Genomic DNA, 288358 nt, shown 5'->3' on the forward strand with positions numbered 1-288358 from the left:
TTAGAACTCCAGCACTCTGTCTGTTACCTTCTCACACTATATATACAGTATATGCCTGTATTGTCGGTTCTTATGCCTTGTGTTCTGTATCACTTCCACTCCGAGTTCCTACAATAAGTGTAGTGGTTCTGACAGCCGGACTTTGTCTTCAGTATGTGTCTCTATCGCCCCCTACCTGAAGCATTGTTGGTTTGATTTTAGCTCCATCTACACAATTGCTTCTTTCTTTTATCTACTGTTGTCTCTTCATCCCCACAAGGTTCATGGTTCTTGACCTAGAAATCCATTCTCAGTTCTCACCGATGTGTCTCAAGTTATCCACAGGGATAAAATATTTCAGCTTGTGCCTATCATACAATTACTGAGTAGAAGCGATACTAGTCAAGTGTTTTTGGTTGCCATTTTTTGGGATAATATCACCCTTCTGGATCCACAGTAGGTGTTGTACCAGCCTGGTGTGGCTACTATAGGATAATGCTACTTATTATTACATTTTACATTAGGTAGAACCGCCATATTGATGTTATATGTAGTTATAACAAGATTCAAGTTGTAACAAGGTTATAATGACCCCATATATCATTTTTTATTGCAGCGCTGTCTGATTTGATTTAGCCGTTGGTAGAACACTGCCCTGTAATTTTTATCCGGCGTATTTCATGGGGCGTTCTGTCTCTACACGATTAATTATTAGGCACAATCCTCATCAAACCTATTAGAAGAGACAAGGCCCATGCTAGGGTAGAGTGTGCCAGGAAACACTGACATCATGTTACATGTTTAACCTAGCTACTGCTTGGCATGAAGAAAAGGAACAGAGGCCAATGACCGAACCATTGTCGTAACATGTCCTAATGTCTCAGCTACGGTGTGAAGTCAGTAAGTCTCTGCACAGCCCCAGATTCTACAGGAGCGCACAATGAATTCATGTCTGTGTGTATAGCATGGACATCGGTGATCCTACAAAGGGACAGCTGCTCTAGCCAATGAAGAGAAGTGTCTCCTCCTCGATTACCCATACGGTCCCTCCTGGAGGACATGACACACAATAGTCAGATGCAAATATAGACAGTTTGAAAACACACCAGATTTATCACGGTGCCTGGCGTATTTTCAGGCCGTCTAGTCTACATTTATACACCTTTTGGTCGGTTTATTTTGAATCTGAATTTTTCGACACTATTTTGTTACATTGTGGTGCATTTAAGCCACACCCCCTTTTTCAGAGAAAAGCTTTATCCTAAACTAGATGTGCCACGTTATGCCAAAGATGCACCAATGGTAACCGCAATAGTAAATTTGGGCCACTGTTGTTCAGAAAAACCTCACAGAAGTGTTGGATATAGTTGCCCGAGTGGATGCCACTAAAGAAGGTGGTACTGACTGCAGAGCCAGGTTTAGTTCCTGTTAATGTGATGTTCCAGTGTCGGCCCAGCTGCTTGCCCATATGTGTCTTACTGAGGAGGATATCCCTTTAGCCCTTTCCCCCCCGCAGCCATTTTTCAATTTTCATTTTTGACTCCCTGCCTTCCAAAAGCCACAACTTCTTTATCTTTCCACTCACAGAGCTGTAGGAGTGCTTAGTTTTTGAGGGAGAAATTGTATCTAGTATTGGTACCATTTAGTATTCCGTACGATGTACTGGGAAGCGTCTGTGCGACTTATTGCTGGGTTTTCTTCGGCTAAAATGAAATTTCACCTGCATTTTTTACATTTTTAAACCTTTAAAAAAATCCAAAACATTGAAAAGAGTGGAGACCTGTCAGCTGTGGCTGTAGCTCAGCTTCTGAGTGGCTGCCATATTTACATACCTGGCATCCCCTGTAAAAGTACAACGGATGTCGGGAAGGGGTTAATGCTAATTAGATTCTAGCTGTAGCTGTATTACAACAATGATGCTTCGGCCTTGTGGCTTTTTGGATTTTGTTTTTTAACATGCAAGGAATGGTGGGCTGGCATGGGGCATGCAAGTGAACTTGATATCACTTTGCCTCTTTCCAGCCCTTGTAACTACTAACCAATAGTGCTTTGTACTCGTAGTGCTGGGTGTTGGTTTCAGGTCTCACCAAGTCTTGGTAACTTGTGTAACTAACCTTTCTTCTCCTCTACCAGTTTTGCCATTGTTGCACCATATGTCATTGCACCATTACTGTGTTTGGAAAACTACATTTGTTTTTGGTTACTCCCAACATATGTGCCAAGTATTGGTAATATAATTGATGACTCTCTCTGTTTTCTGTTGGCAGGAGCTCTGGGTATAACTTAGTGTTTGTCTTGCCACCGTACTGATGAGAAATAACTAATGGTGTGCACTTGGGTGGCTCCTGTCACCTGGAACAGACATGGTAAGGCATGCAGCAAATGGCGAGTTACTGGAGGAATAGGCAGTTTGACAATGATGCAGAACATTTGCAGGTGCCCACTGGTTGCTTGTTGCCACTAAGGGAGTTACTGGGGTTAGGAGTCTCTGCAGTAGGGTCTAGTGCAAGTTAGTTGGTGTTTAGAGATGGGTGAATTGGTTTGTAACAAACAATCATCGACTCCAATATTCCAAAAGTTCCCGTTTTGTCCTGAAATTATTATACCTCTCTTCAGACCCCAGTGTATAATAGGTGGAGACCCAGGGGAGGTGTATAAAAAGTACCATATATACTCGAGTATAAGCCGACCCAAATATAAGCCGAGGCCCCTAATTTGACCACAAAAAACTGGTCGGAGTTTTTGGTTACAGTAGGTGCTGGGGAAGGGGAGGGGGTGTTTTGGTTGTCTGTCTGCCCCTTCCCTGAGCTTGAGGACTGGGTTTTTCCCCCACTTGGAATTCAGCCTGGCTGAATATAGGGTATCTGCAGTGCTCCTATTAACCCCTTCCCGACAGAACAGGAGCACTGCAGATCCCCTATATTCAGTAGACCGGGCACTCTCAGACACAGGGATACCTAATGTGTATGTGTGTCACAGTCATTTTCTACTTTTCTATGTATTTTAGGGAAAGGAGGGATTTACAACTTTTAATTTTTAATTTTTTTTTAAAAGCTTCTTTTTTCCCCCCCACTATTTTATGGGAGATTCTATACATTGATATTGCTGCTGGTCATAGACCTCCCCCCCCCTAAAAAAAAACAAAACATTTTTTTTTTCTTTGCTGACTCGGGTATAAGCCATGGGGGGGGGGGGGGGTTCAGCACAAAAACTGTGCTGAAAAATTTGGCTTATACTCAACAATTATATTTAACTTCCCTCATCATTTCTGGGCCTCCTCGTGGCGTCTGCGGCTCTCTCCAGGCAGGTTCTCTTCCAGGCTTCTTGGTGTTATCATGCACCCAAGGTCATCACTGAGGCCTGTGATTGGGCTTTAGAAGTCACATGGGACTCACAATAGATGAGTCTTCAGCGCCTTCTTGAATCCTGTGATTGTGGGGGTCAGTCTTATGTGTCGTGGTAAGGAGTTCCAGAGTATGGGGGATGCGCGGGAGGAATCTTGGAGACAGTTGTGTGAGGAGCGGATGAGAGCAGAGCGGAGCAGGAGGTCATTGGAGGATCTGAGGTTACGTGTGGGCAGGTAGCGGGAGATTAGGTCAGAGATATATGGAGGGGACAGGTTGTGGATGGCTTTGTATGTTAGTATTAGTAGCTTGAACTCAATTCGCTGGGCTATGGGTAGCCAGTGGAGGGACTGGCAGAGGGGAGCAGCCGATGAGGATTGGGGGGTGAGGTGGATAAAGTGAGCAGCACAGTTTAAGGTGGACTGGAGGGGGGCGAGGGTGTTTGCTGGGAGTACATGCAGAAGGGTGTTGCAGTAGTCTAAGCTGGAGATTATGAGGGCTTGGACAAGCATCTTAGTGGTTTCAGGGGTGAGGAAGGAGCGGATTCGGTGGATGTTTTTGAGTTGGAGGCAGCAGGAGATGTTGAGGGTTTGAACTTGAAGGATAGGTCAGAGTCCAGGGTTACCCCAAGACATCTGGCCTGTGAGACAGGGGTAATTGTGGTTCCGTTAACTTTGATAGATGGGTCAGGTGGAGGGGCCATATGGGGTGGGGTGAAGATGATGAACTCTGTTTTCTCCATGTTGAGTTTGAGAACGTGGGAGGAGCGGAAGGAGGCTACAGCCGCTAAGCAATCTGGAACTCTGGCCAGTAGAGAGGTAATGTCTGGTCCAGAGATGTAGATTTGGGTGTCATCGGCATAGCAGTGGTACTGAAAGCCATGAGATTCTATGAGTTGTATAGAGGTATAGCTGTCACCATATGAGGTTGGATAGGCTCCATTTCTATATATGAAGTTTTTTTCCTCAGGCAAGAAGGAGTAAAGCAGGTCCAGTTTTTGTTGGGTGGGGTCAAAGCTCCATATAGGATTTTTTTTTTATTTTTATGTAGATTGTGAGCCCCACATAGGGTTCACAATGTACATTTTTCCCTATCAGTATGTCTTTGGAGTATGGGATAGAAATCCGTGAAAACACAGGGAGGAACATACAAACTCCTTGCAGATGTTTTGGGGTTTTTTTTGTCCTTGGCAGGATTTGAACCCAGGTCTCCAGCGCTGCAAGGCTGCAGTGCTAACGACTGAGCCACCATGTGGGATTTTACGGTGGTGGTGAAGGTGGATTTGCTCACTGAGAATCTGGTGGTTGACATACCAGAAGGAGCTGTGGTAGTTCATTGCTGTCATAGAGACCAAGTCTTCATATCAAGCAATTAAAGGGGTTCTCGCATGGCACAGTCATGTGAATAAAGCTAAAGAGTGCACTGGACACTCTACATCAAGCCAGAAAGGCTGTTGAATTCTGTATATGTGATAATTTCTTCTTCCACCAGTAGAAGTGTATATCACTTTACTTTTTCCCTCTGAGAACACAAGCACACTCAGCTGAATCAAGCATGCATGTGTATGGGGTAGTTTGGTGGAAGAATACAATGTTGAAATGTCAGGTGTTTCGGTGCACCTATGATAACCTTCCAGAGCAAGCGGCACGAAGGTTGCCATAGAAAAACATGCGTAGAAGTTGTACCATAAAGCAAAGAATAACATGAGGTCCACACTAGTCTCGAGCTGTCCATTGTCCTGGTCCATTGGAGGACACATACAGAGCCCAACAGACGCCATTGACTATAATACGTTCCACCAGGTGTCCATTGTTTTAAAACTAAGAGCAGCTGACGAAGAAGACGCACCTGCAGGACTATTTCGTCTGCCGATTTCAGGCGATCCCTGGGACGGTTTTTCCTAACACAGACTCTGATGCAGATATGAACACAACATAAGGGACATCATACATCTGATCATGAAGCAGAAGCTACAGCTTTATATACCTGTATCCCCACCGCTGACATCACTGTATCTAATGATGATATGTTCTGTTATATACTATATTTAATTATATCACTCCATTCAGTATATTCACATTGTGCGATCATCATGTGTCATTCCCTGCCATTCCACTTGGATGGGTGAACTATGGGCCCTTAACCAACGGTGCCAACTGAAATTGCAACCTCTGCAACCCCTACAGCTAGGACATTGCTATAACGTACGTGTCTTATCAGATCATATTGCGATTACATCAGCTTTGATCCTAAATCACTAAAATCTCCCTCGCTATGTTATTATCCAATTTGCACATTGCGACAGAACGCGCTTCTTCTTCTTCATCCTCACCGTCGTTACACCTATTTTTAGCTTCGGCTTCCTTCACAGACATGGATACACATCTTAATGACTGAGTGGGTTGTGTTAAAGTCTTAGCCCATACAGGTAACAAGATGGGGCACGACTCCCTCCAGTCGAATACACATCAAAGCCCAAGGGCTGAACCAGTTCAGTGCTGTTTGGAGTCATTAAAGTAAGGGTTCCCACGCACACAGTAGCAGAGGGTGGGGGTATGCTTACCTGCCCGGTCATGTCGGGATACTCAATGGCAGTTTCACTTTACACATGTTTTTCAGACTATTTACTATGATGATGTTGTAATCTGGAGTTTCATCCACCTGCAGATAACATGGGGGCAGATATTATGTGCTGCACATATTGTACCCATCATGTTCAGCACTATGGTCCTGAATGCAGAAAAAGTCGTGCTCTCGTATTTCTGGGGGAAACCTATGACATTACTGATGACATGACAGGGATTCCCTTTTGTTATTGGCATGCAGAGAAGACATGGTCAGTGTGTTGGCTGTATTGGAAATATCACTGGAAACCATTATATATGAGGAGAGATAGCAAGGAATATATAGCTCTTACCCCAAAAAGCATCACAATGGATCAGTAGTTAGCATTGTCGCCTTGCAGCTCTGTGGTCTTGAGTTTGAAGGGCAACATATGCCCCATGTTTGCATGGGTTACCTCTGGGTAGTCTGGTTTCCTCGCACATCCTTTGGTTAGGTGGTAAATTGTAACTTGTTTTGGAGACTACAGCCAGCCAATGCACTAAGATGTACATCTGGATCCTGTACTATACAGTGCACAAAACCGGAAGCAGATGGGTCTGTGCCAGGTGTAGTGGCCGGGTGCAAGAACTGCAGCTTGAAGTCAATGGGAGCTGATCTGCAGTACAGGCACCTGGCCACTATACAGGGCATGGTGACTAGTGCATCCAGCTCAGTGCAATGTACAGTACAGGGACCCATACAGCTCAGGGCAATGTATAGTACAGCGACCCATACAGCTCAATGCAATGTATAGTACAGCGACCCATACAGCTCAGTGCAATGTATAGTACAGCGACCCATACAGCTCAATGCAATGTATAGTACAGCGACCCATACAGCTCAGTGCAATGTATAGTACAGCGACCCATACAGCTCAGTGCAATGTATAGTACAGCGACCCATACAGCTCAGTGCAATGTATAGTACAGCGACCCATACAGCTCAGTGCAATGTATAGTACAGGGACCCATACAGCTCAGTGCAATGTATAGTACAGCGACCCATACAGCTCAATGCAATGTATAGTACAGCGACCCATACAGCTCAGTGCAATGTATAGTACAGCGACCCATACAGCTCAGTGCAATGTATAGTACAGCGACCCATACAGCTCAGTGCAATGTATAGTACAGCGACCCATACAGCTCAGTGCAATGTATAGTACAGGGACCCATACAGCTCAGTGCAATGTATAGTACAGGGACCCATACAGCTCAGTGCAATGTACAGTACAGGGACCCATACAGCTCAGTGCAATGTACAGTACAGGGACCCATACAGCTCAGTGCAATGTACAGTACAGGGACCCATACAGCTCAGTGCAATGTACAGTACAGGGACCCATACAGCTCAGTGCAATGTATAGTACAGCGACCCATACAGCTCAGTGCAATGTATAGTACAGGGACCCATACAGCTCAGTGCAATGTATAGTACAGGGACCCATACAGCTCAGTGCAATGTATAGTACAGGGACCCATACAGCTCAGTGCAATGTACAGTACAGGGACCCATACAGCTCAGTGCAATGTACAGTACAGCGACCCATACAGCTCAGTGCAATGTATAGTACAGCGACCCATACAGCTCAGTGCAATGTATAGTACAGCGACCCATACAGCTCAGTGCAATGTATAGTACAGCGACCCATACAGCTCAGTGCAATGTATAGTACAACGACCCATACAGCTCAGTGCAATGTACAGTACAGGGACCCATACAGCTCAGTGCAATGTATAGTACAGCGACCCATACAGCTCAGTGCAATGTATAGTACACCGACCCATACAGCTCAGTGCAATGTATAGTACAGCGACCCATACAGCTCAGTGCAATGTATAGTACAGCGACCCATACAGCTCAGTGCAATGTATAGTACAGCGACCCATACAGCTCAGTGCAATGTATAGTACAGCGACCCATATAGCTCAGTGCAATGTATAGTACAGCGACCCATACAGTTGACAGTCAGGCCACTAATCAGATACTTATAGTGTATGCTAAGGACAGAACATAAAACGTGACATCAAGGCTTAAACTACTTTCATGAACGGGTTAAGGCTGATGTTTTTCCACTCTGGATATGGCCCCCTTTTCTCAGGCCAATTTCTCAATTTTATATAGAGCCCTCATATTCTGTAGCGCTTTACAGTTGAATCCTATTACATCCACATCACCCTATGGCTGAGCTTCATAGAACTGCATTTGGCAGCGATGAGGATTATCACTTCTGCGCTTTCGCTGCACTTGCTTGAAAGCCATGGTCAGTACAGATCAGGCACAGCCATACGACTCTCATCGAGGTGTCTACAGGAAAAATGGCAGACTCGGACTTTTGGAAGAGTCAGCAAATCTCTTGAGAGCACCTGGATGTTGTGCCAACAGTAGCGTAATGATTGCGGTCGCAGGGAGTGCGACCAGGCATGGCAGGGTATGTGGTTAGGCCCCAGAATTCACATGGGGCACAGAGGCGTAATGACGTCAGTGCGCCCAATGTGACCGCTGAGGCCCAATCACAGGCTTCAGCAGTGACTTCTGAAATCCCTGAAGACAACAGGATGGAACCAGGATGCTCAGGAAAGGTGAGGCAAGGTGAGTATGAGTGCTTGTTATTTTTAATCACCTTCCCTGGATCTCTGATTATTATACTCTGGGGTCTGAGGAGACTTCGGGCTCGTTCACACGGGGGGCGGTGGGGCGGATTTTGACCATATTTTGACTCGGGGAGCCAAGTCAAAATATGGTCAAAACCTGCCTGACACGATGTCGCGGTCGCGGCTTCCCTCACCCCAGAGTCAACTCAAATGAATGGGCCGACGCTGGAGGTTGTGGCTTCCACCTGAAGAAAGGGCAGCTCGCTTCTTTTTTCTATAGTGGTCTATGGAGATCACGCTAGTGATCTCCATAGCCCACTATTGTAAAGGGGCGGATTACGATGTGGATTCCGCTGTCAAAATCTGCCCCTTTGGCCCCGTGTGAACTAGCCCTTCAAATGGCAGCCAAAGGAATCTGTAAATCCTGCCGGTGCATGTGTAAAAGTTGACAAAATGCTTATTTCTTGGTGTCTGTTGAGTTGTCAGCAGACTGCACTGTATTATTAGTATTTGTTCCCAGGCACACAGCAGCTGAGAGCGGGGGAAGGGACGCCTGCCAGTCATGTTGGGAAACTCAATAATGTCAGTTTCACTTTTAATGCATTTTTTGGACTATTTACTCCGATAAGGAAGAATATCCTACCCTGTTGTTCCATCCACCTACACATGGTGAGGGGTATTCATTATATTGTATTACAAGGCAAGGAATACCGCACAGGTTTTACCCCAAAAGATCACACTGAACCAAACCTATATATGAAGATACATAAATACATACACATAGATATATTGGTATATCAGTGCTACACATCTTATGTGTTATCGCACATATTGCATGGTTGTCAGGTGTTCAGATAGTAGCGCAGGTCTCCAGCCCCCCAGCCATGGGTGTTCACTTCTCCAGCCCACCAGACATTTTTCATTACTGAAGACCTTTCCATAGCAAAATTACATTCCAGCACAATGAAGCCCTGCCTGGAATTCTAGCGCCATATTTTACAAAAGGTCAAAGCAAGAGATGAGTGAACTGGATTCATCAAGAATTTTCCAAAAGTTTCTGCTTTGGCCTGAACCTGAAACCTGCGGAGTTCTCCACCCACCAACTACTAGTATATGTCTCTTCAGACCCCAGTATATATGATATACAGTGTGTGTGTATATATATATATATTTCAGGTTTTGTTATATATATATATATATATATATATATATATATATGTATATGGTGTGTCGCTGTATTGCTAAATTTCTCATGAATTTTGGTGAGTTATAGTTTTCTAATGTTTCTAATTGTTTTTAGGTCTCCATTTCTAGACACATTAAGTATTATTAACACAATTATTCTTTTTGATATTTGATACAGTGCTGACAGATTTCAAGCGGCAGCCAAGAGGTTTGTGAGCGCTGCCAGAGCTGAAGCTATAGGGGATATACCTGGGTGTATTTGGCTTACGAGAAGGAGTTGTTAGAATGAAAGGACCTGTCTCAGTGTGACGTAATGATGATATATGGAAGAGGTTACAATATTAGACAGAAAGGAGAAGTTTTACTGGAGAAAACTGTACAATTGCAAGGAAGCTCTAGGACCCTGTTAGGTCACCTCTAGCCTGGATACAAGATGAGATACAGTTGGACATGGAGGTATACAGGTTCTCTATGGTATCCTGAGGCACATTTGCCCACAGATGTTACAGCCTGGCATGTAGATCCTGCACAATTGTAGGTTGCTGAAGTTGGTGTCCCATCTAGTCCCATAATTGGAGATAAATCTGGTGACCCAATAGGCTGAGAAAGTGTTGTAATGTGGTGGAGTTGGAGACATTCCTGGGAAACCCTTTCTGTGTGTGGGTGAGCATTATCCTGCTGAACAATGCCATATACACTGTCTACCAATAAGTATTTGGACTCCTATGCAAATGAAGATATCTGCGGTCCTGATGTACGTCATGCCTTCCGCTGTTAAATAGGAAATAGCATTGACATTAGTGCATTGGCATTAGTCTCATGCAAGATGCCAGAAAGTGCAGAGTTGTCTGATTTCGAGAAAGGGGTAATTGTGGGGACCACAGAAATGGTCGATCCTTAAAGGACATAGCAAGCGAACGAAATTACCCAAAATCGACAGTGGTCTATGTGATTATGAAGTGGAAGGTGAACGGTGATTGTCGGAATGTGCCCCGAGTTGGCAGACCCCCGAAACTGGGAGATAGAGACTGACGAGTGCTGGCCAGAGAAACCGCACCCAACCGATGGCTCACATACACCAGGAGTGTCACCAGGCATCCGCGAGTATTGTATCACTCAGTACTATCAGTAAGGAAGCGTCTGCTGGGGTCTACCAACTATTGGATATGAATAAATTTTGTTTTTCTATTCTACCACAGGTGTCCACATACTTATTGGTAGACAGTGTAGTAGCCCATCACATCACGTCCTGCACACATCACTGAGCTGCTAGTGTCCCTCGTATCACTACTAGGGGTGACCGACCGTCATATGTAAAGCCTAGAAATCATCCGGGCAAATACAGGGATGTATAATGAAGATGCCACCTGTATCTGGATGGAGGACAAGGAATCGGTGGGAGCTGCTTGTGCCTGTTGGTATGTCTGGACGGCCCATAGCCTGTTTACTGTACGGGCCCTCATATAACCCCTGCTCCTAAAAGTTCAGAACATCCTAGGAGGCAGCTCATCCATGACCATCCTGCTTCTCTCAGTCCAATGATGCACCCCCTCTCCACTGGGCAAAATATCTTTGACTACATCATAAAGGGATAGCTAGCAGTAGGGATGAACATGTCTCATGAGATTTGTTTTGATGAATATTTGTGAGGTTCAGCCCTTATTTTGGGCTAAACTTGTTTGGTTAGAACCAAAAGTGCTATCATTATTCTCACCTCTCCTGGGCATCCTTGCGATGGTCCTCTAGTAGTCAAAAATATGAAATATATGACCTGTCTTATTTTTGGGGGATGTCTTATGCAGCGGCTGAAGTGGGGGACAATCGGCAGTCATGCCAGTACTTCCTTAGCTGAGCGCTGGCTTGACTGCTGGTTGTAGGTGGTCCAGGAGGTGAAAGGGGGGTGTCTTATTTTCGGGGAAACAGGGGCTATATATATATATATATTTATATATATATACACACATGTTGTGTCTGTTGTGCTCTCAGTAGGATGTATTCCTAGTGTCTGTTCTCCAGTCCCTCCGCAGATAAGTCAATGACCGATGGGCTGTCAGCAGGCAGGTGTATGTTCTACATCTCAGGCACCTGTCTATCTACCCCTGAATATTGTCGCCTCTTGATCTTTTGCTAATCTAACAAATGACAGTTACTGACACCATTACTCATCATGACTACCTACACGATTATCCATCATGGCTGCTGCCATCTCTACAGTTCACCACTTTAAGACTTACATAACATCTTTTGTGGAACCTCAAGTAGCATCGAATCCTTCCAGTGTTGGGCTCCAGTGGGTTATGAAATGCAGGGCTTGGGGTAGGAGCAGTGCTGCACCTCTCATGAGGCGACCTGAAGCGACCGCTTCAGGCGGCACTATGTCAGGACCCCAGGGAGAGCGGCATTTTTGCTTACCTAAGCACCGAGCGGTGGATTGGGGAGGCCGCTGAAGCAGCCCTGCTCAAGCAGCCTCCCCTCACGCTCAGGCAGAGAGCAGGTCCTCTCCCTGCCTGCTCTCTGCCTGCGAACGTGGCTAAGCCCCACCCCCTTTGCTTCACCCCGCCCCTTCGCTCCACCACGCCCCCTCCTCCCGGGGAGGGGGGGCGGCTTTCTGTCGTACGCCTCGGGCGGCGAAAGGGGTAGGTTCACCCTTGGGTAGGAGGAACAGGCAGCTGTCTAGGACAAGAGTGAAATTACAGGAATGGTCTATCTGACTTCCATCCAGCTGATCTACAAGGTCTAAGTGGGACAATTTCTGAAATCCCTGACTTGGACACCAAGAGAGCTTATCCCTGTCCTGATGAAGAGTAGCATACAAAATACCGTGAACATGATATGGGCTGGGAGACTGACTGAAGAGGTGGTGGGGAGCAGTTGAGGATACGACCCCACTGCTGGGCAGTGGGCAAACTAGAGATGAGTGAATTCTTTGGGGGTCACCAAACTATTATATTCTGGGGTCTCTTCAGTTCCCGATGTCTAACAAGTTTAGGTACAGAAACATAATAAAAATTATACTTACCTTCCCTCACCGCTCCGGGGCATCCTTGCAGCTTCTCATGCGCCCTTGGGGTCCTTCTTTAGCATCCTGGGTAACTTCAAGCTCCCCTTAATTAACTTATTAGACCTGAAACTAATCTTTGGTCCAAACCATCTGAACCCAAAACAAGTTTATCCCATCTCTAGGACATACTGAGCACATCTGTATTAGTTAAGCCACAAACCTTCCTTCTTTTCGCCTTGACTATAAGTCATTGGAACATCAGAAGACTTCATTGTGCTAGAAAGACAATTCCATTATCAACATAGGCAGGATTCTTCCCAGTAAGAGCAGTTAGATGTATTTAGGTTTGATCCTGTTACTTGATAGGGACAACTCATTTTTGGGTTCCCAGCCTGACTTTATGGTCTATACCAGACTCTTTCTATGCTGCACATTTCTGCTATGGGATCTGTGTCCATTGAGATTGGTTTCCTTTACCCTGGAGAACATTTGGCCTTGATCAGGTTGCATTAATGAACTTGTTTTGACACTCGGGGTGTCAGGTTTGGACAGCTGACCTGTCGTCACTGAGGCTTCACAGGAGGCTTCACAGGAGGCTTTACATGTCAGGAGTCACCAACAAGAATTTACACCATCTATCAACACTGCCGAGGAAATGAGGGGCAGCTAACAAGGGGCGAGAAGCTGGGGCACAGACACTGCAGAGTGGGGAACCAAACTAAGGGCTAAAATGTAATAGAATGTAATAAGCCGCCTGCAAAACACAGGAGCAAAGCCAGAAAAATCAGCAGAACTGTAAAATATACATTTTCTCTATCAGTATGTCTTTGGAATATGAATCCATGCAAACACAGAGAAACATACAAACTCCTTGTAGATATTGTCCTTGGCAGGATTCAAACCCAGGGCTCCAGCGCTACAAGTCTGCAGTGCTAACCACTGAGCCACCATGTTGCCCTTAACAGAACCACATTTGACACTGTAAAGGTAAGTTCACTCAGCAGAGTTTGTGACCATGCAGAATGATCTGCATTAATCTTCCTGTAATCAACATTTTTAATTGAATCCGCCTGAAGTTTGGGCAGGAGATTTTCTTTTTTCAGCTAGCCAATAATTTTTTTTAATCTAAATTAATGGGAGGTAAAAAAAAAACAAAAAACCTCTGTTGTGGGAACTTACCAATACTGAAGATGAAGGCTGAAATACTGGTCAAGAATTTCAGCCTCCATTGACATATATTCAGAAAATCTGAAATCAATGGAGTTTAGTTAAAGAGGTCCTGTCACCTCTCCTGATAGGTCAGACTCAAACAGTCAAGACAGGGACACAAAATGTGCAGCAAACTGGTTTATTTAGAAAAAAATAGGACAATAAATAAACCTTGACTTCAGGTACAAAAGGGACAAAACAAAATACAGCCTTAACATCAGGTAAAACAAAATAAAAAACCTGCTTGTCTGAGCACTAACTAAATATTGTCTCACCAGACTCAGGGTTACAGGAAAGAACCATCCACCTCCTTTCACCCTATGGAACCGCACTGCGGTGCAGGAACTGCTGCCTTTTCTAGCCCAGTAATGAGTCAAGGATCTACACCTGGGCTGAGGCCTACTCCAGATCCGCCCTAGACCACTCATATGTCAGAAACCTGGGGCTGATATATCTGAACTCCAGCACTCTGCCTGTCACCTTCTCACAGTATACAGTGACTGCACCAGCAGACTAGTGAACGCAGCTCTGGAGCATAAAACAGGATGTAACTCAGGATCAGTACAGGATAAGTAATGTATGTACACAGTGATGAAGGCTGCATAGACGAAACGTGCGTCAGGTACTGGGGAGTGAGTGCCTGTCCTGACTTGTATACCTCCTATATTGTCAACATGGGTAAGCCACAGTGCTATTAAACCTGTATATAGTGGTATAGGATACATGTGAACCTATGTTGTTATAGTCACCAATGTGTGTGTATCAATGCTATCACTTTAATGGATAGGAGACATATATTGGACCACATGGTAACTTTAAACTTCTAGCATTTTCTTTGAGCTGTTGTGGCAATGTGTAAACTTAGTGGCCACTCATGATATATACCTCAGCGGCTATTGATACTATTGCTATGTGTATATAATGCCCACACACGGTGTATAAAGGACTCCAATGCTGAGGTCCTTTCTGGCATTAGCTTAATCCATGTGCATTCCATTGTGTGTAAATACTTAAAGGGACCACGTACCATCTGCTGCACTTCACTTTACCCAGTCAGTTTGTATTTGTAGCTTCCCCTTCTAATGTCCATTTGTGTGTTTGGATGTTCGGATGTTTGTTCCTCAATCACGCAAAACCTGCTCGGCCGATTTGGCTGAAAGTTTCCACAAACATAGTTAATACACCCGATTGCGCAATAGGCTACTTTTCGTCACAATAGCGCACATACGTTTGTGCCAGGACCCCCACAAAACCCAAACTCACATCACCATCTCTGCAATCTCACACACTTTGGACCATAGCAAGCCACAAAATTCATATTGCCCTCTCCAGCCTCGCCCCTAACCCCACACAATCTCATATACATATACTTTACCACTTTGCCCCTCACCTTAACAATACTCCAGGAGGCTCTCTTTAACGCTCCGGAGCAGCCATGTTTGCCAACCCCCCACCGCTCTGACAATCCGCGACACCACCCACCCATGTCAATACGCCTAGGAGCTCTAATAAATGCAACAAAAAAAACTTTAAAAAAAGTAAAAAAAAATATAAAATCAAATAAAAAGGATTAAAAAATCAAATCACCCCCCTTTCCCTAGAACACATATAAAAGTAGTTAAAAACTGTGAAACACATACATGCTAGGTATCCCCGCATCCGAAATCGCCCGCTCTACAAAGCTATACAAATATTTTTCCTGTTCGGTAAACGCCGTAGCGGGAAAAATGGTCAAAAGTGCCAAACCGCCGTTTTTTCACTGTTTTGATTCTGATAAAAATTTGAATAAAAAGTGATAAAAGCAATAACATTTCCCGAAAATGGTAGAACTAAAAAGTACACCCGATCCCGCAAAAAAAGACGCCCTATACATCCCCGTACATGCACGTATAAAAAAAGTTACGGCTGTCGGAATATGGCGACTTTTCAAAAAAAAATTTTTAACATAGTTTTGACTTTTTTTTTTAAGGGGTCAAAATGTAAATAAAACCATATAAATTTGCTATCCCCAGCATCATAACGAAACACAGAATACAGGGGACATGTCATTTTGGTTGCACAGTGAACGCCGTAAAACCAAAGCCCGTAAGAAAGTCGCAGAACTGCATTTTTTTCTTCAAATCCACCCCATTCAGAATTTTTTCCCTGCTTCCCAGTACATTATATAGAATAAATAATGGTGGCATCATGAAGAAAAATTTGTTCCAGGAAAAATTAAGACCTCATATGACTCTGGGAGCGGAGAAATAAAAAAGTTATGGAGTTTAGAAGGAGGGGAGTCAAAAACGAAAATCAAAAAATGACATCGACGGCAAAGGGTTAACTTCAAATACTTCTGTCCCAAAGTCACTATGTAAAGTTTCTCACAACACCGTATATATAGCAGCTCAAATACAAAGTAACTTCAACACAAAAGTCTCACGTATTCTCTGAATTACAACAAAAACAAGATACAAAGTTACATTTCATATCCCATACCTTATACACAGTACGAAAACCTTACCCACACCTGTATATACCCACTGCTACAATCACCGCAGACGAAGTCGCGGGTACCAGCTAGTCTTTTATATATGTGTATGATGTAATAAATAAAATTATGACAAGTTCATTGACCTAGACTGGATGTGTAGTATATTCCTTTTATACTAAGTGTCATACGATTGTTTTTCTTGTGGATATTTATGTGTATGGTGAGGACACAGATTTCTTTAGGGCTTGGTATAGTTTAACCCCTTCCCGCCGATGGCATTTTTTGATTTTCGTTTTTCATTTTTGACTCCCCTCCTTCTAAACCCCATAACTTTTTTATTTCTCCGCTCCCAGAGTCATATGAGGTCTTAATTTTTGCGGGACAATTTTTTCTTCATGATGACACCATTAATTATTCTATATAATGTACTGGGAAGCAGGAAAAAAATTCAGAATGGGGTGGATTTGAAGAAAAAATGCATTTCTGCGACTTTCTTACGGGCTTTGGTTTTACGGCGTTCACTGTGCAGCCAAAATGACATGTCCCCTATATTCTGTGTTTCGGTACGGTTCCAGGGATACCAAATTTATATGGTTTTATTTACATTTTGACCCCTAAAAAAAATTCCAAAACTGTGTTAAAAAATTTTTTTTCTAAAAGTCGCCATATTCCGACGGCCGTAACTTTTTTTATACGTAAGTGTACGGGGATGTATAGGGCGTCTTTTTTTGCAGGGCCGGGTGTAATTTTTAGTTCTACCATTTTCGGGAAATGTTATTGCTTTGATCACTTTTTAGTCAAATTTTTATCAGAATTAAAACAGTGAAAAAACGGCGGTTTGGCACTTTTGACTATTTTTCCTGCTACGGCGTTTACCGAACAGGAAAAATATTTGTATATATTTGTAGAGCGGGTGATTTCGGACGCGGGGATACCTAACATGTATATGTTTCACAGTTTTTAACTACTTTTATATGTGTTCTAGGGAAAGGGGGGTGATTTGAACTTTTAATTCTTTTTATATTTTTTTATATTTTAACTTTTTTTTTTTATTTTTTGCATTTATTAGACCCCCTAGGGGTGTTGAACCCCAGGGGGTCTGATCACTAATGCAATGCATTACAATGCTAATGCATTGCAATGCATTGCAAAAAATCATCATCTCTTTTGCAGGCTGTATACACCAGCCTGCAAAAGAGAGAATTTGCAGACCGGCTGGGAGCCTTTAACAAGGCTCCCGGCTGTCATGGCAACGGGGGGTCGGCCCTGGAGCATGCTCCAGGAGCCGGCGATCCCTGCCAAAATGGCGGCACCCATGCGCCGCCGGGAAAATGGCGCCTCCGGCGCCTTTGACAGCAGCGCCGGAGGGGTTAATGCCTCCGATCGGTCCGGGGACCGATCGGAGGCATCAGAGCCGGTTGTCTACTGCTTAAAGCAGTAGACACCCGGCTGCTATGGCGGTCGCCATAGTTACAGATCTGACACGCGCCATACTATTACGGCGCATGTCGGGAAGGGGTTAAAGGAACCCATGCATTTACGCATATACTTTAGGTTGCTTATTTTTGGTTGGTAGTATAATACAGGATGTAACTCAGGATCAGTACAGGATAAGTAATGTAATGTATCTGTACCAGCAGAACAGTGAGTGCAGCTCTGGAGTATAATACAGGATGTAACTCAGGATCAGTACAGGATAAGTAATGTAATGTATGTACACAGTGACTGTACCAGCAGAATAGTGAGTGCAGCTCTGGAGTATAATACAGGATGTAACTCAGGATCAATACAGGATAAGTAATGTAATGTATGTACACAGTGACTGTACCAGCAGAATAGTGAGCGCAGCTTTGGAGTATAATACAGGATGTAACTCAGGATCAATACAGGATAAGTAATGTAATGTATGTACACAGTGACTGTACCAGCAGAATAGTGAGCGCAGCTTTGGAGTATAATACAGGATGTAACTCAGGATCAGTACAGGATAAGTAATGTAATGTATGTACACAGTGACTACACCAGCAGTGTAGTGAGCGCAGCTCTGAAGTATAATACAGGATGTAACTCAGGATCAGTACAGGATAAGTAATGTAATGTATGTACACAGTGATTGTACCGGCAGAATAGTGAGTGCAACTCTGAAGTATAATACAGGATGTAACTCAGGATCAGTACAGGATAAGTAATGTAATGTATGTACACAGTGACTGCACCAGCAGAATAGTGAGTGCAGCTTTGGAGTATAATACAGGATGTAACTCAGGATCAGTACAGGATAAGTAATGTAATGTATGTACACAGTGACTGCACCAGCAGAATAGTGAGCGCAGCTCTGGAGTATAATACAGGATGTAACTCAGGATCAGTACAGGATAAGTAATGTAATGTATGTACACAGTGACTGTACCAGCAGAATGGTGAGTACAGCTCTGGAGTATAATACAGGATGTAACTCAGGATCAGTACAGGATAAGCAATGTAATGTATATACAAAGAAACACAACTGTTGTACTGCCTTTGTATAGATTAATTCTAGATGGAAAATAATTTTATTTGTTCAGTGTAGACTAAAGTATGACCATATCAGGTTCTAATCATAAAAATTCCTGATAAGATTTATTACAGTCAAATATAAGTGATGTGAAATATACAGGCCATCTTATAAATGTCAACAGACTCCTTACTGGTTTCGACACGTTGAGTTTCTTTCTCTCCACTCCTGACTGGGATCAAATGCACACCTGGTCAAGCAGTCATGTACATGGGGAGCCGGGGTAAGTAGTTGTCAGCCAAATCGAGTGTCTGGCTCACAACTATCTAAACTGTTTGGTCTGCTTAACCTCCTGAGGGTCTGGGTTGGGACTTGTCCATGGCCATGGTGCTTTCTTTGACTATGGCTGGTGACTTTGCCACCCACTTTGACCTCTGTTCCTGTTATTTTTTTCCTCTATTCCAACTTGTGACCCAGATCTGATCTTTTGTTGGCTTCCTGTAGGACCTCGTGCATCCCCCTCCCCTCCACCTTCACCACATAGCAGGTTCCCATGGCCGGGCCTCCTTAGCAGGGATGGAATGAAGATCTTATCACCCCGGAACATTATATTGATTGCAATGGTTGCAAAACCTGAGATTTATCTGCTGCTGATCTCTGTACATAATGGCGTGATAGGATATAATGTGCGTCATGAGGACATTCATTGCATATCTGTAATGAAGGGTTCTGTAGCTATACAATATACAGAAACTGGAAGTGTGCTGAGGACGGAGGGATTGTCATCCTTAAAGCTTTGTAAAGTGGATAAGTTAGGACATCGGTGTTAGATTGGATGGGTCCGACTACCAATCAGCCATCCCCACTTACTGCACTTTTACTAGTGGCCATAGTGAGTACTGCAGTGGTTGTCCCATAGACCTGACTGGGCAGTCATATAGTCAATGCTTTCTTGGTGTCCCACATTTCCAGTACACCATAATGTATATTTTTTGTGGGCATCTGATGAGGTTATTAGGGAAGGATAACTCAATCCTACTGTAGTGTCAAAATCATATTATTCCCCTTGTACTACACAGTAGCCCTGACAGTGGGTTTTGGGCCCCCATTTTTTGGACACATTAGGCTGGAGCCTTGACTACAGTATTACCTGATGCTCCATAGCGCTCTATAATCTCGACCAGACCTACAGATCTGTCCATCCTGAGCATTGGGTTCATGAATAGAATTCCAGAACTGCAGTCTTGAATGACACATATGCAGAGTATAAGTAAGGGAGCAAGAGGAAATGCAACTAAACATACTCTTCAGGATGTGTGGAAAGCTGGGTGACAACTTTTACAAGCTCTTTAAAGGTCTACCATCTTTCCAAGCAGATTCAGTTGCCACCACCACGTCACAGAGCACATTAAAGTAACCACATACCTCTGTTATGTATGTCACTTTTGTAGATTTTGGAGAAAAGCTATTTTGAAGTGATATGTAAATGAGATAGTTGATGCACTGGGGGCGGACCTTCAGCTCCTAGAGCACTGCTCTTACCCCTCAGGCCCTGTCCTCTCCTTCCTGTGCCTCATCCTACAAAGTGAGTGTGAAGCCAGCCATTGCTATGATATCATCCATCCTATGTGAGCAGCAGGAGCAGTGCTCCAGGGCAGAAGCCCCGCCCCCAGTGCACCAACTGCCTCATTTGCATAAGACTTCAAAGTTGTTTTTCTCCTAACCTACAAAATTGACAATCATAATAGATACAGTCCTATGAAAAAGTTTGGGCACCCCTATTAATCTTAATCATTTTTAGTTCTAAATATTTTGGTATTTGCAACAGCCATTTCAGTTTGATATATCTAATAACTGATGGACACAGTAATATTTCAGGATTGAAATTAGGTTTATTGTACTAACAGAAAATGTGCAATATGCATTAAACCAAAATTTGACCGGTGCAAAAGTATGGGCACCTCAACAGAAAAGTGACATTAATATTTAGTAGATCCTCCTTTTGCAAAGATAACATCCTCTAGTCGCTTCCTGTAGCTTTTAATCAGTTCCTGGATCCTGGATAAAGGTATTTTGGACAAACAATTCAAGTTCAGTTAAGTTAGATGGTCGCCGAGCATGGACAGCCCGCTTCAAATCATCCCACAGATGTTCAATGATATTCAGGTCTGGGGACTGGGATGGCCATTCCAGAACATTGTAATTGTTCCTCTGCATGAATGCCTGAGGATTTGGAGCGGTGTTTTGGATCATTGTCTTGCTGAAATATCCATCCCCGGCGTAACTTCAACTTCGTCACTGATTCTTGAACATTATTCTCAAGAATCTGCTGATACTGAGTGGAATCCATGCGACTCTCAACTTTAACAAGATTCCCGATGCCGGCATTGGCCACACAGCCCCAAAGCATGATGGAACCTCCACCAAATTTTACAGTGGGTAGCATGTGTTTTTCTTGGAATGCTGTTTCTTTTTGGACGCCATGCATAACGCCTTTTTTTTTATAACCAAACAACTCAATTTTTGTTTCCAAAATGAAGCTGCCTTGTCCAAATGTGCTTTTTCATACCTCAGGCAACTCTATTTGTGGCGTACGTGCAGAAACGGCTTCTTTCTCATCACTCTCCCATACAGCTTCTCCTTGTGCAAAGTGCGCTGTATAGTTGACCGATGCACAGTGACACCATCTGCAGCAAGATGATGCTGCAGCTCTTTGGAGGTGGTCTGTGGATTGTCCTTGACTGTTCTCACCATTCTTCTTCTCTGCCTTTCTGATATTTTTCTTGGCCTGCCACTTCTGGGCTTAACAAGAACTGTCCCTGTGGTCTTCCATTTCCTTACTATGTTCCTCACAGTGGAAACTGACAGGTTAAATCTCTGAGACAACGTTTTGTATCCTTCCCCTGAACAACTATGTTGAACAATCTTTGTTTTCAGATCATTTGAGAGCGGGCTGTCCATGTTCGGCGACCATCAAACTTAACTGAACTTGAATTGTTTTGTAAAGAGGAATGGTCCAAAATACCTTCATCCAGGATCCAGGAACTGATTAAAAGCTACAGGAAGCGACTAGAGGCTGTTATCTTTGCAAAAGGAGGATGTACTAAATATTAATGTCACTTTTCTGTTGAGGTGCCCATACTTTTGCACCGGTCAAATTTTGGTTTAATGCATATTGCGCATTTTCTGTTAGTACAATAAACCTCATTTCAATCCTGAAATATTACTGTGTCCATCAGTTATTAGATATATCAAACTGAAATGACTGTTGCAAACACCAAAATATTTAGAACTAAAAATGATTAAGATTAATAGGGGTGCCCAAACTTTTTCATAGGACTGTATATGTTGTTTATCGGTGTAATGTGGCGGTGACAGATGAATATGTTTGGGGGAGGTGGTAGAGTCCCTTTAATAGAGTATCGTTTTGTATGATGGTTGTTAGCGGGCTGCAGCTGTATAAACATGTGGGGCCGGTCATAGACTAGAATAAATACAATATACGGATTAGTGTGAGGATGAAAGTACTAAGAGGAGTAGGTGTTATTTACCGGATAGATTCCCATAAACATGAAGTGAAGTATGAGACGCGTCACGTGCAGAGGTGTAGGGGGAGCAGCGGACAAACACAAGCAAAGAAAACATGTCCCTGCTCTCCGCAGGATGCAACTAGTGTGTGAACAAAGGGCTAGAACCACGAAACCACTGACAATGGCTAATGATATAAAATAGGCAGCTAGTTTTTATTCCCCCGGGTCTCCGATTATTATACTCTGGGGTCTGAAAAGGTCTCAAAAGGGATAATACTGTTTGCAGGGGACACTATGGGGGATAATACTATTGCGGGGGCCACTAATGGACATAATACTGTTTGCAGGGGCCACTATGGGGGATAATACTGTGTGCAGGGGCCGCTAATGGACATAATACTGTGTGCAGGGGCCGCTAATGGACATAATACTGTGTGCAGGGGCCGCTAATGGACATAATACTGTGTGCAGGGGCCGCTAATGGACATAATACTGTGTGCAGGGGACACTATGGGGGATAATACTATTGCGGGGGCCATTAATGGACATAATACTGTGTGCAGGGTCCACTAATGAACATAATACTGTGTGCAGGGGCCACTATGGGGGATAATACTGTGTGCAGGGGACACTATGGGGGATAATACTATTGCGGGGGCCATTAATGGACATAATACTGTGTGCAGGGGCCACTAATGGACATAATACTGTGTGCAGGGGCCGCTAATGGACATAATACTGTGTGCAGGGGACACTATGGGGGATAATACTATTGCGGGGGCCATTAATGGACATAATACTGTGTGCATGGTCCTCTAATGAACATAATACTGTGTGCAGGGGCCACTATGGGGGATAATACTGTGTGCAGGGGCCACTATGGGGGATAATACTGTTTGCAGGGGCCACTAATGGACATAATACTGTGTGCAAGGGCCACTAATGGACATAATACTGTGTGCAGGGGCCGCTAATGGACATAATACTGTGTGCAGGGGCCACTATGGGGGATAATACTGTGTGCAGGGGACACTATGGGGGATAATACTATTGCGGGGGCCATTAATGGACATAATACTGTGTGCAGGGGCCACTAATGGACATAATACTGTGTGCAGGGGCCGCTAATGGACATAATACTGTGTGCAGGGGACACTATGGGGGATAATACTATTGCGGGGGCCATTAATGGACATAATACTGTGTGCAGGGTCCACTAATGAACATAATACTGTGTGCAGGGGCCACTATGGGGGATAATACTGTGTGCAGGGGACACTATGGGGGATAATACTATTGCGGGGGCCATTAATGGACATAATACTGTGTGCAGGGGCCACTAATGGACATAATACTGTGTGCAGGGGCCGCTAATGGACATAATACTGTGTGCAGGGGACACTATGGGGGATAATACTATTGCGGGGGCCATTAATGGACATAATACTGTGTGCAGGGTCCACTAATGAACATAATACTGTGTGCAGGGGCCACTATGGGGGATAATACTGTGTGCAGGGGCCACTATGGGGGATAATACTGTGTGCAGGGGCCACTAATGGACATAATACTGTGTGCAGGGCTTACTAAGGGACATAATAGAGTGCGGAGGAGGGGTCGGTCGAGGTCTTCAGTGTCTGTTGGGGGGGGGGGACATGTCAAAAGTTCGCCACGGGGCCCCGCCATTCCTAGTTACACCACAGCCTACAGTCAAACATGGCAGAGGTTCCCTGATGTTTTGGGGTTGCTTTGCTGCCTCTGACACTGGACTGCTTGACCGTGTGCATGGCATTATGAAGTCTGAAGACGACCAACACATTGTGCAGCATAATGTAGGGCCAGTGTGAGAAAGCTGGGTCTCCCTCAGAGGTCATGGGTCTTCCAGCAGGACAATGACCCAAACACACTTCAGGTCAGCACTAGAAAATGGTGGTGAGAGAAAGCCCTGGAGACTTGTAAAGTGGCAGCAATGAGTCCAGACCTGAATCCCATAGAACACCTGTGGGGGAGGAGAGATCTCTTGATGGCAGTTTGGAGAAGGCCCCCTTCACATCTCAAGGGGGACCTGGAGCAGTTTGCCAAAGAAGAATGGTCTAAAATTCCAGCAGAGCCTTGTAAGAAACTCATTGCTGGTTACCGGAAGCGGTTGTGCGCAGTTATTTTGTCTAAAGGTTGTGCTACCAAGTACTAGGCTGAGGGGGCCAATACTTCTGTCCGGCCCATTTTTGGAGTTTTGTGTAAAAATGATCAATGATTTGACTTTTTTTTTCATTCTCTTTTGTGTTTTTTCATTGCAAGCAAAATAAATGAAGATATTAATACCAAAGAGTTTGTGCTTGTAATCATTTTCTGAAAGACAATGAGTATTATCTGACAGAATTGCAGGGGTGCCAATACTTTTGGCCAACACTGCACATATGTACAAGCACAGTAGTTGGGAAGGGTATACTAGTAAATGTACAAGCACAATGGGTTGGGAGGGATATACTAGTCAATGTCAGGGTGCCAGGAGACGAAGGTCCTTGATACCTATGCTGTGATTTGGAGGTCTGTAATACCCGGGGAAGGGGATGTCGGCAAATGAAGGTCTTCAGAAACTACAATCATATCCTAAATGACAGTTCCCTTGTAGGATTCCATCATTTCAGAAGTTGCCCCTTGTGTAATACTTGGGGTCAGGGTCATGTAAGGTGAGGATACAAATCATACAGTAAATGTTACAATGTATCAGCCATGTGAACACATTTACTAGTGAGAATAATGAGGTGAACTCGAGGAGACGCAGCAGAGGTCAAATATGGAACAGCTGCTGAGATAAGGAGAGAATGCTGATGAAGGGCAGATACTGGGCAGATACTGGGCATTCCTCGGGTTGTCCAATAACCAGGCCTGCGTCTCAGCTTTTAGGACAGTCTGGAACATTAAGCCAGGTCTTACCAATAACATTCCCCAATAAATACATCACTGAGATAATGTCTCCAGCCTCTGTTGGAGAAACAAGACAACGGATAGGCGACCACTATAACTGCGGTCACATAGGTGCCCCATTAACTGTAATGGGATCTGTCCGGTGTCTGTTCTTTTATACATACACCAATGGATGAAAAAGATCCAGCAATTTTCACTGCACACTGTGCCGGAGACTTCGATGCAGGTGTGAACATAGCCTTATACTGTCATAATATGGCAGATGAGCCATAGCCAGGGCGGGAGTGCGCTGGGGGTACACACAGGACAGGCAAAATAGGAAAGTATTGGAGAGATGGAAACTTTCCCTCTTTTCCTGCAAGTTAAATATATTACACCAACTTTTTACAAGTATACATTACACTTTTGGATGTAGACTGGTGTAGGGGTAAGTGATAATATTCATGTACTAGCAGTTACCCGCGACTTCGTCTGTGGGTTGGCGGTGGTGTTGAACCGCTTATATGTGTTGTTCCCCCATCTCTGCCACCAGTTCCTTGTCCCTCCATCTCTGCCCCCAATTTCTTGTTCCCCCATCTCTTCCCCCTAGTTTCGTGTCCCCCCATCTCTGCCGCCAGTTTCTTGTCCCCCCATCTCTGAACCCAGTTTCTTGTCCCTGCAGTTTCTTGTCCCCCCATCTCTGGCCCCAGTTTCTTGTCCCCCATCTCTTCCCCCAGTTTCTTGTCCCCCATCTCTTCCCCCTAGTTTCGTGTCCCCCCATCTCTGCCGCCAGTTTCTTGTCCCCCCATCTCTGAACCCAGTTTCTTGTCCCTGCAGTTTCTTGTCCCCCCAGCTCTGGCCCCAGTTTCTTGTCCCGCCATTGCTGCCCCCAGTTTCTTGTCCCCCCATCTGTGTCCCCCTATCTGTGCCCCCAGTTTCTTGTCCCTCTATCTCTGCCCCCAGCTTCATATCCCCCCATCTCTTGCCCTAGTTTCTTGTACCTCCATCTCTGCCTCCAATTTTTTCCCCTTCCCCATCTCTGCCCCCAGCTTCATGCCCCCCATCTCTGCCCCCAGCTTCATGTCCCCCTCCTACATCAGCCTCAGTGTAGTAGCACTCACCTTGGCCACGCTCCCCCGCCGCTCTCTCCGCTCGCTCAGTGCATATAGTTCGCGGGCTGCTGCGTGTGTCCTATATGTGGCAGAGCGAGGCCCCGGCGTCAGGTTGCTATGGCGCCGGGCCGCGCTCTGCTGCATATACGACACACACAGGAAGCAGCTCTCGAACTATGTTCACTGAGCGAGCGGAGAGAGCGGCGGGGGAGCGTGGCCAAGGTGAGTGCTACTACACTGAGGCTGATGTAGGAGGGGGACATGAAGCTGGGGAACGTGGTTGATCCCTGGGGACACCCCCCCTCCCCCCCCGGGGACACCCCCTCCCCCAGGACACTCCCTCCCCCCGCTGCACTGATCTGTATGTGGAATGTCGGGTGCAGCAGCCTCCTTTGTCCGCGATGTGTGCAGGTGGCCCAGTATAGCTGCGGCTCCGGGACGATGTGAGCTGCCGCCATCTTGTTCGCTGTGTCCCTGCTCAATCGGCACGCCCACATTCAGCCCCCAACCTATGGTGCCGCAGCCCTGGCTCTATAGCCCGCCCACAGCCTGCCATGCACCAATAGGAGGTGCGTGGACAGACCAGCACTGGCAGAATGCCAGCTTCTACAGCCAAGCCCGGAGGTGTCTTTGGTGGGTCACAGTGGAGATTTGGGGTGAGTGACCCACATTTTAAGTAGCCTACTACCTTTTCCTGGCAAGTGTGTGTGTGTGTGTGTGTGTGTGTGTGTGTGTGTGTGTGTGTGTGTGTGTGTGTGTGTGTGTGTGTGTGTGTGTGTGTGTGTGTGTGTGTGTGTGTGTGAAATTTCCCCAAAATCCATTCAGCGGTTTGGCTGTGATTGAGGAACAAACATCCAAATATCCAAACACACAAACCCACAAACTTTCACCTTTATAATATTAATAGGATTATACCTTGGGGACTAGAGGGTCTTAAAAAATAAAACAAAACTGGCTGTCATTTATTAAAATGGTTTTGCACCAAAAAGTGGGCTGTTTTGTCATTTTTCTGCTGTGCTTGACTCTTTTGATAAAATCCCATGAAGCGAGACCTTCTGCCAAAACAAGACCCCAGAGCAGCAGCACAGACCGCAGTGGGGGACACCAGAGCACCCGGGACATGTGAGTATGGGTTGGTTTTTTTTTTTCCCTCCTTGCAAAAAAGTGGTTATTCAGGGGTGGTAAAGGGGTTAATATGTATATAATGTATCCCTTGTGTTCTATTATGACTATTGGTTTATATGTAATATCTCTGAAGGTCTGAAATGTTTACATAGAAATACAATGATATAGTGGGATGATGAAGGGGTTAATGGTGGTTCGGGGAAGGTGCAGAATTATTTTGTAGGTTGGCGAGACAAAGTCAAACTCCTCTTCTATTCATCATAGAATGATGTGTAACATCCCTCTGATAGCCCTGACCCTGTATTCTCCACATTATAATGCCCCCCTCCAGCTGCCCCTACAGTTTAATATCCCCCTTCAGGATAGGTCATCAGTATGTGACACCCAGACCCTGCACAGATCAGCTGTTTGATCAATGTCTGGCCACTGAATGCTGCTAGTAGATAGACAGATCGTGCAGGTTCTTCTATTCAAGTAATATGAATACCACTGCACCCCCCTGGACCAGCACTATACAGAAGAAGGCAGGGACGTAACTACTGGGGTAGCAAAGGTAGCAGCTGCCACAGGGCCCGGGACATTAGGGACGCGGCGACAGCCGCTACCGCTGTGTTTTTGTTTGTTTTTTAAATAAGCCTACTGGCTGGAAAAACTCCAGCCAATAACGGGCCCTATTTACATACCGATCCGGGTTCCTGCCCACAGCCGCCTGTGTGTGTCCACTATAGGGCAATAATAGTGTGTGCAGGGGCCACTATGGGGCAATAATAGTGTGTCCAGGGGCCATTATGGGGCAAAAATAGTGAGTGAAGGGGCCACAATAGTGTGTCCAGGTGCCACTATGTGGAAATAACAGTGTGCGCAGGGGCCACAATAGTGTGTCCAGGGGCCACTGTGGGGAAATAATAGTGTGTCTAGGTGCCACTATGGAGAAATAATAGTGTGTGCAGGGGCCACAATAGTGTGTGCAGGGACCATTACGGGGCAATAATACTGTGTGTGCAGGGGCCACAATAGTGTGTGCAGGGACCATTACGGGGCAATAATACTGTGTGCGCAGGGGCCACGGGGCAATAATACTGTGTGCAGGGGCCACTATTGGGCAATAATAGTGCATGCAGGGGCCATTATGGAGCAATAATAGTGCGTGCAGGAATGTGCGCGCGTGGGGGGGAGGCGTTCAATCAGGGTATTCGGCGTGTCAGGGGGACCCCCATGTTAAAAGTTTGCCACGGGCCCCGTCATTCCTAGTTACGCCACTATAGGAAGGGGCTGCTGAATAGGAGAGTCTGCACATGCTCCCCATCCAATGTTATAGTTTTGAGTGTCTGACCCCCACAGATCACATTATGGTGACCTATACGGTGCACAGGTCATCAGTATGAAAAATCAATTTTGGGCTAGAAAACCCCTTTAATATTTTTACCTGGCTTCTTTTAACATAGAAGTGTATGGAAACCCCAAATATGGGTTTTTATATCACCAGCCCCCAGGGTGTCCCGAGTATTATTATGTGCGAAGGGTCACTAACGCAAAAGTATCAGAATAAGCTTGAGTATGAATCTATAGGATCCTGCATGGGATAATGTAATGTATATTGGAGAGGACTCTGTAGGAAATACAATTAGGTCTCTGCTGCCTTCTAGTGGGGAAATGGTGAAAATTCATATTAGTATGTTTAGAATAATATGCAAAAAATGCCCATGATTAGAATCATTTTTCCTCCATGTTAGCGCCTATTCACATGACCAAGTACACTGACCTAGGGGCTATTATTTCAAGGCTCGGACTATTAGATCCGTTTTCACCAACCTGATTCACCCATTGAAGCAAATGGCTCCATAAAAAAAAGGTCCCATGGTATACATGGTCGAGTCTGGAGTCATCATATGACGGACACATTAGGGATTGGTTGTTTTATGTTAAACCAAGGGCTGACAAATTTACTGTTCATTGCCTTTAGGTCTTTTTCTTGTTATGTTAATGAGCTCTTGGGTGCAACGAGGACATCACCATTGCTCTCATCACATCAAGGAGTGACCTCCCTGCTATGACTGACAGGGTCAGGCAGTGTACATGTCAGCCATAGTAGGGAGGGATGGATGGAAAGCATAGCCCTATAGTGCAAAGAGGGTGATGGTGACTCCCTCATTGCACCAAACAACTCATTAGCATATCAGGAAAAACCTAATATACTGTATCATCAACTGAAGCAGAAAATTTTTTATTCATTGGAACCCCAGGTATCTGGCTTATAGATCAATAGGGTCTGTTTTAATGGCTCTGTTTAGGAGTTGAGCATGCAGAGCAGTGGCGTAACTAGGAACGGCAGGGCCCCGTGGCGAACCTTTGACATGCCCCCCCCCGGCTGACATCGAAAACCCCGACCAACGCCGAAAACCCCGCATGACCCCACCCCCCGCATTCCTACGCACACTATTACGCTCCATAGTGGCCCCTGCACACATTATTATACCCCATAGTGGCCCCTGCACACATTATTATACCCCATAGTGGCCCCTGCACACATTATTATACCCCATAGTGGCCCCTGCACACATTATTATTCCCCATAGTGGCCCCTGCACACAGTATTATGCCCCGTAGTGGCCCCTGCACACAGTATTATTCCCCGTAGTGGCCCCTGCACACATTATTATACCCCGTAGTGGCCCCTGCACACATTATTATACCCCATAGTGGCCCCTGCACACATTATTATACCCCATAGTGGCCCCTGCACACATTATTATACCCCATAGTGGCCCCTGCACACATTATTATACCCCATAGTGGCCCCTGCACACATTATTATACCCCATAGTGGCCCCTGCACACATTATTATACCCCATAGTGGCCCCTGCACACATTATTATACCCCATAGTGGCCCCTGCACACATTATTATTCCCCATAGTGGCCCCTGCACACAGTATTATGCCCCGTAGTGGCCCCTGCACACAGTATTATACCCCATAGTGGCCCCTGCACACATTATTATACCCCATAGTGGCCCCTGCACACATTATTATACCCCATAGTGGCCCCTGCACACATTATTATACCCCATAGTGGCCCCTGCACACATTATTATACCCCATAGTGGCCCCTGCACACAGTATTATACCCCATAGTGGCCCCTGCACACAGTATTATCTCCAATTGTGGCCCCTTCACCCACTATTATGCCCCGTTGTGGACACCCATTAACAATTATACTCTGGGGTCTTTTCAGACCCCAGAGTATAATAATCGGAGACCCAGGGGAAGAACAACATAAAAAAAAAACTAAAAAAAAAACACTAACTTACATGTCTCCCGACTCCCCGCTGGCGGCCATCTTCAATGACGTCAGGGACGTCATGTGACCGGGAGCCTGCGTCGCGACGCATAAGGACGCAGGCCCCGATCATGTGACGTCTGAGACGTCACACAAGTAGGCCGAAGCCTGCGCGGAGCCTGGAGAGGTAAGTAACACAGTTTTTTATGTTCAGTTACCTCTCCTGCACTTCCTATCATTATACTCGGGGGTCCGAAAAGACCCCCGAGTATAATAGTGCTTGTGGGGCCCGCAGTGTCACTTACCGATCCCGGCCCCTGCCAGGATCGGTAAGTATATAGGGCCCGTTAGCGGCTGGAGTAACTCCAGCCGGTAACGGCCTATTAAAAAAAACCAAAAAAACGCAGCGGTAGCGGCTGCCACCGGGCCCCCAATGTCCCGGGCCCTGTGGCAGCTGCTACTGCTGCTACCACGGTAGTTACGCCACTGATGCAGAGGAAGCCCTTAAAGGGGCACTCCTGTCTTCAGTTAGCTTAAACTGAACTTGTAGCTAAAGCTAATTAAAGTGTTTTACCCAATACCTTATTTTCTGTATCTTGCTTTCTTTGTCAGATATTTCACATTTTGCCTCCTCAGTAATCACAGCTTGTTGGCCAGGTTTCTGATCACCTCTAATATCTAGCTCTAGTGGCCAATTCATGATATTCAGAGATAACTGCAATGTACACAGCTGGCCTGAGCTGAAAGCCAGGACGTGGAGGAGAGAGGAGACAAAAGGGCAGGTGAAACTCTTAAGAATCATAACAGATGGTGCATTTTTTGTCATTACAAGATTTTGCAAACATTGGGTATTTGCAGACTAGTCTACGGCACGATGAGATTTTGTAGAATCCTTCGAGAAGGCTCACTAGTGAAAACTGCATCTGTGCAGGATCCCGTAGATGGAGTATTTTTAGTGGCCTGTAACATTAGAGGATGGCTGGCAACTTCAAGAACACTCATGTTTCAGCTCTATCCAAGGGCGTATCTACTGGGGTAGCAGCGGTAGCCGCTGCCACAGGGCCCGGGACATTAGGGGGCCCGATGAGCCCCTGATGTGTGTCTATTGTTTTTTTTAATAGACCGTTACCTGCTGGAGTATGCTCGGGGGGTGTTTTCAGATCCTGAAATGTAATGATTGAAGGGCTAGGGGAGGTGAGGGAACATAAAAAAAACACTGTTACTTACCTCTCCTGCGCTCCAGCAGGCTTTGGGCCTGTTTGGTGATGCCACAGATGTCACATGACCCAAGCCAGCATTGTGACGCCGGCGTGGGTCAGGTGACGTCTGTTGCAGCATTGACAATGGCTAGAAGTAGCAGTGAGTGTGCTGGAGCCAGGGAGAGATAAGTAACAGTGTTTTTAATGTTTGTATCCTTCCCTCGGTCTCCAATCATTACACTCTAGGGTGTGAATAGACCCCAGAGTATAATAATTGTTCATGGGTGTCCACAGTGGGGAATAATACGGTGTGGAGGGTGCCACTATGGGGCATAATACTGTGTGCAGGGGCCACTATGAGGGATAATACTGTGTGCAGGGGCCACTATGGGACATAATACTGTGTGCAGGGGCCACTATGGGGCATAATACTGTGTGCAGGGGCCACTATGGGGTATAATAGTGTGTGTAGGGGCCACTATGGGGCATAGGACTGTGTGCAGGGGCCACTATGGGGTATAATAGTGTGTGCAGGGGCCCCTATGGGGCATAATACTGCGTGCAGGGGTAACTATGGGGCGCCGCATGTTTTGTTCCCTCTTTCTAGTCTTCAACAGTTGGGAAGTACAGGTTAGAAGTGCGAGACCCCTAGTAAGTAGGGCCCCGCCAAAGTCAATTGCCCAGGGCCCCGCAAACCCTGGATCCGCCACTGACTATGGGGCATAATACTGTGTGCAGGGGCCACTATGGGGGATAATACTGTGTGCAGGGGCCACTATGGGGGATAATACTGTGCGCAGGGGCCACTATGGGGGGTAATACTGTGTGCAGGGGCCACTATTGGAGATAATACTGTGTGCAGGGGCCACTATGGGGGATAATACTGTGTGCAAGGGCCACTATGGGGTATAATAGTGTGTGCAGGGGCCACTATGGGGCATACTACTGTGTGTAGGGGCCAATATGGGGTATAATAGTGTGTGTAGGGGCCACTATGGGGCATAATACTGTGTGTAGGGGCCACTATGGGGCATAATACTGTGTACAGGGGTCACTATGGTGCTTAACACTGTGTGCAGGGGCCACTATGGTGCTTAATACTGTGTGCAGTGGCCAATATGGGGTATAATAGTGTGTGTAGGGGCCAATATGGGGTATAATAGTGTGTGTAGGGGCCACTATTGGGCATAATACTGTGTGTAGGGGCCACTATGGGGCATAATACTGTGTGAAGGGGTAACTATGGGGCATAATACTGTGTACAGGGGCCACTATGGGGCATAATACTGTGTGCAGGGGTAACTATGGGACATAATACTGTGTGCAGGGGCCACTATGGGGTATAATACTGTGTGCAGGAATGCAGTTTGTGGGGGATCAGGGGGCCCCATGTCAAATATTCACCTCAAGGCCCTGCCATTCCTAGTTACACCACTGGCTCTATCATAGCAAGAAACCTTCAATGAGGCTCACTGGAGAGTTAAGTTTTCATCATGATAAAGTTTCCTGCCAGATTTTCAACACCAGAGGTATAGGGAGTCCTATAGGCCAGGCAATACTCCATGGAAAACAGCACACAGAACCTACTTTGAAGGTTGTCTTTGTGGTGCCACCTAGTGGAGGTAGGGATCTATAGTCAATGTCCAATCTATTAACAGGTCTTGCAACTTGACTAAAGATGTGGTTATATGTTCAGGTTTGTGATGAGACCTGGTTTTGGCATCAAAAAGTGCATCAGGAATCCTGAACATGACAACATACCCTGAAGATATCAAACCAAGAGATTCAACTGCGGCCAGCTTTTATGGATTTCTTGCCCCTTATCAGTATGGCATTTGGTTGGCTGGGTAAGAAGAATTTAGTGTATCTGGGAGAGTAGGTAACATTCAAAGCCAATGACAACATCAGCATGGAGTTTGTATGTTCTCCCTATGTTTGCATGGGTGTTGGGGACATTAAATTGTCCTCGTAAGAGTATGTTGCAGAGCTCCAAATTAATAATTAATTAACAGGCCTAGATGGACTGCAGCCATCTTGACCTGGAGAACCACACACACAGACACGCAGCTGATAGTGTATCAAGTGAGTTCTGATTTATTGTTACAGAAGAGGCAATATTTATACAGACAAAAGCAGGTTGGACTTATAACATTTCAGGATTGGATGTGGAGTGCTGACTAATTACACTTCAACAGGAAACTACCCCCCCTACAGTATGTGTATCTCAAGGCTCAGAAGATAATTACACATCAAAGACTTTTGTGTCACTTCTTGGATCTAACTTCCAGTGTTTCTATAGAACATCCTGTGTTACACACTCTTGACACAAAGGTGCAACTCTGAAGTTGATCAGATTCATGAGGATTCATTAGCATTCCATTTCCTTATTACCTAGAGAAGAAAAGGGTTTTCCTTCTTTGATCCCCATAGCATCTCCATGTTAATTAGTCTAACCACTTCCTTTTGAGACAAGACTTATCTTTGCTAGAAAAAGAGTTATGACAAAATACAAGATAGAAGATATGATTCTAACAATTCCCCCATTTTGAGATAATTGGATACAGGAATTCATATTTAGGTACTTCAGTGACTTAACGTCTACTGCTGGACCTTCCCAGATTCCCCTTATATATATTCCTGTATTCCAAATTAATCTCAACCATAGTTCTGGCCTGTTATTTTCAGTCTGATTATACATTCACTTGCTTATACTATGTATCATTACTTCCTGTTGTGTTATGAAAACAGCTATATAACATGACTGAGGCTAATATGGGGCTATGAGTACATATCCTACAGTCTGACACATTCAGATCAAGATCATATGATGTTTTAAAAAAAAAAATTATTGTCCCACTCATTGTCAAATGTTCTATGCAGGCTTATCGCCAGAATAATCTATAACAGTAACATCGGGTGAATCTTCTTCGCTGTTTGTGTAGAGACTTCTTTGCAATGTGAAGCATGGATACAGTTAGGCTTTCCGTCAAGTCTCATAGAAGTATTAGTAGTTAGCAGCACTTGGAGGGAATCATCAAATCTTGGTTCAAGAGGATTTCTCACGTGTCATCAATCTCTTGGCTCAAATGAATAGGTCCCGTCCACTAACTTAAAATCTGAGAGGGAGGAGAAAACTCAAAACTATACATTAGTCAGATGTTTTTGCCAAGACATCACATAGTCAGTCAGTACACCATAATACAACTCTAACCTAGGGGCTGACCCAAAGAAAGTTTGCTATGGGCTAAAACCAATTCTTCTGTCAGGAGGGTACCTTACAGAAGATACAAATACAAGTGACACACTACATCTTCAGTATCTGCAGCCCACTTGTGATGGCTTTTTTCACCAGATATGCCCCAGGCCATCCTGAAGAGAAATCACTATACACACAAGCACGTACTTATACCGTCTCACCTTTAGTAGTTACTAAAGTTATAGTTATAGCATATAGTTATCCTGCAATCCCTGGAACAGGTACAAGGGCTCTGGGCATGGCTCAAAGACACTTTTCCTTTACAACATGCCATGCAGGCTCACATATATCTGTCAGTAGTGATACTAAATCCTGCAGCCGCCCATCCTCCGCTCACCAGGTCACACATGGCTACTTCTACTCAAAGAAACTTTTCACTTTTCCTGAACTCTGCTTAATCCGAAATACATACATTATTTTATTCATTATCTCACCTGTGAAATGTGTCCCTCTATCAGACTCTATCATCTCAGGTATCCCCAATCTACACACAAGCTCAGATATCAATTTCTTGGCAGTTACCTGTGTCGTTGCTCGGCTGATCCAACCTGAGAACAAAATCCACACAGACCAACACATATTTGTACGTTCAGATTCAGGCAATTGTATGTAATGGATACAGGGGTTTTGGTGTGCATGCGGTGTGTCTTAACTACCTGTCCTGGTTTGTGTAGAGCACCTATGTGACATGCTTTTACGTGATTCCCTGCAGCCCTTCCAAACCCTGAGGCAAACTATAGTTTACCCACTAATGACTCCATGGCATTTCAAGAGGCATGCACCTTACCGTGGGCCAAACCAGCCATTTGGGGGTACACTGATTTATCCCCCATTTTCACATTCCTTCACATTCTCTGGCACCAGCCTTTGTCCATTTCTCAATTTCCTCCCCAGTCACCTTAGAGTATAGCCCCTTGGGGTCTGCTATTTTTCTCACCTGGTTGAGACCCTTCCATGGCAGTAGTGCTGCTGCTTAATCAGCCATTTTATTTCCAATACTCTCAGGGTCTCTTCCCTTTGTGTGAGCTCTGACTTTCACAATTGCCAACTGCTTACAGAGCAATGTGGCCTCCATCAACTGACTTACTAAGTTTCCATTCTTAATTGGTTTGCCCTGTGCCGTCAGGAAGTTCCTGGACCTCCATATTGGACCATAACCATGTGCAATGCCAAACGCATACCTGGAGTCAGTGTAAATGTTTGCTGTGCTATCAGGCGTCTATAAGGTCAGCCACTTATACTGACGTGTGGTGGAAGGGCTTTTTATACTATGGTGTCATGTATAATGACTACAGCATACCCTGTATTCAAATTTGCCTTTTTCTGTTAGGTACCTGGAACCGTCCACAAACATCTCATAGTCAGGATTCTCCAATGGGGCGTCAGTGACATGACTGAAGCCGCCTCTTCTGAGAGGGAGTTTAAAAATATCTCATCTACTAAATATCTCATTATCTACTCCCCCTTTGAATCATGAACTCCTACTGGTAAAAGAGTTGCAGGATTCAAAAGTCAAATAACGCTGAAATGAGATGTTTCAGGAGGATGTAGAGCAAATTCCATGTTGCTCTATCTTGCCAAAGAAATATGACATCTGTCTATCTGTGTGAGGATTGCCTTACCACCGTTCTGATAGAGGAAAACACATCAGGTTCATGTCTGTCTATCTGTAGCACAAAAAAAAAATAAAATTATCAACATATCACAATAATATTCACTTAATTTCCCATAAAACATTTGTCTAATCTTTTCATACACTGGTGGTTTTTGCTATCACTTCTTTTAGTTAAGGTGATACCAGACACTTCTAATTAGATTTCCAGTGCCTCACTCTTAAGCTATTCAGGGCAATACAATACTCTATTTCCCCTTTAGCCGTTATACAATAGGACTTTTGACACTAATTAAGACATTCTGTTGTTTGAGGGTCCAGCCATTGTAAGTGGCTGGCTGGCTAAAACTTGTCAAACCTGTATTCAGACTTATTTATACAATCCTAAGTAAATTCAATTCTCTACAACTTCTAATTATTCCAGAATTACAACTAATTCATTAAATGCTCAAAATATATCAGCAGAGAAGGCAAAAACTTTAAGGGATCAATCTATCTCCCCCCTCCCCGGTCATAACAAGAGTTTATACACAAAAACACATTACAGAGCAGATATCCGAGTGCCTTCTGATCTACTTAGTCAGATGTCTATCACCTTGTAGCAAACAATGTCGCAGAAATACCATTTTTTTTTTTTTTTTGCAAAACTACGATTTATCTTTACCTGCGTGTACATATTAAGATAGCTCTCATGCATTGCCTACCCCTTTATGGTGCCTAATCGCATATCAGAAGGATCATCTGAATAGAAATGACCAATAACATTGTCCAAGTATTAGATACAACTTTTTCACAAAATAATTCCCGATTATTAACATTCATGGGTTTATAGTATAAACTCATAACCAATAAACACTGAGTACCTAGTACATGTACATGGTATATCAAGTACATCTCATATTCACCAGAAGACATGTAACACATATGGGCCCATTCATTTCCATACATACATGCAAACTTCACACTGGAGCTCCAGACAACACACATCCATTAAGTCATAAAGAACTTGTCAAGTGTTCATATATTTTCTACAGTGATATCATCTTATTCTTCTTTTCCTACAAATAATCACAGGGTTAGTTATAATTCCTGCACAGCTGAATATTGAAGAAAAATAAACAAAACATGTCATTAGTTGGCTTCGTCTTCTCATGTGTATATCACTGGAAAATAAACATAATAATGATTATCTAAAATTTATGCCATTAATCCAATTCTAAAGACATTAAATATGATTTAAACCGCTAATACTGATACCAACATTTCATATTAATATTTCTGTGCAGTTTTTGAATATGTCTATGGCAAACCCCTCTCTTCTAATTACCACAGATGTTCAGAACCTTTTAACATATATTTGAGGTTTTGCCTTAAGGGCCAACTGCCAGAATTTTAACATTTTTCTTTATGAGATTCCAATCAAAGTTTTTACCACTGTTACACAAGGTTTAAAAATCAAATACTGGCATTTCTGAAAGCAGCTTACACTATAAAGTTATAAATTATTAAACCATATATTCCTAATTGTCCATACATTATACCAGTGGTTTTACAATGTTACAATTTCACTTATAGCTGACAACTTAGCCACCTGCTGTCTCCCCTTCCTCTTCCCCTCCTTGCTGACTCCTACCAAACCTGTATACCATGATCTCTCTGATGTGGATATACAGAGGACAATAGGAGGTGGGGGAGGGGCCTGACACTCATTGTGAATTTATCTGGTACCTGGGAAAGCTGGGTGGATTCCTCCTTAGTTAGTACAGAAACAGGAAATGACTCAGACAATGAGGCAGCCAGCATACAAAATTCATCAATGGTAATAGCTGATGTTTCCACTTGTACCTCCCCACTAGGATCAAATTTTATATTTGCACCAAGCACCGTTAACACCTCAGTACCACTAAGAGATGTTGGCACATCGTCACTAACAAGCAATTTGGTGACAACATTTTGCCCTCTAAATTTCACATTGAGTGGCACTGTTTATTTTAAAATGATTCTTTTTCCTCCTAATCCAACACAAGATTGAGATTTATCAGTCCTCAGCTCATAAGGTATGTGGTATCCTTTAACAACAGAAATGGCAGCCCCTGTATCCACTAAGAAGGGGATTTCTTCCCCCAATACCTCCCCTTTTATGTATTATTGCCACACCTTCTTCTGATGTTTTTGCAGGGAGGACTGGTACAGGGTTGCCAACTCCTCATTGAGGGGTGTTGGCACATTGGTCAGTGCCCTGAGCTGGGGGGTTTCCAGCTTTTAAAAACCTACAGTCTTTTATAAGATGGCCTGGCTTCCCACAGTGATAACACTTGTAATTGTTTTTTTGTTTGCCTCCTTGTCTGTTGCGAGTTCTCTGGCCAGAGTTTTTATTATTGAAGGCAAGCAATACCTTTTTCTCCTTCTCAGACCTGTGATCTAACTCAAGGCCCTTGGCAGCTTGTAATAAGGCAGGGGCTTCACTATGCCGCCATTTTGATTTACAGGCTCTTTCCTGACCACATGTCCATCCATCAGGATTACCTGGAGCAGATGGTGCAGAGTTTTGCTCATAGGGAGATGGGTTTTTCTCAGGGGGGGGCATAATACATGACTCCCTCATGTTCCTTATTTCTATACCCCTCCCTTTCTATTTCCCTGCTTACCTGCGTCCAATTATCCAATATCTCACCTAGCTTGTGATCCTGAACCCAGCCTCTGTATTGAGAGGCAAATCTTTCCCAATGGCTGCTGTTTAACACTCCATTTGTACTACATTTTGCTTTCTTCAACAGTTTATTGCATCCTCTTCCAACTGCTCTCTTCCCTGCTCTTTCTCTAACTATCTCTTGGGCCGATTTCCATACTGGCTGACTTTGCACTCCTCCCATTCTGTTCTGCGTGCTTTCCTACTACACACTGTCTCTTCCTGCCCCAAATTCCTATTCAATGGAGACTTTCAAGATCAGTTTAGAGGATTTTTCTACCTTTTTCTTGCCCTTTTTTTCCAAGATACTACTGTATCTAAATCAAAAGTGACTAATCAAGGTCAGATGGAGGGTTTTAGGGATCACTATGTCCCTTTGTCACGTGACTACTTACTTTCCACAGAACACAAATGAATACAATGAATGCACAACCACAACAGATCAGCTAACAATTTCAGCCCAAGTTCCTAGCTAGCAACACCCATACAACATACTGCTCTTAGGTTCTTTGCAAAAAACTTGAGATATCTATATAAGGAACATATGTGTTTACCTCACACTCGGACAGGAGTACAAGAAGTCCTTAGGAACACAGATCAGATTGGTAATAAAAAAATAAGTTCTTACCTGCAGCACTGACTTTTGTTGGATCTGTGGTCCCAGGAACTTCTGTAATCACTGGTCGTCCGGGGGATCAGTAAACCGTCTCCTTATTTCTCTAGCCGCACGTTGGAAGCGCCAATTTGTTGGGGACATTAAATTGTCCTCGTAAGAGTATGTTGCAGAGCTCCAAATTAATAATTAACAGGCCTAGATGGACTGCAGCCATCTTGACCTGGAGAACCACACACACACACGCAGCTGATAGTGTATCAAGTGAGTTCTGATTTATTGTTACAGAAGAGGCAATATTTATACAGACAAAAGCAGGTTGGACTTATAACATTTCAGGATTGGATGTGGAGTGCTGACTAATTACACTTCAACAGGAAACTACCCCCCCTACAGTATGTGTATCTCAAGGCTCAGAAGATAATTACACATCAAAGACTTTTGTGTCACTTCTTGGATCTAACTTCCAGTGTTTCTATAGAACATCCTGTGTTACACACTCTTGACACAAAGGTGCAACTCTGAAGTTGATCAGATTCATGAGGATTCATTAGCATTCCATTTCCTTATTACCTAGAGAAGAAAAGGGTTTTCCTTCTTTGATCCCCATAGCATCTCCATGTTAATTAGTCTAACCACTTCCTTTTGAGACAAGACTTATCTTTGCTAGAAAAAGAGTTATGACAAAATACAAGATAGAAGATATGATTCTAACATGGGCTTAGTCTGGGTACTCCAGTTTCCTTACACATTTCAAATTAGGAAATATAGATTGTGACCCCTATATGGGAAAATGATGATAATAATATCTGTAAATGTAAAGTGCTTCGGAATATGATGGTGCTATATAAGTAAGCAATTTTATTTTTGCAACTGGAGATAATAGCCAAACATTCAGTTTTAGGACAGGGTGGAACGTGTCAGCGAGGTGATTCTATAAACCTGGAGACTCCTAAAACACTGATTCTTGTGAGAGGTTGTGAAAACCATCTATGACACACAGAAGCCTCTTCTTTACACAGGAGCCATAATAATAATAATAATAATGTAAAAAGGACCCATAAACCACTCACTCCCAGGCTGGTTCTCACAGCCAGAGGCTCATAAAGCCGACTCATGTATCACTGACTGACGGTGTTAATTCATTTTATTAGTTATTATGTATGAGTATACACCTCTATGATTTCTCAAGCACAGAACTATCCCAACTTTACATAAAAAAAAAAAAGAAATGCAGGAGAATCTAAACTCAATATTCATTACATTTGTTGTCCGAGTCGCTTTTAGACCTCTTATCATGCCAACAGCTTACTAAAGAATAATACTACTCCTATGTACAAGAATATAACTACTATAATACTGTCCCTAGATATAAGAATATCACTACTATAATACTGGCTCCTATGTACAAGAATATAACTACTATAACACTACCTCCTATGTATAAGAATATAACTACTATAATACTGCCCTATGTACCAGAATATAACTACTATAATACTGCTCCTATGTACAAGAATATAACTACTATAATACTGCTCCTATGTACAAGAATATAACTACTATAATACAGCCCTATGTACAAGAATATAACTACTATAATACTGCCTCCTATGTACAAGAATATAACTACTATAATACTGCTCCTATGTACAAGAATATAACTACTATAATACTGCTCCTATGTATAAGGATATAACTACTATAATACTACTCCTATGTACAAGAATATAACTACTATAATACTGCCACCATAAGAATATAACTACTATAATACTGCTCCTATGTACAAGAATATAACTACTATAATATTACTCCCTATGTACAAGAATATAACTACTATAATACTGCTCCTATGTACAAGAATAAAACTACTATAATACTGCCTCCTATGTACAAGAATATAACTACTATAATACTGCCTCCTATGTATAAGAATATAACTACTATAATACTGCCTCCTATGTACAAGAATATAACTACTATAATACTGCTCCTATGTACAAGGATATAACTACTATAATACTACTCCTATGTACAAGAATATAACTACTATAATACTGCTCCTATGTACAAGAATAGAACTACTATAATACTGCTCCTATGTATAAGAATATAACTACTATAATACTACTCCTATGTACAAGAATAGAACTACTATAATACTGCTCCTATGTACAAGAATATAACTGCTATAATACTGCTCCTATGTACAAGAATAGAACTACTATAATACTGCTCCACTTTTTCCTGCATACTACAGAGAAATCCTACATTGTTTTATTTAAAGGGGGTACTAGAATTAAAGGCCTTTCTCTCTCTCTGCCCTCTATTGTTTCCATAACGTCTGTTAATCCCTATAGGAGATGTGGGGGCAGCACCGCACCTCCCATGAGGCGACCTGAAGCGACCGCTTCAGGCGGCGCTATGCCAGGGCCTCGGGAGGGCGGCATTTTTGCTGACCTATGCTGTCCTTGGCTTAGCGTCACCATGTCTGCAGCCCGACACGGGAAGCGAGCGGTGTATTGGGGCGGCCCTGCTGGATGCAGCGCTGCTCCAGCGGCCGCCCCTCACATTTAGACAGAGAGCAGGTCCTCTCCCTGCCTGCTCTCTGCCTGCGAACGCCGCTCGCTCCGCTCGACCCCGCCCCCTTCCGCTCGGCCCCGTCCCTTTCTTGCGACCCCGCCCCTCAGCTCCGCCCCTCCTCCGGTGGGGGGGGGGCAGCTTTCTGACGCTGCTTCAGGCGGCAGAAAGCCCAGGTTCACCCCTGTGTGGGGGACATAGCACAGGGAGGCCCTGAGCTTCTGTTTACCTCTGTGGGAGTTGTGGACAGAAGGTAGAATGGACCAGTTTGGCTGTTGGTTGTGAGAAGGAGCCACCAATTCTGATTTTGGCCATGTTTTGCTGAGATGGGATTACCCTTTAAATGTTATTGCTGTGCTCGGCCTGTAATTGTTTTATTCGCTGTCCAGGTCAGAACATGTTCATTTATACTGGCTCATGTGTCTGGCAATGGAGAAATTATGCTGACTACAGGTATGAGTGATGGGCGGGTGCAGTAAGTAAGAGCCCTACATACCCAGACTGTATTCACTGGCATCGTGCTGTATCTTACGCTCCAGAAAGGCTCCATAAGATACAGAAATCCCTCTCATCTGCAGTACTTAGAAATGAAGGATATGTATATTCTGTATACTCTCCTATGACATAGGTGTCTTCTTTCCTACAGACTACACACGCCTGTGTATTCTTATCTTGCAATGATATTGCCTTACATCTGTCTTCTGCTTCTTACTAACTGACCAAATGTGTGTGAGGAAGAAAGAGAGGACAGATTGGAGGGAGTAGGACTGTGGGATTACACTATATGGGGTTTGTAGTCTGTTACCATTAAGGCACATAGGACTGGATTGTAGGATGTAAGCACGACCATTGAGGAGTTTTAATCTGTATCTTGAAAGTCTTTTTTGACCAATAAAAATCAAGTTAATATGAGTTAAGTGAGTATCAGCCATGTAACCTACTGTGTCATTGTATGGAGGTGCATGTGTGGTGAAAACTCGACTAAATCCCAGTTTATTTAGATGAGTCCTTACTATAAAGTTTCTGAAATTTGTGTATAACAGGAATAGCAGTATGTGCCCATCAAGAAATCCATGTGTCTTTGGTTGTACACCTGCGGGGAGTAAGTCTCCTTCTCCTCCCACCCATCATCTTTGTGGTTGGCTCTGACAACCAATCATAACTTCTGTGGTGCACTGGAGATTTACAAGCGAAGTACAATCCACTGCAATAGCAGATAAGTAATATTCAAGACTGAGCGCATACGCATAATGTAAACCCCCTGAAAGGAGGGGGGGGGGATAAGCCCCTCCCAGATTCTAAACAACCAAAACTTACCCCCCTAAGAAATAAGGCACAGACACATTAGCTTGGGTTAAGTGGGGGTCGGCCACAGCTTTATTATTGAAAATAGACATGTCAGCAGAAACCTGTTGCCCCAACTTAGAGGGAAGCGCGCCACAAGGAATGCCCAGGCACCGCTAGCGGTGTGCATGTCTGTTGTATCCAGCGGTGGCGCGCCTTATCCGGAATGACGTAAGGGGAGGGGACAAGGTCTTGCCGATCATGCCACCGGAGACCGGTATAACCCTACACCGGGGTCCGACCCCCCTCCTGCAGCATAAAGAGAGCACGGTCAATGCCATCCGGTATGACCGACAAGAATATGTCGAGGCCTATGTCCGACAGATGCACCCCATCCCTGCGTAGCAAAACGCTGTTGTCTCCTTCCAATTGTCTGTGCCGGACGACAACTCCCCCCCGGGACCTTACATGACGGGATATGCGCATGTTAAGGAGCCGGCGAGCCCTTTCCAGAGCCGCCGGATCCCGCGCATCCCTCCAGCGGGCCCTCGGGACTATCTCCGACCAGACCATGACAAGGTTATGAAAGAATGCAGGGAAACGATCAAAATCAGAACGAATCAGGGAGATCAGCTCCGACAAGCGTATGGAACCCAAATCATTTCCTCCAGCATGCAGCACCAGCACCACAGGGGCCTGGGAGGAACCGGCAATCGACACAACTTGCGGCAGAATCTGCAGCCAGCTCAAACCCCGAACTCCGTGCCACCGGAGCTCGGCCTGTTCAAATCCAAGCTACAGACCACCTGGGCGAACAGCAGCACGTCGCGCTGCCCAGTAAACATAAGAATGGCCCAGAATCCAAACGATAGGATAAGCGTCATGAGCTGTCCATGTAGCCGACGTGACCGAATCCCGCATCAACTGAGTCAGGGGTGAAGGACCACGTCCCATAGTAAGGGGGGGGGATGGGGAGCCCTCCAAATCCGCCTCCGGGTGTAAGTCTCTGAAGCGACCCAACTGCGAACGAGAAAGAGAGTCAGCAATCGTGTTAACAACACCGGGGACATGCCTAGCCTTGAAAACGACATTATACTGCAAACATCTGAGTACTAAACGCCGTAACAAAGCTAAGACCGGCAAAGAACTAGAAGAAAGGCTATTAATTGCCGACACAGCGCTCTCGTTATCGCACCAAAACAAAATGCGTTTGTTCGCCATGGCGGGACCCCATAATTCTAGGGCGACCACAATGGGGAACAACTCCAATAATGTCAGATTGCGGGTAAGGCCCAGGGACGACCAGACCGAAGGCCACTCAGAAAAAGACCAATGGGCGCCAAAAACCGCACCGTAGCCAACAGCTCCAGAGGCGTCAGTGAAAAGCTGAAGGTCGGAATTAGTCAACTCACCCTCTGGGAAACAGGAAAGGCCAGAATAATCCAAAAGAAAGGATTTCCAAACCTTCAAATCATCCCGCAAGACTTTTGTAATCCGGACATAATGGTGCGGAAGGCGGACTCCAGAAGTAGCCATAGCCAGGCGGCAGGAAAAAACCCGCCCCATCGGAAAAATATGACACGCAAAAGTCAGTTGACCCAGCAGAGACTGCAAACGGGACAACGGAACTTTGCGGGAACTTAGGCAGAAGTCCACATCCGCACAAAGCCGGGACAACTTGTCCTGCGGGAGATGAAGGAGCATCCGCTCCGTGTCAATTCCAATACCCAAAAAGGAGAGAGACGTAACCGGACCCTCAGTCTTGTCACAAGCCAAAGGAACGCCAAAATAAGCAGCAAAATAACGAAAAGTATCGAGCAAATACTGGCAAGTAGGAGACCCGGCCGGGCCTACAAACAAAAAATCGTCCAAATAATGTATCACCGATGAAGCGCCCGATTCCTGCCGAACAACCCATTCCAAAAAAGTACTAAACATTTCAAAGTAACGGCAGGAAATCGAGCACCCCATGGGTAAACACATATCATAATAAAAGAAACCACCAAACTGGCAACCTAACAAATGGTAACAATCGGGATGTACCGGCAAAAGACGGAAGGCAGATTCGATGTCAGACTTTGCCAAGAGCGCACCCTGACCGGCTTTCACCACCAGCGAAACGGCTCTGTCAAATGACACATAGGACACCGCTGACTCTTCCTTCGGTATGCCGTCGTTCACAGACTCCCCGGGGGGAAAGGAAAGATGGTGGATCAAACGATACTTCCCCGCCTCCTTTTTGGGGACCAGGCCCAAAGGAGACACCCTAAAGTTTGGAAAAGGAGGCTCAGAAAAGGGGCCACCTATGCGACCCAGCTCAACCTCCTTGGAAATCTTCTCCTGAGCAACAAGGACCTCTTTCTGAACTGAACGTAGATTATCAACTAAAAGAACATTGGAACAAGAAACATGAGGTATGTAAAAACCTGTAGTGAACCCATCAAGGAGCAGACCTGCCTCCTCCTTCCTGGGGTACCGGTCTAGCCAAGGGCGCATCTTTAACGCGCTCACCGGGGTCCTCGGGTTTACCCGAGCCGGCCTTGGCAGGTTTACCCCGCTTGGCGCAACGAAGGGCTGAGTGGGCGCCGCCACATATGGAGCATTCATGCTTAAAACGGCATGACGCAAAAAACCGGCAGTGCCCCTCATTGAACATCCAGCAGGCACCTGGCCTGCGAGAGGCCGCTGAGGAGGCAGAAGCCCCCCCCGGCGGCCCCGGATGGAAAGGGGGGAGCTGCAGGCTTCGGCGTCAACATTAGCTGAATCCATATGTCCGTCGCCTTAGAAGCCCAACCAACTTCCGGCTGCAGCGCTAGCCGCCGCCGGAATTCTTCGTCGTACTTCCACCAAGCGGAGCCACCATATAACTTATGAGCGGAAAAAATAATGTCAAGGTAAATAAACAGTTCCGCTGCAACAACTGAACCAGACTGACAAAGAATGCAAGCAAAGGTTGAAAAGGCTTGCAACCAATTGGCAAAGGTTTTAGCCACTTTAGGCTTCTTATCGTCACCTCTGCCAAAACCCCGTTCTTTATCAATAGTAACATGATCAGGATATAACAATGACCATATGTCAATATATTCACCACTGATGATTTTTTCTCTCAGCTCCAGAGGCACGTGCGTGCCAAGAGGAGCGACCCCACAAAAATAAGTGTCCCTGAATCGCAAGCCAGAGGGAGGAGCAACCGGCTCAGGCCGCGGCAAAACCGCTCCTGGGGAAACAAGAGGAGTCGTCCTACCCTCAAGCTGCGAAATCATGGACTTCAATACATCAAGCATGTCGCCACTCGGACCTGGCGACTGGGAAGACCAGGCCTGCGAACAGGCCAACTCACCAGATGGTAACGCAGGCGGCTGCACCGACACGGCCAGGGGTGGAGGCTGCGGAGCTGGTACTGGAGCTGGAGCTGCAGCTGCTACTGCAGGCACGGCCGGAGCGCCCTGGGCAGACACAGATTCCCTTCTCCCACTCCGCCTCCGGGAACTCCTGCTATACCTCGAGCGACGCGAGCGATGGGAACCCCGAGAGGAAGACGACGAGCGCGACCCAGAGAGATCGTAATCGCGACCCCTAGACCGCCTCCCCCTACGCCGATGACCCCGCGAATCCCTCCTACTACGCCTGCGGCGCGAACGAGAGGAGCTACGCGAACGCGGGGAGCGATCCCGGACCCTCGACGACCTACTATCCGCCCCGGAACCGCAATACGAACGGGAACTGGACTCACGGAAACGGCTGGAAAGGGAATGGCGCGGGAAATGAGGAGTACCTGGGACATACTCAGTATCAAAAAACTCCTCATCACTACCCTGAAACAGAACTGGTGACGATGGAGCCGGGACCGCCGGGGGGGGGGGGGGAACCGCCGTATCAGAAGGGGCCGAGACTAAGGGAGCAGAGGGAGGAGCCGGAGCCTCATCGCTACCGGCCAACACTGGAAGGGCAGAACTGCGCCCGAACCATCTCGCCAACCTGCCAGGAGGCGGAGGCGGCGGAGGCATGGGCTCTACTGGGGGAGATAACATGGGGGCAGAAGCTGCAGGCTGGGCCGAACCCACAGAAGCACTGGGCCCAGCTACAATAGTAGGTGCCTCCACTGCAATAGACTCAGCCGAGGGGGGAGGGACTAGAACCCCCACAGCCTGAGTGGCAGCCGCGGAATGTGCGGGCCGGCGCCGGGACCTGGCGGCCGCACTGCCTCTCACACTCGCAGCACGCCGCCCGGTACGTGCAGGAGCCCGGGCAGCGCGAGAAGCGGCTGATGCGGCCCCCCGTGACGGAACCCTGCTCCGAACACTGGGGGCCGGGCTAGGTGAAAGCCGGTCGGGAGGCCTCGCCACCCTGCTAGGGCGGGTAGAGGCCGCCCGACCCAGCACTGAGGAGGCTGAGGCCTGGCCTGACGCCCTGCTCGTATTGAGCAGGGACGCCAGCCAGTCAGTCCCTTCCTCACTCACCTTGCGTTGCAGCAGCTCCAAGAGCTGCTGGCGCTGGGTGTCTTTGGACATCACGCCGTCCCAGGAAAACCTCTTCCTTCGACGCTGGCGGGGATCCGAAAGGAAGTCCCCGCCCAGCGCCGAAGAATAAGAAGGGGACGGAGCGTGGCTCCGCCCCCCACCTGCCCACGTCATCACGGCGACGTCAGACGCCGGGAGGGGAGCGGAAGGGAGGAGGGGGGGGGGGGGGGATGCATGCGCGAAACGCGCACAGTCAGAGCCCGGGCCGCTTATGCAACGGCCCGGTCCTAATGAGGGCCTTTCACCACCTCCCCAAATCTTAGCACCCGCAATAGGTGCGGTTCTCTGATTCTGGCAGAGTTCACATTATTTCTCTAGCCCCCACCATTCCCAAGCAATCATTTCTGTTAGCTTCAGCACAACTAGCTTTCTACTGTCATGTGGGTGATCCCTGCCTTTCTGCTCCAGCCCAGGACCACCCACCTGACTGTAGAGAGTAGAATTGTACTAAATGTAACAGAAATTATTGCTTTGGAATGGTAAGGGCTAGAGAAAAAATACCAACTGTGCCAGAATCAGGGGCATGTATTGAAAAATGCAGAGTTGGAGTTCGGGGTGGTGGTGAAAGGTCCTCTTTAATTGTATTTGGTCTAACACAGTAATACGCTCAGGCAGTAATAGCTCAGGCTCTAGTAACAACAAAATACAATAGCTTGGCAAGATGAAAACTGCAGTGATAGAGAACAGTAGGGAGAAATGGGGCATCTTTTAGAATTTTTTCCAGGGCCACTGTCAGCTCTCAATCAGTCACTGCCAACACTTGTTGAAGAGTTACACAGATTCTACTGCATTTCTCTGCCACAGGTAAGACCAATGCGAAAGTACAGTAAGATGGCCAAAAGTATTATATAATATAGTATATAATATAAAATATATATATATATATATATATATATATATATATATATATATATATATATATATATAATATATATGTTATGTGGGGTAGGTAGCTTGGTAGGACATCTGGATCAAAGACAGCGGCCGGGTGGTGAAGCAGGGAGCGGACAGCTACCTCATCGCTGGCTTTAACTTTTCGTTGTCCTCTGGATGCCGATGAGTTGGTGCAGACGGACCCACTGCCCTGGACAGTGGAACAGAAAATGCAGAACCGTCTCACTGTCCAAAGAAGGCCTCCGTTATCATAGGACCCGATGCAAGTGCACCATTGGCCCTATGGTTAAAGTGGCCCTGTCAATAGTAGTGGTGTAAAAAATCTAGATAAATAAATGGAAATAAGATGTTGTAAAATAAAACACTTTTAGTAAATACGCCCCATTCCCGGTCTTCTGTAACTCCACGCTCTCTTCCAGGTGACAGCTCACCCTTCCCTTACTGTCTTTCTGGAGTTCTTGGGACACAGGATACTGGCACCCTCTGCTGGCTTAGAGTCAGTACTACATCACTAGGGGGTTTCCATCAAATTGACTTCTATTACATCACAGATTTCTTGTTGTCAGGTTTGATTTTATTGAGGTTCGCTGCTGTGATATCACAACTGTGTTTCTATCAGGTAACTTACTGACAACTAGGGTTCATTTAGAACTGTATTCGACCCAAAATTCGCATGGGTTCGGGTTTGCCTGAACACAAAACTATGGGGGTTTTCATTCATGAAGCTTTATTATACTCTGGAGTCTCATCAGACCTCTCGTGAGAAGAGACCCATGAGTATTACAATACTGGAGGGTCGGAGCGCATAAACATTCATCGAAATGAATATCATGAGGTTTGCCCTTCTTTACTGACCACACGTGTGATTCTGTCGGGTAATCGGATGACATCACAACTGTGTGTCTTTATAGTACATTCCAGTGATAACTTTTTATCAGGTAAAATTGCTGTGACATCCAGGGCCGGCTCCAGGTTTTTATGGGCCCTTGGGAGACAGAGCCTCAGTGGGCCCCCTTGTGGAGCAAATCATGTGGAAAATAAATAAATAAAGACACTTGGGGGGGGGGGGGGAGGGGGGGTGCTAACGGCAGCCAGACATCAGCATACCTCCCAACTTTTGAAGAACCAAATGAGGGACAAAATGTGCAGCTCCACCCACTTTTATGTTGACTCCGCCCATTCCCATTCATTTTTCATGTGCCCCCACACAGTATAATCTTCCTACAGTCACCAGTAAATTATATGACCCCCCTCCATCTCTCCCCAGGTTTCATATACACCCTTCATCTGCCCCCAGTTTCATGTCCTCCCCTCCATCTCTGTCCCCAGATTCATGTCCCTCCATCTCTTCCCCCAGATTCATGTCCCTCCATCTCTTCCCCCAGATTCATGTCCCTCCATCTCTTCCCCCAGATTCATGTCCCTCCATCTCTTCCCCCAGATTCATGTCCTCTCCATCTCTGCCCCCAGATTTATGTCCCCTCCATCTCTGCCCCCAGTTTCATGTCCCTCCATCTCTGTCCTCAGATTCATGTCCCCCATCTCTGCCCCCAGTTTCATGTCCCTCCATCTCTTCCCCCAGATTCATGTCCCCTCCATCTATGCCCCCAGATTCATGTCCCCCATGTCTGTCCCCAGAATCACGTCCCCCCAGAATCATGTCCCCCCATCTCTGCCCCCAGAATCACGTCCCCCACCTCTGCCCCCAGAATCACGTCCCCCACCTCTGCCCACAGTTTCATGTCCCCCATCTCTGCCCCCAGAATCATGTCCCCCCCTATCTCTGCCCCCAGATTCATGCCCCCTCCATCTCTGCCCCAGTGTCATGCCATTCTCCCACCTTCATCTGCCCCCAGTTTCAAGGGCCCCCTCCATTATGTTCCCCCTCAATGTTTAACACAAAAAAAGCCCACTTATACTCACCTTCCAATGCTCCCCCGCCGCTCTCTCCGCATTCTCACTAACACAGTTGTAGGTGCGATGTGACGTCATCACAGCCACTAGCCGGAGCGCTGCAGCAAAGCAAGGAGCTGAGCTGTGACAGCTCCTTGCTTTAGTCGCGTATGTATTCAACTCAGATCTGCGTCCTCCAGACGTAGATCTGAGTTGAAACCGGGACATACCTCCCGCCAACCGGGACCGCGGGACAGGACACCGAAATCGTGAATGTCTCGCGGAAATCGGGATGGTTGGGAGGTATGGATCATCCACACAGAACGCTGCACCTGCGGTCTGTGCTGGGGCAGGCAAGTGCTGGGGTGGGCAAGTGCCAGGGTCCCCCAGAGGTTCTGTGGGCCCCGGCACTTGCCCGACTATGCTGTGTGCTGACGCCGGCCCTGGTGACATCACTACTGTGTATCTTTGATGTAAGCTGCTATTACATCATCACTGTGTTTCTATCAGGTAAACTGCTATGTTGTCACAACTGTTTTTCTCCGTTATCTCCAGGTCACCGGTTGGGCATTCTGGAACGTTTTGTGGCTGTTCCTGAACTTAACCCTTTACCACCATTCCCCATACTATCAGTATCTGAGCGCATGACATGGCGGGTCTTCACTGTATCACCCAGCAGAGAGGAGACGCAGCGGCAATGAGTTCGAGTCCTCTCTGATCTCAGGCATTAACCCTTTAGATACCTTGGTCAAATGTGCCATAGGAAGACTGCAAAAATAAAATGTTTTCAGTTTTTTTTTTTTGTAAAGTTAATAAAACATAATCAAACTTATATAAATTTGGTATTGCTGTGATCGTACTGAGCCATAAAATATAAGGGTCTGCAAATGGAGATTGAGATGTTGGGGGGGGGGGGGGTATCAGTGCATTGTCTCCCGTTTGTCCAGTATTGTCTTCATGTCAGTCACTTTGGCTGTGGTTATTACCGTACTATCCCTTTAAAGTGAATTGCTTCTCAGGAATAACATCTAATCTTCATTTCCAATAAATAAAAAAATAAGAAGCAGTAAAATCCTGTTTACTTCTCTCCGACATTACACACGGGAGATTAAATGGGGTATTGATTTCTTCTGAAAGTGTCTATGTATTGTATCATGTTTTGCACAAATGCAGACAGATCTTATGTTACAGAACTGGAGGGATCAGAAAATGGTGACATTTCTAAGAAAACAAAAGACTATAATGTTTTTCCCAAGTCTCTGGAGCCTGAAGAGACACAGATGGAGAGACGAAGAAGGAGAGCCAGAGATGGAGAGAAAGATGGAGAGACGAAGGTGGAGAGGCGAAGGTGGAGAAACACAGATGGAGAGAGGAAGATGGAGAGACGAAGATGGAGAGGCGAAGGTGGAGAGACACAGATGGAGAGATGAAGGTGGAGAGACGAAGAAGGAGAGAAACAGATGGAGAGGCGAAGGTGGAGAGACATAGATGGAGAGAGAAAGATGGAGAGACGAAGGTGGAGAGGCGAAGGTGGAGAAACACAGATGGAGAAACGAAGAAGGAGAGAAACAGATGGAGAAACGAAGGTGGAGAGACACAGATGGAGAGACAAAGATGGAGAGACGAAGAAGGAGAGACACAGATGGAGAGGCGAAGGTGGAGAAACACAGATGGAGTGAGGAAGATGGAGAGACAAAGATGGAAAGGCGAAGGTGGAGAGATGGAGATGGAGAGACAAAGAAGGAGAGAAACAGATGGAGAGACGAAGGTGGAGAGGCGAAGGTGGAGAGACACAGATGGAGAGACGAAGGTGGAGAGAGGAAGATGGAGATGCAAAAGTAGAGATACAAAGGTGGAGAGACATAGATGATGAGATGAAGGAGAGACACAGATGGAGAGGCGAAGGCGGAGAGACAGAGATGGAGAAACGAAGAAGGAGAGAAACAGATGTAGAGACGAAGGTGGAGAGGCGAAGGTGGAGAGACACAGATGGAGAAACGAAGGTGGAGAGAGCAAGATGGACATGCGAAAGTGGAGATACAAAGGTGGAGAGACATAGATGTTGAGATGAAGGAGAGGCAAAGGTGAAGAGACGGAGATGGAGAGACGAAGAAGGAGAGAAACAGATGAAGAGAGGAAGATGGAGATGCAAAAGTGGAGATACGAAGGTGGAGAGACATAGATGTTGAGACGAAGAAGGAGAGACACAGATGGAGAGGCGAAGGTGGAGAGACAGATGGAGAGGCAAAGATGCAAACATGAAGATGGAGAGACGAAGATGGAGAGACAGAGACAGATAGGCAGTGATATGAGAAGAGACAGATGGAGAGACAACAATAGTGAGACAGACATGGAGAGATCTGGATAGAGTGCTTAGTGAATGTGAAGGCACAGGTTGCAGTCTATATTGTAGTCTTCAAAAAAACAATATAACTAGTCTTGGTTTACCAATATTTACTAAATAACCTTAAAAGCAAAATCAGAATGACAGGAAATTTGTTGAAATGACCATCCTGCTTATCTCACTCCAATGATGGACTCAGACAATGATAAACTTTGTCAAGTGGATAAAATGTCTTTGAGTGCGTTGTGAAGATATATCTAGCAGTCAATGATCTCTCACCAAGAGGTACACTACCCAAAAGTAGCCTCTGAGAGTCTTTTTAAAGGACAGTGTGGAAGGACTTTTATGCCCTCTTGTGGCAAGACCCAGTGTCTAATCAGACCACACTTGTAATCATGTACATACAGCTCTATTTATCACCAAATCAATATGTAGCAAGTCATAAGGATTGGTGTGAGATCCCATATAAGTAATCCTATAGGGTTATAGTCATGTACGGCAGTGATAAAGACTCCATTATATGTGTGTGATAACTGTCAGTAAACATCAGGTTATGGGGTGCAGGGCATATTCAGACTTTATTGCTCCTTACAGGATTATGTACACAGCGACTATCAGATACATAAGAACCGGTTACAATGTAATAAGTCAACAAGCTTTTATGTCTTTATTACTTGGAGTCATCTGCCCTTTAGTGATACAAATTGATTGTGTGTAATGAACATTGATATTGTGTTAGTATAACCATGATCTTACACCTTGGGGTCAGGGTTAGGCGCTGTCACTTGTTACACTCATAAATGGTGGAAAATTATTATTACATTGTGTTTATATTATTTAAAGGGCAACTCTATCCTGAATCCCAAGACTGCAGTTAAAGGGGTATTCCCATAACTCTTCTTCTGCAGCCTGAAGGCTCTGTGCTCTCTTCACTTCCTGGATTTCTCGCACATTGGTGGGCGGGGTTTCACTTCACTACTATCTGCTATGCATTACCACAGTATGACGCTGATGTGGAAACTGATGTAGCAGAGCTGGATTTGAGTCAGTTTACATTACATACAGAGGTAATGGACACCTTATCTCAGCCCTTATCAGCCAAATTCAATTAAAGTGGCTGATAAGTGGAAAAGCTGAAGATAGACAGCACAGTAATCTCGGAGCTCTCACCTTCCCTCTCCCCTATCTGAGGAGCTCCTGCTTGTCAGCCCCTCCCTCCCCCTGGGAGCAGGCAGCTAGGTACTTGACAAATGAGCAGATAAGCCCAAGGGCCAGTGTCAACAATGAAGTGAATAAATTAAGATAGCGGCCAAACAAAGCAGTTTTGATAGAGTAATGTATTTAGGAAAAGTCTTATATTCACATAAACTAGCAGTATAGATAGGATCTTTGTTATGGGACAACCCCTTTAAATGGATTCTACCATTAAAATTGTTTTTTCTGTGGATAACACGTCGGAATAGCCTTTAGAAAGGCTATTCGTCTCCTACCTTTAGATGGGATCTCCGCCGCGCCGTGCCTTAGTAATACCGTTTTTTACCGGTATGTAAATTAGTTCTCTGGCAGCAATGGGGGCAGGCCCCAGCGCTGAAAATGCGATGAGGGAGTCCCTACCGCTGCCCAAGAACAGGATCCTGTGCCGCCTCTGTCTTCTGCTGGATCCTCCCCTTCTTTCTTCAGCAGTGTCACCTCTGTCGGCTCTTACACTAGTAGAGCCGACTGCGCATGCTCGCAATTGCGGCCTCGGAACTATGGCCGTGCATGCACAGTCGGCTCTACTAGTGTAAGAGTTTTTTAATGGTAAGATCCCTTTAATGCCTTTATCACTCCCTATACAGTGCAAGCCAAAAGTAAGCAAAGGATTGTATCTGCCATTACTACCACTTGAGGTTGGGAATTCCATAACTTGACTACTCTAACTGTAAGGGCTCATTCACACGGGCACAGAGGGGGAGGATTATGGCGCCAAATCCACATCATAATCCACCCCCTCACAATGGTGGTCTATGTTGCCCGCTAGTGTTAGTTTTTCTGCTAGCGTTTTTTGCTGCTAGCGGAAAAAAGATGCAACATGACCCTTCTTGAGGCGGATTCCACCACAGGAAGTCAATACAAGAGAATGGGAGGCAGAAACCGACGTGGTTCTTAAAGGTCCATTCACTGTCCAGGAGGAAAAAAACGACTGGCATTTTTTGAGGCGATTTTTACCAAAAAACAAAACAAAAACGTGTCCAAAAACCTCAGTGTCCAAAAACCGTGTCCTAATTCCTGAAGCGTTTTTTCCGGACCTACTTATGCCACACGGTATTCATGTGTGAACTAACCCTAAAGAAGCCTTTCCTAAATTGATGTCACATTTCCTTCACACATTAAAGGGGTTTTCTGGCTCCAAATGTTTCAAAATGATGACCCATCCTCTGCCTCCTGCTTGTGACAGTTTTTTCCTTATCAGCTCTTACAAGCAGGAGGCAGGGACAGCAGTAGAAATACACTGAAGATTCTGCACACAGCACTCACTGAGCGTATAGACAGGCAGTGTGAATCAGGGCAGTTTTCTAACTCTATTGCTAGTCAATCTCTATATATTCTGCTACTACCTGTTGTTGATAAGGGGCAATAACCCCAAAACAGATAGGTTTCTCTTGTTTTTGGAGGAGATGTTCTGGTTTGGCTTTAATCCCAAACAATGACTCCCATTAACAATAGATGCAAATGTAGACGGTCTGAAAATTCACCAGATTTACAGTCCTATGAAAAAGTTTGGGCACCCCTATTAATCTTAATCATTTTTAGTTCTAAATATTTTGGTGTTTATAACAGCCATTTCAGTTTGATATATCTAATAACTGATGGACACAGTAATATTTCAGGATTGAAATGAGGTTTATTGTACTAACAGAAAATGTGCAATATGCATTAAACCAAAATTTGACCGGTGCAAAAGTATGGGCACCTCAACAGAAAAGTGACATTAATATTTAGTAGATCCTCCTTTTGCAAAGATAACAGCCTCTAGTCGCTTCCTGTAGCTTTTAATCAGTTCCTGGATCCTGGATAAAGGTATTTTGGACAAACAATTCAAGTTCAGTTAAGTTAGATGGTCGCCGAGCATGGACAGCCCGCTTCAAATCATCCCACAGATGTTCAATGATATTCAGGTCTGGGGACTGGAATGGCCATTCCAGAACATTGTAATTGTTCCTCTGCATGAATGCCTGAGGATTTGGAGCGGTGTTTTGGATCATTGTCTTGCTGAAATATCCATCCCCGGCGTAACTTCAACTTCGTCACTGATTCTTGAACATTATTCTCAAGAATCTGCTGATACTGAGTGGAATCCATGCGACCCTCAACTTTAACAAGATTCCCGATGCCGGCATTGGCCACACAGCCCCAAAGCATGATGGAACCTCCACCAAATTTTACAGTGGGTAGCATGTGTTTTTCTTGGAATGCTGTTTCTTTTTGGACGCCATGCATAACGCCTTTTTTTATAACCAAACAACTCAATTTTTGTTTCCAAAATGAAGCTGCCTTGTCCAAATGTGCTTTTTCATACCTCAGGCAACTCTATTTGTGGCGTACGTGCAGAAACGGCTTCTTTCTCATCACTCTCCCATACAGCTTCTATTTGTGCAAAGTGCGCTGTATAGTTGACCAATGCACAGTGACACCATCTGCAGCAAGATGATGCTGCAGCTCTTTGGAGGTGGTCTGTGGATTGTCCTTGACTGTTCTCACCATTCTTCTTCTCTGCCTTTCTGATATTTTTCTTGGCCTGCCACTTCTGGGCTTAACAAGAACTGTCCCTGTGGTCTTCCATTTCCTTACTATGTCCCTCACAGTGGAAACTGACAGGTTAAATCTCTGAGACAACTTTTTGTATCCTTCCCCTGAACAACTATGTTGAACAATCTTTGTTTTCAGATCATTTGAGAGTTGTTTTGAGTAGCCCATGATGCCACTCTTCAGAGGAGATTCAAATAGGAGATCAACTTGCAATTGGCCACCTTAAATACCTTTTCTTATGATTGGATACATCTGGCTATGAAGTTCAAAGCTCACTGAGGTTACAAAACCAATTTTGTGCTTCAGTAAGTCAGTAAAAAGTAGTTAGGGGAATTCAAATCAATAAAATGATAAGGGTGCCCATACTTTTGCACCGGTCAAATTTTGATTTAATGCATATTGCGCATTTTCTGTTAGTACAATAAACCTCATTTCAATCCTGAAATATTACTGTGTCCATCAGTTATTAGATATATCAAACTGAAATGGCTGCTGCAAACACCAAAATATTTAGAACAAAAAATGATTAAGATTAATAGGGGTGCCCAAACTTTTTCATAGGACTGTATCTCAGTGGCTGATGCTGGATGATAAATCTGCTGTATCTATGGACTGTCTCGTCTACACCGTTGTTCTAGACATAACCACCATAGGGAATCTGAGTCAATGGTAGAAAACCAGCACTGTAGGTTGGTATTAAAGTAAGGCGAACTGCTTCGGCTGAACGGTTTTTAATGAAACCGAAAAATTTGGGATTCATCTCAGACAAATTAAGATGGCCAACTTGACATGCATTGTGATAAATGCCAACACTCTCCTGGGGATGTCATGCTGGGGTCACTGAGATTGGGCCACAGTGGTCACCTGGTCATGCCGAGTGTCGTGATGTCATGATGCTTGGCATGCCCATATGACCCCGGGGACATGACGTGACTGAGAGAGAGCACTGGATGCCTTGAGGAGACCTAAAAGAGGTGCGAGAAGGTGAGTATCAATGTTTTTTTATTTTTTACACCTCCCCTGGGCATCTACCTATTATATTCTGGGGGCTCAATAGACTCCAGACAATAATATTGTCAATTTTTGTTTGTACGAAAACAAATCTTGAGAGGTTCATCCATATCTAATAGTATCTGCAAACAGCAGGATACAAGGTGGTTAAAGGTCATGTCTATTGTCTGTCATCAAGTAATAAAATCAGTCTGAGTGCAGATGAATCAGTGAGAATGTGGCATAATCTCTGGGTATGAGCATCGGTAGGTCATTGTCTAATCTTTGTCAGAGGTTGAGTGTAAGGTATCCAGAAAAAACGTGTGAAACAAAAAAGAAAAAAGTTTAAAACGTAGGCTCACCAATCTTCAGGGTGCACGGCTGAATGATCCCGGACTCCAAGGGAAGACGAAAAGTCAAGTAGTAAAAAAAGATATTCCAGTCCGCACTCCTGAGATTAACTAAAAACTATCCTTTAATTGTCCATAAAACAATGGGTGGATACAATATATAAAATAACAAGTGACAGTGATAAACGCAAAAGTGCATTTAAAAGCCCATAAACTGGCTTGAACTAGCTGACGCGTTTCTGGGTATGCTATACCCCTTAATCATAGCCATAGGCCATAGGCTATGATTAAGGGGTATAGCATACCCAGAAACGCGTCAGCTAGTTCAAGCCAGTTTATGGGCTTTTAAATGCACTTTTGCGTTTATCACTGTCACTTGTTATTTTATATATTGTATCCACCCATTGTTTTATGGACAATTAAAGGATAGTTTTTAGTTAATCTCAGGAGTGCGGACTGGAATATCCAGAAAAAACCTCTTACCATAGAGCAATGAGCGAAGGAAAACCACGAAATAAAAGTGTAAGATTCATAAGACACGTTACAATTCCTATAATATAACAAAGAAGATCCTGGGCATTCCATGGTCTAGATTTAGAGCAAATTACACGACATTTGTCGCCACCTAGTGTTCATTTATGAGTAACACCATATAAAGGTCTATGCAATACTTTTGGGAACGGAATGGCGTTTTCAAGAAAATTGAAGGGATCGTACAGAACGATGATATTGATGACCTTTCCTCTTCACTGGATATGAAGCACATTCCTAAGGATGGTTGAAGACTACTATGGGCCTTCTGTTGTATGAAGATTGTGGCCCCTGCCAGGCTAAAGTTTTCAAGACCTTTTAAAGGGTCTGACTGTCACCTAATTGATCATTCATTGGAATGCCCATTTGTAAGGCTCTGTCCATATATGTGTCATATCATGCTCAATGTGTAGTGCTTTATTTGACCTGAGGTGGTGCTGCAGGGTAATGAAAGTGTTGCTCACCTTTAGGCTGCATTCACACTGAGTAACGCTGGCGTTTTTTGTGCTTATTTTTGCACATAGCGCCGCGTTAACGCGGCGCTATGTGCAAAAATAAGCACAAAAAAACGCCAGCGTTACTCAGTGTGAATGCAGCCTTAGGGTGCATGCACACTGAGTAACGCCGGGCGTGTATGAGAGCCGTACACGCCGGCATTACAGCAGACTGCCGAACACTTCCCATTCACTTCAATGGGAGCGCTCGTAACAGCGGCGTTTACGAGCGCTCCCATTGAAGTGAATGGGAAGTGCTCGGCAGCCCTGCTGTAACGCCGGCGTGTACGGCTCTCATACACGCCCGGCGTTACGTAGTGTGCATGCACCCTAAGATAACTTTTTAGTATAAGTTGCAATGTGTTTATGAAGAGTAATATAATATCTGACCAATATATGACTTATATTCTGTATTTCTAGCAACTTTTCCTCTGCAGCATCCATGCCTAATTCTCAGCTGGTGGAGAGCAGAGATAGGCGAACCTCTTAAGATTCATTTTGTGTTCAGATGGCTTGGGTCCTGGATTAATTTCGAGATGAACAAGTTTGGTACAGACTACACCTTAAAATGGCTTGAAACATAGTGTAGAATATTCTCAGGGCTCCCAGGATCCTATCTATAACACATAGTGTAGAACACTGTCAGGGCTCCTAGGAACCTATCTATAACACATAGTGTAGAACACTGTCAGGGCTCCTAGGAACCTATCTATAAAACATAGTGTATAACACTGTCAGGGCTCCTAGGAACCTATCTATAAAACATAGTGTAGAACACTGTCAGGGCTCCTAGGAACCTATCTATAAAATATATTGTAGAATACTGTCAGGGCTCCTAGGAATCTATCTATAAAACATAGTGTAGAACACTGTTAGGGCTCCTAGAAACCTATCTATAATACATAGTGTATAACACTGTTAGGGCTCCTAGGAACCTATCTATAAAACATAGTGTATAACGCTGTCAGGGCTCCTAGGAACCTATCTATAAAACATAGTGTAGAATACTGTCAGGGCTCCTAGGAACCTATCTATAAAACATAGTGTATAACACCGTCAGGGCTCCTAGGAACCTATCTATAAAACATAGTGTAGAACACTGTCAGGGCTCCTAGGAACCTATCTATAAAACATAGTGTATAACACTGTCAGGGCTCCTAGGAACCTATCTATAAAACATAGTGTAGAACACTGTCAGGGCTCCTAGGAACCTATCTATAAAACATAGTGTATAACACTGTCAGGGCTCCTAGGAACCTATCTATAATACATAGTGTATTACACTGTCAGGGCTCCTAGGAACCTATCTATAAAACATAGTGTATAACACTGTCAGGGCTCCTAGGAACCTATCTATAAAACATAGTGTAGAACACTGTCAGGGCTCCTAGGAACCTATCTATAAAATATATTGTAGAATACTGTCAGGGCTCCTAGGAACCTATCTATAAAACATAGTGTAGAACACTGTTAGGGCTCCTAGAAACCTATCTATAATACATAGTGTATAACACTGTCAGGGCTCCTAGGAACCTATCTATAAAACATAGTGTATAACGCTGTCAGGGCTCCTAGGAACCTATCTATAAAACATAGTGTAGAATACTGTCAGGGCTCCTAGGAACCTATCTATAAAACATAGTGTATAACACCGTCAGGGCTCCTAGGAACCTATCTATAAAACATAGTGTAGAACACTGTCAGGGCTCCTAGGAACCTATCTATAAAACATAGTGTATAACACTGTCAGGGCTCCTAGGAACCTATCTATAAAACATAGTGTAGAACACTGTCAGGGCTCCTAGGAACCTATCTATAAAACATAGTGTATAACACTGTCAGGGCTCCTAGGAACCTATCTATAAAACATAGTGTAGAACACTGTCAGGGCTCCTAGGAACCTATCTATAATACATAGTGTATAACACTGTCAGGACTCCTAGGAACCTATCTATAAAACATAGTGTGTAATACTTTTAGGGCTTCTTGGAACCTATCTATCTAATTTCTAGCTCTCTAAGGCAAACCCAGCCAAAGTTATGTCAAAGTGACAGTGACATTATTATGCTCAGGGATCTTTTCAGACCCCAGAGTACCCAATCATATTCCATTACCTCTTTGGGCCTCCTCATGGTGTCCGGTGTTCTCCTCATGGCATCCAGTGCTCTTCTGTGAGGTCATCAGCCCAGGGGTCATGGCTAAGTCCTGTAATCGGGCCACCAGCAGTCCCATGGGCATGTCAGAGTATAATGAGACCATTGTGGTGGTCATTTTAGTTTTTCCAAGATGAATCTTCATTTGTTCAGATTCATAAAAAAACAAAAAAAGGAAATAACAATTTGTAATATTCAGGTTGAATCCGGCTCAGTACATACCAATTCGCCCATCCCAAATTGAGAAAAAGATCTCTTCCCAATGTCTCTTTCATTCCCTCAGAAACATCATTAGTAGAGAAGTCCTACTTCCTCGGGTGATCCTGATTTGACAGCAGCTGACCAGGTGGATAAAACCGCAGAATGTGTACTCAGACCAAAACCTGGACAGACAGGATAACAGGATAAAATCAGACCCAACAGGTAACAGGAGGCCGGAGGGGCCACAGATAGTAGGAATAAAAGCAGACTGGGATAAAAACCAGAATAACAGACAAAACAGAATTCTGCATACTGACGGACATACATACAACAGCACGAACATTGCTCAGACACTGAACTTAGGACCATTTTACCACATTGGTGGGCCCTGTACAAAGATTTCATAAGTGGGCCCCACTACCTAGAAATACCTGTACAAATTATAATGCTCCCTCAATGGCCCCCACATAGTATAATGCCACTTAGTGGCTCTCACACAGTATAATGGCTCCCTAGTGGCCCTATACAATATGCCCCTGACGCTAGGTTCACACTAGCGTTCGGTCTCTGTTCTGTGGTTTCCATCTTCTGCATGCATGCAAGCGTTTTATGCTCTCCACCGCGAAACCGTTTTTTAAAATGGGACACAGAGTACTGCATGTCCGACTCTGTGTCTAATTTTAAAAAAACGGTTTCGCGGCGGAGAGCATAAAACGCTCACCAGCGCTCATGGCCGGACACCTTTCAATGGGTGAGAAAGAGTCCTGCAGGTTTCCGTCTTCCGTTTTGTGCAGCAAACAGAAACCTGCAGAACGGAGACCGAGCGCAGATGTGAACGAGCCCTTATAATGCCCCCTCCAGGTTGCCCACACAAATTCAGGTTTTCCAAACCTGAGATTTTAGGGGCTTGCCACTAACTAACCACTATAATACACTGTGGTCTCTGCAGACCCCAAAGTATAATAAGAGAAGGTCAGAGGAAGTGTGTAAGTATAATAAAACCTACCCAATGGAGCACCATATATGAGACGAGGTGAGTAGCTTGCAGGCAATGCCTTTTTATACCTGCAGAGGGCTCCATTTCATCTTAATGCCGCTATCCCTGTATATTAAAAGAGTGAGGACAACAGGATCGTTTTGTAGTAGGTATTATAACAAGCGACTACCTGTCACCAGTGCTACCCAGCAGGGCCGGCTCCAGGTTTTTATGGGCCCTTGGGCGACAGAGCCTCAGTGGGCCCCCTTGTAAAGGAGGCAGGGGAGTCGAGACACTGTGCGTTGCAGATGAAGCGAGTGACGTCACCAACGCCATACCTCCCAACTTTTAAAGAATAGAAAGAGGGGAAAAATGTGCGGCGCGCTCTGCACGCGGCGGAAAATTTGGCTCCACCCACTCATTCATTTATCATGTGCTCCCACATAGTATAATCCTCCTACAGTCACCCGTAAATGACATGCCCCCCCTCCATCTCTCCCCCAGTTTCATATACACCTTTCCTCTGCCCCCAGTTTCATGTCCCCCCCTCCACCTCTGTCCCCAGTTTCATCACGTTCTCCCCGTCTCTGCCCCAGTGTCATGCTGTTCCACCCCCCCATCTGCCCCAGTGTCATGCCGTTCCCCCCCTCCCCTTGCCCCCCCAGTTTCATTGGGCCCCCTCCATCTCTGTCCCCAGTGTCATGCCATTCCCCCCTCCCCTTCATTTGCCCCCCAGTTTCATTGGGCCCCCTCCTTCTCTGTCCCCAGTTTCATGCCGTTCCCTCCCCTTCATTTGCCCCCCAGTTTCATGGGCCCCCTTCATTATGTTCCACCTTAATATAATACAAAACAAACACACTCACACTCACCTTCCATCGCTCCCCCGACACTCCTCTCTCCGTTCTCTCACTGCAGTCACATAGCGATTAAAGCAGGAACTGTGAGCGCAGCTCCTGCTTTAAAGCCGCGGCCCGGCGTGCGTGTGTAAGCGCGATGTGATGACGTCATCGTGCCTACACACGCAAGCCGGGCCGCGACTTTAAAGCAGGAGCTGCGCTCACAGTTCCTGCTTTAATCGTCTATGTATTCAGCTCATCGGCGTCCGTCGGTCGCCGATGTGCTGAAATCGGGACAGGCAAGTGCTGGGGCGGGCAAGTGCCTGGGGGCCCCCAGAGGCTCTGTGGGCCCCGGCACTTGCCCGACTATGCCGTGCGCTGACGCCGGCCCTGCTACCCAGCGTTTCCATAGGTATAATTGACATGCTGCGATTTACAGTCCAGATTAGTCTGGAATACTATCCACTTTGCAAGTACTGTAATACCCAGCCAAAGCGCCAAGTATTTGCAATGTGGGGCCCTGGCCTTATGGCAATTTGGTTCATGCTTAAAAGGATTGTGCTGTTATGGACACCCATACCCTAATCCAGAGGACAGGGACCCCCAACAATCTGACACATCGTCTGTCCTGTGAATACGGGATAACTGCACAACCCCCTAATGCTAAAGCCCCAGCTTTTTTTTTGCTGATGATTTTTTTTTTTTTTTCTAAGCCAAAGCTAGTAGTGGATTGAGCAGAATGGAGAAATATAAATATGTCTTATATATTTCCCCTTCTTTTTATAGCCATTCTTGAGTTTGGTTCCAAGAACCGTAGCAAAATCTGCAAAAAAAAAATTGCTTTGGTGCAATGTGGGGCATCAGCCTTAAAGGGTTTTTCAATTGAACATAATGCCGCGACCCAGTGGAGGAGACTAGAGAGTAAGAGTAAAGATGACACTGGCTCTGCTACCTGCTAGGCCAGGGACCCTCCTCACACACTCTCCAGGGCTGGACACAGTAAAGGGTGATGCTGTTGGTGATGCAGGCACGAACTTGGAAGCCCAGAGTTGCAGTAAACCAGGAAACTGATTATTTTTAACAGGAATCAACTGGTGCAAACAGTAACTTTGCAGATGGCGATAACAGTTGCAGCTCAGGCCCACTGCCTTTTTCATAGAAACACTATTCCTTCTCTCGTGCCACTCCCAATTTAGTAAACTGGGGATTCTAGTAGGGCAAGGAGCTGCTGACAGGGATCTGGTTACCTGGAAGCTAGGCCTGACTGTGTACCTCCTGTTAGTTCCTCCATTGCTCCTCCTGGCAGGGATGGCAAATGTTCCTGGATGTCTCTGGATGAGTCTGGGCTTCAAGTAATCATCCACGAGCTCTAAGGGCCGAACCGTTGGCCCAGAGTCTGGCTGCAGTTCAGGATACCTCTACACACCTACACCTCCAGCACTTGCTAGAACCCTGGACCAGGGATCACCAGGGAGACATGATGATTTTCAACACCAGTATTCATAACCCCATCGCTCTATTACACGGACTGCTTTCAAGGATCTATCTCTTTAAAAGACTGCTTCTTGTCCCCTTCTCTCACAGACTGCTCCCCATGGTCCCTCCTCACAAACGGCTCTCGTTCACTTAGACTGCTCCTTATGCTACGCTCTCACACACCACATCCTCTCAACACCTCTCTTCCACAGACTCCTTCGCCGGGCCCCCCATCTAAACACTGATAGCTCAGCTCCCTGTTTCCTCCTAGCACTGACTATTGAGATAAAGAGGACTGTGGAGCTGTAATGAGCCACACAGTTCTCTCTATGATCGGGCGGAGATTGCATACTACGAGGAGTGTTCAATAAGTTATCTAGCTGAATAGGAAAACTTTTTCAGAGAAAATTAAACTTTCTACTTTTCAATGTAATCCCCTTTAAATTCAATGCACTTATTCCACTTCTCCTCCGGTGATTGGATACCCTCAGAATAAAAGATTTCTTTTGCTGAAGGAACCCTGTTACCATCTCCTTGACTGCATTATCTTCAGGAAACCATTGACCGCACAGATAATTCTTCAGGTTGCAAAATAGAAAGTAACGACTGGGAGCCGGGTCTGGACTGTAGGGTGTATGGTTAAACTCCATGAAGCCGAATTCCCTGATAGCCGCTTGTGATTTGTGAGACCTGTGAGCAACACACCTGCCGACAACTTCACATGGTGTTAGATTGCCCCGCGTATTGCCTTCATTGTTGAAGCCTAGGTGTCTCCAGTAATCGTTGTCTCGTGTGGCATCAATTCTAGCAATAAAACCTAACAGTAAAAAAATAACAACACCTTCAGTATCCTAAAAACCTTTTGCCATGACCTTTCCAGCTGACTGCTGCACACAACATTTCTCTGCAGTTGGTGACCTCTTGGGCTTCCATTACATGGACTCTTGTTTGTGTAATGTCCCGGTACTGCTAGTCCAATTCGCTCTAATGCAGACCGAGATAGCATGGACATTTTCATATAAGGTAAATATTTTCCTCCCCCTTCATTCCTTCTATATATTTCTATTCTTCCAGAGCCAGCACACAGGGGGTCTATTAATGCGCCATCTTGTGGATGTTTTTGTGAACCCATTGTAATTTGAGTTGTTACTGTAAAGGGAGTGTCCATTATGAATAGCTGACCTCCAGGACCAATCAGGCTCCCTTGACTGGCCTGGACGGAGAGTTGAGTGACCACCCCTCTAGAGGGGGTTGGGGACGTTTTTGGCTGAGTTCTTTTGTGTGGGGCTACAAGTCTAAGACAGGAGACAGCTAGCAGACTGAGCACATGGAGCATGGATGATGGCTGCCCACTATCAGGGTACACCAAGCAGAGATGCCTTCTCCTCTGTCCTCAAGGCCCTTCTCAGAGAGTGTTTTCCTCTGAAGCTCTAATCTTACAAGCGCTGAAGTTGATGGACTTGTCTTATCCGTACATCTGGGACCTCACACGTATATCTCTATCCAAGTAAGTCCTTGGGACAAATCTATAGTAAGAAACCCATAGCTAGTCTGGCAGAAATTGAGGGTCTCCCGCTGCAGAATTGTATCTGCTCTTCTATATACGTGTACCCAGTTTGTTGAGGACTAACCCCCTGGATACAGGCCATCTTTACAAGTATATACAAGTTAACTGCCAAGCAACTGCTATCCAAAGCATTCTGCCCCACCCTCTGCTAATTGGACACTACCTACAAAGATCGCTGTATTGTATGTGAAGAAGTCCTCCATATGTACATTTGTATTACTTTGTCCTGCTAGTAAAAAGAAAAGCAACGATTACCCCCGAAGCCTGGTTGTCTGTTGTCATTGTCAGATATCACGCAGGGGAGGGTAGTCGGGGACATCAAAAAGGAGAGTTTGTGCACATTTGGGACCCAGGATTAATCCCCTGAAAGCCGGCCACATCGGATATTACCTGTGATACCAGCCCTGGCCCTCCTGAGTGTTGCATTTGGTCTCAGGATCTTGGTAGTTGACCCATGTTTCATCACCTGTAATAACACGAGAATACAAGTCATTAAAATCATTAAAAAGTCATGAATGATAATAATGGAAACTGTGCCAAGTGAGATGCCTAAGTCATAAGTAGGGATGAGCAAATACTATTTGAAACAGAAGTTTCGAATAGCACGCTCCCATAGGAATGAATGGATGCAGCTGTAGCCGGCCTCCGGCCGCTTAACCCCCATGCGTGCCGGCCGCTTCCATTCATTCCTATGGGAGCGTGCTATTCGAAATTGCCGTTTCAAATAGTATTCGCTCATCTCTAGTCATAAGCTATAACACTGACTTTGACCCAACAATAGCCCAAAATCATGGCCTCCACTTTACAGCACATTTCCTCTAAAGATATTCAATTAGTCATCCTGAAGGGTGATCATCTTCAGCTGATTAAAACTGACCCAAATCTTTGCTTCGTAGTAGGAAGGTGCATCATCACCATATGCAGCAACCTTCTTTGCATAGATGTCCACCGCAGCACCTCCAACACGGCTTGCAGGGCAGAGCTAGGCAGGCTCCCCTATGGCTCACCATACAGAAGAGGACACTAGTATTCCAGGCACGCATCCAAAGCAGCAATCCCGACTCCTACCACCACCAAGCATGGCTAAGCCACAGAACTCGAAACAAACCCGACACCCTCCAACCAAACGAAGGCAACCACCAAACCAAAAACACCAACAGATGATGACCAAGGCCCAAATAAAGGCGACCATAGAGGCATCGAAGAATGGAGAAACAAAATAAATAACTCCAAGAAACTCACCGTATATCATTCTCTGCAAAGGGACTACACCATGGCCCCCTACCTGGAGAAAATACCCAACTCCAAACACAGACAGACCCTGAGCCGGTACAGACTGAGCGCCCACAATCTAGAGATTGAAACGGGGCGGCACAAGCAGTCCTACAAGCCACGGGAGAACAGACTGTGCCAGCACTGTGACCAAGGGGCCCTAGAAGACGAGGCCCATTTCCTGCTACACTGCACCAAATACTCAGCTGTGAGGGCCGTCTACTATCAAAGACTCTCTGCCCACATCCCAGACTTCACATCTGCAGACGAGAAGAGGAAACTCTACATCCTACTGGGAGAAGAAGAGGCCACTGTGGAGATCGCTGCCCAATACGTGTCCAGCTGCCACCAGACAAGAGGAAGATGAGACCTCAAAGACTATTAAACCCCCCACCAACCACCCAAAGACCTTTAAGCCCCCCCATCACCCGCCCACCCTCATGTCCCAAACTAGAACTATGAGACCCTAAGGACACACGACCCCCAATCCACACATCCTACATCCACCCCCTTCTCCCTCCCCATTCCCCCACCCCCAACCATTCTTTGCTTTGGCAACGCCAAATGTTTTTATTTGGTCATGCTAATCAAGCACCTTTGTATCTTGTTTTTAGGATTCTTTAGGATTCTTTTCTTCCAAGCTCCAAATCCCTCAAGTTCCTTGTAGACCCGCACCTGTCACTTCCATCCGACTGAACTGCTACTGTGTTGTATGTCTAGACATGTCTCAACCTGCACCGCTTGGGGACCCCCCGAAAACCTATACACATAGAAAAGCAGTTACCTGGGAAAACACGTGGAGCCCATAGATAACTTATTGAACACCCCTTGTATGTACCATCAAGCCAATACTGCCATATACGACCCGCACAATACTACTATATAGTGCCCAAATAAGATGCAATATTCAAATAATGTGGTCGGCGACTTCAGCCCTGGTAAATCTTTACCAACAACTGGTTATGATGATAAATACATAATGATATAAAATCTCACGGTGTTGCCGTATTGTACATGTCATTATATTGTGCATATAGCTGCAGTACTCAATGTCAAGCAGCAGCTGGAAAAGCTCATAAGATTTTATAGTACTGTATATAAAAAGTGAGAGGTTTGAGAGAAGCCTGATTTCATCTGTGTCCTCGGGCGCTCCCTGCCATACCAGTCACCCTGTGACCCCTGCCATCTGCAGCTTGGCACGGGCAGGTACAGTGCAGTGATATCATCTTGCCGGCTGTGCCGAGCCTCCAGACAGCTCAGAGGAAACCTGTAAACTTCTTCATTCATCATGGGAATGGGGTAGGTAAGGATTACTTTTATTTAATTTTAAGACCTTGGAGCTGATTGAGGTATCTAAGTCTATCATGTGTGATACTACCTGCTGAGCCAGTATAGCTGAATCTATGATCTTGTACCTAAGGGTACATTTACATCTGTGTCATTCTGTCCATTGCTCTGGTCTGTCGCAGGACCAGAAGAATGGATAAACGGTCCATCTAATGGACAACAACAGCTCTTGAGTGAACCCTCTGATTATAATGGGTTCTGTCAGTCGTCCATTATTTTTCCACTGACATTTTTGGATGAAAAAGTTGGACTTGAAGGACTTTTTTGTTCGAGATTTCTGATGGACTCTATGCTGGACAGCCTGGCACAGGTGAGACATAGGTTCTCATGTGTATAACTGTATAATCAGTCGTTGTACCCAAGCTTATCATGTGTGATACTTTCTTCTGAGCCAGGGTATCTAAGCTTAAATATGTGTGACATCGTCTGCTGAGCTGTTGTATCTAAGCCTACCATGTTTGATACAGCGGCTTGCATAAGCATTTATACCCCTTGAGCGTTTTCCCATTTTGCCCCCATACAACCACAAACTTAAATGTATTTTAAGTGTAATGTGCAAAAGTCTTCAGCCCCCCCCCCATGTCAATACTTTGTAAAGTCATCTATCGCTGCAATTCCAACTCGTTTGGGATACATCTCCACCAGCTTTGCACGTCTACAGACTGAGATTTTTGCCTATTCTTCTTTGTCAAAAAGCTCAAGCTCGTCCAGATTGGATGGAGACGTCTGTGAGTAGCAATTTTCATGTCTTGCCACAGATGCTCAATAGGATTTATGTCTGGACTGTGACTGGGCCATTCTAACACATGAATATTCTACGATATAAACCATTCCCCTGTAGCTCTGGCTATATGTTTATGGTCATTGTCTTGCTGGAAGGTGAATCTCCTTCCCAGTCTCAAGTCTTTTGCAGCCTCCAATAGGTTTTCTTCCAGGATTGCCCTGTATTTAGCTCCACCCATCTTCGCATTAACTCTGACCAGCTTCCCTGCTGAAGAAAAGCCTCCCCCCAGCATGATGCTGCCCCCTATGTGTCACAGTGGGGCTGGTGTGTTCAGGGGGTGAGCAGGGTTACTTTTCCGCCACACATAAGGCTTTGCAGTTAAGCCAAAAAGTTCACCTTTGGTTCCATTTGACCAGGGCACCTTCTTCCACATGTTTGCTGTGTCCCCTATATGGGTTGTGGCAAACTGCAAATGGCTCTTCTTATGTCTTTCTTTCAACAATAGTTTTCTTCTTGCCACTCTTCTATAAAGGCCAGATTTGTGGAGTGCACGACTTATAGTTGTCCTGTGGTCAGATTCTCCCTGTACCTGAGCTGTGGATTTCTGAAGCTCCTCCATACTGACCATGGGCCTCTTGGCTGTTTCTCTGACCAGTGCTGTCCTTGCTCGATCTGTTAGTTTAGGTGGACGGCCATGTCTTGATAGGTTTGCAGTTGCAGAATACTTTTTCCATTTTTGGATGATGAATTGAACAGTGATCCTTGGGATGCTGAAAGCTTGGGATAGGTTTTTATAACCTAACCCTCCTTTAAACTTTTCCACAACTTTATCTCTGACCTGTCTGGTGAGTTCCTTGGTCTTCATGATGCTGTTTGTTCACTGACTAATATTTCGAAAACAATGCATCATTTTCCTTCCATTTCACAATTATCTGCTACTTTCTATTGGTTATCACTTAACATCTCAATGAAATGCATTGAAGTTTGTGGCTGTAAGGTTCTAGGTGTACTTTTGCACGTCATCATACTGTCTGATCAGCTAGTATACCTAAGCTAGTGTACTGAAGCACTGCTAAATACCAGATGCTTATGTTATATCAATTGGCATTAAGGCAGAGCTATAATTATGCCAATTAATGATGTATACTTAATCATGTGTAATTTGATGGAGCGCTGTCTTACTATCTACATGTTATATAAATTTGTGGGTTTTCTGTAACATAACATTAATTAATCTGGAAATGATGTGGCACATGTGGTGAGGTGTGACCTTATGTGCCATCCAAATGCGTAGGTGAGGCTCGGAGATTATAATTACTGGAATCTTCACAATTGCACTTCCTCGTAGCCATCGTGTCCGACTGAGTATTTCCCAAGTTCCTGCGCCACGTATATCAGAGCCAGGTAAGAGATCTTATCCTCAGCTCCTGCATCTTCTACATTATAACATGATAACCTCAACTGTGCTATTACCTTAACTCCAAATGTCAGTGTGTCATTATCCTGTACCCCAATTGCCAAGCTCATAGTCCTGTACCCCAAGTCTCAATGTGATATTGCCCCGTACCCCAAGAGTCAGTATGTCATTGTCATGTACCCCAATTGTCAGTGTGTCCTAGTCCTGTACCCCATGTGTCAGTGTGTCATAGTCCTGTACCCCAATTGTCAGTGTGTCATAGTCCTGTACCCCAAGAGTCAGTGTGTCATTGTCCTGTACCCCAAGAGTCAGTGTGTCATTGTCCTGTACACCAAGAGTCAGTGTGCCATTGTCTTGTACCCCAAGTGTCAGTATGCAATTGTTCTGTACTCCAAGTGTCAATGTTAGACTCCATGCTAGTATGTCTTTGTCCTGTACCCCAAGTATTAATGTGTCATTGTCTTGTACCCCAAGTGTCAATGTCTCATGATCCTGTACTCCAAGTATCAGTGTGTCATTGTCTTGTACCTCAGGTGTCAGTATGCAATTGTTCTGTACCCCAAGTGTGTCATTGCCTTGTAATGCAGGTGTCACTGTGTCATTGTTCTCTACCCCAAGTCAATGTCAATGTTACTGTCAATGTTAGACTCCATGCTAGTATGTTATTATCCTGTACCCCAAGTATTAGTGTCTCATTGTCTTGTACCCCTTGTCAGGGTGTCATTGTCCTGTACCCCAAGTGTCAATGTTAGACTCCATCGCTAGTATGTTATTATCCTGTACCCCAAGTATTAGTGTCTCATTGTCTTGTACCCCAAGTGTCAGGGTGTCATTGTCCTGTACCCCAAGTGTTAGTTTCTCATTGTCCTGTACCCCACCATAAGGTGGCCTGCAAAGACGATATCTCCCATTCCTACTTTCCTGGTCACACCGGTCTCCGGGCACATGTTTGGCCAGGACCAGTGATCTATATTTACACTTGTGCTGGATCCAGGAGGGAGTGCTCGAGTTCTAGCACATTGTGTCATTGTAAATGGTATCCAAGTAGTGGAAAGCTCAGTATCAGTGAATAGCCTGGACCTTGGAGCTATGAGGAGCGGAGGGTGGAGCGTTACAGCCTGATCAGCATATTGATAGCATTAATACTTTTCCTTCCAGTAACTGTTTAAGCAGCGCTGGGTCTTCTCCCTGTCACGTGGCTCAGTGGTTAAACTGTACTGCAAACAGGTATCAAAGTATAACATCACCTCAGCCGTAGCAGAGCCTGCCGCCACCATGAAAACTGGGAGCCTTATAGCCAGCAAGATCCGCTCAGCTATATCTATCCGCAACCAATGGGTACGAGAGGCCATGGCGGAGCTGCTGTCCACCTTTGTCATGATGGTAAGAAATACATCAAGGGTTAAAACTATTGTGTAACTTTTACTGTCTATCGCTATTTCAGGGAAGTATACAGCAATAGGGACAGTGAGCTGCTGAGCTGGCGTATCTAAGCCTGGCATGATGATACTGTCTGATGAGCTGTTGTATCTAAGCGTATCATGTGTAATGTTGTCTGATGAGCTGTTCAATCTAAGCCTATCATGTGTGATATTGTCTGATGAGCTGTTGTATCTAAGCCTATCTGGTGTGATATTGTCGGATGAGCTGTTGTATCTAAGCCTATCTGGTGTGATATTGTCGGATGAGCTGTTGTATCTAAGCCCATCTGGTGTGATATTGTCTGATGAGCTGTTGTATCTAAGCCTATATGGTGTGATATTTTCTGATGAGCTGTTGTATCTAAGCCTATCTGGTGTGATATTGTCTGATGAGCTGTTGTATCTAAGCCTATATGGTGTGATACTGTCTGTTCATCTCTTTATTAAAGTCCAGTATTACATGGTACTGTCTACTGAGCAGATGTATCTAAGTCTATCATGTGTGATACTATCTGATGAGTCAGTATATCTGAATCTATGATCTTGTACCTAAGGGTGCATTTACATCTGTGTCATTCTGTCCATTGTTCTGGTTCCTCAACAATGAATAAATGGTCTGTTTAATGGACAACAAAGGATCCTGTGGACTCCGCTGACTATAATGTGGTCTGTTAGTTGTCCATTATTTTTCTCCTGACGTTGTTGGATGAAAAAGTTGGACTTGCAGAACTTTTTTGTCCAGAATTTCTGATCGATTATATACTGGACGGATACCAGATGTGCACAGATGTGAATGTAGACTCTCATGTGTAAAACTGGATAATCAGTTGTATCCATAGCTTATTATGTCTGATGCCTTCTGCTGAGCTGATTTTACTAAGCCTATTACAGTATATGTGATAGTGTCTGGTGAGCTGTGGTATCTAAGCCGATCATGTATGATACTGTCTGATCAGCTAGTATACTTAAGCTGGTGTATTGAAGCATCTCATGTACAGTGTCTGATGAGCTGGTGTATTTAAGTCTATGATGTGTGACACTATGTTACCAGTGCCAAATTGGTGCAATTAAGCTGGGCCAGTGTATGATGTGTTATACTAACAGCTGTAAAATTGTACCCAAGACTGTCATATCTGATACTGTCTACTAATCTCATGTATCTAATCCTATCACGTGTGATACTGTCTACTGAGCCAGTGTATCTAAGCTTATTATATGTGATACTGTCTGATGAGCTGTTGTATCTAAGCCTAGCATGTATGGTATTGTCTGATCAGCTAGTATACCTAATGCTGGGTTCACACCGGTGTTCGGATTTCCATTTGTCGGGGTCTCTTGGGGATCCGAAGAATGGAACCCTAATCCGCTTAAAAGGTGGATACTATACTGTAGATAGATTATAATGGGGTCAGCTGGGTTTCCGCCTGGTTTCCACTTGAAAAAGGTAGAAAAATGCAAAGATAAAGGTCCTGCTTACAGGATTTTTTCTTCCCATTTTTTAAGTGGATTTGGGGATGGAAACCACCAATGGAATACAGGTGCTAGTGTGAACATAACCTTATCTGTTGCATCAAAGCCTCTCATGTACAATGTCTGTTGAGCTGGTGTATCTAAGTCTATGATATTTGATACTATGTTACTAGTGCCGTGTTGGTGCAATGAAGCCTATCATGTATGACACTGTCTGCTGGGCCAGTCTATCATGTGTGATATTCGCTGCTGTACAACTGTATATAAGACTATTATGTGTGATACTATATCTAAGCCTATCCTATGTAATACTGCATGCTTATTGGAGAGCAGCTGCATCTTCTTCTTATTGCCTTCTGATATATCTAAGTGTGTCATGTGTAATACTTTATTCTAAGCCACTGTATCTAAGGCTAACATGTCTGATACTGCCAGCTGGTGTATCTAAGCTCCTGGTTCCTCGGTGTCAGTGTGCAGTGCCTGCGGTTATGGTCTCTTCCTTACGTTGCGCTGTTATCTATTAACCTTCGCTGTCATTCTTCACATTGTTTCTTGCCCTAAATTGCTACAAACAGATAAATGTTTTCCCTGCAGATTGTTGGGTGTTGCTATGTGTATAAACAGTGCCAGGGACACGTGTGCCGGGGCCTGCCAAATTTGTCAGGGATATGTCATGGAAATAGCTTGAAGTTCCTGGGTCTTGATGCAAAATCCATTACAGCTTCCAATTCTGTAACCCTCCTATTTTACCGGTAATAGAGACTCCAATGCAGATGTGAATCCAGCCTTAGTATTTTGGTATCATATTTATCCAAATTTGTTCAGCTATTCCAAAGATATAAGCCCTTTTAGCGTTCATGTAAATTCGGGTCTACTAGCCTAGTGGGCAGTAACACTGTGGTTTCTCTGTGTGTTTTATGTCATGTAGTGTTATTGTCATTGGCTAGTAATTTACATCAGGGCTTATATCTTTGGAATAGCTGAACAGACATGGATAAAGAAAACAGTAAAATGCTCAGGGTGACAGCGCCAATCAGATGATGAATGTCATTGGACTTTTCCCATATGGTGACATCTGAAGTGGTTATATTGTATATGTCACTATCCCCAAGGTAACATTTCTAGGTTATTCAGTGTCCTCGGTGTTGACTGCTACTAGTTATTTCTGCTCCATAGGACACAGTCATGATAAGAGACTCCAGCTTAGCTACATTGTATAATAGAAACTAAGGTACGCTACTAGGTTCACAAAAGAGCAGGACTTTCCATCGTCCGGGTCCATCAGGGGAACGACGGAGAGTGGGACCGCTACAACAGTGGATACATACGACAAGTGGACCCCATTGACTTGTTCCTCTGCCGATTTTTGCAATGCAGATGTGAACCCAGCCATTGTCTAAAATGCATCTCCTGCTATATCAGGCTTAGACTGTTGTTCTCTCCCTCCTCCATACTTTGGCTGTTTACATTGGTTGTTACGTATAAGAACAAGTCAAGCAGGATGTCGGGGCATCGAGGGCAGCATGACGATAAACAATTAAAAATAATTATTATTAGGTGACAATTAAAAATAAAATTATTATTAGGTACAGACCAAAAGTTTGGACACACCTTCTCATTCAAACAGTTTTCTGTATTTTCATGACTATGATAATTGTAGATTCACACTGAAGGTATCAAAACTATGAAGTAACACATGTGGAATTATATACTTAACAAAAAAGTGTGAAACAACTGAAAATCTGTCTTATATTCTCGGTTCTTCAAAGTAGCCACCTATTGCTTTGATTCCTGCTTTGCACACTCTTGGCATTCTCTTGATGAGCTTCAAGAGGTAGTCACCTGAAATGGTTTTCACTTCACAGGTGTGCCCTGTCAGGTTTAGTAAGTGGGATTTCTTGCCTTATAAATGGGGTTGGGACCATCAGTTGTGTTGTGCAGAAGTCCGGTGGATACACAGCTGATAGTCCTACTGAATAGACTGTTAGAATTTGTATTATGGCAAGAAAAAAGAAGCTAAGTAAAGTGGCCATCATTACTTTAAGAAATGAAGGTCAGTCAGTCCGAAAAATTGGGAAAACTTTGAAAGTGTCCCCAAGTGCAGTTGCAAAAACCATCAAGCACTACAAAAAAACTGGCTGACATGAGGACCGCCCCAGGAAAGGAAGACCAAGAGTCACCTCTGCTGCGGAGGATAAGGTCATCCGAGTCACCAGCCTCAGAAATCGCAGGATAACAGCAGCTCAGATTAGAGACCAGGTCAATGCCACACTGAGTTCTAGCAGCAGACACATCTCTACAACAACTGGTAAGAGGAGACTTTGTGCAGCCGCCGGCCTTCATGGTAAAATAGCTGCTAGAAAACCACTGCTAAGGACAGGCAACAAGCAGAAGAGACTTGATTGGGCTAAAGAACACAAGGAATGGACATTAGACCAGTGGAAATCTGTGCTTTGGTCTGATGAGTCCAAATTTGAGATCTTTGGTTCCAACCACTGTGTCTTTGTGTGACGCAGAAAAGGTGAACGGATGGACTCTACATGCCTGGTTCCCACCGTGAAGCATGGAGGGGGAGGTGTGATGGTGTGGGGGTGCCAAGCTGGTGACACTGTTGGGGATTTATACTGAACCAGCATGGCTACCACATCTTCTTGCAGCGGCATGCTATTCCATCCGGTTTGCATTTAGTTGGACCATCATTTATTTTTCAACAGAACAATGACCCCAAACACCTCCAGGCTGTGTAAGGGCTATTTGACCAAGAAGGAGAGTGATGGGGTGCTATGCCAGATGACATGGCCTCCACAGCCACCAGACCTGAACCCAATCCAGATGGTTTGGGGTGAGCTGGACCGCAGAGTGAAGGCAAAAGGGCCAACAAGTGCTAAGCATCTCTGGGAACTCCTTCAAGACTGTTGGAAGACCATTTCCGGTGACTACCTCTTGAAGCTCATCTAGAGAATGCCAAGAGTGTGCAAAGCAGGAATCAAAGCAAAAGGTGGCTACTGTGAAGAACCAAGAATATAAGACAGATTTTCACACTTTTTTGTTAAGTATATAACTCCACATGTGTTACTTCATAGTTTTGATGCCTTCAGTGTGAATCTACAATTGTCATAGTCATGAAAATACAGAAAACTCTTTGAATGAGAAGGTGTGTCCAAACTTTTGGTCTGTACTGTATATATATATATATATATATATATATATATATATACAGTCCTATGAAAAAGTTTGGGCACCCCTATTAATCTTAATCATTTTTAGTTCTAAATATTTTGGTGTTTGCAACAGCCATTTCAGTTTGATATATCTAATAACTGATGGACACAGTAATATTTCAGGATTGAAATGAGGTTTATTGTACTAACAGAAAATGCGCAATATGCATTAAACCAAAATTTGACCGGTGCAAAAATATGGGCACCTCAACAGAAAAGTGACATTAATATTTAGTACATCCTCCTTTTGCAAAGATAACAGCCTCTAGTCGCTTCCTGTAGCTTTTAATCAGTTCCTGGATCCTGGATGAAGGTATTTTGGACCATTTCTTTCTACAAAACAATTCAAGTTCAGTTAAGTTTGATGGTCGCCGAACATGGACAGCCCGCTCTCAAATGATCTGAAAACAAAGATTGTTCAACATAGTTGTTCAGGGGAAGGATACAAAATGTTGTCTCAGAGATTTAACCTGTCAGTTTCCACTGTGAGGAACATAGTAAGGAAATGGAAGACCACAGGGACAGTTCTTGTTAAGCCCAGAAGTGGCAGGCCAAGAAAAATATCAGAAAGGCAGAGAAGAAGAATGGTGAGAACAGTCAAGGACAATCCACAAACACCTCCAAAGAGCTGCAGCATCATCTTGCTGCAGATGGTGTCACTGTGCATCGGTCAACTATACAGCGCACTTTGCACAAATAGAAGCTGTATGGGAGAGTGATGAGAAAGAAGCCGTTTCTGCACGTACGCCACAAATAGAGTTGCCTGAGGTATGAAAAAGCACATTTGGACAAGGCAGCTTCATTTTGGAAACAAAAATTGAGTTGTTTGGTTATAAAAAAAGGCGTTATGCATGGCGTCCAAAAAGAAACAGCATTCCAAGAAAAACACATGCTACCCACTGTAAAATTTGGTGGAGGTTCCATCATGCTTTGGGGCTGTGTGGCCAATGCCGGCATCGGGAATCTTGTTAAAGTTGAGGGTCGCATGGATTCCACTCAGTATCAGCAGATTCTTGAGAATAATGTTCAAGAATCAGTGACGAAGTTGAAGTTACGCCGGGGATGGATATTTCAGCAAGACAATGATCCAAAACACCGCTCCAAATCCTCAGGCATTCATGCAGAGGAACAATTACAATGTTCTGGAATGGCCATCCCAGTCCCCAGACCTGAATATCATTGAACATCTGTGGGATGATTTGAAGCGGGCTGTCCATGCTCGGCGACCATCAAACTTAACTGAACTTGAATTGTTTGTCCAAAATACCTTTATCCAGGATCCAGGAACTGATTAAAAGCTACAGGAAGCGACTAGAGGCTGTTATCTTTGCAAAAGGAGGATGTACTAAATATTAATGTCACTTTTCTGTTGAGGTGCCCATACTTTTGCACCGGTCAAATTTTGGTTTAATGCATATTGCGCATTTTCTGTTAGTACAATAAACCTCATTTCAATCCTGAAATATTACTGTGTCCATCAGTTATTAGATATATCAAACTGAAATGGCTGCTGCAAACACCAAAATATTTAGAACTAAAAATGATTAAGATTAATAGGGGTGCCCAAACTTTTTCATAGGACTGTATAACTTGGCTTTTCTCATACTAATACATTGTTTCTCACACATGTTAACAAACCTTTGGCCTATCACGGTATCAGCTGGCAAGTACTGTATATATAGTGACGTGGCAAGTCGGACTTGCAGGAAGTTTTCATCTGATTATTTTGGACACACAGTGTGATGGAGTCTCCAAATGGAGATTGCAATACACATATGAACGTAGCTTCACTTCTCATTTCCACCCACCACACCCGCCTAAACATTTTGCACAACACTGTAGTTGACCCTCTTTAGAAGGGGGATGGGTCTCCAGGGTATTTTTCAACTCTTTGTTCAGTTGGATTGGTGATATCATCAGTCATTCTCAAGGCTTGGCCATGGATTGGCGCACGCACAGGCAGATACAGACACCATGATGCCGCTGTGTGCATTGTAGCTGTGTAGCACTTGGCTGCCAGATGTTGGATACTCGCCGCACTCATGTACCCCCCATATATACGTTCCCAGATAAACATCAAATATAGGTGCCATAATCATTTTGGCAGGAACAAACACTCCCATTCTCACTACTGCCTCTGCAGTTCAGGAGGTGAATAGCAGGCCTCACCAAGATGCTTAACATAATAAATATCCAAGTCTCTTAAGACAAAAGACAGGTTAATGAGTGGTGAAGACAATGGCGTAAGAGGTCCTACAGATGTGGTGGCTGTGTGGGTGTACAATAACAACCAAAGTGTCCATTAGATTTATCTGTTGATACAAATTAATTACCATTGTTTTAGAGACCTACGTAGTATGATGTCATGGAATATGGTAGTCGTGGATGCATTCTGCAAGGTAAAATGTAAGGGGTCATATCTTGTGAAATCAGTTTCCCCTTCACATGCAAAGCTCGAGCTTGGGTACAACCTGACAGCTGGAGGCATCCATTCTCATAGTGACGACGGCTGTCACATGCTGTTCACACTGTGATGCTGCGACATGTGCAGGACATGGGACTGCCATTCATCACCCGGGATTATTTATACTCATCACTTGGCTGTAAATATGGGTTTCCAGAGAATACTGCACGATGGACTTTGCTTTCCAAGTCTATTTTATTTAATTGAAATATCGACCTTTGTTAGGAAAACCAGTAAGGTTAGGGAGACAACAAGCAATGCAGACTGGGAGAAATATGCAAGTAGGTTTGGAAAGAAATAACGTGACAAAAAATGCAAACTAGTGCAGGGCCACAATGGGCATTTACCACCTTCTAAGCTTGGGTGAGCAATGGGAGGAATGAGGAATCAATGCATACTTAAGTGATCAGTTGGGGTCCCCCAATCAGGACCGTTTTAATACATTAGGGGGCACTGTTCAAACTTTTTAACATAAGTTAAATTCTCCATAATTAGTACCCTCATAAGGCCCTTTTCCCACTGAACCACCATCATCCCCACCCAAAAAAACCCCAAAACATACTCACCTAACCACGCTCCCATGGACCTACAGGCTCCGGCTGTAATGTTTCCTGTGGCTTGGCACTTGTTGCGCTTCCCTGCCGCACACAACATGAAAGCAAATACTGGAGCAGAACAACAACCATAACAACACCCGAAATGGGGACCCTGTCCTGCCTGATTCGGGACACTATTGGTCCTATGGATAAAGTGGGCCTAATCCCAATGATCAGATATTCCTCCCCTATCCAGGAGATACTTGAAAAATGAAAGGAGAGGTAGGGTCTATCATCACCCTGGATCAGATATTCAACCAACAGTAACCCCTCCCCGACCGACAATCACCCTATACATATTATCATACTTGCCAACATTTATGAAGGATGTCCGGGTGAATGGGAATTTTTAGACAAGTTGACGGCCCCTTCTGGACATCACTACATCACCTATGGGCATGTCCATGTCCCCTTTCTTGTTATGTGGGCTCAAAACATGCAGGCCATCCTCTTTTTTTGAACATGACCAACATTTATAGTGCCCAAGTCTAACATAAAATGACAGGCCTGTGAGATTTACCTGCTCTTCCAGGAGTCCAAGACATTAGCCCCGTGTTCGTGAGTCTATCTAATATTGTGAGAATGTTCTTGAGAAAGTCTATCTAATATTGTGAGAAAGCTCCTTGCTTTGCCGCTGCATTCCGGTTAGTGGCTGTGTAGACGTGATGTGATGACGTCACATCGCGCCTACAACAGTATTAGCGAGACTTCGGAGAGAGCAGCGGGGGAGCGAGGAAAAGGTGAGTGTAATGTGTGTACACATTGAGGTGGAACATGAAACTGGGGGCAGAGATGGAGGGACATGAAACTGTGGGCAGAGATGGGGGACATGAATCTGGGGTCAGAGATGGGGGGACATGAAACTGTGGGCAGAGATGGGGGACATGAATCTGGGGACAGAAATGGGGGGACATGAATCTGGGGACAGAGATGGGGGCACATGAATCTGGGGACAGAGATGGGGGGACATGAATCTGGGGGCAGTGATGGGGGGACATGAATCTGGGGGCAGAGATGGAGGGACATGAATCTGTGGGCAGAGATGTGGGGACATGAATCTGGGGGCAGAGATGGGGAGACATGAATCGGGGCAGAGATGGGGGGACATGAATCTGGGGGCAGAGATGGAGGGACATGAATCTGGGGGCAGAGATGGGGGACATGAATCTGGGGGCAGAGATGGGGGACATGAATCTGGGGACAGAGGTGGAGGGGACATGAATCTGGGAGCAGAGATGGAGGGACATGAAACTGTGAGCAGAGATGGGGGACATGAATCTGGGGTCAGAGATGGGGGGACATGAAACAGTGGGCAGAGATGTGGGGACATGAATCTGGGGGCAGAGATGGAGGAGACATGAATCTGGGGGCAGAGATGGATGGGACATGAATCTGTGGGCAGAGATGTGGGGACATGAATCTGGGGACAGAGATGGAGGGGACATGAATCTGGGGACAGAGATGGAGGGGACATGAATCTGGGGACAGAGATGGAGGGGATATGAATCTGGGGGCAGAGATGGGGGACATGAATCTGGGGGCAGAGATGGAGGGACATGAATCTGGGGGAAGAGATGGGGGGACATGAATCTGGGAGCAGAGATGGGGGGACATGAATCTGGGGATAGAGATGGGGGGGCATGAATCTGGGGGCAGAGATGGGGGACATGAATCTGGGGGAAGAGATGGGGGGACATGAATCTGGGGCAGAGATGGAGGACATGCATCTGGGGGCAGAGATGTGGGGACATGAATCTGGGGGCATAGATGTGGGACATGAATCTGGGGTCAGAGATGGGGGGACATGAATCTGGGGCAGAGATGGAGGGGACATGAATCTGGGGCAGAGATGGGGGGACATGAATCTGGGGGCAGGGATGGAAGGACATGAATCTGGGGCAGAGATGGGGGGGACATGAATCTGGGGGAAGAGATGGGGACATGAATCTGGGGACAGAGATGGGGGACATGAATCTGGGGACAGAGATGTGGGGACATGAATCTGGGGGCAGAGATGGAGGGGACATGAATCTGGGGGCAGAGATGGAGGGGACATGGATCTGGGGGCAGAGATGGAGGGACATGAATCTGGGGACAGAGATGGGGGGACATGAATCTGGGGGCAGAGATGGGGACATGAATCTGGGGACAGAAATGGGGGGACATGAATCTGGGGACAGAGATGGGGGGACATGAATCTGGGGACAGAGATGGGGGGACATGAATCTGGGGGCAGTGATAGGGGGACATGAATCTGGGGGCAGATACTGGTGGTACTGTTTGGCCATCAGGTCGCCCATCATTGACGGAGCCTTGCCCAGCTCACTAGCTGTTCCGCTCAGCAGCTTCCAGGGCTTACAGGGAACATTGCTGTAGGGAGGGTCCCATATACACGGGGAGGGCTCAAAACTCATTGCCCTGTCCCACAAGTAACAATTTCCACAATCAGTCATTTTGCAATGGTAAAAAACACAAGCACCCTTTTAAATTTTGCATTGTTGACCTCGGTGAAAAGGACCGCCATGGGTGCATACAAGCACCCCATTTTATGTTCTTTATGAATATTCTTATGTGTTGTCCATCACGCTAAAAAAAGTAAAAATTATAAATTAAAAAATATAAAGAATTAAAGATATACAGGATGTATATGACATGAAGACCTAAACCCGTAATGCATTAAAAAATTACAATAAAAAAGATTGGTGTAAAAGAAGCATTAGGTGTACGGTACCAATGTGATTACTTTACACCTATAGTATTATTGCACTCGAGGTTTGTACAGCTGTAGAGCAAATGTCACAGACTACCCGGTGTTTGGAGTTGTGCTTTATCTCCAGTGAATGAGTCCATTAACCTTTCCCCAAGATGTGTAATTTCCTGGCATTTTTCTTCATTAAATGACAATATTTTGCCCAAGGTACGGCCTGGTGTCCCCGATGGGACATGTTTTGTATTTGCCTATATCTTATACATAGTGCTCATTAGCTCGGCTACAAATCATGGATTGGACTTGTCTGTTCGATCAGGTGAACGTGTAAATAAGAGGTTTGCAGAAAGGCTGCGTAGAATATATCAGTGCTGAACGCTGCTCAGCTGTCACTTGTCATAGGGATTGGAAGGAAACCTGCAAAATAAGGCTCCGACGTCTTAATAATTGTGGTGCACCTTGGGAGATCCCATGCGCCACAGTTGAAATCTATGGCGATCAGGGACGTGAGTAGATATATATGGTATAACACACCAATATTCTGGCATGATAGTGAGGTGTCCCCGTTCTGGTCCACTTAGATTCCAGAGATGGGAAAACCTCTGAAGATTTGCTTTGTCTTGGGTTTGGACAAGTTGACCCTCGTTTTGATCAATGACGCTCAGCTTACCCCATGTGACCGCCAAGGCCCAATCATAGGCCTCAGTTATGACCCTGGTTGCCTTACATCACCCAGGAGGCTGGAAGGGTCCAATAGAGGACAGAGAGGGGAAGACAAACTCCCAAATTTTTGTGTTCGGTGAATATGAAACTTTTTGAAAATTCCAGTCAAATTTGTTTTGATGCAAACCGGTTCACTCATCTCTACTAGATTCCCACTCTGCTCAGCCTATTGTCTTAAAAAGTTGCGAGCAGGGCAGAAAAACTGCTGTTATAGAAGGCCTTAGGTGCAAATCAGGGCCCAATATGTGCCAGGGCTATGCCAGATTTTTGGTGTAGTAATATTAGTAAATTTGGGGGGTGGGGATGGGGGTGATCAGAACCTAAAGAGCCAATATCATGCGATTATTGGTTTAAAAATATCAAGTATAATAAGTTGTTGCATCTGATATTCCAATTTGGCAGAATTGACAGCAGAAACAACTCCTCTGATCTGTCTGACAATCTGGTTGATAGGGGTATACTTCCTAGCAACAATACTGTCTCACATTGGTTTTCAGAGAGCACATCCCTAAGAACTATCTCACATTAGTCAGGATGTCCATCAGGAGTGTTGGACTAGGGTGCTAGGGCCCACCATCATTATAGGAACCCAATATACAGCGACAAATTCCTAAAATATCACCTCAGTATAAAAAATCCATTTAAGGCCAGAAAACTGATACAATTTCTGTAGCCAGTATACGTATAGTATGTTTGATTTGCTGTAGGATGAGTATCTGTATGTAGTACATGAAGTTTTCTGTGGCATGTCGGGGTAAACTGGAGGCCACCTGGCTCAGTGGTCCAACAGGGGAATCACCCGTTCATCTGTGGGCCAGTCTACAACTGCCTGTCAAGACTTAAAGGGAATGATTATGATTATGAGATGACTCTGCTCATCTGTCCCAATCTATACAGCAAAGCTGACAAATTAAACTGTAAAAAACAGGAAGTGTCACCTCACAATGTCTGCTCTAGCAGCCAGTGTACATTTATCAGGATCTATCAATCGATCGATCGATCCGTCTGTCTAACAACTGTATGATAAAAAGAAGTTAATACTTTTCACTACAGGTTAGGTTTCTCTACTCCTTAGCAATTGGTCACATTAAGGCATAGATTATCCCTATAGCGGCCTCAGACAGTGGAATATAGCATAAAATGGCAGTCGTCTAATGACTGGCCTCATATTTAATGCAAGGATGTGCAAAATCCCCCAGCGCAGGATGGGGTGGTCTTGGACAAGGGAACACCGCATATGACCTTTAGGGCCAATGCACATACGACAGAAGTGTCCCCGTCTCAACCCACCCACATTCATAGAAAGTAGCAAGTGAGTTGCAGAATGCCAATGTGCACCCCAACATCATCCATCCACACCAGAAAACTGGGGTAGAAACTATCCAGAAAATTGAGGTGCAGTAAATTTTGGGGTGAATGATAATGGCTGCTCATGTCACTTTTCTACTTTTCTTCTCAGATGTTCGGTTTGGGAGCGGTCGCGCAGGTGGTTCTGGGTAAGAATGCGTATGGACAATATCTGAGTATTAATTTATCTTTCGGAATTGGAGTCACAATGGGAATCCACGTGGCCGGAGGAGTGTCTGGTGAGTACCGCAGATATAATACTACATCCGAGGGAGGCTCGCTCAGTGGTGACACGCATGACGGGAGACTGTCAGGTCATCCTTCTCCCTGATTGCCGGATATTAACTCTAAAACTGTATCGTATGAAATAATGGGGATGAGATCAGGAAGAACATGGTGGTGTCCGCATGTGCAGTTGCTCAAGATGCCTCATGACATTACATTGAGACATTTGAAGGGTTAAAGCGATTATCTGGTTTCTAATTCTGATGACCTTTCCTTAGGAGAGGCCATCAATATTAGATCTGCGGGTGTCCAACACCCAGGACCCCTGCATATCACCGGTATATAGACAGTGTGGTCTCCGCTTTAGCCAATCCGGCGGGTTTCCGTCTTCTGCCCTAAGAAACTGGACAGGAGACGGAAACCCGGCAGTCAGTTTTCAAATACATTCACTGGACTTGCAAAGTCACCGCCTGTGTGCGTCTTCTGCCTGTCCGCGGTGAAACCGTTTTTTTTAGCCAGACACAAGTCGGAAATGCAGGACTTTGTGTCCGGTTAAAAAAATTATTTCTCCGCTGTAAAAACTGTAGCGGCGTATCTAGGTATTGCAGCACTGCCCCATTGAAATCTATGGGGCGCTGCAATATCTAAACTTGCTGCTATCCTATGGATAGGCCATCAATGCTAGAAACCAGACAACCCGTTTAATACCAATGATCAGAGAGTTGTAATCATCGGCACTGCTGCCTGGGTCTCTGGAGTCCCAGAGACCCAAAGTCTATAGTACTATTATACTGTATGTCAGCAAGGGGTTAAACATGTCACAGGAAGAACAACAGTAGAAGAATAAGTCTACACCATCAGAAGAGGTTACAGAATATCATACATTGTCTATTTCAGGAGCCCACATGAACTGTGCCGTGTCACTAACCAACTGTGTCCTGGGGAAGCTTTCGTGGCTAAAACTCCCAATTTACATGATTTCTCAAATCGCTGGAGCTTTCCTGGCTGCGGTCATTATATACTTTCTATACTACGGTAAAAAACATAAAATGGTAAAACATAAAAGTTATCATTGTATGGAAACAGATATTTGTCAGGAGCCCAAACTGAAGATTCTGATCTAATGGTGAAAGGATTAACTGGGAAAGACTTAGGATATCAGATAAGTGTGAGATAGGCCATCAATGTATGTATGAGACAATCCATTTCATAGGTTCAGCAGTATTATAGTAGTTATATTCTTGTACATAGGAGCAGTATTATAGTAGTTATATTCTTGTACATAGGAGCAGTATTATAGTAGTTATATTCTTGTACATAGGAGCAGTATTATAGTAGTTATATTCTTGTACATAGGAGCAGTATTATAGTAGTTATATTCTTGTACATAGGAGCAGTATTATAGTAGTTATATTCTTGTACATAGGAGCAGTATTATAGTAGTTATATTCTTGAACATAGGAGCAGTATTATAGTAGTTATATTCTTGTACATAGGAGCAGTATTATAGTAGTTATATTCTTGTACATAGGAGCAGTATTATAGTAGTTATATTCTTGTACATAGGAGCAGTATTATAGCAGTTATATTCTTGTACATAGGAGGCAGTATTATAGTAGTTATATTCTTGTACATAGGAGCAGTATTATAGTAGTTATATTATTGTACATAGGAACAGTATTATAGTAGTTATATTCTTGTACATAGGAGTAGTATTATAGCAGTTATATTCTTGTACATAGGAGGCAGTATTATAGTAGTTATATTCTTGTATGTAGGAGCAATATTATAGTAGTTATATTCTTGTACATAGGGGCAGTATTACAGTAGTTATATTCTTGTACATAGGGGCAGTATTATAGTAGTTATATTCTTGTACGTAGGAGCAATATTATAGTAGTTATATTCTTGTACTTAGGGGCAGTATTATAGCAGTTATATTCTTGTACATAGGAGCAGTATTATAGTAGTTATATTCTTGTATATATGAGCAGTATTATAGTAGTTATATTCTTGTACATAGTAGTATTATATAGTTATATTCTTGTACATAGGAAGTAGTATTACAATAGTTATTAATGTAGTTCATTAGTAATTGACATTAACATTTCAATCCTCTTCTTTCACAGAGGCTCTGTATAAATACTGCAATGGAAACTTCACTGTAACAGGTCCTCTGGAAACTGCCAGTATTTTTGCCACCTACCCACAGCCATATCTGTCCATAGGGGGTGGCTTTCTAGATCAGGTGAGAGAATAAACTATTACATTATTAGCTCCTTGTACAGTCCCATGTAGAGCTGCATGTATAGTTCTGCCATCTGCTACTTCACAGTATTGTTACTAAGGATAGCCTCTAATTGTTCAGTAGGATACTACAATGCCTATAATGTCTTTGTTGTACTGATCTTTAGATACATTATACTCCAGCTATCTCCAGAGCTGCAGTTACATTCTGTATGACTCCTGGAAACCATGCTTTGTACAGACGTGTATCCAGCAGGGGGCAGATGTCAGACTGCAGCCACAGACATAACAGGAGACCAGCAGAATTCTGAGTGATGCTCTGAAGTAGACTAAAAGTATAACATGATGGGTAGACCTGCTCTTAAAATGTAAACCTTATTCTTACATCATTGCAGGTGATCGGCACAGGAGCCCTCATGCTATGTATCATAGCCATAAACGACAGGAAGAACAACGCCGCACTGGATGGCACACAAGCCGTGGTGGTCGGCCTCCTGGTCACAGTGGTTGGGATGTCTATGGGGATGAATTCAGGATATGCTATCAATCCTGCCAGGGATCTGGGGCCACGTCTCTTCACTGCAGCTGCCGGATGGGGAGTGGAAGTATTCAGGTAAAATCTAATCTACAGTCTCCCTAGTAATACACTGTAGATGTAGCAGAGCGGAGTTTGTCATTGAACTTTCTTTCATGCATCGTGAAAATAATGTAGAAGATATTCTTACGGTCTATAAGAAATTGCAGATAACATATTGTAATATTGAAGCATGTCATGCCCAATGATAACCCAGCTCTGCTACATCTGTAAATGTCCGTCCTCAGTATTACATAAATATGTTCACACTTTGGGGGTAATGCAATGCAATGCCTGGGGTCAGAGTGAATTCTGATCGCAGGCATTAGCTCCGTTTCACCATTGAACTATAACTTATAAGACTATAGTAACATAAGAACCTATCCGGGTACTGAGATAACACTGCCTGGCTGAAGTTCCTCATAGTAAATCATGACTTTGCATTGCGTTTATTGGGTAGTTAATAACAATTACCCGTGTCCACGCGATGACAGATATTACATAGCTAACACTCGGCCCAGGATAAGGAGCCGCAGTGCCTGGACCGAGCGTGATCCATGAATTTGCGGTCACGCCTATGTTATCACACATGTACGATTAGGCTCTGCCAGCCAAATATTGTGTTTCCATTTACTAGAGAAGGGTTGACATAGATTTACTTTAAGGTGCTATGATCACATATAATACGATCCTTCATGAAATCGGCCTGAGATAAAGTGCGAGCGATAGGAGAGGCGTATGCCAGAGATATCACCACAACCTCCGAGAACTAGAGCGAAGAACATTCGTGGAAAGGTCCCGTCAGGTCATTTAAGTCCATATAGGTAACAGCTGATATGGGGGGGGGGAGGTTCCAGGACTTTAGGGTAGGTCATCATCAGGGGTACAAGATGAGATATGGTTGGACATGGAGGTATACAGTTTCCACATAGTATCCCGTGGCACGTTTGCCCACAGATGTTGTAGCTGAATCTGTGGAAGCTGCACATCCATAGGTTGCCAAAGTTGGCATCCCAGCTGGTCCCATATATGCTCAATTGGTGACAAATCTGGTGTAAGTGGGTGAGCATTATCCTGCTGAAAATGTCAGTTGTCCACCTTCCCATGTGTCCTGTACATATCACTGAGCTGTTAGTGTCCCATGTATCACTACTAGGAGTGACTGTCATATCGTATGTGATGGATCCCCAGATCTCCACAACAGGGAGTAGCTTCTTGCTCCACAGCAAAAGCCGGATTAAAGTGTTCACCACGAGGCCTCCATACTTGATCCTCACCATCGTTGGATCCCAAACAGAATCTGGATTCATTCGTTTCTCTTTCACAAAAATGCTTAAACAAAGGCAATGGTGACTGGTGGTCAATGACAGAACATGTAATGGGCGCCAGGACACCAAATTTCTTTCTACTAAGAACATGAATATGGTCCAGGCAGAGACAGAGGTGTGCAATGAAGGAACCTTCTGTGTTTGGATGGTAGACAAGGAAATTGAGGGAGCTGCTTGTGCATGTCAGAGAATCAGATCCTCTCTACTCTTAGGCCCCATTCAGGGGAGTCCGCATGGGGATCCCCCTGGACTACCAAACGCATTGACAAGTGATGTGCAGTGAAAGCACACGGACCCCATAGACCAGGGGTGGGCAATTAATTTTCCCATGGGGCCGTATAAGAAATTGAAACTATGCTAGAGGGCTGCGCCACGGCAAATTTAGCTCCACCCACTTCTACGTTGATTCCGCCCATTCCCAATCATCTTTCCATGTGCCCCCACACAGTATAATCCTCCTACAGTCACCCGTACATTATATGCCCCCACATTGTAATGTTCCCTTCCAACTGCCCCACAGTATTAAGCCCCTCTCCTGGTGCCCCAGTACAAACTGGTGGAAACTAGAGGGGACATGAAACTGGAGCAGCTGGAGGGGGACATTAAACAGTGGGGGTAGTTGGAGGGTGGCAATAAATTGACAGCTGGAGCGGGACATGAAACTGGGGGCAACTAGAGGGGGACATTAAAATCGGGAAGCTGGAAGCAGACATTAAACTGTAGGGGTAGCTGGACGGTGACATTAAACTGGGGGCAACTAGAGGCAGACAGGTCCCCCTCCAGCTTCCTCCACGGTTTAATGTCCCCCCAGTTTAAGTGCCCTCTTCATCTACCCCCAGTTTTATGTTCCCCCCCTCCATTTCTCCCTCAGTTTCATATCCCCTTTATTTTCCCCATTTCATGTCCCCCCCCCTCCATCTCTCCCCCAGTTTCATGTCCCCCCCTCCATCTGCCATCTTTGCCCTAGTATAACATTCCCCTTCCATCTCTGCCCCTAGGTTACTGAGACACACACATACAGATAGACAGACAGATAGACAGACACACATATAGACAGACACACATATAGACACACACACACTCTTTCTCCCTCTCTCTCCCCCTGCAGCTCACCTTACATCTCCATACCTCCCAACTTTTGAAGAACCGAAAGAGGGACAAAATGTGCGGCGCGCATAGCGCGCCGCGGTAAATTTGGCCCGCCCACTTTTGTGTTGACTCCGCCCACTCGTTAATTTTTCATGTGCCCGCACACAGTATATTCCTCCTACAGTCACCCGTAAATTATATGTCCCCCTTCTATCTCTCCCCCAGTTTCATATACACCCTTCATCTGCCCCCAGTTTCATGTCCCTCTTCCATCTCTGCCCCAGATTCATGTCCTCTCCATCTCTGCCCCAGATTCATGTCCCCCATCTCTGCCCCCAGATTCATGTCCTCCATCTCTGCCCCCAGATTCATGTCCTCTCCATCTCTGCCCCAGATTCATGTCCCTCCATCTCTGCCCCCAGATTCATGTCCCCACATCTCTGCCCCCCGATTCATGTCCCCACATCTCTGCCCCCAGATTCATGTCCCACATCTCTGCCCCCAGATTCATGTCCCTCCATCTCTGCCCCCAGATTCATGTCCTCTCCATCTCTGCCCCCAGATTCATGTCCCCCATCTCTGCCCCCAGATTCATGTCCCCCATCTCTGCCCTCAGATTCATGTCCTCTCCATCTCTGCCCCCAGATTCATGTCCCCCATCTCTGCCCCCAGTTTCATGTCCACTCCATCTCTGCCCCCAGATTCATGTCCCTCCATCTCTGCCCCCAGATTCATGTCCCCACATCTCTGCCCCCAGATTCATGTCCCTCCATCTCTGCCCCCAAATTCATGTCCTCTCCATCTCTGCCCCCAGATTCATGTCCCTCCATCTCTGCCCCCAAATTCATGTCCTCTCCATCTCTGCCCCCAGATTCATGTCCCCACATCTCTGCCCCCAGATTCATGTCCCACATCTCTGCCCCCAGATTCATGTTCCTCCATCTCTGCCCCCAGATTCATGTCCTCTCCATCTCTGCCCCCAGATTCATGTCCCCCATCTCTGCCCCCAGATTCATGTCCCCCATCTCTGCCCTCAGATTCATGTCCTCTCCATCTCTGCCCCCAGATTCATTTCCCACATCTCTGCCCCCAGATTCATGTCCTCTCCATCTCTGCCCCCAGATTCATGTCCTCTCCATCTCTGCCCCCAGTGTCATGCCGTCCTCTCCTTCATCTGCCCCCAGATTCACGTTCCACCTCCACATTAAACTTACCTTCTCCTCCGCTCCCTCGCCACTCTCTGCCCGCCTCTCTCGCTGACACATGCAGCTGAAGGAAGGAGCTGACACAGGTCAGCTCCTCGCTTCGCCGCTGCCCGCCTCTCTCCCTGACACATGCGGCTGAAGCTGCTCGCGTGCTCGCTTCGCTGCTGCGTCTCTCTCGCTGACACATGCGGCTGAAGCGAGGAGCTGACCTGTGTCAGCTCCTCGATTCGCCGCTGCCGCCGGCTCCTGGCTTGTACATCGCGTCTACAAGCCAGGAGCCGGCGGCAGCAGTGAAGCGAGGAGCTGACACAGGTCAGCTCCTCGCTTCAGCCGCATGTGTCAGCGAGAGAGAGATGCAGCGGCGAAGCGAGCACGCGAGCAGCTTCAGCCGCATGTGTCAGGGAGAGAGGCGGGCAGCGGCGAAGCGAGGAGCTGACCTGTGTCAGCTCCTTGCTTCAGCCGCATATGTGTTCAACTCAGATCTGCGTCCTCTGGACGCAGATCTGAGTTGAAATCGGGACATACCTCCCTCCAACCGGGACCGCGGGACATGTCACCCAAATCGGGACTGTCCCGCGGAAATCGGGACGGTTGGGAGGTATGCATCTCTCAGTACTTTATGACACGCTCCACATCTCCATCTTCGGCCGGCACTAAGACACGCCCCCCTAGACACACCTCCCTAGTCAAAGCTGTGCGGGCCGGACTGAATCAGTCAGAGGGCCGGATGTGGCCCGGGGGCCGGACTTTGCCCAGGTCTGCCATAGACTATAATGGGGTCCGTGTGCTTTACGCGCAGTGTCTGCACGAGTCATGCGGCCTGGAAAGTAGATCGTGAACTACTCTTCTGTCCGCATGTTCCGTGTGGTGACCGCATGGAAAACAAACGGACCCCATTATAGTCTATGGGGTCCATGTGCTTTCACTGCACACCATTTGCCAATGCATTCGGTAGTCCCCATATGGACTCCCCCAAACGGATTACCGACGCAGATGTGAACGAGGACTGGGTTGTCTAAAGCCTGTTCTCCATTTCTGCGCCCTCACATAACCCCTGCAATGAAAACTAGGTCAGAACAACATAGATGGCAGACAATTTGTCAAAACCACCACCCTGTTCCTCTTAGTCCAGTGATGCGCCCCTTGCAAAGTCTGTCAATTGGGCAAAATATCTTTGAGACATTTATTTGGTTGCGTCTTTTCATGTATATTGGAACATTGCTGCGTTTGTAGTTACACAATAATAGAGCTTTATTCGTATAACTGGAAGACGTTTTTAACCCTATCAGTACTGAACAGATGTATCCTGTAATAATACAATACTTGTTGTTTCTTCCAGGGCTGGGAATTACTGGTGCTGGGTGCCACTAGTAGCCCCTATGGTGGGCGCACTGACTGGGGCCTTCCTGTACAAGCTATTGGTAGGACTACACCACCAGCCGAAAGAGGAGGAGAAGACGCTATGTGAGATGGAGAAGGGGAATTCTGAGATGGCGACCTATGAATATATGTGACCCTTGCTTATGGCCCCGGACATTTATACTGCAGCTCGGTGTCATACAGGACTGGGACTATGGGACGCCCTGCAGTACGCTGTACATACCATGTATATACTGTATAATCACCCACATTTATATAAGTATCAGCAGCAATTCCCTAGAAAATTCACGAATGATTATAAGTTATTTCTCCGTCTGGGTGACGAGTAATAGGACGTCATTACAGCTCTGTTGGGGGTTGTCCCTTAGAATTTTTTGGCAACTGGAGACTTTTTTTTAGAGGATTTTTTTATGACATATTTCCATGGAAAATGCTTTTCATTGCTGCTTCTCTCTTTCAAGCACTGGCCCCGATGGGACTTGTATTTAAAGGTGCAATGTGGAACCTCAAGGAAAGTGACCCTCTACACCACAGGATGACTCTTTATTTGTCATTGACATAAAGAGGGGAGACACCTAGGGGGCGCAGTCCTTACAGAGGGCTATTAATACTGCGGTGACGTTTACCTACATATAAGTTTTACACATTGAAAGGCGAAAGTTTCGATGTAATAAGAGTATTGGGGTAAGATCCTTTGTCTAGGGCATATGATGTATATCCTTGTTATATAATGGTCGCAGTATAGATAACATGCTCTTCTTTGACTCGTATATAATATATACCGGTGTATACTATAGAACCAGGGTAGGAAAACCTAAAGCACCTTATAAATACATTGCGTTATCTATCTCGTGTATTTTTGTATCGAATTTTAATTTAATATTAACAAATCTCATTCCCTTAAATTGATGTGTGGCACGAATCTGCAGAATGTCATTTTATGTCCCAAAATGGTCGCAAGTTTGCGAGGATTTTACGATTTGAATTCAATAGGGAAGTCAATTTTCCAACAAAAACCACAAATAAAAAAAAAACCCTCCATAAATCCTCACCTCCTCTGGTGCTTCTGTAGCTCCGTTGCCTGGTCCCCTGCTGATCTCTGTACACTCTCCCGAAGCAGCGCTCATATGGGATGAAACATCACTGCGGTACAATGGACTTAGGGTCCACTCACACGGAGGAAACTGGTGCTGTTTCTGGTGCGGAATCCATGTCAGAATCAGCGCTGAAAAAAATAGCCTTCCATTGACTTTAATGGGTTCCGTTTTCCACAGGGAAACCATTGAAATCAATGGGAGGCTTTTTTTCCCCATTGATTTAAATGGGTTCTGCGCGGAAAACGGAAGCTATTGAAGTCAATGGGAGGCTTTTTTTTCAGCGCTGATTCTGATGCGGATTCCGCGCCAGAATCAGCGCTAAATTCTTCCGTGTGAATGGACCCTTACAAGCGCTAGCATTTGGACTTGCAGCTGTTTTTTGCAGGTGGAAACTTTGGCCAATTTTATATAGATTTGCTGCGGGTTCTTGCAGAATTGGTGTGAACACGTCACTTCCCTGACACTAAGGAAGCAGCAGACCCTTTGTCAGATCGTTGTCAATACATTTCAGGTAATGTTCTTAGTGTTGGGGATATTAAGCTGCCATTTTGTATATAGTTTGGGATTTCATTATATGCGTCTGTATATAACAGGACAAGTTATACTCAATAACAGTTGCTCCATGGATGCAAAAGGGCCGTGAAAATTTGTCATGGACGTGTCATCCAACATTCCAGTGACTGTAGGCTTAGTGAATGTTCACATGGGGGGGTAGTGTGCCACATGGTCACAAGCAGTGCAACAAAATCATGCAACGCAAAATTTGCAACGCAAAGAGGTAAAAAACCCCCCAAAAAACACATTTACTAAGACTTTACATATGCGCATGCTAAGACTTATATATTATACATAGAGGTTTTATATGCTGGAGTTAGATACATTAAATCTATTAAGAGGTGAGTCCCTCTTAAAGGGGATTACAAAAACATGGATGCTTTCTTCCAAAAACAGCAACAACACCTGTCCACGGCTGTGTGTTGTATCACAACTCAGTCCTATTCCATTCAATGAAACTGAGCTGCAATACCAGACACAACCTGTGCATAGTTGTGGTGCTGTTCATGTTTTTTCCATTCTGTACCACTCCTCGATGCATCTCAGGACTCTCCATGCGACTCAAATTATTGTAAATTTTTAGGCTGAGGTTGCCTTCCCCCCTCCAGCTATTCAACCCTAAAATGCCAAAAACAGTGTCAAATTTGAAAAGATTTTGCACCAAAGTTTGTTATTTTCTGGCCTCCATTGTTTTAGTTTTAAATCTGCTTATCTGTACAAGATGCGCAGCCAAAATCTGTATAAAAAAGTGGCGACTAGCCGTAAGATGAGCGTGTGTTACGCCACGCCAGTGTGTGCATTTATGAATTAAAATGTAAAATAAAAAAAAATATTTAAAATATCGGCAAAAAATTTAATGTATGTTAGGATATAAAATCATCCAGAATGTATATTGTAAGAGATGTAGTGTCATGTGTGTACTTAATATAGAAATGAGACGTTGTAAGTTCTGCCTTATGTTTTATGTTTATGCCGTCGCTAGGAGGTGACTGGTTTGTGCGGAAATATATGTATTTGGGGAATCTCTTTAAAACAATATAGAGGAGGATAAAAACATGTATTTTAACGGAGGATTAGAGACGATGACCCAGCTCACACGGTGAAGGCACCACACTATTATGTAGGGCCGGCTGCACACAGGAAATACAGGAGACTATTGGTAGTTATGAGCAGGCATTTCTCTATGAGCTCTGTGCACCTGTAGCACATTGCAGCGACCTTGCGGTACACTGGTTAGATGGATGGAATTTCAATTCTGACAATATGTGGCAGTTCTTTCAAAACAAATAGCCCTGCAGCTAACAATTATCTGAATCCCTACTATTGCCCAAATCTCTTTTTAACCACTTATACACTGTTGTAGGGCTGGTTAGTGACATACTGAACATACTTGTTTTTCGGTCAAGGTGCAACCTTGCTGCCAAGGAAGTCAACTTTTAATCCGTTTTGTAAATGAGCTGATTGGTGCGCCCAAGGCGTGGCTGTATCTCCCAGAGCACCTGTATTCATCTGTGGTTCCTTCTCAGGGTCTCCCCCTACCATAGCAATGGACATATCCTCATTTGTAGCACCACAGGCCAAAATGACGCGGTCACGCCCCGGGGCACAGGACAACTTATTTGTATACAGATTAAAAGTGGATTTTCTCAGTAGCAAGATTGCAGTCCGTCATAAAGTATGCACAGCTGGTCACTAACAAAAGTACGCCAGTAGTTCAAAGGAGATTTTGGCGGGGGTAGACTCCTTATAAAGCAGTGCCGTAATTGCCATTGCCATAATTTGCACCAAATATTGCACAATGTATGATAAGTTTCGTGTATCTTTAAAGGGGTTTTCCGGGACTTTTAAATTGATGACCTATTCCTACAACAGGTTAATAATTGAAGATCCTTGGGAGTCTTATGGATCTGCTGTCTGAAGCAGCCGTGGTATTCCCACCAGAGCACCGTATTCACTTCATAGTCTATATGACGTCACATTCATTGGTCACAATGGATTACAGTTTAGTCCCATTCAAGTGAATGGGCTGAGCTGCAATACCAAACACAGCCACTGTACAAAAATATGGCACTGTCCTGTGTTAGTTTAAAGAGGCTGCATCGCTTATCCTAGATCTGCAGCTTCTTCAAACAACTGATCGATCGGTGTCAGACCTAACACTTTACATAAATCGATAGTACTTCTGTCCATCATGTAGCTTCTATTTTGCATTACTTAGCAGTTTTCCACTTTGTGGATTCTATCTGTAGTTTGTAGTTCTCTCTGAACTGGTGGTTGGAGAATAGCTGCAATACAAAGCTCGTAGTATTTAGAGGAGAACCTGGTCCACAACTGACTGGCTGTCACTCACTCACAGAGTCCTAGGAGCATGCAGGACATATGCAGAGAAGTACTGACGAGGAATTAAAATACTTTTGTGGTGATAGAAAGCTCCATCATCAGACTAAACCTGTTTCTAAACAAGATCAGCGGGATTTCATAGAATAGTGGATAATTTGCACATCAATGGGGGTTCGTCCGCTCAGCCCCACTCAGTTTGGAATGGATTGGTGGTCAGGCAGCACACCGACTGCTCCATTTAGCTCAATGGGAGTGCTGAAGATGGCTGAAGTACAGCGCTCAGCTATCTTTGACACTCCCATTGAACTGATTAGAGAGGTAGATGTGCTGTCCAACTAAAGCTCCATTCACAGTGAGGAAAGTCCCCCGTTTTCCTAGTCAGTGGGGTCTGAGTGGTTGGACCCCCACTGATCAGCAAGTTATCCTCTGGATAGGAAATACTTTGTTTTGTGGGCATAGTTGCCATAGTCCCACCTCATATTTCAGGTCTCCCACCCAGAAAATAATGGTCACCACCGTCATCTGCATTACCGGGTATGGATATCCCCACCCGTGGGTCACTTTTCTCATTCATTTTAATCTCGCAGTTTTTTCTATGTAAGAGTTCATGTTAACTTAAGGGCGCTCGTCCCAATATTTGCCCAATATCCTTAGTGATCAACATTTACTATTATGCAAACAGAAGAGACGTCACAACTACAGTTATCAATGGGCGAATGGGTAAGGACAGAAATTCTTCTACGAAGTCACTGGCAGCGGTGAGTTCTCTTAAAGGGACACTTCTTTTATTTTCTGACAATAAATACATTGAATATGGTATGACCTCCAAATCTCCTACTTGATTATCAGGATGCAGCTAAGCAGGGGATAGCCAACCTAAATAACCACAGTAAATATGTATTTGCATTATATTCACATTCCTAGGGCGTACTCTTAATGTGAACAATTCCAAATAGCCGCTTTCACCTGTTCCAGTGTCCTCTTGCCATATGTTGGGCCAGATGTGTTGGCATGACTTTGTTTCATTGCCTAGAACAGCATAGAAGACTGTGCTATTCCATATAGAGGTGTGCAATAGAAACTATACATCAGTATTAGTCACAGCCGTCTATTGGAAATATAGGTCAGGAAATCCTCCTGACGGAAGGAGCAAACAATGTAGGATATGTAGGATCTGACTCATGTGAAGGCAGCACTGTCACAATAATGTTATCCGGTGATATCATGACATTACATTATATGATGCAAATCACACAAGCAGACTAAGAAAATAGGGTGTGTGTGCGTGTGTATATATATATATATATATATATATATATATATACACACATTTTTTTTTTACATTTTCCACATCACAAATACATATTATATCCTGCAATTTTGACTCTGAGCAATAAGCCTAATTATGGATTGACCCTTGACAATTCTGTATTCTGTTGTCTTTGCAGCAGTTACTTCATTTACATCACAGACAGGTTTACAATAGAAGACAATACTTACATACGTAAGACCCATCACTGCATCGCTACACTGTCACATATTTGCATATTTTTTACCCAGAATCCCTAACGGAGCAGGAATGACTTGTAAGTCTCCATACTGCCTATGTAGGCACACACTCTCCCTAATGTGTATGATTATCCCCTGACCCTGGTCAATAGTCTCTCACTCTGCCAAATCAGTATCCCTGCGCTATGCTGACGAGGTCCAAAAGACCGAAACAGCGCTGTCCATAGCTGGGAATCTGCTCCTTTTGGAATAGAAATACTAATTTGGCAATTAAATCCGCATCATGATAGTAGGCTTATTAACTGAGTCATGCATGATGTTAAGGCACCCGAGTGCATACCGAGGCACTGTTAATTAGATCCTGGAGAATAGATTTGCATATTTTTTACCCAGAATCCCTAGCGGAGCAGGAATGACTTGTAAGTCTCTGTACTGCCTATGTAGGCACACACTCTCTCTGATGTGTACGATTATCCCCTACACTGTCACAGTCTATCTGGTCCTCGACCTGCGCAGAGCATGCCTAGAAAAACTCTCCCTCAGACCTATGGCCATGACTATACTGTAAAGCGTATCAGCAAATGCTGTTAACCGAGCAAATGAGAAGCTCAGGCAAGATGGCCGCCCCCATAACCATTTGCAGAAAACAGAATAAAAAATGTGAAAATAAAAACAGATTAGAAAAAAGTGAAGCGTTTCATCTGATTTTAATAAATAATAAAAAAAACTGGTGATATACCCTAAAATAAATAATACAAAATGAGTTACTTCTAGTTAGTAATGACAATGTGAATAAATAGGAATGACGCTGTATACATGATCAGCGTCTACCTCCTGATAGTGAGGCGCCACTGATGTCACTTTCGAGGCACACCGGACTGCTCTGTTTTTTTGGAGGAAGAAAGGGGATTTTTCGGGAATCCTGCGGGTGGTCCTGGCAGCTTCTTCTTGGTTACTGGGGTTTTGTTTTTGCTCTTGAAGATTTTGTTTGGGTCCAGTTTGTTGATGAAGGAGTCTGGATCCTCGGACAGCTGCAATGGGCTGAAGGTGATGGGTTTGTACATGTTCATCCATTGCTGTCAGAGGAAGGACACAGGTTAGTGACTGATGGTAAAGATCTGTACAGGAGACGTATGGCATTAGCAAAATTACTGACAATATCACCTTCTCTATGTCTGTGTACCATGAATAGTTCTCTGAATTCAGCCAGTTCACGTCCCTATGTTCAGACTGCCGTGATCTTATTTTTAATGGCCATCACGTGGCTGCATTAAAGGGGTTTTGCAGTCCCAAATCTAATTTTCTTACTAATAACCTATCTGTTTGTCGGATTCAAACAGATTACATACTGATGACCTATCCTGTGGATAGTCAAACACCCCCGTTTTCAGGCTCAATGATAGTGGCATAACCCCTCTCACACTACCTACACTCTCACACCTCTCTACACTACCTTGTTTTTTTATGTGGATTGTGAGCCTCTATTTTTGCCTATCAGTATGTCTTTGGAGTATGGGAGGAAATCTACGCAAACACGAGGAGAACATACAAACTCTTTGTGGATGTTTTATCCTTGGCAGGATTCGAACCCAGGACTCCAGCGCTGCAAGGCTGCAGTGCTAACCAGTGAGCTGCCCCTGAACCAATATTTTATGCAACAATTTCAGTACAGGGTTTTGCACTTTAAGCCATGCCCATTTCCACTAAACCACTCCCCTTGTGATAGTAAGTGTCTACAACACATAATACATTTGATGTAAGGTATATATGCCAGTTTCTGGGCCAAGCAGAGGCAGAATTCTGGCACATTGAGCTTAGTGAATCCCCCTCCAGTGTTCAGAGGCTTTAGGGGGGTATATATTTTAGACAGTGAGATGAGTTCTGACCTTGGCCTGGGGGCTCAGCCCGTAGCTGGTGAAGGAGTACTGCCACTGCGGTAGCCCCAGGTGACACAGGAGTATACGGTAGTAAGCGGTAAAAGTGTCTGTGAGGAAATGCCAGTACAGCGCACGGTCCAGGAACCAAATTGTAGGATCAGGAGTCGTCTCACCTGATGGAGGAAAAACACAAGTCATTCTAAAGAAGTAATTCTCGGAAAATATAGCGATACTATAGAATGTGACCCTGGATCTTCCTTATACGTGATATGGTGGCAGTATATTATGTGACCGCAATCATACAAAGAGACTACGGAGCTCAGGTATTTACAGTAGCGCAATACAGACTATGAGGATGAATGTGGACACTACTACGCAGGCAGATGTCCACTGGATAAAGAAGGTGAAGATATCTACAGACTACATAGGGTGATGCAGATATCCACTGACTATACAGGGTGATGCAAACACTATAGCACAGGGCAATGCAGACAACCACTGACTACACAGGGAGATGTAGATGTCCATTGAATAAACAGGATGATACAGATGTCCACTGACTGCACAAGGAAAGGAAAAAATCCACAGACTACTTTGCAAATGTACACTGACTACACAGGGCGAGGAAGACATCCACAGACTACAATGGGTGATACAAATGTCCACTGACTACCAGGGTAATATAGATATCCACTGTCTACACAATTACATAAAACCATATGTCCATAGTCTAATGGATGTCCACTGCTTTCTGAACACAAAATGAGACTGAGTGGACTCCTAGCATGGACCCCAATATCCCCGATATGTGCAGCTGATGCTTCTGTATACCACAAATCCCAGTACAAGCCGTATACAAACAGAACCCAGAGGGCCATCACAGTGGAAAATACGGCTCCTCGTCACCTGTCTAATGATAAAATAAACACAGTGACGCCTCTCCAGCTCTGTGGAGATCAGGTCACTCAACCACAATCTGAAGCTCCAGCCAACCTGGTTTGTGTTTCTTGTAGACCAGACAGACTTTCCCATTTCCATCACATGGGTCCAGCTCAAAGATCACGTTCCGGGAATCAAAATGTGGTTTTTCTGGAAGGCCTTAAAAGAGAGATGGGTAGAAAGGATCATATTAAACAGCATCTTTGGGAAAAACTAAGAAATTCAACCACTGAGTGATTATACTTGGGTAACTGCAGGATGACACAAGCCGTGCTGACCCTGCCCGAACTCTAAGTAGAGATACTGTAGATTGTTATATATGGGAATCTGTCAGAGCAGATGGACATCACATAGGAATGGTGTCTGGTTTCTGTACCTTCCTCATCTGAATCGTCATCCAGGTCTGCAAGTGTTGGCGAGTTTGGCAGCGCACAGGACGAGGACCCTTTTAGATGAATCAGGTTGGAGATGCTATTGATCACCATGGAGCCCACCTGGACCGGGTTATCTGTCAGGAATAAAAGGAATAGGTAATAGGGGTAATAGGGCCAATGAAAATGCAATTTCCTAGAAATCAATGGAGCCATTTCTTAGTGTTATCTGTGTTTAGGAGAGCTGGCTGATGATATGGAGTTGTCATACTGCTTTCTTAGACTGCTGAATGGCAACTCTAGATGAAAGACATGAAGGAAAGCTCACCATCCAGCTTCACAGACCAGGACATGTGGAAGCCGTCGGTCATCAGATAGAAGTTCTTCAGATCTTCAGGTAACATACAGGAGTGTTTCTAGACAAGGAAAGAACAGTCATTCATCCTGACTGGCGTCCCTGCTGCTACAATGTAACGCATGATCAGCAGTTATAGTTTGCCGAATAGAAGATGGAAATTCTATTTGTAGGTAAACTTTGATATTTCTGCAATTTTCTTATGTTGTGTTTCAGTTCAGCAGCTTCTAAAAGGGAACCTGTCAGGTCCGATTGGGGCACCAAACCCATTACTTATAGGCCGGGGGTTTAGTGTTCCAAATCTCACGGTTTTAAACCTTTATACTTAGCTAGAGATGAGACTGATGGGTCTCATTGGACTCATCCCTGGTGTTCCCAGCACCTGCACAGTTTTTCAGCGAAGCTGTACAACCCTGCTGTACTGTACAAGTGTCGGAGGTAGGAGAAAAGAGAATGCTCTACCCCCTGCTGTGCCGAAAACTGTGGGAAAAGTAGCAGAATTGGTGGACACAGATGCGCCCCTGCTCCCCTTCACTTCAATGGGAGCGCCAGAGAATGCTAAAGTACATTGATCAGTAATTTATCCTTTATCCTATGAATAGAGGATATCCAAGGAGCAGGGTATAAGTATCTGAATATTACCCAGGGATCTCTTATGATGGACCTAGGAGTACCGGCGACATCATGACCTCAGGGTCATGTGATCCGAAGCAGTGTTCTGGCTCCTGTGTTGCTCCACACCCTCGTCTCCCGATATCACAGGTAATTAATTACCTTTGCTATAGGGGCTGCCTTTACCATATTCAGCCAGCCCCCCATAGCAAAGCTAATTAACTATATATGTGAAATAAAAGGGGGTGGAGCGACCCAGGGGTCAGAACACTTCTTTGGATCACATGACCCAGGGGTGACCATAAGCTATTCCACGGTCCAGGTACATAAATTATTATTTAAGTGATCCCATAGAGCAGGTAAGTAAATGACTACTCCCCGGAAAACCCCATTTAAGCTCTATTCACATGATTGATGTTCACAGCCATGGGATGGCATTTTTTTTTCCTTGGCTGCATTAAAATTAATGCATGTGAATGGGGATGATTACAGAACCAATTTGTAATGGACAGTCACAGCTCAGGACACATCCATAAAATCCGGCACCTTACAGATGCAAAACAACCATGAAAGTGTCTCTTTTGCACACTGGTCATATGAATCGAGCATTACTGTGACTGAGAGTCACTACTGCCCCCTTGTGGTACATTTTAAAGCATGAAGGGACATTTACAGGCTCTGCATCAATTTTGTTCTAGCTGTTACCTTCAACCATGAAGAAGAAAATAGAATAAATAAAAAATAAAAGCACAAACAACCTGATGGTATGGACTATTGTCATCAGTCTGAGTATTATAGAAATGGATGGGATCTGTCAACGTTTCCAAACTGGCCGTTTTTTTTTTTTTTGTGATCCAACACATATCATAGGCCATTTGGGTGAGGCAGTGCCATGTAGCAGTCTGACCGGGGCCACATACCGTGATCGCGGTGGGATAGTCGCTGCAATCCAGAGAAATAGCAATGTAGATGAGATTTCTACAGACCACCCACTTGCCAAAACTAAAACCCACAGTCCAAAGTGACTTACGCTGTGGGAATAATGCTACCTGTATTGATATACACTTCTCCACTTCTGTACCATTTCCAGCTCCCGTGTTGTCAGGGACGGTGCTCCAGTCCATTACATGGTGGCAGATGGAAGGACAGGAGTCTACATAGGCCGGACAGCCTGTGCCTGTGATGGTTTCTGGTGCGCAGTATGTTACTAAAGAGGAGGCTGAATGACCTGTATGGTTGTATGGTCACATGCCCCTCCATCTGCCACCATGTTATGGATGGGATCACCCCCGGACAAGATGTACCCTGGTCCCCCTCAGAAATATATTTACAAAGCGGCACAGCTTTTATATACAGTAGATTAATTTCATAGGTAAATGGGTCATGTTGTGAATGCTATACAGTCATCCCACCTGTAGGATGTTACTTACCTGCTCCCAGGAGACTATGGTGTGACGCTCGGCAGGAGGAATCTCCTCAATCTTCACCTCTGTCACCCCTGGAGACGACTCTGAGGAGTAAGAACACATAAATACTCTATACATACAGTCCTATGAAAAAGTTTGGGCACCCCTATTAATCTTAATCATTTTTAGTTCTAAATATTTTGGTATTTGCAACAGCCATTTCAGTTTGATATATCTAATAACTGATGGACACAGTAATATTTCAGGATTGAAATGAGGTTTATTGTACTAACAGAAAATGCGCAATATGCATTAAACCAAAATTTGACCGGTGCAAAAGTATGGGCACCTCAACAGAAAAGTGACATTAATATTTAGTACATCCTCCTTTTGCAAAGATAACAGCCTCTAGTCGCTTCCTGTAGCTTTTAATCAGTTCCTGGATCCTGGATAAAGGTATTTTGGACAAACAATTCAAGTTCAGTTAAGTTAGATGGTCGCCGAGCATGGACAGCCCGCTTCAAATCATCCCACAGATGTTCAATGATATTCAGGTCTGGGGACTGGGATGGCCATTCCAGAACATTGTAATTGTTCCTCTGCATGAATGCCTGAGTTGATTTGGAGCGGTGTTTTTGATCATTGTCTTGCTGAAATATCCATCCCCGGCGTAACTTCAACTTCGTCACTGATTCTTGAACATTATTCTCAAGAATCTGCTGATACTGAGTGGAATCCATGCGACCCTCAACTTTAACAAGATTCCCGATGCCGGCATTGGCCACACAGCCCCAAAGCATGATGGAACCTCCACCAAATTTTACAGTGGGTAGCATGTGTTTTTCTTGGAATGCTGTTTCTTTTTGGACGCCATGCATAACGCCTTTTTTTTTTATAACCAAACAACTCAATTTTTGTTTCCAAAATGAAGCTGCCTTGTCCAAATGTGCTTTTTCATACCTCAGGCAACTCTATTTGTGGCGTACGTGCAGAAACGGCTTCTTTCTCATCACTCTCCCATACAGCTTCTATTTGTGCAAAGTGCGCTGTATAGTTGACCGATGCACAGTGACACCATCTGCAGCAAGATGATGCTGCAGCTCTTTGGAGGTGGTCTGTGGATTGTCCTTGACTGTTCTCACCATTCTTCTTCTCTGCCTTTCTGATATTTTTCTTGGCCTGCCACTTCTGGGCTTAACAAGAACTGTCCCTGTGGTCTTCCATTTCCTTACTATGTCCCTCACAGTGGAAACTGACAGGTTAAATCTCTGAGACAACTTTTTGTATCCTTCCCCTGAACAACTATGTTGAACAATCTTTGTTTTCAGATCATTTGAGAGCGGGCTGTCCATGTTCGGCGACCATCAAACTTAACTGAACTTGAATTGTTTTGTAGAAAGAAATGGTCCAAAATCCCTTCATCCAGGATCCAGGAACTGATTAAAAGCTACAGGAAGCAACTAGAGGCTGTTATCTTTGCAAAAGGAGGATGTACTAAATATTAATGCCACTTTTCTGTTGAGGTGCCCATACTTTTGCACAGGTCAAATTTTGGTTTAATGCATATTGCACATTTTCTGTTAGTACAATAAACCTCATTTCAATCCTGAAATATTACTGTGTCCATCAGTTATTAGATATATCAAACTGAAATGGCTGTTGCAAACACTAAAATATTTAGAACTAAAAATGATTAAGATTAATAGGGGTGCCCAAACTTTTTCATAGGACTGTATATGGAAATTGTCATGCGATTCTTTTGGGGGTCTGAAGATGACATGTCTTCCTTAAAGGAATAGCCAATCCCTGCCTGCTGTGCTGAAATCACTATGGATAAAATGTCACCATGACCAACAGCGGCTGGCCACAAATGATGTCATCATGCACCACTGGAGATAGGGAAAAGACTGGCAGATAAGATGTGGAGAAGTATTAGTAAGGCAAGTATACCAAGTGTATTATTTGCCTATGCTACAAAGGTTGAATACATTCTGTAATGGAGTTAGCCACAGACAACTTTAGGGATAAGTTGTTCCCTATGTGAATGGAGAAATATTGGCATTGCAGGACCACTACTCAATACACTTACGGGACTATGGAGCGCTGGTCACACATGCATATTACCTCTCCATTCACACGGGATCCCTCCCTTTCTTGTGATTCCACTGATCAGACATTTATCCACTTTCCTTTGGATATGGGATAAATGGGGTTCATGGGCAACACCATTAAACATTTGTTGCCTACAGAAAGTGTCCAACTACCATACCCACATTAAAGGGGGGGTCCATACATCCCTTCCTACCTGATCTGACGCTGGGTATGGAAAGATGCACCTGCCTACTTGGTGGTAGAGTTGCAAAGGTAACTGTCCAACACCTGTTGAGCATGGTGTATAGATGCAATTCTAAGTAAATAGTTGCTAACTTATTACACAACGTAGTCATTTCAGAAAGCATGGGATTCTGGACTAAAATGTAATGCACTGTAATTAAAAATGTTACGGGTTTTCTTCCTATAACACCTCTCTCCTGCCACTAGGTGTCTCCTTTCTAGCTAATTTGCTGTTCACTCCCAGTTACTAGGTAAGTTCTGTCCTCCGTTATCTTTATAAGGAAAACATCGTCACAGTGAGTGGAGGGGGATGGACTGGTTTTCAGTGGAGAATGTAGATGCTAAGATCCCTCACACCCGCCACATGTCTGCAACAGATTTCTCTGTACACTGCAGAACCTGAAACCTTACAATGTAAGAAAAGTTTACTTTATGTATTTGGAATCAGCCTCAAAATCTGCCTGAAAAAACAACTCCCATTCATTTCAATGGGAATCAGTAGCAGATTTTTTCCTCTAGCTGATATTTTCATCTAGAGGAAAAAAAGCAACATGATCCATCTTCAGCCTTGAAAAACCCATTGAAATCAATGGGAGGTGGAAAAACCGCTAGTGGTTTTTTTTATAAAACCGCTAGCCTTTGTCTACAGGACCAGCAACAACCCCTGCCCCCCAATTACCACAGCCTCTTACCCAAAATCTTACTAATTCCCAGGGTGATTTTCTCGATATGAGACGCCATTACGTTTTCATTCTTCTCTCCCATCTTTATGCAATTCTGGACCTAAAGAGAGTCACAGGGCAACCATTAAAATAAATAGATTATGGAGAATGTCCCTCCAAAATAATAATAATAATAATAAAAAGCGTCAGTAAATAAAATCCCAGCATTGTCCTCTTATCTTCAATAGTTACATCTATATATACATGGCTGACATCACAGATCATATAGACACGGTCAGCCATCTTTTTCAGACTCATTCTGTCATGTTTTATTAGGCTAGGGCTACAGTGAAATTTGGATGCGAGTCCTATTGTGCGACCAAAGACCGCCGGGTCAGTCTGTGACTCCTTGACTAATGCAAGTGAAAGAATTGGCATTACGACACCGAGGACGCCATAATCACAGCTTGTAGTCGCTAAAAAGTCGAGCCTCATTGTTTTTATGTAATTCCACACGACTATGGCTGTGTTCACACATCGCAGTTTTTACCACTACATTTAAAATTGAGCGCTCACACAGCAATTTTGAAAAGCCATGAACTGCATCATGTGAACACAGCCCTATAGTGTCCGCCTTCAGTCTAGGATTTGTATCTAGGTTTCTGCATCATCAATGCAAATGAATGGAAAAAACAAAAGTGACCAGTGATGGTGAAGACAAATGACATTGCTATTGCATGCTATATACATACATCCCCCTCAGACCTCCACACCCGGCTCTGTACACTACTCTCCTTCCCTTCAGTAACCAGGATACACAACCCACCCAATAAGGCATTCTGGGAGTTGTAGTTTTCTACGATTGTCAACTATCCCATAGCAATGCATGCTGGAAGTTGTAGTTTCGATATTTCTCATTCTGAAGAGAAATTACTCACAACAAACTACCACTCCCATAAAGCATTGCGCTGGGAGTCTGACGTCACTAACGTCTACGCTCCTAGTCCTGCGTGTGACAACACTATGGACCAATCGAAATGAGAATGCTTAGAAAAGTAGCCAATGAGAGCTCAGGGGGTCGAGGAGGGCGGGATTTGGACTTGGTTGCTGGGGCGCCGGGGGTGGCGGGTGTTTGAAGATGGCGGATGTTGCTGGGGAAGGAGCTGCAGCGTATTGGAGTCAGGACAGTATCCTTTACCGGGAAGTCTGTGTGAGGAGAGGAGCGGAGTAGACGCCGTGTCCTGGGAGCTGCTTGGTGTATGTATTGTGCTATAGAGAGAGTGAGTGTGTTCTATAGAGGGGAGGAGGCTCAGGATTACCTTATACAATGTGGTCAGTAAGTGGCTGCTCTTAGGGATGGAGAACAAGCAGTGTCATGGCTGTAATAGAGAGAGAGTGCTGTTGTGCTAGAGAGTAAGAAGAAGAGCGCTTATGGCTGTCATAGAGAGATGTACAGCGCTGTCGTCGGCGCGGAGCCAAGGGCGCTGACGACTGTGGTCGGCGCGGAGCCAAGGGCGCTGACGACTGTGGTCGGCGCGGAGCCAAGGGCGCTGACGGCTGTGGTCGGCGTGGAGCCAAGGGCGCTGACGGCTGTCGTCGGCGCGGAGCTAAGCGCGCTCATGGCTGTCGTCGGTGCGGAGCCAAATGCGCTGACTGCTGTTGTCGGCGCGGAGCCAAGCGTGCTGATGGCTGTCATCGGCGCGGAGCCAAGCGCGCTGGTGGCTGTCGTCGGCGCGGAGCCAAGCGCGGTCAGCTGTCGTGGACACGGAGCCAAGCGCGCTGATGGCTGTCGTCGGTGCGGAGCCAAGCGCGCTGTCGTCGGCGCGGAGCCAAGCGCGCTCATGGCTGTCGTCTGCGCGGAGCCAAGCGCGCTCATGGCTGTCGTCTGCGCGGAGCCAAGCGCGCTCATGGCTGTCGTCGGCGCGGAGCCAAGCGCGCTCATGGCTTTCGTCGGTGCGGAGCCAAGCGCGTTGACTGCTGTCGTCGGCGCGGAGCCAAGCAATCCTGGCTGTTGAAAGAGTACATAGGATTGATGCTCAGCTATTGTTGGGAAGAATGAGAAGTGCTCAGCGAGTTGTCACATCTAGAGATGAGCGAACAGTGTTCGGATCAGCCGATCCGAACAGCACGCACCCATAGAAATGAATGGAAGCACCTGTGACGCCGGCAGAGTCAGTGTCACAGGTGCTTCCATTTATTTCTATGGGTGCGTGCTGTTAGGATCGGCTGATCCGAACACTGTTCGCTCATCTCTAGTCACATCCTATGATGGGGCAGATCACTAACTACACTGTAGTATGACCCCTATATTGCTGCCAGTGTTACCCTACAGGGATCACAAGACCGTGTTACTGATTTCACGCCGTTTGCAGTAGGTATGGGTGAGACAGAGCATGGTCATATAGTATCTACCTGTTAGAGAATGAGTGTCTTGGAGGTTGTGCGAGCTGCTTGAGTGTGTCTAGGATGTCTCATTATTGAGGACTTGCTGCTATGTGATGCTACTGATCCCGTGTCTCTGAGGTTTCCTAAATGTCTCCTATAGATTCGGACGAGGAGCAGCAAATGGTCTACATCCCAGGTAGTCTACGTGTCCTGCTTGTGTCCCATGTCCGCCTCTGCCCTGGTTTTTATGAAATCTACCATATTGTAGCACCGTGCTGAGAGTACTGGATTATCAGGCTTTCTAAAGAACTGCATGTGGGATTAAAGGGGTTTTCTGGGACCCCCAACGATAAAGAGGTTGCGGTGCACATGAATGCTGAACCTTCTTTTGCTGTTGCCTTCACATTCATCAGCCGCTGCTCAGTCCACTCAAGTTAATAGGAGTGAGCTGCGATACCAAGCACAGCCCCTGGTAATGTACTGCAGTGCGCTTGGTCTACGACTAAGAGACGCCAGCGTTTTGCAAACAGCTGATCTTTGGGGGTTCGACAACCAGGACACCACAATTTATTTCATGATGCATGTGTCCCAGAAAACCCCTGTAATCCCTCAGTAGATCAGCTTGCTGTCAGTAAGTTCTTGTTTGTATTCAGACACTGTCCTTGTCCTGTTCGCTCAGCTGGTTCCAGTCTATATAGTTATCTATGAGCTAGAACAGCGGCACACACCGTACAGCTTGCTGCAATGTATTAATAATATAATGTCTTCAGTTTGCTAACATGGGCATCAATAAGACCGTTTTAAAGGGGTTGTCTCATTGCAGACCACCTTAATATGGGAGGGACTAAATGGATAGGCGTCCAGGACATCCTAGTAGAATCTGCAGCCAACTAGACATGACCTTGTATTAGATGGGGGACTCTGGTTACCCTTTATAATGTCATTATGGCCTAATGGTGCTCATGGGGCCCCCTCTCTTTAGATCACTCATGAGTAATCCCTTCCAGTTTTATAAAAAAGAATCTATAGGGGCAATTTGGGCACTAAGCCACACACAGGCCCTCATGGACTTGGGGTTTAGTGTCTCACGTAGCCCAGTGATAAAGCCATCCATGCTCACAATAAAAATGTTTGCACCCCCAAGCACTACTGTAAGAAAAAGGACTTGGCACATGACTAGAATAGGGTATGTACAGGCCTCTATGGCACCGTGCTTTTCTGTTTATGCCTTTAGATTTCATGCTCAGATTTTATCTCAGATTTTCTATTGTGGATGTATTGTGTGCTGGCAGCATTGCCTCTAGCAGAGAATATCCCCAACGTGGTGCAGTACATGGAGCCCCAGGAGACTCCGTGAGGTACAGGAGACCTTACTGTGTCTTTTCTGCTCGGTCTCCAAGGATGTAGGATTATTGAGATGTGCGTCTTGTGTCCTTTTTGTAGCTGATCTTTTCTATGTTCATATTATTTAGGACTCTGTAGAGAAGGAAACTGCAGATCGGCTCCTAAGACTAAGAGCTCGAAGGCTGTTGGTACAAAGCCGGCGAACACGCGTCCCAGCCCTGCTGCGAAGATGGATCTATTATCAGACTGGGGGCAGAATCATTATGAGCAGCAGGTAACGTCGGTCATGATGCCAGCAGTCTGTACCCTATTTACTGACCAGCAGTGAATATGTGAACATACTTATATTATCACAATTGTACAGTATAAGATGCAAAATGCAGGAACACACAAACTGAGATCAGACATGCTTTCTACATTTAGAATTAGACTTAAAGGGGTTGTCTGGGATAACTATAAAACCTTACACTAATCTAACCCCCCCCCCCCCCCCGCCTACTTTCTAAATGACATAATTAGTCAAAAATGTATGTTTACCCATATGCCTGGGGCGGTCATGTGACGACCCCAGGGACAGTTTCTGATTATCTGGTGATGATCTGCGAGGGTGGGAACCTGCACAGTAGAGATGTATGCTGGGACTACTGCACGCTGGCAGTCACAAAACAGGAGGAGCTGTTCCCCACAGAAGGAAGCCTGGATAAGAAGAAGACAAAGTATAATCGGGTACAGAGTTGGAGTGAGAGGAATATCTAGGAAGACAGGGATGGGGGCAGGAGGGAGATAAAGTGAGAGCCTACAGCTACCAGAATGCATTGCACTCACTATTCTGCTGGTGCAGTCACTGTGTACATACATTACATTACTTATCCTGTATTATACTCCAGAGCTGCCCTCACTATTCTGCTGGTGCAGTCACTGTGTACATACATTACATTACTTATCCTGTACTGATCCTGAGTTACATCCTGTATTATACTCCAGAGCTGCACTCACTATTCTGCTGGTACAGTCACTGTGTACATACATTACATTACTTATCCTGTACTGATCCTGAGTTACATCCTGTATTATACTCCAGAGCTGCACTCACTATTCTGCTGGTGCAGTCACTGTGTACATACATTACATTACTTATCCTGTATTATACTCCAGAGCTGCGCTCACTATTCTGCTGGTACAGTCAGTGTACATACATTACATTACTTATCCTGTATTATACTCCAGAGCTGCGCTCACTATTCTGCTGGTACAGTCACTGTGTACATACATTACATTACTTATCCTGTATTATACCCCAGAGCTGCACTCACTATTCTGCTGGTGCAGTCACTGTGTACATATATTACATTACTTATCCTGTACTGATCCTGAGTTACATCTTGTATTATACTCCAGAGCTGCACTCACTATTCTGCTGGTGCAGTCACTGTGTACATACATTACATTACTTATCCTGTACTGATCCTGAGTTACATCTTGTATTATACTCCAGAGCTGCACTCACTATTCTGCTGGTACAGTCACTGTGTACATACATTACATTACTTATACTGTATTATACCCCAGAGCTGCACTCACTATTCTGCTGGTGCAGTCACTGTGTACATATATTACATTACTTATCCTGTACTGATCCTGAGTTACATCCTGTATTATACTCCAGAGCTGCACTCACTATTCTGCTGGTACAGTCACTGTGTACATACATTACATTACTTATCCTGTACTGATCCTGAGTTACATCCTGTATTATACTCCAGAGCTGCACTCACTATTCTGCTGGTACAGTCACTGTGTACATACATTACATTACTTATCCTGTACTGATCCTGAGTTACATCCTGTATTATACTCCAGAGCTGCACTCACTATTCTGCTGGTACAGTCACTGTGTACATACATTACATTACTTATCCTGTACTGATCCTGAGTTACATCCTGTATTATACTCCAGAGCTGCGCTCACTATTCTGCTGGTACAGTCAGTGTGTACATACATTACATTACTTATCCTGTACTGATCCTGAGTTACATCTTGTATTATACTCCAGAGCTGCACTCACTATTCTGCTGGTACAGTCACTGTGTACATACATTACATTACTTATCCTGTACTGATCCTGAGTTATATCCTGTATTATACTCCAGAGCTGCACTCACTATATGCACTCTATGGCAACCTTAAGCTTTGGTCATGGACATGGCGATTCCTGTAATAATGGAGCTCGCTTCTGACAAGTTGAGATTTGTTCCATCAGTCATCATTTTGAGTAGTGATCACTATTATTGACTACTCATGATGTGAAGGGTGATATTTCATAGGGAAATTGGTTTATATGGGAAATGGCTATTCTATTATTCATTGTGGCTGGTGGGTGAACAGGTAGGATTAACAGCAGTCAGCCATCATGTGGCCATTTTAACAAAAATGAAGGTATATGGATATATTCACTTGTATTCTGCCTTTGTTCTTAGTCTTAACCAGACCGCCATATCCTATAGTTGTCCATTTTGATGGCTCAGTAGAAGTCAATGGGGAAGATTTATCTAGACTAAATTCACTTTTGCAATGGGCTCTCCACTAGGGGCCTGAATGACGGAGAGCCCATCTGCTAAAACAGAGGTTACCTGTGGACCCCATAGACTATAATGGGGTCTGCTGAGTGTGCGTCTATCTGCCGTTTTTAGACTGAACCCAGTGGAGAGAACAGTCCTCTGTGCAGAGTATTTTTGTCCGAATCTCCAACACAGATGTGAGCCTAGCTTAAGACTGGCATATCAGGACCAAAATGGCGCAGGGAATGTGAGATTTATGAATGGGCCCTGTGCCAGAATGTAAACTTTCGCTGGTCAGCAACTGGTTTAGTCTTCCATTCTAACTCATGCCAGAAAAATAGCGTGAGTTCTAATAAACCTGTCCATCCCCACCCACACTCACACGATGTGACAGGGGAGACATGAATTGGGGCTTATGGTGCATGTTTGGAACAAATATGGGCTCTGCGTCTAACGTGTTCCTCAATATCCTCCTACACCAGAAAACTGGTGAAGGAAATCCAATTTCTCAGAGGACTATCCATTTTGACAGCTGTCAGATTCCTCTGTCTTCTGCAGACATTAGGCACATGAAAAGTTTTATGGTTGTGTGAATACGGCCTCAGTAAATTCCCATCTCTATGTCCATTTCATTCCAAGTCTGAGGCCACATGTTGTGGAAATGTAACAGGACAGTTTTCACAAATGCACAGACCCATTAGAAATCAATGGATCCATTTTTAAAGATGGCGGAATGGCTTGACGTCCATGTTCTGTCCATTAATAACAGATAAGTAGGTTGGGTCAAAAACCAAGTGAAAGCCGTGTCCCATCCTGCTCTTCCCCATACACTTTGTTGTCCCAAAATTTACAAGGGTTGCACAAAATTGCAATAAAGTCAGATTTTTGTGCAAATGTGACTTTTAAAGCTCCCCTCTTTTTAAAGGGAATCTACCATATTTTTTTTTCTTGATCACACATAGGAATAGCCTTAAGAAAGACTATTCTTCTCCTACCTTTAGATGTCTTCTTCGCGCCGCCATTCGTTATATAATCCGGTTTCCGTTGTTATGCAAATGACTTTTCTCGGCACACTGGGGGCGGTTCCCAGCGCTCAAACAGCACTGGGGGCGTCCCCAATGCTGCGAGAGAAATCTTCAGCGACGCCTCATCTTCTTCAGGAACGGCTTATCTGCGCGTCTTCTTCCGGAGTTGGGTTCTAACGTCTAGGCCTCGGCTAGAGCCGACTGCACATGCCCACAGGCCACAAGAAAATCACAGCTTTCTGTCTAAGCGGCCATTTTTCTTGTGGCCGGTGGGCATGCACAATCAGCTCTGCCCGAGGCCTAAAAGTTTGAACCCAGCTCCGGAAGAAGAACAGTGAAGAGGGCGTTTCTGAAGAAGATGGCTGCAGCGCTGCAGAGTTCTCTCGCAGTATTGGGGACGCTCCCAGTGCTGTTTGGGGGCTGGGGCTCATGCCCAGTTCTGCGAGAGAACTCATTTGCATAATGACGGAAACCGGATTATATACCGAACGGCGGCGCGGAGAAGATATCTAAAGGTAGGAGCAGAATAGTCTTTCTTAAGGCTATTCCTATGTGTGATTGTGATTTTAATGGTAGGATCCCTTTAATCTTGCATTGCTTACCACTCAAGATCTCTGCTTGATCTAATTGAATGGAAAAGATTTTGGCATCCAAAGGCTGACAGAGGTGCGGGGTGTGTTACAGGGTGGCAAAGTCTCTCCCTACATGTTTGTTGGTTTTGGATATGATCAGATTTTATATCAAATATAGACAGTAAGGGGAGGACAGAACTGCAATTGGACAAGGAGGTTTTGGAAAAACCTCTCCAGTATTTTTAGCTCTGCTTCTCCTGAGCTGTTTCGGAATATTTGGTGATCATTTTCGAAGTGTCTGTTAAGTCTCTGGCATCTTGCAGTCTGTTTTGCAGCGGCAGTCGCCTCTTATGGCGCTAATCTTCGAGCTGCCTTTGAGGTTTCTTTAGTCTCCTTTGTGATGTCTCCGTCGGTAATTGTATAGTAAAGGATTACCTCTGCCGTCCCGTGTCTGCGCCCTCGTTCAGGTGACCCGCCGCCTCATGAAGTGTCCTCTCTCTTCCTCTCTCTCCAGGTGGTTCAGCCAGAAGCTGGGATAAGAAGTGCATCTTTGAAGGATTTGTGCCCAGAAGACAAGAGACGAATTGCAAATCTAATCAAAGAGCTTGCGAGGTGAGACGTCCCTCTACCGCCTGATCTCCTGCGCTTAGCCAGACTTTACATGGCTTTCCAGGGTACGAGGATCAACAAGCACTGTCATATCAGATGGAGATAACACGATTACACTGGAAATGGGGGATACAATAGCTCTGCAGTGAAGAGGTGTACGACATGTGCTAAGATGAGGATCAGGCTTGGGTATAATGAGAATCTGAAGTGCTGCAGCATTAGATGTGCTACGTATTTGTCATATGAACGCCACATAATGGCTTTTCCTGCACGACTACTTATACTACAGGGGAGTTCATGCTAAAACTGTGTTGTGGAAATAAAAAATCAACAGGGAGTTCTTTAGACACTCATGGTTTATGCTAAGGAAGGGTCCATATAGGTTCGGGCCCTTGCATCTTCATATCTTGTGCTTGGTGTATATAGACTATGCTTACCAGCAAATCCAGTCTTACTTCTTCTCTAGATATTCTTGTTCTGCTGCTTTCCAGTCCTGAAACTGGATATACAGGTAGCTATTGGCTGTTTCTCAAGTACCTTGATGTCTCTATTGCCTTGTGAAATGAAAGAGTACTGTCATTAATTGTGTAAAATTGGCCCAATTTTGCAATTATGAGCCCTACTTTGGTGCATTATTTGTCTTTAGTACCTTTCTGCTCTCCTGAATCTACAGTGCACCATCTGCATTGGGCTGTCAGACTGTGTAGGGGAATCACCCGGTGAAATGCAGGATAGTAAATGTGATTATACTCAGCATTAGCAGGGTTAACAGAGGAATGACATAGCAGAGTGCTAGGAGCAGATGCCGCAGAATTGTTCCATGGGGAATATAGAGCTTTCCTAAAACAGGTATGTCTGAGAAGTTGCAACTCGTATACCACAAGAGCTGACAGATCCTCTATACAGTGTTGGCCAAAAGTATTGGCACCCCTGCAGTTCTGTCAGATAATACTCAGTCTCTTCCAGAAAATGATTGCAAGCACAAACTCTTTGGTATTAATATCTTCATTTATTTTGCTTGCAATGAAAAAACACAAAAGAGAATGAAAAAAAGTCAAATCATTGATCATTTTACACAAAACTCCAAAAGTGGGTCGGACAAATGTATTGGCACCCTCAGCCTAATACTTGGTAGCACAACCTTTATACAAAATAACTGCGCACAACCGCTTCCGGTAACCATCAATGAGTTTCTTACAAGGCTCTGCTGGAATTTTAGACCATTCTTCTTTGGCAAACTGCTCCAGGTTCCTGAGATGTGAAGGGGGCCTTCTCCAAACTGCCATCAAGAGATCTCTCCTCCCCCACAGGTGTTCTATGGGATTCAGGTCTGGACTCATTGCTGCCACTTTACAAGTCTCCAGGGCTTTCTCTCACCACCATTTTTCTAGTGCTGATCTGAAGTGTGTTTTGGGTCATTGTTAGAGATGAGCGAACAGTAAAATGTTCAAGATTCGATATTCATTTCGAGTAGCCCCTCAATATTCGACTACTTGAATTGAATATCAAACCCTATTATAGTCTATGGGGGGAAAATGCTCGTTTCAGGGGTAGGCAACGTTCGATCAAATTATACTTACCAAGTCTACGAGTGAGGGTCGGGCTGGATCCTCCGAGAAGTCTTCTCTGTGTATCGTCCCTGCGGCATCTTCCGGCTCTGAATTCACTCTGCCAGGCATCGGGCCTGGGCAGAGCCGACTGCGGATGTCCGCACTACAAGCCGGCATGCGCAGTCGGCTCTGCCCAGGCCCGATGCCTGGCAGAGTGAATTCAGAGCTGGAAGACGCCGCGGGGAAGCTGCACTGAGAAGACTTCTAAAGGTAGGAGAAGAACCAGCGTTGATTGGCCGACTGTATAGCATTTGGCCAATCAATGCTGGTTCTGCATCGTTCTTTTCCATTCGAATAGCAAGTGGTACTCGATCGAGTACGAATATTTCGAATACCGTAGTATTCGATCGAATACCTACTCGATCGAGTACTACTCGCTCATCTCTAGTCATTGTCCTGCTGGAAGACCCATGACCTCTGAGGGAGACCCAGCTTTCTCACACTGGGCCCTACATTATGCTGCACAATGTGTTGGTCGTCTTCAGACTTCATAATGCCTTGCACACGGTCAAGCAGTCCAGTGCCAGAGGCAGCAAAGCAACCCCTAAACATCAAGGAACCTCCGCCATGTCTGACTGTAGGGACCGTGTTCTTTTCTTTGAAGGCCTCTTCTTTTTTCCTGTAAACTCTGTGTTGATGCCTTTGCCTATTTTTGTCTCATCTGACCAGAGAACATTTTTTCAAAACTTTTTTGACTTTCTCAGGTAAGTTTTGGCAAACTCCAGCCTGACTTTTTTCTGTCTCTGGGTAAGAAGTGGGGTCTTCCTGGGTCTCCTACCATACAGTCCCTTTTCATTCAGACGCTGACGGATAGTACAGGTTGACACTGTTGTACCCTCGGACTGCAGGGCAGCTTGAACTTGTTTGGATGTTAGTTGAGGTTCTTTATCCACCATCCGAACAATCTTGCGTTGAAATCTCTCGTCAATTTTTCATTTCCGTCCACATCTAGGGAGGTTAGCCACAGTGCCATGGGCTTTACACTTCTTGATGACACTGCGCACGGTAGACAGAGGAACATTCAGGTCTTTGGAGATGGACTTGTAGCCTTGAGATTTCTCATGCTTCCTCACAATTTTGCTTCTCAAGTCCTCCGACAGTTCTTTGGTCTTCTTTCTTTTCTCCATGCTCAATGTGGTACACATGAGGACACAGGACAGAGGTTGAGTCAACTTTAATCCATTTCAACTGGCTGCAAGTGTGATTGTTATTGCCACCACCTGTTAGGTGCCTCAGGTAAGTAACAGGTGCTATTAATTACACAAATTAGAGAAACATCACATGATTTTTCAAACAGTGCCAATACTTTTGTCCACCCCCTTTTTTATGTTTGCTGTGGAATTATATCCAATTTGGCTTTTTGACAATTCTTTTTGTGGTTTTCCATCTGGAAGAAAATGAGTATTATCTGACAGAATTGCAGGGGTGCCAATACTTTTGGCCAACACGGTAGATCTTTCCTAAAACAGGTATGTCTGAGAAGTTGCAACTCGTATACCACAAGAACTGACAGGTCCTCTATATACTACACCACACAGGAGAGAGGACAGATCCTCTATATACTACACCACTCAGGACAGATCCTCTATATACTACACCACACAGGCGAGAGGACAGATCCTCTATATACTACACCACATAGGAGAAAGGACAGATCCTCTATATACTATACCACACAGGCGAGAGGACAGATCCTCTATATACTACACCACACAGAACAGATCCTCTATATACTACACCACACAGGACAGGTCCTCTATATACTACACCACACAGGACAGATCCTCTATATACTACACCACACAGGACAGATCCTCTATATACTACACCACACAGGACAGATCCTCTATATACTGCACCACACAGGACAGATCCTCTATATACTACACCACACAGGACAGATCCTCTATATACTACGCCACACAGGACAGATCCTCTATATACTACGCCACACAGGACAGATCCTCTATATACTACGCCACACAGGACAGATCCTCTATATACTACGCCACACAGGACAGATCCTCTATATACTACGCCACACAGGACAGATCCTCTATATACTACGCCACACAGGACAGGTCCTCTATATACTACGCCACACAGGACAGGTCCTCTATATACTACACCACACAGGACAGATCCTCTATATACTACGCCACACAGGACAGATCCTCTATATACTACACCACACAGGAGAGCTGACAGATTCTTTTTATTCTTGCATATAAAACGTTGTACAGCTTTCTTATGTCTTTGCTTTTACATGCCCAGATGTAGTTGCTGTTAGTGAAACGAAACATTCTTACTTCTCACAGCTGAGGGTTTGGACACTTTCATTCATACCACCAATATGTGGCTCATCTTTGCCAAAATAAAGGGCTATACACTAATGTTGCCCCTCAGTTACACCCATCTACACTAGAAAACTGGCATTTGAATCAATAAATAGCCCCCATTGTGTTGCAAGCCTTTCAGTGCTCATCCCGTTTACCACAGCAGTCACCTGAACCTGCGACGGGAGTTGTATTTTGCCGCAGCAAAGGACCCACAGAAGATCCAGCTATTATAATCGCCCATTTACTGTCAGGTCTCGAGTCCCATCAGAAGACGCATGGTTAATGACTAGAGACTCCTCATCCCGCTGTATTATGATTCGGGTGGAGGAGAGGTTTAATAAGATCCCAGTGAACTCTACGCTGCTGAGAATATATTTACCTCTAATTGCCGGCTGGGGTCACCTGATAAATTAGCTGCTGCCCTCCCACTGCGGAAATGGAGCATCTCCAGCCGTTCGCCCGCTCGCTGCTCCTAGCTAAGTGCTATTGAGAGGCTTCGCCATCCTGGATTAAGAACAGAGACTCAAAAGATGTTGGGTTTAGATTTTTTTTTTATTATTATTATTATTATGCTAATTTTATGCACAAATGATGCAAATGTGTACCTGAATGATAGGGACTCGCTTCTGTCATGTCACAGTGGGGTCTCTCTCTTCTTTCCTATGTACACAGAGTTTTGCTGTGTCTGTCTCTAGTTCCTTGGTCCAGAAATCCTACTAGCACTCTGTTCTTGTCACATACATCATCTTGCCTGGTTACGTTGCCTGAATTGTCTGGTGGGGAAAATAGTGTGATAAATGGCTAAGAGTTGGTTAAAAATTAAAATGCGCAGATTTCTTCAACTTGGTCCTGCTCTAATCCTGGTCTGATGTTTAGGTCCGGACTGTATTTCCTGATCTCTCTTGACTTACTGAAAATGCGGCTCGGCCATTCATTGGCTTGGACGGGTCATCACGATAACAAGTGACTGGCCGAGGAGTCTTTTCCTCTGCATTGAGAAGGAGAAGAGACCATTGGGGATTTGGGAAGTAACTGATTGGGGGGTTAGGAAGTGAATATTGCTGCTTTTTTATTTATTTTTTTTATTTTGCGCTGTCATATTTGGCACCTCCTCTAATCTTCTCTCAAAAGCAGAGTTCACAGAGGATGTCCGCCTTAAATCCTTTTGTTTTGCGACATGTTGGCAGGGGGTTTAAAGGGATTCTATCATTGGATATCCTTTTTTTTTTTTTCTGACTAACGTAGGAATAGCCTTAAAGACCATTCTTCTCCTACCTTTAGCTATTTTCTCCGCGCCGTTCGGTAGAAATCCGGGTTTTCTTTGGTGTGCAAATGAGTTCTGCGAGAGAAATCTCCAGCGACTCCTCCATCTTCTTCTGGAACACCCTCTCCATGTGTCTTCTTCCGTCCTGGCTTTCAGTCTTCTAGGCCTCGGGCAGAGCTGACTGCGCATGCCCGGGCCACAAGAAAATGGCCGCTTACACAGTAAGCTGGTGTAAGTGGCCATTTTCTTGTGGCCCGGGCATGCGCAGTCGTCCCTTCCCCAGGCTTAAAGATTGAAAGCCAGGACGGAAGAAGAAACAGGGAGAGGATGTTCCAGAAGAAGATGGAGGCAGCACTGGAGATTTCTCTCGAAGAATTAGGGACGCCCCCAGTGCAGTTTGAGCACTGAGGACCACCCCCAGTGCTGTAAGAGAACTCATTTGCATACGAAGAAATCCAGGATTTCTACCGAACGGCGGCACGGAGAAGACATGTAAAGGTAGGAGAAGAATAGCCTTTCTTAAGGACATTCCTACGTGTTATTGAGAAAAAAGGGTATCCAATGATAGGATCCCTTTAAAGGGAGTCTGTCAGCAGTAAAACTGGTTATAAGCCTGACCACAATACCACCATTTCCACATATGCATTTGTTATTCAGCCCCATTTTTATGTAAATCCGAATTATTCATAGACAAATGAGGGGAAAAGTGCTTTGTCTGGAAATTTAAAGTGGAGTCATAACCCAGACAACCTACGACACTCCCCTAAAACACTTACCCTACTTTGCCTATTAATAAAACCTGATTTACATAAAAATGGGACCCCAATGCTGAATAACACAGGCATATTCGGAAACTGTAGAATCACTTATACAAGGTACTGGGATTAGGTTTCTAAGCAGTTTACTGCTATCGCTCTCCCCAATGTGCATTTCAACTAAGATGGATTTACCTCAGTAATTGGATTGACCTCGGTAATGCTACTCAGCACCGGTTTTCCCACTGATAGGATCCCTTTAAGCTAGGTGATCAGTATTAGATCTGTAGGGTCCGACACAGGTATACCAGGATAGCGCTGCGCCAGGTAATGTTCACATTTCGAGAGCCACTTTGCTCACTTGCTATACAAACTTTAGAGGCAGATTTTGTACTCCGGCGCTGCACCATTGAAGTCTATGGGACAGCACTGTAATACCTACACCTGCTGCTACGCTTGGTACAGCAAGCGAGGAGAACTGTGAACATTACTGGGGGTGGTGCTTATCCGTGGGTGTCCCAGGTGCCCATCTCCCACAGTTCTTATATCTTCGGGGGGAGGAGGGGCTGACAAGCAAGGGAGCTCCTCATGTAGGGGAGGGGGGGAGGTGAGAGCTCCAGGATTACTGTGCTGTTTATCTTCAGCTTTTGGCTGATAAGGGCTGAGATAAGGAGTCCCTTACCTCTGTATGTAATGCAAGCGCACTCAAAGCCAGCTCTGCTACATCAGTTTCCACATCAGTGTATACTGTGGATCATAGCAGATAGCTCAAGTGAAACCCCGCCCACCAATGTGCGAGAAATCTAGGAAGTGAAGAGAGTACAGTCCCTCAGGCTTCAGAGAGTTATGGGAATACCCCTTTAAAGTGTTTTTCCAACTAAGACAACAAAATAGGAGATGAATGTCTCATTTCTCGGGGTCCCATCACTGAGACTCCCACTGTTTATGGGAATGAGCGCCCCATTTACCCCATTTGATTGAAGCATTGGTCACAAATATTTTCGGCAGTGCAGTCCATCTTTATAGGGTTGCCGGCATCGGAACTTCTCTATGGCACTTCCATGTAGATGAACGGAGCTGATTTGTAAATCTTAGCAGTTGGACCTCCAATAATCGGACCCTTATCCCCTATTCCCCTTTCTTCTTGCGGAATGTCCTTCTATCTATATTTTAACCTAAGGTAATGGAGGACACATCTGTACAAGTCGTGCGTCCTTCATAGCAAGTCTCAGACCCGTTTGCAGGTTCCCCTACAGGAGACTTGTACAAACACCTTATATTGTCACAAGTTGCAGAAGAAAGTTTCTAATTTGTCCTCTCAGGTTCTCCTGTGCCCAGCGTCCTGTGAAAGATTGCGTCTAGACCCCGGGAGCATAGCGATGACCTAGATCTGGGCAAAGATGTCAAATAACACATTAGATTCCTAATATTGGACTGTCAGGAGAGTAAGACAGGTTGCTCTTTCGTGCCCATATTTAGCACATAATTGATCTTTCAGCGCGCGCTTTGCTGGAACAGGTGGCGAGAGGTAGCGGCCGTGATGGATAACTCTGCTTAATACGCTGCCTGAGTTATGTGCTTCCATGTTGGATACAGAGAGGCGCAGTCGAAATTATTTCATTTAGATTAGGGAGTTCGGCTGAGCATCTAAAGCGCAATAGATTGTGCGGCTCGGCCATCTCTCACGCTATTAACTCTGTGCTTAATATTTAGTTAGCAATAAAATGCACCATTAAGTGACATGCGAATTCCATAAAGGAATCATTGCTTTGTGAAAGGCTTTAGCATTCAGATGCCCTTCTCCTGTGCTCCGCGCCAGGTGTTTTTTAGGAAGTATCTTGCTGTAAGTGCGGGCGTTAACCTCTTCACTGCTGCAAACATCAGCTCAGTGCATTAAGTTTATAATAGTGCTATACTGCTTCCCCCCCCCCCCGTAATGTATAATAAATAGGTCTGCAGGTTATTATATTTGTGGATTTTTTTTTTTTTTTAAATATATACCATCAGTATACCAATGGTACTTGAATTTTCATAAAAAATTGGAATATGTGCAAGGTCTTGCTTGGGCGGTCTGTTCATACACTATGTCCTATCAGTTTTTCTGCTGCTAATAGCTTTATGGCTGCAGCATGTTTTCCTTTTGTCTCTGAGACAGAGGGTGTCTATATAACCTCATCCCTTATTACTACTACTACTGGATTCCTTACAGGTAATTCTACCAGTAGTAACTGTAAAGTTGAAAACAAATGGCTAAGAAATCCCCAAATGAACATACTATGGGTGATCCAGAGAGACTGGGTTACAAATCCAGGTTATAATTCAGCTAAAAAGATCCCTGATGTGGAAAAAGAGAAATCTGAGCAACATCAGGAATGCGCTTAATGTCTGACTAACATCTCATCAGCAATAACACAAGCAGCTAGACAGAAGTAGATACTCTCTGTATACTTACTGACTGTGAGCCGCTGCAGACTCCTCTCTGTGCAAAGTACAGGCAGGGAAAAGTGTGTGTAAACATGTAGAGGCTGTGAAGAGAGACCAGCTCGTCCACTCACTGTGTTACCATCTTGCCCTTGCTGGTTTCCAAAGACATATCTTCCCTAGTAACAGGAGGTGAGCAGCAAACTGATGGGAGAGCTTTAGAGAAGTTTTAGAAAGCTGACAGTGCGATGAATTCAGCTTGGGTGCCAGAGATATCGATACCAATAGTTTCGGCACCAATATCCTTCCACCGTCAGAAGGGCAGACCTTAAAGCCCATAATCATCTGACAGTATAAAGCTATTGAAGAGTACTGTTGGGCTTGGGGGTTGTTCCCTGCCGTCCACCGATGATGCTAGGCCGTAAGGCCTGCCTTTCTGTTTGTGAAGGGATGTCATTGCCGAAACTATCAACACCAATACCTGTGGCGCTGGGGTGCATATCAGGAAATCTGAGTTCGGCGCAGTGTCAGCTTTCTAGTGGTATTTAATACTTCTGGTGCCAGAGGGCGTGAAAAGTCCTCTGTAGGCTCACCTTCCCTGGGCTCTGTGCTAAAATCCAGTTATCCTGGATAATGTCCATTGCTGTCATCATGTGACGCTGGGTTCACACCAGCGTCTGGACTCCGTTATCAGGTTTCCGTCTTTTGCATGCAGAAGACGGAAACCTGTCGTGCTGAGTCCGGGTTGTGAGCGTTTTGAGCTCTCCGCGTTCATTAAACCGGACACAGAATACTGCATGTCGACTCTGTGTCCGGTTTAAAAAGAAAAACTGTTTTACCGCGGAGAGCATAAAACGCTCACCAGCGCACATGGCCGGACACTTTTCAAACCCATTCAAATGAATGGGTTTGGAAAGATGCCGGCGGGTTTCCTTCTCCTGCCTCTGTTTTGTGCAGGAAACGGAAACCTGCAGAACGGAGTCCCGGGCGCAGATGTGAATGAGCCCTGACGCATGATAGTAGCGGACTGTAATCCTATGACAACCAGCTTTTACCAGTTGGTGGCGGGTTTCTGCATGATCTGAAATTGTCCAATCAGTGCTGACTATGTTGGTACATACCTCATTTACAGTGAACAGTGGAAATGCCCAGTTGGCAATTTAACTATATGTATCCAAAAGGAACAACCGAGGAACAGGAACATGTGTAAAATATAAAAATGATGCTCCTGAGTTATTTCATAAAAAATCCAATTACTGTATATACTCGAGTATAAGCCGACCCGAATATAAGCCGAGGCCCCTAATTTTACCACAAAAAACTGGGAAAACTTATTGACTCGAGTATAAGCCGAGGGGGGAAATGCAGCAGCTACTGGAAAATTTCAAAAATTAAAATGGTCAGAGTTTTTGGGTGCAGTAGGTGCTGGGGAAGGGGAGGGGGTGTTTTGGTTGTCTGTCTGTCCCTTCCCTGAGCTTAAGGACTGGGTTTTTTCTTCCCCACTTGGAATTCAGCCTGGCTGACTATAGGGTATCTGCAGATGGAACAGGAGCACTGCAGACCCCCTATATTCAGTAGACCGGGCACTGTCAGACACAGGGATACCTAATGTGTATGTGTGTCACAGTCATTTTCTACTTTTATATGTATTCTAGGGAAAGGAGGGATTTAGAACCTTTATTTACTTTTTTATTATATATTTTTTTAAAGGTTTTTTTTTTTCTTTTCACTATTTTATGGGAGATTCTACACATTACTATTGCGGCTTGAATCGAGTATAAGCTTTTTCAGCACAAAAACTGTGCTGGTGGACCCCCACCCATCTTATCATAGAGTTGTACCGGTGCATATGTCAGGTAATGCTCCAGGTCAGGGCTCTGCACTGTAATCGACTCCACGGATTGCTCAGTTCTTGCACAGTTTCTTGCTTTGTAGTCTCCACATCCTTTGTACTCTGCGCTGACATCTCTAACCTGACTACCCTTCTCTTTCCAGGGTGAGTGAGGAGAAGGAGGTGACTGAGGAGCGTTTAAAGAGCGAGCACGAGTCCTTTGAGAAGAAGATTCGACATTTGGAGGAGCAGAACAACCTCATCGCTACAGAGCGGGAAGATATCCTTTTTGTCTTCATATATTTACCCGCACCCCTCCCCCACCCCCTTCCCGTTCCATTCGGCTCTGAGTTATAATTGTACTAATTTATGGAGAGGAATAAATCTGCATGTGTTTCCATTCAGTAGCATGACTTATCAGCATGGGACGCTGCCTGCGTTCGGCTGGAAACGGCTTTCCAGCTGTTCCCTCCATGCTTTCCTTCTATGAAATCGACATTTGTCAACATGAATTTCCCATTCCCGCCCGCTGAACAGGAACACTTTCCATAAGGATAGTGGGCCTCCGAATCGCACTGCATTGCCTCGTGTTAATCAGATTGTAGGATACATTCGCATCGCGCCCCGCAGGCTGCCAAGTGTTAATCTGATTAACTCTTTCATGGCATGTCCATATCCCAGCATGGAAGCCTTGGCTTGCAGGTCTCCTGGCATTTTATAGCTGCTCTTATGGCTGATAGTGACCATAGAACATTTTACTGTAAATCACTGCACGCTTTACTGCTAAGCAGATGACTCTAGTCATGTTCTGAGGAGCAGCATCTCATTGGCTAGTAACGGTATCTGGTCTATGGTGGGCGCTGTTTCGTGATAAGGAGGTGTATGGTAATAGACGACTGCGGACGTAATGGGAAACTCTCACCATATTCTAGATAGAGATCCAGATCAGTTGATTGACCCCCGACAGATGGTGGCAGGGGAGACCGTTAAAGGGTACCTGTTATTTTGTTTGACTATTCAGGGAAAGCAGCTATGTGTTTGTGCACACAAGGCTTATATTCTGCAGCTTTTAGCAGTTTCTTCCTCTCCATGTTTTATCTGTATTTGCAGTCCTCTCTGAGACTAGCTTCCATACCCGGCTCTCTGTAAGAAAAGGAGAATCTGCTCTACAATGGTTTCTCTCTCACTCAGAAATAGCCCCATGGTCTTGCAGGACATATGTAGAGAAGTATTTACCTATACTGGTCATTGTAACTAAACTGCTTTGGTCCTGTTAGAAAGCTTCTCTTCAGCTCCGGCATCAGTCTAAACCTGTCTTTCTTCTTTTATCTCCTGCACTTGCCACTCCCCCTCTCCATAGACTTGTATAGATATGGGTCATGTGATCTACTGTACATCTTTGAGAGAAAGCTGTGATTTCGTGGTGAAAGGTAAGCGGTGGCAGAGGTACGAGGCGTTGGGAAAACAGCTGATAGAATATATGACACTGTTTCTTATATTCACCTATTCATGTATGCTGTTATTGAAACGACCGATCCTTTTTAAAGTATTATAGTATTGAATGGTAGATGTTGGTATCATGTACTACATATTGAATCGATCAGACCATTCCCCACTTGGGACTGAGCTCTATGACGGTCGTGTGACCTAATAGAACATACAGACTTAGAATTAACTGCAATACCTAATGGACCCCTCACCCTAATATAATGGGCTTCTATGTGTCTCTATGACAGGTGAGAGCAACGGACATTAAATAATGGTAGTATAAACTTATTGTAATCTGTGGTGGTCTCTACTGCCACACCCTAATCAATCAAGACTTATTAATTTAGGAAACCAATAATGGCAGACTAAATGGGTTGTCTGTATTATTTATGAGCATGGGTGTGATATACAGTATCCATATGAACGTGAAGGAAGGGGATCACAAGTGAGGGCAGGTTTGGTACATCAGACTGGTTTCAATTGTGCAATGGTGTAAATTATTATAGTGTATTATAAGGTTGTTGATTCCTGGTTACCACATGGCCGCCATTTCTCCTGGGTGTCTCCTCCTCTAATTTTGGGTCTTCTTGGTGACATCTTCATGACATGTGAGCGGTCATTTTTTTGTGGTCTCTTACGCGCATGCTTGTGGTGTTAAATTGTTGTTTTGGCGTCTATGATCGGCCTATACTCAGCAAATTACTGCTGTTGATGTTTCGCTTGCATTGACCTTTCGGCAGCTTTTAAGCTGTCCTACTACTGAACTTGTTCCTTGCGCCGTGCCTGTGATTGTTCCGGCATCTCAGCAGCTTGCTGGGACGCCATATAATGAGCGTGTGGTTGGTGTTGATGATTCGCCTGCTCCGGCGTTTCGGCTGCTTCTGTTGACTTCTGCCTTGTTTTTTGAGAATTTTGCGACAAATTGGATTTTCTTTTTCCCGACATGTTTAAAATTGGGAAACTGCCAATTTGGATTAAAGGTGGATTTCCCATCTGTGTGCGTCAGCCTGGAGCAGATCAAGTAATCTGCAAATGCTTGTATACAATGGACTCGGTGTTATCTGTGTGTTTACATAGAGAGATAACAGAGCACCTTTATCAGCAATCTCCAATTAGCTGAGTGAAAGCTGCTGGCAAGTGCAATTTATTATAGTATGTGAACATAAATTCTTTACAGTCGTGAAGCCATGTCATTTACTGGGATAAAAAGTAGCCGGTGTGTTAATCAAAGTTACAATCTATCTATGTGCCAAATGTCATCCAGATCCGTTCAGCCGTTTTTGTGTGATTGAGGAACAAACATCCAAATATTCAAACTTTAATATTTGTAGGAGAGGAGATACATATGTGTGTGTGTACTGTGTGTCTGTATGTGTGTGTGTGTGTATATATATATATATATATATATATATATATATATATATATATATATATATATATATATATAAGCTGGTACCCGCGACTTCGTCTGCGGTGATTGTAGAACTGGGTATATACAGGCGTGGGTAAGGTTTTCGTAGTGTGTATAAGTTTCTCTGCTCCCAGAGTCATATGAGGTCTTAATTTTTCCTGGGACAAATTTTTCTTCATGATGCCACCATTATTTATTCTATATAATGTACTGGGAAGCAGGGAAAAAATTCAGAATGGGGGGGATTTGAAGTAAAAATGCAGTTCTGCGACTTTCGTACGGGCGTTGGTTTTACGGCGTTCACTGTGCAACCAAAATGACATGTCCCCTGTATTCTGTGTTTCGTTACGATTCCGGGGATACCAAATTTCTATGGTTTTATTTACATTTTGACCCCTTAAAAAAAGGCCAAACTGTGTTAAAAATTTTTTTTTTGAAAAGTCGCCATATTCCGACAGCCGTAAGTTTTTTATACGTGCGTGTACGGGGATGTATAGGGTGTCTTTTTTTGCGGGACTGTGTGTACTTTGTAGTTCTACCATTTTCGGGAAATGTTATTGCTTTGATCACTTTTTATTCAAATTTTTATCAGAATCAAAACTGTGAAAAAACGGCGGTTTGGCACTTTTGCCCATTATTCCCGCTACGGCGTTTACCGAACAGGAAAAATATTTGTATAGCTTTGTAGAGCGGGCGATTTCGGACGCGGGGATACCTAACATGTATGTGTTTCACAGTTTTTAACTACTTTTATATGTGTTGTAGGGAAAGGGGGGTGATTTGAATTTTTAATCCTTTTTATTTGTTTTTATATTTTTTTTTACTTTTTTTTTAACTTTTTTTTTTGCATTTATTAGACCTCCTAGGGGTATTGACATGGGTGGGCGGTGTCGCGGATTGTCAGAGCGGTGGGGGTCGGCAAACATGGCTGCTCCGGAGCGTTAAAGAGAGGCTCCTGGAGTATTGTTAAGGTGAGGGGCAAAGTGGTAAAGTATATGTATATGAGATTGTGTGGGGTTAGGGGCTAAGCTGTAGAGGGCAATATGAATTTTGTGGCTTGCTATGGTCCAAAGTGTGTGAGATTGCAGAGATGGTGGTGTGAGTTTGGGTTTTGTGGGGGTCCTGGCACAAACGTATGTGCGCTATTGTGACGAAAAGTAGCCAATTGCGCAATCGGGTGTATTAACTATGTTTTTGGAAACTTTCAGCCAAATCGGTGGAGCGGGTTTTGCGTGATTGAGGAACAAACATCCGAACATGCAAACATCCAAACTCACAAACTTTCACATTTATAATATTAATAGGATATATATATATATATATATATATATATATATATATATATATATATATATGTCAAATATATATAATTATTTAGATCGCACCTCCGTCCTGTGCAAATGAACATTCCTGAGCTGCAGTACCAATCAAGACCACTATGTGATGTACAGCACTGTACAGGGTAATCGGTAAGAGGCTGCTGTCTCTGCAAACAGCTGATCGGTAGGGGTGTTGGACCCCCTACTAATCTGATGTTATTGATCTGTGCTAAGTAGAGGTTTTCAGCTCTATATTTCTGCGACAGTAACTTTTGGCCAATTAATTTCACATCTGTAAATGGGGGCTATTTTCATGACCGATCTGTTGCTAGTCACATATAGGTCATGTTCTGTTTTTTGTCTGTTTTCAGGTATCCTTCCTTACACTGCAATGCACGGGGGGTTCTTGAAAATTTACCACCACTTGGGTGCAAAATGGCTATGGAAAATCGACTTTTTTTGCAGCCCTTTTCACCCTGAATGTAGGCTTAATTGTGGAAAATCCCTCTAATTACGTACCGTTGGATTTGATCCCAGGACTACAAGACGACAGACGTAACCCCTGACTTCGGAGCTTATTCGCTTCTCTCTGTCATCAGAATGAATCATTTTCCTCCAGATTTTTTTTTATTTGGTCTTACAAGCAATACAAATGACCGCACGTTTCCAGCGCCGCCATCGCATTGACTTGTTTATTTTTCACCCCCGATGCGATTCCAATGCAGATTTCTCCATCATCCTGTGTACAAGTTTCAGCTGGAATACCCCGAGGTGCCAACGCCAGACACCAGCGAGCCGCCAGATAGATGACGCCTCTTCACATTTCCCTTACCAAGCCTCGAGTATTACAATACCCCAACATTTTTTTATTTTTATTTTTTCCCCCCACCCCCCACCTTGAATGATTCTCATTTTCATTATCGTAAAATAATTGATGGAGTTTGGCTGACTTGCGGCAGTAATGAGGTCTAAACGTAATAATGCACTCCTTTCTAATAACTGAGCACTGCTGGCGTTTAAAAGCCTCCTAAATCAGTAGCTTTACTATGAATTTATTAGCGCTTTTTTGGCATTAGCTTTAATAGTAGTTATTTACATAAGCGTACATCCCATTAACCGCCATCAGGGCTGGAAAACATGCTGAACTGTTCATATTTTCATATAATTATTGAACATAATGGTTTCATTTGCATTTCTAAACCGCGATGCCGCTGTCAGGCTTCGGAAATAGTGCCTCGACGCAGTCCCTATTTCACAGACGCTTATTTGACATCATTACATTTTATGCTAATCTGCATCCCTTGGATCCCATCAGAAGGACAGCTGCTGATACTGTAATATACGGCTCCCTCGTCCCATTGCCCCACTGATACTCCGAGGCCGATTAGCGGCTCGCAAGCACTTTTACCTATGTCGAAATGTGAAATGGATTACGCCACGCTCCGTCAGGAACCCGGAGACGGGGAGGCCGCTATTGTACTATGCTTGGCAGACGGAGCAGAGTAGCTCAATACCATAGGACAAGGACTGCTATCCATATGCCCTTTAGGTTTTTATGGAACTCGGAGGGGTCGCTTGTTCAGGACCCCCCACCTTATAGGCCAGGATGGACAACAGTACAGGATAGGTCATCAGAATGAGATCTGTGGAGGTCAAACACCCGAACCCTGCACAGATCAGCTCCAGGCACTGGAAGTTACGTCAGTGTATGAGAATTGGGAGAAGTATACTCCCCTATATAGTAGGGGGGCAGCAGCTTGCACAGTCTTCCTAGATACTGCTGAAGCTAATGTGCCCACGTGCAGCAAGACCAGCCAATCTTTGTAGGGTCCAGGTGTTGGACCCCCACATGCCCTATACCACCGTGGATAGGTAATCGGTATGAAATGTACACATTACACGGTAAAAATTGTACAGTGCTGCGGAATATGTTGGCGCTATCTCAATAAAATATATTTACACAGTCCAGTCCTATTCATGTGACCACCGCCTACTTTTGACGTCAACGTTAAATAACCAGTCACAGAAGGCACATGTCATCAGCCATCTGTGTGCACTGATCATTGTGGAAGGCACGATGGATCAACACAAGTATGTATCTATCCTTGCGGACCATGTTCACCCCTACGTGTGAAGTGTTTTTTCTCAGGATGATGGCATCTACTAGCGGGACAATGCGACGTGTCATAAAGCTCGCAGTGTACGTGCGTGATTCGAGGAGCACCAGGATGAGTTTACTGTGCTCCCTTGGCCAGCAAATTCCCCGGACTTGAACTCAAACGAGAATCTGTGGGACCACCTTGATCAGTTTGTTCGCGCCATGGATGCTCAACCGTGTAACCTAGCACAGCTGGCCGCGGTACTGGAGTTGGCATGGCTCAACATCCCAGTGACCATCACCACAACATCCCCTCTCTTCCTGCACATCTCGCAGCGGTCCTCTCTGCCAAAGGGGGTTATTCTGGATTTTGACAGGTGGTCACATTAATGTCACTGGACTGTGTAGTATTATTATGGGACCAAAAACCCCTTTAAGGGGATGTTCACAGGTCAGAATTTCAAGAAGTCGCGTGGAGCCTGCAGTGGAAAGCCAAAGCTCAGCCTTGGTTTTCCGCCGCGGGATTTGCACACGTGTTTAGCCTCACTTGCTTTGTCAATATTCTCCCTAGATGACATTAAAAATGTATTGAGAACCGTTCCTCAAATTTGTAATGTGAATTGTTTCAATTGGGCTGGTTCCTATACAAAGACAATATAGACAGGATGCACAATGCTGTGCAGGGATTTAGCCCTCTGTTAATGCCATCCGTGCCCCCGATATACATGAAAACCAATTATACTTCCCCAGCTCCTGTGTTCCTGACGCATTTTTTCAGTGAATCTGGAGGAGTACTCCTTGGCTTCAGCACGCATGTGCCGGATCTAAGATGCAGTCGCAGCAATGCCATGGTGTTTTTCCCTGACCAGATGGGAATACCCAGGCCGAGTCAAGTGTAAAGGTTGTTTTTTGCATTTTTTTTTTTTTTTTTTTTTTTTACCATGTTAACCTGATAGGTTCCCTTATAAAGGGAGTCTTTTCCCCCCCAGACCCCAGCATAACCCTGCACCTAGGCTTGGTCACCTGATTTGACCAGCGATTTCTGCTTATTTAGCACTAAAAATGAACAATATACACATGACACTGTCTGTAAAGTAGAGCGCCATCATACTCCACAGTGCAAGTAAGAGATACGTGAACGTTTATACGGCATAAAGGATTATTAATGCTAAAAATAATATGGATATTTGAGTACAGTGTGAATTTCGGAGCGTTTTTCCAATTCTGCTTCCGTCATTCAGCAGCGAAGAGGTCACATCACTTTTTTGTGGGTAAAACTCGCTGTATGAACTATGGGATGCATTTGCTTCCTGCGGGTGTGTTCGATGATGTAATATGCATACGTGGGAAGAAATGTATTGTAACAATTCTTGATTCACTTTGGCTTGTGGAAAGTCATCTCAGTTGCATCCATAACAAATAGACAATTTTTTGACTGTGTTCAATTGGAATTGCCATAGGGTAGATGGAGTAGGACTTCAGGTTTGAGTCCTCCACGATATGGATTAAATGGAGCACGCTGCAAAAAACAATGGCGCAAGCGCTTTCCATGTGCAGTTTATTGTAGACCTGACCAAAATCCTGACCAAAAGACTGCCCTCATTGAAATCAATGGGAGCCAGTCAGTTCTTTTTTTCCGGGAGTCGTTTGTTCCCACTCTCAGAAAAAGAAGCGAGATGCTCATTCTGTCAGGAGCCTCGCGACATCTACCTGAAGTCACTCCCTCCTGACTAGGCTCATTCATTTGGGCCTAATCCAGAGTGGAGTGCGCGACTAGATGCCAGTGCACTGCATTAGTATTCAGTCGCTGCTACCCGTATTTTGGACTGGAATCTGAGGCGGGCCTCCACTTCAGGTTCTGGTCCAAAAAAACCCTGTGGGAACCCGGCCTTAGGGTCCATGCTCATGTCCAAGGGTCCATTGCATTCAGAAATATAATAGATTAAGTCCTATTGTGCTCTGTTTATTATCGGAACGGATTGGAAGCCCCCCATAGAGGTGAATGCTTTGCACTCCGTGTGTCATGCGACTGCGTTCTGCTGCAAAATCTGCTCCAACTTGGTCGCGTGCATGGGGGTCTTAGTGTCCTGCTAATGCCATCCATAGACACAACTTTTCAGATGCTGTAATACCCCCCCTCCTCTTCCTCAGATCCAGCCTATCAGAAACCATGAGACGCGTGTGCGGCATGGGTTCCGCATTGTGCGTGTGTACATGGCGTTCGCTCTCCATGGTGCTCGGCCCACAGCTTTATCATCGCGACTGCAGACTTTAACAAGTGACTCGCTGGCGTTAAGTCCACATGCCGCACCTCCCAGTGTAAGTTGCTCGGAGCAAAGCTTCAAAGGGGATTGTGCCACTTTGAAGATTGGAGCTTAGAATACGACTTGAAAGATTTGTGATGGACCTACTGTGAAACCGAGTGCAGTCTAATTTTCTTTTTTGTAATATGTTTTGAAACTTTTTTTTTTTTTTTTTTTTTCCTCCTTCAGCGTCCCCCCTCCCCTTACTTCCCATCTCTTCACTTTCTTCCAAGTTGTTCATGTAATTGGTGGGAAAGACTTTTTGCTTCAAAAGAACCTTTTATCATATTATTAACTTCTGCCGCTTGGGGAAATCTTACGTCCTGATTCATGTCTTTTAAGACTTGAGTCCTGCAAATGTCCTGCCGCACAGCAGAGGGTTAATTCTTCAGCTTTTGTTGGGTTTTTCCATTCTGGAAAAGTAGAAAGCGGGAAGATAAGTTGTGCGGAGGTGATGTGCACCGCCTAGGGTGCCTGTAGGTGACCTGTCTGTACCCTATGTCTGGTGTAGTAGGGTATGGTCTCCCCTATAAACCTGTGCATGTGCCAACCCCTACAGTGGACAATTTTGTTCTGTGGTCCATACTGCTACCTTGCAGGACCTGGGTATGAATGATGTTCATGAATGATGTTTGTATGTTGACCACAATGTAGTCCATTGTGTTTCCATAATATTGTCCCTTATTTTATGGGAATTTTAACAGTTTCCAATGCAGGTGTAAATGGAGCCTGAAGTCGCCGCAGGTCACCTGTCTATCAATAAGTATTTGGACACCCATGCAAATGAAGATATCTGCGGTCCTGATGAATAGGAAATAGGAAACAGCATTGGTATTAGTCACATGCAAGATGCCATAAAGTGCAGAGTTGTCCGATTTCGCGAAAGGGGTAATTGTGGGGTACCACAGAAATGGTCGATCCTTAAGGGACATAGCAAGCGAACTGAATTACCTAAAATCGACAGTGGCCTATGTGATTACAAAGTGGAAGGTGAAAGGTGATTGTCAGAATGTTCCCCGAGTTGTCAGATCCCGAAACTGGGAAATAGTGTTAAATATCTCTGAAATTGCGGAGAAACTTGTGACCTCGTGACGTGTTAAGTAGGCCTTAACACGATAGGAAGAAGTCAGCTTGTTATCAGTGTAGGGGTTTAATAATATCTTGAAGGAAAACACAGGAACAGGGAAAGTGTCCAAAATAACAGAAATATCAGTCAATGTCTCAATAGCTTACATCTTCAGAGGAGTTGTGCTTCTTCATCTGGATATCCTGTAGTTATAGCTTGGTTCATGCTTGTCATCTGGTTGGTGGACTTGGGCTGGTCACGACTAGGGTTGAGCCGAGATTTCAAGATTGATTTTAAAATCCGATTTCCGATCATTTTCCAGCCGATCTCGATCCTGATCGCGATCGTGAAATTTGCTCGATTGCCGATCGGAATCTGATCCTTTCCGAACCCGATCCTCAACCCCAGTCAATGCTTCTCTATGGGAAAAGTCACTTTTAGGGTTGAGCCGATCTTGCAATAACTTCCGATCTCAATCCCGCTGGAAAAGATCGGGTCGGAATTCCGATCGCGATCGTGAAATTTACTCGATCGCCGATCCGATCTTTTCCGGTCCTGATCGCTCAACCCTAGTCACGATGTATCAGAGAGATCCTCCATGAATGAACCACCTGCCACCACTCATGACCACCCACCCTGGTCTTCCCAAAGACAGACCCTGACATTTGTATTTCTTACTCATTTATATTCATGAGAGGCGGTGTTACCTTCCATCTTGCTGCTATGTAAGGAGGTTTCTAAAATGGTGTACTCTAACCACACCCATGTTCCCAGAATATAAGAGTATGATGTCAGTAGAGTTTAACCCTTTGTATACTGAAGAATATAGTAATTATTCTAATATTTAACAAATAGAAACCGATGAGTGCTGACCAGAGAAACCGCACCCAACGATGGCTCACATACACCAGGAGTGTCACCAGGCATCCGGGAGTATTGTGTCGATCAATATCATCAGTAAGGAAGCGTCTGCTGGGGTCTACCAACTATTGTATAGGAAGAAACGTTGTTTTCTATTTACCGCAGGGGTCCATATACTTATTGGTAGACAGTGTGTGAATTTGCTGACTAACCAGTGGTGGTTTACAGTTGCAAAATAGTGAATGGGACTTAGAGAACCAGTTGGGGCAATTTGGGGCACTAAACCACTCACGTGTCCTGGATCAAGTGTTTTGTGTTCTACATAGCTCTTAATGCCATATGTGCCCCTGATAAAAATGAATTTTTTTTACCCAGCTCCTGTAATCTATGTTAAAGGGATTTTCCAGCCCCAAATTTATTTCTCCCACTGATGACATTCCAGAGTATAGATGATCTGTGGAGAGCTGACACGTAGGCTCCGCACAGATCAGCTGGTGTTGCATCACACCTATACAAATAATAGAAGCGACACAGCAGCCCCCTCCCCTGCATTGTGACGATCTCGGGAATCACAGTGCTGCTCCTATTCTTGCTATAGGAGCGATGCTGTGAGCCCTGCCGTCTACTAGCAGCTTCTGGCACACAGGGTGTACCTGTGAAGGATTTGGGTGTCAGACCTCACAGATCACATACTTGGGATAGGACTTCAGTATGAAAAATTAATTTGGAGTTGGCAAATCCAGCAAAAGCCATCTTGTGCTTAATAAGGAACCTTTTATTCCAGTAATAAAACCCCATTATCAGTAGTGTAGGGTTGTACAATGCTTCAGACTCTTGATTCTTTTTCAATATGTTTAAGGGTCAAATGGTTCAATATCATTATTTACTCACTTTTGGTACTACAGGCCCTGTCTTACCAGATGCCACAAAGTAGAGACCAGCTGTAACCCCTTTGGTTTGACAGGAACCCCCTCATTCCTTACTCCACAGACTTCTACAGAACAGAGAACTTTTATTGTCTTCTTCTGGAGGATTTTTCTAAAAACACCTAACCATTCACATTACATTTTGATCATCAGTTGCAGATGCAAAACACTGATGGAAGTGGCTAGAAACCATCTACAATGACCATGATGACCATCTGTATACATAGTCAATGTTAAAGGGGTTGTCGTATTATGGCCACGTATCCCAGAGCCACAGGAAATGGGATAAGTGTCCGATTGCTGGGTCCCCCACTGATAAGGGACCAAAAGTCCCACTTAGGCCTCTTTGTGAATGGAGAACCAGTTTGCTTGAGTGACCGGCACTCCATTTACTTCTATGGGGCTGCAGATGTTGCTGGAAATGACAGTCCTGGCAGCCCCATAGAAGAGAACAGGGCTGGGCACACAAGAGCATTGAAGCTCTGTTCACAAAGCGGCTTTAGGGGTACTTTTGGTCCCCGTCTTTCTAATCACTGGAGGATCTAGTGATCACACCCCAGCGATTGGACGCTTTTTCCCTATTAGCTTGACTCATCAGTTTCCATCCTCTTTCATCTTTTTTTCATGTCCGTTTTTTGTATCTACAAAAGTGATCAGTTACACTGGCGTCTCCTAGCCATTGTCCTGGTCGGAGGATCAGAATCATGGAGAGGTGGAACACACAAAAAAAATCTTCTAGACACCCGACAGATCCCATTATAATTACCGTATATACTCTAGTATAAGCCGACCCCCCCCCCCCTTCCTTTAATTTTGCCATAAAAAACTGGGAAAACTTATTGACTCGAGTATAAGCCTAGGGGGGAAATGCAGCAGCTACTGGAAAATTTCAGAAATTAAAATTGGTTTTTGGGTGCAGTAGTTGCTGGGGAAGGGGAGGGGGTGTTTTGGTTGTCTGTCTGCCCCTTCCCTGAGCTTGAGGATTGGGTTCCCCCCCCCCCACACACACTTGGAATTCAGCCTGGCTGAATATAGGGTATCTGCAGTGTTCCTATTAACCCCTTCCTGACAGAACAGGAGCACTGCAGATCCCCTATATTCAGTAGACCGGGCACTGTCAGACACAGGGATACCTAATGTGTTTGTGTTTCACAGTCATTTTCTACTTTTATATGTATTCTAGCGAAAGAAGGGATTTAGAACGTTTATTTACTTTATTTTTTTATTAGATTTTTTTTTTTTTTTTTTTTTTAAAGCTTCTTTTTTTCACTATTTTATGGGAGATTCTATACATTACTATTGTGGCTGGTCATAAACCACCCCACCCCTTGACTCGAGTATAAGCCGAGGGGGGCTTTTTCAGCACAAAAACTGTGCTGAAAAATTCGGCTTATACTCGAGTATATACGGTACTATAAAAATGCAGAGAATAAAAAATGCATTAATTGATCAGTATAAAATCATATAAAATATACTACTTATTAAACAATGTGGCTAATACATACCCGATATTCCTATCTCTATATTGGTGGCAATTCATACATAAAAATATAAAAATTGATGATTAACATAATTATACCTAAAAATTATAATTAATAGCTTTATATATATTTAATATACCTCTTTTAAAGTAACCCAGTCTTATCTATATTTGATCCTAAACATTCTCTAGGGCTTCATTTAAGCCCCCTGGTGAGAGAGTATTGAATTTGTAGATCCAATACATCTCCTTTCTCTTAAGGCTAAGCTAACCTATTGCTAACATGTATTGGAATTTGATCAATAGGTGTTACAACGAAGCCTTCAAAATTCAATTCATGGGCTAAAAAAGCATGTTTAGACACACTATGTTTCAGGAACCCATTCACTGTGTTGGATCTATGTTTAATAAGTCTCTCGCGAAGTGGTCTAATCATGCGTCCCACATATTGCAGCCCGCACGGATAGGTAAGGACATAGACCGCATATGAAGATGAACAATTGAGAGACTTACTGATCCGAATGGTTTCTCCTGTGAGTGTCTTAGCCCCATGGTTAATTGAGGCACAACACTTACATCTCTTATGACAACATTTCCTTACACCACAGATGCCCTCTTCAGGTAAAATAATCCCAGATTGTGATACGGGTCTCAATTTGTTTGGTGCTAACATATACTCGAGTATAAGCCGAATTTTTCAGCCCAGTTTTTGTGCTGAAAAAGCCCCCCTCGGCTTATACTTGAGTCGGAAAAAATAAATAAATAAATTAAAAAAATAGACCCCCCCCCCCCAAAAAAAAAAAAAAAAAAAAAAAAATGCTGGACATCTCCAATGGATGTGAACAGAGCCTTAAACTGATGATCAAAAGATGTGAACGGCCCCTACAGCCCTTAATAGGGTTTTCCAGAGTGTGTTGGGATATGAAGACAGTGTATATCTCTATGCCAGGATATTGTAGAGCTGGTCAATTAAAGGGGTGATCCAGTTAATTTCTGTAATCCCTATGGAGGCTTAAAAATAATAAACAGTGTTGTGGGGCGTTAGGTTGCTGATAGGCGGGCTGCCCACTCTCTCTGCTCTCATATTTAGGTTATTTGTTCCCCGTTAACATTTCTAACCTAGAAGACAATGGAGCCGCAGCTCGAGAAGAAATCTGTGCTTCTTACCAACAAACGATTAGCCTTTATTTCACTCTCAATCAAGAAAAAGCAGCCACTAAAACTGTGATGGATAATAAATCCATAGTGATTAGGAATGCAGATTAGGGAGGGGGATTGTGATTCAGGACAGGAGTGACTACATCAGAGAGGCCCATCGTATCCTCTCTCATAGTGAGTACTACCAGAAATTGGGTGAAGATCCATCTGTTAGTTTCTCGCAGCTATAAATATAAATATAGAGAACTCATTTTCAAAGCCCATGCCGAAGGTATTCTTACGGATAAGGAAAAGGGGTTCCTTTTAGGAGACAATCATACTACGGCCCTTTTCTATCATCTACCTAAGCTACATAAAAATTCCACTAATCCCCCCGGGTAGGCCCATCATATCCGGACCCCACCATGCCAGAAGAGCAAAAGGTGCATCTGCTAGATAGTATTAAGTTTATTATGGAGCATAATATCTTTACATTTGAGGCGGAGCTTTATATCCAAAAACGGGGCACTGCCATGGGCACCAGATTTGCGCCCAGTTATGCGAACATTTCTATGGGGCGCTTTGAGGAAGACCATATCCATTGCAAACACCCGTGCAGTAATAAGATTGTCATGTATAGAAGATATATAGATGATCTTTTATTTATCTGGAAGGGTACAACAGAAAATTTTTCTGAATTGACCAGTTATTTCAATCAGAACTCTTGGGGCGTCACCTTCAGTGGTGAAGCCCAACCCTATAGTATTAACTTTTTGGATCTTGAACTTATTGGAGAGGGGCAATCTTTTTATACTAGGACTTTTTTTTACTTTTTAAAAAGGTAGATTGCCGCAAACTCCTCGATTATCGTAGTGCCCATTACAAAAAATGGAGGGGCAATGTCCCATTTGGGCAATATAAGAGAGTGAGGCGTAACTGCTCTAGAGGTACGGATTATGTATTACAAAGTAAAGTTTTAACCAAACGCTTTAAAGAAAAAAATTGTCCGAAAAGTATTTTAAACGCGGCTAAGGCAGAATCAATGTCCCGATTAGACTGTCTCCTACCTAGAACGGAGAAGCCTAATGCTATGAATATGGGGGGGTAACTTAATAACTTCCTATAATGGTGCCCACACTGAGATTAGGTCTATTTTGACCAAATATTCGGGTGTTTTACTTAATGACCCCCTCCTTAAAGGGGATTTATCAGCAAAATTATGCTGTATGAGCCCCACATATGTGTGAATAGCCTTTAAAAAGGCTATTCAGGCACTGGTAAAGTTATATTAAACTACCCCCCCCCCCCCCCCGTTTTAAAATAAAAACATATTTGTAAATCATACCTATCGTGCACGGTGGGCGGTCCTCCACGGTCCGAAGTCATCTTGCTGTCACGCCTTCCTCTTCTTTCTTCTTCCAGCGATGTCTTCCTGTCCTGGCTCTTCCCTGCCTTCATCTTCTGTTCTTCTGGCGGGCTGTGTTCAAATCCCGCGTGTGCGCAGTATCGCTTCCTTCAGAGCGCTTCTGCGCACACGTCGGCGCCATTTTTGTTGTAGTTCTAAGTGCCCCTTAGAACTACGCGAGCGTACTGCGCATGCGCAGTATGCTCATGAACTTCTTCATTCCGGAAGAAAAGAAGATGAAGGCGGGTAAGAGCGAGGACAGGAGGGTGTCGCTGGAAGAAGAAAGAAGAGAAAGTCGTGATAGCAAGATGATGTTGGACTGTGGAGGACCGCCCACTGCATGATGGGTATGATTTACAAATATGTTTTTATGGTTTTATTTTAAAAGGGGGGGGGGGGTAAAATAACATTAGCGGTGCCTGAATAGCCTTTTTAGCTTTGATCTTGCTGATAGAGCCCCTTTAAAGATAATATTCCGCCTAAACCGCGAATTATCTTCAGGAGAGGACGCACCTTGAAAAGTACCGTATATACTCGAGTATAAGCCGACCCGAATATAAGCCGAGGCCCCTAATTTTACCACAAAAAACTGGGAAAACCTATTGACTCGAGTGTAAGCCAAGGGGGGAAATGCAGCAGCTACTGGGAAATTTAAAAAATTAAAATGGTCGGAGTTTTTGGGTGCAGTAATTGCTGGGTGCTGGGGAAGGGGAGGGGGTGTTTTGGTTGTCTGTCTGCCCCTTCCCTGAGCTTGAGGACTGTTTTTTCTTCCCCCACTTGGAATTCAGCCTGGCTGAATATAGGGTATCTGCATCCTATTAATCCTATTAACCCCTTACCGACAGAACAGGAGCAATGTAGATCCCCTATATTCAGTAGATCGGGCACTGTCAGACACAGGGATACCTAATATGTAATCTAGGGAAAGGAGGGATTTACAACTTTTTTTCCCCCACTATTTTATGGGAGATTGTATACATTAATATTGTGTCTGGTCATAGACCCCCCCTCCTTAAAATAAATAAATAAATAAAATAAATATATATATTTTTTTAATTTATTTATTTATTTTTTCTGACTCAAGTATAAGCCGAGGGGGGCTTTTTCAGCACAAAAACTGGGCTGAAAAATTCGGCTTATACTCGAGTATATGTTAGCACCAAACAAATTGAGACCCGTATCACAATCTGGGATTATTTTACCTGAAGAGGGCATCTGTGGTGTAAGGAAATGTTGTCATAAGAGATGTAAGTGTTGTGCCTCAATTAACCATGGGGCTAAGACACTCACAGGAGAAACCATTCGGATCAGTAAGTCTCTCAATTGTTCATCTTCATATGCGGTCTATGTCCTTACCTATCCGTGCGGGCTGCAATATGTGGGACGCATGATTAGACCACTTCGCGAGAGACTTATTAAACATAGATCCAACACAGTGAATGGGTTCCTGAAACATAGTGTGTCTAAACATGCTTTTTTAGCCCATGAATTGAATTTTGAAGGCTTCGTTGTAACACCTATTGATCAAATTCCAATACATGTTAGCAATAGGTTAGCTTAGCCTTAAGAGAAAGGAGATGTATTGGATCTACAAATTCAATACTCTCTCACCAGGGGGCTTAAATGAAGCCCTAGAGAATGTTTAGGATAAAATATAGATAAGACTGGGTTACTTTAAAAGAGGTATATTAAATATATATAAAGCTATTAATTATAATTTTTAGGTATAATTATGTTAATCATCAATTTTTATATTTTTATGTATGAATTGCCACCAATATAGAGATAGGAATATCGGGTATGTATTAGCCACATTGTTTAATAAGTAGTATATTTTATATGATTTTATACTGATCAATTAATGTATTTTTTATTCTCTGCATTTTTATAGTACCGTATATACTCGAGTATAAGCCGAATTTTTCAGCACAGTTTTTGTGCTGAAAAAGCCCCCCTCGGCTTATACTCGAGTCAAGGGGTGGGGTGGTTTATGACCAGCCACAATAGTAATGTATAGAATCTCCCATAAAATAGTGAAAAAAAGAAGCTTTAAAAAAAAAAAAAAATCTAATAAAAAAATAAAGTAAACGTTCTAAATCCCTTCTTTCGATAGAATACATATAAAAGTAGAAAATGACTGTGAAACACAAACACATTAGGTATCCCTGTGTCTGACAGTGCCCGGTCTACTGAATATAGGGGATCTGCAGTGCTCCTGTTCCATCGGGAAGGGGTTAATAGGAACACTGCAGATACCCTATATTCAGCCAGACTGAATTCCAAGTGGGTGAAAAAACTCAGTCCTCAAACTCAGAGACGGGGCAGACAGACAACCAAAACACCCCCTCCCCTTCCCCAGCACCTACTGCATTCCCCCCCCGGCTTATACTTGAGTCAATAAGTTTTTCCCAGTTTTTTGTAGTAAAATTAGGGGCCTCGGCTTATATTCGGGTCGGCTTATACTCGAGTATATACGGTATCGAGATGCACTAATAGGAAGCTTATTATAGACAACTTCTATTGCTATATTTATGTAATCTGTTTAATTGGTAGAGTTCATTCTCTGATTATACAAGCATATACGTAACCTTCTGATAGTTGCATGCGGGAACACGTGCACACATCTCCGATCCCATTTACACACAAGAGGCTCTGAAGAGTCTAACAGAGACTCGTCTGATACTGGCATTTGTGCGCATGCACATCAGTTTGACGGGCCATCCGATGGAGTCTCCGAGTGAGCCATTGGCGCACGCGCCTTGGTCACTTCCGCCGGCCGGACAGAGAGTCCGGAACAAATGTTTACTTCGGTGACAAGATGTCACGGAGAGTGTCTGCTACAGTGAAATCTGGATTGTATTCAGAGAGTGGAATAATACCATGTGGCAAAATGTTTTTAATGCGGATCAAAGTTGGACGTAAATCCCGCCTATTTTAGGTGGGACTTGTTAACTATTGAATCCTTATATATCAGTTGTTTGTGACTTTGTCTGTTATACCTCATTTGCACTTAAAAAAGGAGGACACTCCTCCGAAACGCGTTAGTGTGGTTGAGAGTGAAATAAAGGCTAATTGTTGGTTGGTAAGAAGCGCAGATTTCTTCTCTATTTTGGAGCTACGGCTCCATTGTCTTCTTGCAATACCCACCTGCATTTCCTCAAGATCCTGAGAAGAACTGCAGCAGGCTTGCAACTATTCCTATACAAATGTGTTTAGTGGTTGTGACTAGAGATGAGCGAGTACTGTTCGGATCAGCCGATCCAAACAGCACGCTCCATAGAAATGAATGGAAGCGCCTGGTACTTCCGCTTGGACGGCGGCCGGCCACTTAACCCCCCGCGTGCCGGCTATGTCCATTCATTTCTATGTGAGCGTGCTGTTCAGATCGGCTGATCCGAATAGTACTCGCTCATCTCTAGTTGTGACTCATCACAACCACCCCAGGTGAGAGTCCATTTGTAACCATTGGTCTATCACTCACCTATCTCTTATGGGTATTACTCTCATACTCTAGCTATTAACCTCTTGGTGCTGGGAATTCACTATTGTGAGTGGTTTTATCTACACTATTATTTTGTGTAAATACACAGGTAAACGCTATGTGCCGCTCGGCGTTGTTTTTCTTTCTCTTTTTATTTTAAGAACATTTCTAACCCAACATCAACTATCTGGCACGTGCACCGTTGCCTGAATCACTCACTAACAGGGAATCCGGTACAGGATTGCTGCTTTCAGCTGGATGTGCAAATGTACGAATAGATAAAAGCTGTCAGTGTAGGCCATAGTCCGAATGACCGAGGCCTACACTGACTGCAGAGTGTGACCTCTGCCCTGGCGCAGAGGCGATAACGTAAGTCATCAGTGCCCACACTCAAAAGGAGAAGGACACCCGGCACCTCTTCATGGGACTTCAGGTAAGTATAATTGTGTGTGTGGGGACTATTGTGGAACATTTAATACTGTGTGTGAGGGGGGTTACTGTGGAGCATTTTTAATACTGTGTGTGAGGGACTACTGTGGAGCATTTAATACTGTGAGTGGATGGGGGCTACTGTGGAGCATTTAATACTGTGTGGGGATGGGGCTATTGTGCAGCGTTTAATACTGTGTGGGGAGGGAGCTCCTGTGGAGCATTTAATACTATGTGGGGAGGAAAACTACTGTGGAGTATATAATCCTTTGTAGGGGGCCACTTCGGGCAGATTGTACTGTGTGGTGCCCACTGTGGAGCAGACTGTACTGTGTGGAGGGCCATTGTGGGGCAGATTATACTGTGTGGGGTCCCCTCACTATCTATAACACACAGTATCTGTTTTATAGCAGACGTGATATTAGTACAGGCTGTAATAACATTGCACAGTCCCTATAGAACAGATCCTGTGCGATGGAAATAGTGAACACTAGAGATGAGCGAATATCACGCTCCCATAGGAATGAATGGACGCAGCTGGCACTGGCTTCTGGCCGCTTAACCCCCTGCGCACCGGCGGCTCCCATTCATTCCTATAGGAGCGTGCTATTCGAAACTGCAGTTTCGAATAGTATTCGCTCATCTCTAGTGAACATTAATTGTTCAAAAGTACCAAATGCAGAGACCTTTTACCTTTCAGTACAAGCTCTGTAAAGCTCCATTCACAGGGCTGTAATTTGTGGGTCTGCAATTGTGGATCTGCAGAGTTTTAAGGTTAAATTTCCACTCCGCCATTAATTTATTGGCTTTTGGGCTTCCGTTTGGGCTCTTGGTCTCAAAAAGGTTCTCCATCACTGACCTATGACATTATTTTCATGATGGCGATAACTTTATTTACTTGTACTTTTTGTTTTCTTACCTTTTTGTGTGTAGCTCTTCCCCGGCTGCTCCCGTTGTTGGGACCCTCTACTCCCTTCACCTACAACATTCCTCTTTTCATTTTGGTAAGGGGTTGTGCTTTCTTAGCTGTCTGTTCCACTAGGGATCCAGTGGAGAACACAGTCTTGGTTAACAGTGTATCTGTGCACGATCTGTAAATGGACCAGAGACCTGAATGAAGGCTCCACTGGATCCCCGATCAGACAGACATGTAAGTATGCACCGGCTACCATTTTACATCCATCTGGGGGGGGGGGGGGGGAATGAGCTGGAACAGCCCTTTGCACTGACGTTTGCATTAGGTTATTTTGCAGTTAATTATTGGTTGTGAACAATCAGACATCGGTTATTTCAGTTATTTAGGATGTTTACCATCCTGTGTCACACACTGTGCATGATCCAGTCAGGGTCGCTGATATGGGAATAACCCAAATCCAGTGACACAGCGTGGAATACAAATAGAGGGTATGGCATGTAAAAAGTAGAAAGTCCTAAAATAACCCTCAGTATAAGACTATGCCATCCATTCCATTGAAAGATCTATGGGCTCTGCAGATTTCTGCATGTAACCACTTTTTAAGCCGATAGGTTTTTTGTTTTTTAGGCCAAGTGGGCCGAAAGTCAAAAACCCGAACGCTGGTTACTATTAGAGATGAGCGAGTACTATTTGAAACGGCCGTTTCGTATAGCACGCACCCATAGAAATGAATGGAAGCGGCCAGCACGCAGACTTTGCTGGCGGCCGGCCACTTAACCCAGATGGTAAGGTGACAGATGGTAATGTTATGATCCTCCATCCCCATTAATCTTTAGGACCCTCCTATCCACCCCTGGCATTCTTGGCCGCCTTTGAATATGTTGACTGCTACAGTGAGGGTAAAGGTAGAAAGAAAGCTCCTTTATCCAGACTGACTATTTAAACCGGTGTTCACATTTGCCCTGGTTCTTAAGACCTTCCTCAGTTACATAATTAGCCCCCATTGTCCATAATGGGCTCCTTTTAGTTCATTATGATGTGGATTCGCCCCCCCAACCCCCCCGTGGAATCTGAGACTTTCGCCTTCCTCTGTCACAGATATGAGCATAGCCTAACATGTAAGCAAATTCTGAATTCCTAGGGGAAGCTTTACTTAAAAGACGTCCCAAGGGTGAAGCATATTAAACCAGCAGTACAGTTCCAGGTCAGGCGCCCCTGAATGTGCATCTTTTTACCCCATGACAATTCGTGCCTCTGAGCAGCCTGGAGTACTGAGGGTGGCGCCATTGCTCCAAACTCTTATGCTCCATACGCTTGTCTTGAGTGCTAGAACAAAGAGCATGGAGATTTCGGCATTGCTTCCTGGTACTGGCACTCAACGAAGGGAGGGGGAAGAGAGAGAGATGGGAACTTAAAGGGATTGTGTCTTATCCGAAATGTGAGGCTGGGTTCATACCAGTGTTGGCTCTCTGCAATCAGCACTTTTCTCTCTGCATTTTTTGCCTTTTTGCAGGGGGAAACCACACGGACCCCATTACAGTCTATGGGGTCCACAGATTTCTGTAAGCAACTGCTTTTTTTAAGCGGGTTAGGTTTCCGTTCAGGGGATGGGGGTCATTGTATCATGAGAAACCTATATATGTTTTTCAAACTGGTTTTCATCCTAACCAGACATGATCTTAGGCCCAGTTCACATCATTCACATCACATCATTAGGGTCCACTTGGGGATTCTCCGAATGGAAACCTAATCCGCATAAAAAAAGCAGTTACCTTAGGAAACCCACAAACCCCATAGACTATAATGAGATCTGTGTGGTTTCCATGAGAAAAATGGGGAGAGAAAAGCGCTGCTTGCCACTTGTACTTGTACTTTTCTCTCCACATATTTCATGCAAAGAGGGGAACGGAGTCCCCGAACACGAATATGAACTGAGCTTCAATTGTATCGCTGTTCACTTGTCAACTTTGCTGTGTAGATTGGGACAGAGTCGGCAGCAGACACAGGTTTGTTGGATGGGCAGCGAGAGAGCAGAAGATATAAAAGGGGTCTTCATATTAGGGGGAATCGTCACCAGAAAATGGCTTTTTAATTTTTTTTTTTTTTTTTTTTATGAAGTTTTATTTTAAACGTATTTTTTAAATATTTTTTGGTGAGGTTTTTATATTTAGTTTCGTGGTATTCATGTTTAAAAAAAAATAAAAAAAAATTCTGCAGTTTTGTGGTATAATATGTTGTGACTTCCTGATTTTTATTTTTATTTTTTGCAGCAGTCACGTTACATACAGCACGCTGGTGATCCCAGTGATCCTGTATATGTAGAAAAGACAGAGAATCCACCAGGGATGTGACATCACCTACTATGTACTCTCCTCTCTACACAATCACCTCTGCCTAGGTCATAGAGCGTGACTTGTAAATACTCCCATACAAGTGCTCCAGTCCATTGTGCCTATGGTCCTTCTAGAACAGGGGTAGGGAACGTACGGCTCTCCAGCTGTTGCAAAACTACAACTCCCAGCATGCATACTGGCTCTGCTGTTCTGGGAACTCCCATGGAAGTGAATGGAGCATGCTGGGAGTTGTAGTTTCACAGCAGCTGGAGAGCCGAAGGTTCTCTACCCCTGTTCTAGAAGAAACAAGAAGTGTCTCTGTGTGTGTCTAATCTGGCCTCTGCCCTATGAATGGAGCCCTGGGAACTTTTCTTGGTATATATATGAAACCAAAGCCCAGTACCTTGTAGTGCTCTTTACATACTTTCCAAATATATCCCTGTTATTTAGCATTGCAGCTCCATTATCGGACAGATGCCAGTTTTATTCCTATGCAGTTTAGGTAGAAAAGGCTTTTGGGGCGGTTCACACGGAGTTTTTTGGTGAGGATTTTGAGGCCGTATCCGCCTCAAAATCCTGACCAAAACGACGGCTCTCATTGAAATCAATGGGAGCCCCTCAGGTCTTTTTTCCGGGAGCCGTTTCTTCCAGGTCCCGGAAAAAATAAGCGAGGTGCTCATTCTTCAGGCCGAGTTGCCTCGGGATTCAGCCTGAATAGACACCCTCCTCCCGACTAGGCCCATTCATTCATTGGGCCTAATCCGGAGCAGAGTGTTCAGCTTTCAGTCACAGCGACCCGGCTTTTGGTCCAGAGCCTGAGATGGCCTCCGACTTCAGCTTCTGGACCAAATAACTCTGTGTGAACTTAGCCTAACTGTTGCCCAAATTTTCCCAGGGAAGAGCTGTCATCATAAGGATGGTGGGTTGGGCTGAGCAGCAGCTAATAAGCATAGAAATAAAACAGCAATTTTCTTAGTAATGGAGCTGCAATGCTGAATAAGTCGTATTTGGAAAGTATACAAGGAGCCCTTCAAGGCACGATCATTAGGGCTAGTTCACACTGAGATAACGGGCGCACATTCTGGCTCGTATACATTTGTCAGAATGTGAGCGCTCAAAACAGATCACATTCATTTCAATGTGTCGTTACGGGCGCATAATGCACGTAATTTTGCGGTCGCAAAATTACACATGTTATACGCCCATAACGACACATTGAAATGAATGTGATCTGTTTTGAGCGCTCATATGTGCCAGAATGCGCGCCCGTTAACTCTGTGTGAACTAGCCCTAACTCTGATTATTTTTTCTTCCTGCTCACACGTAGTGAGCCACTGCCAAAAAGCGCGGTGGAAAAGCATCATGTTTTTTTTTCCGGCAGTCTTTTCCACCACAGACTTTCTGCTTCTATGACACCTCTACAGAAAATGACAGCATTTCCGTAGGTATATTTGACATGTTGCGATTTACAAAAACGCGGATTTTTTTTCGGCAATGTGCGGATGGGATTAGCCAGAATACTCTGATTTTTGCAGGGACTGTAAAATGTTGCAGTTTTTGCAGCATCGTTTCCACCACGTTGGACTAAAGTTTAAGGGTCATCTTAGAAATGACACCCATCCCCCATATAGCCAGCCGCACTCTGTAAGTTCTGCAGCGAATTCAGCAAAGCACAATTCTATTTCTGAAGCAAAGTCTCCACCTGCCTTCTGAATAGAGACTGATTTCAGGCAGAATTTGGAGCAGATTTTGAGGCAGAATCCAAATTCCTTCATGTAGCGATCTTGTAATTCTGTGCAGGAGAAGCTTCGTTTTCTGGACTGTCGCTCCACCTTTGCCAGTGTAGTTGCTTTTGATGAGTGATATAATGCGGCAAATTCATCTACTGGTGTAGACGGATGATTTTGAAGCAACCATTTGGCCCTTTTAAGCCCTGATCTGCACCTTGTCCACCACATTCCGCGCCTTGGCCAGACACATTAATAAGGTGAATTACAAGCCAAATCTGCGTCCGTTCCTATCTGGCGTACACTCCCATTCTGGAACAGAGACGACAGATTTTTGAAGAGGTTGCAGCCTTTTTATAAATCCCTCGGTCCCTGTGTCAGTCAAGACGTTTGTTAAGACTGGCTTAAGATATGCCAATCTTAATAAAATTACCCCATTATCACTTGGACGTTCCTTGTTTTTTGCAGTTTCAGCACTGTTCACCAGCAGTTGCGCCTTCTTGCCAGCAGAGGGCAGCCTTTCCTCATATTTGGTGGTAGTTTTTTGCACTGTGCTGCTTTTTGAAGCTTTTGGTTAACCCTATCCTGCAGCGCCCTAGCCCGGGGGTATCTGACAATCCGGCATCACCCGGCCATGGCAGTATAGTCTCTCTCCAGACGGATAACAGTTAATGGGTGATGGAAAGCTGTGTTTGCCTTGTGTGGACCATGTGCAGGCACTGCAGCTGTGAAGCTCTTTTGAAGCTTTCTATATCTGTGAATGGGGAAGGGGGGCTGTAGATGAAGTAATATAGCCGCCGCCGAAGACTTTCATGTCTGCTTAAAGCTGTGTCTGAAGATGCTCGTCCTGCCCTGTATAATCACATCTCACTCCTCGCCCCACTCCTCAAAGCCCACTCTTCTTAAGGAAATCATTTCATGCACACCCGCTAATTCGCACAATGCGGCCCCCGTGCCTCCCAGTCCCTTTCAGATGCAATCTGCTTCTAGAATATTCTTTTATTGTTGTTTATCTATAAAGGTAGCGCCATAAACGCCTGTGTAATTCCTAACATGAAGGGAAGCGATGACCTAAATAGGACATTAAAGGCTGAGAATCAAGAAAACACAACATGCCAGGTGGGTCCTGCTCGAGGAAAGTGGAAAAATCAAGATGTTCAGGTGTAGGTTTGTGTACAGGTAAAGCACAGGTGCTGGCGATTCAGCAGAGTCTGGTTCAGGATAAATATGACAGAATTTCAATGCAAAGTGCACTCAGAATATTAAAGATCAAGATTGTCTAGAAGCACAGAGTGTTTAAGGAGAGTGGTGTGATTACAGTTATATTGGGGAGCTGAAGACTATTACTTGTAGCAATGGCAAGTAGCATTGTGCCAAGTGCTAGTAAATAGGACTTGCTCATATCCCTATGCTCGGTGTGCGTGTGTGTGTTTATATCTCTATCTATCTATCTATCTATCTATCTATCTATCTATCTATCTATCTATCTCCTATCTATCTATGTATCTATCTCCTATCTATCATCTATCTATCTATCTATCTATCTATCTATCTATCTATCTATCTATCTATCTATCTATCTATCTATCGATCTACACACCGTGTTTCTCCAAAAATAAGTCAGTGTCTTATATTACATTTTTGTCCTAAAGATATGCTATGTCTTATTTTCAGGGGATGTCTTATTTTATTTTTGTGCTGCTGCCACCACTGTACTACGCTAAAATGTGCTTGCTGCGCAAAGACTGTATGAAGAAAAACCTTGCAGCCGGCTGAACGCTGTGTGCGGTGCTCCGTGTGCACAGGTATGCCGGCTTCTGCCGCTGCTGTGATACCGTACGTTGTATCCACTGTTCCTGCTGATGTGGGATGAGCTGGGAGAGTGGACCCCCCCCCCACCACATACGATGCTTAGTGTATGTACAACGGGCATCTCCCAGCTCATCCTATAGCAGCAGGAACAGTGCAACAGTGCATAGAAACAGTATTATTATTGGGTGATGTCTTACTTTCGGGGGGTGCCTTATATTAGGCAATTCAACAAAACCTCTGCTATGTCTCACTTTTGGGGGGATGACTTATTTTGGAGGAAACGGTGTGTGTGTACATATATAATACAACAAACAGCACTCCAAAAATAAATGTAAAAAATCTATATCAATCTATCTATGTATATGTATGACCATAGGTCTTCACTCTCCCAACTGATTCCAAAAAAGTCCTTTTGGCCTCTGACAGGCTGGTATACATTGCTATACCTTTTTTACATTATGGAATAGCATACAATACTATATATCAGTTCTTTTTTACTATGGGAAGAGTATACCTGTCCAGTAGGATTCATCTGACTTAGAATTGGGGTGATTTTTGTGCCATATACAGAGTATGCGAAAGTGATGTCAGAAGGATTGAGGTTGTGTATGTTAGTGATGTCGGAAGGACTGAGGTTGTGTATGTCAGTGATGTCGGAAGGACTGAGGTTGTGTATGTCAGTGATGTCGGAAGGACTGAGGTTGTGTATGTCAGTGATGTCGGAAGGACTGAGGTTGTGTATGTCAGTGATGTCGGAAGGACTGAGGTTGTGTATGTCAGTGATGTCGGAAGGACTGAGGTTGTGTATGTCAGTGATGTCGGAAGGACTGAGGTTGTGTATGTCAGTGATGTCGGAAGGACTGAGGTTGTGTATGTCAGTGATGTCGGAAGGACTGAGGTTGTGTATGTCAGTGATGTCGGAAGGACTGAGGTTGTGTATGTCAGTGATGTCGGAAGGACTGAGGTTGTGTCCTCCATTCATGTAGTATTCATATGCGTCAATGGGTTTTATAATAATCATTAATATCAGGTTATTGGGGGTCTGACACTCAGCAGCTAGTACATAGAGAATGCAGCAGGAAGCAGGCAGCACTGTTCTTTGTAGTGGTGAACTGAGGTACTGCAGCATGTGAATAGAAACACAGAACAGAGTGGCCTGCTTCCTGCTGTAATCCCTGCTGTAGACTGCTGATCGGTGGGGGCGCTGGGTGTCTTCCATTGGCTCACTGCCCCTCCCATCCAGAGCTTTCCATACCCCCCCCCCAAGTTTCCGAAGTGTGAGGCATATTGTACTTACACCTGGAAGAGCACAAGTGTGCATGTGCTGTACACTATTGGAGACTAGTGAGTAGTCAGAGGAAGATCTACTGATGTCATTCTGAACAGGAGAGGACACAAGCCTGGGGATGATCTAATGGTGGAGCCGATGTACAGACGGCCCCGATGTCTCATTCTATAATGATAAACTAAATTACAACAAAAAGCTAAGATTGTCTACAATGTATAGCACTGTGCTTAGGACCCTCAGCTCTAGAAAGTTGGTTGGTTTAAAGATATTTTTCCTGCTGGCAGACTCTCTTTAAGGCACTGTTCACATTGAACAGTTTTATTAAGACTAGTGTATTGTATGTCAGTCTTAATAAAGGGTTCTGGACTGGTGCATGAGATTATTATTATTTATTAATTTTTTTTTATTTTTTTTTTGGCATGCCTCTAAATAAATTTGGTGCATTGTACTCTGGCAAGGGGAGTGTGAGATAAATTTTCCAGTTGTGCAGTATACAACTTAACCCTGTAGGCAATGGATGGTATACCTCAATGTATAGACATACAGGTATACTGTGGCACCTGAGAGATGCCTTAGCTATAAGGCTTGAAAGCGGTGTAGAGAAAGCCTAACATATATTTCGTGGACAAACATTTCACTCATGACATGGTTAGTTGGACGGTTTCCTCTATTAGATGGAAGAGTAAGTAAGTGACCATGTGACAGATACAGGAGTAACCTGAGTGCCAAGATGGTCGGTGTCACAGTTACTTGGCACAGAACCTGAAGTCTTGACCACATTCATGAGACTCTGAAGAAATAATACATCACAGCCCTGGTGTTTTATGTGGTCCCACTGTGTAAGGAGAATATCTTCAATACACTAGCACTGATGCACTATTTTTTCTGGGACATTCATGAGACTGACCACAGGAGAACGGTCCTTTTTGGAAAGTTTTTGGTCTTTTCTATCATAGATGGAGAATTAGGGGAACTTTTTGCTTTCCTTTAAGTTGCAGATACAATTCTTATATGGTGATAAATGTTTACCTTGCTGAAATTGATTTGCGCAGCCCTGTAGGGGACGGAGCGTTGTCGTGCACGCGCTCCCCTAATGGCTCTGCACTCAGAGGAACATTTAGGTGCAGTCAAGGACAATAGGAAAGACAAATAAAGCTTGCGGTGACATTAGGCGACCAATTTTCCCTGCGGGAGAGTGATGGCGCGTGATTTGTTGCTCGGAAACATCGGTAGGAGCCATATTGATAAATCAGACTGCACTTAAAATTGTCCGTTGTCTTTAAAAAGGAGACTTTTTATGTCTTCATGTCCGCGTCCCTTTAATGTGACACTCTGTGTTCTCCAGCAGCCTTTTCTTCCATTAGAAGGTTTCGGGTGCTTTATTCGCCGCCACTTAGTCGGCCTCTGCAACAATTTTGCCTTCACAACATCAAATGTAAAGTGAATAGTTTAGCAAAATTTCCTGGAAATTCATTAGAATAATCAAATTTGTCAATGTTGGTTTTATCCTGTACATCAAGGAGACGTTTGATGTCCCCAGTAGACGTTGCGCTCAGATGTCCGCACTTGTCCGTGACTGGTATTATAAGGGAATCTAGCAGGTCCAAAATGCCTCTCAGGCCGAGTTCATACGGGATTTTTTTGGCCGGAACCTGAGGCGAAAGAACGCCTCAGGTTCCGGTCCAAAACACGGGTAGCTGCGACTGGATGCCAGTGCACCGGTATTCAGTCGCACACTCCGCTCTGGATTAGGCCCAGATGAATGGGCCTAGTCTGGAGGAGGGGGTGTCTTCAGGCGAATTTGTGAGGCGACTCCGCTTTAAGAATGAGCATGTCCTTTCTTTTTTCCCAGGAGACGGAACAAGCCACTGGAACTGACTAGCTCCCGTTGATTTCAATGGGAGTCGTCTTTTTAGTCAGGATTTTGAGGCGGATATGGCTTCTACATCCTGACCAAAATACTCCGTGTGAGAACTCAGCCTCATACTAATAAGGGTATGGTCACACCTCCATTTTCGGACACGGCTTTCCAGATGAAGGGGCCAGTTCAGCAGGGAGTCCTTGGCAGGATGGAGCAGGATGCTTATATTTTCAGCATCCCACTGCCATCTGTTCCTCCCATTGAGAGTCAGATTCTGGGTGGAATCCGCACTTACCCTGACAGTGCTGCGGCCTTTAATAAGAGTAGATTTTGCACCTTTTGTGCTCACAAGTTAATAAAACAATGCAGAGATAATAATATTTAATAGATATGCAAATCAACCTGTAGGTGCACTGGGGGCGGGGCCTGATTTGAGAGATTTGCCTGCCATTACCTATGATGTGATAGGGGCCGCGGAATCCGCCTGAAGAAAGGGCAGCTCGCTTCTTTTTACTGTCAGCAGGAACAAACCGCTAGCAGAAAAAAGAACGGTATCGGTCTACATAGACCTCTATTGTGAGGGGGCGGATTTTGAGGAGGATTCCGCACCAAAATCCGCCCCCTCTTGCCCCGTGTGAACTATCCCTTTGACCCCTTCATGATACTATTATTGGAGACCCCCTTTAATGGAAACCAATTGAGGTCCAAATCCGAAGCTTTTCTTCGATCTAGGGCTTCATAAGACTACGTTGTATCTTCTGTACATAGGGATGGTCCATGACTGATGAGGTGGCCCCTCGCTGTCATACCCTATAGGCCTCTACATTTGGACTCTACATTATTATTATTTTTATTTTTTTGTAAATGGGTTATTCCAAAAATAAAGGAATGTATTACTGACATTTTTCTTATCTGTACTGATGGCTGATGCTATGTTGTACCCCTAGATATTTATCAATATTGGTCACCCAATAACCCCCAATAACTTACCACATAGGATACGCATAACTCCGGACTTTGTGCGCCGATACCCTGACCCCATGACGCCTTTATGTGTACGCTAGTACTTGGCATGGGTCATATGTTTATATTTTTAGGGTACACTTTCTTCTTGGGATGTTTATATTGAAGTGTTAATAAAGTTAGGGTTTTATATAAATCCATATTCCGTGGCAGGATACCTGTTACATCTGTTCTCATCTTACCCCCCTACTATGACTGAAGGGACCTTTTAATATTTGTTTTATTAACTTCAGTCTTTCCACTTATTGAATAGGTGTCAGATGTTTCAGTTGCTGCTCCTTGTAACACTCTAGACCTCCACTAGATGGAGCACACGCTTTCAGATCTCTGCCAGCCGCAGGGCGCTTATAACATTTAGGGTGCTGTGTGATGGGTCCCATCAGGGGGTCCGGAGAAGCCGATAGCATCAGTCGTACCATTTCTGCGCTCCGTCGATTGGGTCTTGTTAGTTTCTGCCATTTATCGGGAGGACTTTGCCATTCAACAAATATATGTAAAGTGCGTTGACGGCGATGGCAGCACAAGTCACTGGAGTGGAACGTGGAGTAAATCTTTTATACTACTGAGGAGCAGATAAACCAGGCGCACACAGCACTTTAGCTCACGCTGTTCTGTGTGAGGGATGCCAAGTTCATTAAACTATTCATCTCGGAGAGAGGCCGGTGCAGCGGCGGCAGCGGCGTGCCCATAAACTCGTGTGGCCATGCTGGGTTTTTAAAGGCAGACTAAACCCATTTTTAAGATGTGCTCAAATCTCGGCTTCCATTTACAGCACAGGCAACGTGAAATAAAAAGATGGAGAGGCCCTGTCAGCGGGCAGCCTTCTCCGATTGATACAATGCTGCGACGGCGAGATTTTACGCTTTTCTAAAAAGTAAGCAAACAAGTGCTCTTGGAGATTAGCCGCGCTCGTCTCAGATGTGACCCCAACTTAGATCACTATAGAACCCCATCTGCTGGTTCTATGACCCTAAACATATCATTTATTTGTTGCCACGTGGTTTCCTAGATCAGATGTTGGGAATTCTCAGGTTTTGGCTCAAAAAAAAAAACGCAGCAAAATCTGCAACAAAAATAGCTGCAATTCCGCAACGTAGGGCCTTGGCACTTTGAAAAAATCACAGCCGAAACTCCCACAGCGCTTTTCACAGAACGTCTGCAGTGTTTTCCTCTGCGGACTTTCTGCCTCTTTTATACATATTTGGAAACCGCCGGCGTTTCCGTAGATATAATTGACAGGCTGCGATATACGAAACGAAAGCGTTTCTCAAATTGCATTATTTCCGCTGCAGATTATTTTCTGCACTGTGTGTATGGGATTAGCCAGAATCCCATCGTACTCTGCGGCTAATGTAAAACGCTATGGTTTTTGCCGCAGCCATATTGTGATGTTTACGTTATGCAGGGTCCCGGACTGAAGGGATTTTCTGGGACCATATTACTGATGAAGGCGTGGATACTATTGTGCGCAAATAGCTGCTGCAAATACACGGCATTGACCTAGTCAGTGAGCATAGGCTTCAAAACAGACAGGAATAGAATATGGCCTGAGTTTTGGACAGTGAGAATGCACAATTGTGTGTACGGGGCCATAACAATGAATGGGTCAGTGTGCGATCTATGAAAAATACGCTCCACAACAGGCATGTGCATGAGGCATTAGAGTGGTAGAGAGTTTATCGGGGCTCCACTTCCCCTTCCCAGGCCGATAACATCACTTCTATCAGTCACATAGCCATATTGCAGCTCAGTCCCATTTTAAATGAAAGGGGATGAGCTGCAATACCAAACACAACCACTACACAATGTATGGCACTATTATTAGTAAGCATTGAAGAGGCCACAACACGCTGTAGTCCCTTCATTATCTGATCTCTGGGGGTCCCGGGTGTCAGACCTTCATTGATCTGATATTAATGACCTTTTCTTAGGATAGATAATCAGTATCCTACTTCTGGAAAACTCCTTTAAGATGCGCACCAGACTAAAGATAGGTTATTGCAGGATTACACTCACCTTGACATTTTGTTTAACGCACTAGTCACAACATAAGCTGCATCCACACACTTCCATTATTTTCTTGATGGCTTTCGAGCCCACCACTTTATTCCTCTTTCTGCTTTCCGTACATGGCTTGCATTGTGGGAGATGTAGTGAGGTCTACAAAAGCTAAATATTAAACGGGTCGTGCAGGACTTCAAAAACATGGCTGCTTTCTTCTTCACCTTAAGTGATCACACGGCAATGCCACATCTCCGTACCAGGAAAATGAGTGGGTCCGAGCTGCAGCCTGGTCATGTGACCAACGGATGTGATGTCACTTCCTGTGAATGAGAGCGGCCATGTTGTCAGAGTCCTATAATAGTACACTGGTGAGAGGGTACTATTATAGAACTCTGACAACATGGTGAGAGGGTAGCATTGGAGGTTACCAGCGATGCATCTACCAGGATCGTGCCAAATGGTGCAGACAGCAGCATTATGTCTGCAGCTCTGGATGTGACTGGAGTATGAGAATCTTGTTAGTTAGGATCAGTAAACTTACAAAGCAACTAAATGTAATAGCCGCCAGTGAGCTGTGCCTGCTATTGCGGACCAAGGAACCATATTCTAGGTATATTTACATGTAGACGTGTCTGACAGATCCCGGTCCCTCCACGAGGGTCATTTTTAGTTGCCACTTTAGTGCGGCTTATGGAGATGTGTCACCGAAGTCTAATTCTGCCTCCAGATCTTGTTCTGCATTTCTCATCCTCCTCTCGGTTACAGGCAGACACCTGCCAGCGAGATCCTTCACTCCTGAAGATGTAAATGTGGGGAGGGGGGGGATTATTGTTACCGTCGCCCCCTATCAGCCTAAGACTCTGGGCCATTCTGACTATAATACTCTGCAGGTGTAGAGAGGAGATTAGCGGCGTCCATCTCTCTCCGCTCTGTCCGGAGGGAATGTGACAGTAAACACTTCATGAATACTAAGGAGTCGTGTCACTTCCCGCAGATGGATTGAAGACTTCTTCTCGGCTTTAGGTGTCATGGTATGGAAACATGTGACCGCCCTGGCAAGGGTCCCGGGATCCCCCCCACTGTGATTTTTATCTTTAAATAATGGGACCAATCTCCTGAATGCAAAAAAAAAAAAAGAAAAAAAAAAAGACTTTCCATCAATAATTTACTAGTTAATTACTTCATAATGAATTTTTTATTGGGATGCCTTGAAATGCACCAACCTACTGGCTGATAGAGAGGAACTGGCGGAGCTGTGTGCGCCGGCGGAGTGACAGGTCTATGCGCAAGCCAGACCCTCGTGACGTGAACCCCGGAGAGAAATCTGCAAGGAACGGAGTTGGGTTCTGGCTATACATATGTACCAAGCAGCTTCACCAGTGTAGTGTCCAGTATGGAGAGCATCAAACAGGTTATAGTTGCTTGTAATAGCCATAGAGTCTGTAGCGTGTTTGCATATAGACGTGTTCTACTCCAGTCACATCCAAAGCTGTAATCACGATTCTGCAGTTTGGAGAATAGAATTCATCTATGCCTGCCATTGGTGCTTTGCATTGTGGGAGAAGCCAGTTTGACTAATCTTTAGTGGGGAGGGGGATTTATTTGGATTGGCATTACTTCGATGCAGGCCTGTGCACCGGAATGGAGCTGGCATTGATTTTCTAAATAACTAGTAGGGTCGGTGATAATCGACTAAATCAAAATCCCTATTAATCGGCCATTTTGTATCAATAACGACCCGTTTTCGAGTGCGTCTTGTGAGGTTTGCTCAGCAGTTTCGTTCAGACGTCAAAAACTGAACTGCTATTATATTCTGGGGTCACTCCAGGTCTCAGCGGTCCCTGACATTATCCAGCATCCCAGTAGACGACAAAGATCAGCGCTGGAGCCCAGTAGAGGTGAGTGACATTGATTTTAATTTTTTTTTGGTTTCCACCCTGGGCCTCCTCTGGTTTCTTAAGGGCTAGTTCACACGTGGGCAAAGGGGAGTTTTTTGACAGCGGATTTCGCTTGAAAATCAGCCCCTTTACAATGGAGCCCTATGTGAACAGCTAGCTTTTTTTTTCTGCTAGCTTTTTTTCCCTGCTAGTTATTTTTCAGCTAGCAGAAAAAAGAAGCGACATGACCTTTCTTCAGGCGTTTTCCGCCTGAAGAAAGCAATAATAAGCGATGCGGTTTTTTGCAAAAATAAGCGACACGGTTTTTTGCAAAAAAACGCGTGGAAAAAAACCGCTAGCGGTTTTTTCAGCCCATTCACTTTATGGGAGGGGAAAACAGCCTGGCTTTTTTTGGAAGCGGTTTTTACAATAAAAAGCTCCAAAAAAAGCTTGGCAATGTAAAAAAAAAAAAAAAAAGCTACCTAATTAGGAAGCGTTTTTTTTCAGGACCAAAATAAGCCAGGAGGTTTTTACGTGTGAACTAGCCCTAAGAGACCCGACAATATAATAGTGGTTTTGGGTTGGACATGTGTTAGGTGTTAAGGTATCCCATTCTGCTCTGCCCACGTTCGCAGAAGGGGATGCGCAGGTGCAGAATGATAGGATGCAAGTAAGGATTGTATGCCAGAGACGTGCCACATTAACAACTGAAAACTGACATGGATGGGTTATTAAATTCCCACCAATGTGTTAGCTAAATGTACTCACCATGATTGGTACAGATGAAGCCAGCGGGGGGCGACAGTGAGATGTGGGCACCTACTGCACTCCACTGCAGAAAGCAAATGAGGCAACTCCTAGGGCTTGTTTTGGGCATCATAGTATTGTATATAAAGTCTTGTTTATGTGATATGTAAGATTGCTGGGTGCACTCAATGAAAATGACCCTATCAGCACTCCAGCTGTTGTGAAACTACAACTCCCAGCATGCTACAGTCACGCTGCGAGTTATGAGAACAGCTGAGCAAGTGGTCAGGGTGGTCTTGCAATCTGAACAAAACTGGGACCACCTGTGATCAGAAAGCCCCTATACTGTCTTGTCCGCATGACTCATGCGGGCAGCACGCGGCAAGCACACGGACCCCATTATAGTCTATGGGGTCCGTGTGCTTTCACTGCACATCACTTGCCAATGCGTTCAGTATTCCGTTCAGGTGGTCCTCATGTGGACTCCTCAAACGGAATACTGAACGCAGATGTGAATGAGGGGTAAGCTGTGTTCAAAGGAGAAACCTTTCATGTCTGGGATCACACACATTGCATGCTTGTAGCAGGTTGTAAAATTGCTGATGGTTAACCCACTAACTATAGCAGTCCATTGGCTGTTTCTGCCATGGGCAGGTCCACTGTGGAACGTTATGAAGTAGATAGACCTAACACGTGTGGCCTTAATGTCACCAGCACCATCTGATACCATTTAAAAAATGTGGTGACCCAATAGGCCAAGCATCGCAACAACTGTCCAGCACCGACGTCATTGCTCTAAGGCAGGGGCCTCCCAGCTTGTTCAACACTCTGTATACCAAGGATCACATTGTATGTTTTGGGGTTTTTTTTAAATGTAGATTGTGAGCCCCATATAGGGATCACAATGTACATTTTTTTTCCTATCAGTATGTCTTTTGTAGAATGGGAGGAAATCCACGTAAATACGGGGAGAACATACAAACTCCTTGCAGATGTTCCTGACAGGATTCGAACCCAGGACTCCAGCGCTGCAAGGCTGCAGTGCTAACCACTGAGCCACCGTGTTACCCCTGGATCAAATTGTATGTTGTTTAGATCAGATTGCTTTGACCTAGTGAGAATTATTTGGGGCCTCTTTCAAGCGAATCATCATCATATACTGTAAGAACTCTCACTAGGACGAAGCAATCTGAACCAAACCACGTGTTCCTTGATATCTAATGCTTGGAACAAGGTGATATGAGGTAGTCACCGGACGGCTATTGTGACCGCCTGCGACTTTCGAGTGCATACTCCTTCGCTCACACCTTATGGCTGTGTATAGTATTGATCAGCGTGACTTTGTGGTGCAGACCTATTGGGTCACTAATTCGTTTAAGCTTTGTCCTAGCAAGAATTATTACAGAATATTTGTGAATCTCCCTATATAACCCATTCTCAGAGCATATACACTCACCGGCCACTTTATTAGGTACACCTGTCCAACTGCTCGTTAACGCTTAATTTCTAATCAGCCAATCACATGGCAGCAACTCAGTGCATTTAGGCATGTAGACATGGTCAAGACAATCTCCTGCAGTTCAAACCGAGCATCAGTATGGGGAATAAAGGTGATTTGAGTGCCTTTGAACGTGGCATGGTTGTTGGTGCCAGAAGGGCTGGTCTGAGTATTTCAGAAACTGCTGATCTACTGGGATTTTCACGCACAACCATCTCTAGGGTTTACAGAGAATGGTCCGAAAAAGAAAAAACATCCAGTGAGCGGCAGTTCTGTGGGCGGAAATGCGTTGTTGATGCCAGAGGTCAGAGGAGAATGGCCAGACTGGTTCGAGCTGATAGAAAGGCAACAGTGACTCAAATAGCCACCCGTTACAACCAAGGTAGCCAGAAGAGCATCTCTGAACGCACAGTACGTCCAACTTTGAGGCAGATGGGCTACAGCAGCAGAAGACCACACCGGGTGCCACTCCTTTCAGCTAAGAACAGGAAACTGAGGCTACAATTTGCACAAGCTCATCGAAATTGGACAATTGAAGATTGGAAAAACGTTGCCTGGTCTGATGAGTCTCGATTTCTGCTGCGACATTCGGATGGTAGGGTCAGAATTTGGCGTCAACAACATGAAAGCATGGATCCATCCTGCCTTGTATCAACGGTTCAGGCTGGTGGTGGTGGTGTCATGGTGTGGGGAATATTTTCTTGGCACTCTTTGGGCCCCTTGGTACCAATTGAGCATCGTTGCAACGCCAAAGCCTACCTGAGTATTGTTGCTGACCATGTCCATCCCTTTATGACCACAATGTACCCAACATCTGATGGCTACTTTCAGCAGGATAATGCAATGCCATGTCATAAAGCTGGAATCATCTCAGACTGGTTTCTTGAACATGACAATGAGTTCACTGTACTCCAATGGCCTCCACAGTCACCAGATCTCAATCCAATAGAGCATCTTTGGGATGTGGTGGAACGGGAGATTCGCATCATGGATGTGCAGCCGACAAATCTGCGGCAACTGTGTGATGCCATCATGTCAATATGGACCAAAATCTCTGAGGAATGCTTCCAGCACCTTGTTGAATCTATGCCACGAAGAATTGAGGCAGTTCTGAAGGCAAAAGGGGGTCCAACCCGTTACTAGCATGGTGTACCTAATAAAGTGGCCGGTGAGTGTATGTTCCCACTTCAGAGCAATGCACACTTTATGCCCCCGGTGGCTTGTAGTCTGCGCTTCTCCAGTCCATCCACTAGAGGGAGCGCTTGCTTCAGCTTCTCCCCTCTCGCCGTTGACCAATACTGGGCTGTGCAGATGCACATATGGCTGAATATTATCTTTTTATAGTTACAATTATGAGCAATTGGAGGGAATGACAGCTGAATTATACACTGCTCATTTTATTTGTTTTACTTTTACATTCTAAATTTGCGCAAATGCAAACATGAAATTAACATGAGGCGTCTGAAGGCAGCACTCACCTTGGACTATTCCCAGCACAGCCACATACACAATTACATGCTGTTTACCTCCGTATAGCAGTCATGTCATCTATTTTACTTGTCAGATTTCTGAAAGGCAGAAAGGAGCAGCCGCCGCCACCGGCTGAATCCCGGCTTGCTTAGAGAATGATTTAGCCTTCGCAGGTAGGACGTGGCCACCAAATTGCAAATGGCATTTTATTCCTGCTTGGTTTTACTGTGACTTTAACATGATTGGGGAAATGGAAACTCTACAGCAGGTGAAAGCAGACCAGGGCCCCAATTACATTACAGTGTGCCTTAGGAGAGCGCCTTGTACATGGGGCCCCAACAAGGTATACCATGGAAGCGTGAAGGCTCCTGCAATTCCAGGTCATGGCTGCTATGTAAGGTTCCCATTACACCATGGTTGGTGTAGTGTAACGTCACTTACATTTCTATAAGATCAGTGCATACCGAGCGTGGCAGATGTCATGTTTGACTTTTTATAAACCTTTAATTTTTTTTTTTTTTTTACCTTTATCTTGTTTCATTGTGGAGGAAAATTCATCTATTTTTTATTTTTTTTTGCAGGTACATATTTAAACATTTTTTGCAGTGCATATTTTTGTGCTTTGCACTGAATAATCACTTAGATTAATCCTACGGGGTATTACAGTGATGTTATTTGTATAATTTCTCCAAATGCGGTCTTATTTGCGTACTCCTGTTTTTGTAACCTATGTGATCCTTGTTTTGCCTGTTATTATGAAATTAAGCTGTCCTGCTGCTGAACTTGTTCCTCACTCCATGCCTGTGATGGTTCTGGCATCTCAGCAGCTCGCTGGGACGCCATATAATGAGCGTGTTGTTGGGGTCGATTATCTGCCTGCTCTGGCGTTTCGACAGCTGTCAAGCTGGCCTGCCACTGAACTCGTTCCTCACTCCATGCTTGTGATTGTTCCAGCATCTCAGCAGCTCAATGGGTCGCCATATAATGAGCATGTTGTTGGCATCGATGATCCGCCTGCTCTGGCGTTTTGGCAGCTGTTAAGCTGGCCTGCCACTGAACTTGTTCCTTGCACTGTGCCTGTGATTGTTCCGGCATCTAAGCAGCTCTCTGGGACGCCATATAATGAGCGTGTTGTTGGCGCAGATGATCCCAGTCAGCTCCACTTGAGGAGAACTCAAGTGTGACTTCTGGATACATTCATAGCTTTTGTTGTTTTAGAATTTTGCAACAAATTAGATTAAAGGATTAAAGGTGTTTTCCCATCCAGTGTGTGAGCTCTGCCTGGAGCAGATCAGATAATATGCAAATGCTTGTACAGAATGGACTGAAGGTTAGCTGAGTGTTTACGTAGAGAGATAACAGACCTGACTTTATCAGAACCTGCGATAAGAGCAGTGGAATATAGTATGTGAAAATAAATTCATAACAGTCGTGAAGCCATATCATTTACTAGGATAAAAAGTAGCCTATATGTTAATTGAGGTTACAAACTATCTATGTGACAAATTTCATCCAAATCTGTTCAGCCGTTTTTGCGTGATTGAGTAACAAACATCCAAACACACACATTTAAGTAGGAGCAGGATAGGACAACCCTACCCCCACGGCATCCCTGGTAAGGGGGCCCTGGGCACCCCTCTGGCTCCCCAAACCACTGTTGCGCGGCCCCCTCCCCTCCTGCACGACCCCCTGGGCCCCCAAAGTCCTATACCATGGCCCCCGGCACCGAACACTACAGTCCCCCGTGGTTACTCACACAGCCAATCCACTTGCCCTGCCACAGCGAGTGAGGCCGCGTGTCCGCTTCACTCCGCAGCTGTGGGTATGCACCGTTGTGTCCGGAGCATGTCATGTGTCGCGCCGGAGCGGCGAGTCGCCGCCATGTTTTCTGGCTCGCACTTCGTTCATCGGCCGCCCACAGGATGCAGCAGACCTATCGAAGCCCTACTAAAGCCAGGGATGACGTCATCTTAGGTCCTGCAGCGTAGCAGGACCACACGTTCTCCGGTAGCGGTCGGGAGATGGAGTGGCCTATGAAGTTGCCTATGTTTCCTTCCCGGTCACCAAACAGGTATGTGTGCAATCTCAGCCAAATCCATTCAGCAGTTTGGCCGTGATTGAGGAACAAACATCCAAACACACAAACTTTCACATTATAATATTATATTATTAGTAGGATTAGTAAGATGTATTATTCATTAGATTAGAAGTGACAATGCCGCAGAGATGACCTGGACTAGAGATCCCGCAGACGCGGTGACTCCCATAATGGTGACTTGAGGTGTAGATGATGCCCCAGCAGGTGACACTTCTATAAGGCCTGTGGTTTTTCAGCCCTATCCTACCAGCAGGGGGCACACCACCAGCGATCTTTGCTTCATAGCAGGTTATAAAGGCCACGGTGTGGCTGATGCTTCTGTAATGGGTATGGTGCAGCAGTGGGGGGCGCTCCTGTCGAGTCTGTTTACTCTGTGATCTTTTGCCGTGTCCCCCATGTTGGTTCTGTTACAATGAGCAGACATCTCTGATGTGCAGGCGCAGGGCTGCGTAGTCAGGGCACTGTCATTCCGCTTCTTTTTTGACATGAAACGTTTCACTTTACTTTTTTTTTTTCCCCCCTTTGTGTCAGAAATCCCTTAACTAACATCTCCACCTCTGCAACAACAGTACCGGGAGTGCCAGGAGCTGCTGAGCCTGTACCAGAAGTACCTGTCAGAGCAGCAGGAGAAGCTGAACCTGTCTGTCTCCGAGCTGAGCACCGGGAGCAGCCGACCCCAGCAGGTGAGCCACGTCATAGCCTTCTCCTCAGCCCTCCGCTCTGCAGAGCATCGCACAGGGCCAGCAAGCTTCACTGCCTTTGGAGATGAGCGGAGCTGGCACAGGCCTGTAGTCAGTACCACGCGGCAGGGTCAGGGAGAGCCGTTGTTTGTTTTCTAATGAAGAGCAATTAGCGCACTGTATATTTTCTAATACAGTCGAAAGGACATTTTAATGGTTGAATCAATTATGCAAATCGCCTCGCCTCTGCGGAGGTGCAGATAATGTGTGTTGGACACAGAGCAAAGTCTATACTAATGCTGAGAGAAGGCGGACAGGAAGGGTTTCAGCGACAAAGCTCATGTGCCGCCTATGCCAAGGATTAGGTCATTGTGCAGAAGAGAAATAAAAGTGCTGATACTTGTGGTGCCATAAGTAAAACAAGTGAAGACGCAGCAGCTCGACCATTCGTGTCTTAGGGTATGTTCATACAGCGGAAAGTGAGCAGGAATTGGAGGTCTTCCGCCACAAATTCCTCTCCGCTTTCCGCCCCTCCGGCTTTCACTTTCTCAGATGAATGGGTCTCATGTTGTGGGTTCTCTGCCAAGATCTCGCTTATTTTTTAAGCATCTTGCTTTGATGTTAAATATTTCTCTCAGATCAAAATCTGCACCAAATTACACTATGTGAACTTGCCCTTAGTCCAGACAGTGTAAGGCCTCGTTCACAACTGTGTTGGTATTCCGTCCGGGGGAGTCTGCATGGGGACCCCCCGAATGGAATATTGAACGCAACTGGAAGCGATGTGCCAGTGAAAGCACACAGACCCCATAGACTATAATGGGGTCCATGTGCTTCCCGCCAGATCTCCGCAGGGATCATGCGGACAGGAAAGTAGTTCACAATCTACTTTCCTGTCCGCATGATTCATGTGGGTAGTGCACGACCAGCACATGGACCCCATTATAGTTTTTGGGGTCTGTGTTCTTTTACTGTACAGCGCTTGCAGTTGCGTTCCATATTCTGTTCGGAGGGTCCCCATGCAGACTCCCCTGGACTGAATACCAACGCAGATGTGAACGAAGGGTAAAGATGCTTCCAATATATCATGGTGGCTGATGCTGAATGAAACACCTTGCAAGCTATGTTTGACACTATTGTCTAACTTTACACCAACTATTGGTGGTCTTGGAGGACATTCGTGCTACTGTTGTGAAAGTCTATTGCTCTTATCCGTCATGGGTTGAGAACAGATTTTAACAGCGATAGTGGCGGACACAAATGGAGCCTCCTCTTTTACCATTGACTTTAATGTATTCAACGTGGCGGAAGCAGGCCTTCTTCCATCTGTAAAGCTTATCTAACATCGTTCCATACATTATAGCAGTTGTGCTTCGTTTTGTAATGGGACTGAGCTGCAAATAGGCCACGCGGCTGATGAACGTGAGGTCACATGGCATGGGAAGCAGAAGCTTCAAACATCTGATAAACATTGGTGGACAGCCCCTCTGATACTGATGACCTCTCCGAAGTCTCTCTAAATTCCTTTAAGGCCCCAGGCAGACAGAGGCATGAGCTGACATTGGGCCTAAGGCACACAGCTAAATTCTGACGGACCAGAACAATGGACACCCTGATGCAGGTATGAAGCTATCATAATAAATGTGGCTCCTTGCAGGTACTCCATTAACTCATTTCTTTATATTCTAATGTCATATAATACAGCCGGCTGCCTACCGTGTTCTGTTGTATGAACTCCCCAGCTTATCAATGCCTAGAGTAGGAAAACACAGCTGGATTTCCCAGGAGGCGGGACCGAGTCACTGAGCATGTGCGACCACCAGCACTAAGACACATTAGGTGGACATTGAGACTGAGTCATAAGAAAAGCAGGGAAATTAATTAGCACTTTATATCAATATCTAGACACAGTATCATAAAAAAAAAAAAAAAATATCTAAATTATTTCCGAAATATCTGTTGACAGTTGTCATGAAATAAAAGTGTGACAACCTGCCCCGACTAAGCAATTTTGTTTGGGGTAAGAAGGGTGGGTTTACACTATCCTAGTTTAATGTCCATTGCTGTCATCTGTCATGGGGTGAAAGCAACGGACATTAAATGACAGATGGGGCCCCCTCCATTTGGTGTACGCTTGTGTTCACCCTTGTGTAATATGTATGAGGGATGCTTTCTTCCATCTTGTTTATTACTTTACTGATGGAAGAAAGTTCTTTTAGCAAAAGTAAACATGGCGGAAGATCGTATGTGTCACACTTTTACATTATAGTCAATGGGAATGGACACAGATGGATGGGGCTCCATTACTCTTCTACCGTCCATGTCAGACAGACGACCAAAATGGACTGTAATAATAGTAGAGTGAACATAACATTAAAAGGATTCTCTCATTGGATACCCTTTTTTTCTGACTAACTCGTAGGAATAGCCTTAAGAAAGGCTATTCTTCTCCTACCTTTAGATGTCTTCTCCGTGCCGCCGTTTGGTAGATATCCCGGTTTTCTTCGGTATGCAAATGAGTTCTCTTGCAGCACTGGGGGCGGGCCCCAGCCTTCAAACAGCACTGGGGGCGTCCCTAATGCTGCGAGAGAACTCTCTCCAGCGCTGCTTCCCTCTTCTTTTGGAACGGCCTCTCCCTGTATTGTTTCAATCTTCTAGGCCTTGGGCAGAGCCGACTGCGCATGCCACACGGCCACAAGAAAATGGCTGCTTACACAGTAAAGTAATATATATATACATACACACGCGCACGCACGCACGCACGCTCTCTCTCACACACACACACACACACACACGCTTACTCTTGCCAAAACTAATCTACAAATCTAATTGGACATAGATAAAACCTGACAAAAGACGAGAGTGACCCGTAACAAACCTCATCAGAATAGGTTATTGGACAGATCTGGATCTGGCCACAAAAATGTGTGTTTTTTCCTGATCTATACATAGAAAATGCCGCCCTGTGACAATAAAACACAAGATCAACAACAAGCTCATGAGACAAAAGCCACGGAGGAGGCAAAGGCTTCATCCAGATAGTAAAGAGTCTACATCTCCCGTCCTTCCTCCTCCGCTGGCTGCATCCTCCCTAACAAACCAAGCATCTCCGAGGAAAGTGTAAATGTTCCTACTTCAATCTCATTTTAATGACACACTCGAGCCCGGGCCCCGAAATGTCATCCTCTGTATTGTAAAACCTTTACAAAGTTGAATAAAGCTTACACATAAGAGCAATCAGCGCTGATGGCGGCAGCCGGCGAAATATCAGTCTCCGAGAATAAATTTTAGATGAATCCGCTCTCCAGACGATTAGAATTTTAAATGTTTTTTAAAAATGTGACATCTTCATAACGCCGAGTACAGGCGGAGAGCGGGAGGAAAAGTAAAACCTACACGGTGGCGTCTTCTGCTACCTCTTCGCCATCTATCCTCTATTTAGCCGTCTGTCTGACAATCGCCACCTTACTGATCTCTAAACAAAGTTCCATTTTAATAATTTACAGCACTCGTGACCTATTAACAGAAAACAGCCTAAAAGCTCTGAACTGGAGCAGACGTGTTTCTCCGAGGGGCTTTTGCTCTATGGTTAAATACCTCACGTATGGTGTGGGGGGGGGGGGGGCTGAATATACCTGAACATTTGGAAAACTGCAATGTTACGTTCCCCTAGAGCTATGGTGGCGATACGCGACGATATGTCTGCTGCTACTCTCCTTCTGTCCTTATTCTAGGGCTCTAGTGTTTTTCAAAAATTTTATTATTTTGTATTTATTTTTACGCCATTTTTACTACTTGTTTGTAAAAATTATAGGGGAAAAGGAGTAAAATGGAGGAGTGCAAACATCGCCTCAGTTACGGCTCCGCTCCACTGTTGCATCGTAACACTTTTTGGCCAACTTTTCAAGCGGACAGCAAAACCCGACATGTCAGGTTCTGCTGTCGGCTTGAAAAGTTGGACATCTTCGGACAGTTAAGGACACCCACAGACAGTAAAAGAACGCACCCCATGTCCATTTAAATCAATGAAAAATGTCAGACACAGCTAGTGTCCGATGCTAATGTCCGCACAAGATTTTGAACGGACATTAGCAGCGGACACTAGCTGTCGGACATAGACGGTAGTGTGAACGCCCCCTTAAGAGAAAATCGCTTTGCTACAAAAAGGATTCCAAACAGTTATAGAGAGGATACCTGAATCCGTCTTTTTAGACTGTCAGTCAATGGGAGTCTGTGCAAAAAAAAAAAAAAAGTGTTTCTTTTCTCCCCTGCTTCATTCTGAGCATGTGTAGAGGGGAAAAATGGATTGCAAAACGGATATAAACAGATCACTATCCGTTTGTAATCCGCTTTCCATAAACCTCAATGTGAAAAAAACAAAAAACAAGCAAAACTGGTTGTTGTCCATCCAGTATCCTTAATTTTCGAACAGAGAAAAAGTCCTGCAAGGTCGACATTTTTTCTCCACTCGAAAACGGGGATACCAGATACATATATATATATACACACACACTCACCGGCCACTTTATTAGGTACACCATGCTAGTAACGGGTTGGACCCTCTTTTGCCTTCAGAACGGCCTCAATTCTTCATGGCATAGATTCAACAAGGTGCTGGAAGCATTCCTCAGAGATTTTGGTCCATATTGACATGATGGCATCACACAGTTGCCGCAGATTTGTCGGCTGCACATCCATGATGCGAATCTCCCGTTCCACCACATCCCAAAGATGCTCCTCTATTGGATTGAGATCTGGTGACTGTGGAGGCCATTGGAGTACAGTGAACTCATTGTCATGTTCAAGAAACCAGTCTGAGATGATTCCAGCTTTATGACATGGCGCATTATCCTGCTGAAAGTAGCCATCAGATGTTGGGTACATTGTGGTCATAAAGGGATGGACATGGTCAGCAACAATACTCAGGTAGGCTTTGGCGTTGCAACGATGCTCATACCATCCGAATGTCGCAGCAGAAATCGAGACTCATCAGACCAGGCAACATTTTTCCAATCTTCAATTGTCCAATTTCGATGAGCTTGTGCAAATTGTAGCCTCAGTTTCCTGTTCTTAGCTGAAAGGAGTGGCACCCGGTGTGGTCTTCTGCTGCTGAAGCCCATCTGCCTCAAAGTTCGACGTACTGTGCGTTCAGAGATGCTCTTCTGGCTACCTTGGTTGTAACGGGTGGCTATTTGAGTCACTGTTGCCTTTCTATCAGCTCGAACCAGTCTGGCCATTCTCCTCTGACCTCTGGCATCAACAACGCATTTCCGCCCACAGAACTGCCGCTCACTGGATGTTTTTTCTTTTTCGGACCATTCTCTGTAAACCCTAGAGATGGTTGTGCGTGAAAATCCCAGTAGATCAGCAGTTTCTGAAATACTCAGACCAGCCCTTCTGGCACCAACAACCATGCCACGTTCAAAGGCACTCAAATCACCTTTCTTCCCCATACTGATGCTCGGTTTGAACTGCAGGAGATTGTCTTGACCATGTCTACATGCCTAAATGCACTGAGTTGCCGCCATGTGATTGGCTGATTAGAAATTAAGTGTTAACGAGCAGTTGGACAGGTGTACCTAATAAAGTGGCCGGTGAGTGTATATATGTGTCTTACATGTGTCAAGCTACTCCATTCAATGTCTATGAGACATTGTACTTGGCTATCTCCGGCTGTCCCATTGAGATACAATAAAGCAGCAGCATACAAGCGTGACCCCGATCTTCTACACAATTTATGTTAAAGGGAGCGCCCTCTATAGGTTTGCTTGACTGAAAATCTGTCTTCCTAATTACATCATGGAAGATAGACTTGCACATTCTCAGTGAGCGCCCTCTATTGGGCTGCATACTTGAGGCACTGGCTTCCTAATTACATCATGGAAGTCAGATTTGCATATTCTTCCCATGTTCCTTTGCACAGTGGAGCGCTCATGGCTTAATAAAACTCCATACACCGAAATGGTGGTCCCTCCCTATGGAGTGACAATATCTCCTCAACCCTGAATTTTTGATGTCCTGATCTATTCTTACTATGACCTACAATTTTCACTGTGGCCCTAAGCCTAATAGTAGATTGACACTTGCCACTTCTGTAGAGGTCGTGTTTGCAGCAGTCACCTCACTTACATCACAAAGAACGTTACACCTCTATAGATAACACCACTGACCCATGATTACATACACCACTAGATGTCACCGCTCATCTCCTCCCCCTCCCTGCACAGGACACATCTATAACACTCTCCTGTAGACCCCAATAGTCTATTGCTGCCTATAGCCGATGCTGTGCTGTAAAGCATAGCTCAAAATGCTGTTAACTGAGCAGAATAGGAGAAACTCAGGCCAGATGGCTGACCCATAATCATGTGCAGAAAATAGAATAAAAAAAAAATCTTCAATCAGAAAATAAAGCAATTTTCTGGTTAAAAAAATAAATGGTGATACATTCCCATTAACATCAGTACTAAATAAAACCATACTTAAGTGCAAATAAGTCCCTCGTCTCCCCCACCGTCTCACTTCCTTCTTATGACCGGATACAGGGCATATGTCCTAAAGGATCGGCAAATTAAAAAAAAAAAAAAAATTAACAAAAATCTATAGACTCAGCGCAACGTTAAGAATCCAAACAATTCATCTGTCAAGAAATGATAGGAGGTCGTTCCATGGAGTAAATGCTGCGGCGCCCAGGCCAGGTGGCGTTCTCCGCTGTCAGCAGCTCTGTCTGTATGAAGTCGGCAGCCACGGGGCCGATGATTACTTTTAATGAGCGCCTGTGCCAGTCTCACACCCCTTGTGGTTGCCATGAGTCATAGCCACTGGCTGCGGCAGTAACTGCTTTGTTGCTGTCGGCGGAGAACAATAATTCTTCATTTGTGTAATGTCCCTGCATTGGGATGGAAGATGGCATAATGTGTGCGCTTAGTCACTCCGTGGTAGAGAATAGGCCCCAGGGGCCGCTGATGGAGGCATTAGCCAAAGTAACAAGATTCAGCTTTTCTGTTTCAGTCCACTAGCTTTCATGTTCTTGATTTTTGAGTTGGCTTATGGCAAATTGAGATGTGTGTATTTATTGTTTTAATGCACCACTACTACCCCCGTCTTCACTACGACACTCATATGCTTCAGTAAGGCGTATGTAAGGGGTTTTATTCAATAGCCAAGTGTCATGTATTTTATTTTAGTATGAAGTCGTTTTATGGAACGGACACTGACCACCGGTATGTTGTATAGTGGCTGTGCTTGGTATTGCAGCTCAGCCCAATTTATTTGATTGGGGCTGAGCTGCAGCACGGCTATGTGACCAATGGGTGAGATGTCACTCCTGAGTAGTGGTAGTAGTAGTAGTACCAGTAGTAGTAGTAATACCGGTAGTAGTAGTAGTAGTAATACCAGTAGTAGTAGTACCAGTAGTAGTAGTAGTACCAGTAGTAGTAGTAATACCAGTAGTAGTAGTAATACCAGTAGTAGTAGTAGTAGTAGTAGTACCAGTAGTAATAGTAGTATTAGTGCCAGTAGTAGTAGTAATACCAGTAGTAGTTGTAATACCAGTAGTAGTAATACCAGTAGTAGTAGTACCAGTAGTAGTAGTACCAGTAGTAGTAGTAATACCAGTAGTAGTAGTAGTAGTACCAGTAGTAATAGTAGTATTAGTGCCAGTAGTAGTAGTAGTTGTTGTTTCCCTCAAGAACAGTGACCTATGGATAAATCATCAATATCCTAGTCCTTGACAATCCCTACGATGGTGATGGTGCAGGCTGTACGTTCAGGGATGGCATGTGTTAATGCTCCTGGCACTATTAGGGTGCATTCACAGGGAGGACAATGGCGCTGAATTTGGTGTGGAATTTCAGCGCTGGAAAAAAAGCCTCCCAGTGTGAATGAACCCTAGTTGAAAGAATTTTTTTTTTTTTGTAGATTGTGAACCCCATATAGGGATTAGAATGTAGATTTTTCCCTATCAGTATGTCTTTTGTAGAATGGGAGGAAATCCACGCAAACACGGGGAGAACATACAAACTCCTTGCAGAGTTGAACATACAAACTCCCCCCCCCCCCCCCCCCTTATAGAAGGAAATTTTAACACGTTGGAAATTAAATTTGACCTCTGCTTCTGCAGTCGGGTGCAAGACGTCCCATAAGGTGGCCCAGGGATGAGACCAAATGGGCACCAGTGGCAGACAGCGGAGCATTGGGGAAGGAAGGGTCTACATCTTTATTTATTTTTATTAAAATCCCATGGCCTCCCACAAGTAATCGATCCATTTCCTGGAAAACCTGTTTTTGTAGGGGTTTTCAGTACCCAAATTGATATTTTCTAATGATGACCCATCCACAGTGGTAAGGGTCTGACACATGGACCCCGCACTGATCATCTATTACAGCATCCTCCAATGACTGGAAGCTGTTATATATAGCGAGTGCAGCAATAAGAATGGCTGTTACTGAAATAGGCGCTGATCTGTGCAGGGTCTGGGTGTTGGACGCTAAGGGTCCATTCACACACACACAAGACCAAAAAGACGGCTCCCATTGAAATCAGTTCTTTTTTCCGGGAGCAGTTTGTTCTGGCTCCCAGAAAAAGAAGCGAGATGCTCATTCTTTCAGGCGGATTCGCCTCACAACATCCACCTGAAGACACTCCCTCCTCCTGACTAGGCTCATTCATTTGGACCTAATCCGGAGCGGAGTGCACGTCTGGATGCCGGTGCACTGAACTGGCATCCAGTCGCAGCTACCCATATTTTGGTCCGGAACCTGAGGCGGCCTCAGGTTCTGGACCAAAAAACCCCGCATGAACTTACCCTTAGGGTCTACATGCCTAGATCAGTGCTCCTAGGAGCTGAAGCTCCGCCTCTAGTGCACATACTGCCTCATTTGCATAAGACTTCAAAATTGTTTCTTTCCAAATCTTCCTACACTACTATTACTGTAATGTGCTCTGTAATACAGAAGTGTCTTGGGGCAGGTGCCTGACTTCCTTTAATGTCCCTTGATCGCATCCTATGATGAATGAGAACAACAGACTGTACGAGGCCTTACATAAAACCCAGCCTAGATGACGGCAGAGCAGAAGGGGCTGATGTGCGCAGCCTGAGTTCTGCTCTTGTCGGCATGTCTCACCTTCACTCCCCGTCACGAATGCTCCCGGGAGCTGTAAGTGAAGTGCATCCCATTTACATTATTGCTTGATGAGAGCTTTTCTATCACTTTAATTACTTATAGGAGTCGCCAGCCCAACAAATACTTTAATTATTTGATTTTGACCCTGAGATGTTGCGGCAGGAAACTTATCTGTATTTCCAGGGAGCTGCAATTTATCATGAGCCGTATAATGACTTTTAATAGATGCAGGAGGATTATAATTACTGGGTGTCCAGCTGTGATCACTCCGCACCGCCATCACTTTCCCCCGTCCCTCCAGAGCCGCCTCGGCCACGTGAAATGAAAGGCGGGTTCCCCCTCCTCCTTTCCCCCTCTAATCGGCTGTCGGAAAGTTATACCTCGAGGACAAAACTTTTACACGAGATAAGAATTAGAATATATAATGGGCGCAGCCCTGGTTTTCAGTCGTCAACGCCATATACCGCTATATAATTCCTGAGCGCTCATCTACATGCAGTTTATTATACCAAGTACAATCCGTGGCTGAAGAAGGTCAAACTGTATGATCCAAACACTACTGGATTGTAAAAAAAAATTAAAAAAAATTAAATGTTATTTCACTGCCACGCTTCTGAGTTGTATATTCAGTATATGACTTCAATTCTACTGAAACGTTCAGCTAAATTTCTGACTAGCCTGACATGGTGCGCTCCTCATAGTCCTTCCTGGTCAGCCGACATAACAGATGGGATCAGGGGGTCAGTATCAACCGCACACCTTTGTCAAGTTCTCTCTGAATAGTTGAAGGGATGCCGTAGGCTTACTTAGGCCGGGTTCACACGGGGTATTTTGGTCCGGAACCTGAGGCGGAGGCTGCTCCGGTAGCTGCGACTGGATGACCCGGCATCCAGTCGCTCACTCCGCTCCGGATTAGGCCCAAATTAACGGACCTAGTCGGGAGGAGGGAGTGTCTTCAGGCGGATTCGAGAAGCGACTCGGCCTGAAGAATGATCATGTCCATTCTTTTTTCCGGAAGCCAAAACAAACGGCTCCCAGAAAAAAGACCTGATCAGCCCCCATTGATACGGCCTCAAAATCCTGCCCAAAATACCCCGTATGAACCCAGCCTTAGACTACCAGTTCCCTAATAAAGACCTCTTACCTATCAGGGCTGCACTACGTTATTCCTATTGGGTCTTTCAATGATGGCCGGTAATGGATTGGAATGCTTTCCCTAGTAGAGAAAAAAACAAAAACATAAGTTTAAGTAAAAAATTAAAAAAGGTTTCCATTAAAACATTTTTGATTTGAATAAACTTGACCAAATAAAGGAAAATGGTTTATGCTGCAGTCCTGCATAAAGTACGCAGCAAGAAGTTTCCATGGACTTAATTGACGCGGTACGATTTAAAAAAACGCAATGTCGCTGATATTTTTCTGGAACGTTTGGATGGGATTAGCCAGAATCCCATCCACTTTGCAGGTCATATAAAACACAGTGGCGTTTATGCTACATGGGATTTTGGCCCTTAAGGCTGAGACCCCGCTTTTTTGTTGAGGTTTTCATTTTTGTAAGCCAAAGGCTGGACCTGGAAGGAGAATTATAAGGGTATGTTCACACAGATCGGCCGAACCGGCCTCAAAGAACGCCTCCTATGCATTTCAATGGGATTCAGTAGCAGTTTTTTTTTTTTACCCATCTTCAGGCGGATTCTGCCTTGAAATTAATGGGAGGCAGAAAGGATGCAATGTGGTGTTTTTTTTTTTTTTGTTTTGTTTTGCAGTTTCTCATGCATTTTTGCAAAAACTGCATGAACAACAGTCAGCGTTTTTTTAAAGGGAAGTTTTCCCATACAGTGTTCTGGAGCGCAACAAAAAAAAAAAAAAACGCAGCAAAAACCACATCATGTAAAAAAAAACAAAAAAAAAAAAAACTGTTTCCTAATTCCTGAAGCTGAACTTTTTAGCCTGCAAAAAGACTCCATACCATTAGGGCTAGTTCACACGGGGCAAAATGGCGCAGATCAGCCGATCCGAACAGCACGCTCACATAGAAATGAATGGACGTAGCCGGCACGCGGGGGGTTAAGCGGCCGGCCGCCGTCAAAGCGGAAGTACCAGGTGCATCCATTCATTTCTATGGAGCGTGCTGTTTGGATCGGCTGATCCGAACAGTACTCGCTCATCTCTAAACATAACCTTTGTTCAGGCAGCAAAAACCAATGGGTGTCAAGGGGAGGCGGAAAAACCGCTAGCAGTTTTTGACGTGGTGTTGGTCGCGGTTTTTGCCACTAGCAGTTTTTTCAGTGTCCATAAACTGCTGGAGGAAAAAAAAACGCAAAACTAAAAACGCTCAAAAAAAAAAAAAAAAAGCTTCAAAAATACCATTTCCTAATTCCTGAAGCGAATTTTTTCCTGACCAAATTTCTTGACACCTAACTTCGTGTGAACTAGCCTGAACATCTTATGTATACCCCATAACTTTTGTAGCCATTCTTACAGCAAAATCTGCAAAAATAGAAAAAAAAAAGCGGCGTTCCGGCAACGAGGGGACTTGGCATAAATCGTCAAAAAAGGTTGTTATAGAGCGTTGCCACCTACCCGCACCAGGGGCACAGGAGCCGCCCGCCCGTGCCTATTACACAGATGTTTTGTCGCCTTCTGTCAGTACAGCAATGACTGGCGCTTGTCTGCCGCGGCGCCTAGGCGCAGATTTCATGCAAAGTTATTCGGCTTCCCTTCCTCGCCCCCCTTCCCTTTACTCCTCTCCTTTTTAAAAAGCTCCTTGCTAATAACCTTAATCATTTTATTTTGGATACGGGGAGCAGGAGCTGTGCACTGTTCCCGCAGGGACGCCTAAGAACTTATTAAAACATTGCAAGTGTTTTCCTTCTCGCTGTCTGTTCCAGCAGCAGCCTCGGAGCTTAAAGCCGAGCAGAGCAAACCCCCAGGGCCCATTAGCTTTAACTTGTTTACCGCACTGATATCTATATGTTAAACGACAGGAGAGTTCAAGTTATTGAATAATTTAAAATTCTGCTCTAATTGGTGTCATATGACCTGGAAAAGGCCATGGATGACGCCGCGAGCACGCTGCGAAACGCTCATGAATAATTCATCGGCGAGATCATTCATTTGCCGCCGTGTCTTGTTAAGAGACAGAAGTTTGTATGTAATAAAGGATAATGCAACACCTGTAAGTATTTAGTTCAGAAACTCGAAGGTAATCTACCTTGATGATCGCCTCGCGAAAGACGCCAGTGTGCACCACGTAATTATACCGGGGAGATTGCGGGCCATTTATACGGAGCGGGACGTTGGCACCGTTCATTGTGCAGCTGTTACAGAACATATTCCACTTCTCCGGGTTCTGCCCTTCATATTGCGAGGTAGACCGTACGGTATAACACGACCACGGGAGGGGTGAAACCACTGCCCCGAACAAATGTCTCAAGTCATCCAGGGTTATGCTGTGGCTTAGAGGAACTGGCACTTTACTAAAGGAAGGCCTTCTATTTAAGGATATGGGGAACCAAAGTCTCAAAGGAAATGCATTGCCAGAAAATAAGTTTTTATTTTATGTATTTTTTTTTTTAATTAAGTTTTATGGTAAACTTATTTTAAAAGAATTTTTAGTACAATTTTTTAAATTTGTTATATGTTAACATATGTTATCGGTGATCTATGTAATCTATGACCTACTGTTAAAATATAATACAATTAATATAAAAACATGATTTAAAGAATTTTTGGTGATTTTTTTTTTTAAATTTCCACGTTTTTATCTATATTTTAAAAAAACTCCTAAAAATCCTGCAGTCCAGACTCTAACCACTAAGCCGTATAATATGATGACACTTCCTGTTTTTTTTTGTAGAATTGTTACTACAGTCACCTCACTTTTATCAGTACATTTATGATCACAGCTATGATGTATATGTAGATAAGACACACAATCCACCAGTCACTATTGGTTATTTCACAACTTACCTTGTATACTCGAGTATAAGCCGACCCGAATATAAGCCGAGGCCCCTAATTTTACCACAAAAAACTGGGAAAACTGTAAGCCGAGGGGGGAATGCAGCAGCTACTGGAAAATTTCAAGAATTAAAATGGTCAGAGTTTTTGGGTGCAGTAGGTGTTGGGGAAGGGGAGGGGGTGTTTTGGTTGTCTGTCTGTCTGCCCCTTCCCTGAGCTTGAGGATTGGGTTCCCCCCCACACACACACACACTTGGAATTCAGTCTGGCTGAATATAGGGTATCTGCAGTGCTCTATTAACCCCTTCCTGACGGAACAGGAGCACTGCAGATCCCCTATATTCAGTAGACCGGGCACTGTCAGACACAGGGATTCCTAATGTGTATGTGTCACAGTCATTTTCTACTTTTATATGTATTCTAGGGAAAGGAGGGATTTAGAACATTTATTTACTTTATTTTTTTATTACATATTTTTTTTAAGCGTCTTTTTTTTTTTTCACTATTTTATCGGAGATTACTATTCGGCTGGTTATAGGACACCCCCCCCCCTCAAGAAAAAAACAAAAAAACCAAAAACTGTGCTAGAAAACTTATACTCGAGTATATACGGTATTTACTCCCCTCTCTGTTGAATGAACTCTGCACAGGTTACAGAGCAAGTCTAGAAAACTCCCCCCATAGAACTCAGTTTGGTTTGCTCCAGATCATTCTGTCTACGATCCTTGGTACCTCTACAGGAAAAAGGACAAACAGTTTTAGGTTTAGTGGCAAGAGTTTGTGAGATTCTTAGGTGCTTTTTTTTTTTTTTTTTTTTTTTTTTTTTAAATAAGTAAATGGAGGGTGGTGCCAGTAGTAGTAGTACCAGTAGTAATACCAGTACCAGTAGTAGTACCAGTAGTAGTATTATCAGTACCAGTAGTAGTACCAGTAGTAGTATTACCAATAGCAGTAGTAGTAATACCAGTAGTAGTACCAGTAGTAGTAGTAATACCAGTACCAGTAGTAGTATTACCAGTACCAGTAGTAATACCAGTACCAGTAGTAGTAATACCAGTACCAGTAGTAGTAAAACCAGTACCAGTAGTAGTAGTACCAGTACCAGAAGTAGTAGTACCATTAGTAGTAGTAGTAGTACCATTAGTAGTAGTATCAGTACCAGTAGTAGTACCAGTACCTTTTTAAAGGCTATCCAGGCATGTCTTGATTTCAAAACCACTGACACTAGTGATAGAATCCCTTGAAAGACACGGACACTTTTCTTTAGTGAAGTATATTGAAAAGTTTCTTCCCTTCTCCTGCGCTATGGATTTCTAGGTACTGTACACTATAGGCTTTAAGGGTATAGACGTACAGAAAGTCCACTACTAATGTCTCATCTAAATAACTTCTATGATGTTATAGGGGTGGTCAGTGACAGTGACCAGACCTTTTAGGTGTCAGACTGCTGCATATTGCTGTTTAGAAAACTGAATTATAACCCTTATACAAATGAGCTGTTCAGTGCACCCAGGGTGTCGCCATGTCTTCCAGAGCACCCATTTTTGGCTATGGTCAGTACACATCAGTATTTGTTAATCTAGGGGGAGCTCAATGCATTCTGATTTGAAGAGGTCAGTGCACAAACTGCATGCATTAAGCTCCTGTGCTCCCTCTAGTGGTGGCGGCAGTCAGTCAGAATTGCATCAGTTAAACTGTATGCAGAAAAATCACTACAAATTTCTGATATACTGTGCTTGCTGTCAGTGAATGCAGACTTTTTTCATCCTTTCATCCAGGTAAGTATAGGTGTTCAGCCTCCTAGGGGTATAGTTGATAGTGTTAATATTTACTGACAGCAAGCGGAGCTATGGAAATAATTCTTTGATTTGAAGATAAAGTTACTGTGTACGCTCCCGAAATGTTTTGCTTGGAGAGCTGGTGGTAGCCTATGTAGTAAAGAGGGATCTCCATAAATCTTGGGTTATGATGATTGTAATTTCCGAGAGCATGTAACCCTAATTTCTGTTTATTCCCCTTTTTAAAGGTTCCCAAAACCCTGCGCCAACCTACAGCAAGTGAACTCAATGGCTCCTACCTGGGCCCGCCGAACCGCAAACCCAGCAGTGAAAGTGGAAGCTTATGCTCCATTATTGTACCCCAGCCACTCTGCAGAAGTGAACCCACACCTAGGAATGGTTACCAATGTGTCCACGATAGGTGTCCTTCCGAAAACGGTCTTCAGAGTAAATGCCCTGGTGCACACTTACCTCACATGCACTACACAGACCTCCCGTGCAGCCATCACTGCAGCAGTGCCTTAAAGCCACCAGTGCCCCATTGCTGCTTACACCATAAAGTGCACGATACCCCAGGAGGAATCCTGCCTGATACGTCACTTGTACGACCTCAAGAAGACTGCTCTGTCTCCAGATGCTCCGCCATGTCTGGAGTAACCAATGGAGAACAAGTGAAGACGAAAGATCAAGCCGCTAGCAAAGGAATATCGGAACAGCGGAAACAGGAGCTGCTGCTGCAAAAGTTGGAGGTGGAGATAGAGAAGGAACGGTTACAGCAGCTTTTGGCGCAGCAGGAGGTCAAATTGCTGGAGAAGCAGCAACAGCTGCAGCAAGCCCGGCTAGAGGCCAGCAGGTAAGGACATACCTATTGTGTACATGGTGATCCTGAAAACAGGATGCCTATGGAGAGTAGGTAAGTATTGCTGCCTTATTGCAACCATGTGATATCATCTATTTTTTTACAGTATTTTTGCCTTGTCTCCTGAGCATAATGACCAATAGAAAGAGAGGAAAGGCACAGTGCAACTCTGACCCTATCCATTCAGCTGATCTAGAGAATAGTATCCCACCCTCAGTCTAATGGTCGCTGAGGACCCCTGTGTCACTGCATAGACTAGGCTGCTACTACCATCTACTACATAGTATACAGAATAAGTGCAGCAGCCTCTATATGCCAGTTCTAATTATAGACCTGCCATAATACTGTATATTGAATATGTAATACTAGCATAGCAGGCTTAGGTATGGTAGAATAAGTAATGTATATACACAGTGACTGCACCAGCAGAATAGTGAGTGCAGCTCTGGAGTATAATACAGGATAAGTAATGTATGTACACAGTGACTGCATCGGCAGAATAGTGAGCGCAGCTCTGGAGTATAATACAGGATAAGTAATGTAATGTATGTACACAGTGACTGCACCGGCAGAATAGTGAGTGCAGCTCTGGAGTATAATACAGGATATAACTCAGGATCTGTACAGGATAAGTAATGTAATGTATGTACACAGTGACTGTACCAGCAGAATAGTGAGTGCAGCTCTGGAGTATAATACAGGATATAACTCAGGATCTGTACAGGATAAGTAATGTAATGTATGTACACAGTGACTGCACCAGCAGAATAGTGAGCGCAGCTCTGGAGTATAACACAGGATGTACTTTAGGATCAGTGCTAGAGAATTAATGTAATATATGTAAACTGTGGGATAGATTTGCGATCATTTTACACCACTTTCTCTGGTGGCGCACACATTGGCAGAGCTGATGTACTCCCTTCCCCTCTTGACTCCACCAGCAGAATAGTGAATGCTGCTCTTAAATACAATACATGATGCAATTCTTTATCAGTACAATATATGTCATTTGTTAGTAGAGTAACTCCTCTATGCTTTTCATGTAGATTATTCTATGGTGTATTTGCTGACTGAGGTGACCTCTATATGGTCTCTAGAAAAGCACAAGATAAAAAGTTAAATCGAGTTTTCTCTGCTCAGGGGTTCACTCCATCTCCTGTCATCTCATGCGCTCCCTTCACCGTTTCGTTGTCATGAGCGTTACGGCTGCATTACCAGGCCTTCAGTGCGTTGCTTTCGTTCCATTTAAAGGTTCTCGGTGAAATGTGCAGTGTGTCGGCGCTGCTTCTGTGCTTTGGACTCTCTTGGGGATCAGTGAACCAGAGAGTCTCCGATGAAATGATAGACAGGAGTGTACTTTGTTAGACCTGCACCAATATGTGAGACTTTCTGTCATCCTGAGAGTCCGTTCATCTACAGAATGTTCTCTGTGGGCCACGTACTATGAAAGCAAAAAGAGAAATGATAGTTTAATGTTGTTCGGGTCAGACCTCCCTCCTGCAATTAGACGTTACCATCTTTATACAGAGGAAACCTATCCATATATCATTTTAATTTAGAATTTCTGTCACATAATGCTACATGATGGATCACCGGTTTCATATTCATTTCTTTATTCTTTCTGCGCTTGATTTCAATTTTTTCCCCCAAAGAAAAGCATTATGTGTGAACTGCCAGGAGGAGTGAGGGCAGTGACAGCAGCTCTGGACATATTTCTAATGCTAGGTTCACACTAGCATTCGATCTCCGTTCTCAGCTTTCCGTCTTCTGCATGCAGAAGACGGAAAGCTGTCAGACCGGGTCCGGCAGTGAGCGTTTTATGCTCTCCACCGCGAAACCGTTTTTTTTAAATCGGACACGGAGTACTGCATGTCCGACTCTGTGTCCGATTTAAAAAAAAAAAACGGTCTCGCGGCGGAGAGCATAAAACGCTCTCAGCAGCGCTCACGGCCGGACGTCTTTCAAACCCATTCAAATGAATGGGTATGAAAGAGTCCTGCAGGTTTCCGTCACCTGCCTCTGTTTTGTGCAAGGAAACGGAAACCTGCAGAACGGAGACCGGGCGCAGATGTGAACGAGCCCTAAGTAGTTGTGAAATCCGCACAAACTAAGATAAGTGTGGTTACACCATGAACTTGTAACTCCTGTATCGTTGGCCCAGGTTGACAACAAAATTAAACTGGCCCTAGGTACTATAATATAACTGCCATAATGTTATGTGCTATGTAAAATCATATAATACTGCCCCCTATGTACAAGAATATAACTACTATAATACTACTCCTATATACAAGAATGTAACTACTATAATACTGCTCCTATGTACAAGAATATAACTACTATAATACTGCCTTATTTGTACAACAATATAACTACTATAATACTACTCCTATATACAAGAATATAACTACTATAATACTACTCCTATATACAAGAATATAACTACTATAATACTGCCCCTATGTACAAGAATATAACTACTATAATACTACCTCCTATGTACAAGAATATAACTACTATAATACTGCTCCTATGTACAGGAATATAACTACTATAATACTACCTCCTATGTACAAGAATATAACTACTATAATACTGCCCCCTATGTACAAGAATATAACTACTATAATACTGCCTCCTATGTACAAGAATATAACTACTATAATACTGCCTCCTATGTACAAGAATACAACTACTATAATACTGCTCCTATGTACAAGACTATAACTACTATAATACTGCCTCCTATGTACAAGAATATAACTACTATAATACTGCATCCTATGTACAAGAATATAACTACTATAATACTGCTCCTATGTACAAGAATATAACTACTATAATACTACTCCTATGTACAAGAATATAACTACTATAATACTGCCTCCTATGTACAAGAATATAACTACTATAATACTACATCCTATGTACAAGAATATAACTACTATAATACTGCTCCTATGTACAAGAATATAACTACTATAATACTACTCCTATGTACAAGAATATAACTACTATAATACTGCCTCCTATGTACAAGAATACAACTACTATAATACTGCTCCTATGTACAAGACTATAACTACTATAATACTGCCTCCTATGTACAAGAATATAACTACTATAATACTGCATCCTATGTACAAGAATATAACTACTATAATACTGCTCCTATGTACAAGAATATAACTACTATAATACTACCCCTATGTACAAGAATATAACTACTATAATACTGCCCCTATGTACAAGAATATAACTACTATAATACTGCTCCTATGTACAAGAATATAACTACTATAATACTGCTCCTATGTACAAGAATATAACTACTATAATACTGCCCCTTATGTACAAGAATATAACGTCAAGGTGATTTCTTTCTGTAGATGGCCTGTTTTTTTCAGTAGGAATCCTGCAATGCTTTATTTCTTCTGTGTAGATATGGAGCACTTGAAGTATTCTCCCCACAAATTACAATTGAGGGTCTGACCGGTAGGACACCCCATTTTCAACTTAATGGTGGGGGCTCTTCTAAATGATATTTCTCAGTACAGGCCAGCAGTTCCCTTCTATCTTAATACCCAGACTGTCTCTTTACACTCCCTCTACTACAGAGTTTTTCTAGTCTCTTCATGCTGCGCCTTTCCTGCTGAATTATTTCCTCGAGGTGAGAGATGAAAGGTCTGACCGGTAGGTCTCTAGAATGTAGTCAGAGGGATGGGTGAAGTTTTTGGAGTCCATTACATTGTTCCTTATGCTTCTAGTAGTGCAATTATGGAGATTTGCTGTAAAATGTCAACTTTCTTTTGGATTTTTTTTTTTTTTTTATCTTATATGTTTTTTGGTTTTTTTTTTATATCCAGAAGACAACCAAGTCCAAAATCCCAGAGCAGAGAGATGGCGGTCATGTCCACACCTTTACCTGCGGCAGTCCGGTTAATGAATGGCTCACGACACAGGTAATCTTCCTCAATCTGCGAATATGCACATTGGAGCAGATCTATTATTATGCTTTGTATGTCGGTTTTGCCATGTACTTTTGCGCCGTCCTGACATATTCCCCAAAATGGTGAGGATGTGCAGGGGTGTGAATAATGCTATGAGCTGGCATAGATCACCTTCCAAGGGTCTGCCTCATTTACAGCTTGCTCACACTGTACTCACATCTGATATTAGGAGGTTTCTTGGACCGCTCCTTCCGCTATATTGTAAGTAGCCCCCTATACGTCCATAGGCCTCCATTAACTCAACAAAGGCCAAGATTGTCGTTTTGGCCTTTGTCAGCCTAGTTGTGGGTTTCCCTTTTTTCTTGTGCATGGGATAATGCAGATTGCTCTGCCATAGAGGCGTTTGGAGAGAGTATCCTGCAACGTTTGGAAGAGTGCTCCAGCCTCTTTACACAACGCCAAACGCAACACCATATGTCTTACAGCAGCTATGCTTGGTCTTGCTGCTCAGTCCCATTCACTTGAGTGAGACTGTGATGCAAATAGGTCATATAACCAATTAATATGATGTCACATGACTTCTGATGCAGAAGTGATATGGATTGCCAGGAGTCCTGAGTGTCACATCCCTACTGATCCTCAATTGTTGTCCTATCCTGAAGGCTGGAAAACCCCAAAAGGAGCAAAAACAGCCATCAGTCAGTCATCGAAAAATAGTGAACTGGTGAAACAAACCGCCAAGAGACCTGCGATAGGCATGACTGTGCGCACAACAGCTGTTGGCAGCTCGATGGGTAAAAAAATTCGGGAGATGGTCTCTGACCCCCTATGACATCATGCTGTGTTATCATCAGAGACCAAAAATATTAGAAATAATACAAAATTCTATGAAGGTTTTCTCTGAACAAAACACTTGGCACCAGCAAACGCCGCCATCTCCACCGTAAATCGTGTTGGTGACAGCGTCTTATTTCTAGGCACCAGCGGCTAGGCGGTTAAGGCGGTCACTGTGTTATCGCCGAGATGTCTCTCATGGGCTCTTGAGCGTATAAAGACCCTTTACTGCTGAATGAAAGGGTGAATATATATATTTTCTTGTTCTTAGTCTTTCAGGCCTCTATTAAAAATTACCATTTCAGTGGTGTCGGTGAGCAAGAAAACGAGTCTCCCGGGGCCTCCTAAAATAAGCTTCTTATCCCCAGTTGAAATAGCAGAACATTCACGGCGGGACGGAGGCAGCTGCTGCTGGAGAGTCATGACAGGGCAGCAGCCAAGCAGAAACACACTGACTGCCTGTGAATTAGCTGCACATAATTCCACATTTCACATGCTGTCAGGTTAAGGCTGAAGGTTTACCGTGCAAAAGCTCCAAGACGTTACCGCTGCCAGCTCGCCCATATGTAACCCTGTGCGCTGTCCCTTATACTCCTCATCTCCCGCCATACTGCTTTCTTCTTTATAGATGGATTGGAAGGTATACATATGGCGGGCTTTTTTTTTTGTAATTTTTTTTTTTTTTTGGTTACCAAATTGCAGCTCATTTTCCTGGGTTAGAATAAATCCTCTATCCCTGCAGCAATTGATGAGCGAGTGGTCCACCATATTTTAAAGGGATTCTAGCATTAAAATCAATTTTTTTTTTTCTCATTCATATTTAGGAATAGCCTTAAGAAAGACTATTCTTCTCCTACCTTTAGATGTTTTCTCTGCGCCGCCATCCTGGTTTTTGTCGGTATGCAAATGAGTTCTCTCGCAGCACTGAAGGCGGTTCCCAGCGCTCAAACAGCACTGGGGGTGTCCCCAATGCTGCGAGAGAACTCTCCAGCGCCGCCTCCATCTTCTACAGGAACCGGCCTCTCTCTCTGCGTCTTCCTCCGGAGCTTGGTTCAAACTTCTAGGGCTCGAGCAGAACAGACTGCACATGTCCCCAGTCACAAGAAAAATGGCTGCTTACACTGTAAGCTGTGCAAGCGACCATTTTCTTGTGGTCTGTGGGCATCCGCAGTCGGCTCTGCCCGAGGCCCGATGGCAGAGCCGACTGTGCATGCGTAGAAGTTTGAACCCAACTCTGGGAGAAGACATGTAGAGAGGCCGTTTCTGAAGAAGATTGAGGCGGCGCTGGAGATTTTTCTCGCAGCATTGGGGCGCCTCCAGTGCTGTTTGAGTGCTAAGACCTTCCCCCAGTGCTGTGAGAGAACTCATTTGCATACCGAAGAAAACCAGGATTTCTACCGAACGGCGGCGCGGAGAAGACAACTAAAGGTAGGAGAAGAATAGCCTATCTTAAGGCTATTCATACGTGTGATGGGGGGAAAAAATGTGATTTTAATGATAGAGCAGGGAATCTTAAAGGGATTCTATCTTGGGAATTCCACCTTTCCTTCATTCAGGCCAGGTGGTTCAGCATCCTATAACCATGGACGTCATTCCTGTAAATTTTCCTGTACATCATATTACTGGGTTTATTGATGACCTGTCCTTAGAATAGGTCTTTAGTATGTTACTAGTGGGGGTCCAGCACCTGATTAGCTGGTTGAAGAGGCTGCTGCATTCAGGGGAGCGCTGCAGCTTCCTTACTACAGAGCTGTGCTTGGTATTGCAGCTCAGCCCCAGTCACTTGAATGGAACTGATCTGCTGCCATACCATGTGACAGCTGAATGGCGGGAGCTCTGAGTTTTGGATCCCCTATTCTAAGGATGGAGATGGACCAAGGTAAACACTGAAGAAACAGGGGATAAGTGTTCGATTGCTGGGAACCCGATAGCCGGGTCTCAAAGTGATCAGGAGGACGGGGGAATGACTGCCCCCTCAAGCCGTCTTGTGATCATTGGGAGACTTGGCTGTCGGGCCCACATTGATCGATTACTTCTACCCTCTTTGGTGGATAGGATAAGTGTCAGTAATGGGACAATCCCTTTATGTTAATATTCTCTAAAGGAAGACTAAACTGGGATATAGTAAGTATCCAGTGTCTTAGAGGGACTTTAAGTCCCTCATCCTCCTGATCACTGGGGGAGACACGTCGATCGGAAACACTTATCCTGTCCTGTGGATAGGGGATAAGTGTCTATAACGGGACAAAGGAGATGCTGTCGAGATGATTTGAGACACTAACTAACCACCCGTCCATAAGGACCTGGGGTTGGTTTGTGTCCCATATTGACCTCACAGGTTCCTCTAAACTTGTGGAACTGCATTGGCTCGATAGAATCTTAAATTAAAGATTCGGCCTTAATCGGCGCAGGGATTTTTCTCCTATTTTCCTGTTTTTCTTTCTAGGTTTTGCTTGTCCTCCTCGCTCCCTGCCCTTTAAAACAGAGAGAAGAGGCGCAGCGTTAAATAATCTGCAGAGCTTATTTACACTTAAGAATCTATCGCCCTCACGAGCCGCCAAGTGATTAATAGGACTAACATTTAAGAGATAAATATCCGTATACACAGCAACATTACCGCGCATCCATTAAATATCCCGCACATACGTACATGGTTACACCGCCGGACTCATGATTTCTGCCTTTGTCAGATACCAAGGACGGTGACAAGAGAACTCATTAGTGTTGGTGCAGATCTCGGAGAAAAAGGAAAAAAGCTATTTCTGAGGCTGAATTTACAGAAGACAATTGCTCGGCTGAAAATGTTGGATTGTGTAGGGTTTGTATGGAAAAAGAGTCAAAGGCCGAAACTAGGAGCCCCTAAAATAGTCCTTTCCAACCAGTTGGTGTTGTCCCTTGGTGGTTGCAAATTTTGGCAATATGCTAATGAGATCTTTAGAGCAACGAGAGCGTTGCCACTTAAGGGCTAGTTCACATGGGTTAGGGTGGGTGAGGAATTTGGTCAGGAAAAAAATCCGCTTCAGGAACTAGGAAGCTTTTTTTGGAGCGTTTTTTGAGGTGGTTTTTGTTTCAGGTTTTTTCCTCCAGCACAGTGAATGGACCTTTTTTGCCCAAAAAAAAGCGCCAAAAAACGCTAGCGGTTTTACCGCATCCCATTGACTTGTATTGATTTCCTGAGGCGGAATCCTGCTGAAGAAAGGTCATGTCGCTTCTTTTTTTCACTAGCGGAAAAAAAACCGCTATCGGTCTACATAGACCACCATTGTGAGGGGGCGGATTTTGAGGTGGATTCCACAGCAAAGTCCACCTCCTCTTGCCCCATGTGAACGAGCACTAAGTCTTTGTAGAAAGAAGAGTGTTAACATTGCTCCAAAGAACTCAATGGTAGGTTGCCAAAAATGGCGATATATCTGCATCCAAGGCACCAATTCACATGGGGAAGACGCCTTTTGGTTCAGGTGTCTCTAACCTCTCTCCCCTCGTTCACATCAGTGTTTGGATTCCGTCCAGGAGAGTTGGCATGGGGATCCCCCGAACGAAATACCAAACGCAAGTGCAAGCGCTGTGCAGTAAAAGCACACGGACCCCATAGACTATAATGGGGTCCGTGTGCTTACCGCCATATCTCCGCAGGGATCATGCCGCCAGGAAAGTAGTTCACAATCTACTTAACTATCCGCATGATTCGTGTGTGCAGCATGTGGCAAGCACACGGACCCTATTATAGTCTATGGGGTCCATGTGCTTTTACAGCACAGCGCTTGCAATTGCGTTTGTATTTCGTTCAGGACAGTCCCCATGCTGACTCCCCTGGACGGAATCCAAACGCTGATCTGAACGAAGGCTTACTCTCTCTGCACAGCTGGGTTGATGTGTTGGGTTCTGGTGATACTCTCTTTCATTTTAGTAATACATTATATTATCACAGTTTCAATCCAGAGATTATACTTCATAACTTTTCCGCAGTCCGGTCTATTCCGTTTTGTCTATTCCTCCTGACCATAAAGAAACAATTATCGGTTTCTTCTGATGACATCATCATAAATGAAGCACGCAGCTACACTTTCCATTGATTCTGCTGAACATTTATTCCTAGTTTTGCTTTTATCAGCCTTGTCTGGACAGGTTTAATGTGCGCAGGACGAGCAGAGACCTGTTTCCACCATGTGGGAGCGCCGTCCTGGTGTAGATGAGATGGCCGATTCTACGACTTCAGTTACCCAGAACCTCGGCAATCACTCAAAGCAAGCGGCAGCCAGAGGCGGCTTATTATCCGCAGCCGGGGAGGAAGCGTGCGATCTGTGTAATTGTACCTGAACATCAAGCCTCAATGTGTCCGAGAAGGAGTAGAAGTTTTAGCAGTATAAGGCTCACACGTCCATGTGTGAATACTGTTCACGTTCTTTTTTTTTTTTTTTGAGAAGCAGGATAGAATCGCTAAGACCTGGTGATGGGTGATCTTCATTGAGAATTAAAGTATTGGGTGTATTGACATCCAACAGCTCAAATTGTATCTCCCCTCTCTGCTGTATGATGAGTCTAGGACACCCCATACACATTAGATGGTCACTAGGTCCTGCTAGGATTCATAGCTTTGGCTGACCTTTAAGGGATTCTATTAGCTAAACCCATGTTGGAATAGCTTTAAGACAGACTATTCTTCCCCTACCTTTAGAAGTCTCTGCGCTGCCATTCGGTATATATTCCCGGTTTCTTTATTACGGTAATGAGTTCTGTCGCAGCACTGGGGGCGTCCCTTGTGCTGCGAGACAACTTTCCAACGCCGATGACTTCTTGTTCTCCGCCTCTTCTCTCTTTCGGCTACAGGAAAATGGCCGATGGACATGCACAGATTTATGTAGTACTTGACTGACTGATTGATCAAAGAAAATCAAAGGAGCCCTATTACCCTGAAGAGGATAAAGACGCCAGTGGGGGGCGCTATTACTTATTCACTGGCTATAGCTGTACAAATGTGATTTTGAATGAAAGAGGTAAAGACGTAAGTGGCAAATGCTGATTTTTACAGTTTCCATTAATAGATGAAAAATTCTGCAACAAATGTAGACCAAAAATTCACGGCGTGAGGGGCAATATGGTGGTTCAGTGGTTAGCAGTGCAGCGGTGGAGTTCTGGGTTCGAATCCTGCCAAGGACAACATCTGCAAGGAGTTTGTATGTTCTCCCCATGTTTGCATGGATTTCCTTAAAATACTGTAGATTGGGAGCCCTATATGGTGTTCACAATTCATTGACATGCCCCACATGCGTAAAATCACATGTGCTACAAGTTGTAGCTTTCTCATAGAGAATGATGCATTGTGCATGTAATTTCCAGTATATGGCGCCTTCCTATATACCATATTGAGTAGTATATAGGTAGGACCTAGGAGAGGAATCCAAGGATGCGGCATGTACGCTGCACACTTCTCAGGCTAGGTTCGCATCTGCGTTCAGGTTTCCGATTGGGAAGCGGTTACCTGAGGAAACGCGTGTCGTAAATTTCAAAAATTTTATTTTTGCTACGTAAAATTCACCATTGTTACACTATGGTTTATTGTGGATTCAACTCTGAAAATCTGCCATAAATCCGCCATGTCTGTAGTTGAACCTTTTGAACAGAAAACGGTGGTTTTGCCCCCCTATGACGCACGCTATGGCGGTTTTCATCAGAATTGACATACACCTTGCATGGACATACAGTGATTGTCAGAGCATTGCCGTAAAGACGGTCCAGTGTGGCAACACCACCTCAGAAGAGAATATTTATTAGACAGAAGGCCAAGCACACACGTCCCTGTATGTCAGGGCCACAAGGACCCCCCTCAATCCAGGCCCTGTCAGTCCCTGTGTGGCTGTGAGAAGAGGAAGGCTTCCAGGAGGTTTTGTCCCGCTTGTACCTGTTCTGTTTGCAGCTGGTGTCGGCCATAGAAATGAGAGCTATTCCCCTGTGATGTATTGCTGTCACGCATCAAGCTGGAAGACTTGTATAAAGGCAAGACATTACAGCCATGCAATGTAATAAGGTAGACTCAGCGGGGTGCAAGATTGTACACGGAAGGTATTGTATAAATAGCAGACATTAAGGACGGAAATGTCATTCAATAAATCACAGACTTAAAGAGCTATTTGCACTTCTTGGGAGGAGAGATTTTTTTCCCCCTTTCTGGCTGTAAGGAAAGTGTAGAATTTTCTCAAAACTTTATGATTTACATCCTGTGTTCTTAAAGGGAACCTGCCACTAAACCCTCAACATCATGAGATGCCCCTGTAAAAACAAGACGTTTCAGCATGATTTAGTAAAAAACGTATACAATACTAAGGCCCTGTTTACATCTGCATTCAGTTCCCAAGCAGCACATTTCTCTCCGCGTTTTTTGTGCGGAAACCACATGGACCCCATTATAGTCCACAGATGTGAACCTAGCCCGAGATGGGTCCAGCGGATCCACTTCATTGTACATGCAGCATGCTTGGATTCCTCTCCTGGGATCCTACCTATATATACCACTCAATATGGTATATAGGAAGGTGCCATATACTGGACATTACATGCACAATGCATCCTTCTTTATGAGAAAGCTACAACATGTAGCACGTGTGATTTTTAAGGATTTTTAGGAAAGATTTTGGGGCACGCCTTGAATTTTTTTATTTTTTTTTCCATATAGGGCTCCCAATCTACATTTTTCCCTATCAGTAGGTCTTTGGAGTATGCAAACACGGGGAGAACATACAAACTCCTTGCAGATGTTGTCCTTGGCAGGATTTGAACCCAGGACTCCAGCGCTGCAGTACTAACCACTGAGCCCCCGTGTTGCCCCTCACGCTGTGAATTTTTGGTGTACATTTGTTGCAGAATTTTTCTTCATATATTAATGGAAAGGGTAAAATCTGCATTTAACACCTACAGATATTATGTCTTTACCTCTTTCATCACATTTATTCAGCTATAGCTAGTGAATAAGTAATAGCGCCCCCCACTGGCGTCTTTATCCTCTCCTCAGGGTTATAGGGCTACTTTGACGTTCTGTGCTCTCTGTCAGTCAAGTACTACATAAATCTGTAGGGTGATTGATGCCGACAGGTCTTAAAGTAAACCTTGTGACAATGTATGAAGGATTTGGTGTCATTTAGTTAAATTCCCGCCAGCAGAATAGATTGCTCTGCCTCGCCTGTGACATACGTCTTCTCCGGATGGATTTTTTTTTGTGTGTGTGGTTGTATTTTTTTTTTTTTTAATGTGATATATGTTCATAAAGATGCCATAAAACACGTCGGCCTGGTAATATTATGTGATGCACGGGCAGTCTCTCCGGTAGCCCATGGCTCTGTTACATTACGTTACTTTGTCCACAATGTGAGCGATCCTATTTAAAATTTAGTACTTGCCTTTTGGAAGTCAATGCCAGCACAACTCCGAAAGGAGGACTCCCAATATTCTCTAAGAGTACCGTATATGCACACATGACAGATTCTCTAAAGAGGATTCTTCATAAATCTGAAAGAAGTTTGCAGAAGTCCATGTATTTGCTGCAAAAAAAAAAAAAAAGTATCAAACGGGTTTATAGACCTATAACCAAATCTGCCGCGTGAATATACTCTAAAAAAGGTCATAACATTAGGCTGAAGCCGCTGACATCGGTGAGACTGGGTGACTCCGAGTCAGGTGTGTGGTAGAGCCAAACATGTCTGTATATGGGGAATTGAGAAGAATGGATGGCAGCCAAATCCTACTTCAGGGCTAGTTCACACGAGGGCAAAGAGGCGGATTTTGACGGTGGATTTCGCCTCAAAATCCGCCTCATTACAATAGTGATCTATGGAGACCGCTAGCTTTTTTTTTTTCTGCTGGCAGTTTTTCGCCGCTAGCAGAAAAAAGAAGCGACAAGACCGATCTTCAGGCGTTTTCCGCCTGAAGAAAGCAATAGAAGTGAATGGGAGGCGAAAAAAACTGCATTTTTTGCCGCGCGGATTTTTTTGTTTGCAAAAAAACGCGCAGAAAAAACGAGTTTTTTGTGGCCCATTCACTTAACTGGAGGGGAAAACCATCTGGCGGTTTTTACAAAAAAAAAAAAAAAAAAAGCTCTAAAAAAAAAAGCTCCAAAAAGCGCGGCAAGGTCCAAAAAAACGCTTCCTAATTAGGAAGCGGTTTTTTTCAGGACCAAAATAAGCCACACATAATTTACGTGTGAACTAGCCAACTGGGCAGAAACGCAGCACAAAAAAACGCAGAGAAAACGCTGCATTTTTTGTCGCGGAAAAAAAGTGCATGTACATGCGTTTGTCATCGCGTTTTTCAGTTTTCTGCTGTGGAAATTCATATGAGTTTTCTGTTGAGTTTTTCATCGCGTTTTTGCTCGAGTTTCTCATGTGCAATAAAGGTAATTGAAAGGCTATGTTGTAAATCCTGAGGAGTTGTGGTCCTCTGCTATTTAGGCCAGGGCCACACGGGCCGGAAATGCTGCGATTTGGCCATGGCAGAAACGCAGCGGGCAAAAATCGCGGTGTTTTGCAGTACTTGCAAAGTAGATGGGATTCATGCGCTTTAGTGTGGCGGTTCCGGCCCATGGGGGCTTAGCCTCAACCAAGCAAAAACAGTGAGTTTTTGGCTGCGGATTTTGATGCTTTTCTGCTGTGTTTCTGCGGAGTTTCCGCAACACATTTATCATGCTGCAGTTTTCAAACTTTCCATAGAAATCTATGGAGGGAAAAACTCAGCGTTTCCGCAACTATAATTGACATGCTGTGTTTTTCAAAAACGAAACTTTTCCGCAGCGTTTTTGGTCCACAGTGTGGGGCTAGGATTAGACAAAATTACATTCACTATGCTGGTATTGTAAAACGCGGAGTTTTTTTCCGCTGTGTTTCCGCAATGCCCAAAAATGCTGCATTTCCAACCAGTGGGGCCTCACCCTAAAGGGGTCGGCCACTTTTAGACCAATATTCAGAGACAAATGTTATTGTTTGTAATAAGGAGCAGTGAGTATATAGCACTGTTGTGGATGTATTTGCAGGAAATTTTTGGAAGCTGGATAACCCCTTTAAATATTCATTGGGAGATATAAGCAAATCATATGCTGTTCGTGATACTCGGAGCACTGGTGGCATATGGGAAAATAAAGGGTTTGTCCAGGATAACTATTTTTTTAAAAAAAAAATATTTGCCCAGGGAAGATAAAAAAAATAAAATAATAATCTGTCCCCGATCTCTGGTCTCTCCCAGCTTGGTCTGATCCTTCTGCTCCAGAGTATTCTTCTGGCAGAAGTCTCCACCGCACGTGATGTCTGAGGCCAGTAAGCGGCCTCCGCAAAGGACACAGGGCATCGCTACCTGTGACGTCCTTTGTCCTTTCCTTGGACCACTGAGACTGTGGTTTGGCCTTGGCGGTCAAGTGACGTCTGAAGCCAATCAGCGGTCTAAGGAAAGGAACATCGCAGAAGAAAAACGCCGGAGCAGCAGGACAGGACTGCGCTTGGAGACACCGGAGTACTAGGGTCAGGTGAGAGAGAGAATTTTTTTTTTTTGTTTTTGTACAAATAATTGCAACTTATTCATGTCTTGTACAAGTCACGACATATTTTCCCTGATCTCTTCCCAAATATATATATATATATATATAATGTGTGTGTATATATTTATATAATATATATAAAATTATTATTATAATTTTTTTTACTATTTAAAGTGATTATTAAAACCCAGATTAAATATTTTTTCCATATTAGCAATTGTTAAAAATCTCTAACCTTTGTGCATCCCAAAATAATGTCCCAATATTAATAAAAAAAAATATTATTACTACTAATAATAGTAATTTTGGAGTAAAATTTAAAGAAGTCGCCTTCACGCTTCTGATCAGCTCCCACTAATCTGACCTGCCACCAATATTACAATCCTGGCATACCTACTTAGAGAGAATTTTGGGCTTCCTTGACTCTTACACACATGGATCTCTCACCAGCTTGTACCTAGACTTGCCGCGATCACAGATCGTTTTTCTTTTTTCGCCCGTAAAAGCAGCGTTTAATTTCAGACAAGTTTCTCCGCTTACACTTTGAAACTGAATTTTAGTTGTCTCTAAATGGACGTTTGCTTTTATCGTCGGCAAGAAGCGCTGGCTGCTCCGTACAGAGCGCTCTCTAATGCCGAGACGCCTCGCCTTAGCCTAAAGAGGAGTAAATAAGACCCCATTAGAAGTCCTCAGATTGTGAGTAACATTGGTCCCAGTAGCCCTTTGTAATGTCCATTAAGGCCTTTCCCGAGGATCCGCATCTCATTTTCCAGAGCCATTTAGTCAAACGTGCGATTATTTAGAAAGTTAATTCATGCATGGCGAAATGTAGCTTAAGTAATGCGAGGGGCGGAAGGTAAAGCTCTGCGGAGAGCGCCGTCCTTTTTGTTATTTAATGATCAGCCATAATTAACTTGCAAATTTGAAATAATTAGAAGAAATTAAAGGTATTTAACTTCCCCATCCCTGAAGAAAAATTCACATTGCACCAAACTCCGCTCTAAATTATTCACAACGTGGAGGTGTTTGCTGCAATGTTCTTCTGCTTTATGGATATTCTGAAAAATACCGGCAATCTGCCGCCATCATCCTCATCACATCCTGCGCCGCCTGAGAAATGAGATCAGTATCCAATGTGCACAGGTTTATTGTAGGAACATGCTGCAGTATTTACCAGCACTGTATGTGTATATGGGTGTATATAGGAGTATGCCCTATAATATACCATAAAGAAAAAAATACCTTTAGGAATGAGAGGTGAGAGATATTGGAGATCTTTTTCATACATATCGCATTCTTATATAAATCTTTCTGATTACCGTATATACTCTAGTATAAGCCGACCCGAATATAAGCCGAGGCCCCTAATTTTACCACAAAAAACTGAGAAAACTTATTGACTCGAGTATAAGCCGAGGAGGGAGAATGCAGCAGCTACTGGAAAATTTCAAAAATTAAAATGGTCAGAGTTTTTGGGTGCAGTAGTTGCTGGGGAAGGGGAGGGGGTGTTTTGGTTGTCTGTCTGCCCCTTCCCTGAGCTTGAGGACTGGGTTTGTTTGTTTTTTTCCCCACTTGGAATTCAGCTTGGCTGAATATAGGGGATCTGCAGTGCTCCTACTAACCCCTTCAGCTCTACAGATACCCTATATTCAGTAGACCGGGCACTGACAGACACAGGGATACCTAATGTGTTTGTGTTTCACAGTCATTTTCTACTTTAATATGTATTCTAGGGAAAGGTGGGATTTAGAACTTTTATTTACTTTTTTTTTTTTTAATAAGGGTTTTTTTTTTTTTTTTTTTGCTTGACTAGAGTATAAGCCGAGGGGGGCTTCTTCAGCACAAAAACTGAAAAACTCGGATTATACTCGTGTATATACGGTATCAAATATTTATCTGACATATGAAGGAGAGTAATACAGAAGTTGTGAAGAAAGTAAGATGTATGGAGACAGGGAGGGAGAGAGTGGGATAGATGGGGAAAGAAGGGAGAATGAAGGAGTGGGAAAGAGAGGGTGATTGGTATAGGAGCAAGGCAGAAAGGAAGACTGGTGAACAAGCAGAGCAGTGAAAGAGACTGTGAAAGGGTGGGGCAGAGAGGAAGACTGGTGAAGGAGTGGGGCAGAGAGGGAGACTGGTGAAGGAGCAGAGAAGTGAAAGAGACTGTGAAGGAGCGGGGTAGAGAGGGAGACTGATGAAGGAGGGGGCAGAGAGGGAGACTGATGAAGGAGCGGGGCAGAGAGGGAGACTGAAGGAGTGGGAAGGAGAGGGAGATTTGTAAAGCAGTGGGGCAGAGACAAAGACTGGTGAAGGAGCTGGTAACACAGGAAGACTGGTAAAGGAGCGACGGAGAAAGAAAGACTGGTGAAGCAGTAGGGGGCAGAGAGTGAGACTGGTAAGGAGTGGAAGGCAGAGAGGGGGACAGAAGGGAGACTGGAAAGGGAGGGAGACTTAATGAGGATATTGGTTACAGTGGTGAGGCCAGCTCGTATATATCATGTGTTATTGCATTTGTTCTGTTTCACCTGATTTGATATTTAGTTGACGTCTTCATAGCTTGATAGTTTCTCTTGTTTCTTGCAGCCCAGTGATCCCAACCCCTCCATCCAGTAAGAGCAGAAGAAAACCACAGAGTCCCAGTAAAAACGGATCAGAAGGAAGAGCCTCTGGGCTAAACATTGAGGGTCAGGGAGATGGCTCGTATGTCCAGCCGCAGTCCACGCTCGGTAAAGGTAAGTTTTATGTGTTCAATAGTAACATAACTGCAATTCACAACACAACCACTAGCTGGTGCAACATATGAAGACACATTTAGGATAGATATCTCTTGACAAAGTATCTTCTCGTGACACACATTTTGGCCATGTCCAGTCAAGAGGAACGGTAGTCAAGAACCCATCTTGTATCAGAACCGGTGGAGAGGAGAAGTCAAGTAGTTGGCCATGACTTCGAGTCCATTTTCCGCGCCTTATTTTTCAGACTCCCATCGGAAAATGAAAGCAGCTGACTGTTGACCATGGCATCTATGTCCCAGTGTATACTATTCTTCTAAATCCCACTTGAGAGAGAAATGGGGATCAGATATAAATGGATTTTTTTGAGGGACATAGAAACATCTAGTGATTGGTGGGGACCCAACTGCAGGAACCCCCACCAATTGCCAGGATGGGACCCTGAAAACAATAGCTGAGCACACTGCCATAGATTGGAGATGGTTGCTTCCTCTATGGTCTCTACTCAGTCCTGCGAATGTTATACATGATACATTACAGTTCCCCACCGTCAGATTATTGGATTTTCTGCATTATTTGATGTCGGATTAGAAGAATTTCAACATCTCATTAATGCAAAGCGTCAGAGGCCCCTTCTCTTCCACCAGCTCTTCAGAGGCCCCTTCTCTTCCACCTAGACTGGAAGATCCTACTTTTCCCCTCTGTCTTTGTTCACCTTTTGTTGCTTTCACCATACAAATAAACACAATACAGAATAAAGAAAAGTCAAGAAATTGCAAAGATTTGATCTGGAAGTAAAGAGATAACCCGCGACGCCGTGCCAGGCCGTCCTTGCATTAAAAGGAGTTTTTCCTCTCGCTCCACATAGTGTCGTCAGGCTGAACCCAAGCGGCTGGCGAGGTTAATCCCTTTCACTGCACAGCCACAATAGCCGGGAGTCTGCAGACGACTTGTGTCCAGCAAAAATCAATTTCTAATTTGAAGCAAAATCAGTTTTGACTAACAGGGGTTCAGGCCCTATTACTGGGGCTGGGTAGTCCGCTGACATTTCAGCGCTTTGTGTTGTGCTCATCGAATTCACAGTCATTTTCCAGCTCTTCAGTCTGGGATGAGGCAGCGCCAATCAATGTCTCTTGGAAGATTGTGCCAGTAAACTTTCTAAGCTGTATTTATATGAGGTCCCTTCTCCAGAGCTGAATTCTCTGTATATTTATCAGTGTAATGAAGGAAGTATAATACTGCAATGTAAGGGTGCCATACACATTATATGGTTGTGGGTTAGCCTCCCATAGTTCTAATGTGTATGGGGCCTCCTAACACTCTCCAGCAGTATTTTATAGTAGTGATATTCTTGTACATAGGAGCAGTATTATAGTAGTTATATTCTTGTACATAGGAACAGTATTATAGTAGTTATATTCTTGTACATAGGAGCAGTATTATAGTAGTTATATTCTTGTACATAGGAGTAGTATTATAGTAGTTATATACTTGCACATAGAAGGCAGTATTATAGCAGTTATATTCTTGTACATAGGAGCAGTATTATAGTAGTTATATTCTTGTACATAGGGGCAGTATTATAGTAGTTATAATCTTGTACATAGGAGCAGTATTATAGTAGTTATATTCTTGTACATAGGAGCAGTATTATAGTAGTTATATTTTTGTTCATAGGAGCAGTATTATAGTAGTTATATTTTTGTTCATAGGTACAGTATTATAGTAGTAATATTCTTGTACATAGCAGACAGTATTATAGTAGTGATATTCTTGTATATAGAAGGTAGTATTGTAGTGGCATTACGATTTTCTGTAGGGGCAGTATAATAGTCGGTGCTGGTATACTAATGGATTTAGTTCATTAGGACAATAATTGAATTAGCCTGAAAATTAACAAGGATCATGTGAAAGAGAAATATGCCCAGAGCAGCTATTACTAATGCACTGCTCAGCAGGAGGCGACAATGAGTACAATAAAAAAAAAAAAAAAGAAAAGCTTCTTACATAGCAAAGAAAATACAAAGAGAAAAATGGAAACATTAGTGACAAGTCATAACTGGAATTACTTACTAAAGCAGCCTAAGGACATAGGACTGTTCTTTTTGAAGAATATTTTTTATTTATCTATTTTTTTAATTCTAGGTTCTAGAAAGGATGCCTCTACCTCTCCTGGAGTGAAAAGTCCCAGTATAGCGATGAAAACTGCGGGGACATCACTTGAGCACAGAGACTTGTACAGGTAGGTGATGAGGGGGATTACATTGTATTTTTTTTTTTTTTTTTTTTATAGGAGTATTTCCCTATAGGACAGCGGCTTTTATTTATTTATTTTTACTAAATAAAATATATATATATATATATATATATATATATATATATATATATATATATATATATATATTTTTTTTTTTTCCAATAGTTATAGGGGACTCATTCTATAGCGCTCAGTTCTCACAGAACTGTAGAATAAGCCTTGCACAGGAGTCCCTGGCCACTATGTGATGTATACTCTAGTGGTCAGGAGCTGTGACACCTGAACTGCAATGCGGGCAGTTACAGCCTCTGATCCAGGCTGTATGTGTCATGGGGGTATCGCCGAAATGCTGCAAGTACCTAGCTCCACAACACTGCCCATCTGCTCAGATTTTTGCACTGTGACTCTAGCCAGGACAGATTAGACACTGGTGTTATCTGCGGCATCATTGTCTATACAGTGTAGAGATATCAACTGGGACAGGAAGCCTAGGCTTGATGGGCAGCGCCATGGTACTAGGCAGGTGTAATACCGGAGCCAGAGACTTTTAGGCCTCTGAAGACGTCCTAGTTACTCTTGCAGCCTCATTTGCATGATGCACGTGTGTGTGTGTGTGTGTGTGTGTGTGTGTGTGTATATGCGTGCACAAAACCTGCAAAAGTATGTTGAGAAAGTCAGCAAATAGTCCTACACAGCAGTGCACTTTTTGTGTGTAGGGATTTTTTTACTGATCGATTCCCCTTATGACTTTACACCTGGGGGCTTAGCCTGGGTGCTGTTCCCCCTATGGGCACTGTGCTGCAGCAATGAGAGTCACCGTACAGTGCCGCACCCAATAGCGCACAGACCCAATATATATAGGTCACCTATCACTACACTTTTGTAGAAAGACTACTTCAATGTATAATACAGGGATGTGCGGTCCATGTCCAAAATGTTGCTTGGTCTTTAAGGGGTTAAACAAATCTATCATAACCTATGTACTGCCGCGTCTGCACTGATACATGCAGGAGAAGATGACAAGTACAGCGATCGGTGCTTTGTGGTAAAATAACAGATTGATTCTTGTTGTCGTCCTTTACCCTCCTCCTGCCATTTATTGACCCCTTATTGGTAGGAGTCTGAGACAGTATCCCACTGATGGTATGGGTGCTTATCCCCTTTTTGGGAATTTTGGGTCAAGGTAACCAAACTGCGGCATAACTCCTGCAGAGCGTTCTAATGTCCAAGGTCCTGTGTGTATATTAATATTCAGCAACTACATCTCCACAACCGGCTTTTCCTGTCATCCATGAACAATTGGGGTGGGGGAGGAGAGGGGGTCTCTGCCTATAAATCTATTTGTTTATTGCCTGTCACTAGAAATCCTCCGTAATTGAAACTTACCTGGAATTGAGACGTTCCCCGCGTATGGAACAAAAAAAACCTTCTTTTGAATATAAATTGAAAATCAAGTCTTGGTAATTGACAGGAACAGTTACCTCGATCCCATAATCCTGCCTTATTGGGATTGGCGTCTGAGGCCGTTTCGAGGCATTTGATATAAATTTAAATGCATTACTTTAGAAATGGAGCATAATTATATTCAGGAATATTATTTCTTGCTGGTGGCAGCTTTTTTTCTCTTGCCCATTTTCATCAATATTTCATTCCCGGACGGGATGAGAGACAAAATCCCCCCGAAATGGAGACAGAATGAACCCTCGCCTGAGCCACTAAATGCATTAGAAGAGAGGCGGCCGCAGTCATTCTCCTCTGTCTGTATAGAGAGGATTGTGATAAGAGCCGAATTGTTCACGGCTGAACATTTGATACTGTGTGTCGGGGTCGGAGTGTCGCTGCCTATCTGTATTACAGCTGTATGTAGAAGAGGGGACAGGAAATTAAAAGACGAAATAAGTTTGGCAGCAGGTCACCCATCTGTACGGCTTTCTCCAACATTGGGCTGACTCGTTTCAGGCTTCACTGGCTCTTGTCAAAGATTGTGAGACCCCAAAATGCATAAGAACATTTTAATATAGAATTGAGTGGAACTGAATTGTTTAACCCTATAAATAACCCAAGACAAAAATCCATGGCGTGTACACCATCCTAACACTGAGCCATTATCTTCTATGGCCCATATACACACATGTGTAGTATCAGGGCTCGTTCACACGGGGCGGATCTTGGCACCGAGAGTGACACGGGGAGCCGCGTCACTCTCGGGTCAAAACCCGCCTGCCACGACCGTCGCGGTCGTGGCTTCTCCCTCCGGAGTCGGCTCAAATGAATGGGCCGACTCCGAAGGTTGCTGCCGCCAGGCGGAAGCCACGGCTCAACGAGCCACTCAATCCGCCTGAAGAAAGGGCAACTCGCTAGTGGTCTCCATAGACCATCATTGTATGGAGGCGGATTTTGAGGCAAAATCCGCTGTCAAAATCCACCTCCTTGCCTCTGTGTGAACTAGCCCTCACGGTTCTGAGAGCCACAGGAGCAACAGGACACATCCCATTCATTGGGCTCACTGCATAAAATGAATGTGTCTGTGGAGGGCACAGATCACACACTGATATCCGGGCCATTTTCCTATGGACCCCTAGATTCACCAGTTTGCATGTAGACTTAAAGGGGTTGTCCACTTTTACACCAATCTTGAGAGACAAATGTTACTGTTTGTGTAATAAAAAAGTTATACAATTTTCCAGTATACGTTATCTATCAATCCTCATCATTTTCTAGATCTCTGCTTACTTCCTGTAAATAAAAAAAATCAGTCCGTGGTCATGGCATATACGGTCCCGGGTCATGGGATGTACGGTCCATGGTCATGGCATAAACAGTCCATGGTCATGGCATATATGGTCCATGGTCATGGCATATGCAGTCCATGGTCATGGCATGTACAGTCCATGGTCATGGCATATACGGTCTGTGGTTATGAATTATATGGTCGGGGTCATAGGATTATACGGTCCGTGGTCATTTCTCATGGCCTAGAACAACCAACATGAATGCTTTCACACCATATAGTCTCTATGGGACATGCAGTGTATAAAGTGTGTTTGCCTATCTTGGTCAGACTCTACTCTTCTGTCTGGTTTGTAGACATTTACTTGAACAACAATGGGCGGACTGATGATTCTTACAGCCAGCCATACGGCTCTGGCCTCTTAGTAATCCTAACCCATGTAAGCGTGTTGGTCTTTTGATCTCACCCATGACAGCTTTCTGGCATTGGTTATAGTAAATCTGGCAGGCTGGGCATCCCCACCTGCTCCGGTGGATAAAATGTGAGGAGGGTAATAATGAAAAAAAGATATGTTCTTAGTCTGCGCACTTAGACACTGTTCACATATTGATACAATTTCAATGTATGGTAAATTCTGTGCTAGTCTACTAATAATCCGCTTCAGATCCATGTAAAAATTCATTGTGTGAACATACCCTTACTTTCTGTTCGTTTTTCTTACTAGATTACCTTTGGCCATTGCTCCAACATATTAGGTTGTTTTTCATGTGAAAAATATTCTTAAATGACCCCCTCCCGCCCCCTCCATTTTCTAGGTTTTCATAAAACCTCATAACTTGTAGATATAGATTTTTATTTGACAGTAAATAAATGTTCCAAGCTGATCCATAATGAGGAATTCTGGGTATAATTGTATTTCTTCATATGGAGACTATAATATTTCACACTAAATTTAATTTACACACTAGCATTACTATCACTCTATATGAACGCAGCGTTGTCCAATCTTAAGCTGCTCTGTGGTGGCTCTGAGGACGGCATAGAATGAGAGGGCGAGATGTTGAGCTTGTAGATATAGAATATTTTCATCTAATATTTGCCAAGACTTGTAGAGAAAATTTATGAATCCTTGCTTTCCATACTGAATTAGAGAAAAACGTACAGGTCTTGCATTCCTCGCCAACCCAGACAGGGTCTACAAATACTTACTATACCCATCAGAAAGAACCTAAAAGTCCTGCCCCTTCCTCCAGAAAGTCTGAAGGTTTTTACTGATTCTTTCTTCACTTGCTCAGAAAGAACCTCAGAAGAGTCCTACGTTTCCCCCTCACCCAGAAAGAACCTATAGGTCCTGTCTTCCCCACCTCCTAGAAAGAACCTACATTTCCCACCTACTACAAAAGAGCCTCAGGAGACTACACTCACCAGCCACTTTATTAGGTACACCATGCTAGTAACGGGTTGGACCCCCTTTTGCCTTCAGAACTGCCTCAATTCTTCGTGGCATAGATTCAACAAGGTGCTGGAAGCATTCCTCAGAGATTTTGGTCCATATTGACATGATGGCATCACACAGTTGCCGCAGATTTGTCGGCTGCACATCCATGATGCGAATCTCCCGTTCCACCACATCCCAAAGATGCTCTATTGGATTGAGATCTGGTGACTGTGGAGGCCATTGGAGTACAGTGAACTCATTGTCATGTTCAAGAAACCAGTCTGAGATGATTCCAGCTTTATGACATGGCGCATTATCCTGCTGAAAGTAGCCATCAGATGTTGGGTACATTGTGGTCATAAAGGGATGGACATGGTCAGCAACAATACTCAGGTAGGCTTTGGCGTTGCAACAATGCTCAGTTGGTACCAAGGGGCCCAAAGAGTGCCAAGAAAATACTCCCCACACCATGACACCACCACCACCAGCCTGAACCGTTGATACAAGGCAGGATCCATGCTTTCATGCTGTTGACGCCAAATTCTGACCCTACCATCCGAATGTCGCTGCAGAAATCGAGACTCATCAGACCAGGCAACGTTTTTCCAATCTTCAATTGTCCAATTTCAATGAGCTTGTGCAAATTGTAGTCTCAGTTTCCTGTTCTTAGCTGAAAGGAGTGGCACCCGGTGTGGTCTTCTGCTGCTGTAGCCCATCTGCCTCAAAGTTCGACGTACTGTGCGTTCAGAGATGCTCTTCTGGCTACCTTGGTTGTAACGGGTGGCTATTTGAGTCACTGTTGCCTTTCTATCAGCTCGAACCAGTCTGGCCATTCTCCTCTGACCTCTGGCATCAACAACGCATTTCCGCCCACAGAACTGCCGCTCACTGGATGTTTTTTCTTTTTCGGACCATTCTCTGTAAACCCTAGAGATGGTTGTGTGTGAAAATCCCAGTAGATCAGCAGTTTCTGAAATACTCAGACCAGCCCTTCTGGCACCAACAACCATGTCACGTTCAAAGGCACTCAAATCACCTTTCTTCCCCATACTGATGCTCGGTTTGAACTGCAGGAGATTGTCTTGACCATGTCTACATGCCTAAATGCACCGAGTTGCCGCCATGTGATTGGCTGATTAGAAATTAAGTGTTAACGAGCAGTTGGACAGGTGTACCTAATAAAGTGGCCGGTGAGTGTATATTCCCCATGTACCCAGAAAGAACACACAAAATCTTCCTCTACCTGCTCAGAAAGAACCTACATGTCCTGCTTTCCTCACCCAGAAAGTACCTACAAGTCCTACATTTTCCACCCGCCCAGAAACAACCTAAAGGTCCTGCTTCTCCACACTAGAAAGAACCTACCGGTCCTGCCTCTCCACGCTAGAAAGAACCTACAGGTCCTGCCTCTCCACACTAGAAAGAACCTACAGGTCCTGCCTCTCTACGTTAGAAAGAATCTACAGGGGTCATGCCTGTGCACCCGTGAAAGAACCTACAGGTCTTGCCTCTCCCCACCCTAGAAAGAACCTACTGGTCCTGCCTTTCCCCATCCATCTAGAAAGAACATACAGGTCCTGCCTCTCCACACTAGAAAGAACCTACAGGTCCTGCTTCTCCACACTACAGTAGAAAAAAACCTAAAGTTCCTGCTTCTCCACACTAGAAAGAACCTACCAGTCCTGCTTCTCCGTGCTAGAAAGAACCTACAGGTCTTGCCTCTCCCCACCCTAGAAAGAACCTACTGGTCCTGCCTCTCCCCATCCATCTAGAAAGAACATACAGGTCCTGCTTCTCCACACTAGAAAGAACCTACAGGTCCTGCTTCTCCACACTACAGTAGAAAGAACCTACAGGTCCTGCTTCTCCGCGCTAGAAAGAACCTACAGGTCCTGCCTCTCCACACTAGAAAGAACCTACAGGTCCTGCCTCTCCGCACTAGAAAGAACCTACAGGTCCTGCCTCTCCACACTAGAAAGAACCTACAGGTCCTGCCTCTCCACACTAGAAAGAACCTACAGGTCCTGCTTCTCCGCACTAGAAAGAACCTACAGGTCCTGCCTCTCTACACTAGAAAGAATCTACAGGTCATGCCTGTCCACCCGTGAAAGAACCTACAGGTCCTGCCTCTCCCCACCCTAGAAAGAACCTACAGGTCCTGCCTTTCCCCATCCATCTAGAAAGAACATACAGGTCCTGCCTCTCCACACTAGAAAGAACCTACAGGTCCTGCTTCTCCACACTACAGTAGAAAAAAACCTAAAGTTCCTGCTTCTCCACACTAGAAAGAACCTACCGGTCCTGCTTCTCCGTGCTAGAAAGAACCTACAGGTCTTGCCTCTCCCCACCCTAGAAAGAACCTACTGGTCCTGCCTCTCCCCATCCATCTAGAAAGAACATACAGGTCCTGCTTCTCCACACTAGAAAGAACCTACAGGTCCTGCTTCTCCACACTACAGTAGAAAGAACCTACAGGTCCTGCTTCTCCGCGCTAGAAAGAACCTACAGGTCCTGCTTCTCCGCGCTAGAAAGAACCTACAGGTCCTGCCTCTCCACACTAGAAAGAACCTACAGGTCCTGCTTCTCCGCACTAGAAAGAACCTACAGGTCCTGCCTCTCCACACTAGAAAGAACCTACAGGTCCTGCCTCTCCACACTAGAAAGAACCTACAGGTCCTTCCTCTCTACACTAGAAAGAATCTACAGGTCATGCCTGTCCACCCGTGAAAGAACCTACAGGTCCTGCCTCTCCACACTAGAAAGAACCTACAGGTCCTTCCTCTCCACACTAGAAAGAACCTACTGGTCCTGCCTCTCCCCATCCATGTAGAAAGAACCTACAGGTCCTGCCTCTCCACACTAGAAAGAACCTACAGGTCCTGCCTCTCCACACTAGAAAGAACCTACAGGTCCTGCTTCTCCACACTACAGTAGAAAAAACCTACGGGTCCTGCTTCTCTACACTAGAAAGAACCTACAGGTCCTGCTTCTCCGCGCTAGAAAGAACCTACAGGTCCTGCCTCTCCCCATCCATCTAGAAAGAACCTACAGGTCCTGCCTCTCCACACTAGAAAGAACCTACAGGTCCTGCTTCTCCACACTACAGTAGAAAAAACCTACAGGTCCTGCTTCTCCACACTAGAAAGAACCTACAGGTCCTGCTTCTCCGCGCTAGAAAGAACCTACAGGTCCTGCCTCTCCACAATAGAAAGAACCTACAGGTCCTGCATCTCCCCACCCATCTAGAAAGAACCTACAGGTCCTGCTTCTCCACACTAGAAAGAACCTACAGGTCCTGCCTCTCCACACTAGAAAGAACCTACAGGTCCTGCCTCTCCACACTAGAAAGAACCTACTGGTCCTGCCTCTCCCCATCCATCTAGAAAGAACCTACAGGTCCTGCCTCTCCACACTAGGAAGAACCTACAGGTCCTGCTTCTCCACACTACAGTAGAAAGAACCTACAGGTCCTGCTTCTCCGCGCTAGAAAGAACCTACAGGTCCTGCCTCTCCACACTAGAAAGAACCTACAGGTCCTGCTTCTCCGCACTAGAAAGAACCTACAGGTCCTGCCTCTCCACACTAGAAAGAACCTACAGGTCCTGGCCTCTCCACACTAGAAAGAACCTACAGGTCCTGCTTCTCCACACTACAGTAGAAAAAACCTACAGGTCCTGCTTCTCTGCGCTAGAAAGAACCTACTGGTCCTGCCTCTCCACACTAGAAAGAACCTACAGGTCCTGCCTCTCCACACTAGAAAGAACCTACAGGTCCTGCTTCTCCACACTACAGTAGAAAAAACCTACAGGTCCTGCTTCTCTACACTAGAAAGAACCTACAGGTCCTGCATCTCCACACTAGAAAGAACCTACAGGTCCTGCTTATCCACACTGGAAAGAACCTACTGGTCCTGCCTCTTCTTGAAAGAACTTACAGGTCCTGCTTTCCTCACCCATCTAGAAGGAACCTACAGGTTGATTCTTCCCCACCAGGATATTCTGCTCCTTAGTAGGCAAGACCTCTTTCATGTTATTTTTTGAGGGCAGTATGTACTTTGCCAGACCCTGAATCTCCTGTCACCATTACAGAAAGTGATTTACAGCTTCCAGCAGCTCTTTCTGACTTTTATGTGTAAGGGTTTACCATTTTATAGTTATCTGATTGTTTTCATATTTTTTTCATATTTTTGATATTTCAGAACCAATTTCCTAGTTTTCCTTAGTGTTATGGTTTCAGGGGGTTTGAACCTACAACAGTCTTCCGGGAACATAAGAGAGCACTTTACAGGGAAGAAGTTTTCAGGCACTCTGGGGTCTTGTAGCCTTTACATGAATATATTCAATCTGATAACAAAAAGCATCATATCCCTTTGTATGTTATACTATCCTCAGCTATGACAGAACAGTGGGAAAATGACGACATTTATGCTACGTGGGCCCCTGGCCTTAATGTGGTCTCTATTCTACTGGTGTAGACCATAGTGGGAGACCGTATCTAATGCATACAGTACTACTCCTACTGCTGCGACCCTTACCAATCATGAGAACAGGCACCCCCCAATTGAATGGAGCAGCGGTTAACTGTCCCCTGCCAACCCATTTACTGAGTAGGGAAAATGGCCTTCTTCATTAGACTTACAGACCATAAATAGAGCAGTCGTTTTATTGACACTGGGGACCCCAGACCCTTCTTCTTGTGATCATTGGAAATACCACTGATCAGACACTGGTGAGAACTAAAATAATAGAGGCTGCAGCATTGAATGGGACTGAAGTATAAGGGTAAAAATCTGTAACACTCATCTACTTTAGCAGGGGATTTTGGGTGGAATTGCCCAAAGATCTGCATAAAGCATCTGTGTACTATTGAAATGAATAGGAGGCACATTTTGTTGTTGCGGATCCCATTTAAAAAATTTAGCCATCTGCACTTACCCTGTCTCCTTGCCACGACCGACGTCCACCGGATAGAACACTGACCCATTCATTTCTGTGTTGGCCTATGCACATGACCATGTATTACACGGATCAGTGTGCGGGCCTATAGTCCAGACTGCAAAATTTAGGAAAGTCCGGTTTTACGGCAATGACCTCTATTAATTGAAGTAACGAGGCTGCAGAAGAACAGCCGGTATACAGATGACGGCTGTGTGCCACCCATGCATCGGTCGTGCCGTTCAATAATGGCCAGCGGTCATGTGCAGTTGGCCTAAGCCGAAGTTGAGGCAGTCTTCTACCTTGGTTTCTTCTCCAAATTCTGGCCTTTTGTAACCCACAGCAGAAAGCTAAAGAAAGATTTTAGCATTCTACCACAGGTTTACTTGCTGGTTGGACTCAGGAACTAAATCAGTAGTCTCATGCTGTGGATTCTACGGCCGAGTCTGCTGGAGAATCTACAGGACAATTCTTCTGTCAGCGTCCTGGAAAGCCTCAATTTAAGTGGAACGGAGACGGAATCTATCCGGAGTTTGGAGCTTGTTTTGAGAGAGAATCTGTCTCAAAATTCCTCATTGTTAACATCCCTTAAAGGGAGTCTGTCAGCAGGAAAATTATCATCAAATTAATGACAGTACCTTGTAGGGCAACCTCTGCACTTTCCAAAAATGTATTTTTATTCAGCTCTGCAGCTCCATTTTCATGAAAGCTGAAAAGAGCTTCAAGGGTGTTTCTTCTCTTGTTTGGATTTCATTTTCGCCTCCAGATAATCCTCCCTCCCCCCAACTGCCATCTAGCTTCTCCCTCTATTGCTTGAGTGACATCTTCAGGCAGGTTTCACTTAATAATTCCCATTGTAGTGAATGGGATACAGAAAAATACAGCCCGGCTAGTGTGTAATTTCCAAATTCCACAGCAGATTCTGCAGCAAAATTTAGTCAAGTGGAAAAATTCAACTTCAAATTCCTGAAACTGAATGTTTCAGCTAGTAAGAATTCAGCTATGTAAATATACTCTTAGGGTATGTTCACACAGCGGAATCGCAACACTTCCACGCGGCTAGTCGCGAAGGGATGGCGGTGTAGTACACAGGCATCCCGTTGCGGCATTCCACTCCAGATTAAGACCGAAGAATGGGCCTAATTGGGAGGGAGCCTTGTGCCGCGGATGCGCGGTTGAGTCAGCCGCTTAATCCGTGACAAGATAGGGCAGCTCGCTTCTTTTTCCTGCTACTAGCTAGCGGAAAAAAGAAGTGAACGGCTTCCAATGAAGTCAATGGGAGCTGTTTTTGGAGGCAGATTTTGAGGCGGATTCCGCGTCAAAATCCACTCCAAAAAACTCTGTCTGAACATACCCTAAAAGGTACATCCGCCTCTACATTTTCTGCCCTTCAGTTGACCGTGGCAGAATGCAGTGACATAGTGTTTTTAGTGTCCTGCGCCGATCTCTGACGACCATTTTTGGAGTAGAATTTGAAGCAGAATTTTTCCATTGGACAACATTTGATATCAAATTCAGTGCTTGTCAGGCAGAATTTTCCACTTCCTATGCACTCCAGTGGAAGTTATCTGGCGGAATCTGCCTGAGGATCGAGCATTACACTTATTTTTTTTTTTTTTTTTTTCTGCTCGATTTAGAATTCAGCATGTTTCGTCCTATTGTTTTCAATGGTGGGCAGAGAGCGCAGCAGAGATAAAAATAAGCCTCCTGCTCGATTTAGCTAAGGATGCCGCAGAGTCCACGGCACGAGATTCCCTGTCGGTGAGACCCATTCATCTGGACCTAACCAGCAGTATAAAACTGAGACTGGCAATGCCCTGCGTTCCTCTTCATTTTCCGCTTTGTAAACGACCCTTAGGCTAAGGTCCCACGTTGCAGCAACGCAGCTTTTTTTGTTGCATTTTTTTAAGCCAAAGCCAAGAATGGCCATGTAAGGAATGGGAAATATATAGGACGCTCTTATACTTCTCCCTTCTGCTCAATCCACTCCTGGCTTTGGCTCAAAAAACGCAGCAAAATATTCAATAAAAAAACAAAAACAAAACTGCATTTCCTCATCGTGGGACCTCAGCGTTAAAGATATTGTTCAGGGTTTTGTTTTTTTTTTTCTATAAATTAGGCCTGGGATGTGAAAACAATACTTACCCGTCCTTGGAGTTTTCAGTGACTCCCAACGCGGTCCTGCTGCTCTGCTGTCACCGGAAGTCCTCGCCGGCTGTGACGTCCTGGGTCCCTTCACTTAGGCTGCTGATGGGCCTCTACGGTCACGAGACCACTGAGGCCAATCAGTGGCCTAGGGAAAGCACCCATGTACGTCTTAAGTAGCGACATCATGTGCCCTCTTCCATGACCACTAATTGGTCTCAACGGTCACGGAGGGAAGGAAACAACAGAGCTACGTGACCGGACCATCCTGGGGCATCGGGAACAGGTGAGTGTGTGGTTTGTATGTTTTTGTTGTGTTTTTTTTTTTGTTGTTTTTTCCCCTGCCTAACTAAAAAACAACTTTCCAGCCTGGACATCCCCTTTAAGAGTCTAAAGAAGTCCAAGAGCACCAAAGTTACTCTTTAGTTTATGTAGATTTTATGCTACAAAGCGATTAATAAATCCCCATTTTTGCAGCTAGGCGTTCCCTCCTGTCCCCCGTATACAACATTTTGGCAGTCTTTACGCGGCGGTAATTTATAGTCTCCTGAGAAGTCGTATTAAAAAAAAACAAAAAAAAAAAAACCTACAAACCTTGAACTTTTCTTTAGTCCAACTTTTTCTTAAAGGTGTCTGAGGGGGGGAGTGGGGGGAGACTGTGACATTTGCAGTCCTGACGCCGTGAAGGGGGAATGTCAGATTAAACTTGTTTCTTTATTTTATTATCTCTTCAGTGAAAAGTGCAAGTAGCCAGAATTGACCGGTGCAGCTCCATATGCAGGTGATAAAAGCCGCCATCGCTAAATTAATCTCCCACTTACTCCGGAGCAGGTCGTTAATTGTCCTCTCTGCTTGCTGTCGATATAATGTGAAAATTTTCATTCCCCATTCAAGACAGGGGGGAAGGTTGTAGCCGAAAATGTTAGCATTTGCATTTTTATTTGTTGATTTATATAAAGGACAGCCTCTCCCGGCAATCCATCACTTTGGTGACACCCCGAATATGAATAATGTATTGTGGATTTGGTGGTTACAATCTGTAATAAGCGCCGGCGACTCAGCCAGAATCTTAACTAACCCGGCAAATGTAATATTTATCGACTCATAAACTTTATTGCTTTCGAGGTTCAATAATACTGACCATAGGACATTAATATCACTTATCCTGGTTTTATTTAGGGCAGTTCTGCAAAATAACCAGTCTATTTAACGCTTACTGGAAAATAATTTAAATTTACAGCGTCCGACGAGCCGCACGGAAAAGCGCTTAATTGTCGAAAGAACACGCCGAAGCGCCTTCCTGCCGCTCGGTCACCCCGCGGTTTTGCTAACACTTCTTTATTAGACTCGAATAAGTTTTAATGGACTCGGAATAGTGTGTGTGTGTGGCGGTATTTTTTTTTTCAGTGGCGTTAACATTGTGAATCTCAATAAAGCTTTGTTTGCAATGTATCTTAATAAAGAGAATGTTACAGACTACACGTAGCAGATTCTTCCGTTCCCCCGGGGAACGTTGTAATAGCCTATACTGTATATGCCGTATATGGATATAATGTGCGGTATGTTTATGAATGATTTACATACCAGCGTGTCCACCCTTACTCTTTGCTGAAATGTTTTTTAGGCTAGTGCCCCACGTAACGGGCCGCAGTGGCTGAAACATATTGCGTTTTTTCCCACAACCCTTTTCACAAAAATTCAGCATTTTTTTTTCTTTGCGGACTTTCTGCTTCCATTATACCTATAGGGAAACCATTGGCGTTTCTGAAGGTATAATTGACAATTGTTTTGGAAATCGCAGCATTTCTGCTGCACATATTTTTTTGCGTTGCATGGATGGAATTCGTCATCCACTTTGCAGGGCACCAGCCGAAAGGAGTTTAATAGGATTTTTAAATAGTTGACCCAGGACCCCCACAGATCAGCTGGTTGAAGGTGCAGCTCCCTGACTGCTCACTTCGCAGACCATGTGGCGTCCCATAGCCTGATCGCAGCTGAGTCCTTCTAAGGTGAATGGGCTGAGATGCAATACCAAACACTGCCACTATATGGCAATGTTCTTGGTAGGTACTAAGGAGGCTGCAGCCTTTTCCAACAGCTGATTAGCTGGGGGCCAAAGTGTCTGATCTTCGCCGATCTTTAAATGATAACTTATCTTGAGGATAGGTGATCGTATAAGTCAACTTTAAAGTCTAATTTCTCATGAACCAAATTCAAGTCCTTGAGAAGCTGAAGCTAAAATAGTGCCAAAAATGGTTACCTTTGGTGTTCTGTTCTGTTCAAGGTGCACAGGACAGCCATAGCAATGATTTAGGTAGCATGGGTGTTTTGTTTATTTTTTTCCTCTCCCTGTGTCTTCTTCCATCCTGGGTTTCAATCTGCTAGGCCTTGGGCAGAGCTGACTGCGCATGCCCGGGCCACAAGAAAATTGCCACTTACACCAGCTTACTGTATAAGTTGCCACAAGAAAATGGCCGCTTACACCAGCTTACTGTGTAAGCGGCCATGTTCTTGTGGCCCGGGCATGCGCTGATAGCTCTGCCCATGGCCTAGAAGATTGAAACCCAGGACGGTAGAAGACACAGGGTGAGGGTGTTCCTGAAGTAGATGTAGGCGTCACTGGAGAGTTTTCTCGCAGCATTGGGAACGCCTCCAGTGCTGCAAGAGAACTCATTTGCATACCAAAGAAAACCCAAATTTATACCGAACTGCGGCGTGGCGAAGACATCTAAAGGTAGGAGAAGAATAGCCTTTCTTAAGTCTATTCCTAGGTGTTAGTCAGAAAAAAAGGTATCCAGTGATAAGATCCCTTTAAAGCAGCACCACCAAACTCTGACGCAGATCCTGGCTTGCCCACCGTCAGAAGGTTATAAAGATTATTACAAAGTGCTTCAACTTTTCACTAGGATAGTATATAACTGTATACATGGACTATAAAAAAACAAAAACCAAACTTCATCTCTGCCCCATCTCCCCATATTAGTCTCAGGTCTGCGGTATAATAATCCACCACCCTTATACATAAATGTAATGTATAGGCAGGAGGGAGGGAAGGCCGAGCATGGTCTGTATGTTACGCTATGATAAGAGCTGATATTTAGAGGTCACGGCACCTGATGATGGGCAGGGGGGGCAGATATCACTAACTTGTGAAGATGATGTGGGAGGGGGTTTCTTTTAAAGTCTATTAAAGAGATTTAGATTGGAGGGATCTGGTCGCTACTGATATAATATCATCATAAGTTTCAAAGGTGCCATAGCTTATTATAGATCTCCTGATAAATGGAAGAAAAGGGAACCAGGATGGTGAGGGTTAAGTAGATGTGAAGTCACAGGAGACAGATGGAGCAACAGAATATGGGACTTTAGGTAACAACCTTAGGAGATGGAAGAGTACTAGTGAGGACTATGAAGGATTTCCTTGTGCCTTATACCTGCAGCTTTCTTGGGATTCTCCTCTGCCTGTTGTCTTCTCAGCACTTTGTCTTTTCTATCCACTCCTTTCTATCTTGAATTCATTCATAGAGCTTCAGTCGTGTTGTAGCACTGGAGTCGGGGAGAATTTCTCCTTGGCACCATTAGTAATTCATTGCCTTGGGTAACACCAGCAACGCTTGTGGAAAGGCCTTGGAGGTAACCCTGCACTTTCACATCTTATCTACACCCTTCACCCAACCCTGTGCAATGACTTGCAGAGGTCACAGAGCATGACTACACCCAGGCATCGACCTTTCCATGGTTCCATCATAGGACCAGAACAACTGATAGGTGGACTGCTACAACAGCAATGTACAGAGGCTGAGGGATCCCATTAACTATAATATAATCTGCTGGGTGTCCATTCTTTAAAGGGATCCTATCATTAAAACTCAATTTTTTTTCTGCCTACCACGTTGGAATAGCCTTAATAAAGGCTATTTGTCTCCTACCTTTAGATGTCTTCTCTGGGCCGCAGTTCAGTATAAATCCCGGTTTTCGTCTGTATGCAAATGAGTTCTCACAGCACTGGGGGCGGCCCCAGCGTTCAAACAGCAGTATTGTAAGCGGCCATTTTCTTGTGGACAGCAGGCAAGCGCAGTCGGCTTTGCCCGAGGCCTACAAGTTTGAAGCCACCGCCGTAAGAAGACGCAAAGAAGACACGTTCCTAAAGAAGATAGAAGCGGCGCTGGAGAGTTCTCTCGCAGCATTGTGGACACCCCCAGTGCTGTGAGAGAACTCATTTGCATACCGACGAAAACCAGATTATATACCGAACGGCAGCGCAGAGAAGACATCTAAAGGTAGGAGAAGAATAGCCTTTCTTAAGGCTATTCCTATGCGGTAGGCAGAAAAAATTTAGTTTTAATGATAGGATCTAATAATGAGCGAACAGTGAAATATTCGAGATTCGTTTCGAGTAGAGCCTCAATATTCGACTACTCGATCGAATCCCATTATAGTCTATGGGAAAAAATGCTCGTTTCAGGGGAAACCACTATTCGACTAAAGGAGAGTCACCAAGTCCACGAATAGCAGGAGGAGAGTGTTTAGGAGGAGCGCTGTGCAGTTAAAGCGCACAGACCCCATTATAGTCTATGGGGTCCGTGCACTTTAACTGCACAGCGCTTGCAGTTGCGCTGAAAAAAAGTAAGCTCTCTCGTAACCGCAAGCTGTCAGCTCTCCCGACTAGCAAAGACGAGCCTGCGACAAATCAACGCTGGTTCTGCAGCAGGCTCGTCCTTGCTAGTCAGGAGAGCTGGCAGCTTTGCTGTTACGAGGGAGTTGACTTTTTCTCATAGGAATGAATTGACCAGTGTTGATTGGTCAGTGTACAGCATTCGGCCAATCAACGCTAGTTCTGCCGGAGGCTCGTCTGTGAGGAGGCGGAGTCTAAAATCGGAGCACAATGGAGACTGCTGTGGTCCGATCTTAGACTCCGCCTCCTCACAGACGAGCCTCCGGCAGAACCAGCATTGATTGGCCGAATGCTGTACACTGGCCAATCAATGCTGGTCAATTCATTCCTATGAGAAAAAGTAAGCTCCCTCATAACAGCAAGCTGCCAGCTCTCCCGTCTAGCGTTCTTGCAGAACCAGCGTTGATTTGCTGAATGCTATACACTGTCTAGCGTTCGGCAAATCAACGCTGGTTCTGAATCGAATATTTACTGCGAATAGCTAGTAGTATTCAATCGAGTACGAATATTTCGAATACCATAGTATTCTATCGAATACTACTCGCTCATCTCTAATAGGATCCCTTTAAAATTGAAACTGGCGGAAAATAGTCAAACTTACAAGACTTCTTCAGCTGGCAATTTTGGCCGTGCACTGCGGTGTAGAGGTGAATGGGATTTTACAGAAAGGGGCTAAAATCTGTTAATAAAGTTTATTTCCCATGGGCACATTAGTATACTCTGGGAAATATGCTAGTGACATAAAGCAGTTGCCAGTGGAAATCTGCAGACCCCATAAACTATAGCGGGGTCTGCTGGTTTTATACTGAAACTTGCAGGACTTTTCTCTCCGCCAATTTTAAGCAGAATCTGCAGAGTATTGTCCTACAGAAACTCCAACCCAAGTGTGAATCCAGCCTTACTTTACCCAAAGGCAGAGGACCTCTTTGAAGAAACTGCCCCGCACCTATCTTTGGGTTGTCTCTGGTGGCTTGGCTCTGTAATACCAGACCCAACCCCTGATCAGAGGTGGCGCTGTTTGCTATCCTGGTCCATCCCCTTGAGTGCTGCCTCTCATTATAAGCGGACTGCCGACAATCATGTGAGGGATGATGATAATCCCGCCGACTGGTTAACAGGACGCGGCACGCTCCGCTCAGTCGCTAATGCAATGTCATCATTAATGGGAGATGAAATTGTCCCTTTCATGTGTGATTAGGAACCCTTAGCCTGGAAATGTCCGTGTCTGCGTGTTACATGTGTAAGTGCTTTTACTGTCATACAACATCTGTGTACGAAAGCAGAGAGTGCATCCAATTTATTGTTCTGCCGCCGCTTTAATCTTTATCGACTCCTCGCATTCTTCGCTGTAGCGCTCCTGTTCTTTGTTCGCCGGCTTTGAAGATATTTTTACAGCCTTCTTGTAATTTACGATTCAAGTCACAATTAGTAAGAGGTGGCAGCAAAGACGGAGCAAAGAGCTTTAAATGAGCTGCTTATAGCGCAGATCAGAATCGCCGCCGTGCAATGATTAACTCTTGTCTGTCTCCTCGCAGATGCCGCTGACATGTTCGCCGTGCCAAAGATGCTGGGAGTGCGACCTCTTGTTATAAAACTACAAACGTGTATAGAGGAGCTATATAGGTTATGTTTACTGGTAATGCACCCCGAATACCTGCAGGGGTGCCACATATAAGATGGGCATGGTTATGGGGTACTTACAGCTCATGCTGCGTTACAATGTGCTATGCCCGGTGCAAGCATTCTAGCTCTGAATCATTTTGTCAAGTGCATGTTATGCCATACAGGGCATAAATAGTATTTCTATACAGTGTCGCAATGATACTGCCATACAAGGCATAAATTGTATTTCTAAAGGGGCCACACGGTGGCTCAGTGGTTAGCCTTGCAGCGCTGGAGTCCTGGGTTCAATTCCTGCCAAGGGCAAAAAACCATCTGCAAGGAGTTTGTATGTTCTCCCTGTGTTTGCGTGGATTTCCATCCCATACTCCAAAGACCTACTGATAGGGAAATTGTGCGCCTCACATAGGGCTCACAATGTACAATCTACAAAAAAAAAATAGTATTTCTATACAGTGTCTCATTGATACTGCCATACAGGTCGCAAACAGCATTTCCTTATGGTTTCAGTTACATAAATGGATATAAATAGTTCTGCCATACAATATCAATCCTAACTTCATAAGGTGTCTCATAAAGTTTTTTGTTCAATGTGTCAGTCATACCGTCAAGTGCATCTATGATGCTGCCATACAGTGCATAAAAAGGATTTTTTAGTGTCTGTCGTACTGCAAATCCATATAGCGCTGCCATACAGTGTTTCATTCATACTTTTCTAAAGTGCACGGACTATACACCCATACGGTGTCTCAATCCTACTGCGTTCCATTCATTCGTCTGTCTGCATAAAAAAGCACCGCAAGCAGCACTTTTCTCTCCGCATTTTTCACTCTTTTTGGGCGGAAACCGAACAGAAACCACACTTTTTTATGTACATTTTCCATCTGGGGGTCCTCTGAATGGAAACCCGTGCACAGATGTGAACCAAGCCTTAGAGTTTGTGCACCTTCTACGATGTGTGGGTGGGGCTAGTTAAAAACCAGGAACGTGGCTCAATATGCTAAATTGTGAACCAGATACTGCGCCTGTATTTTGGCCGTTGCACTACATCCACTCCTGGCTTTCTCTCAAAGAAAATGCATCAAAATCTGCAATAAAAGAATCTGCATTTTCGCAATGTGGGGCCTCAACCTTAAGGCTAAGGTCGCACATTGTGGAAACGCAGATTTTGTTGCATTTTTTTGAGCGGAAGCCAAGAATTGCTATTTAAGGAATGGGATATATATAGGACGTACTTATACTTCTACCTTCTGCTGAATTCACTCCTGGCTTTGGCTCAAAAAACCGTAGCAAAATCTGCAACAAAAAAAGCTGCATTTCTGCAACGTGGGACCTCAACCTTAAAGGGATTTTCAAGGCTAAATAATTGATTATTCTTAGGATAAGACCAGCAGGGGGTGACACCCAGGCCGCCGGCCGATCAGTTGTCTTCATGTTTATGTTGGTGCTTACCATGTACAGTGCTGCACATCGCCTGTGCTTTGTATGGAAGCTCAGCCCATTCACTTGAATGAGACTGAGCTGTTATCAGGCTGTGTAACCAATGCTGTCACTACATGGGAGCATTGCCTCTGACCTGACCTATTCACTGCTGAGTATTTGTTACACTTGGATCCAGTGTAAGCTATATACACCAGCAGGACACATCTATCTTCTGCCTGGTGATGGTGCTATTTATATGGATTTATTGTAATGTTCTCATTACATGTAATTAAAGACAGTAATGTTTTCCCACAGATGCTAGATGGATATTTCGTTGTGAATGACTCCTTAGTCTGGTGTATCGCTCCTATGTAGGTACGTTTAGAGATAATGCAAGGGTTAACTATCCCGGGAGCCATCCTATTATCTGTTCCTGGAATCAGATGTGGGCTGTAGCGCGTCACTTGTTTTCTCTCTGTGATCTTATCCGTACATGCGACCCATGTCACCGGCGGAGCAGGCTCAGAGCCGACATTAAATTGCAGAGCTGCGCGGCGTAACCCCTGACACGGCGGCGCTCCGTACCTGCCAGGCGGCCGGCATTGTTTACCCAGGCTCCAGTTTTAGCCTCTAATTGGCCGCTCACTCATAAAACGCAGCCACCTGTCACATTGCTTAACCCACATGTGAGGTTAGATAGCTGTGTGCTTTGTGGAAATGCCACGGAGCAGAGCTGGGCGCATAATAAAGGACACCTTATCAGCCATTGCAAAAAAAAAATGGGAAATGACTCCCCAGACAGGTGCACGAGCGCCAATTCTCAGTCACTCCGCGCAGACAGCGCTCGGGGCTTGCAAATTAAGCAGCAGCGTCTGTGAACGACTTCTCAGTAGTTTATGGCATCTTATTAGCAGAAGCTGACAGTACGGGGAGCGGGCGGGGGGGGGGGGGGGCAGCGTCACATCTCACAGGGGTCGCTAGAGTCCTCCTAACGCTTTCTTGACCCTTCGTTTACCTTATTAGCTGATGTTTCGTTTATTAAGACGTTACGTCTCAGATTAAACTTATTTTTTATTGATAGGGGTCTGATTCTTGGGGATCTTGTCTCTGCCAGCGCTTGATTCAATATTATGGGACTGAGGGAGGCAGACGGGCTTTGTATTCGGCTGTCCCTTAGGCTAAATCCACAGGTGGCAAAACACAGCCTTAAAAAAGAAAAAAAAAACTGCAAGAATACGAAGAAGCAGAAAGAAGGCTCCTCCAAAAACACTTGTATCTTTCACTGTTTCACTCCTCTCCTGATGGGTTTTGCATTTTTGCCTCCCCCCCCCCTTCCCCATTTAAGTCTATGGGGAAGATACAGAATTTCCGCAGGTAAACTGCTGTGGTTCAATAAAATAAAACTTTATTCACTTTGCTGGGTCAGTAAAATTTTCTAGAAGATGAAAAAGCTACAGGAATTTTAAAAAAATGGACGGCAGAATTTGTAAATCTCGTTTGTTGCAGTTGGAATTCTTGGGCGCTTTTCGTCTGCAGATAGGGGAACAATAACCAAAACCGGATTTGGAATTAAATTACAATATACTCCAGATTTTTCTGTATGAACATGTCCTAAAATGTATTAACAGAATATATAGCGTGAGCGTTAGAGCATGCACTCCTCTCAAAGAGTCGGGTGACCCCCATTCTTTTGATCATTGGGTGGGCCCAGCAGATGGACCTCCACAAATCTATGGGATTGTAAACTTCTCTTTGCAGTCCTGTAGTGTTGAATTCAAGTGCAGGTGCTTGAGACCCCAATTCTCGTGATCGGTGGAGACTCCAGCTCTTGTGATTGGTGGGGACCCCAGCTCTTGAGATTGGTGGAGACTCCAGCTCTCGTGATCGGTGGAGACTCCAGCTCTCGTGATTGGTGGAGACTCCAGCTCTCGTGATTGGTGAAGACTCCAGCTCTTGTGATTGGTGGAGACTCCAGCTCTTGTGATTGGTGGAGACTCCAGCTCTTGTGATTGGTGGAGACTCCAGCTCTTGTGATTGGTGGAGACTCCAGCTCTCGTGATTGGTGGAGACCCCAGCTCTCGTGATTGGTGGAGACCCCAGCTCTCGTGATTGGTGGAGACCCCAGCTCTCGTGATTGGTGGAGACTCCAGCTCTCGTGATTGGTGGAGACCCCAGCTCTCGTGATTGGTGGAGACCCCAGCTCTCGTGATTGGTGGAGACCCCAGCTCTCGTGATTGGTGGAGACTGCAGCTGTCAGACACTGAGGTTGTAACTTGTGGCACATCTCCTTTTATTATCGCCATGTAACAGGGTTTCTAGTGATTGTGTTATCCGTGGACTGTGGCTGATGTTGCAGGTGATGGACAGGGCTGGCACGGTTTCTGGAAATAAGCAACTTCTACCCCTTTAATGTGTGCTAGCCTATTCTTAATACAGAGATGATTGTATGGGTTATAATACATGTATATTCCCACATGAGTGACTTTATGGGGGGCATGGGGTTCTTATAGTCTCCCTATAGCTGGCTGGATGTGTGCCAGGGTTCGCCTGCTTATCAATTGCAGTGGTGTCTGCCCTGTGTGACCTTATCCTAACTTATGGAGAGAGGCTTGCATGTGTGGTCACCTCATATGGGTGCAGCAGGGAGATTGGGGGACCCCCATTACCAGGCTCTCACCCTATTTCACATATCTATGGCTTATCCTGTGGATTTGCCACACACATCTAAGTTACATCCATGTTTAATATACAATTCTTAGATCTCACACTACATTCTCAGGGCGCCTTCACACGGCGTAAGCGCGCCGCTCATTTAGACACGTATGCACGTGTCCGAGCACAACGGAGAGTCCATTGATTACAATGGGAAGCGCGCATGTATCGGCATATATGAGCAGCGCACTTACGCCATGTGAAGGGGCCCTCAGAATGCAAAATAGCACTAGTCTGCTGTACACATAAGCCTGAATGCAGCTCTGGATGTGACTGGAGCATAAGGCAGGCTTTATGTCTTGAACTATAGCCATTTTTTACAATTCTGTCTTTTTTAAAAAAAATTTTTTACAGAATATACATATATACTTCTTTTTTTTTGAATTATTTTATTTTTTCTCAGCAATGAGCGAACAAGCCTCCCCCCAAATCCAGGCCTGAAGAGGGGCCATCTTATTATCCAGTCACAATAGGAGAGCTCTGCAATTCTGCTTCACCCACTTTGCACAATGTGAAGAGATTGCGGAGAATAATGCCCCATAATGTGCTCATGCTGCCCTCCCCATCATTGTAGGATGATTGTATTGATCTGTGGGATCTAATATACAGGCTGGAGGACCTGTCCCTACCTCTCCACATTGTGCCATTCGCTGCTCTTTCATTAAATAGCCCCCCTCCCCTTCACAAACCATTCATTCTGCGCATTGAGCGGTCACCGCGGCCTCGTCCTATACAGGTTATTACTTCTGTCAACCTTATATTCTGCTCCAGGGTCAGGATATTGGGGTGAGGAGATGTTATGGCCCCGTGTTCTTCACCACACCTCTAATAGTTTTCCTTTTTTAGGTCACTTGGCTTTAGTTCTGTTCTATTCAAGTGTAAATGGATTTGCGCACAAAACATATACCGTATGAAAGGGAGCCTGGCACTGTGAGACATTTGGTAGGTGGGTTTGGGTCTCGTATGACATCTCCATCTATACCACCGACCTGGTGTGCCGGACATTGCCAGTCATAGGCAGCGTCACGATGTGGTGCATGGACGGTATGTCTGTGACATATTGCACCCTACAGTTAGGTCCAAGAAGAAGACTCGGGCCTGGAACACTTGTCAGACTTGGGACCTCCATCAGGGAACTTGCAACATAATTTGCTACCATGTAGAATTTTAGTTCCCACTTATCAAAGTGAAAAAAAACTCCATAAAGTGCCCCAATATAAGGATTTACACCCGGCCATGTAACGGCGGTCATATAGATATTATATAGCCCATTGGAAGGCAAGAACCAGAGGTTCAAGATGAAGTGGAAAAACTGCGCTCCCTGGTTGTTGATAGATAGTGACACAAAGACCAATTGTCCACGTATGGATTTATTGAGAAACAAAAGCACGACGCGTTTCGGACCTTCAAGGGTCCTTCTTCAAGTGCAAGAACAAAGCTTGACACGTCAGGCTAGATGCATAGCCAGACAGCTATTCACATCCATTTTCTGATGCTTACATCCATTTTAGTTGCTTGTGATCTTGCGCCTATAGCCTTGGTGTTCTTTCGGGCACTGCCGGTCATTTGGTAGACACATTTTACACTAATGGCTCCTTATAGGGCCCCTACATACAGAAAAGACCACAGTTATTCCAGATATATTAGGGTAACTTCAAACAGAGTTTTTTGGTCAGGATTTTGAGGCCGTATTCGCCTAAAAATCCTGACCAAAAAGATGGCTCCCATTGAAACAGCTGGAACAAGCCGGAAAAAGAAGTGAGGTGCTCATTTTTCAGGCCGTTTCACCTTCGCGATTCGGTCTGAAGACACTCCCTCCTCCCGACTAGGCCCATTCATTGGGCCTAATATGGAGCGGAGTGCACGACTGGATGCCGGTGCAGTGCACTGACATTCAGTCGCAGCTACCTGTGTATTGGACCTCCGCCTCATGTTCCGGTCCAAAATATCCCCTGTGAACTTACCCTTACTGTTTAGATCCTGTTACGCTGAGATCCTTATTGATCATCGTTTTACTGTGTACTGTGTTACTAGGTTGCACCATACCTTTGACTCCAGTCACCTCCAAAGCTGCATTCACACTTCAGCTGCTTTTCTCATCATTTGTCTACTGGGCCATCGGTACTGAGCATATGTAGTTTGCATGTAATATGTGCTGTGTATGTGTCTAGCCTTCATATACTCGTTCATTGGAATCTGCCATGTTTATAACAACCAATGACAATCTCCACTCTACTGTGGCTGACCAGTTCGGCTCAGCTATGTCACGAGCAGAACAAGAGTTGTCCAAGTTCCGTAGTCTTATCGTCTGCTCTGCATTCATGTCCTATTTGTCTCTTTCCATCCAGGTACGAGACTTCTCTCATCGACATGCTGGAAGCCATCAGCCCCATCTCTTCGGAGAGACGACGACCTGCGCACAGGGAGCCCTATGACTTCGGTATCCCCAGCCCGACCCCCCGCACCAATTCCAAAGCCTTTCAGCCGGCGGGTAGGAGACGTGGACCTCCCAGTGTGGACCCAGAAGAGCGAGAGATGCTGGAGGAGATCTTCTTCATCTGCTGACCTATAGTCACACACTGTGCTGCAATGACTGCTGGGTAAACATTGCACCCGTATGGTTCTCCCTGGAGGCCTCAGGCGTCCTGTAGCCCAACCTGGATCTCCATGGAGTGTTTTGGATTCATTTAAAGGGGTTGGTATGAAGCAGCAGTGAGGAGCCACAAATCCCAGCAGTGCCTTATCGCTCACAAAAACCCTTCCACCATGATGAACGGTTTTGGAGTGTTGTGCGGTGTTTTTTTTTTGTTTTTTTTTGTTCTTTTTAAATAATTTATTGAGCAGATTTGTGTGTGAACACGCTGATACTTAGAGCAGTAATTTGCTGCTAGGCTCAGCTTCACTACGAGCCACAGAAGAGCATTCAACAAGCTGGATCATTGTGCCATTAACCCGAGATCAATATCATAAACTGCACGCACCGCGCCGCAGTGCACCGAATTAAAATATGCATCTACTTGTATACCTCTATGCCATTCATGTATTCACCTGGGCTGCTTTGTTTTTCACAGGTTCGGTCATTCTTTTAGCTTCGGGATGTTAAACGGTGTGTGGACCATAAAAGTAGGAGTCACCTTGTACATACAATACATTACTTATCTTGAGTTATAGCCTATATTGTACTCCAGAGCTGCATTCACAATTCTGCAGGTTATTAGGAGCAGCATGCTTGTCATTGCCTATAATAGGGGCTATTGGTTTACCTCTAATGAATTACTGTACACAGACTAAACCATGGACAGCACCCTGAACAGGCAGAGATTTCAGCTCTGAAGGCAGACAAATTAACGCAGCTCTGGAATATAATACAGGCTGTAATTATGTGACGTAATAAAACTATTTACTGATGACTGTTTTGGTTTACCATAATGTATTATGCACATTGCAATTCCCATATCATGTATTGGAGGGGGCTGTCCAGTTCTTTTATCCTCAGCATAGGCAATCCATAAAAGATCAGTGGGCGTCTGACAATCAGGACCCCTGCTGATCAGTTGTATGAAGGGGACACAGCGCTCGTGAGAGCGCCGTGACCTCTTCACTGTTACATCTCATGCCATGTGATTCATAGTGGCCGTGCAATGATTTTACAGCACATTGCAACAGTCCCTTTAAACAGCTGATCAGTGTGGGTCCTTGTTGTCAGACACTGATTGTTTTTTTTTTTATTGAAGACTTATCCTAAATTGTGAATCTGAATCGATGCTGTTTTCCCTTTGGACAAGTTACAGAGTAGAGCGGGGACAAAAAAAAAAAAGAAAACATTCCCTGGCGCTTCGGTGTCTGCTGCTGTCCTGCACCCCATGTGACTGCTGAGGCCAATCAGAAGCTGGAAAGGACCCAGTGACATCACTCACATATGTCACCAGGTCCTTTCCTGAGGCCCCTGATTGACTTCAGCAGTCACATGGTTTTCAGAACAGTGGCAGACAGCGGGACAAGTGCATATGAGTGTTGCATTTTTTATATTTCACCTTCCCCGGCCTCCTCTGTGAGTTGTCCCTGACCGATCATAAGGTGAGGGGCTATGTTAGGAAGTTAGGGCTGACCGCAGGATCTGGACCTGCTCTCCCTACAGCTTACATTACTGCTCAATTTAAAGGGACCACGCTCTTTTCTTTCAGTCCCACCAGCCTCATTTATAACACTGGGAGATTGTTCTTGCTTTTATAATTTCCCCTTTTCAGGAAGCCGTATGTGTCTTTAGAAAGCTGTAATTTCCACAATTTTGCACGTCCCCCTCCCTTCTCCCCCTGTCTAATTACACAGCGGCTGCATTTATTTCCACAATTTGAAGCTTTCGTCCACTAAACAATAACCGGTTCTACAAATCTGTACCCAAACTGTAATTAAATGTGGAGATTGGAAGGGGGGGGCATCAACACGTCGCACGCAATTACAGAGCCCCCATGTGAATTACCATCCAGCGGTGCGGACGGGATAGAAAGCCATTACAGAGAAGCGGAACAACTTCCAGTCCCATCATCATCTTATGGCCCCGTTCAGACAGGCAGATTGTGCATTAGCTGTGTGTACAAAACCCAGATCCAGAACACTCTGTCTACAGTAGTAGGGAGGAACATGACAAAACGGGGGTTAACTCTGCTTCATCTCTATGTACTTTTAGCAAGACTAGCTTGGGTATTGCCAGACTGTTCTGCAAAAACATCTATTGCTCCCTTTTATCAGCCATAGCGAGCAGAGCCATGTCACGCTGCCAAAACTATGTCATGATCTGTCCCCGATCACTGCTGAGGCCTCGCCTATCTCCAGTGGTCAAAACCTGCAGCGTTACCACCCATAGGAGTGATGGTTTATCTCTGTGGCCCCCATACACACTACTGTATGCGGCAGTGAGTCTGGGGCAAATCTCAGGACAGGTCCTATAAGTGTCCGGTTTGCCACCCCGGGCTCACTAGAAAAGAGGCAACGGGTGGCCCACACGTCTTCCATGTGCCATTGCTCCCATTTTACCACGGATTGGGCACATGCACACAGTTGCGTGCATGTGTCTTTCAGCATAGGATGGGTTAAATCTTGGAGCTTCCAGCTAGTTACTTTGGTCTCTGACAGCTCCCAAGTGACAGCCCCTACCCCGTATTCCCAAGAAAACAGACTTGTGATCCTGGACATCATTTCATGTCTAGATCCAAAATTCTGTGCTGATAAGTATCTCTTGTCTTGCAAAGCTCCACCACCCATTACAATTTTGAAGTGTCTAGTATCACCACTAGGGGGAGCTCACTACATAGAGATGTATACAACATCTCAATAACTCATCTGTCTTCTATAAGCGTCCCCTAGTGGTGCCTGCAGGAAACCAAAAATGTTATCATTTGCAGCTCTCTTTCACTTCCATTGTGTCTGGTCTTATATGTTTTATTTTTTAACAGATTTTTATTCCTTTATACAGATTTCTTACATTCCGTGAGATCAATGATTTTACATTGTGTGCTGATAATTCCCCTGTATGAGATGTTGTTGTTTTTTTACAGTCTGGCTTTGGTTTTCTGAGCACTAACCATTGACCCCACCTGAGAGACAATAAACCCTGGCATTAGACTGCAGACTGTCTCGCTCTTCTGTACCTCATTCTGCTGTCTGCACGATTACCATCCACTTGTCTACACAAATCTTCCTCTGTGAATTTTTGGGACCCTGGTGTTGTTCTGGCATCTTGCAGGCTGGACATGGTGATGTCAACGGCTCTAAACCTTTTTTTTTTCTTTTCATTTTTTACAAATAAACTTTATTTCTTCTTTGCACAGTCCCGGATGCAGCCTGCAGTGTAAAGAATGGAGGGTTATTTTATTTTATTCTGGTTTTCTATATGTGTTTACTTGCATATTCTCAATCGGTTCTGTACTCCTACTAGAAATTTATAAATTAAAGGGTGTCATCCGTTTTATTTTTTAATTATGTAATACTGCTGCTAGATGGGCCATAAACCTACTAAACCATTACTCACCTCTCCCCGGACTTCTTCTCCTGTGGTCGCAGTTTCGTTGATCTCTATAGGGGACCTGGTGCTGTCTCTGGCAGGTGACTGCTGCAGCCAATCACTGGACAACCCCTTTAATTTTGGATGTGTGAATACGGCTAGGATTGTTATTTTCGGGTTCCGCCTTTTATCTTTTCACATCGCACTTACGTTCTGAGCCTTTGCAAGTTTTACTTTGCAACCATCTCTACCTCCGAAGACTTACAAACTCTACACCTAAGCCGTGCCCCATATATGTAACCACCCTGCCATTAGATTGTATTCGAGTTTCTTGCAGACCTGCACAGTGTTGCTTAGGAACTTGTGCAGATGACATTACCAGCACAAACTTCTAAAATGGTGATTGCAGTTTGCAGTGCTGCAGTCAGGGGGCAGGAGCGCGCAGTCATCCGCAGGTGTCGTCTATGCACCATCACTCACCTGCTCGTCTCCCCTGGAGGTTCCTCTGTTCTATACACCGAAGCCAATGAGAGGTTCTTAAAGTTAATTTCTCCTTCTCCTTGTGACTGTAATCCCATTACAAGACGACTGCAATAACCTGCGTTCAGCACAGGTGCGACTTCAGGGACGGCGCTGTAATAACGCGTGTGATTATTTTTGTCCCTGATTCCTCGTTTTGTCAGAGGCAGGGAACACTTAAGACGCTGAACAATGGATTGGAGAAGGCACCTTCTGAAACCGTCTCAACAAGCCACATCTGCTCATCTGGCACTGCCACCCAGCGCTGCGTGCCAACACGGAGAAGGCGGCGGCGCCTTCCTTTAACTTTTTTTTAATTCTTTTGTTGCAATTAAGCTGTAATTATTTTTTTATGCATAAACTTATGAAACTGGCTGATCATTAACATCTCGACGCCTTCTCGTGACTCAAACTTTAATACGTTCTTGTCATTTATCGCCTTCCGCGCCTGCGCTTTGCGCTTCCATTAGACGCAATGCGTAAATCCGATGCTTGGATTAATCTTCCCTGATGGTCTGGAAAACAAACGGCGGCAATCAAAACTTCTGATGTATATTCCTCATCGATGTGATATCACTTACATTACTTCTGCTAAACTTCGTCCCATCGCACCGTACAGAAAATTACATTGACTCTAATACCGTCGCTTATGAATCACAGCGAGCCCCTGATCCCATCCTACGGGTCTGATGAGACACTTGTATTGGTTTTGAGAGTCTATGACTTTCTGCGGAAATCCTTTAATCTGGAATAAATGGGATTTGCCAGATTATTGGACAGTTCTAGATAAGAATAGAATTGCTACTTGTAAGATTTGAGACCCTACAGAAGGATCCAGCCCATGCTTCTTACAAGCTTTATTGGTATGTCAGTCTTTACTGCCATCTTGGAATTCTTTTCATTCTATAAATATTGTGGAAAACCTTTTGTCAAAACTGAGTTAGCAAATTCACTTCATGATCAATGCAGGTGACCTGGATGGTGAGAGACGTACTTGGCACTAGCCCCCGTGTGAATATTGGCAGGGTAGATGCTTTACCAAGTGGGGGGCAACTCTGATTAGAAATGGTACTTATGGGGATTATTATGGGAAAAGGCAACAAGGCTGTTTTGACTACTAGGGAAGAAAGTTCATATGACTAGTGTGTGGCACATTCTGAACCAACTGGGGAGGTGTTGGTGTCTGCTATGACTACTGGGGAAGAATTTGGGGGGATTCATTCTTTGTGATTCCAAAAGAATTGGAGGACCTAGACCTGTTATGACTACTGGGAAAGTAAATAGAGAGTTAGTGTGACTACTGGAGGAGTGTTGGAGATTCAGCAACTTTGATTCCTAAAGAAGTGGGAGACCTGTTGTGACCACTGCGGAAGTAAAGACAGGACTGCTGTGAATGCTAGGGAAGCATGGGGGAAGGAGTTACCTGCACAGATTCCAAGAGAAGTTTGGGACCTGTGGTGTCTACTGGGGAAGTGAATAGAGAGCTAGTGTGACCACAGGGAAGTGTTGAGGGTTCAGTTATCCTGATCCCTTGAGAAGTGGAAGACCTGTTGTGACTACTGGGGATGTGAAGACAGGGCTGCTAGGAAAGCATTGGGGATTCACCTGCTCTGATTCGAACGAAAGTGGGAGGACATGTTTTGACTATTGGGGGAGTGAAGAGAGAGCTGCTATGAGTACTAGGGGAAGTGTTGTAGGTTCAGAATCTGAATCCTGGAAAAATAAAGAGAACTGTTCTGTTGGGACTTTAGGGGACGTAATGGAGAAGCTGCTATGACCACTTGGGACGTGAACAGAGGGACCTGTTTTGTCTAATGGGGAAATGAAAAGATGGCTGGTGTGTGACTACTTGTTAGTGTGGGGGGTCGATTTGTCCAGTTCAGACAGAAGTGGGGGACCTATAGTGACTACTGGGGAAGTGAAAGGAGGGATGCTCTGAATACTGGAGGAAATCTTGAGGGTTTGGTTGCTCTGATTCTTGGAAAAGTGGGGGTGCCTGTTGTGACTACTGAGGAAGTGGAGGCGAAGATTCAAGGAGAGCTGTACCATAATGGGTGGCAAATCCTTAAGTGAAGGGTAGACTGGTCATACTCATTAGATAGTTATCAGCCAAGTGATTGTTTGACCTGCAGCTATTCCTTTTTCTCCCCAAGACCGGTGTCAGTTTGGCCTGGTAGGGTGTGCATGTGCTCCGATTGGGGAGAGGGGAATGAGCTACATCTAGACACTTCTGGTGGCTCATCTCCTTGAAGATCAATGTGACCCACCTCTCCCTATCCTCTGCCATTGGGGAAGAGGTGCGAGGCTCCCATATACATGAGTTGGTTGGCCGGTTCTCCTTGTCAGATTTAGTCAATATGCATTCTCAGGATCTGGGGTTGCTAGGTGATTGGCTTAGACAGACTCCAAGATGTCAGTCCAAAATGTAGAGTTTTATTCACTCCAACAAACAACAGTACATGCAGCAGCAAAGAAAAATACTAAATAAACACCTGCCCATCTGGGCTCTAAACAAAAGTTGGTTGCCTTACCTATATAATAGAAACCAGTTCAAATAGTCAAGAACCTCTCAGGTAGCCACAACCTCCTAGGTGGCTTTCCAGCCAAGTTCTGCCAATCTCTGTTCTCCTAGCAGACTTCTTATACCTCAGCAACAAGGCCAAACCCGAGATAGCTGAGCTCCTGCAGGAATGTCCACAAGGTGTGGACTGGAGGGGATGGGAATGACAAGTCCCACTGCCAACCTACCTGCCATTCCCTAAAAATCCAGCCCAATACATTCACTTAAGGCTCAGCAGACAAAGTTGTTCGCCGAGAACAAACTCTTCTGGATTTTTCTCATCTCATCTGAGCAATCTTTGTAACATGTACAGCCCCACCAGCACCATACCAGCCATCAACTTACACCATCTATGACCAATGGGTATGGCCACCTGATAGACCTGCCTGGCCCTCATTTGTACGGGCCCACTCTACCCAGTACATGACTGGATGCCCACCATATCTTGGCCCATACCATGACCACAACAACATGGATGCAGTGATGGTGTCTTCCCCTGGACTCTTTGCTTGCCCTCCTAGCACTCACAGACTGACACAAGGAAATAAATGTGAGAAAAGTTAATTAAAGAATTTGCCATTGGAATTGTAATGTGCGCCGTTTCCTCCTTGTCAGGAGTGATATGAAACATGCATGAGGTGAACGAAGCTTCATGAGGAGATCCAGCCAAATGTGCTTGTAGGGTGCGCGTCCAAGCAACGCTAATCATACACTGGGGTTGTGTACGGCAGCAGAGCTCTCCTCCTGCCCTCCGGCGCCCCCAACATGTCATCTCTGGAGGGTTTCATTTTAATTAATCTATTTGCACAGTTGACTAATTATCTGACAGGCCCCAAGAGAGAAGAAACCTCACAATGTGACAGGATGGGGGAATCTGAAGACCCCTCTGGAGCAGATCTTCTGCTGATGACATCATCTGTGCACTGACCTAAGTCTTCATCTCGTCCCCGGCTAACCCTAAGCTGTTTTTTGGCAACATCCCCCATTCTGTGAGCTTGTCAGTATCCAGATTATATTATACAAGTAGCAGACGTTCAGAAATTCTAAGATATCCAATTGCAGATTAAAGGAATGTTACTGTAGATACCATCAGAGGATTTGGCTACTGATGATGGGGGATAAAGTGGTGGTGGGGAACCAAAATAGGTGATGATTCCTGTGGGGGCGGTGATAAGTACCCAGGATTCTTAGAGAAGTGGAGGACCTGATCATACATACATAGATAGATAGATAGATAGATACAGATAGATAGATAGATAGATAGATAGATAGATACAGATAGATAGATAGATACAGATAGATAGATAGATAGATAGATAGATAGATAGATAGATAGATAGAAGTACAGGAAAGGTCCTGCACTTCTGGGACCGAAACGTTGCTATGGAATAAATTCTCACCTTTTTTTGATTTATTTTTGGAGTGCTGTTCATGTGCTGCGATAGATACAGTAGATAGATAGCTAGTAGACAGGTGATACATATATACAGTCCTATGAAAAAGTTTGGGCACCCCTATTAATCTTAATCATTTTTAGTTCTAAATATTTTGGTATTTGCAACAGCCATTTCAGTTTGATATATCTAATAACTGATGGACACAGTAATATTTCAGGATTGAAATGAGGTTTATTGTACTAACAGAAAATGTGCAATATGCATTAAACCAAAATTTGACCGGTGCAAAAGTATGGGCACCTCAACAGAAAAGTGACATTAATATTTAGTACATCCTCCTTTTGCAAAGATAACAGCCTCTAGTCACTTCCTGTAGCTTTTAATCAGTTCCTGGATCCTGGATAAAGGTATTTTGGACAAACAATTCAAGTTCAGTTAAGTTAGATGGTCGCCGAGCATGGACAGCCCGCTTCAAATCATCCCACAGATGTTCAATGATATTCAGGTCTGGGGACTGGGATGGCCATTCCAGAACATTGTAATTGTTCCTCTGCATGAATGCCTGAGGATTTGGAGCGGTGTTTTGGATCATTGTCTTGCTGAAATATCCATCCCCGGCGTAACTTCAACTTCGTCACTGATTCTTGAACATTATTCTCAAGAATCTGCTGATACTGAGTGGAATCCATGCGACCCTCAACTTTAACAAGATTCCCGATGCCGGCATTGGCCACACAGCCCCAAAGCATGATGGAACCTCCACCAAATTTTACAGTGGGTAGCATGTGTTTTTCTTGGAATGCTGTTTCTTTTTGGACGCCATGCATAACGCCTTTTTTTATAACCAAACAACTCAATTTTTGTTTCCAAAATGAAGCTGCCTTGTCCAAATGTGCTTTTTCATACCTCAGGCAACTCTATTTGTGGCGTACGTGCAGAAACGGCTTCTTTCTCATCACTCTCCCATACAGCTTCTATTTGTGCAAAGTGCGCTGTATAGTTGACCGATGCACAGTGACACCATCTGCAGCAAGATGATGCTGCAGCTCTTTGGAGGTGGTCTGTGGATTGTCCTTGACTGTTCTCACCATTCTTCTTCTCTGCCTTTCTGATATTTTTCTTGGCCTGCCACTTCTGGGCTTAACAAGAACTGTCCCTGTGGTCTTCCATTTCCTTACTATGTTCCTCACAGTGGAAACTGACAGGTTAAATCTCTGAGACAACTTTTTGTATCCTTCCCCTGAACAACTATGTTGAACAATCTTTGTTTTCAGATCATTTGAGAGTTGTTTTGAGTAGCCCATGATGCCACTCTTCAGAGGAGATTCAAATAGGAGATCAACTTGCAATTGGCCACCTTAAATACCTTTTCTTATGATTGGATACATCTGGCTATGAAGTTCAAAGCTCACTGAGGTTACAAAACCAATTTTGTGCTTCAGTAAGTCAGTAAAAAGTAGTTAGGGGAATTCAAATCAATAAAATGATAAGGGTGCCCATACTTTTGCACCGGTCAAATTTTGGTTTAATGCATATTGCACATTTTCTGTTAGTACAATAAACCTCATTTCAATCCTGAAATATTACTGTGTCCATCAGTTATTAGATATATCAAACTGAAATGGCTGTTGCAAATACCAAAATATTTAGAACTAAAAATGATTAAGATTAATAGGGGTGCCCAAACTTTTTCATAGGACTGTAGCTGAAAAAGCGATAGATAGATGATAGATACTGTAGATAGATAGATAGATAGACAGATAGTATAGATAGATAAATAGATATAGATAGAGACAGATACTATAGATAGATAGATATAGATAGAGATAGATAGATAGATAGATAGATAGATAGATAGATAGATAGATAGATAGATAGATAGATAGATAGATAGACATAGATAGGAGATAGATAGACATAGATAGATAGATAGATAGATCTTATAGCACGAAGGATAAATCTCTCCTAGTGGATTCCACATAGCCTGTGCTGGTGCTGTCCATGGTCCTGTATCTAGGCATGTATGAGCATATGTTTGATCAAATTCTGTGTTGCAGAACGTCAAAGGAGTTTTTGCAAGACAATACAATTATTTTAGCAGGATAGATTGAGAAATAGAGAGAAATTACAGAATAGATTAGAGCTGTAGGTAAATAGATTTATAGATAGATTGCTAATTTATAGATTAGAAAGATGGACAGATAGATTTAAGAGAGATCATTAACTAGATATTAATAGTTACAGAGATTAGATAGATAGATAGATAGATATTTTCCAAAATGGTCCCATATGGATGGACTGAAATGGTGGATGGCTATATAGAAGGATCCACTTACTTTAGTCACTGTACATAGAAGTGTTGTCTCTTTTTTATTTTAACATAGATGCAGTAGATCAGTCGTCCTCAACCTTTTTTCCACAAGGGACCAGTTTCAGCAAGACAATTTTTCTATGGCCCGGTGGGGGCGGGGTTAAGCATGGGGGTTTAGAAAAGCACCTCCGGTATCAGCATTGCCAACGACCGGAAGTAGCGCATGCGTTCCACAGTGGAACGCATGGCAGAGAGATGCATAGAGAACTGCGACAGTGGTATGATCAAGACATCAAAGGATGTCAAGGGGACAGTATGGAGGCAGGCAGTGGTGAACCTAGCCTTTCTGTTGCCTGAGGCGGATGCCAGAAAGAAGGCGCCCCCCCCCCCCCCCCGCCGGACTGAATACGGGGGGGGGGGGGGGGGTTGCTAGTGGTAACATTACAGTGAATACAGTGCATAACATTTTCTGGCGAGTTACCGGAGACGTCCCTGACTAATAGCTCACATTTCCCGTCTCTTCCCTCTGGAACGCCATGACCACTTCTTCCAGCTGTGATTTGTCTCTCTAAAGTTTGTAACACAGACATCATTGACTCCTCACTTCTCCAGGCACCCAATCCATATTGTCCTCACCTACACAAAGCCCCTTAAAGAGGACCTTTCATGAGTTGGGGCACATGCGGTGAAGAGCTATCAGTGCCGATACAGTAGCTCTTTACTGTTAGATGGGCGTTCCTGACAGTCAGACAGGAACGCCGTACTTCACAGCAGCGCGTATAGCACTGTACTGTGAGAGCGGGGAGGAACGCCCCCTCCCCTCCTGATAGTGCTCGTCCATAGACAATTACTGGGGGAGGTGTTCCTCATCGCTCTCACAGTACAATGTTATAAGCGCTGCTGTGAAGAACGGCGTTCCTGACTGATTGTCAGGAACGCCCTTCTAATGGTGAAGAGCTACGGTACCGGCACCGATCGGGCAAACTGACAGTGCGCTGAATTCAGCGCACTGTTGGCTTTCCAGCGGTATATAAAACTACATGTGCCCAAATCCATGAAAGGTCCTCTTTAAATAGTGCCCCTTATAATAATGCCCCTAATAGCCCGTATATACTCCCCTCCCCTGGTATTAATGATATGCAGTATTTATATGAGGGCTATTAGGGACATTATTAATACAAGGGGGGTAATGCCCCTAATATCCCTCATATAAATAACTCCTGTTAATAAAGTGCCCCCTCCTAACGACCCCTTAAATATCCACAACTCGCCTAAAAAAAAAAGAAAAAGTTACACTCACCTACCTAGGAGTGCTTGATGCAGCCGGCGTCTCCTCTTCATTAGCCGGGACACAGCGCGCAGGACGTCTGCTGCGTCTCAGTGTAGGAGGTGCACGACATCATCACATCGCGCCTCCCACACAGAGAAGGAGACATGTTTTCTGTCTTCTCTGTGTCTAACAGCCGCACAATTAGTGGTAAATAGATCGGTGTCTTGCAGATGCTGATCTATTTAACAGCATGTAGTAATGGTCTGGAGCAAATTACCAAACAACCAAGCTGCTGACTCCTCGCCGCCGGTACGCAGACCGGTGCAACATACCCCGCGGCCCGGTACTGGTCGCGGACCAGCAGTTGGGGACCCTGCAGTAGATGAAAGAGAAGGGAAATATCTAGAGATAAAATTAGATACACAAGTGGGAAAGCTAGATAGATACTTGGACAGGTATTAGATGAGTATAATATCAGTGAGATACATAATTAGATACATTTATAGATATTAGATATGTGAGTGAGTGAGATAGATAGAGATTAGACAGGTAGAAAGAGAAGATAGAAAAGAGGATAGATGGAATTATCCATGTGCCTTGTATTTTTCACTATTACTGATCGTGTATTGGCTTTAAAGTCGTCTTTTAATGTTTTGTTTTGTTTTTTTTAAGATAAACATAAAGTACTTTGCACAGGTATATTTCATTTTTTTGTTTGTGTACTGGCCCCATTAGAATAAATTGGTTACTATGGATACTTGGCGTAAAGCAGTGTGTACGTGAAGACTGAAGAACCTTCAAGTTTCCATTGGTCCGTAAGTGTCATGTGATCATGTGTATCTCAATTTGGATATCAGTGAAAAACCTGTGATCGGTTGTTATGGAAACCTGACGTAAAGCAAAGCTGTATGTATGTGACCTTGTGTAACAGTGTCATCCACAATGCCCTGCCCCTTTAAAGCTGACCTACAGCAGTGAAAATGATTGCAATCACAAATTCTTTGGTATTATTATCTTCATTTAATTTGTCTTCAATGGAAAACCACAAAAAGAATTGTCAAAAAGCCAAATTGGATATAATTCCACAGAAAACATAAAAAAAAGGGGGTGGACAAAAGTATTGGCACTGTTTGAAAAATCATGTGTTGCTTCTCTAATTTGTGTAATTAACAGCACCTGTTACTTACCGGAGGCACCTAACAGGTGGTGGCAATAACTAAATCACACTTGCAGCCAGTTGAAATGGATTAAAGTTGACTCAACCTCTGTCCTGTGTCCTTGTGTGTACCACATTGAGCATGGAGAAAAGAAAGAAGACCAAAGAACTGTCTGAGGACTTGGGAAGCAAAATTGTGAGGAAGCATGAGCAATCTCAAGGCTACAAGTCCATCTCCAAAGACCTGAATGTTCCTGTGTCTACCGTGTGCAGTGTCATTAAGAAGTGTAAAGCCCATGGCACTGTGGCTAACCGCCCTAGATGTGGACGGAAAAGAGAAATTGACGAGAGATTTCAACGCAAGATTGTGCGGATGGTGGATAAAGAACCTCAACTAACATCCAAACAAGTTCAAGCTGCCCTGTAGTCCGAGGGTACAACAGTGTCACCCCGTACTATCCGTCAGCGTCTGAATGAAAAGGGACTGTATGGTAGGATACCCAGGAAGACCCCACTTCTTACCCAGAGACATAAAAAAGCCAGGCTGGAGTTTGCCAAAACTTACCTGAGAAAGCCAAAAAACGTTTTGGAAGAATGTTCTCCGGTCAGATGAGACAAAAGTAGGAAAAGGCATCAACATAGAGTTTACAGGAAAAAAGAAGAGGCCTTCAAAGAAAAGAACACGGTCCCTACAGTCAGACATGGCGGAGGTTCCCTGATGTTTTGAGGTTGCTTTGCTGCCTCTGGCACTGGACTGCTTGACCGTGTGCATGGCATTATGAAGTCTGAAGATGACCAACACATTGTGCAGCATAATGTAGGGCCCAGTGTGAGAAAGCTGGGTCTCCCTCAGAGGTCATGGGTCTTCCAGCAGGACAATGACCCAAAACACAGTTCAGGTCAGCACTAGAAAATGGTGGTGAGAGAAAGCCCTGGAGACTTGTAAAGTGGCAGCAATGAGTCCAGACCTGAATCCCATAGAAGACCTGTGGGGGAGAGATCTCTTGATGGCAGTTTGGAGAAGGCCCCCTTCACATCTCAGGGGGGGCCTGGAGCAGTTTGCCAAAGAAGAATGGTCTAAGATTCCAGCAGAGCCTTGTAAGAAACTCATTGCTGGTTACCGGAAGCGGTTGTGCGCAGTTATTGTGTCTAAAGGTTGTGCTACCAAGTATTAGGCTGAGGGGGCCAGTACTTCTGTCCTGCCCATTTTTGGAGTTTTGTGTAAAATGATCAATGATTTGACTTTTTTTTTTCATTCTCTTTTGTGTTTTTTCATTGCAAGCAAAATAAATGAAGATATTAATACCAAAGAGTTTGTGCTTGCAATCATTTTCTGGAAGAAACTGAGTATTATCTGACAGAATTGCAAGGGTGCCAATACTTTTGGCCAACACTATAGATAGATAGATAGATAGATAGATAGATAGATAGATAGGAGATAGATAGATAGATAGATAGATAGATAGATATGAGATAGATAGATAAATATGAGATAGATAGCGCTTTCCACCTTCCAAAAGTTTTACTTCTGTGTAGTTCCTTCTGTATGAGGGTAAGTATCGCACGGCTGCGCAGGACATAAAACTTCGGGCGTCAGTCTCGGTGCGGCGTTTATGTAACTGCATGTTAAGTTGTGATGTGACTGTTTTGGGCAATGTTCCTTCCTGACTGGCGCTCTGAGATTCCCATCCGATAGATTTATATGACGCCAGGAAATGGTAAACTACATTAATTGGCTTTGTTTTCAAGAAAAAGGTCATTTATCAAGAGGCTTTTCTTATGCCCGCTCAAGATGCCTTAAATCATTTTAACAAATTCATGATATTTGCTGCTCTGGGGCCGGCAATAAATTTGCTTTGAACATGAATGAAGAGAGACACAGTTTTCTCAATATGCTGTTGTGTATTTCTATTCTGAATGACATGCTGCAGTATATCAGGAGGAGCTGTCATACACATTCCTGAGCACTGCGCCGTCAGGGGACACGGCTGCGCTTCCTGTCACGGCTTAACCCCCTCACTGCTGAGGGAAGGAACTTCTGCCGCCAATGTCCTTCAGAAACTTTGATTCTGATATTTGCAATTCATTGTTTGCAGCCTGGTCATGGAGGCCAAGGATTCGGCATCTTGCAAACACTTAAGCAGACTGCATGAGTTTCTGCCTGAAATCTTGTCCTGATAAATTATATCACCTCTGGCCTTGGCGACCACAGAGTACAGGCGCTGCTCCCTCTTCGTGCCATGATACTATCATGGTGATACCTGTAGTCACCACTGGGGGGAGCTCACTGCATGATAGGGGGTCATGGGTACCACTTCTATAGGCAAGTCAAATGGGGGAAGATGATGTGCCTTCCATCAATTCTTCTAGTTACATTGTAGTCATTCTCTTCCCTCATCTTCTCCATTCAGCACAGACTCTCATGCCTGCTTCTTCCAAAATTCATCTCTATGGAATAGCTATTGGCCTATACTTGATGAAAGGGTCTTCCAATCATAATTTAGGTTAGGTCATACACCCAATAACCGCCCGTTCCCCCATTGATCAGCTGTTTGAAGAGACTGCATCCTCTTGTACATAGAGGGCAGTATTATAGTAGTTATATTCTTGTACATATGAGCAGTATTATAGTAGTTATATTCTTGTATATAGAGGTCAGTATTATAGTAGTTATATTCTTGTACATAGGGGGCAGTATTATAGTAGTTATATTCTTGTACATATGAGCAGTATTATAGTAGTTATATTCTTGTATATAGAGGTCAGTATTATAGTAGTTATATTCTTGTACATAGGGGGCAGTATTATAGTAGTTATATTTTTGTACATAGGAGCAGTATTATAGTAGTTATATTCTTGTACATATGAGCAGTATTATAGTAGTTATATTCTTGTACATAGGGTGCAGTATTATAGTAGTTATATTCTTGTACATAGGAGCAGTATTATAGTAGTTATATTCTTGTACATAGGGGGCAGTATTATAGTAGTTATATTCTTGTACATAGGGTGCAGTATTATAGTAGTTATATTCTTGTACATAGGAGCAGTATTATAGTAGTTATATTCTTGTACATAGGGGGCAGTATTATAGTAGTTATATTCTTGTACATAGAGGACAGTGTTATAGTAGTTATATTCTTGTACATAGGAGGCAGTATTATAGTAGTTATATTCTTGTACATAGGGGCAGTATTATAGTAGTTATATTCTTGTACATCGGAGGCAGTATTATAGTAGTTATATTCTTGTACATATGAGCAGTATTATAGTAGTTATATTCTTGTACATAGGGGCAGTATTATAGTAGTTATATTCTTGTACATAGGAGCAGTATTATAGTAGTTATATTCTTGTACATAGGAGACAGTAGTATAGTAGTTATATTCTTGTGCATAGGAGCAGTATTATAGTAGTTATATTCTTGTACATAGGAGCAGTATTATAGAAGTTATATTCTTGTACATAGGAGGTAGTATTATAGTATTTATAGTCTTGTACATAGGAGCAGTATTATAGTAGTTATATTCTTGTACATAGGAGCAGTATTATAGTAGTTATATTCTTGTGCATAGGAGCAGTATTATAGTAGTTATATTCTTGTACATAGGAGCAGTATTATAGTAGTTATATTCTTGTACATAGGAGCAGTATTATAGTAGTTATATTCATGTACATATGAGCAGTATTATAGTAGTTATATTCTTGTATATAGAGGTCAGTATTATAGTAGTTATATTCTTGTACATAGGGGGCAGTATTATAGTAGTTATATTCTTGTACATATGAGCAGTATTATAGTAGTTATATTCTTGTATATAGAGGTCAGTATTATAGTAGTTATATTCTTGTACATAGGGGGCAGTATTATAGTAGTTATATTCTTGTACATATGAGCAGTATTATAGTAGTTATATTCTTGTATATAGAGGTCAGTATTATAGTAGTTATATTTTTGTACATAGGAGCAGTATTATAGTAGTTATATTCTTGTACATATGAGCAGTATTATAGTAGTTATATTCTTGTACATAGGGTGCAGTATTATAGTAGTTATTTTCTTGTACATAGGAGCAGTATTATAGTAGTTATATTCTTGTACATAGGGGGCAGTATTATAGTAGTTATATTCTTGTACATAGGAGCAGTATTATAGTAGTTATATTCTTGTACATATGAGCAGTATTATAGTAGTTATATTCTTGTACATAGGGTGCAGTATTATAGTAGTTATATTCTTGTACATAGAGGACAGTGTTATAGTAGTTATATTCTTGTACATAGGAGGCAGTATTATAGTAGTTATATTCTTGTACATAGGGGCAGTATTATAGTAGTTATATTCTTGTACATCGGAGGCAGTATTATAGTAGTTATATTCTTGTACATATGAGCAGTATTATAGTAGTTATATTCTTGTACATAGGGGCAGTATTATAGTAGTTATATTCTTGTACATAGGAGCAGTATTATAGTAGTTATATTCTTGTACATAGGAGACAGTAGTATAGTAGTTATATTCTTGTGCATAGGAGCAGTATTATAGTAGTTATATTCTTGTACATAGGAGCAGTATTATAGAAGTTATATTCTTGTACATAGGAGGTAGTATTATAGTATTTATAGTCTTGTACATAGGAGCAGTATTATAGTAGTTATATTCTTGTACATAGGAGCAGTATTATAGTAGTTATATTCTTGTGCATAGGAGCAGTATTATAGTAGTTATATTCTTGTACATAGGAGCAGTATTATAGTAGTTATATTCTTGTACATAGGAGCAGTATTATAGTAGTTATATTCATGTACATAGGAGGCAGTATTATAGTAAAATCTGAATACGAGGGTATAGGGAAACTGACACTTATACACACACTAATAGTCCCTATTTAGAACAAAAACAATAAAATTTAACTTTTAATAGTTACTAGTTAAAATTTAGTCACTTCAGTCACTAATGAGTATTTGAAACACTCACGATTTACCACTCTTTCAAATCAACCAAAGTGGTTATGGAAAGCACTCATATCAATAAGGTATGGTTAGAGATATTTACACTGGGTGAGTCATTTAGCAGCTTTCTTATTTACCACCTGCTTCTCCTCCCCAGAACCTCTTAAACTCTCTCCACACCCAAAGTAGTTACACTGTTGCTGGTCTAATACAAAACAATAAATCTAACAGCTTAGGAATACTACGTAGAGCTCAAGTAGACTGGTTGTAGTGTCAAAGTCTGGTACAATAGTTAGAGCGGTTTCTCATCAGTCAATCCGTTCCCCAGCTCACCACTGCCAGTCTCACACCTCCACTAACTGATAAAGTAGTCAAACCCTAACACTGATAGATATTCTAATCAAAATGCCCCTACGCGTTTCCCTGCAACACAAGTTCATCAGGGGGATATTGTTGCCGATATAGTTTGAGACCCTAGTATGCGGTAAAAACCGCAGTTCGCGGGACCACAGTGGTTGGCCCCGCTACTTTAGTGACTGACGCTGAGCGCTGGCATTCCTCGGACTTAAATAGAGCAGTCCGGGAACGATCTCCCTCCCAGTCCCCGCCTCCTATTGCAGACCGCACCAATCACTGTGCGTCTGCACATAATCTCACAGAGGTAGGCGGGGTCAATGTCCTGGTCCGAGACCGACAATGTTCGCGCATGCGCGATTTACAAATAAAACACAAGTTTTCTTTCTCCGTTGTTAGAAGTTCTTGCCACTGCTACGAGGGCACCCGCAGCATACTCATAAAGCTCCCGTCTCACGGGGGTGTGTTTTACATACTACAAAAGGGGGAATTATTCTGTTGAGGGGCTCTTTATTCCTCAAGACATATTGTCCGGGTATTACCTCTGACTGATAATCCCAGTTACTCGGAATGATACACATCATATTTTCACCAAGATATCAACAGGATAAAGACATAGCCCTCATATAGACTCCGCACTTTGCCCCCCTTCTTTTTTTCTTTTCTTTTTCTATTTTGCAGCCCCCAGTCAATCACAGATGTTATAAACATCTGGGAATCCGAGTGCATCCGCAAACATTCTATAGTCCCCATCTTCAGGGGGTCTTTTTAAGAGGGGTAAGTATTCTATTGAAGGATTTTTATTCCTCTAAATCTACCATCAGGGTGTTACCTCTGATTGGTAGTTCTGGGCTCTCATATTTATATTTATCATTCTAGTACCTCTCATTAGTAAGCATAATAAATTCCAAACGGATATACTTGTAGCCCTACTCTAACCTTCCTTTGATAACCCCCCCCCCCACCACCACCATTTTAACTATATGCTGTCTCCAGATGTTTTAAATCTTTAGGTGTCCTCAGTTCAATGGGTGATGTATCATATTCAAGTTGACTTATTCCATATTAATAGTCTCTATAGAGTCAACAACATATCACATGGGCACCATGGAAAAAGAATGTCTACACATGCGTGCCACATGTCATTGTTTGAACAGTAACACAAATGTCCAGTGTTAGAACACCTTCTTACAGGTGTTCCTTTCATAGTCCATTACTGTATGAAAGGTAGGAATGAGATGAAATCATTCAGACCAGTCGGTTTGACTGACCTAAATCGGAAAATCCATTGTGTCTCCTTGCGGAGAATTTGCTCATCCCAGTTGCCTCGCCTTATAGATCTTGGAACCCTCTCAATTCCGTGGAACTTGATGGCAAAGGGATCCCCTGCATGGTGTAGCCATACATGATTGGCCACCGTTGTGTCCCTCCTATGGACAATGTCCCCTATATGATCCAACACTCTCCTCCTTAGTTCACGTTTGGTCTTTCCAACGTAGTTGACAGGGCATGAGCAGGTGGTAGCATAAATCACCCCTTCGCTTTTACAGTTGATAAATTGTTTGATCTTAAACGTCCTTCCAGTCGCATGCGCCCTCACCTCCGTGCATTTTTTTATATAGGCGCATGCTCTACATGAGCCACATTTGAATGTTCCTGTTGTTCTGGCCGTATCCAGCCAGGTACCCTCAGGTGTCTTGGGGGACAGCTGGCTCCTTGTCACTATGTCAGCCACATTTCTCCCTTTTCTGTAGGTAATAGAGGGGCGTGTTGTAATAACTTCCCTGATGTCACTATCCTGTTTTAATACATCCCAATATCTATCAAAGATGTTGGAGACTTCCGTGGCGTGTTGGTTATATGTGCCAATCATCCTAATTGTTCTGCTTGTGTTCTCTCTTATCCTCGGATTCAACAGAGATTCTGTGGGGGTAGCTCTTGCATTCTCCCGTGCCTGTTCTAGCAGGCCTCTCGGGTATCCTCTTGCCATGAATCTCTGTAACAGGGATTGACTTTGTTTGTCAAATTCACTCAATGAGGAACAGTTCCTCCTGACCCGAAGGAACTGTCCCTTTGGTATTCCCTGCTTCAATGGCAATGGGTGATGACTTCCCCAGGCTAACACCGAGTTGGTAGCTGTTTCTTTCCGAAAAAGTGTCGTCTCCAACAAGCCCTCATCTGTGATAGATATGGTAATATCTAAGAATGGTATTTGTTTTTCGTGAACATTTGAGGTAAAGTGAAGGTTGAGATTGTTGTTGTTCAATCGATTTACAAATTCATGAAATAAGTCAGTACTTCCCGTCCACACCAGTACGATATCATCTATATATCGTAACCATAGCTGTACATGCTCCGTCCACTTTTCATATTCGTCCCCAAAGACCACCCCTTGTTCCCAGAACCCCAAATATAGGTTGGCATAGGTTGGCGCGGCGGGGCACCCCATCGCGGTGCCCCGCCGCTGGTGATACACCTTGCCATCAAATAGAAACACATTATGTGTTAATGTGAATTCTAGGAGTTTCAATACAAAGTCATTGTGGCCTCTGAAGCGGTTCCCCCGGGTCCCAAGGAAGCGCCCCACAGCCCCACACCCCTTGTCATGGGGGATGGAGCTGTAGAGCGCCTCCACATCCAGGGATGCAAGGACCGCCCCAGGTGGTATCTGGACGCCCTCCAAACAACGGAGGACGTCCATGGTGTCCCGGACATAGGACGGGAGCGCAAGGACAAATGGGCGTAAGATTTTGTCCAGATATTCACTTACTCCCTGCGTCAACCCGCCTATGCCCGAGACTATGGGGCGGCCCTTCAGGGGGGGATACCCCTTGTGGATCTTAGGTAGCGTATAGAATGTTGGGACCCGGGGGTGTGTCGGGAGCATGTACAGCCATTCCGAATGCGAGATGAGCCCATCCGCTTTTGCCTCATCCAATATTTCTTGCAGTTGTCTACAGTAAGAATCAGTGGGGTCATTGGGGAGAACCTGGTATCCAGATGTATCTGATAGAATACTGTGACACATTTTTAAATATTGTTCACGGTCAAGGACTACGAGGTTCCCCCCTTTGTCCGATGATTTAATAATAATGGAGGTGTCAGTCTCCAGAGAACGTAGGGCCTTTCTTTCTTCATAACTCAAATTGTCGCGCTTAAAAGTCAGGTTTTGTGATAGTGTATCTAATCCAGCCAAAACTAGTTTTTCAAATGCATCAATAAGTTTCGTTTCGCAAGGTGGTGGATTAGTTTTATTTTTAACCTTCAAATTTGTTAGTTGCAGCGACTCCATTTGCCCTTCATTTTCTCGTTCTAGACTTTCTAGTGCTCTTATACCAATGAAGCACAAGTAGTTTTCTCAAAGCCCTAACGGGCGAAACGCACGTCGGGTGTGGAGTGGATTGGGACATTTGGCCTTTCGGCCTACACGGTCTGTATGCTAATACCATTTTAATCATGTATCTTTTGCACCATTCATGGGCCTATATGTCTATCATATCTCTGTAGGAGATTTACAACTGTGGCATGTCATTTTCGCTATTATAGCAATACACTTAGTTTTGTTGTGCTACATTTGTTTTATATCCACTGTTCTATATATACTTCTGGGCCTATGACTTTGCTAATTATATCAATTCATCTTTCATGTGCATACTTTCCATCTTTCCCATTCTCACTCCTATTTATTGGGTAACTCAGTTGCCTCCTCCATTTTTCTGTATATTTTGTATGTTATATGTTGTATTGTTATATGTGGATTTTATGTAATAAAACCTTTTTTCTATTTTTGCTTAAACTTGTGTGCCTGGTGGTTTTTTGTAATTTTTCATTTAATTACACCAGAGATTGTACCTATTTATGGTATATGTTTGTTTATTTACTGTTCAAACAATGACATGTGGCACGCATGTGTAGACATTCTTTTTCCATGGTGCCCATGTGATATGTTGTTGACTTTATAGAGACTATTAATATGGAATAAGTCAACTTGAATATGATACATCACCCATTGAACTGAGGACACCTAAAGATTTAAAACATCTGGAGACAGCATATAGTTAAAATGGTGGTGGTGGTGGGGGGTTATCAAAGGAAGGTTAGAGTAGGGCTACAAGTATATCCGTTTGGAATTTATTATGCTTACTAATTAGAGGTACTAGAATGATAAATATAAATATGAGAGCCCAGAACTACCAATCAGAGGTAACACCCTGATGGTAGATTTAGAGGAATAAAAATCCTTCAATAGAATACTTACCCCTCTTAAAAAGACCCCCTGAAGATGGGGACTATAGAATGTTTGCGGATGCACTCGGATTCCCAGATGTTTATAACATCTGTGATTGACTGGGGGCTGCAAAATAGAAAAAGAAAAGAAAAAAAGAAGGGGGGCAAAGTGCGGAGTCTATATGAGGGCTATGTCTTTATCCTGTTGATATCTTGGTGAAAATATGATGTGTATCATTCCGAGTAACTGGGATTATCAGTCAGAGGTAATACCCGGACAATATGTCTTGAGGAATAAAGAGCCCCTCAACAGAATAATTCCCCCTTTTGTAGTATGTAAAACACACCCCCGTGAGACGGGAGCTTTATGAGTATGCTGCGGGTGCCCTCGTAGCAGTGGCAAGAACTTCTAACAACGGAGAAAGAAAACTTGTGTTTTATTTGTAAATCGCGCATGCGCGAACATTGTCGGTCTCGGACCAGGACATTGACCCCGCCTACCTCTGTGAGATTATGTGCAGACGCACAGTGATTGGTGCGGTCTGCAATAGGAGGCGGGGACTGGGAGGGAGATCGTTCCCGGACTGCTCTATTTAAGTCCGAGGAATGCCAGCGCTCAGCGTCAGTCACTAAAGTAGCGGGGCCAACCACTGTGGTCCCGCGAACTGCGGTTTTTACCGCATACTAGGGTCTCAAACTATATCGGCAACAATATCCCCCTGATGAACTTGTGTTGCAGGGAAACGCGTAGGGGCATTTTGATTAGAATATCTATCAGTGTTAGGGTTTGACTACTTTATCAGTTAGTGGAGGTGTGAGACTGGCAGTGGTGAGCTGGGGAACGGATTGACTGATGAGAAACCGCTCTAACTATTGTACCAGACTTTGACACTACAACCAGTCTACTTGAGCTCTACGTAGTATTCCTAAGCTGTTAGATTTATTGTTTTGTATTAGACCAGCAACAGTGTAACTACTTTGGGTGTGGAGAGAGTTTAAGAGGTTCTGGGGAGGAGAAGCAGGTGGTAAATAAGAAAGCTGCTAAATGACTCACCCAGTGTAAATATCTCTAACCATACCTTATTGATATGAGTGCTTTCCATAACCACTTTGGTTGATTTGAAAGAGTGGTAAATCGTGAGTGTTTCAAATACTCATTAGTGACTGAAGTGACTAAATTTTAACTAGTAACTATTAAAAGTTAAATTTTATTGTTTTTGTTCTAAATAGGGACTATTAGTGTGTGTAGCAGTATTATAGTAGTTATATTCTTGTACATAGGAGCAGTATTATAGTAGTTATATTCTTGTACATAGGAGCAGTATTATAGTAGTTATATTCTTGTACATAGGAACAGTATTATAGTAGTTATATTCTTGTACATAGGGGGCAGTATTATAGTAGTTATATTCTTGTACATAGGAGCAGTATTATAGTAGTTATATTCTTGTACATAGGAGCAGTATTATAGTAGTTATATTCTTGTACATAGGAGCAGTATTATAGTAGTTATATTCTTGTACATAGGAACAGTATTATAGTAGTTATATTCTTGTACATAGGAGCAGTATTATAGTAGTTATATTCTTGTATATAGGGGCAGTATTATAGTAATTATATTCTTGTATATACGAGCAGTATTATAGTAGTTATATTCTTGTATATAGGAGCAGTATTATAGTAGTTATATTCTTGTACATAGAGGGCAGTATTATAGTAGTTATATTCTTGTACATAGGGGCAGTATTATAGTAGTTATATTCTTGTACATAGGGGCAGTATTATAGTAGTTATATTCTTGTACATAGGGGCAGTATTATAGTAGTTATATTCTTGTACATAGGAGTAGTATTATAGTAGTTATATTCTTGTACATAGGAGCAGTATTATAGTAGTTATACTCTTGTACATAGGATCAGTATTATAGTAGTTATATTCTTGTACATATGAGCAATATTATAGTAGTTATATTCTTGTATATAGGGGCAGTATTACAGTAGTTATATTCTTGTACATAGGAGCAGTATTATAGTAGTTATATTCTTGTGCATAGGAGCAGTATTATAGTAGTTATATTCTTGTACATAGGAGCAGTATTATAGTAGTTATATTCTTGTACATATGAGCAATATTATAGTAGTTATATTCTTGTATATAGGGGCAGTATTACAGTAGTTATATTCTTGTACATAGGAGCAGTATTATAGTAGTTATATTCTTGTGCATAGGAGCAGTATTATAGTAGTTATATTCTTGTACATAGGAGCAGTATTATAGTAGTTATATTCTTGTACATAGGAGCAGTATTATAGTAGTTATATTCTTGTACATAGGAGCAGTATTATAGTAGTTATATTCTTGTACATAGAGGGCAGTATTATAGTAGTTATATTCTTGTACATATGAGCAATATTATAGTAGTTATATTCTTGTATATAGGAGCAGTACTATAGTAGTTATATTCTTGTATATAGGGGCAGTATTATAGTAGTTATATTCTTGTACATAGAGGGCGGTATTATAGTAGTTATATTCTTGTACATAGGAGCAGTATTATAGTAGTTATACTCTTGTACATAGGATCAGTATTATAGTAGTTATATTCTTGTACATAGAGGGCAGTATTATAGTAGTTATATTCTTGTACATATGAGCAATATTATAGTAGTTATATTCTTGTATATAGGAGCAGTACTATAGTAGTTATATTCTTGTATATAGGGGCAGTATTATAGTAGTTATATTCTTGTACATAGAGGGCAGTATTATAGTAGTTATATTCTTGTACATATGAGCAATATTATAGTAGTTATATTCTTGTATATAGGAGCAGTACTATAGTAGTTATATTCTTGTATATAGGGGCAGTATTATAGTAGTTATATTCTTGTGCATAGGAGCAGTATTATAGTAGTTATATTCTTGTACATAGGAGCAGTATTACAGTAGTTATATTCTTGTACATAGGAGCAGTATTATAATAGTTATATTCTTGTACATAGGAGCAGTATTATAGTAGTTATATTCTTGTACATAGGAGCAGTATTATAGTAGTTATATTCTTGTACATAGGGGCAGTATTATAGTAGTTATATTCTTGTACATAGGAGCAGTATTATAGTAGTTATATTCTTGTATATAGGAGCAGTATTATAGTAGTTATATTCTTGTACATAGGAGCAGTATTATAGTAGTTATACTCTTGTACATAGGATCAGTATTATAGTAGTTATATTCTTGTACATAGAGGGCAGTGTTTATAGTAGTTATATTCTTGTATATAGGGGCAGTATTATAGTAGTTATATCCTTGTACATAGGAGCAGTATTATAGTAGTTATATTCTTGTACATAGAGGGCAGTATTATAGTAGTTATATTCTTGTACATATGAGCAATATTATAGTAGTTATATTCTTGTATATAGGGGCAGTATTACAGTAGTTATATTCTTGTACATAGGAGCAGTATTATAGTAGTTATATTCTTGTGCATAGGAGCAGTATTATAGTAGTTATATTCTTGTACATAGGGGCAATATTATAGTAGTTATATTCTTGTACATAGAGGGCGGTATTATAGTAGTTATATTCTTGTACATAGGAGCAGTATTATAGTAGTTATACTCTTGTACATAGGATCAGTATTATAGTAGTTATATTCTTGTACATAGAGGGCAGTATTATAGTAGTTATATTCTTGTACATATGAGCAATATTATAGTAGTTATATTCTTGTATATAGGAGCAGTACTATAGTAGTTATATTCTTGTATATAGGGGCAGTATTATAGTAGTTATATTCTTGTACATAGAGGGCAGTATTATGGTAGTTATATTCTTGTACATATGAGCAATATTATAGTAGTTATATTCTTGTATATAGGAGCAGTACTATAGTAGTTATATTCTTGTATATAGGGGCAGTATTATAGTAGTTATATTCTTGTACATAGGAGCAGTATTATAGAGTTATATTCTTGTACATAGGAGCAGTATTATAGTAGTTATATTCTTGTGCATAGGAGCAGTAGTATAGTAGTTATATTCTTGTACATAGGAGCAGTATTATAGTAGTTATATTCATGTACATAGGAGGCAGTATTACAGTAGTTATATTCTTGTACATAGGAGCAGTATTATAATAGTTATATTCTTGTACATAGGAGCAGTATTATAGTAGTTATATTCTTGTACATAGGAGCAGTATTATAGTAGTTATATTCTTGTACATAGGGGCAGTATTATAGTAGTTATATTGTTGTACATAGGAGCAGTATTATAGTAGTTATATTCTTGTATATAGGAGCAGTATTATAGTAGTTATATTCTTGTACATAGGAGCAGTATTATAGTAGTTATATTCTTGTACATAGGAGCAGTATTATAGTAGTTATATTCTTGTACATAGGAGCAGTATTATAGTAGTTATATTCTTGTACATAGGAGCAGTATTATAGTAGTTATATTCTTGTACATAGGAGAGTATTATAGTAGTTATATTCCTGTACATAGGAGGTAGTATTATAGTAGTTATATTCTTGTACATAGGAGTAGTATTATAGTAGTTATATTCTTGTACATAGGAGCAGTATTACAGTAGTTATATTCTTGTACATAGGAGGCAGTATTATAGTAGTTATATTCTTGTACATAGGAGCAGTATTATAGTAGTTATATTCTTGTACATAGGGGCAGTATTATAGTAGTTATATTCTTGTATATAGGAGCAGTATTATAGTAGTTATATTCTTGTATATAGGGGTAGTATTATATTATTTATAAGAAGACTTTATTACAGTAATAAACAAGTTTGAGTATACACAGACTGACAACTCACTTTAAGAGGCAGAAATGTGCTCAGAGCATTTGTCACTTACCTTCCCCCCTTTCCTCTTGGCATCTCATACAAAATACATTACTCAGCAGGGGGAGAGAATATTGAAGTTATGTTCCATCCTGATGCCTGGTGGGAGGATAGCGCAGGTTAAGATGAGGCTAAATCCCTTGAGCAGTTCATGTATGTACAGTGATAAGTCCTGCTGAAAATAAGGCAATACCTGTCTAAAATTGTGTAAAGTAATGGATATGTAATTTTTTTGCAGAGCGCATGAAGCTGCAGCACATCGCGCGCTCCCCTCGGCTCTGCAGAGCAGTAATCAATCCAACTTTACTTCTCAAAAATGTTTATTTTGTCTCGAGCCTCGCCGTAAAGTCATCGTATTGAATTAGCAGAACGCACAGCGAAGGACTCTGCTGGTGAAATCTTGTTACCGCAATCTCCAGCACAAATTAGACTTGACATTTCAAAGCTTAGTTTTCCCATGAAAGCGAACAGTGAGACGCGCTGAACGCGGGCAGCTCGGAGTTAGCAAGGCAACGTGGCCAAACAGCGTCCACCAGGGGGAAAACACAGCAACATGCCAATTATCACCGCACTACCCAGCGTAGACAACTAGACTCGGGTTACAATCACAAGCAGAGATGGAGCTATGGATATGTAGACAATAGTTACAAATGAGAGGACGTGCCGGACCAGTGATCAGTAGAGAACAGTCAAGATATACACCTGAGAGGACATAGGAAAAATCCCCGCCTGGTGCCTGTTATAGGCAACTGTGTGCAAACGGTATAGATTATAGCCGAAAGCAAGACAAAGAGGCCAAATCTGTGCAGAAATAGTCAGCCATAGCTCAAAAGCCCTGTACATCCCTGTACTATTCATTTCCAAGCGCCTTCATTCAACTTCGTGTAAAAATATTTTTTTGCAAAGTTGACGTCAAGGATCTGACTCTAGGTACCCATAGGCATGAGAACAAAGTCAGCCAAAGCTATTAATTTCAGAAAGATGGGTGAGCGGATTTAATCATAATCCAACCCACACAATTGTAGGGGGCTCCAAGGATTGAGGGAACCGCATATTATATGTTGACGTCACATCCTGACCTGGTTCAGTGTGCAGTTGCAGTCTGGAGCTGAAGTAGAGGTGGACCTGGACCGGAGTAGGAATATATTACATGTTTGGATCATCCAATTGGTAGTGGTCTAATGTGTCACAATGTGGGGCCAATAAATAGGGCGTTACACTGCTTGGAGGCCAGTAAAAGAGGGAATTATACTGTGTGGGGGCCAGTACAGAGGACGTTACACTTTATGGGCACCAGCAAAGTAGCATTATGCTGTGCGGGGGCCAGTAAAGGAGGCGTTATACTGTGTGGGGGCAAGTAGAAGGGGCTTTATATTGTGTGGAGCCAATAAAGTGGCTATTATACTGTGTGGAGGCCAGTAAATGGGGCGTTATATTGTGCAGGGTCGATTATAGTGGGCATTATACTGTGTGGAGGCCAGTAGCATAGATTTTTTACTGTATGGAGGACAGTAAATAGGGTGATATTTGTGTGGATCGGTCATGTGCAAAATATAGGTGCAAGCATGGGGAGCCTGGCATTTTACTGTGTGGGGCCATTATATTGTGTGGGGTCAAGTATAGTGGGCATTATACTGTGTGGAGGCCAGTTTCATAGATATTTTACCTTGTGGTGGATAGCAAATGGGGCGATATCTGTGTTGAGTAGCCATGTGCAAAATAAGGGTGCCAGCATGGGGAGCCTGGCATTTTACTGGACATGATAACATAGCATGCTGCACTATTTTGTCCAGAGTTCTTCATCTGCAAATGGACAGGTTCTGGCAAAGAGAGTCCTGATCTTACGTATATGTAACTGAGCTGCAGTACCGGACACAACCCATGGACAGATGTGGTGCTGTTTCTTGAAGTCTGCAGCCATGTTTTGGCATCTCTATTATTAGGGCCACATGGTGATAGGATGTGAGCAAGGATTGCAGTGCGGAGCGGCTTTGCAAATAATGAAAGCGATTTGCGGCCTTGTGACTGTTGCAACACGACAATTATCGCGGCTAGCCTAATAGTATCCAATTAGGATATGGTGCGTCCATTAATAAATGACATATCTCCGCCTAATGGAGCATCTGCACCGGATCCAGCCGTCAGCCTCTTTATTCGCATGTCCGTCAGTTCCCTCGGTCGCGGCATGAAGCTCATTTGCGCAATGATGACGGTTTCCTGAATAAGTCTTCCATCCGACGCTTGTGATTTTGTCTCACAAAGCTGCTTTAACTTGTTCAAAAGCCCAAAGACAGAATAGTTATTTTATGAAATATGTAGCAGGGTTTGTTCTATTGGCGCCGGCAAAGTTCAGATCACTTACAAGTCGAGCGTTTTCCCATTCTCTCTCATCCTGGGCTTTTTTTTTTCTCCTCGCGGTTTTATCCTATTCAAAGACAAGCAGACAGACTTTGAAGAGCGCTCAAAGCTTCTTTTTTTTTTTCTCGCAATTTCTTTTTTTTTTTTTTTTTTCCCCACTCTCTCAACTTGAGACTGAATGAGGCGGCGTATGAGAAAACATTCAACCCTGTGGTAATGTATGATACTCAAATTATCTAAGAGTACAGAACATCTGAACGATCCCTCTCATAGACGACTGAGGCCGTCGCCGCCGCCGCCGCTGCGCCATCACTCGCTGTAATACATGACTACACACTGATCCCCGGGAAAACTTTTTGAGGGAAATTAAGGAGAACAAGCTAAGTTTTACGCAAAATGATGCAATTCACTGAGAAAAGAGGAAAACTAATTTGTCGTAGAAGGGATTCCTCCTCCTCAATGGCAATCATGATCAGAGCAATTTAGCATTTTGGATTCTGGAAAAGCTGGGTGACAGCATCCCTAAGGGCATGTTCGCATGGTTCAATGTAGCATTCATTTTAAGTTGGATTCTGCCTCAAAATCAGCACCAAATTCTACCCTGAATCTGATCAAAGCAGGGCGCTGAAATAGAAGAGTCTTCCTGTAGCTGATCGGCGCAGAACCCGCGACACAATTCTGATCAATTGGCAGAAAGTCAAAGAGCAGACGTCTTCCTCAATTCCTCTTTATTTTCTGCCACCTGAACAGGCCCTTATAAGTTCTTGGTGATCTATATATCTCCTGTGAGGAAACAGATTTAAAGGAATTGTTTGGTTTAATATAAGGGGATAGTGATTTATAAGACAGGGCTTTTAGGGGGCTTTTAGGCCCCTCTACGTGTATCGAGGAGGGAAAGCATCTTTAAAGAGCGTCACTTAACACATAGATCCGTAAATTACATGGATGGTCAACTTATTTTATTAAAAGCCATGTAATACTTCTTTATTCCTGTGGAGGCGCTGCAAGGGAACTGCACACTTCCTGCTGGCCTCTCTCGGCAACTGACTGATGGGTGCCCTAAGTGACAGATATCCTGTGATCAATTTAGGATTAGAAAATATGGCTCCTTCCTTCTTCTTAGGAAGTGACATCACTTGGCACATGACAATGCTATAACTCAGTCCCATTCAAGTGAATAGGACTGAGCCTTAGCATGGCCATGTGACCAACAGATGTGATGTTGCTTCCTAAGAAGAAGGAAGCAGCCATGTATTCTTATTTGGATAACCCCTTTGGCAGACAATGGCCCACATTTACTAATAAAGTTTCAGACGATATAGTCTAAGGCTCGGCCCAAACGGCGACTTTAAATCGGACTGAGGTCAAGTGACAAAAAAAGTCATTCATTTCCATGGTGTCGCATACAACGTGACATACTGCAACTACCACGTGAAAGTTGCACAAAAATACAACCTCGATGACTTTATGGCGCTTGTCCATCTTGCATGTAATATCGCTCTCTTAGACATTTCGCATGCAATAGCGAATCATTCATGACTACAATTGATGTCATTAAAATCTTTGCTGAAATTTTGCCATTCTTGTCCAGATTTTTTCAATCATATTTGTGCAGGTTTAGACAGATAATTCCAATCTTGAACATATTTTTTAAAAAATCGCAAGCAATTGTAGACACATGCATGACGCAGGAAAATCGCACCGTGCGACGTTGCAGTGACATCACGTCATAGTAAAGCTGGGTAACTTTTTCTCTCATCCGATTTTTAATGCAATTTTTCTAGACCTAGCCCGAAAATGCCTGCGCCCGAACGGAATCCGGGCACAGGTGTGAACCTAGCCTTAGCTTGGATTTGGTTATAGATGTAATTTTTTAATTAAATTAATTCACTACAATGTCAAAACATGCTAAAAAAAAACTCTTAAAAACCTGTCCCTATCCACAGGATCGTGAAGGGTCAGGCCGCTGGGTTCCTTAGTAATGGGACCGAAAGAGCCCCATGTGAATGGAGTGCCAGTGTGGTACTGGAATTCCATTCACTGCTATCGGCTTGCGGACCCTGCCGGAAATTAGAGACCTGACAACCTCAGAGCAGTGAATGGAGCACTGGTCACACAAGGACACTGGCGCTCCATTCCCAGGTTCTTATCGATATGGGACCTCATTGTGGTGGATATGGGAGAAGGGTCCGTAATCACACAACCTCTTTAACAGACTGCAATTCATAATACAACCACTGGGAGGCTACACTTAGACACATATAGCATATTACTATTGTCCCAAAAAGCTGATTATCCCCTGACGTATACTGTATGTTGTATGTATGGCTATATCCATCCAATAGAAAGGAAAAGTCTATATATACTTTAAAGCAGTTTGGAATATTCTGCTCCTTCATGGAGGATTCTTATCCCATCCCCAGGCTTCATCTACACTCTCATAACTATACAGCCTATATGAGATGTCTCTATAGGGTGCAGAGTCATCAGTCCAGCAGGTTGGGACAGATTTTGCATTAGGGCCCCGGAGCCTGACGCTTCTGGGTTCCCCTGCGGTCTTATGGCTGGCTGATCTGCAGCCTCCCCCTCCGTACATTGAGATGTATAGATAAGTAGGCTGCTATTTGTATACGGGGCGCTGGCATCGCTTCCAGTTGTTTGAATTCTTAATGACTGTTAATATTGGTTCAGTGAGGCAGAAAATAGAAGACAAAATGACTGAAATTCCAGTAGGAATTTCAGATACAGTGGGTGGATAATAGTGGCTTTATTGCAGTCATTTCCTGTATCGGAATTGGTTGCAGCCCCTCTGGCACAATGTTATAGAGATGCACCTGGCATGGGGAAGGGCCGAGTGTGAAGCTCACTGTTTCGGTGGATGACTGGGCGAGTCCCCCTAGGCTACCTCTTGCTGATTTTATTGTACTATCCAATTAGATGAAAGTGTCTGAACACAAAAGACCAGCAGTGGCAGCAACTAAGAAAATGGTTATTAGCTCTGGCACGGTAATTGTGGTGCTTACTGTATAGTCCTGCCAGCTCCGCACATTGCTGTCATCACCCCGGACCTGCGCCCAGATAGCAAAAACGTGCCCTAGGTTACACTCACAGCCAGAGATGATGACATAGCATATGGGCTAGAAATATAGAAAATCAGAGGGGACATGGCGTATGGGTGCCATACCTATAGACTTCACACTACGGTCTGAGTTCATGGGCTGACCATGACTCGGTTCACACAGACCTCATACAAACGTAGCTAAGTTTAACTGGGCACTTAAGGGGTTAATTACACTGTTAACTTAAAGGGGCTTTCAATATTTACTTCCTGTGGATTCCGACTCTGGGTCATGTGATTAAATCAGCCCCCGGCCCATGAGCCGCCCCGACTCCTCCATCCTCTCCTGTGGTCACTGTTCGTTCTGTTAGGTTCTCACAAACGTTGGGTTTTTTCGTTCTTTGGGGACCTGAAAAATGGAAACCCAATCCACTTAATAAGCAGTTACCCGTGGAAACCCACGAACCCCATAGACTATAATGGAGCCTGGTTTCCGCCAAAACAATGCAGATAGAGTTCTGCTTGTAGGACGTTCCTCTTTTCATTTTTTAAGCAGAAAGGGGGCGGAATCCAGTAACACAGGTGTGACCATAGCCTTACATGTACTAAGGGGGTTAGAGGAATACATCTTTATAATAGTAGGGCTGACTCTTTCTTGAGCCATTGTTGCAGCCCTCTATGCCACCATGTTGTCCCTAGGCCAATCCAGTACATAGCCAAGTAAACGTAAGGGGACAGGTAAATGCACAGGGGCAAACACAGTCTAGATAAGATAAGATAATCCTTTAATAGTCCCACAGTGGGGGAATTTCAGTATGTTACAGCAGCATAGTAATACAGGTACAGGATAATACACAGTAATATATTACAGAAGTAGACACATATATGCTGAGAAGAGAAGATATACTAGGAGTCCATGGCAGCTAAGGAACAGAAGAAGAAAGAAGGAAGACTTCATAGTCATAATCATTAGTTCTCTGTGCGGAGTGATCTTCGCTTGGTCTGATGTAGATTATACAGCCTGGTCGCGGTTGGAAGGAAGGACTTCGCAATAGCGCTCCTTCTCACACTTGGGGTGAAGCAGACGGTCACTTACAGTGCTGCTAAGTCCCATCAAGGTCTCATACATGGGGTGGGATTTGTTCTCCAGCATGGAGGTCACCACTGACAGTATCCTTCTGTCACCCACCACCTGTACTGGGTCCAGGGGGCTCCCCAGGACAGAGCTGGCCCTCCTGATCAGCCTGTCAAGTCTATTTCTGTCCTTGGTTGATATACTGCTCCCCTAGCAGGCCACACCGAAAAAGATGGCTGAAGCAACCACAGAGTTGAAAAAGGCCCTAAGAAGTGGCCCCTGGACTCCGAAGGCCCTCAGCCTCCTGAGCAGGTAGAGTCTGCTGTGGCCCTTTCTGTGCAGCGCCTCCAGGTGATCAGCCCAGTCTAGTTTATTGTTGAGGATCACGCCCAGATACTTATAGGTCCTGACTATCTCAATACATGTTCCTTGGATCTCCACCAGGGTCAGAGCACTTCTCCGTTTACTAAAATCCCGGTTTAAGTCTCTGTATTCCCTATCGTCGCCATCAGTGATAAGGCCTACTATAGCAGAGTCATCGGAGTACTTCTGTAAGTAACAGCTGGATGAGTTGTGCCTAAAGTCAGCAGTGTACAGTGTGAAGAGAAATGGGGCAAGAACTGTACCTTGTGGTGCCCCCGTACTACAGATCACAGTGTCAGACACACAGTCCCGGGCTCTCACATACTGAGGGCGGGTTGTCAGGTAGTTTAGGATCCAGCTGGACAGGTGATGGTCCACTCCACCAAGGTTCAGCTTCTCCCTCAGTAGTTCTGGCTGAATGGTGTTGAACGCACTGGAGAAATCAAAGAACATTATTCTCACAGTGTTCCCAGGTGTCTCTAGGTGAGAAAGAGCTCTGTGAAGAAGGTGGATGATGGCGTCAAGCACCATTATTGTTGTAAGGGTTACCTCCTGTAAGTGTGCCCATGACTGTAGTCTATACAGTTAGTTGGTTACTATCACAGGATACTATGTGGGTCTCCATGGTTGTCATTACCAAAATTTAAAGGGGAAGTCCAGTCATAAAGATCTGATATGTATTAGAGAAGATATTGATTGTGTCTGATCTTGGATGACCACTAATACCAGGAGTCATGAAGTATAATGCCAGAGGGAAAGAAACTAATCTGAGGGTCGGAGTCATAAAACAACACAAGGACAATCCCAAGAGTGAGGCAGAAGCAATGTCGGGCAGCAACGCCGGTCAGTCTGATGTCAGAACAAGGAATGAGGGCCAGGATAGGGCCTGAACCAAAACCAATGGTCAAGCCATGGCAGGATAACTCCCATTTCAATAGACCGCCATGTCTAATGATATCTTCAGGCTCCAGTTGCCACTTATGTTGAGTGAACTAGTTCATTACAAATTTTTTCCTTGCACAATTGGTTGCCATTTTGCTGTCTGCTTGGTTTGGCCCAAAAATTTTTGTTATTGAACCTTGTGAAACATTCTCGAAACGAATCTTGCAAGGTTCGCCGATAACTGGTCTGGCGGCTAGACCAGTAGAGCTGCCGCTAGCAGGGCCGCAGCAGTATCCATGGGCTAGAGCAGTGGAAGAAGAGACGTACAACTATCTAGGAAGCAGATGTGACTGCCGGCAGGAGCTGTAGGCACTACATGGTGCAGGATCAGGGCTTCGAGCCTATCAGTAGAGCCTTTAATTCTGAAAACCTGCATGGATCCGAGATGATAGACTTCAGGAGACCATTATAGCCATTGTAGTGACCTGCGGCATTAGTGATCATGAAGTCTTTATTTTAACCCCTTGCTTGCTGATTGTCTCCCTATATAATACGCCATGGCTCTTTTATGCCATTAGTTTTGCTAAGTAGGATCCTCTGAAGACAGGGTTCATTGGCCGGTGCCTTCTCCATATATCAGTGGGGTGTTATGAGGGTCATCCATAGTTCTCATGTACGGTTCACTTTTAATTTGGCTGATTTGTGTTGTGTGTTGTGCGGCCCCCTCACATCTGAGCGACTGACAGGAGAGCCGCAGTCCCTCCCGCACCTTCCCGAGTCTCATTACTCTGCGGGATGTAAAGACTTCCTGACTTAGCCCTGCATTTTTCCTGAGCCGTCCGCCTCCTGCTCCTCATAGAGCTTTGCTTTAACAAACCCTCATTTACTTCTCTGCAGGATGCATTCAGTACAGTGAAGACCACAATCACGTTCCCCCGGCCCCCTCCTCCTACAAAGTTCACCAGATAAAGGAGAATGATCTTTACTTTTCAAGGGAGGAAGAAAAATCTTCAAGAGTTTAGTAGCATTAGAGCTGATTGTGTCTTTACATTAAGGAGAGACAAGAAGAAAGACCTTGTAATCTGGCTACAATACCGCAAAATGAGGGCCGAGTCCCGGAGTGGGAAATAATGGCAGAACTCACAATGTACTAGTGTAATATATCTACCCCCTTACAGGTCATCCCTACTCAACGGGAATGTGTCATCAGAAAATGACCAAATTTACATACCAAATGTATTTTTATTATTCCATGCCCATATATATATAAAAGTATTGGCACCCCTGCAATTCTGTCAGATAATGCTCATTTTCTTCCAGAAAATGATTGCAATCACAAATTCTTTGGTATTATTATTTTCATTTAATTTGTCTTCAATGGAAAAACCACAAAAAGAATTGTCAAAAAGCCAAATTGGATATCATTCCACAGCAAACATAAAAAAGGGGGTGGACAAAAGTATTGGCACTGTTTGAAAAATCATGTGATGCTTCTCTAATTTGTGTAATTAACAGCACCTGTTACTTACCTGAGGCACCTAACAGGTGGTGGCAATAACTGAATCACATTTGCAGCCAGTTGAAATGGATTAAAGTTGACTCAATGCAAGATTGTGCGGATGGTGGATAAAGAACCTCTACTAACATCCAAACAAGTTCAAGCTGCCCTACAGTCCGAGGGTACAACAGTGTCAACCCGTACTATCCGTCGGCGTCTGAATGAAAAGGGACTGTATGTTAGGATACCCAGGAAGACCCCACTTCTTACCCAGAGACATAAAAAAGCCAGGCTGGAGTTTGCCAAAACTTACCTGAGAAAGCCAAAAATGTTTTGGAAAAATATTCTCTGGTCAGATGAGACAAAAGTAGGAAAAGGCATCAACATAGAGTTTACAGGAAAAAAGAAGAGGCCTTCAAAGAAAAGAACACGGTCCCTACAGTCAAACATGGTGGAGGTTCCCTGATGTTTAGGGGTTGCTTTGCTGCCTCTGGCACTGGACTGCTTGACCATGTGCATGGCATTATGAAGTCTGAAGACGACCAACACATTGTGCAGCATAATGTAGGGCCCAGTGTGAGAAAGCTGGGTCTCCCTCAGAGGTCAGGGGTCTTCCAGCAGGACAATGACCCAAAACACACTTCAGGTCAGCACTAGAAAATGGTGGTGAGAGAAAGCCCTGGAGACTTGTAAAGTGGCAGCAATGAGTCCAGCCCTGAATCCCATAGAACGCCTGTGGGGGAGGAGAGATCTCTTGATGGCAGTTTGGAGAAGGCCCCCTTCACATCTCAGGGGGGACCTGGAGCAGTTTGCCAAAGAAGAATGGTCTAAGATTCCAGCAGAGCCTTGTAAGAAACTCATTGCTGGTTACCGGAAGCGGTTGTGCGCAGTTATTGTGTCTAAAGGTTGTGCTACCAAGTACTAGGCTGAGGGGGACAATACTTCTGTCCGGCCCATTTTTGGAGTTTTTTGTAAAATGATCAATGATTTGACTTTTTTTCATTCTCTTTTGTGTTTTTTCATTGCAAGCAAAATAAATGAAGATATTAATACCAAAGAGTTTGTGCTTGCAATCATTTTCTGGAAGAAACTGAGTATTATCTGACAGAATTGCAGGGGGGCCAATACTTTTGGCCAACACTATAGAATGTCCTGCAATTTTCACACTGACCACCAATCCTAATAATAAACTGACACTTGCCAAATTTTCTTTGCAGCAGTTACTGCCTTATCACTTCCAGTTTTCTGGTGTTGAGGGAATGATGACTTTGCCCCTATGTTTGTACAACTCATACTTCACTACTGGGCATTCTTAAAGGGGTTGTCCCATTTTGGACACATTCCCTATCTGTAGGGCAGGAGATATGTGGCTGATCGCTAGAGGGCCCCTTTGCTGGGTCCACCAGTTAAAAGGAGGATGGGGGACTGAAAGGCGATCCATTCACTGCTAAGGATACTTTCGGAGATTACAGTCCAAGCAGCTCCATAGAAGTGAATGCACATTCAAAATGAGGCCCTAGGGCAGTGATGGCAAACCTTTTAGAGATCGAAAGCCCAAACTGCAACCCAAAACCCACTAATTTATCGCAAAGTGCCAACACGGCAATTTAATTTTAATAATGTGCGGATCCACATTTGCACACAATTACAGACCTGCAAAATATGGTCATACGAATGGGGTTTTATAGAGTTTTCTGCTCAACAGTGACCCCCACACAGTACAATCTGTTTCACAGTGACCCCCACACAGTACAATCTCCACAGTGACCCCCACACAGTATATTCTGCTCCACAGTGGTCCCCATACAGTACAATCAGCTCCACAGTGGCCCCCACACAGTACAATTTGCTCCACGGTGACCCCAACAAAGTATAATCTGTTCCACAGATGGGTGCCCAAAGAGAGGGCTCTGAGTGCCACCTCTGGCACGAGTGCCATAGGTTCTCCATCTCGGCCCTAGTGGAACCTTTGGTCCCCCATCCTCCTGATCACTAGGGGGGACTCAGTGATAGGTCCCCAGGTTTGGACTCTTATCCCGTGTCCTGTGGACAAGGATAAGTATCCATAACAGGACAACCCCTTTAAGAATTAGCATTAAGGCTGTATTCACAAATACAGTTTTTGGTGCTTTTTTTTTTTTTAAGCCAAAGCTAAACTAGATTCAGAAGGAAGCTGCGGCAAGACCAGGCGGGAGGCTTCTTTTTCAAGTACTCTGATTTTCTGGAAAGGATTTTGAGGCGAAAGACAACCTTAACTCTCTCCAAATTCTTCCATGTGAACATATCCTTATACTTCTCCCTTCTGTATTCATTTCCAGCTCGGAAACAAAAGAAAAAACTGCACCACAAACTGCATTAAAACTGCATTGTATGCATTCAGTTTGAGGCTGGATTCACATTTTCAATTACCATGCAGTTTTTGGTGCAGTTTTTTTTTAAATGCAAGTTTGTAAACCAAAGCAAGTAATATATATAACAAATATAATATACACAGTCCAGTCCTATTAATGTGACCACCGCCTACTTGTGACGTCAACGTTAAATAACCAGTCGCAGAAGGCGCGTGTCATCAGCCATCTGGGTGCACTCATCATTGTGGAAGGCACGATGGATCAACACAAGTATGCATCTATCCTTGCGGACCATGTTCACCCCTACATGGGAAATGTTTCTCCTCAGGATGAGGCATCTACCAGCAGGACAATGCGACGTGTCATAAAGCTCACAGTGTACGTGCATGGTTCGCGGAGCACCAGGATGAGTTTACTGTACTCCCTTGGCCAGCAAATTCCCCGGACTTGAACCCATTTGAGAATCTGTGGGACCACCTTGATCAGGTTTAGAGATGAGCGAGTACTGTTCGGATCAGCCGATCCGAACAGCACGCTCCATAGAAATGAATGGATGCACCTGGTACTTCCGCTTTGATGGCGGCCGGCCACTTAACCCCCCGCGTGCCGGCTATGTCCATTCATTTCTATGCGAGCGTGTTGTTCGGATCGGCTGATCCGAACAGTACTCACTCATCTCTAATCAGGTTGTTCTCGCCATGGATGCTCAACCGTGTAACCTAGCACAGCTGGCCACAGCACTGGAGTCGGCATGGCTCAACATCCCAGTGACATCATCACAACATCCCCTCCCTTCCTGCACGTCTCGCAGCGGTCCGCTCTGCCAAAGGTGATCATTCTGGATTTTGACAGGTGGTCACATTAAAGGGATTGTACCATTTAAACACTTTTTTTTTCTCGTTCACATGTCAGAATAACCTTAAGAAAGGCTATTCGTCTCCTACCTTTATAAGTCTTCTCAGAGCTGCCGTTCGGTGAAAAATCAGTTTTTTGTTGGTATGCAAATGAGTTCTCTCGCTGCACTGGGGCGGGCCCCAGGACTCAAACAGCACTGGGGGCGTCCCCAATGCTGCCAGAGAACTCTCCAGTTTCGCCTCCATCTTCTTCTGGAACGAGGTCTTCACCGCATCTTCTTCTGGTGGTGTCTTCTAACTTCTAGGCCTCGAGCCTAGGGCAAGCCGACTGTGCATGCTTGCAGCCACAAGAAAAATGGACGCTAACACTATATTGGAAGCGGCCATTTTCTTGTGGCCTGTGGGCATGCGCAGTCAGCTTGCCCTAGGCCTGAGGCCTAGAAGTTAGAAGATACTGCCAGAAGAAGACACGGTGAAGACCTCGTTCCAGAAGAAGATGGAGGCGAAACTGGAGCGTTCTCTAGCAGCATTGGGGCCCGCCCCCAGTACTGCAAGAGAACTCATTTGCAAAACAACAAGAAACGTATTTTTCACCGAACAGCAGGGCAGAGAAGACTTATAAAGGTAGGAGACGAATAGCCTTTCTTAAGGCTATTCCGACATGTGAATGAGAAAAAAAAGTGTTTGAATGGTAGAATCCCTTTAATGTGACTGGACTATGTATAATGTAATAAAACTGCATGTGTGCATACAACCTTACACCAATCTCTGCTTGTCTGCGGCAGAACAAAAGGCAATACTATACAATGGCGTTTGGGATGTTACAGGATCTCACGGTGAGAAATTAGTAGTGTGGACGAATTCCTAGTATCAGCCAGAAGACTTGTGAATGCAGCTCTGGATGTGACTGGAGTAGAGGAAATCATTTTAAGGTGATAGATCACAGCTAGCGCTGTAGCACTGCATGTAGCATGTAGCACTCTGCCATATTTTCCATGTAAAGCTGGGTTTCTGGAAGTGCTACTGTGCAAAAAAAGAAAAACGTAGGAGGGGATGTCGTAGAAATACCCCTCTAATTACCCTTTAATAACCCCCCTTAATGATGTTGGCGGACGTGTGCCCTGCACTCAGTAGGGTGAGGGTGCATTCTCCTGCAGCATGGCCTCTAGGGAGGGAAGATCTGCATTATACCCCGGCCAGTGTAGTGCAGGGCAGTGTCTTACTAGCTGTGAACACCTGGGGGCAGCTGAGCCCACTGTATGCAGCAGACGTGTGCCCTGACACCTGCTACTCATCTTACATAGCACACGTCTAGGATCTCTGCTGTATCCAATGTCATTCTCAGTGTCTTACAGATCAGGCTTCTGGAACTTTCTATTACCTATCGACCTACCCATTATTATATCTCTTATGGCCTGTAATTTAAATATTAGTTCCCAGAAGACTGAACGTGTCATTTATATTTCTATTCAGAATCATCTATATTAACCGTGAGACACCCTGCTGGACCAAGATCCTGATCTGGTGAATCTGACACCTGCACCCCATCATCATGTACACAGGGGGCTGAGATGTTTGTTGTCTTCTGACTAGGAAAAGCAGAGGTTAAAGATATTAAAGGTTTCATGGGATAATCTATCTATTTATCTATCTCCTATCTATCTATCTATCTATCTATCTATCTATCTATCTATCTATCATCTATCTATCTATCTATCTATCTATCTATCTATCTATCTATCTTCATCTATCTATCTATCTATCTATCTATCTATCTATCTCCTATCTATCTATCTATCTATCTATCTATCTATCTATCTCCTATCTATCTATCTATCTATCTATCTATCTCCTATCTATCTATCTATCTATCTATCTATCTATCTATCTATCTATCTATCTTCATCTATCTATCTATCTATCTATCATCTATCTATCTATCTATCTATCTATCTATCTATCTATCCATCTATCTATCTATCTATCTATCTATCTCCTATCTATCTATCTATCTATCTATCTATCTATCTATCTATCTATCTATCTATCTATCTATCATCTATCTATCTATCTATCTATCTATCTATCTATCTTCATCTATCTATCTATCTATCATCTATCTATCTATCTATCTATCTATCTATCTCCTATCTATCTATCTATCTATCTATCTATCTATCTATCTATCTATCTACATCTATCTATCTATCTATCTATCTATCTATCTATCTATCTATCATCTATCTCCTATCTATCTATCTATCTATCTATCTATCTATCTATCTATCTATCTATCTTTCTGTCTTTCTGTCTTTTCATCCTATGTATTATCATGACAGGACAGTGTTGTTCTCTATACTCTATATATTGCAGCACAGAATCTGGTAATGGTGTGTAATGTAATTCTAGAAAGAGAATAAGAATACAGTCTTCAAGGATTGAGAACCGTTCTGCTCAGATACAGGACCCTGGACAGCAACAGCACAAGCTTACAGTCCACATACAACTTCTATGATATCCGTCAGTTACACTGAGGGAAGATTTATCATCAGTTCTATAACATTAATAATAACCTTCCTTCTTCCCTTCCTTCCTCCCTCCCTCTTATACAATTTTTAACACATTGTACAATCAGAAATCAGCTTAGTCTGATATCAGTGCAGACATTTCTGTGTTACATGCTTACACCATTACTGACGGATCGATCAGCGTTTAGAAGACTCCATGCTCTACAAGCTTCTTTTCATTTATCTACTGGTTGTTGCAATACAATTTTGCAAATGAACAATAATAGGAACTTTCTGTGGGCCGCGGGCTCAGAGCTCATTGGGCTTTTCCTGTGCTGTAGGCTGAAATATCAATGAATGTTCCCTATGCTGTAGGTTCAGAGTTCAGTGGGCATTACCTGCGTTCAGTGGGCATACCCTGTGCTGTAGGCTTTAGTATCATTGGATGTTCCCTACGCTGAAGGTTTAGAACTCAATGGCTACTCCCTATGCTGCAGGTTTAGAGTTCAAAAAAGTTATAGTCACCTACTTTGGAGCTCTTGATGCAGCCGGCGTCTCCTCTTGATCACCCAGGATAACAGCGCGCAGGACATCTGTGTCTCAGCGTGACGTCATAGCATTGTGCCTCCTACACAGAGAAGCAGACATGTTGTGTCTGTATCCTCTATGTCTCATAAACTGCAGCTGCTTGACAAGACACAGTCACAGATTTAGTTTTAACTAGATCGGTGTCTTGCAGACGCTGATCTAGTTAACAGTGAAGCACATATTAATGGTCTGGGGCAGGCATGTCAAACTCAGGGTATCCCGAGGGCCACATGAGTAACAAGAGGTTGTTGCGAGGGCCGCACACAGCAGCTAATGGCTAGGGCCTAGGGGACTGATCACCAATACCATGCATCGCAAAAATCCGGCATTTCTATTGCAGACTACATAGAGTAGCGTACAATAGAAAGTATAGAATGACAGGCTGGAGCCTCAGAAGGCTCCCGGCTGCCATAAAAATGCACGCAGGCCCTGAATCTTGCTCCGGGTGCCTGCGATTGCCGGTAAAATGGCACCTCAGTTAAAGCTGGCAGACACCACTATTGTGTTGGAGTGCTGGGGAAGGGGGGGGGGGGGGTTCTTCTGGATGTCTGGCCCTTCCTTGGGTCTGAGGACTGTTTTTTCCCACCCACTTGCAATTCTTGCACTTGGGGGTTAATAGGAGCACTACAGACTGTAATGCTCCAATTAACCTGCAAGTGAAAGAATTACAAGGTGGGTGGGAAAAAAAAAAACCAGTCCTCAAGCCCAAGGAAGGGCCAGACAGACATCAAAAAGTCCCCCTCCCCCAGCACCCCAACCCTTCCCCAGCACTCCAACCCCCCCCCCCCATCATCATAAATCTAGTATTTATCCCCTTAAATACTTGAAAAATCACAATTTCTTCTGCAGAAGCTTACCTGCTCCTGCTCTTCAGCCTGCGCAGCGGTCTTGTGAGACCGCGTAGGACGCAGGCACACGTCAGGTGCGGGCCTGATTACGTGGCCTGCTCTCTGCGAAGGGTGAGGGGCGACCGCTGGAGTAGGGCTGTGTCCAGCAGGATCGCCCCAATCCACCGCTCACTTTCCCTGTCGAGACGGTGACACTAAGCCAGTCCAGGACAGTTTGTCCTGGACTGGTTTAGGTAAAAAAATGCCGTCCCCCCCGGGGCCCCGGCATAGCGCCGCCTGAAGCGGTCGCTTCATGAGAGGTGCGGCGCTGCATATCCCTGCATATGACCTGCTTACGTGAACAGCAGCCGCTGATCACGTAAGCAGGTCATATGCAGGGATATGGGCCAATGAATGAAGAGCCGGAAGTGCTGATCGTGAGTTTTGTACATCTGCGGCCCGCACAAAAGTCTCAAACTTTGTCTCTAAAGTTTAGAGACAAAGTTTGAGACTTTTGTGAGGGCCGCAGATATGCCTGTAAAGGGCCGCATGCGGCCCTCGGGACGCATGTTTGACATGCCTGGTCTGGGGCATTACTATCAGGAGGGGCGGCATATATTAATGGCCTGAGACATGACGGGATGCATGAAGACCAGCGCCCCTCCTAATGCCGCCTGAGGTGGCCGCCTCACGTTGCCTCATTAGAGGCGCGACCCTGGGACTGCTAAAATAGTGGCTACACATGAAGCCTGCCAGACCCCTTTTGGCGGACACTGCAATGGACTCCAGTGCAGATATGAATGTAACCTGAGAGCCCTTGCACATGACCGAGTCCCGTCCTTGGAAAACGATCTATGTGCTGGACTCGGCTTTGTCTGCCGGAACAAATGGCTCCCAGTGATTTCAATGGTAGCTGTCTTTTTGGTCAGGATTTTGAGGCAGATACGGCCTCAAAATCCTGACCAAAACCCCCTGTGTGAACTTACCCTTAGTGTGCAGAATTCACCTGCTCAAACCAATGAGGTCTCTACAAAGCAACACGTAGCACGTGGCTGTAAGACAAGATCAGGCAAGATGGCCGTCCCCATCATGATGTGCAGAAAATAGAACAAAAAAAAAATCTATGGTGTATCTTAAGACGCAGCCATTCCTTGATAAGCTACACCTCCTTCTAGCCTCAGAGGTATATGGCAGCAGCTTGTTCCCTTCACCCCATTGAGAACACATGCACACTCGGCCAAACAGTATATACATGTGTTTGTTTATGGAGGGGATTGGGAGGAATATCTGTCCAATAGCACCTATATCTAAAGTATATGAAGTCTATGAGGGATAAAACAAGTGATATATTATATGGTAAAGGAGGTTAGCCGTATAGCTTCTTAAAGAGTTTTAGCTGCTTCAAAAAATTATGAGTCATCCCCTTTAAGGCCAAGGATGATGGGAGTAATACATGAGCTGTGATAGGGAGAGTGTCTGTAGAGTATAGGGATAAACGTTACATGATATAGTGAGATTAGATTGTGAGCTCCTGCGGTTAGAGACAGTGGGAGTGATATGTAGTGACAGATATGGAGACCACAGTGTCGGGCTTTGTTCACATCTGCATCAATGATTCTATTGATAATAGACGCCACAATGCTGTGCCAGATCCATCACACAGTGGATCCCAGCAGCGCCCAATGGACCCCCTTGACTTATAATGAGGACCATCAGGTTCCGTCATGGTTTCTGCTGTTTTGATGATAACAATGCTGCATGCTGGGTTATTTTTGCTGTCAAATCTGATTGATCTGCCACAGAAAGCTCTGAACTGCTGCAGCAACATAACATTAGCTCCTGGGGTTAGGGATAATGAGAATGATACATCTCATAGGATAGGGAGAGTAGTTACTAGCTCCATGGGGAAGGGATGATGGGAGTGATACATCTCATAGGATAGGGAGAGTAGTTACTAGCTCTATGGGGAGGGGATGATGGGAGTGATACATCTCATAGGATAGGGAGAGTAGTTACTAGCTCTATGGGGAAGGGATGATGGGAGTGATACATCTCATAGGATAGGGAGAGTAGTTACTAGCTCCATGGGGAGGGGATGATGGGAGTGATACATCTCATAGGATAGGGAGAGTAGTTACTAGCTCCATGGGGAAGGGATAATGAGAGTGATACATCTCATAGGATAGGGAGAGTAGTTACTAGCTCCATGGGGAAGGGATGATGGGAGTGATACATCTCATAGGATAGGGAGAGTAGTTACTAGCTCTATGGGGAGGGGATGATGGGAGTGATACATCTCATAGGATAGGGAGAGTAGTTACTAGCTCCATGGGGAAGGGATGATGGGAGTGATACATCTCATAGGATAGGGAGAGTAGTTACTAGCTCTATGGGGAGGGGATGATGGGAGTGATACATCTCATAGGATAGGGAGAGTAGTTACTAGCTCCATGGGGAGGGATGATGGGAGTGATACATCTCATAGGATAGGGAGAGTAGTTACTAGCTCCATGGGGAGGGGATGATGGGAGTGATACATCTCATAGGATAGGGAGAGTAGTTACTAGCTCTATGGGGAAGGGATGATGGGAGTGATACATCTCATAGGATAGGGAGAGTAGTTACTAGCTCTATGGGGAGGGGATGATGGGAGTGATACATCTCATAGGATAGGGAGAGTAGTTACTAGCTCCATGGGGAGGGGATGATGGGAGTGATACATCTCATAGGATAGGGAGAGTAGTTACTAGCTCCATGGGGAAGGGATGATGGGAGTGATACATCTCATAGGATAGGGAGAGTAGTTACTAGCTCCATGGGGAAGGGATGATGGGAGTGATACATCTCATAGGATAGGAAGAGTAGTTACTAGCTCTATGGGGAAGGGATGATGGGAGTGATACATCTCATAGGATAGGGAGAGTAGTTACTAGCTCCATGGGGAAGGGATGATGGGAGTGATACATCTCATAGGATAGGGAGAGTAGTTACTAGCTCTATGGGGAGGGGATGATGGGAGTGATACATCTCATAGGATAGGGAGAGTAGTTACTAGCTCCATGGGGAGGGATGATGGGAGTGATACATCTCATAGGATAGGGAGAGTAGTTACTAGCTCTATGGGGAAGGGATGATGGGAGTGATACATCTCATAGGATAGGGAGAGTAGTTACTAGCTCCATGGGGAAGGGATGATGGGAGTGATACATCTCATAGGATAGGGAGAGTAGTTACTAGCTCTATGGGGAGGGGATGATGGGAGTGATACATCTCATAGGATAGGGAGAGTAGTTACTAGCTCCATGGGGAGGGGATGATGGGAGTGATACATCTCATAGGATAGGGAGAGTAGTTACTAGCTCCATGGGGAAGGGATGATGGGAGTGATACATCTCATAGGATAGGGAGAGTAGTTACTAGCTCTATGGGGAAGGGATGATGGGAGTGATACATCTCATAGGATAGGGAGAGTAGTTACTAGCTCCATGGGAAGGATGATGGGAGTGATACATCTCATAGGATAGGGAGAGTAGTTACTAGCTCCATGGGGAAGGGATGATGGGAGTGATACATCTCATAGGATAGGGAGAGTAGTTACTAGCTCCATGGGGAAGGGATGATGGGAGTGACACATCACGTAAGATAGGGAGAGTAGTTACTAGCTCCATGGGGAGGGGATGATGGGAGTGATACATCTCATAGGATAGGGAGAGTAGTTACTAGCTCCATGGGGAGGGATGATGGGAGTGATACATCTCATAGGATAGGGAGAGTAGTTACTAGCTCCATGGGGAGGGATGATGGGAGTGATACATCTCATAGGATAGGGAGAGTAGTTACTAGCTCCATGGGGAAGGGAGGATGGGAGTGATACATCTCATAGGATAGGGAGAGTAGTTACTAGCTTCATGGGGAGGGGATGATGGGAGTGATACATCTCATAGGATAGGGAGAGTAGTTACTAGCTCCATGGGGAGGGATGATGGGAGTGACACATCACGTAAGATAGGGAGAGTAGTTACTAGCTCCATGGGAAGGGATGATGGGAGTGATACATCTCATAGGATAGGGAGAGTAGTTACTAGCTCCATGGGAAGGGATAATGAGAGTGATACATCTCATAGGATAGGAAGAGTAGTTACTAGCTCCATGGGAAGGGATGATGGGAGTGACACATCACGTAAGATAGGGAGAGTAGTTACTAGCTCCATGGGGAGGGATGATGGGAGTGATACATCTCATAGGATAGGGAGAGTAGTTACTAGCTCCATGGGGAAGGGATGATGGGAGTGACACATCACGTAACATAGGGAGAGTAGTTACTAGCTCCATGGGAAGGGATGATGGGAGTGACACATTGTGTACAATAGGGAGAGTAGTTACTAGCTCCATGGGGAGGGATGATGGGAGTGATACATCTCATAGGATAGGGAGAGTAGTTACTAGCTCCATGGGGAGGGATGATGGGAGTGATACATCTCATAGGATAGGGAGAGTAGTTACTAGCTCTATGGGGAAGGGATGATGGGAGTGATACATCTCATAGGATAGGGAGAGTAGTTACTAGCTCCATGGGGAGGGATGATGAGAGTGATACATCTCATAGGATAGGGAGAGTAGTTACTAGCTCCATGGGGAGGGGATGATGGGAGTGATACATCTCATAGGATAGGGAGAGTAGTTACTAGCTCCATGGGGAGGGATGATGGGAGTGATACATCTCATAGGATAGGGAGAGTAGTTACTAGCTCCATGGGGAGGGGATGATGGGAGTGATACATCTCATAGGATAGGGAGAGTAGTTACTAGCTCTATGGGGAAGGGATGATGGGAGTGATACATCTCATAGGATAGGGAGAGTAGTTACTAGCTCCATGGGAAGGATGATGGGAGTGATACATCTCATAGGATAGGGAGAGTAGTTACTAGCTCCATGGGGAAGGGATGATGGGAGTGATACATCTCATAGGATAGGGAGAGTAGTTACTAGCTCCATGGGAAGGATGATGGGAGTGATACATCTCATAGGATAGGGAGAGTAGTTACTAGCTCCATGGGAAGGATGATGGGAGTGATACATCTCATAGGATAGGGAGAGTAGTTACTAGCTCTATGGGGAAGGGATGATGGGAGTGATACATCTCATAGGATAGGGAGAGTAGTTACTAGCTCCATGGGGAAGGGATGATGGGAGTGATACATCTCATAGGATAGGGAGAGTAGTTACTAGCTCTATGGGGAAGGGATGATGGGAGTGATACATCTCATAGGATAGGGAGAGTAGTTACTAGCTCCATGGGGAGGGGATGATGGGAGTGATACATCTCATAGGATAGGGAGAGTAGTTACTAGCTCCATGGGGAAGGGATGATGGGAGTGATACATCTCATAGGATAGGGAGAGTAGTTACTAGCTCTATGGGGAGGGGATGATGGGAGTGATACATCTCATAGGATAGGGAGAGTAGTTACTAGCTCCATGGGGAGGGATGATGGGAGTGATACATCTCATAGGATAGGGAGAGTAGTTACTAGCTCCATGGGGAGGGGATGATGGGAGTGATACATCTCATAGGATAGGGAGAGTAGTTACTAGCTCTATGGGGAAGGGATGATGGGAGTGATACATCTCATAGGATAGGGAGAGTAGTTACTAGCTCTATGGGGAGGGGATGATGGGAGTGATACATCTCATAGGATAGGGAGAGTAGTTACTAGCTCCATGGGGAGGGGATGATGGGAGTGATACATCTCATAGGATAGGGAGAGTAGTCACTAGCTCCATGGGGAAGGGATGATGGGAGTGATACATCTCATAGGATAGGGAGAGTAGTTACTAGCTCCATGGGGAAGGGATGATGGGAGTGATACATCTCATAGGATAGGAAGAGTAGTTACTAGCTCTATGGGGAAGGGATGATGGGAGTGATACATCTCATAGGATAGGGAGAGTAGTTACTAGCTCTATGGGGAGGGGATGATGGGAGTGATACATCTCATAGGATAGGGAGAGTAGTTACTAGCTCCATGGGGAGGGATGATGGGAGTGATACATCTCATAGGATAGGGAGAGTAGTTACTAGCTCTATGGGGAAGGGATGATGGGAGTGATACATCTCATAGGATAGGGAGAGTAGTTACTAGCTCCATGGGGAAGGGATGATGGGAGTGATACATCTCATAGGATAGGGAGAGTAGTTACTAGCTCTATGGGGAGGGGATGATGGGAGTGATACATCTCATAGGATAGGGAGAGTAGTTACTAGCTCCATGGGGAGGGGATGATGGGAGTGATACATCTCATAGGATAGGGAGAGTAGTTACTAGCTCCATGGGGAAGGGATGATGGGAGTGATACATCTCATAGGATAGGGAGAGTAGTTACTAGCTCTATGGGGAAGGGATGATGGGAGTGATACATCTCATAGGATAGGGAGAGTAGTTACTAGCTCTATGGGGAAGGGATGATGGGAGTAATACATCTCATAGGATAGGGAGAGTAGTTACTAGCTCCATGGGAAGGATGATGGGAGTGATACATCTCATAGGATAGGGAGAGTAGTTACTAGCTCCATGGGGAAGGGATGATGGGAGTGATACATCTCATAGGATAGGGAGAGTAGTTACTAGCTCCATGGGGAAGGGATGATTGGAGTGACACATCACGTAAGATAGGGAGAGTAGTTACTAGCTCCATGGGGAGGGGATGATGGGAGTGATACATCTCATAGGATAGGGAGAGTAGTTACTAGCTCCATGGGGAGGGATGATGGGAGTGATACATCTCATAGGATAGGGAGAGTAGTTACTAGCTCCATGGGGAGGGATGATGGGAGTGATACATCTCATAGGATAGGGAGAGTAGTTACTAGCTCCATGGGGAAGGGAGGATGGGAGTGATACATCTCATAGGATAGGGAGAGTAGTTACTAGCTTCATGGGGAGGGGATGATGGGAGTGATACATCTCATAGGATAGGGAGAGTAGTTACTAGCTCCATGGGGAGGGATGATGGGAGTGACACATCACGTAAGATAGGGAGAGTAGTTACTAGCTCCATGGGAAGGGATGATGGGAGTGATACATCTCATAGGATAGGGAGAGTAGTTACTAGCTCCATGGGAAGGGATAATGAGAGTGATACATCTCATAGGATAGGAAGAGTAGTTACTAGCTCCATGGGAAGGGATGATGGGAGTGACACATCACGTAAGATAGGGAGAGTAGTTACTAGCTCCATGGGGAGGGATGATGGGAGTGATACATCTCATAGGATAGGGAGAGTAGTTACTAGCTCCATGGGGAAGGGATGATGGGAGTGACACATCACGTAACATAGGGAGAGTAGTTACTAGCTCCATGGGAAGGGATGATGGGAGTGACACATTGTGTACAATAGGGAGAGTAGTTACTAGCTCCATGGGGAGGGATGATGGGAGTGATACATCTCATAGGATAGGGAGAGTAGTTACTAGCTCCATGGGGAGGGATGATGGGAGTGATACATCTCATAGGATAGGGAGAGTAGTTACTAGCTCTATGGGGAAGGGATGATGGGAGTGATACATCTCATAGGATAGGGAGAGTAGTTACTAGCTCCATGGGGAGGGATGATGAGAGTGATACATCTCATAGGATAGGGAGAGTAGTTACTAGCTCCATGGGGAGGGGATGATGGGAGTGATACATCTCATAGGATAGGGAGAGTAGTTACTAGCTCCATGGGGAGGGATGATGGGAGTGATACATCTCATAGGATAGGGAGAGTAGTTACTAGCTCCATGGGGAGGGGATGATGGGAGTGATACATCTCATAGGATAGGGAGAGTAGTTACTAGCTCTATGGGGAAGGGATGATGGGAGTGATACATCTCATAGGATAGGGAGAGTAGTTACTAGCTCTATGGGGAAGGGATGATGGGAGTGATACATCTCATAGGATAGGGAGAGTAGTTACTAGCTCCATGGGAAGGATGATGGGAGTGATACATCTCATAGGATAGGGAGAGTAGTTACTAGCTCCATGGGGAAGGGATGATGGGAGTGATACATCTCATAGGATAGGGAGAGTAGTTACTAGCTCCATGGGAAGGATGATGGGAGTGATACATCTCATAGGATAGGGAGAGTAGTTACTAGCTCCATGGGAAGGATGATGGGAGTGATACATCTCATAGGATAGGGAGAGTAGTTACTAGCTCTATGGGGAAGGGATGATGGGAGTGATACATCTCATAGGATAGGGAGAGTAGTTACTAGCTCCATGGGGAAGGGATGATGGGAGTGATACATCTCATAGGATAGGGAGAGTAGTTACTAGCTCTATGGGGAAGGGATGATGGGAGTGATACATCTCATAGGATAGGGAGAGTAGTTACTAGCTCCATGGGGAGGGGATGATGGGAGTGATACATCTCATAGGATAGGGAGAGTAGTTACTAGCTCCATGGGGAGGGATGATGGGAGTGATACATCTCATAGGATAGGGAGAGTAGTTACTAGCTCCATGGGGAGGGGATGATGGCAGTGATACATCTCATAGGATAGGGAGAGTAGTTACTAGCTCTATGGGGAAGGGATGATGGGATTGATACATCTCATAGGATAGGGAGAGTAGTTACTAGCTCTATGGGGAAGGGATGATGGGAGTGATACATCTCATAGGATAGGGAGAGTAGTTACTAGCTCCATGGGAAGGATGATGGGAGTGATACATCTCATAGGATAGGGAGAGTAGTTACTAGCTCCATGGGGAAGGGATGATGGGAGTGATACATCTCATAGGATAGGGAGAGTAGTTACTAGCTCCATGGGAAGGATGATGGGAGTGATACATCTCATAGGATAGGGAGAGTAGTTACTAGCTCCATGGGAAGGATGATGGGAGTGATACATCTCATAGGATAGGGAGAGTAGTTACTAGCTCTATGGGGAAGGGATGATGGGAGTGATACATCTCATAGGATAGGGAGAGTAGTTACTAGCTCCATGGGGAAGGGATGATGGGAGTGATACATCTCATAGGATAGGGAGAGTAGTTACTAGCTCTATGGGGAAGGGATGATGGGAGTGATACATCTCATAGGATAGGGAGAGTAGTTACTAGCTCTATGGGGAAGGGATGATGGGAGTGATACATCTCATAGGATAGGGAGAGTAGTTACTAGCTCCATGGGGAGGGGATGATGGGAGTGATACATCTCATAGGATAGGGAGAGTAGTTACTAGCTCCATGGGGAGGGATGATGGGAGTGATACATCTCATAGGATAGGGAGAGTAGTTACTAGCTCCATGGGGAGGGGATGATGGGAGTGATACATCTCATAGGATAGGGAGAGTAGTTACTAGCTCTATGGGGAAGGGATGATGGGAGTGATACATCTCATAGGATAGGGAGAGTAGTTACTAGCTCTATGGGGAAGGGATGATGGGAGTGATACATCTCATAGGATAGGGAGAGTAGTTACTAGCTCCATGGGAAGGATGATGGGAGTGATACATCTCATAGGATAGGGAGAGTAGTTACTAGCTCCATGGGGAAGGGATGATGGGAGTGATACATCTCATAGGATAGGGAGAGTAGTTACTAGCTCCATGGGGAAGGGATGATGGGAGTGATACATCTCATAGGATAGGGAGAGTAGTTACTAGCTCCATGGGGAAGGGATGATGGGAGTGATACATCTCATAGGATAGGGAGAGTAGTTACTAGCTCCATGGGGAGGGATGATGGGAGTGATACATCTCATAGGATAGGGAGAGTAGTTACTAGCTTCATGGGGAGGGGATGATGGGAGTGATACATCTCATAGGATAGGGAGAGTAGTTACTAGCTCCATGGGGAAGGGATGATGGGAGTGATACATCTCATAGGATAGGGAGAGTAGTTACTAGCTCCATGGGGAGGGATGATGGGAGTGACACATCACGTAAGATAGGGAGAGTAGTTACTAGCTCCATGGGGAGGGATGATGGGAGTAATACATCTCATAGGATAGGGAGAGTAGTTACTAGCTCCATGGGAAGGGATAATGAGAGTGATACATCTCATAGGATAGGGAGAGTAGTTACTAGCTCCATGGGAAGGGATGATGGGAGTGACACATCACGTAAGATAGGGAGAGTAGTTACTAGCTCCATGGGGAGGGATGATGGGAGTGATACATCTCATAGGATAGGGAGAGTAGTTACTAGCTCCATGGGAAGGGATGATGGGAGTGACACATCATGTAAGATAGGGAGAGTAGTTACTAGCTCCATGGGGAGGGATGATGGGAGTGATACATCTCATAAGATAGGGAGAGTAGTTACTAGCTCCATGGGGAAGGGATGATGGGAGTGACACATCACGTAAGATAGGGAGAGAAGTTACTAGCTCCATGGGAAGGGATGATGGGAGTGACACATTGTGTACAATAGGGAGAGTAGTTACTAGCTCCATGGGAAGGGATGATGGGAGTGACACATTGTGTACAATAGGGAGAGTAGTTACTAGCTCCATGGGGAAGGGATGATGGGAGTGATACATCTCATAGGATAGGGAGAGTAGTTACTAGCTCCATGGGGAGGGATGATGGGAGTGATACATCTCATAGGATAGGGAGAGTAGTTACTAGCTCCATGGGGAGGGATGATGGGAGTGATACATCTCATAGGATAGGGAGAGTAGTTACTAGCTCTATGGGGAAGGGATGATGGGAGTGATACATCTCATAGGATAGGGAAAGTAGTTACTAGCTCTATGGGGAAGGGATGATGGGAGTGATACATCTCATAGGATAGGGAGAGTAGTTACTAGCTCCATGGGAAGGATGATGGGAGTGATACATCTCATAGGATAGGGAGAGTAGTTACTAGCTCCATGGGGAAGGGATGATGGGAGTGATACATCTCATAGGATAGGGAGAGTAGTTACTAGCTCCATGGGGAAGGGATGATGGGAGTGACACATCACGTAAGATAGGGAGAGTAGTTACTAGCTCCATGGGGAGGGATGATGGGAGTGATACATCTCATAGGATAGGGAGAGTAGTTACTAGCTCCATGGGGAAGGGAGGATGGGAGTGATACATCTCATAGGATAGGGAGAGTAGTTACTAGCTTCATGGGGAGGGGATGATGGGAGTGATACATCTCATAGGATAGGGAGAGTAGTTACTAGCTCCATGGGGAAGGGATGATGGGAGTGATACATCTCATAGGATAGGGAGAGTAGTTACTAGCTCCATGGGAAGGGATGATGGGAGTGATACATCTCATAGGATAGGGAGAGTAGTTACTAGCTCCATGGGGAGGGATGATGGGAGTGACACATCACGTAAGATAGGGAGAGTAGTTACTAGCTCCATAGGGAGGGATGATGGGAGTGATACATCTCATAGGATAGGGAGAGTAGTTACTAGCTCCATGGGAAGGGATAATGAGAGTGATACATCTCATAGGATAGGAAGAGTAGTTACTAGCTCCATGGGAAGGGATGATGGGAGTGACACATCACGTAAGATAGGGAGAGTAGTTACTAGCTCCATGGGGAGGGATGATGGGAGTGATACATCTCATAGGATAGGGAGAGTAGTTACTAGCTCCATGGGAAGGGATAATGAGAGTGATACATCTCATAGGATAGGGAGAGTAGTTACTAGCTCCATGGGAAGGGATGATGGGAGTGACACATCACGTAAGATAGGGAGAGTAGTTACTAGCTCCATGGGAAGGGATGATGGGAGTGACACATTGTGTACAATAGGGAAAGTAGTTACTAGCTCCATGGGGAAGGGATGATGGGAGTGATACATCTCATAGGATAGGGAGAGTAGTTACTAGCTCCATGGGGAGGGATGATGGGAGTGATACATCTCATAGGATAGGGAGAGTAGTTACTAGCTCCATGGGGAAGGGATGATGGGAGTGATACATCACGTAAGATAGGGAGAGTAGTTACTAGCTCCATGGGAAGGGATGATGGGAGTGATACATCTCATAGGATAGGGAGAGTAGTTACTAGCTCCATGGGGAGGGATGATGGGAGTGATACATCTCATAGGATAGGGAGAGTAGTTACTAGCTCCATGGGAAGGGATGATGGGAGTGATACATCTCATAGGATAGGGAGAGTAGTTACTAGCTCCATGGGGAGGGATGATGGGTGTGACACATCACGTAAGATAGGGAGAGTAGTTACTAGCTCCATGGGGAGGGATGATGGGAGTGATACATCTCATAGGATAGGGAGAGTAGTTACTAGCTCCATGGGAAGGGATAATGAGAGTGATACATCTCATAGGATAGGGAGAGTAGTTACTAGCTCCATGGGAAGGGATGATGGGAGTGACACATCACGTAAGATAGGGAGAGTAGTTACTAGCTCCATGGGAAGGGATGATGGGAGTGACACATTGTGTACAATAGGGAGAGTAGTTACTAGCTCCATGGGGAAGGGATGATGGGAGTGATACATCTCATAGGATAGGGAGAGTAGTTACTAGCTCCATGGGGAGGGATGATGGGAGTGATACATCTCATAGGATAGGGAGAGTAGTTACTAGCTCCATGGGGAAGGGATGATGGGAGTGATACATCTCATAGGATAGGGAGAGTAGTTACTAGCTCCATGGGGAAGGGATGATGGGAGTGATACATCTCATAGGATAGGAAGAGTAGTTACTAGCTCCATGGGAAGGGATGATGGGAGTGACACATCACGTAAGATAGGGAGAGTAGTTACTAGCTCCATGGGAAGGGATGATGGGAGTGATACATCTCATAGGATAGGGAGAGTAGTTACTAGCTCCATGGGAAGGGATAATGAGAGTGATACATCTCATAGGATAGGGAGAGTAGTTACTAGCTCCATGGGAAGGGATGATGGGAGTGACACATCACGTAAGATAGGGAGAGTAGTTACTAGCTCCATGGGAAGGGATGTTGGGAGTGACGCATTGTGTACAATAGGGAGAGTAGTTACTAGCTCCATGGGGAAGGGATGATGGGAGTGATACATCTCATAGGATAGGGAGAGTAGTTACTAGCTCCATGGGGAGGGATGATGGGAGTGATACATCTCATAGGATAGGGAGAGTAGTTACTAGCTCCATGGTGAAGGGATGATGGGAGTGATACATCTCATAGGATAGGGAGAGTAGTTACTAGCTCCATGGGGAAGGGATGATGGGAGTGATACATCTCATAGGATAGGAAGAGTAGTTACTAGCTCCATGGGAAGGGATGATGGGAGTGACACATCACGTAAGATAGGGAGAGTAGTTACTAGCTCCATGGGAAGGGATGATGGGAGTGATACATCTCATAGGATAGGGAGAGTAGTTACTAGCTCCATGGGAAGGGATAATGAGAGTGATACATCTCATAGGATAGGGAGAGTAGTTACTAGCTCCATGGGAAGGGATGATGGGAGTGACACATCACGTAAGATAGGGAGAGTAGTTACTAGCTCCATGGGAAGGGATGATGGGAGTGACACATTGTGTACAATAGGGAGAGTAGTTACTAGCTCCATGGGGAAGGGATGATGGGAGTGATACATCTCATAGGATAGGGAGAGTAGTTACTAGCTCCATGGGGAGGGATGATGGGAGTGATACATCTCATAGGATAGGGAGAGTAGTTACTAGCTCCATGGGGAAAGGATGATGGGAGTGATACATCACGTAAGATAGGGAGAGTAGTTACTAGCTCCATGGGAAGGGATGATGGGAGCGATACATCTCATAGGATAGGGAGAGTAGTTACTAGCTCCATGGGGAAGGGATGATGGGAGTGATACATCACGTAAGATAGGGAGAGTAGTTACTAGCTCCATGGGAAGGGATGATGGGAGTGATACATCTCATAGGATAGGGAGTGTAGTTACTAGCTCCATGGGGAGGGATGATGAGAGTGATACATTGTGTACAATAGGGAGAATAAATTTCTAGTGCCAAGGATTAAGGATGATGGGAGTGATACATCATGTAATATAGGGAGACTAGTTTTTATTTCCATGGGTCGTGGATGATGGAAGTGATACATTGTGTAAATTAGGGAGAGTAGGTTTCTAGCTCCGTGGGTTAAAGACGATGGGAGTGATACACCATGTAATATAGGGAGACTAGTTTCTATTTCTGTGGGTCTGGGATAATGGGAGTGATACATTGTGTACAAAAGGGAGAATAGGTTTCTAGCGCCAAGGATTAAGGATGATGGGAGTGATACATTGTGTAATATAGGACGAGTAGTTTCTATTTCCATGGGTTGTTGATGATGGGAGTGAGACATTGTGTACGATAGGGAGAGTAGGTTTGTACCTCTGTGAGTTAAAGATGATGGGAGTGATACATCTCATAGGATAGGGAGTGTATTTTTTAGCTCCTTGGGGAAGGGATGATGGGAGTGATACATTGTGTATGATAGGGAGGATAGGTTTCTAGTGCCAAGGATTAAGGATGATGGGAGTGATACATCATGTAATATAGGGAGAGTAATTTCTATTTCTATGGGTCCGGGATGATGGGAGTGATACATTGTGTAAGACAAGAGTATTGGATTGCGAGCTCTAGGGGGCAGTGTGATACAGTGTGAAAGGGAGATTTGATTGTGTGCTACTAGGGGCGCGGGATGATGGGACTGATGAATAGGCGGCTGCACTGGTCACCGACAGATAATAATGGGTTAACTCGCCACACAATATTGTGATATAAAGAAAGAATAATAAACATCTTTTTATACAAGTTTTTCTTTTTCTTTTATCCTTTTTACGGGCGTTTTTTATATTTACATTTTTTTGGCACAAATAAAAAAAATTCCGTATCTGAGCGCACATAAATACTGGCCGCGCTTCCTGTCGTATAATTAGTCCCCATTCTCCGGTATTCTCGCGGATTCCTGTCCCTATTATTTCAGCGTTTGTTAATGTTACATTGTATGATGTTGTTTTTATGTCTTACAGTAAATGCTCTTTTATGAATGTTTTCTAAGCAAAAACAAATGACCAAAGCCGAACCCCCCTCCGCCCCCCATCTCCAAACCCTTCTGAGCTCCCCAGGGGGGGAGACAACATAAATGTGACAACGTTGCAAATAGATGAGACGTAGGGGCCTTCAGAAAGCGGAGCATTTGCATAGATTTCTTTTATATAGCGTTGCCGTTTATATTGTTTTGTGGTTTTTTATCATGGGCTGGAATTTCAAAGCATTTTCGGAGCAATTAATTATACAGAAGCGGCGAATACGGGAAATTGCAGCTGTCACTAACTGCCCGGCGACAGCCCACATTCAGCGCTGAGTCTTCATGGTGATACTTGTGAGCCCGCGCTAATTATGAATGAGAGGTCATGTGACTCCTTGGCCGTAACTTCTTCAATCGTGGTAATCCTGGGTCGTTAAAAGGATATGCCACAGCGGTATGATCGGTGGGGGTCTGACCTTTGGGACCCTCATCAGAGGCTGATCAAATGTTCTGAGAGTCTTTTTTGGCTTTTCTCCTGTTGTGTTGTAATTCTAAGCACAGCAGGTGGACGGGGATGAAGGGAAATACTGTCCTGGATCTGAGGATTGGTGGGGTCCCTGTTAGGGATGTGTAAACCCGCTCATTAAAAACTGAGTTTTCTGAATATTTCATGTACGTCGCACCCCTGAGTACAATATCGACCCTGGACAGGGACAGGTGTAGTCCTCTATCCTTACCTCTCCCGGGCTCCACTGCAGCGTATCGTCCTCTCTCCCATGATCCTCCATCCTCTTCCAGCCTACTGGATGACATCAGCATTCCTGGGTCACCGCTGAGATCCGAACTGAAACTTATGGGCGAACCTTGCAAATGAACCCCATTAGTTAATAAAGAGGGAGGGGGTCACCTTTATTGAAGAGAACTTTATACAGATGTGTCCTTCCTTTCTTACCTCTACTCTTGACTGCACATGTTCAGATATGTATCTCGCGAGATGACCAGCTTTTCAAAATACCATGATATTGTGATACTCAGTCCTGAGATGTCTATCCTACATGCATCTGTTTGCACCACCATGTGGTTATGTTGTGAATTGCAATCATTCAATGGTTTTGATTCAGATCCCAATATTGTATTCTGTTTCATTAGATACTGGAGCCCTTAACCAAATTGGAGCCAAAGTAAGATAGGACACACCATGCACTCTTCAGCATACTAATAGTTGCACCAGGCATGGCCACCAAATAACCTGTATAGTTCCTGCTCCTCTGTGCTGCCATGCACATGCACTTCCTTCTTTAAGGATAAACCTCTGCTTCACTAGCCATATGGTGTTCCTGATTAAGTTTACTATGTTTTTGACTACTGTTTGTGTGCTTGACCTCATCCTTGTCTGCTGAGATATTTACACCTTAAGTTACCTATTGCTGACCCGGGGCTGTTGCTGACTGTTGAGCTATATATAACTCTGACTACTTGTTACTGCCCCGTCCTCTTCCTGCTTTCAGTATCTTTGCTATCTGCCCTGACCTCTGACTTGTTCATTGATCACACATGTATGCTGCCAGTCTTGACTTCAGTCTGTGCAGCATAAAACCCAGTAGAGGAGACCTGGAAGTGAGAGTAAAATTAGAGATGAGCGAGTAGTGTTCGATCGAGTAGGTGTTCGATCGAATACTACGGTATTCGAAATACTCATACTCGATCGAACACTACTAGCTGTTCGAAGTTTAAGGTTCGATGCAGAACCAGCATTGATTGGCAGAATGCTATACATTGCCAATCAACGCTGGTTCTTCTCTTACCTTTCCGAAGTCTTCTCCGCGCTGAGTCCCCGCGTCTTCTTCCGGGTGGAATTCACTCTGCCTAGGCATCCAGCCTAGGCAGAGCCGACTGCGCATGCACGGGCACGCCCACGCATGTGCAGTCGGCTCTGCCTAGGCCCCGATGCCTAGGCAGAGTGAATTCCAGCCGGAAGACGCCGCGGGGGCGCTGCGCCGGGAGAAGACTTCAAGGGGAATGCAGCCCGATCGTCACTCGTGGACTTGTTAAGTATAATTGTATCGAATTTTGCCTACCCGTGAAACGAGCATTTCCCCCCATAGACTATAATGGGGTTCGAAATCCATTCGAACAGCCGAACAGTGTGCAGCTGTTCGAATCGGATTACGAACCTCGGACGTTTTAGTGTTCGCTCATCTCTAAGTAAGATGACACTGGCTGTACCACCTGCTAGGCCGGGGACGCTCCACTCTCATTCCAATCCCTCTCCAGGGCTGCACTCAGCCCAAGGGGGTCCTGCAGCACTACCAGATGGTGTAGATAGTGTCTTGTTTTTCCAGGGCACTTCTAGTTGGGAGAGCTCCTAGTTGAGTCAGAGTGATGGTGTTCAGAAGGGCCCTTGATGTTGGATGCAGGCATAACTCAGGAGTCCAGTGTTGCAGGGTAAACCAAAGAAGTCTTTTATTGAACAGCTTCACAGATTCACCAGCAGCTTGCAGATGGGTACAGATACAGTTTTTATTCCCCAGCGCCTTGATCTTAGGAGATTTTGCCAGGACTGACACATACTCTGCAGAATACGCTTCGCCTACTCCTCCTCTCGTACCACTCCCAAAATCAGCAGTTAGGGGAAGGACCGGGCAAAGGGTCCTGATAGAGACCTGAGAAACTAGGCTCAGGTGAAGTACCCCTGTCAGGTACCTCTGCTGCTCCTACTGGCATGGAAGCAGATGTCTCTCAAAGATGCATCAAACGTTCTCCCTATCTCAGGGGCTGTCTCTGGACAAACTCCCTCCTAGACGCTGGACTGGTGTCTGATGGTTCTAGATGAGTTCTCCCTCTGCTCCGCACAGCAGGGCACATGTAAGAATGGACTGCAACCATTACTCTGAACTGAACTGCACTGGGCTGGATTAAATCTGCAACTCCCAATAGGGGACTATAAACCCTCTTTTCAACCACGCCCATTGGCGTGTGATTGGCTATGAGGTTGTACAGCATTATTCAAACCATAGAAAGTGCAAATACTACATTTTACATAAAACATAGAAGACAGGACAAACAAGACAACCTGCAAGTACAAATGACATATAACATAAAACAATTAGCAGCTCACTCTAGGATGCTGCACCTGTACCTGACCTCTATATGCCTGACTGCTGGTACATTGCATCACATTCTCTTGGCCTCGAGATTTCAACCTTATGGACTCCCTGAAGCAAAGCCTAGAACCCTATATGGATAAATACCAGGGAAGTTGCTTAGACAACATGGCCAAAGTCAAACCGGTTTGGTGACACAGTCCACTAACCATTAGGGCAGTGAGGGTAGTAGCCATTTTTTCAGTGTATTTGTGGATTCTGAGGCTTCCATATCGCCCTTACTACAGTTGCATGG

General features: G+C 44.3%; 3 protein-coding genes across 3 annotated transcripts; 2 read left to right on the forward strand and 1 right to left on the reverse strand.

Annotated features, from left to right (window-relative positions):
• The first annotated feature begins 72961 nt into the window (after positions 1 to 72961).
• Positions 72962 to 96426, forward strand: LOC142192250 (aquaporin-7-like). The gene is made up of 6 exons (XM_075262404.1): positions 72962 to 73230; positions 85909 to 86035; positions 86919 to 87056; positions 88151 to 88269; positions 88664 to 88881; positions 93804 to 96426. Exons 1-6 carry the CDS (start codon positions 73123 to 73125, stop codon positions 93976 to 93978), a joined length of 885 nt encoding a protein of 294 aa, XP_075118505.1. The 5' UTR covers positions 72962 to 73122; the 3' UTR covers positions 93979 to 96426.
• Positions 96427 to 100093: 3667 nt separating this feature from the next.
• On the reverse strand, positions 100094 to 108724 carry TPGS2 (tubulin polyglutamylase complex subunit 2). Its single transcript, XM_075269756.1, has 8 exons — positions 108654 to 108724; positions 107932 to 108022; positions 104930 to 105009; positions 102861 to 102948; positions 102538 to 102669; positions 102216 to 102320; positions 101232 to 101395; positions 100094 to 100421 (listed from the first exon to the last, which is right to left on the reverse strand). The coding sequence occupies exons 2-8, from the start codon at positions 108002 to 108004 to the stop codon at positions 100203 to 100205; spliced, it is 861 nt and encodes a 286-aa protein (XP_075125857.1). The 5' UTR covers positions 108005 to 108022; positions 108654 to 108724; the 3' UTR covers positions 100094 to 100202.
• A 307-nt stretch (positions 108725 to 109031) lies between these two features.
• On the forward strand, positions 109032 to 227457 carry KIAA1328 (KIAA1328 ortholog). The gene is made up of 11 exons (XM_075269737.1): positions 109032 to 109088; positions 110447 to 110482; positions 111759 to 111904; positions 116301 to 116398; positions 126780 to 126895; positions 167229 to 167356; positions 182469 to 183073; positions 186946 to 187041; positions 199961 to 200109; positions 202255 to 202351; positions 226392 to 227457. Exons 1-11 carry the CDS (start codon positions 109040 to 109042, stop codon positions 226606 to 226608), a joined length of 1737 nt encoding a protein of 578 aa, XP_075125838.1. The 5' UTR covers positions 109032 to 109039; the 3' UTR covers positions 226609 to 227457.
• Positions 227458 to 288358: the final 60901 nt, after the last annotated feature.

The sequence above is a fragment of the Leptodactylus fuscus genome, chromosome 1, assembly GCF_031893055.1.
Source record: "Leptodactylus fuscus isolate aLepFus1 chromosome 1, aLepFus1.hap2, whole genome shotgun sequence".
NCBI classification, from domain to species: domain Eukaryota; kingdom Metazoa; phylum Chordata; class Amphibia; order Anura; family Leptodactylidae; genus Leptodactylus; species Leptodactylus fuscus.

Bases quoted from the DNA above. Each gene is read 5' to 3' on its own strand.
- LOC142192250 (XM_075262404.1), top strand. From the start codon at position 73,123: ATGAAAACTGGGAGCCTTATAGCCAGCAAGATCCGCTCAGCTATATCT. The intron at 87,057-88,150 runs GTAAAAAACATA...CTTCTTTCACAG, and splicing joins TATATACTTTCTATACTACG to AGGCTCTGTATAAATACTGC. The intron at 88,882-93,803 runs GTAAAATCTAAT...TGTTTCTTCCAG, and splicing joins TGGGGAGTGGAAGTATTCAG to GGCTGGGAATTACTGGTGCT.
- TPGS2 (XM_075269756.1), bottom strand. From the start codon at position 108,004: ATGGGAGAGAAGAATGAAAACGTAATGGCGTCTCATATCGAGAAAATC. The intron at 102,949-104,929 runs GTAAGTAACATC...TTCCTTGTCTAG, and splicing joins CCATAGTCTCCTGGGAGCAG to AAACACTCCTGTATGTTACC. The intron at 102,321-102,537 runs GTACAGAAACCA...CTCTCTTTTAAG, and splicing joins TGACGATTCAGATGAGGAAG to GCCTTCCAGAAAAACCACAT.
- KIAA1328 (XM_075269737.1), top strand. From the start codon at position 109,040: ATGGCGGATGTTGCTGGGGAAGGAGCTGCAGCGTATTGGAGTCAGGAC. The intron at 116,399-126,779 runs GTGAGACGTCCC...TTCTCTTTCCAG, and splicing joins CTAATCAAAGAGCTTGCGAG to GGTGAGTGAGGAGAAGGAGG. The intron at 187,042-199,960 runs GTAATCTTCCTC...TGTTTCTTGCAG, and splicing joins ATGAATGGCTCACGACACAG to CCCAGTGATCCCAACCCCTC.